At 44.3% G+C, this 288358-nt stretch overlaps 2 protein-coding genes and 1 pseudogene across 5 annotated transcripts; 2 read left to right on the forward strand and 1 right to left on the reverse strand.

Moving 5' to 3' along the window:
* The first annotated feature begins 8418 nt into the window (after positions 1-8418).
* On the forward strand, positions 8419-74274 carry cep83 (centrosomal protein 83). Of its 3 annotated transcripts, XM_078235225.1 has the most exons (16): positions 8514-8795; positions 10678-10962; positions 17546-17696; positions 20823-20915; positions 20995-21126; positions 34315-34566; positions 40893-41024; positions 42773-42887; positions 43855-43999; positions 44799-44948; positions 47973-48048; positions 48880-49037; positions 51344-51473; positions 52561-52661; positions 58775-58961; positions 71369-74274. In XM_078235225.1, exons 2-16 carry the CDS (start codon positions 10811-10813, stop codon positions 71468-71470), a joined length of 2076 nt encoding a protein of 691 aa, XP_078091351.1. In that variant the 5' UTR covers positions 8514-8795; positions 10678-10810; the 3' UTR covers positions 71471-74274. The 3 variants fall into 3 exon arrangements, 2 of the variants coding, with proteins under 2 accessions (XP_078091351.1, XP_078091352.1); XR_013500149.1 differs by lacking the exons at positions 58775-58961; positions 71369-74274 and adding an exon at positions 46253-46411 and having other exon boundaries at positions 8419-8795; positions 52561-52622; XM_078235226.1 differs by lacking the exons at positions 8514-8795; positions 20995-21126; positions 34315-34566 and having other exon boundaries at positions 10683-10962.
* Positions 37401-37648, forward strand: LOC144508126 (U2 spliceosomal RNA; annotated as a pseudogene).
* A 7735-nt stretch (positions 74275-82009) lies between the features above and the next one.
* Positions 82010-238587, reverse strand: plxnc1 (plexin C1). Of its 2 annotated transcripts, none has more exons than XM_078235229.1 (34): positions 237448-238587; positions 212180-212314; positions 208857-208991; positions 196416-196516; positions 186850-186982; positions 185347-185515; positions 184390-184498; positions 180740-180830; positions 180568-180654; positions 174173-174265; positions 164921-165008; positions 163729-163790; positions 161439-161578; positions 159631-159819; positions 157067-157157; positions 156695-156892; positions 156442-156597; positions 145838-145943; positions 136996-137097; positions 129857-129966; positions 129655-129714; positions 125211-125338; positions 123106-123301; positions 121097-121243; positions 112029-112215; positions 106024-106127; positions 101334-101388; positions 100492-100523; positions 100306-100407; positions 97360-97523; positions 93675-93822; positions 85756-85896; positions 85592-85666; positions 82010-84823 (listed from the first exon to the last, which is right to left on the reverse strand). In XM_078235229.1, exons 1-34 carry the CDS (start codon positions 238468-238470, stop codon positions 84734-84736), a joined length of 4947 nt encoding a protein of 1648 aa, XP_078091355.1. In that variant the 5' UTR covers positions 238471-238587; the 3' UTR covers positions 82010-84733. The 2 variants fall into 2 exon arrangements, with proteins under 2 accessions (XP_078091355.1, XP_078091354.1); XM_078235228.1 differs by having other exon boundaries at positions 84601-84810; positions 85567-85666.
* Between the last annotated feature and the right edge of the window lie 49771 nt (positions 238588-288358).

Below are 288358 nucleotides of genomic sequence, written 5' to 3' on the forward strand. Positions count from 1 at the left end.
ACCCTGGATGGGCATTCCCTGCAAGCCGAGACCTGGAGTGCCCCAACCGACTTTCAGATAACACCGATGTAGCCGTGCCACCCTGTTCATCCCTCATGGGAGGCGATGGCATAGTGGTATTCTTATTAGATTATTAATTCAGAAACACAACTAATGTTCTAGAGACCCGATTTCGAATCCCGCCAAGGCAGATGGTGGAATTTGAACTCAACAAAAGAAAAATCTGGATGATGACCATGAAACCATTTTTGATTGTCGGAAAATGCATCTGGTTCACTAATGTCCTTTAGGGAAAGAAATCAGCCATCCTTACCTGGTTTGGCCTACATGTGACTCCAGAGTTACAGCAATGTGACTCTCAACTGCCCTCTGAAATGGCCCAGCAAGCCACATTCAAAGAAGGCGAAAGGCAATAAATCCGGCAGCCAGCGATGCCCAAGTCCCACAAATGAATTTTTAAAAATCCAGCTGCCCGTGAGGTGCACTGGTGGCACAAAGGGGGGATTTGGACAGTCTTGAGATGTCCAGGGTCTCCTGGGTGGACGGCCCGGCATGGGTTCCAGCCATCCCTCCTTCCTTGTGGTGCCCATTGACTCTGGGACACTCCATGGGACCGCTGGAGTGGGCTCCAGAAGCCTCAGTGCCACCTGACTCTGCCAGTTCTGGAGGCCAAACTGCAAATGCCCCATGTAATGCATGCCCTGGAGCCCCTCAGCGACAGCGCTCTGCAATCAGACCAAGCTCTGGAGCCCCTCAGCATTAGTCCTCTGAGACTGAGCCAAGCTCTCGAAACCCTTAGCCATAGCCTGCTGTGCCTCCAGAATGCCTGCAAGAGTGCCAGCCACAGCCAGCTGTGTGCCCAGAATGCCTCCAAGACCCATGGCCATGACTCACTGTGTCTCCGCCATGGCCCGCTGTGTCTCCAGGATGCCCTGCATCCTTTCAACCATGGGAACCATTTCCTCCCCCACTGCAGACACCACCAGCACCACCTCCTGCAACAGAAGTCTAATGGACACCGAACAACCTCGCATTTGCTGCAGTGTTACTGACAGCTTCTCCTCCATTCCCCCAATTCTGCTGATGCATCTCGAGCAGCTTCGGAATGACGGATCTGGCTTGGGGCCAGCTGATCCCTTGCCTCCAGTCGACCTCTGGGTGCTCGAGGCCCGGATGTTCCTGCCTCCACCCGATGTACATCTACGTGCTGTGTCGTGCACATCAGTAAGTGATCCAGAAGCCTCACTGGTGATAGTGTCTGGACTGGAGGATTATGTTATGGATGTCTGTGTCGAGGGAATTGTGCTGACCTCGGAGGATTCCTCATGGCCATCCTCCAAGGTGTCATAGCTGCTGTTGTGGGGCGTCAAGTGGGAGCAGCAAGGGGTACAGCGACTCCAGATGGGCTGGGCACATCTGGATCATTTGCTACAACAAAGGACACATAGTTCAGTGCAAGGGAGGGACAGGAGTCTAGACAGCTTGCCACTAACTTGATTTATGTCACATGAATGAAGATTTTGCGGTTGCTCACGTCCATGTCACATGTGGACCTACCTGTCATTCACTGTTCTTTCCTCTCCCTCCCCCATCAATTCCACTGCATGCTCCAAAGGAGACACAGCTCGAAGAGCCCACTTCTGGTTCGTTCCCACTCCCACTGGTTATGGGCCCTCTTATCTTGTGGGGGCAGAAAGGGGAATTTAAAACCTGGAAGGCTGGAAGGGCCAGGGGTTGTTGGCGGTCGGGGCAATTAGGTGGCGCATGTCAGGACTGGGTCTCGGCTGGCCGGGGTTGTGATGGCAGGGGGAGGGGGGAATGCCAAAGGTGTTGGAGGAAAGTGCTGGTGGCGGGGGGTTCAGGTGCTGGAAGGCCATGGAGTGTTAAGGGTGCATCGAAGTGGTCATTCCATGTGCTGCAAACGGGACTGATGTCAGGACGTCATGGACACTCACCCTTGTTGCCCGAAGAAAGTCAGTCATCTTCTTCCAGCACAGGTCACTGATCCTCCGTGCTAGTGCACAGGCGCTGACAGCAGTCGGCAGTCTCTCAGGCTGCACTGCCGGCCCGGCCCCTGGGTTGGTGCCCGTGTGGGGGGAGGAATATTGGCCGCCTTTCTTCCACAGCATCCAGCATACAGCCAACTCTCCCTCCCAGAACCATGGCACGACTATTGTGGTGCCATTTCCCTGGCGTGACTGCATGTAAGTCCATCATTCATGCTTATATGTAGCTCTCCCTTGTTAACGCTGTACAGCTGTGGCCACTTTGGGAAAACACAGTAAGAAGTCTCACAACACCAGATTAAAGTCCAACAGGTTTATTTGGTAGCAAAAGCCACTAGCTTTCGGAGCTCTACTCCTTCGTCAGGTGAGTGGGAGTTCTGTTCACAAACAGGGCGTATAAAGACACAAACTCAATTTACAAAATAATGATTGGAATGCGAGTCTTTACAGGTAATCAAGTCTTAAAGGTACAGACAATGTGAGTGGAGAGAGGGTTAAGCACAGGTTAAAGAGATGTGTATTGTCTCCAGACAGGACAGTTAGTGAGATTTTGCAAGCCCAGGCAAGTCGTGGAGATTACAGATAGTGTGACATGAACCCAAGATCCCAGTTGAGGCCGTCCTCATGTGTGCGGAACTTGGCTATCAGTCTCTGCTCAGCGACTCTGCGTTGTCGTGTGTCGTGAAGGCCACCTTGGAGAACGCTTACCCGAAGATCAGAGGCTGAATGCTGAAGTGTTCCCCAACAGGAAGAGAACACTCTTGCCTGATGATTGTCGAGCGGTGTTCATTCATCCGTTGTCGTAGTGTCTGCATGGTCTCCCCAATGTACCATGCCTCAGGACATCCTTTCCTGCAGCGTATCAGGTAGACAACGTTGGCCGAGTTGTAAAAGTATGTACCGTGTACCTGATGGATGGTGTTCTCACGTGAGATATAAACCTGATAACCAAATAAACCTGTTGGACTTTAACCTGGTGTTGTGGGACTTCTTACTGTGTTTACCCCAGTCCAACACCGGCATCTCCACACTTTGGGAAAGCCATGCGCCCGGAGGGTCCATTTCGGCAGGAATTACTTGGCAAGTCTTTCACCTCACTGTGTTGAAAAGTTGCAATCTGTGGCTTGCCAGAAAAACTGGTGCGAATAATTTCCGATTTCTCGCTCATTTGACCCTTAGATTTTGTTTGGAAAGATTGCGCCCAAAGTATTTAACTTCTGTTTTAACTTCATTACACACAAAGTAACTAACCTCTGACTTACTTAGTTACACACAAAGCATTCAAAAGGTATCAAAACCTTAAAACATCCAAGCTCACAATTCAGACTTAGAAATACTACCAATGGCAAGGCGAATTGATCAGATTCCCTCCTGATGGACTTAGTTCCAATCTTTCTGAGTCCCAAACTTGGGGTCATGTTGCTTCTTCGACACTGGTTGATCCCGGGTTACTGTTGCCAATGTCAGTTTGTCTCTTCTTCTTACACAGAGCCTGCTGGCAACTTGATCATGCTTCAAGTAACGTACACACTGGACAGGCATTAATTTATCACTGTCTTTTGTTCATGATACATAGAATCCTACAGAGCAGGAGGCCATTCGGCCCATCAAGTCTGCACCGGCCACAAATCCACCCAGGCCCTATCCCCATGTATTTACCCTAGCTAATCCCCCTGACACTAAGGGGCAATTTAGCATTGCCAATCCACCTCTCTGGACTGTGGGGGGAAACCGGAAGACCCGGAGGAAACCTATGCAGACACAGGGAGAACAAGCAGACTCCACACAGACAGTGACCCAAGCCCGGAATCGAACCCAGGTCCCTGACACTGAGGCAGCGGTGCTAACCACTGTTCCACCCTGAGAGTTGTGCCTGTGTCAGGGGTCCTAATTCTCTCAGGAGCATGGCACACAGGGGTCTGTGTTTAATCACTGTCTGCTCAAGGCATAGAAACAGCCGTTGTCCAATCAACTACTGTGCTTGTTCCATAGCTGCACATCCTGTTCTTTGCTGCTCCCACAGTCCTTAGCCTGATACAGAGTTAGCCCTTTTAACCATCAGACTTTGCTGGTGTCTTTATGAATACCCATCAGGCTACACTTAAATGCCCTCCGAAACTCCACACAGTGATTCAAGCCGGGAATCGAACCCGGGTCCCTGACGCTGTGAAGCAGCAGTGCTAACCACTGTGCAACATGCCGCTCCGATTTGTGCCCACAGAGAATGGGCCTGTAAAAATCACACCCAAAATTTTTATCACATGCAGAAAGTAGTTAATGCTATGCTAACAAAAAAGTATTTCCACTGTGCCAAAATACCATAGGCAGCTGCAGCTAGCAAATGTCTTTGTTTTCAGCATTATTTTTAGAGCATGGCTAATACTGTGGACAGGAGATCTTTATCACCACACACACATACGTGATAGTTGAACTCACTTAAACACTTTCTTATCTGAAGAAATTGAGTTCTGAGTTCTGCATTTCACTGGGGTACAAGAAGCAAGTTAATGTATATTTGGAACTGATGCGTGGCTAACCCAACCCTGAATAATGCAAGCATTCAGGGTGACAAGGAGCACAAACCAGCATGGAAATCTTCAGTGATAAGACGCTGGTCTTCAAAGTTATGAACAACAAATAATTCCCCAAGTAATGACATTGTGCTCTTGTGTTTGTAAATCCAGCTTACTCACAATTCAAAAGCGATGATTAGCCCCGAGGTGGGAGATTCAGGAAACGTCATTAAGCCTGTGCCAGTGGTGAAGTTACAGAATTATTGAATAATACAGCTCAGAAGGAGAACATCTGATCCTTTGTGCCCATTGTTTCACATTAATATTGGCCAATCATTTCAAAATGGTGACAACTTGTCTATCAAGCTACCTCATGCTCTGAGCCACGATATCTTAATGATGAGGCAGTGTGGCGGCAGAGATGGAAAGAAAGGGAAGCACATCTTGCACTCTGGATCCCACTACCTTGTGGCACATTCTAAAGTTTAAAGTTTAGTTATTAGTCACAAGTAAGTCTTACATTAACACTGCAATGAAGTTACTGTGAAATTCCCTTAGTTGCCACAGTCCGGGTCAATGCACCTAACCAGCATGTCTTTCAGAATGTGGGAGGAAACCAGAGCACCCGGAGGAAATCCAAGCAGACACGTGCAAACTCCAACAGACAGTGACCCAAGCTGGGAATCAAACCCTGGTTACTGGCATGTGAAACAACAGTGCTAACCACTGTGCTCTGTGCCGCCCCCAATGCCCCGTGCCCAAAGGTCTGTGGGTTGAGAAGAAACTCATGACCTTGAGTTTCACCATCGAATCAAGGGACAGCCAACAATCTGTTCTTTAAAAGAGCTATCCAAATAGTCACAGTTCGCTGCCCTTGTCCTGCAAATTTAAGCACTGATTAAATTCTCATTTGAAAGTTACTAGACAATTTAGCATCACTGTAGTGTTCAATTGTTCTGAGTAAGATTATGAGAGTCTGTTTACAATTGATGCTTGATTGGTTAAGCCTAGGTGTGGACTTAGAGAAAACTATACAAAGTTGTAGAAAGAGCTGGAGACCATGATGTGGAAATGCCGGCGTTGGACTGGGCTGGAGCCAGGAGAAGACATTTTAATATACTGTGAATAAAACCCATTACACCCAGTGGCACAGTAGCACAGTGGTTAGCACTGCTGCTTCACAGCTCCAGGGACCTGGGTTCGATTCCCGGCTTGGGTCACTGTCTGTGTGGAGTTTGCACATTCTCCTTGGGTTTCATCCGGGTGCTCCTGTTTCCTCCCACAGTCCAAAGATGTGCGGGTTAGGTTGATTGGCCATGCTAAAATTGCCCCTTAGTGTCCTGAGATGCGTAGGTTAGAGGGATTAGCGGGTAAATGTGTAGGGATATTGGGGTAGGGCCTGGGTGGGATTGTGGTCGGTGCAGACTCGATGGGCCGAATGGCCTCCTTCTGCACTGTAGGGTTTCTATGATACACACAGAAGCTGGAATTTTCTGGCCGTTCCCACTAGTGGGATCTTCCGGTCCTGCCGACAGTGAACCCCTTCTGCAGTAAACCTCATAGACAGAGGCGGAACCAGAATATCCTGCTGATGGCCAATGTTAGGCTGCCTTCATAATGGCGCAACGCACCACTGGGGGTTTTGGGGGGTAGTGGTGGAGCCATGGGAAATCCCGCCTGTAAAATAAAACTACTGTTATCTCTGCATAGATTTTTTGGTATAAAATATATAGCAACCACTCTTTGAGATATTTTTATCTCCTGTCGTCTCTGGTTCTTTTGCCAATCACCTTAAATGTGTGCTATGTTTGCCAACATTCCTGCCACTAAAAACTGTTTTTTTTTTACTTTTATCAAGATCATCCATGATTTTGGACACCTCTATCAAATATCCTGGAACTCGCTGCCGGGGGAGATGGTGGAAGCAGATACGATAGTGAGTTTTAAGGGGCGTCTGGACAAATACATGAATAGGATGGGAATAGAGGGATATGGTCCCTGGAAGGATAGGGGGTTTTAGTTCAGTTGGGCAGCATGGTCAATGCAGACTTGGAGGGCCGAAGGGCCTGTTCCCGTGCTGTAATTTTCTTTGTTCTTTTCTTTGTTCTATCCCCTTAAGCTTCTCAAGGAGACTAATCAGTTTCTTTAGCATTGCCATGTGTCTGAGTCTTTCATTCCAGATGCTATTATAGTAAATCTCTTCTGCCGCCTCTCTAAGGCCCTGATAATATTAAAGAGTAATGACTCTAATACTGATCTATGGGGTCACCACTGCACACTTTCCACCAATCTGACAATCAATTGTTCATCACAACTATTTGCTTTTTGTCTCTTAACTAATATTGTACCACACGGCTCCTGTCCCTTTCATCTCAGTGTATAGTTAGTAATTTGGTGTTGGATCTGCTCGTGGTCTGAGATGCAGCTTCGGTGTTTACAATGCTTCTGTTCACTGTCCCTGACAGTGAGACATTAACAATGGCTTTGTGGTGCAGCCAATGACCATACCTTGTGTCCAGACATGTGAAGAGAAGCAAATCCCATATTTTCATCACAGACCTCAAGTGCCATTGAAAAGGAACACAATTCACAGCTTCAATTTTTGCCATCACTCCCTTCAATATTCAACACTTGTACAGATAGGCACACCAAAAGTAGACAATGATTCATTGAAGCAATCACATCTTAGTAAGCTACCGAGCACTGGCAAGTGAGGGACAGTGATGAGAATGATAAACAGCCATGTCCTCAGAAACCTCTGGATGCTGTGTGGTTACTTGGAGGATAAAGACTTCAATGTAAAACAGAAGCTGGGATTTGTGAACATATATAGAGTGCTTACCAGTCACTGGGAAATGTGAACATTTCTTCGTCTCTTAGATCCAGAGACTTCAGCTGGCAATGCAATGACTCTTACAGTGAAGCTCACTTTGACAATTTTTTGCATTAGGGAATTTATGAATGCTTAATTGCCGACATATTTCCATGGGAGCAAATCACTGCATCTGTTGCACTTGCTGAGATGACCATTTTAAATGTAGACAACAGTTGCAATAGGGTCATCTTTCAGGATGGTTATCAATCAATTGTTGCTGTGAAGTCTCAAATTGAAGCAAGACCAGTGGTCAGATTATAGCACCTTCAATGTAATAAAACATCCTAAAGTGCTTCACCAGAGCTTGATGCCGAAGCAACTGAAGGCACACCTACCAATGGATTGAGTGGTTAAAATCGGGAATGCACAAGAGGTCAGAATTAGCAGAGTACAGATATCTCAGAGCTCTGGGGGTGGAGGAGATTACAGAGGCACCACTATAACCAGTTATGTCATTGTTCACATACCTCTCTGCTTTCTACAACTCAATGTGAACTCTGAACAGTGACCAACATATGCTCGACAAGTTAGGAATCCACTCAGTGATTCACTCTCACCTTGATCATACCTCATTTGTCATGGAAGCCACAATGGTTCTGTCGCACTTTTTGTGACTTCAGGATCTCCTGTGGGGTACTTTTTTTGAAGAGCAGGATAAATGGTAACCAATTTGCCAGCACCCACAAGTAATGTGGCAATGATCAAATAATCTGCTTTAGTGATGCTGGTGAGGGATAAATATTTGCCAGAACACTTGGAAAAACCTGCCTGCCCTGCTTTGAGATGGGCCCTTTGCATCCACCTGGAAGGTCTTGCTTTAACATCTCATCCAAAGGATGGCACTTCTGACAACGTAGAGCTCCCTCAATACTAGTGTTGGGTAGGGTAATAAAATAAGGACATGTGAGAAACAGGAGAGTTTTATGGTTGGCTTTAAAGCCTAGGGAGAGGGAGGTGGCGCTTTGAACGCACAGCTTTGTGACTGAAGGGAGAGTCACAGCTATGTGCGCGCGCGCTCACTGCTCCCTTTCCCGGGGCCTGTGAGGCTCGGAGCCTGCGCGGTGCCGGCTGGCGGGCGGCCCTGGGAGGAAGTGACAGCGGCCTCTAAGCGAACGGGCCAGTGGGGGAAGGGGAAAGGGGGGCGAGAGGGACTCAGGTAACCGGGGCCGGCAAAGCGGAACCCTGAGGGAGCCGGGGGCGTTCGCGGGAGTTGGCCTGAAGTGCAACCCAAAGATCAGCTCCGGGGGGGGGCGGACGGCCGGCCGTTGGAAAGCCGTTGACCGTTGCCGGGGTAACGGGCCGAGCTGGGCTGGGTGGGGAAGCTGCTATGGCGGGTGTGGGGGATCGGGAGCTTCATATCCAGTCGCCTCGCCACTAACACTCGGCAGCCAGCCGGCTTTGGTGAGTTCTAGAAGCGCCTTCCCTCACTGTGGCTGGGAGGTGGATGATCTGGGTGCCAGGGCAAGTTAGTGCAAACATGAGAGAATCTCCTCCACTCGCATATATTCTCCGTTTAAACCTACAACAACTTCTTCCCCTTAACTCATGTCCATCTGCGCTGCCCACTTACTGTGGTTTCACTTCTGTTTTCATCTCGGTAGAGTGTCCAATTTGAAAGCAAATTGAGGAAAGTTAAGAGAAAACAAAATGCTAAAATCGGACAATGTCATCTTATTCTCTAGTTGGAATACACAGAACTGAGACTTACGGGAACTTAGTCAATGTCGGTCTTTTCTTCCTTTATGAGAAGCGTAATCCTTCCTTGCCCAAAGAAGAACTAGGATAACAATCAGGACTGAGAATTTTTTTTATTCGTACGTGGGATGTGTACATCGTTGGCAGGGCCAGCATTACCCACCCTGATTGCCTTAAAACCAACAACTTCTTCCACCTAGGAGGACAAGAGCAGCAAACACATGGTTTAAAATTTATTTATTAGTGTTCTTTGTTACAAGTAGGCTTACATTAACACTGCAATGAAGTTACTGTGAAAATTTCCCAGTCACCACATTCCGGCACCTGTTCGGGTACACTGAGGAAGGATTTAGCATAGCCAATGCACCTACCCAGCACGTCTTTCGGACTGTGGGAAGAAACCGGAGCACCTGGAGGAAACCCACACAGGCATGGGGAAATGATGCAGACTCCGCACAATGACCCAAGCTGGGAATCAAACCTGGGTCCCTGGTGCTGTGAGGCAGCGGTGCTTACCACTGTGCCACCTCAGATGGGATTTTATGGTTTTGGGATGAGCAAGGCCTTCAAATCCCACCCCAAATTTCCCCCACTACCACCTCCAAGTTACACGCCATCCTGACTTGGAAATATATCACTGTAACTGGGTCAAAATCTTCAAACTCCTGTCCTAACAACACTGTAGTGTACCTGCCATGGACTGCAGCAGTTTCAGAAGGTGGTTCACTACCACCAATTAAGGACAGCACTAAATGCCAACAACCCAAGAATGACTTTTTAAAAATCCTCAAATCACTGCACAACGTAATCACATCAAAACTATATAAACATACACAAAATAAATAAGTAACAAACTGATCTCTAAGTGGGTAGAGTGGTGGTGCTGTACTCAGATTTGGTGCGATAGTTCATTGGTGCATGTCCTGTCCAGAAAGGGGAGGTTATGTGGAGGAGCAAGCTGCTCCTGCAGTTCTACTAGGTCATTCAAGTGGAGAAGCAAAACAAACAGCCACTTGTACACAGGTACACTGTTGACAGCTGAAGAGAAAAATTGTAGAATAACTTTCCCTACAATTGTTTGATCCATTAGAAAATTAATTCTAATAAAATACAACGGTGTTTTTTCCAGAAGCTATTATAGTTCTATGGTTGCTGGTAGCCCTCCAATAAATTGCTGAAATTGCCACCTCCACACCTGAACTCAGATAATGACAGGTGGGTCATTCAACATGGAGGCCATCAAAGACAATGTTTTAATTCGTCTGATCATATATGCAGTCGATATTCCAGCAGGAATCCAGAGTGGGAACTCTGATTTTTTCCCCATCCCTATCCTCACCTATGCAGAAGCAAAACAACTGTACCAAAGGCCCCATAAGGCTAAATCAGAAGACTGCCCTGGCTTGTATGGCTCAGTACTATATAGTGCCAATAGAATCAGCTGCATATTAACCTTTTTAAATTGTGCATCTCAATAATTCCTGTAATTTGAATAAGGATGAGCCCATCATTTTAATGCCTATCTTTTTGGAACAGTTAATGGAGGCGATGAGCTGACTGTACTGATGCTTGTGTCTTTTTGTGACAGTTGATTTCAGGTGGCTTCAGGAAGGGAGGAATCCCATGCACTCAGAAAGTGTTCTTAAGGAGGGAATTATTTGTTTCCTGGTGTGTTGGATCGTCCTTTTCTAGCACAGACTTCTGGTCACCTGCAGTCTGCAATGGAGGCTTTGTCTAATCAGCCATCTCCGCTAAATGCAGGAGCAGGTCTTAGTGGGACTGATACAGAGTTGCAGAAAATGTTAATTGATGAGCGAATGAGATGCGAACATCACAAAACCAACTATCAGACGCTGAAGGCTGAACACACAAGGTATGCTAAAAGCAAAACAAAATTGAAGATGCTGTAAATCTGATACAAAAAAACTGGGGATACTTGGCTCTGGACATTTTACTGTGGACCTGTGATTAGAAGGGCAATTCTGATAAGAATGGCAAGGTCTTGAAGAGCGTGTAGAAGTGGAAAATGGACTTCAGTTTTGTGGAGAGACAAGAAAAACTGGGGTTCCTTTCCTTAGGACAAGGAAGTTAAGGGGAGATTTGATTGAGCTCTTCACAGTTATGAAGGGTTTTGATAGAGTGACTAAAGAAAAAACTGTTTCTGCTGCTGGCAGAGCCAGTAATTAGAGGATACAGATTTTAAAATAATTGGCAAAAAGGACAAAGAGATAAAAATTATTTTATCCAATGAATTTAGATCAGCAAGGAACAATCTTAAAACTTTGGTGCAAACAGATTTAGTTTTAAGTTTCAAAAGGCAATTGAACAAATGCATGATTATTTGACAAGAGCAAGGGTATTGGACTAATTGAATAGCTCTTGTAAAGTGATGGGCAGAATGGCCTCCTGCTGTGCTGCATGATTTTACTTGAAATGTTAAGACTGTATTAGGCCATTGAAGGATGTTCAAGGGCAGGTTAGAAAGGACTCACTGACAATGTTCTTGCTGAGTTGTGTGCATGTGTGGCTGCCACTGCTTGGAAGGTACTGCACAGGTCTTGTTTTATAATAAATATCATGCGAAACATTTTAAAGGACATCTAAAAAACTGGCAATGCACAACAGCTGAGCTTTAAAGGGAAGGGACATTATTCACTGAGTATGGTAGAAATATTAAATGTGTATTTTGCAAAGGTTTTGAAATTGATGCTCAATTATTAGATTAAAAACAAATGATTTTAATAAATTAGCAATATTAAATTAGAAATAATTAAAATCTCAAAAATAGAGCAATGATATCCACCTGAGGATCTTTAAGGAAATGGGATACATGCTGTGTGAATGCATAGCCTATATTTTTAATATGCTCTGGAATGGTTCCCATAGACTGGAAGGAGCCTACATGGTACGCATTTTATAGGCCCAATAGTTTTACATCAGTTATAGGAAAGATACTTGAGAGAATCAATAGGATGCAATATATGATTGCTAGAATAGAGAGGAGCATATTGGTTACACACAACAGGGCTTCATAGAAAGGTCATGTCTTACAAATCTCGTATTACTTTTTGAAGAAGTTACAACGTTAGTAGACAATGGAAATCCAGCAGATTCTGGCTGCTTAAACTTCTGAAGAGCATTTGATAAGCTTCTCTAAAATTGAAGCCTCTGTTATTGAACTAGATTGAGAACTGGCCGGCAGGATGTAGACAGAAATTGTTATAGATGGATTTGGATCAGGTTGGAGCCTGGTCACTAATAGTGTGCTCTAGGAATTGGTGTTGGAGATTATTGCTCTTTGCAAATTTTATTAATGATCTGGGTGGAGGTGTTGGGTGCAGGACTTGCAAATGTGCCTCCCAAGTCTTAGGACTATAAACAGTGCACTACTGGTTCAGGCAAATCTTAATGGACTGAAAGATTGAGATCGTGACTGGTAAATTATGTTTAACTTGAACAAGTTCAGTATTATGCATGTGAACAAGGAGTGTGCTCAACTTTTAAACACTCATCAGGAAAAAGCCAAGAGGGAGTGATCTGGGATTCCAGTACTTAGATCTCTAAAGATATATAAATAGTCTTTCAGTAGTACAAAACTTGAGTATTGCTGAAAAAAGAGAGATTTTTTGTCAAAGTTTTTCATCTTTGATTTTATTTGATTCATTATTGTCACATGTATTAACATATAGTGAAAAGTATTGTTTCTTGTTTCATACCGTTCATAAAGGAGGAAATGAGAGAGTGCAGAATGTAGTGTTACAGTCATAGCTAGGGTGTAGAGAAAGATCAACTCAATGCAAGGTAAGTCCATTCAAAAATCTGACAGCAGCAGGGAAGAAGCTGTTCTTGAGCCGGTTGGTACGTGACCTGATACTTTTGTATCCTTTTCCCGAAGGAAGAAGGTGGAAGAGAGAATGTCCGGGGTGCTTGGGGTCCTTAATTATGCTGGCTGCTTTGCCGAGGCAGCGGGAAGTGTAGACAGAGTCAATGGATGGGAGGCTGGTTTGCGTGATGGATTGGGCTACATTCACGACCTTTTGTAGTTCCTTGCAGTCTTGAGCAGAGCAGGAGCCATACCAAGCTGTGATGCAACCAGAAAGAATGCTTTCTATGGTGCATCTGTAAACGTTGGTGAGAGTCGTAGCTGACATGCCAAATTTCCTTCTGAGAAAGTAGAGGCGTTGGTGGGCTTTCGTAACTATAGTGTCAGCATGGGGGACCAGGACAGGTTGTTGGTGATCTGGACACCTAAAAACTTGAAGCTCTCGACCCTTTCTACTTCGTCCCCATTGATGTAGACAGAGGCATGTTCTCCTTTATGCTTCATGAAGTTGATGACAGTCTCCTTCGTTTTGTTGACATTGAGGGAGAGATTATTGTTGCCACACCAGTTTGCCAGATTCTCTATCTCATTCCTGTACTCTGTCTTGTCATTGTTTGAGATCCGACCCACTACGATGGTGTCGTCAGCAAACTTGAAAATCGAATTGGAGGGGAATTTGGCCACTTGTCAGGGCAATTCACAAGAATACCAGTATAAGAGAAAACAACAAATTTATGCTGTATGAGAAGAGAATGCTGATTGGTTGGCAAGTTGACTGTGGTAGAGCTGTTGCTATGGAGAATGCACTAGTTGATGGTGATTGACAGTTAACTACGAAGTATTGTCAGAAATTTAAACCAGGCAGCTTAACTCTGGTCAAGACCTTGCCCTGAAAAATGGATGCTATCACTTATTCTGTTTAGCCGAAATAGGCGCAAATTGTGTACATGTTCTTTCTGTTTGCAAAGAACAGGGCCCAATGAATTAATATGTGTAACTTCCAGTACATGAACATGCACTGCACTGCAAACCCGACTGACAATCTTAACTTGGTTGTCAGCATAGTTTTTAGCACACTAAGGATTATTTAGCAAATGTTGTCCAATCGCAGAATCACATCTAATGTTGACACACTGTTTTGAGTTTTGCAAGCAGAGGCTGATTGGATACGATCTATACCTTGCCCATTGCGAACAGCGAATGGAAGGGACAACATAATGTTTGAAACCATCCACCAGTTTTTGGGAGATACAGCCTACATACCTAGCATTACACTAGTGCATTTGTGTGTACTGAAAGCTTTCATAGCTAAATCTATGTCTTAGAGAAAGCACCATCTAGATAGCAAAGATACCAAAGAAGAAAGAAGTTCCAGACAGAAGAAACAACAGAGAAGGCCCAGAATATTCCTTGGTTGTAATTTAGAGAGTGACTGAATTCTATTTTGTTAATGAGTGGGAATTGTATTTATTTGATAAATACAATTTCAGATAAAGCTCGGCACAACATTGTGGGCCGAAGGGCCTGTTCTGTGCTGTACTGTTCTATGTTCTATGAACAGCATACCATTAAAATCTTGTTTTATTCGGGAATAGTTAATAGAAGGGATTTATTCAGTTTGTTAATAATTTAGTTAAATTGCTCACCGTTAGATAAATAAATTGTTATGTTTGATTTTAGAGAGAGTGTCAGGGATTTATTTTGATTTAACCACTAGAAGTTGCTGAAGAGCAGGTCGCACCATTTCACACACACTTTTTCCAGATTATAGGGTGAGGTACTCGTTTTAGTGTTAGTTCTCAGAGGGGGGGAGGGGGGATCAACCTCTGTTTTATAACAGTAGTTACTTTCGGACATTCAGGGCCAAAGTGATCAAGTTTCAATCATCTGGATGAATTGGAAAGGAATTTCCGAGATAGTTTTCCTGAGTTTTAGTCTGGGGTTTTGCCCCCCTCCCAGGAGGTCACATGGTTTAGGGTGTGGATGTATGTATTGTGACACATCAGGCATGACAGTTGTGCAGGCCTGGCATTTATGGACCCAAGTGCCTTTATGAGTCATTATATGTATCTGCTCTCTGACTAACCTGCTGGGTGTTTTCAGTGTTTCTGTGACACAAGGGTAGACATATTCGGTTCAAATAGTGTCAAGTAACATGTTGGCTGAGGATCTCTGAGATCTGAGTTGCAGAATTAGGTGGTGTCCTAGTGTCAGCATGAGGTTTCCAATGGTGGTCCTTGTAGTCTCTAGAACATTCATGCTCTACTTTTTCAGAATGTTCCATGTTTCCGTTATGCTTGAAAGTTAATGACTATAAATTTACTGTGATGAATATAACTACTCTTGTTTCTTTAATATTTCTCATATTTTAAAGTATTACTGTAGCACAAGGTGAACTAGTTAGTTTGTATTGAAATTAAACAATTAACAAGCTATCAGTGGCTGTATGCAAAGCTTGTGAGCCTTCCAGCATTGTCCCATGTATTATAGCTAGTTTCTTCCTGATTGAGGAAGCATCTGAAAAAGCTTAAATGATGAGGTTGCAAGTTTCCTTTTGTCATTAGAAGTTTCGCTAACTGATGAGCAGAGCCAGTCTGCTCAGTATTTTAGTGAACCTGCTTCCTTGGGTCATGGGACCTTGGAAAGTGCATGGCAGTTGAGAATCTTGCACAGTTCCATATGTTTAGGTAGCACTATGCCTCAATTAATCCAGTCATTTATTTACAGGAACTTTAAAGGGTCGCATAGTTAGGAGGGGTTGCATAATGAACTTCCTCTTACAGAACAGAATGACAAGCTTGTTTTTGAAAACATCAGTAATATTGCTTTATGGGGACCTCCCTCCTTTGAGACTGTTCTGATGACATTAGCTATGGGGAATACTGGCAGGTATGGGAGACTGCTATTACAGTCAGCGGGAGCCATTGATGTGCATATTTAGATTTCAGTAAAGCAGTTTTGTAAGATTTAGTAAGTAGTCTCACAACACCAGGTTAAAGTCCAACAGGTTTATTTGGTAGCACGAGCTTTCGGAGCACCACTCCTTCATCAGGTGAGTGCAGGATTTGTTTCACAAACGGCATATATAGACGCAAACTCAATTACAAGATAATGGTTGGAATGCGAGTCTTAACAGGCAATCAAGTCTTTACAGGTGCAGACTATGTGAGTGGAGAGAGGCAGGTTAAAGAGGTGTGAATTGTCTCAAGTCAGGACAGTTAGTGAGATTTTGCAAGCCGTGGGGGTTACAGATAGTGTGACATGAGCCCAAGATCCCGATTGAGGCCGTCCTCATGTGTGCGGAACTTGGTTATCAGTTTCTTCTCAGCGATTCTACATTGTCGTGTGTCGTGAAGGCTGTCTTGGAGAACGCTTACCTGAAGATCAGAGGCCGAATGCCCTTGACTGCTGAAGTGTTCCCCAACAGGAAGGGAACACTTCTGCCTGGTGATTGTCGAGCGGTGTCCATTCATTGGGTTCATCCATTTAGATAATAGAGTTGTGCAAAGGTGTGGAGTATGAGACAAGCTTCTGAGGTGAATTAAAAATTGGCTAAGTAAGAGAAATCAGAAAGTGTTTGTGAATGAATGTGACAGTGGGCTACTAATGAGATGACACAGGGAATGGTCATTACTATTTACGGATATTTAGGACTTTGGGACAGAAATGTGGCACGACTTCTGCAGTTGGTTGGTTGATGTGCTGAAATACAAACATATCTAGCTAGGTTAGGAAGGTCAGCTGTTACATGACAAATAGCATTTAATGTGGAGAAGGAAGACTGAGGAAATGCAGTAAACAATGGAAGCCTAAAACACACAGCTTTAGGCTATTGGGTGAAGGCCCTGGGGATATTCCTGAATTGTGCACTGAGACCAACAGCACAATGTGCAGCTGCTTTAAAAGAAGCTAATCAGAAAGTTTGTTGATGGAATCATGAATGTAGAATTAGGAAGTGAGGAGGAATCTGCAGAAGATACTGATATGGTCAGGTGTGTAGTAGTTTGATACTGTACTATAGCAAAGACATTCAGGCATTGGAGTGTTAATTCTAGCCTCTTGAATAACCCTGATTTTAATTGCTCCACCATTGAAGACCATGTCTTCAGCTGCCAAGGTACTAAGCTCTGGAATTTCCTTATTAAACTGCTCTGCCTCCCAATCTCTCTTTTCTCCTTTTAAAATACCCTTGAAACATCCCTTTGATCAAGCTGTTTGTCCCCTGTCCTAATATCTCCTCATGGCTCAGTGTCAAATTTTGCTTCATTATTCTCCTGTGAAGCACCGTGGAATGTTATTACATTAGAGGGACTATATAACTGCAAATTGTTGTTGAGAGTATACAGAAGAGGAAAACCTTTTGGATACCGTAAGCTCAATATCTGAGCCATGAAGAGGATGAAGAACTTTGTGGTTGTTTATTCTGAAGAAGAAACAATTGGGGGATGAATATTCTTTCTTATTCAAATATTCAGTGATGAAACAAAACATTTTATCAGTCTGTGTGCTTGGGTTTGTAGGGTCAATTTCAATTTGATGGATTATGGAATCAAAGTTGGTTGAAAGTAGATCTCACTGGTGATTGCACCAATTACACCTGTGTAAAAGAATGTTGAAATTTTGCTTGTTGCAGGTTGCAGGATGAATACACAAAAGCTCAGCATGAATTAAAACGACTAAACATGGATAAACAAAGCACCCAGGAGAAATTTCAGCTTCTACTAGCTGAACTGCGTGGGGAGTTATTAGACAAAACAAGGGAGCAAGAGGAACTGAAAATGCAGGTGAGGTGACAGTTTTTTGAAAAAAAAATTACCACTGTATTAAAATCAGGCAATGAAAAAAAATTGGTATAACTGTGCATTATAAAACAGGTTTCTGAAAAGATCGGTTACGTATGAACGTGCATGAGAACATACAAATTAGGAGCAGGAGGAAGCCACTCAGTTCCTCATACCTTCTCCGCTATTCAATGAGATCATGGCTGACCTGATTGTAACCTCATCATCACATTCCCACCTACCCCTTGCTTATCAAGAATTTAACTCACTCTGCCTCAAAAATATTCAAAGACTCTGCCTTCGCTGCCTATTGAAGAAGAGAATTCCAAAGACTCTCTACCCTGTGAGAGAAAAAAAAATCTTCCCCTCTGTGTTCAATGGGTGACCCCTTATTTTTAAACAGTGATCCCTAGTTTTAGATTCTCCCACAAGAGAAAACATCCTTTCCACATCTTCTCGCTCAAGACCCCTCAGGATCTTATGTTTCATGCAGGTGTGAGAAAGCAAGAAGGGAAATGTGTGCATTTTATAGTAAGGAGAACTAAGTGTCTGAGAGCATTCTTGTCCCTGACATGCTCTGTCATTGCAATAGAAATCAATAAAGCAGATAATTAGTTAACTAAATTAGAGTGCGAGCTGGAAGATGTAGCATTCTGGCAGACCACAAAATAACTTTTTTTTATATAATGCTTTTCACGATCTCAGGAGATCCCAAAGTACATTACAGCAGTTAAGAACTAGTGAAACATAAACAAAAAACGTTGAAAACACTCAGCAAGCCAGGCAGGTTTGTGAGGAGAGAGAAACAGAATTAATGGGGGCGATTCTCCCATCCCGACACGCATGTTTTTGGCGCATCAGGATGGGAGAATTGCATGTCGGCCATTTCACGGGATTTGCGCATGCATTCCCGACGAATGCGTGTCTCCCACAGCCAGAGAACAGTCGCAGTCGGGACTGTGTTGGAAACTGGCGGGAAGAGAGGTAAGTCATTTAAATCTATTTTTAATGTCTTTTAAATGTGATTATTGGGCCCGGCGCAGAACTTGCCAGGCCCGATAGCATCTCCCACCCTGCCAGGAGTACTTCACTCTGGCGGGGTTTAGAGTAGCTCCCCACATTTTTGGAACTAGCAGAAGTGAAGGGGGGGCATTCGGGGCCCCCAGGGGATCAGGTGGCAGGGGGGTGGGGCCTGCTGGGCATGGGCACCTTGGCAGTGCCAGTCTGCCTCCTGGCACTGCCCACCGGGCCGTGCCAAGGGGCTGGGGCCTATTGTGGGTGGGGCCTAGGGGGAGATTGGTGGAGGTGGGGGTCCCTCTGGCACTCTGCAGACAGAATCGGTTGGGGCTGGAGGGAGGCCAGTGATCGGGGCGGGCTGGGGTTGGGAGGCGGTCACCTCTCATGGGGGGATCTGCCTCCCGTCGCCCGGGGGGGGGGGGGGGGGTCAGCGGGGGAGGAGGAGGGAGATCGTCTGCCAGGATGAGGGGGATGGGGGGACCGCCACTGCTGAGGGGTTGGAGGGGATCGCCATTGCTGGGTGTTTGGAAGGGCGGGGTGGGGGCAGAACATCGGGGCGGGTCGTGGTCGGGGCTGGCCCAGGAATGCACGCGGGGATCGTGGGGGAAGGGAGGGCAGCAGGGCGAGGGTCCCGGGCTGGCCAGCGATCGAACTGGCCAGCAAGCGGGGAGACTGACAGATTGGGGCCACTGTGCATGCGCAGAGTTCCAGAAAGCTCGGCACAACAATGTGGGCCGAAGGGCCTGTTCTGTGCTGTACTGTTCTATGTTCTAACTGTCAGACTCTGGCGTGAATAGGCTCCGCCCCCTGAGCTTTCAATGAGATTCACAATTGTGACCTCAGGATTGCACAGAGTGGGGAAATTCGTGTCTGAAGTTGCACTGAAAAAACAGTCATGATCTAGACCAGTTTTCCCACCAATTTAGCACTTTTGGGAGAATCACCCCCAATATTTCAGACCGATGACCTTTAATCTGAACAGAGAAGAGTCACATGGCTGATCCTGAACATCAGATGATTGGGTTTTAAAGAATGACGGGAGAAACTTGGTCCTCCCTGCTTCAAAGAAGGTGATGTGCAGATAATTTTGGATAAGATGTTAAACCCCCCTTTCCCTCTCTGAGGGGGATGTAAAAAATACGATTTTGAGGAAAAGCAGGGGGTTCACCCAGTGTCCTGACCAATATTTATTTATTCCTCAAATAACATCTCTTAACCCAGATTATATGGCAGTTATCACACTGTTATTAATAGAATCTTATTGTGTCAAACTTGATTGTTGTATATCCCTGCATTACTAATTTGAAAGTACTTCATTAGCTTTGAAATGCTTTAGAACACCTTGAGATGGTGAAAAGTAAGTTCTTTAGGAAACATTAAAGGAGAGGTACATTGAGAACATACAAGTGGCAAAACGTGGAATGGCTTTGTGGGAAGATTGCAGAAAGCAAAAATCTTGGAAATTATTGGATGCTGCAAAAGGTACATTGAGAGATTTTTAACAGTTACTTCTGGATCTAGCAACACATTTTAAAATGTATATGGTTATTTTGCTGATTTATACTGCAGGGCAAATTGTGATGCTTAATGTTTCTGATGTCACAATTGGTTCATTTATCTGTTAATTGCTCCTAAATTTATTGGTAATTAAAGTTTAAAAAAAACTTCACTGCCTTATATGAGAAAAGAAAAATGCTGGAGAGGTTAAGACTACGTGAATCAACTTTTTGGTGAAATTCATAAACAATTCTCGAGAATTGAATTACAAACTTGTGAAGAATTCAATATGTAATTTAGGAATCTTGAAGATAGCATAGCTCTGTGAAAATTGTTCCACTGATCAGATGCTAGAGAGTAAAGATTTTGATTTCTCTAAGGGGTTTCAGAAATCTGGCTGGCAAATAAAAAGAGTGGGTGATAAAATCATAATGCTTGTGACTGACTTTGTCAGAAAGCTAATTATATTATAACTTAACCAAAAGAATGCGGCAAATACAGAAACCTGGCCATGTCTATAAACAGAAGAAATAGGTATTAAGCAAAACCATTCTTTAATATAACTCCACATTCTTCATTTGATATTCTCTCTATGTTCACTCTCATTGCTGGCAGGTATTAACACCCCACAAGCTGGAGCTACTAAAAGCACAAATCCAACAAGAGCTGGAGGCACCGATGAGGGAGCGCTTCAGGAAACAGGAGGAGGTGGGAATGAAGAAAAATCTATTAAAATGATATGCTTATTTGATAAATGTATAAAACTAGAGATCTTTCAATGTTTTAGGAAGCTGAAAGGTACAGAACAGAATACAATAAGTTGCGTTACGAATACACTTTCCTAAAATCAGAACTTGAGCATCAAAAGGAAGAGTATGAGCGGCTCTTGGATGAGAAGATGATCCGATTTGAAGCTGAGGTAAGTCTTCTACCTGAACAGTTCCATTATAAATTCCTATTTGCAAAGTCATTCAGTTTGCTTCAGGTCTGATTGTAAATGCTAATATCTGTTGTCAAATAATTATTTTGATCCTGTCGGATGCAGTAACCCACTAGGATTCTTGTGTTCAGCCACAAAATTCTATTCCTGACCTCTGGAAGTTTCCCAAGCTTTTTGCCCAATATCAATTACCTGCCCAATTAGTGCTATTTGTTTTTAGTAAACATAACTACCTTGATTCCCCAGAATCAGAGAGGAATTTATTACAGGGATATTTATCTGTGAGCATCTGTTTCTCCGCATAATAACGTCATAAGCTTCAGCACACACTTGGGTACACAGGAGTAGGACTTTCAGCTCACCAAGCCTGCTCTGCCATTGAATATGATAATGGCTGATTGGGCACTTCAGTGGTTCAATACACACTATCCCCATAACCCTTTACGTTATTGTTAGTCAGAAATCTATCAATCTCTGCCTTAAACATACTCAATGACTGAGCTTCCATGGCCCCCTGGCGTAGAGATTCACAACCCTCATCTTGGTCCTAAGTAGCATCCCACTTATTTTTAAATAGTGTCCCCTGGTTCTTATCTGCATTTATCTTGCGTATTCCTTTTAAGTATTTTGTAGGTTTCAATGAGCTCACTTCTCATTCTTCGAAACTCTAGAGAATAGTTTGCCCAATCTCTCTTCGTATCACAGTCCCACCATCCCTGGAACAAGTCTGATGAATCTATGCTGCACTCCCCCTATGGCAATAATATTCTTCTGAGGTAAGGGGACCCAAAACTGCACACAATACTCCAGGTGCGGTCTAACCAAGCTTCTATACAATTGAAGCAAAACTTCACCATTCCTCTACTCAAGTCCTCTTGCGATAAAGACTAACATTCCATTAGCTTTCCTAATAGTTTGCTGCACCTGTTTTCTATCCTTCAGTGACTTATGGACAAGAATACCCAACGTTTCACATCTGTTCCTTCTACCAAAGTGGATTATTTCAGATTTTCCCACCTTATATTTCATCTCCCATGTTCCTGCCCATTCACCAAGTCTGTCCAAAACCTGTAGCTTCTTTATATTTTCCTCACAACAGATTCCCACCTTAGCTTTTTATCATCTATGAACTTGGAAATATTATGTTTGGTCCCTACATCCAGATCATTAATATATATTATGAACAACTGGGGCCCAAGCACTGATCCTCATGGTACTCCACTAGCCACAGCATGCCAACGTGAGAATGACTCATTTATCCCTACTCTGAGTTTTCTGCCTGTTAGCCAATCCTCAATTCATGACAGTATGTAGTCTCCTATCCCATGTGCTTTTATTTTGCGACATCCATCGACGCTCCTTTGTCAATTTTATTAATAACATCCTCAAAAAGCTCCAAGTTCACTAAACATGATTTCCCATTTGTACATCTATGCTGACTATGCCCAGATTCTGATTATCCAAGTGTCTATTTATCACATCCTTTGTAATAGATTCTGGCATGTTCTCTACTACCGATGTAATCTCTCCTTCGCTTCTTAAATATTTCCTTACTTTATCTGACATGAAAAATAATGGAGCTTTTGTTTAATGGGCTCTGTTTGCAGCTTGTTTTTTATCCTTAAATATGTTCTCTTATGTTTACATTTCAAACATAGATTAACGTTTTACTAAATTCCCATCCTGATAACTCAACTAGCAGCATACTGTTGCAGTGATGTTAATGACACTGAGGAGATTACCCCTCCCTTCATACCTGACATGTTGGTGATTTTGGATTTCCTCAAACTGAGGGTGCAAATTGAGAAGATAGGAACATAGGACCATTCATCCTTTCAAGCCTACCCCATTATTCAATAAGATCATGGCTGAGCTGGTTGCGGTCATAGCTCTAATTTCCTGACTGCACCCCATAACCCTTGACCTCCTGTCTAACAAACAGCTATCTAATTCAGTGTTGAATAAATTCGATGACCCAGTCTCCATTACGTTTTGGAGAACAGAATTCCACATTCTAAGAACCTCACCGAGAAAAAAAATCTCTTAATCTCTATCTTAAAAGGGAGACTTTAAAAAAAAATTATGGCCCCAATTTCTAGCTTCCCCCACATGATGAAACATTCTCCCAGTATTCACCTTATGTAGTCCCCTCAAGATCTAAAGATCACTTCTCATTTTTCTAAGCTCCAATGGGTATGGGTCTAACCTGTTCAACTTTTCTTGATGGTGCTTTTACAATGATGTTAGATAAGGAATTCTACTATAGGTGATCCCATAATGATGAAGGAATTATGATTATATGTCTTTATCTGGATGGTGTCTTGGATGAAGTTGCAGATGATGTTGCTCTCAAGACATTGGTGCTCTTGTCCTTACCTGGGGGTTGAGTACTGTTGGAGTGGAGCTCTCACTCCCCAAAGTTGCTGCTCTCTATGAACCTGCTCTATTTGGGGAAGCCAGTGGTTAAGGGGATGCCCTGAGGTGAAGGGAGGCAATACAGTGCTTCTGTACCATGTTAAATTTGCATACTATTTTTCAATTATATAAGTACTGCAGAAGGGATTAGTGAATATTTTGAACCAGAAGTGTTCATTCGCTTGAATGTATTTTTTAAATATATGGTTCACAATTAAGAATTGATGCTTCTTGTTTTTTATCCTCATAATCATGTTGATTTGGGTTTTATTGGGGTGGTTGGAGGCAAAGATATGTTATTCATCAAAGTTTGCATTGGGGAAGCCATTTCTCTTGCTCCTATGAGTTCAAAATGCAGGACGAGTTGGCTACAGATTAATCTACTTTTCCAGTCATTGAACCATCTGTCTCAGCCTTCCTTTCTACTTTTTCCTTCTCTCTCTCTCCCCAGTTGTAGTGAATGGCACATGTCTACCTTTCTCATTCTCTCTTTTTATTCTTGTAAGTGATGATGTACCTGTACATAATGGAGCCTGATTTTTAACTCTGGAGACACGGTAGACATAAGGTAGCCCAGCTTTCCCACAGTAAGACCAAGGCTGTTTTAATTCTAGGCTCTCATTTAAATAGACTAGATCCTGCCCAATTATTGCATTAGTGATGAGGCTGGTGGACGGCAGCTGACAGCATGCAGGAATGGTGGCTGGGTTGGATTGGGCTCGGTGGTTGCAGTGGAAGTGTCTTACTTTGCATCCCCAAGCAATGATCCTGCTCTTCATGACCCACAAGGAGACTATGTTTTCTTCTTTTAAAAAAACTTACTGACCAACATTTCTGGCTCTCATCTGGATCCACTTACTACTTGGTTCTTGGTGTCCCTATCCCTGGCGATAACGACACTGGGCATTGGGCATGCTGCTCCTGATCAAACTGGAATACATAATTAGCACCCACGTTTTGAATGTTATTGAGCTCCTTGTCTGCCTGGGGCAAAGGTCCTCCGTGTCCAAAGCCTGACTGACAGCAGGTGTATGTACATCATGGATTGGTCAAGTAGATCATTGTTCTTGATTTTAATGCTAACACATGTCCTGTTCCTATCTGGCATATGGTGTTAAAAATATTGCTCAAGGCATTTTTTTTAAGCGCATTTAAATTCAGTCATCTTCAAAAGATGAGGTTATCAAGAGGTATTCACTGCATATTGGGCTCGAACACCCAAGACAGGACAGCAAAGTTTGTCCCCTCCTCAGATTTTATAACTTTAAACTTCACAAGCCCACCCCTGTCCCCATCAACGCTGCTTCTTGAAATGGTCATGATTAGCATTTGTTCTATTTCTGACAGATAAAGAGCTAATGGACATTAGCAACTTAAGCCTGCCTGCACTAACATTTTTTTGAAAACTGTAGGCTTGGAGCTGTCAAGTTATTGGATGATGTACAGATAAACATTTAGTGCTGCAAAGATAACTTGTCAGTGTGGTAACTTGGTGATGTTTTATTGATTCTCCTGAAATTTAATTGATTTTCTCTCTCCTTTCTTGGTTGGGCAAGTTGAATATATGGCCTTGCCTCAGTTGGTAGCACCCTTGACTCTGAATTACATCCTATGTTCAAGCCCCGCAACAGAGACTTGAGCACAGTCTAGGCTGGCACTCCAGTGCAGTACTTTTGTTTAATATTTGTTCATGCGATATGGGCATTACTGGCGAGGCCAGCATTTATTGCCCATCCCAAATTGTCCTTGCAAATGTGGTGATGAGCTGCCTTCTTCAACTGCTGCAGTCCCTGTGGTGTAGGTACACCCACAATGCTGTTAGGGAGGGAGTTCCAGGATTTTGATCCAGTGACAGTGAAGGAACAGTGATATATTTCCAAGCCAGGATGGTGTGTGGTTTGGAGGGGAACCTGCAGGTGGCAGTGTTGCCATGCCATGTCTCTGCTATCTTTGTGCATCTAAATGGCAGCGACTGAGGGTTTTGAGGAGCCTTGGTGAGTGCACCTTGTGGGTGGTACACATTGCTGCCACTGTGATGGAGGGAGTGAATGTTTGCAGAAGGGGTGCCAATCAAGCGGGCTGCTTTGTCTTTGATGGTGTTGAGCTTCTTGAGCATTGCTGGAGCTGCACTTATCCATGCAAGTGGAGAGTAATCCATCACATTCCTGACTTGTACCTTGTAGATGGTAGACAAGCTTTGCGGGGGTGGGGGCCAGGAGATGTTATTCGCCGCAGAATTCCTAGCCTCTGATCTGCTCTTGTAGCCACAGTATTTATATGGCTGGTCAGTAGTAACTCCCAGTTTGTTGATTTTGGGATTTCAGCAATGGTAATGCCATTCAATGTCAAGGGGCAATGATTGATGGACTTCACCTGGCACTTGTGTGGCACAGATGTTACTTGGCACTAGTCAACCCAAGCCTGGATATTGTCTAGATCTTGTTCCTATTGGACATAGACTGCTTCGGTATCTTGAGGAGTTGTGAATGGTGCTGAACATTGTACCATCATCAGTGAACATCTCACTTCTGCCTAATGTTGGAAGGAAGGTCCTGACGAAGCAGCTGAAGATGGTTCAACCTCGGACAATGAGGAAATGCTGCACTGTCAGAGTTTCTGCATTTGAGATATGATATTAAATCGAGATTATGTTTGCCCCTTCAAATGAATGTAAAAAGCCCCATGGCACTATTCAAAGTAGAGCAATGAAATTATTCCCAATGTTCTGCCTGATATTTGTTCCTCGCCCAACATCTGGTCATTTGTTTCATTTTTCTTTGCTGGAAGTTTTTACAACAGCCGCCACATTTCCCGACAATAGTATAATGACTACCCTTGAAATGTAATGGACTGCAAAGTGCTTGAGACATCCTGAAGTTAGGAAAGCTGCTACATAAATGCCAGTTATTTTCTATTTTACATCCTTACAGGTCTCATTATTAAACTCATCCACCCCCCATTTCCCGTAAATTAAAAATCGAGGAACCCATCCCAATCTGCCACATTCACATCTGCCAATGTGGGTTGTGTGGTGTGTCAATGTCCTGTCTTGAAGAGGGGGGATACTTCATAGCTGCCACTGGGTTTCCCTGGGCTAAGGAAACCTAGCAATGAAATGGAGCTAAGAACTGCTGGCTCTGAGAGGTTAGTGCGTCATGCAGCACTCTTTGTGGCAAAGAGGAGCAGAAGTGCTTCATAAGAACAAAGAGTCATTAACTTTTGATTTTTACATCTTTGAGAAAATGGAACACAAATGCACATTGCAGCTTACCTTTACCTTTCACAAGATAAAATCAGTGCCTAATGCTATATAGATATTCTGATTTACCTAACCAAAAAATAAGCAAGCTTGTCCCTTTCCAATGGATTGATACGCATTTTGTAGTAATAAAGGAAATTTCCAACATTCAAGTTCTTGTATGCCAGTGAAATTTAATAATATCAAAATACCTAGACTGAATTGAAAGCTGTACATATTATCATGCTTAGAATATCAGAGGATAAGAACATAAGAAAAAGGAGCAGGCCTAGGCTATTCATCGCTTCAGGCCTGCCTCACTATTCTGTAAGGTTATGTCTGATGTTCTTCCTCAGCTCCACTTACTGCACTATAAGGCTTGCTTCCCTTATTATCCAAAAATCTACTGATCTCTGTTTTGGTGTACTCAATGACTTAGCATTTTGAGTAGAGAATTTCAAAAATTCCCATCCCTTTGAATGGAGACATTTCACATCATCCCAGCCCTCAGTGGCCAATCTCTTCTGCTGTACAGGCACGTTAACTTTTTGTAATTCATGTAAAAGGATGCCCAAACCCCTCTAAATACTGACATTTAGTAGTCTATCGCCATTCAGGAAAAAAAACTTTTTCTATTCTTTCTACCCATTGTCTGGCTTCTCTCCTTTATTCTTACCTATTCATGTGCTTGCCCATTTTCTTAACCCGTCATGCCTTTTCATGGACCTTTTAGCATCCTTATAATTTTCTTTCCCCCTTAACCCGGTATTGCCAGCAAACCTTGATATATTAATCTTAGTTCCCGCATCTACATCATCGATACAGATAGTAAGCAGCTGGGATTGCTGGGGACACATGGAAGGATTTGAATATGAGATGTAGTTTTTAATGTGAGAATGTGACCTCAATCCAACTTAAATTAAATAAATTATATCGTGTCTTTCACAATCACCTATGTGCTTTATGGCCAATGAAGTATTTTTGAAGTGTAATCTCTATTGTAAAGTAAGAAACACGGCAACCAGTTTGCACAGATCAAATTCCCACAAACAGCAATGTGATGATGACTAGATTATCTGTTTTATGATATTTTGAGGGATAAACATGGCCAGGACACCAGGAAGAAAACTCCTGATCTTCTTCATCATAGTACCATGGGATCTTGTATGTCCACCTGAGAAAGCAAAAAGACCTTGGTTTGATTCTGCAGTCTAAAGTTGGCACCTTCAACAGTGCAGCACTCTGTCAGTACTGCACTGGATTGTCAACCTTCACTGTATGTAAAGTAAAGTTTATTAGCCACAAGTAGGCTTGCATTCACACTGCAATGAAGTTACTGTGACAATCCCCTAGTTGGCACATGTTCGGGTACTCTGAGGGAGAATTTAGCATGGCCAATTCACCTAGCCTGCACATCTTTGGACTGTGGGAGGAAACCGGGGCACCTGGAGGAAACCCACACAGACACAGGAAGAACGTGCAAACTCCACGCAGACAGTGACCCAAGTCGGGAATTGAACCCTGGTCCCTGGCGTTGTGAGGCAGCAGTGCTAACCACTGAGCCACAGTATGCATCTGTATTTTGAATGTAGGGTAATATTTCTTTGGCTGTAGTCCAAATCTCCTGTTCTTTTTCCAAATTTGTCCGTTGCAATCTTCCCATAATATGCTTAGAGATCCTTTCTCACAAGTGAGCTCAGTAAAACAGCTTCAGCCATATCTAGATGTTGTTCAAACAGTTTAAGATTTTAAAAGCAGATAAATATTGTGAAAATTTGACACATTGCAGTTTCCAAATGATTCAAATCTAACTTGAAAATCTGTTGGTTTGAACTAATAATTTGAACTCCTCATCTTATTTTGGTGCTGCAATTATTAAGATGTGCCTTTTTTGTTTAGTAAAAGCACCTGCAATTGATTTTCTGCACACTTTCCTGTTTGATTGTGGCAAGTAGATGGATCACCAATACCTAGACTCTGTATTGGTATGATTGAAGCTTGCTCTGGGGTATATCTTCCCCTTTCACCTGGAGCATAAAGCCCAATCTCCACTTAGTGCTGCATGTCTTGCAGAGTCAGTTGAGAGCAGGTGATGCGCATTGAAGCTTGCACTTAGGAGCTGGGCTTTTCCCAGTTGGGGGCCTCCTTCTGGGCAGGGAGAGGTTCCAGAAGGGAAGAGTGGAAACCAGTGTTTGTACTGAACTATAGTGTCACAATAAAACAGTTGTGAATCATCACAGAATCTCTGCCTAATTCAGTAACTGGATATTCACATGTATAACATCAGATACAATATAGAAGTGTCTTTGAAAGTGTAGACATTATTACATCAAGGAAAATAATTATTGTAAGGCAATTATTTTGCCATATTTTACCACAAATCTTGTCATGACCTTTCACTGACAAATGAACAATGCAGTGGAGGAGAGAGTGAAGCATTTTACAAAACGGCAAATAAATAGGTGATTCTATACTTCTGTTCATGGTGTGTGGGCCGCAGGTTATTGGAAAGGAAACAACCATCTGAACCGAGTCAATTCATTGTTGACAAGTGCACTATTCAGTGAAAATAGGATATTGCGCCTTGGTTCAGGAATGAAGCCCCCAATTATAACATTGTTCCTATGGAAAAACTGATTCTGCCTTAACGACAGTTTTCAGGAACTAGTCATAGAAATCATAGAAACCCTACAGTGCAGAAGGAGGCCATTCGGCCCATCGAGTCTGCACCGACCACAATCCCACCCAGGCCCTACCCCCACATATTTACCCGCTAATCCCTCTAACCTACGCATCTCAGGACTCTAAGGGGCAATTTTTAACCTGGCCACTCAACCTAACCCGCACATCTTTGGACTGTGGGAGGAAACCGGAGCACCCAGAGGAAACCCACGCAGACACGAGGAGAATGTGCAAACTCCACACAGACAGTGACCCAAGCCGGGAATCGAACCTAGGTCCCTGGAGCTGTGAAGCAGCAGTGCTAACCACTGTGCTACCATGCCGCCCCGTGTCCTAAATCAGTGGACTGCCTGTACACAGCAGAAGAAGGAAAAAAATGGTACATGGGGAATCAACAGAGATCCTGGAAGAATCACATTTTTAATCAGTGAAATGTCATGGGAGATAACTTGAGGAAAGCAAACTCAATTGGTGCATAAACAATACCAAAAATGGTCAAGAAAGCTCTGAACAGCAACACCGCTTGTAATTCACATTATACTATTTTTAATGCTTTGAGGCTGCTGGATGCAGCATGTGCTTGTCAGTAAAAATAGTTGCAGTTGTAATGTAAATAGGGTACTAAAATTCTGTTGCAGTTGCATGGGTTTCCTCCGGATGCTCTGCCTTCCTCCCACAGTCCAAAGATGTGAGGGTTAGGTGGATTAGCCATGGTAAATACAGGGGGTTATGGGGGATAGGGTGGTGGGGAAGGAGGGCCTGATAAGATGCTCTTTTGGACAGTTGGTGCAGACTCGATGAGCCGAATGGCTTCTTTCTGCACTGTAGGGGTTCAGTGGTTTAGTAATAAGTTTTTAGTTTGTGCACTGTGCACTGGACAGCACATCAAGCTCTGAAAGGAAGTCATTTGATAACTGGATGATTCTCTCACCCATCTTCAAAATATTGTTCATTTTGGAGAAGTTAGAAGCTGAGATTCTAATTGAAAGCCTGATCTGAAACTTCTTGGTAATGATTCTCACTTGCGCTGGGTTTTTAAAAAAAATATCCTGTTTACTCTAGACGTTTTTTAAGAATTGAAAATTTATCTTTCATCAATTTAAAATCTGTCCTGATAGATAATGGCATCTCTAGGAATCAATCACTTAGAACAGAAAGTAGTGCATAAGGTAAAGAGGTCCTTAGTATTTGCTCCCGAGCCATTTAAGTTCTGGGTAAAATGGTTTAAAAAAATAATAGATTGTGTGATAATGAATTTATTGAAGTTGCCCTGACCATAATGGATGATTAATAATTTTGAACTTGTGCTATGCGTTCAGTAAGGCCTTTCTGAGGGGAATAAATGCAATTTCTCCACAATCGTCAAATAAACAATGTGTGGGGTTGTATCCACAAGCTCATGATTATTAAATGTTATCTTGGCATGCACAAAAAGACATCCAAATTTAGCAATTAGATGATCCAGCATTTCATGAATTAAGAAGGGATTGATTAAGAAGGGGAAAATAGAGTATGAAAGCAAGATAGTGGGGAACATAAAAACTGACTGTAAAATTTTTTATCGGCCTGTAAAGAGGAAATGATTGACAAAAATGAATGTAGTGAGAAACCGGGGAATGCAGTGAGAAACAGGGGAAATTCATAATGGGGAACAAAGAATGGCTGAGGAACTAAATTCATACTTTGCTTCTGTCTTCACGAAGGAAGACATGAATTCTAAGAAATATAAGTTTTAGTGAGGAGCTGAATGAAATCGGTGTTCGTAGAGAAATGGTTTTGGAGAAATTAAAGGGATTGATTGAAGGTGGATAAATCTCCAGGGCCTGATCATCATCATCCCAGAGTACTGAAGGAAGTGGCCATAGAAATAGTTAGATCCATTGTGGTCATTTTCCAAAATTCTTTGGACTATGCAATGGTTTCTACAGATTGGAGGGTAGCTAATGTAAGCTCACTATTCAAAAAGGGATGCAGAGAGAAAACAGGGAACTATAGACCAGTGAGTCTAACTTTGGTAGTAGGGAAGTTGCTAGAGTCCATTATCAAGGATTTCGTAGCACAGCATTTGGAAAGCAGTTGTACAATCAGACAAAGTTAGCATGGATTTACAAAGGGAAATCATGCTTGACAAATCTACTGGAATTCTTTGAGGATGTAACTAGTAGAGGTGACCAGGGAGAGCCGGTGGATGCGGTTTATTTAGATTTTCAGAAGACTTTCGACAAGGTCTCACATAGCAGATTACTATGTAAAGTTAAAGCGCAAGGGATTGTAGGCAATATCTTGAGATAGATCTAAAGCTGGTTGGTAGACATGAAGCAAAGAGCTGGAATAAATGGGTCTTTTTCCAATTGGCAGGCAGTGACAAGTGGGGATCTTTGCTACGACCCCAACTGTTCACATATATTAATGATTTGGATGAGGGAACAATGTATTATCTCCAGATTTGCAGATGATATAAAGTTGGGTGGGAGGGTGAGCTGTGAGGAGGATGTAGAGATGCTTCAGCATGATTTGGACAGGCTGAATGAGTGAGCACATGCATGGCAGATGCAGTATGATGTGGATAAATGTGAGGTTATCTACTTTGGTAGTAAAAATAGAAAAATATTATTATTTGAATGGGCGTAAATTGAGAGAGGTGGATACTCGGAGAGACCTTGGTACCCTTGTGCATTAGTCGTGTAAAGTAAGTGTGCAGGTACAGCAGACAGTAAAGAAGGCAAATGGTATGATGGCCTTCAAAGCGAGAGGATTTGAGTATAGGAATAGGGATGTTTTACTGCAATTGTATACGGTGTTGGTGAGGCCACACCAGGAGCATTGTGTGCAATTTTGATGTCTTATCTGAGGAAAGATGTTCTTGCTATAGAGGGAATGCAGTGAAGGTTTACCAGGTTGATTCCTGGGATGGCAGGAGGGATATGAGGGGAGACTAAGTCAGTTAGGATTCATTGGCGTTAGAAGAATGAGAAAGGATCTCATGGAAACTCAGGGTAGGTTCAGAAAGAATGTTCCCGATGGTGGGCGAGTCCAGAACTAGGGTCATAGTTTGAGGATAAGGGGTAAACCTTTTCGGAAAAAAGGAGAAATTTCTTCACCTAGAGAGCGGTGAATCAGTGGAATTTGCAACCATAAAGTAGTTGAGGCCAAAACATGTGATTTCAAGAAGGAGTTAGATATAGCGCTTGGGGCTAACGATATCAAGGGTTATGGGGCAAGACAGAATCAGGGTATTGAATTTGATGATCAGGCATGATCAAAATGAATGGCAGAGCAGGCTCGCGGGCTTCTATTTTCTATGTATGTTTCATCAGCAATGGAGCTGATGTTTAAAAGCATTTTATGGGATGCTTTTGAATCTTTGCATTATAATGATCCAGTGTATTCAGCAAGCTTAAGCAGCAATAGCTGAAAAGGATTGAAACCACGAGTATGTATCAGCATTTGTACTGGACGAAGTTTACAATAGAACACCAGAATCAGTGTTACATTTGTTGATTTTTGTGCTTTGTGGATCTGTGGTTCAGCTGTAGTTTTCTCAAGATTATGTTAACTTTACTGACACAGCAAAATACTGCGGATGCTGGAATCTGAAACAAAAACAGAAAATGCTCGAAAATCTCAGCAGGTCTGACGGCATCTTTGGAGAGAGAATAGATGTGGAGATGCCGGCGTTGGACTGGGGTGAACACAGTAAGAGTTTTAACAACACCAGGTTAAAGTCCAACAGGTTTATTTGGTAGCAAATACCATTAGCTTTCGGAGTGCTGCTCCTTCGTCAGATGGAGTGGAAATGTCACGAAGGAGTGACGAAGGAGCAGCGCTCCGAAAGCTAATGGTATTTGCTACCAAATAAACCTGTTGGACTTTAACCTGGTGTTGTTAAAACTCTTACTGAGAGAGAATAGAGCCAGCGTTCCGAGTCTGGATGTCCCTTTGTCAGAGCTCTAACAAAAGGTCATCCAAATAAGAAATGTTGGCTCTATTCTCTTTCCACAGATGTTGTCAGACCTGCTGAGATTTTCCAGCATTTTCTATTTTTGTTGCGATAATTCATTTATGGCTTTAAAACACTAGAAATAGGCATCGCCAGATGGCTATAAGTTTATTCCCTGAATAACTGAATCATACAGCTGCATTAGTTGCTGTCAGGCAGGATACAAGCTGGGAGGTGGGGCACTACAATTGGCCTCAGCAGTTCCAGGTTGAGAAATGAAAATATCTGATAACAGAATTGACACAATGTGAAGCGAGAGAACCTAATTTGAATTTTATTTGCTGTTTTATCACCCAGCAGCCAACAAGATTGAGAGTTTGGTTTGGAAATTGAAGTGGTGTGTGGTGATGGGTTGGGGGAGGGGGTTGGTACTTTTGCTTTTTCTGTCCCAAAGGTTTTGCTGGAAAGACTCTTACCTCTTGGCATCAGCTAATCTCATCTCCCTCCAGCTGCAATGTTTCCTGAGCTATGAGAAACCTGACCCGTGTCATTAAGTATAAAATTCTATTATCATTCGAGGCATGCAGCATTATTAGTATATTTGAATTACCGACTAACCCTTGCCTCACGCACTCCTTTCATAGTGTCTCAGCTTGTCCAAGCTAAACTGAAAGTAAACATGTTTGTGGGTCAAGATCAGGTTTCTGATTTTTCTCTTATCAAAATTTAACACCCTTTTGCCCCTCATCTCCTGCCCATCCTGGGAGCATTAATATTTCAGTGGGTTTAACTAATGTTTGACTTGTTTGTTTTATAGTGCTGGGTGTGCAAGACTTTATATGAGATACTTTAAGAATCTTTAATTATTGCCTGGCTTTATCTCTTTTCTCAGGTTGCTAGACTGGAAGCCGACAAAGAGGTTTTACATGACCAGATGATGAGTATTGATCCCACCAGAGACAGTAAACGTGTGGAAGCACTCTTGAGGGAAAAAGCCCAACTCTGTCAGAAGGTCAAGAGCCTGGAGGCTGAGATTGCAGAGCTACGAGCTGAGAGAGAGAATTCTGGCATGCAAGCTGAAAATGTGCAGCGAATACAAATGCGACAATTAGTTGAAACCCAGACTGTCATTAAGTCTTTGGAGGTATGTTAGACTATGAGAACATAGGAGCAGGGTCAGGTCGGACGGCCCATTGAGCCTGCCTCGCCATTCAATAAGATCATGGTTGAACTTCTCCATCAATTCCATTTTACTGCAACAGCTTCAGATCTCTTGATTCCTCTTTGTGCCCAGAGAATCTATTGGTTTTTGATCTTGAACGTACTCATTGCTTCCACAGCACTCTTAAGGTAGAGAATTCCAAAGATTCGCAACTGTGTAAGTGGAAATATTCCTCCTCACCTTCAGTCCTAAATGGCTGACACCTTATCCTGCGACTGTGATCTTTAATTCGACTCTCCAGCCAATGGGAAATGGCTTCTCCATATATGCACTGTCAAGCCTTCTAAGAATTTTATACATCTTAATTAGATTATTAAACTCCAGAGAGTATTTAGTTATTTATTCATCTTTATTGCCATACAGTGCAAGCACTTAGGCACAGTATTAAAAGCAACAACAGCAATATCAGATAATACATACGTAGCGATCACACTATATTTCTGACAAGTCTTCTAAAGATTGCTACATTTTCAGCATTGACAACAAAATCAGGCAAAACATTCCAAGTATTAACAGTGGGAAAACAAAATTGTGACTATCAAGATGTTGAACCACGCAAAATATTGTCATTGTGAGTAAAGAACTTTTCAGGCTTAGAGGTTGTAAGGCCACGAATCAATTTATAAACTTCAACTAAATTAAAAATCAGTTTTCCCTAAAGATTGTAATCCAAGAATTTTTATACGTTCCTCATAAGGTATTCCCCTTGTGCGATCCATTTTCCTGATCTTTGCATTCTCTCTATAAGCTGGATATTTCTCTGAAAGTGTGAATTCCAAACTGTGGACGCATACTCCAGATATGGGAGTACCAGCTACTTATAAAGTTTAAGATAAACGCTGACATCCCGACTCAAAAAGGATGCATTCAAAACTTGTTAAACAATTTCTGCCCACTGTACTGCCTGAGCCACATTAGTTGTAAACTTCAGATTACTTGTAGCAGTCACACAACGTCCTTTTCAATGGTTGAATGTTGGCCTTGATAGGATTATTATAGCCGAAATGGAGAATTGAACACTTTGCCACATTAAAGGTAAGTTGCCACTCCTTGGACCATTGCACTATAGTAAAGAGTTCACACTGGAGAAGTGTATTCAAGAGCCCTGGATTATTTTTCTTAACTTCCAAATAAATTTTATTGTCATCTGCATATTTCAAAAATGTACTTTGCTAAATCTGGCCATCAATGTCATTAATATAAGCCATAAGTAAAAGTGGCCCTAACTCCAGAAATCATATGTATTGAATTTTATAATTGCCCATCAACAGTAACCACTTCCATACAGTCCAACAAAAACAATTTTATTCACTAGTAAATTTGCCATTAATCCCCAATGCAGATAACTTATTCAATAACCACCTTGATGGCACTGAATTAAAGGCTTTTGAAAGATTCATGTAAATTTCATCACATAGAATCATAGAATCATAGAAACCCTACAGTGCAGAAGGAGGCCATTCGGCCCATCAAGTCTGCACCGACCACAATCCCACCCAGGCCCTACCCCCACATCAATGGCCTCTATCAACTATAGCAGTCACATCTTCTAAAATTTCAAATAACTGTGAGGCACACAGCCCCTCAGGGATGAAGCCAAACAGGTTGCCCCCAATAAGACCATTCTCCTTCCAAAAAATTCAAATGGTCTCTACAACACAATATTCCATTAATTTTCCAATGCGGCAAGTCAAACTGACTGGTTGATAATTCTTAGCATCCTTCTGATCCCTTTTTAAAAATAGGTACAAGAGCAGTTTTCCATGACCCATTCTGTTCAAGCCTAGAAATCAATCTAGTGAATCTTTGTTACATCCCTTTAACAGCAAGTATATCCTTCCTTTGGTAAGGAGACCAAAATTGTTCACAGTATTCCCAAGTGTGTTCTTTCCAAACCCTTGATTATTGCAGCAAAACTTGCTTGCCCTTATAGTCTTAACCCTAGCAATAAAGGCTAACGTATCATTTGTCTTTAGAAAAAAGGTTTGAAGTATGTGAATGTTAACTTTGTGATCCCTGTGTATCCTTTTTAAAAGATTTTCATTCTTCTTCCCAAAATATATTTTACACTCCCCCACATTATGCTCCACCATCTTACTCAATTGTTCAATGCATTTGTCTATATCCCTTTGCCAACTCTGTGTCCTTCTGGTAATTTACTTTCTCACTTAATTTTATATTGTCAGCAAACTTAGATATATTACTCAGTCCCCTGATGTAAATCATAAACACGGATTGACACCCGGCCACTAGTTTATGCTCTGTCATCCTGAAAATGACCCCTTTATTCTTAGTCTGTTCGCTATCTGTTAACTAATCTTCAGTCCATGCTAATGTATTACTTCCAATCCCATGAGACCTAAGGTTGCGAAACAACCACTTGTGTGAGACCTCAACAAATACCTTTTGAAATTCCACATACATCCCATCCATTGGATTCCCCTTGCTAACTACGTCCTCTAAGAAGCTCTAATATATTTGTCAAAACATATTTCCCTTCATAAAAAGTCTAATATATTTGTCCAATACTATTTCCTTTTTAAAAGTCTCTTCAATTTGCCTAATGATATTGTGATTTTCTTAGTGTCCTGTTACCACGTCTTTAATAATAGATTCTAGTACTTTCCATTCTACTGTTACGAGTTCTCATTGATGCCCTGGCCAATGTTGATCCCTTAACAGTTGATCTGTTCGTTATCATAGTGCTGTACACATCTTAGTTGCCTTGCTTCCTATATTACAAAGTGATCATAGTTATCGCTTCTCGGCCTTTTGGCTAAGATCAAGTGTAGTATCTGTTCTATCGCTTCTCGGCCTTTTGGCTAAGGTCAAGTGTAGTTATGCGGATGCTGCACTTGGTTGAGGTCATTGGGTTACATTGAAGCTTCATATGTTTCATATGAAGCAATTTTTAAAAGCGGTATCTCGGCCTTTTGGCTAAGATGCAAATGAGATCAAGTCTTGGAGGAGGAATTGCTTTCCCTCCTCCAGTCAGCTTGGCTCATGTAGATCAGGCCCAGGACAGGGTAAATGGTCGCTTGCCCTGTCTTGCCAGCCTGGATCGGAAATGTCTCAACTTGTTGAGACTCTGAATTGGACTTGATTTGCTTGAATTGGAAAAGTATAAAAATTACTTTACTTACTCAAAATGCATTGTGATGCCCTGAGGTTGTGAAAATCCAAATGCAGATTAAGTTTCAGGCTCACCATTGCATACAAGTTATGAAGCTGATGACAGCAGGCATATTTGTTATGCTGTTTGCATCTCTTTTGAGACCTTTGTAACTGAGGAGATCCTGAATTCCTTTGTCTACTTTGAAGTCACCCTTCTACATTTCATAGAAACATTGAAGTTTGGTCATTAGCATGTTATTTGAAGGATGCCTGATCTACACATGATCAGAGAAGCTAATGAAAAGCTGTTGCTTTAATAAGGTATTGGGAGTGATTCATTACTAAATCAATATACTTCCAATTAATTTATGGAATTTTAGTCTGTAGTGGAAGCTTTTCTGAGGTTTCAATGCATACTCAGGTTGATTAGTCTGAATACATCTCACAGCATCAGGAATATTTTTGACACCAACACAAGGTTGTTATTTCCATATCTATATGTACTGCTCTATAGCTACTATTGTGAGAGCTCACTCTGCATGTGCAGTGATAAATATTTGAATCTCTCTTCACGGTATCTATCAGATACTTAGCTGGAACATTTTGCCTGTATTCACAAGGTTGTGGTGTCTTGACTTAACTTACGATTTTAAGTGAATCAAGTTTGCCTAATTATGCAGGCACTCTCAATTCCATTATCAGGTTTTATTTGTTGCCTGGATATTGACTGGGCAGCACAGTGGTGAGCATTGCTGCCTCACAGTGCCAGAGCCAGAGTTCAATTCTGGTGTTGGATAACTGGCAGAGTTTGCACATTCTCTCCATGTCTGCATGGGTTTCCTCCGAATGCTCTAGTTTCCTCCCATGATCCAAAAATGTGCAGGTTAGGTGGATTGACCATGCTAAATTGCGCCTTAGTGTTCCAAAATGTGTGGATTAGATGGATTAGCCATGGTAAATGTGTGTGGTTACAGGGATAAATTGGGAGAAAGTAGGTAAGGTAAGGTACTCTGTCAGAGAATCGGTGCAGACTCGATAGGCCAAATGGCCTCCTTCTGCACTCTAAGGATTCTATGATACTATTCTATGATTGATTTGATTTATTATTGTCACATGTATTGGTACACAGTGAAAAGTATTGTTTCTTGCACTATACAGACAAAGAATACCATACATAGAGAAGGAAATAAGAGAGTGCAGAATGTAGTGTTACAGTCATAGCTAGGCTGTGAGGTAGGTCCATTTAAAAGTCTGATGGCAACAGGGAAGAAGCTGTTCTTGAGTCGGTTGGTACGTCCTCAGACTTTTGTATCTTTTTTCCGACAGAAGAAGAAGATGGAAGAGAATATGTCTGGGGTGTGTGGGGTCCATGATTATGCTGGCTGCATTTTTGAGGCAGCGGAAAGTATAGACAATGTCAATGGATGGAAGGTTGATTTGAGTGATGGACTGAGCTTTGTTCACGACCTTTGTAGTTTATTGTGGTTTTGAACAGAGCAGGAGTCATACCAAGCTGTGATACATCCAGAAAGAATGCTTTCTATGGTGCATCTGTAGAAGTTGGTGAGCGTCGTAGCGGACATGCCAGATTTCCTTAGTCTCCTCAGAAAGTAGAGGCATTGGTGGGATTTCTTAACTATAGTGTTGGCATGGAGGGACTAGGACAGGTTGTTGGTAATCTGGACACCTAAAAACTTGAAGCTCTCGACCATTTCTGCTTCGCCTCCATTGATGTAGATAGGGGAGTGTCTTCCATTATGCTTCCTGAAGTCGATAACTATCTGCTTCGTTTTGTTGAGGGAGAGATTATTGTCATTGCATCGTTAATCTTGAGGGAGAGATTATTGTCATTGCATCAGTTCACCAGATTCTCTATCGCATTCCTGTACTCTGTTTCATCATTGTTTGAGATGCGACCCACTACGGTGGTGTCATCAGCAAACTTGAAAATTGAGTTGGAGGGGAATTTGGCCACGCAGTCATAACTGTATAAGGACTATAGTAAGGGGCTGAGGACACAGCCTTGTGGGGCACCAGTGTGTTGAGGGTGATCGTGGAGGAGGTGTTGTGGCCTATCCTTACCGATTGCGGTCTGTGGGTTAGGAAATCTAGGATCCAGTCACAGAGGGAGGAGCCGAGCCCCAGGCCATGAAGTTTGGAGATGAGTTTTGTAGGAATAATGGTGTTGAAGGCTGAACTGTAGTCAGTAAATAGGAGTCTGATATAGGTGTCTCTGTTATCTAGGTGTTCCAGGGTTGAGTGCAGGGCCAGGGAGATGGCGTCTGCTATGGAGCTGTTACGGCGATGGGGGAATTGTAAATGATCCAGGCAATCTGGGAGGCCGATATTGATTCATGTCATGACTAACCTTTCGAAGCACTTCATAATGATGGATGTCAGAGCCACCGGACGATAGTCATTAAGGCACGCTGCCTGGCTTGATTCCATTATATGAATGAATGTAGAAGAATATTAAATTACTTCCCTTAGTAACGTATGCTTCCAAAGACCACCTTGCAAAGCTGCCTTTCAGCCTATGCCTTCCTCTTTGTTTTTGACTTCTTGTAGTTTGGAGCTACACCTCAAGAATTATAACTGTGTCTCCAAAGAAACATGATGGTTCAAAACGATGGCTTCAATTGGCTTCAAAGGCAGAATGTGAAATCTGAAATACTGGAAAGTGAAACCTAACTTCTAGGTAGAGAGGGGGGATAACTGACCTAGAGCCCTTGGAAACAAATATTCAGCCTTGTGTTCCTTTCTTACATTTCTGGACCCACCACTGTGTAGCTTTTCTTTACAATATAGGTGTTAGGTATAATGGGGATGCTAAGCTTAGGTTGTAACAAGTTGTTGTCCCAATAAAACTCTCAGCCTATCCTATTGATTTTACATCAAAATAGAAGGCTCACCTCTCACAGATAAAAGGTCCAAATTGTAATCCAGAAATGCTGTTGTAAATCTTGGTATGCTGTATGATAGAACAAAAATGTACCTTATTCTGTTCCTGTCAGGCAGTGGGCCTCACCACAGGCCTATATTCTTGGCTTGTTTTGAAGCTGTAAGTTGATTTGTTTACTAATTTGCTCTATTTGGTGTGTTTTACTACCACTTACCTTTCTTGTTGATCCCAGGCAGAGAAGCAGTCGGTTAAACTACAGCAGGAGCGTTTGGAGAAGGAATTGCAGCTAGTTCTTGAACAGAATACCCAGCTGACTACCAAGTTGTACAAGACAGAACGAGAGGTTAATACTTTGACAAGCAAAGTGAGTTATTGACTTGGTAAAGGATGTGTGCACCGGATTCATTGGAGCTTTATCTAGTTCCGTCAGACCATTGTAGTTTTCATCTCACTTGTTGTTTATTGTACAACATTACTGTATGTACCAGTTAGTCATTGACCTCCAAAAAATGTTATCAAAGTCAGCTTGCATCTGTGACATTCAATTTATTTTCCAGTTTAAATTCCACCCTGGGTTTCAGAACCTTCATGGAAGTGTGATTATATGAAATTTTACAAAATATAACTTTAAATATGAGGTTTAATTTCCTTTGATATATTTGATGCACTCTACAACAAGAGTTATGCCAGTTCAAGTTAGGGGGAATTGCATTCTCCATGTCCACATCCATCTTCCATTTTTCCTTCCTCCACTCTGGAGACCACCACCTCATGGTCAAATATGATTTCATGTGTGCTATATGTCCACGTTTTCCATGCCTGTATGGATTGAATCAGTAGGCCATAGAACCATGAAGGAAGTCACTGGAGAATGATTGAGGGGAGGCGGAGGGGGAACATGGAGACCCTGATTGAGCCCAGCAGTAGCATCTCCATGACCACCTGTGACCTGCTACCTCAATATAGACAGAGCTGAAATCTTGACTTCCGGATGGCAGTTCTACAGTAAGTTGCCAATGACTAATTGACCTCTTCAAAATTATGAGAGGCAAAGATAAGGTGGGTAGTCAGAGGCTAATTCCCAGGGTGGAAGGCTCGACTACAAGAGGGCGCAGGTTTAAGGTGAGAGGTGGTAAGTTTAGGGGAGATGTGTGGGGAAAGTTTTTCACGCAGGGGGTGGTGGGTGCCTGGAACACACTGCCAGTGGAACATAGAACATAGAACAGTACAGCACAGAACAGGCCCTTCGGCCCACGATGTTGTGCCGAGCTTTATCTGAAACCAAGATCAAGCTATCCCACTCCCTATCATCCTGGTGTGCTCCATGTGCCTATCCAATAACCGCTTAAATGTTCCTAAAGTGTCTGACTCCACTATCACTGCAGGCAGTCCGTTCCACACCCCAACCACTCTCTGCGTAAAGAACCTACCTCTGATATCCTTCCTGTATCTCCCACCACGAACCCTATAGTTATGCCCCCTTGTAATAGCTCCATCCACCCGAGGAAATAGTCTTTGAACGTTCACTCTATCTATCCCCTTCATCATTTTATAAACCTCTATTAAGTCTCCCCTCAGCCTCCTCCGCTCCAGAGAGAACAGCCCTAGCTCCCTCAACCTTTCCTCATAAGACCTACCCTCCAAACCAGGCAGCATCCTGGTAAATCTCCTCTGCACTCTTTCCAGCGCTTCCACATCCTTCTTATGGTGAGGTGACCAGAACTACACACAATATTCCAAATGTGGTCTCACCAAGGTCCTGTACAGTTGCAGCATAACCCCACGACTCTTAAACTCCAACCCCCTGTTAATAAAAGCTAACACACTATAGGCCTAGCACACTACACTGCCAGTGGAGTGGCGGATGCAGGCATATTGGCAACATCCAATCTTGATAGACACGTGAACGGGAGGTGAACAGAGGGATAGGAACCGCATATCGGCGCAGGCTTGTGCCGAAGGGCCTGTTCCTGTGTGGTATTGTTCTTTGTTCTAGGGGCATTTTAGTAAAGTTTTTTTGAACACTGAAGAATTTGTGTTTGAAGTAGTGCTATAAACGTTTCAGCATATAAAGAGATTGGAGGACCTAAATTATATTTTTAATCATTGCAGCTTGAAGAATGCAAACACTCTCATAAGCTGGAAGTTACAAACATCAAACTAGAAGCAGCGAGAACCAAAGGGGAAGTTGAGAGAGAGAGAGATAATATGCAAAGCCAAATGAATGGTATACTATTTACTAATTTCTATTTGATTCACACACCGCTTTTTTACCATAGATTTTCTGATGGTAATGTAATAATTGTTTTGCCCACTGGCCTGTATCCTTTGGCTATTTTGAAAATGCAAAAGAAACTTTAGGAGTAAAATTGTGCCTTTGGGCAATAATGTAAACCATCTGATGTTGATTCAGCTGCCCACTATACATCTCTATTAACTTTCAGATTTTGAAGTAATTTTGAGGCGATTTAAAGGAGAGGAAAAGGAAGCAAAATGTAATGTGTTGGGGTACAATATAGTTCATGGAGGACAAGGTGGGACAGGATGTAGAGTTTTGGACCTGGAGAATTTCAGCAGCATAGGGGCTAAGACGAGCATTATTGTGATGCTTGAAGTAAATAGTCTTCATAATGCAGCTCAGTGTTGAAATGTTTAACAACAATGCCAATGTCACCTTCAGCCTGAGACAGTGACCAAGCAGAAGAAGAGTCAGTCTTTTGAACTTTGAGCTGGAGCAACTTATGACTCATTCAAGATTGGTGTCGATAGGCAGTTTGACTAAAGTGATGGAGAGATAGTGCTGAATGCCATCACTATTATTTTTAAAGCAAACCTATTGTGTATTAATGAGGTGAATGAGAGGACCAAAGATCCTTGGAGAACTTTGGCGATGACATTACAAGTAAGAGTCCATTACTAACAATGTATTGGTTATGTTCAGTTCAGTGGGACTGGAGTTATTGCAAGAGTTAATCCCTCTCGAATTGCCATAGGTAATTTGCTTGCATTGCCTAAAGCTGCAAAGGAGCTAAATTGAAATGACCAAGATTTTAACCTGTTCAACCAATTCCTATGAATTGGAATTACTGCTATCTATTTGGGAGGGCGGGGTGTTTTCTTTTTAAATTGCTCAGTTAGTGGCTCATGAGCCTTTGAAAAATAGCTGTTTTAGAACGTATATATTGTTTCTGCAGGATTGCAGTCCGATATTGAGATTCTCAAGGCCAATATTGAAAGACACAAAGGGCTGTTGACAGAAAAGGAGAGAGAGCTTATTCGGAAGGTTCAGGCAGCTAAAGAAGATGATTTCCAGAAACTTACAGCACTCCAAGATGAAAAGTGAGTAATGTTCTGGAAACTTTTGTACTGTTCAATGTTATTATACTGTTGCTTGTCTCTGTTTATATTTACTATTTTTTCAGGTACAAATGGCTTTTTATTGGTTTTCTCACAATCAACCCTCTTATGAAAATACTGGCAATCTGTTGAAAGTAGAGTGTAAGGTTATACTTAATTCCCAGTGCATTCTTTTCAAGAACTTGAACACCTCTCTATTGGTACACAGCACAGTGGAAGTTTATCTGAATCCAGTGTGCTGAACCCTGGATGGCCAGTTTTGTGCTATGCTTCTGCACATGCTGAATTCCTAATCTCAACTTTACTGCAATTGACAAAATCAAGAGGCAACTACACTTCCACATGAGCAAGGTAGACCAGCTGCCTTGTTATGTACTTGCACACTTCCTGCACGTTTGGTGGGGGCCCACGATACAGTCACCGGCAGTCACAGTAGGTGTATGAGGTGGGAGGAAAGCATTATTTTGTACAAAATAAAATATTTACCAGAGTTTTACCCAATCTCCTAATCAACAGTTGTCATATAATGATATACTTTTTCTAAAGTGGACGGGGAAGGGGAAAGGATGCTGAACTTGGACATGGTTGGGGAGAAACCTCATAATCAGATCTATTCAAGTCAGTGGAACTGAATCTCAGGTGGGGCTTGTACTGATGCACTGCCACATATGTTTTGTTCTGTCTCTTGTACATGAAACTTCCAGTTGCTTCATATGAAATCTAATGACCTGCCCAGTTTCCCTGTGTTGAAAACATAATTAAATTGTTTACTTATTCAAAGGTTAGAGCTAGAGAATAAAGTCGCTGACCTGGAAAGATTGAAGGCTGAGCAGGACATAACGTTTCATTCTGAAAAGGAACATATGGAAGAGAAGCTGAAAGTTGTACAGTTAGCAGAGGAAGCGTCCAAGAGGGAGATCCAGAACCTCAGGTTAGAAATGGAGCACTAAAACTATGCAGTACGGATCTATACTTTCAGTAATTTCGCAATGCTTGACTTTGGAATACTTTTTGTATCATAAACATATTTGAAGGTGCCTTGTTCTTTTTTATACAAATATTTTTGTGCAATTCTTGATACTCTTGAGATGGAAACCATTTGCAAGATTTTTAAAAATTGTATCTTTTGGGGGAATGTGGGCGAATGTCAGGGCTGAGCAAGGCTGATCATTCCCACTTTAACCACCCAGCATTGGATACTTCCATTATTTTATTGCAGTGAAATGCGTTAACTCAGAAAGGCGTTCCCTTATTTTTTATTCGTTGGAGGATGTGGACCTTGCTGGTTAGTCCAGCATTTATTGTCCGTCCCTCGTTAAGAAAGTGGTGGTGAGCTGCCTTCTTGAACCGCTACAATCTATGGTGTAGGTACATCCACAATGCTGTTAGGGAGAAAGTTCCAGGATATTGACCCAACGACAGTTATGGAACAGTGATACATTTCCAAGTCAGGATGGTGAGTGGCTTGGAGAGGAACATGGGTGGTATTCCCATGTATTTGCTGCTTTGTCCTTCTAGGATATAGTGATCGTGGGTTTGGAAGGTGTTGTCTAAGGAGCCTTGGTGAGTTCCTGCAGTAGATGGCATATACTGCTGCAACTGTGTGCCAGTGGTGGAAGTAGTGAATGTTCTTGATTAGGATTATGCGGGCTGCTTTGTCCTAGATGATGTCAAGCATCTTGAGTGTTGTTGGAGTTGCACTCATCCAGACAAAGGGGGAATATTCCATCAACTCCTGACTTGTGGCTTGAGGACAGGCTTTGGAGAGACAGGGTGTGAGTTACTCGCTGCAGGTTTCCTAGCCTTTGACCTGCTTTTGTAGCCACAGAATTTATATTGCTAATCCAATTCAGTTTCTGGTGAATGGTAACCCCCAGATGTTGATAGTGGAGGATTAAATGATGGTGATGCTATTGAATGTCAAGCACGATGGTTAGATTCTCTGTTATTGGAGATGGTTATTGTCTGGCACTTGTGTGGCATGTATTTTGCTTGCCACTTGTCAGTTCAAGCTTGGATATTGTCCAGGTCTTGCTGCATTTGGACATGGGCTGCTTCAGTATCTGAGGAGTCGTGAATGATATTGAATAGTATACAATCATCAGCAAAAATCCCCATTCCTGACCTTATGATGGAAGGTAGATCGTTGAAGCAGGTTGTGCATCTTTGAAAGTTTCTATTTTCCCACACGAGCTGACCTTGAGCCTGAGCTTCAAGAGAAATTGTCTATTTCAGTTGACTTGTGGCATTGGTGCAGTATGCTGTGCCCATCAAACTGCTCAACCAGCAGAGAGAAACTTCAACCCTATCAGTCAGCTTGAATTAAGCCTGGACAAGTGGATAAAAGGACAGCACGCTAGCGTTTTCCTTTTGGAACTTGTATCAAAAGAAAAGGTAAATCTTAATCATTTATCTTTTAATTTTGTATTTGTAAGGAATCATAAATAACCTGCTCTGAGTGCATTATAACATGAGAGCACAAAAAGGAATAGGAGTAGGCCAGGCCTACTTAAATCTGTACCATCATTTAGTAAAATCATGGCTGCCAAACTCCATTTTCCCACATTATTCCCATTTCATTTGATTCCCTTGATCCACATAAGTCTATCGATTTCTGCCTTGAATATGTTCGTTGGCTGAGCACCACAGCCCTCTAGGGTAGAGAATTCTGTGAATATCTGATGTATTGTATTTTAGCTAAATCCAATAAATTATTTTTATTGACAAGAGAAGCTGGGGAATATCTTTGTATTCCAGGTGGTGGAGAATGGACCTGATATAGTGCTTTATGAGGCACAACCAAATGTTAAACCAGTTCTCCACCATAAAAGTTCAAAGATGCATCCCTTCAACTGCAGGGAGCAGAGTAGAGGGCCATTCTGGGGTGAGAGAGAAGAATGCTTTCAGTGGGATTTAGGGAACAAAGTTGTAAGTGATTGAGCAGATTGGTGGCTGCAGAGATGTGGTGAATGAAGGGTCAACGTCTGGACAGTTTAGACCTTAAAAGTTAATTCATAAGTGACTTGGATGAGAGTTTTTCTGCAGCTGGACACAGGGAAGAGAGAAAAGTCAATGTAGGTGGATAGCAAAACCAGGAAGTGAACAAAAATTGGCCTTATCCATGATTGAGACAATGGAAGTGTGTCAAGGGATAGAGATATTGAGATAAAAGGAGACATTAAGGGAGGATAAGAGGGCAGTGAACTCAGAAGAGATAGCATGATGTGATGGAAGTTGGAATCGTTGAGGATGGGGAATGCTCAGTGGAGAGACTGAGGGAGGAGAGGAGCAAACCTCTAGGTTAGCACTGCTCCCTCACAGTGCCAGGGACCTGGGTTCGATTCCCGGCTTGGGTCACTGTCTGTGTGGAGTTTGCATGTTCTCCCTGTGTCTGCATGGGTTTTCTTTGGGTGCTTCAGTTTCCTCCCACAGTCCAAAAGATGTGCGGGTTAGGTGCATTGGCCGTGCTAAATTCTCCCTCAGTGTACCCGAACAGGTGCTGGAATGTGGCGACTAGGGGATTTTCACAGTAACATCATTGCAGTGTGAATGTAAGCCTACTTATGATCAGTAAATAAATTAAATAGAAACCATCTCAGTGAAAAACTCAAATGGTACTTGCATGGTTGGTAGACAGACAATGAGGATTTTAAAGGACAGACAAAAGGGGTGGAACAAGATAAGATGCTTAAAAGGGGGAGAACATGCCGAAAGAGATGGGGCACACATCAGGATGCAGCCTTGAGCTTTTATGGTGGACAATTGGTTTAACATTTGGCTGCACCTCATAAAGCACCATCAGGGCCTTTTTTCCACTACCTGGAATACAAAGGTATTCCTCAGCTGCTCAATAAACAAAGTGATCTATTGTGCTTTTTGATTAAAGGACTTGCATAGAAAGAACTCTTCTAGTGCATTGTAAATTTTGGTGCTGATTTGCTGCTTTATGTTGTAGGTCAAAACTTCAACAGCAAATGCTTCAAACAGAAGAATTTGAAAAAGAGAAGAATGACAGTGCAGAGTTAAGACAGGTACCTCACTAAATCACTCAACAATCCTCTTGATTTAGTTATATTACTGAAGAGACTTCCCAAAATGGGAAAGTTATGGAATGGGGAGAATTCTGCTGTGTAACATATATTTGTTCCACCTCATTCTAATGTCTGCTACAGACCCGATTTATAACAGCATTTTGCAGAATCTAATTTTAGAATTCTTGCTGCTGAAAGCTCGCAAAATTACTTATCTTAGAAATCTTAGAAACCCTACAGCACAGAAAGAGGCCATTCGGCCCACTGAGTCTGCACCGACCACAATCCCACCCAGGCCCTACCTCCATATCCCGACATATTTACCAACTAATCCCTCTAACCTACGCATCTCAGGACACTAAGGGCAATTTTAGCATGGCCAATCAACCTAACCTGCACATCTTTGGACTGTGGGAGGAAACCGGAGCACCCAGAGGAAACCCACGCAGACACGAGGAGAATGTGCAAACTCCACACAGTGACCCAAGCCGGAAATCGAACCCAGGTCCCTGGAGCTGTGAAGCAGCAGTGCTAACCACTGTGCTACCGTGCCGCCCAATGTTATGTTAGAACAAATTTCTGATCAGTTACTTTTCAAATCCAGTAATGCATACTTCTTACCACGTTTAAACCACTTTTTGAACTGTGTGTAATATTTCGTGTTGAGACTTTGCTGGAAAAAACATTTGTAACATGTTGCATGTTGAAAAACCCCTGAATACAGAGCAATTCTGAACTATAAACATGATCTCAGAAGAGAGTAGGTTGCATTTAAAAATCAATTTCATTTCAGTTGGAACCAAGTTATTTGATTTTTCTTTTTCACAAAAGCAACTTGGTGAACTGCAGATGCAACTTAACACTATCTCACAATCAGAGAATGATTTACTTGAGACCAATAACAAGCTGCGAGAAATGCTGGAGCGTTTAAAAGAGGAAATACGGAATGCAAGAAGCCAAGCAGAGCGGGCACAGCAGGAAGCTGAAAAGTAAGCAGCTATTTCTTGTGACATATTCTAACTGTTAAGTTGCACATTTGGTATCTTTCCCTGTTTACTAAATGTGGAACTGACTTCTCTACACAAAGCCTTTTTAAGTTAATAGCTGGAACACTTGCCCCAGCCAGGTGTAGCAGTGAATAAGTATGGTGGCGTTTTCTGGATGCATGAAGACTATCATTGTAGTGCTCTCTGCTACTCGATTACATCATTGCCTTAGGCACTGACAACAATAAATTGGATTAGAATACTGGATACAATTTAATTGCTGCCCATCTTTTAATAGTCTGGAATGTAGTCACAATATGAATGACGCTACTTGAGAGTGTTATGCATTCTCTGACCATGTTATTTTTTTTCCCTCAAAGTTTGTCTGAACTATTAAGAGCTTTAAGGAAGAGCACTTCTGAAAAAGTATATAACAACTGCAGCATGTTTGGTACCTTGGGATTTCAAAGGGGAGAAACAAATCTGATTCTTCATATTCTTTAAGATTCATATGTGATTCCATTTAAAGATCTGTCTTTTTTAGTACTGACTTAATTCTGCCATTGTATAGTATGCACGTGTGTCAATCATTGAACTAATAAGGCGGGGAGAGTCAATAAGAATGCAGAGTTCCCTTGCATCTAATTCTAGTAGTTTCCCCCAATAATTTTACCCATTATTACTGAAGTCCCTTGCCTTCACTCCCCCCATCCCAGTAGCTCAAAGCACTTGGTACAGTCAGACAGTGTTCAGTGACTGTGTGATAAAAATGCACAAGTATTCACATGTTCCTTTCTCAGGAAAGAAGAACTGTAGTAAATTTTAATAGAATCCCTACAGTGCAGAAGGAGGTCATTCAACCCATCGAATCTGCACTGACTCCCTGAAGAGCATTTTATCCAGGCCCCTTCCGATCCAAAAAAACCTAACCTAGTTCTAATCTGAGTTAACACAAAGTAGTTATAAAGGAAGTTGTGTTGTGTTGTGTTGCTTTGAGAGATCCAGTTTAAAGGCATCTTTCAGTTCATTGATAAATTCTCCTGAGTAGCCCTGGAAATTAAAGCCACCTGCAAAGCATGTAGATTTAGATGACTCCTATGGGATTAGAAGTAACATTTTGTAAATTTTACAATTCTTTACCTGCACAGATTTGGTCAGTATTTTATATAGAAAGAAGGGGTTCTGTTTATATAGCATTTTTCATATCAGGATGTTCCAAAGTTTATCTTACAACCAACTAAAGATTTTCATAAGTGTAGTCATTTTCACACTGCTATGGATATCTATTGGAAATGTTTATTGGCACCAAATTAAGGCAGCAAAAAGATAAACTTAAATGTAATTGGTGGGAGAGCAGGGTTACAAAGCCAGGCTCCAGTGGCCCCCTTCCTCCCTGCTTGTTGTCGAATTGCCAGCTGTTTTTTTTTGAGGCGCACAAACGTCATTGGTTGTCTTCTTTCACTTCTGTTTTTCCGTTATTGCACTTCCACTTAGCAGCAAAATCTGTTTAGCGGTCCACAAGTATCAGAGTTGCATATTTCAGACTCCCTTGCACATTTTCACACCCACACACGATTATGTTAAAAAAGGATGTGTGAGCTTGACAGAATGACCTTAATCAGTGAAGCTGCAATTTATTTTGGTTTCGGGAAATCACAAAACAACTGGAAGGAAAGGGTGAAATCTATGCAGTGGCATTATGCTCTTTTCTTTACCATTGCAGTAAACTCGCTTGATTATTTAAGTCTTTATTTACTCACTCAATGAAAAGTAATATGCTGCTAACTAATTTTGTTTTGTCACTATGCATCAAAGGGAACATCTATAATGGACTGTAGTAACTTAAAGTATAATGACTGGAAAACAATTAAATTATGGGTTTTCCTTCTGGGTGAATCATTAACCCAGGTCCTGTCTGCCAGTTTGCAGAGATGTAAAACACTCTCAACACTATTTTGAAAAAAAAAAGCAGGGGGTTATTCCCTGTGTCCTAGCCTCAACCAAAACTGCAATCTCCAGTCATTTTTCCATTACCAATTGTAGGAACTTGTTGTATGAAACTGGCTGCTGCATTTCCTACATTGCACTAGTGACTACACTTGAAAGTTCTTTCTTCATTGACTGTAGAGTGCTTTGGAACACCTGTGATTGTGAACAGTGCTAAATAAATGCAAATTTATTTTTACTGACAAAACAAAGTAGTTTCTTAGTCCAGCTGACTTTCTTTAAAGTTTACTTTGTAAACATTTGCTTTGTATAGTAACCCTCCAAACGGGACAGTTAGATTATCTATATGTTATTTTGCACAGACTGGTGGAGGACAGGCGCATAGAGTGGGTGGAAGAGAGACGTGAGTTACAGAATCGTAATGCAGAGCTGGAGGAGAAGTACTGCCAGGCCAAAGATCGACTGCAGCGTGCTGCTTTAGCTCAAAAGAAGGTCTTGTACATTCCTCTAATCACCACAAATTTGTATGAAATCCAGCCTTGCCACATAAATTCTGGGGACGATTTTACCATCGCGTTGCACCCATTTTTGGGTGTGACGCGGTGGTAAAGTCAGGTGTAAAGCACTTAGCGCGCGCGACCGGTGCCATTTTTAGTGCCGCATTTCCGGTGCGGTCAGCCTCGTGCTGGAAATGGGTGGGAGGTAGGTTAATATATAGAAATGTATTATAATGCTGTTTTACATCTGCTTAGTGAGCTCGGTGCTTAATCATCCAGGCACACAACCCCCCACACCACCCCCCCCCCCCAACGCCGGTGAGGAATAGACATGCTCCCCATGAACATGGAGCAGTCGACTTGGCCTCGCTGGTGGAACCGGAGGCCATTGCGGCTCCCAGGGGAGGCCAAGGGCAATTGGGGGGGGGGGGGGGGTGCACCCCTTGGGCAGTGCCAGACTGGCACTGTCACCCTGGCACCTGAGCAATGTCAGTCTGACACCTGGATAATGCCACCCTGGAGCCTGGGCGGGCCAGTGGGGGAGGGGTTAATGGGGCAGAGCTAATGGGGGAAGGGGCCTGCTGCCACTCTGCAGTGATTGATGGGGGTGGGGGGAGGGAAGGAGAGGGGGCCCACTGCCATCTGCAGCAATTGGTTGGGGGAGGGCGATGGGTCCGTGATCGATGGGGGAAGGAAGGGGGTTAGCGGGAGCTATATCTTGGGGCCCCGGGCCCCCACAATTGCAGGGAGGGAAGCTGTTTCAGACTGCTGCACTAGCAGGGGCCTGACAGCTCTCTGTTTTCTGTCAGACCTCTGCTACTGCTAATGCGCATGTGCAGCTTCAGAGGCCTGTACATGTGCACTACCTCCCTCTGCGGAGTTTCGGGTGCATTAAGCCGCACCCATAGGCTTCTACAGAGAGCTACAGACTTGCTGATATTTTTTCAGGTAGAGTGTGTATGGGGGGCCTGCAAACGTCCAGAAAATGGATCTGAAACACTCCCAGTTTCAAGTCCGCCCAACACTTAGAATAAAAATGGTAAAATAGCGGCCTCTATCTCTCCTTGCTTCTATTTTTACAGAGGAAAACACTGAATGAAAGTAAGCAGAAAAGATTACAGGAAAAAGTACAACTGCTGGAGGCAAAGAAAGAAGAACTAGAAATTGAGAAGCACACATACAAGTAAGTTAGGGTGGAATTCTCCCAACCAGCCCGCGGAGGGTGTGGGTGGCAGCTGGGCACGGTGAATCTGACAGGAGGCAACATAAAATCACATTGCAATTCTCCCAATGGTAAGTTAATGTCGGGTTTCTCTTCCTGCTGGCAGGTGGGCAAACACCATCATATGAATGCTCATTAAAACAGTTGCTTGCCGGCATCCCATCAGGCCTTTAGATCTTGTGTCACACCCAGTTGGAATTTACGCCAGCATCAAACTGATCACTAACAAGTGGCGTGCACATTATGATCCTTAATTCACCAGAGACTTTGGGGTGATTGCAACAACTTTCAACAACTGAGTCGGAGCAGTACAGTGGCTGGGGTTGGTGAGTACAGCAGTCCCCCCACTGGTGCCACACACCAATGTCTATCTGTACAGAACTGGGATGTGGGACCCATGCTGCCACTGCAACAAAGGTCCTAAGTTTATCTGGGGATGAAGTGCAATGTGAGACTAGGGGTTCTGGCCTAAAGAAGATAAGGGGTGGCAATGGGGAAGAAGGGTGAGGGGAGGGGTGGGAGGGCAAGGAGGTGGATGAGGATGATGAACAATGAAAGGCAGAGAGAAGACTGGATTCCAACAAGCCAGCATGAAAAGCTTCCAAACATAGAAACACACATAGAAAGAAGCAGTAAGAAGTCTCACAACACCAGGTTAAAGTCCAACGGGTTATTTGGTAGCATGAGCTTTCGGAGTGTTGCTCCTTCATGAGGTGAGGAACTAATGAAGGAGCAGCGCACATCTGATGAAGGAGCAGCACTCCGAAAGCTCATGCTACCAAATAACCTGTTGGACTTTAACCTGGTGTTGTGAGACTTCTTACTGTGCCCACCCCAGTTCAATGCCGGCATCTCCACATTATAGAAAGAAGCAGGAGTAGGCCATTTGGCATTCCAAGACTGCTTCGCCATTCACTATGATCATGGCTGATCAACATCCTGATCCCGCCTTTCCCCCACCCTCCATATCCTTTGATCCCCTTAGCCCCAAGAACTATATCCAGTTCCTTAAAATCACACAACGTTTTGGCCTCAACTACTTTCTGCGGTAGTGAATTCCACAGATTCACCACTCTCTGGGTGAAAATGTCTCCTCACCTCAATCCTGAAAGGTTTACCTCCTATCCTCAAACTGTGACCCCTAGTTCTGGACTCTCTACCATCGGGAACATTCCTGCCTGATCCTGTTAGCTTCTATGAGAACCCCACTCATTGTTATAAACTCCAATGAATATAATCCTAAACGACTTAATCGCTCCTCATATGACAGTTATACCATCCCAGGAATCAGCCCGGTAAACCTTTGCTATGCTCCCTCTATAGCAAGAATATGCTTCCCCAGGTAAGGACATCAAAAACTGCACACCAATGCCCTATACAATTGCAGTAAAACATGCCTACACCTATACACAAATCCTCTCACTATGAAGGCTAACATACCATTTGCCTTCTTTATTGCCTGCTGTACCTGCACGCTTACTTTCAGTGACTGATGCACAAGGACACCAAGGTCTCGCTGTGTATCCACCTCTCTCAATTTACACCCATTCAAGTAATCATCTGTCATCTTAATTTTACTACCAACCTCATATTTATCCACTTTATACTGCATCTGCCATGCATATGCCATGCAGTATTTCTGCATTCTCCTCACAGCTCACCTTCCCACCCAACTTTGTGAGAGGATTTGTGTATAGGTGTAGGCATGTTTTACTGCAATTGTATAGGGCGTTGGTGTGCAGTTTTTGATGTCCTTACCTGGGGAAGCATATTCTTGCTATAGAGGGAGCATAGCAAAGGTTTACCGGGCTGATTCCTGGGATGGTATAACTGTCATATGAGGAGCGATTAAGTCGTTTAGGATTATATTCATTGGAGTTTATAACAATGAGTGGGGTTCTCATAGAAGCTAACAGGATCAGGCAGGAATGTTCCCGATGGTAGAGAGTCCAGAACTAGGGGTCACAGTTTGAGGATAGGAGGTAAACCTTTCAGGATTGAGGTGAGGAGACATTTTCACCCAGAGAGTGGTGAATCTGTGGAATTCACCACCGCAGAAAGTAGTTGAGGCCAAAACGTTGTGTGATTTCAAGGAACTGGATATAGCTCTTGGGGAAAGGCGGGATCAGGATGTTGATAATACATTTAGTTCCCTCGTCCAAATCATTAATATATAATATAGCTGTCCCTCAAGGATCACTGAGGGCCCCGAGCCTCGCCCCGCCCCAAGTCTCACCCTCCCTTTATCCTCCATTCCCAGAATAGTGACTCTCAGGTCCCTGTGCCTCGCCCTCCCCGAGGGGCCCGAGCCTCCCACTCCTTTTTATCCTCCATTCCGAGAAGAGTGTTTCTCACAGATCTGGTGCTCTCCACTCCCCAAAGATAAGTAGCAAGGGGGTCAAATGGATACCACATTGTTTACTGAAAAGGGGATGGATGAAGACTCCAGATGCGGTGTTTAGAGCTCCAAGTGGGACATTGGTGCCTCGCAGGTGATGGGTTCAGTCGGCAAGGGGGTTGGGGGGGGTGGTGATTGGATCAAAGAACAGATTTCTTGAAGCCGGGGACTGGAGAGAGTGATATGAGTGTGCTGGATTAATGTTTAAACGCTGGGACATTCCAACCAGCAGCTGAAGACGGATGGATGAATCAGTTGACGGCTGCCAGGACTGATGGATGGGAACTCACTTGTGCATAATTAATGAGCTTGCAATCGCTGATTCTGGCGCAGGATCCTGCTATTCTGATTGGCTGAACAGGTGCTGCTGGAGCCATAAGAACAGCCTTTTAGGAATAGTGTTCCATACTTCCACTCACCTTTTTGTGAAAAAGTCCTTGCAATTTGTCTTCAGAATGATCGAGCTCTAATTGTGAGATTATGCTCCCTCATTCTTGATTCACCCATGGAAGTTAAATTTTAAGTTTAATTATTCGTGTTACAAGTAGGCTTAAATACAGCAATGAAGTTACTGTGAAAATCCCCTAGTCATCACACTCTGGCGCCTGTTCGGGTATACAAAGGGAGAATTTAGCATGGCCAATGCACCTATAGCATGTATTTTGGACTGTGGGAGGAAACTGGAGCACCCGGAGGAAACCTATGCAGACACGGGGAGAATGTGCAGACTCTACACAGACAGTGACCCAAGCTGGGAATCAAACCCGATCCCTGGCGCTGTGAGGCAGCTAACCACTGTGCCATCGTGCCGCTCTAGTGTATTAATCTTTATAAAATCCTTCCAACATTGTAAGTACCTCGATTAACCCCTCAAAATTCTATATTCTGAAGCTCTGGTACCCATTCTGCTTTTATATATTTAATACTTTGTGTGGCTCATATAGATTTACTAGTTTGGCGACACAACCCGCAGAACCTGAAATGAGATTCTCAGTAAAAAATCTGGTTCCCAGTTCCTCTATATGCTTCTGCTTCCAACTCAATTTCCCTCGCCCAGTGACCATAACTTTCCGCTCAAAGTCAAAAGAAACTTGGATTGTTTTAAAAAAGAGGAAGCGGCAGAAACTGGGTTGTGGAATACAGTTGATCAGTGTTTCAGCTGTAGAGGAAGAGAAAGGTGTAAGTGGACCATGGATTGAGAAGTGGGGTAAAATGGTGTTGTCAAAGAATTGGATTTGAGATTGAAAATTGATCTCATTGTCAAACATTGCTGAGGATCTGCACTGCTGGCTTTTTCAGCCAGGGCAGTCAGTCTGGCAGGCTAGAGTCAGTTTGTGGTGTAGGAAGGTTGTGTAATGCTGATCGGGATGCTGGGTAGTAGGACAGGAAATCTGGAGTTTATGGTGGTTAAAGAGAGAGTAGCGTTTGTTGCTGTCATAATGCTTGTGGAAACTGAACTCATGCTTATGGATGATCATCTGGAATAGCATCTATATAATGCATTAGCCAGCACTAAGGATAGAACCCTGAAGCTCAGTGAAGGTACTGTTATGGCTATGGTAAGGAGAGAATGAAAGGATTTTCATTTCTGTTCACACCCTCAGGATGTCCCAACCTACTTTGCAGCCAGTGAAACATTTTTGAAATGTAATCAGTATTATAATGTAGGGAAGAGATAGCAAAGAGGTGTACTGCTTACCCAGGACGGGGCGAATGGAACTGCGAGACCGTGGTACCAATGACAATGCCAATGGTGAAGAGTAAATTGGTCAACAGTAGCAAAAACACCAGAAAGGCAGCAAATTTCAGTCACAAGGATGCAGGATGACTTTATTGACTGTGACCAATTTCAACAAGCTGAAGAATCTGGTCTGGAGGGATTTAATTGGTGGTTGATAGAGAGGGAAGAATTTAGTTGGATGACAATGATATCTTCGATAATGTTGGGGGAATAAAAGAGCAGATTACAAATAACATTGGTGACATTCAAGGGTGAGCATTTCCCGATGGATCAAAGTTAGTTTTGTATGGGTTGTAAACATCAAAAGTCATGGTGAGATTGGCAGCAACAGCAAGAATGAAAGGGAGGTATAAATAATTCGGACCTAGATTGAAAGGGAGCTCGAGGGTGGCTGGTCGTGTGTGCAAGATTGGGGAAACGTGATTGAATATGTGGTAGAAATGAGTTTGATTGATGGATGGCGGAGGGGGGCGGTAAAAGACTAAAAGTTTTGAAATGCAGTTGGGTAGGAGATTGATGGGAGGGAGAAAGGAGAGGGACCAGATAAATATGTGCATAAACAGTGAAGGTGGCAGGACAAGTTGAGAAAACAGTTAGTAAAGCATACAGTATCTTGGGTTTTATTAATAAGCGCATAGAATACAAGAACAAGGAGCTTATGTTGAGCTTGTGTGAATCACTAGTTTGGCCTCAGCTGGAGTATTGCGTGCTGTTCTGGGTGTCGCATTTTAGGAAGTATGTGAGGGCTTTGGGCTATGTGAGGAGAGAGTGAAGAAAAGATTCACGAGAATGGTTCCAGGGATGATAAACTTCAGTTATGAAGATACATTGGAGAAGTTAAGACTGTTTCCCTTGGTGAAAAGAAGGTTGAGAGGAGTTTTGATAGTGGTATTTAAAGGCAAGAGGGACCTGGCCTAGGTAGTTAAGGAAATAAACTGTTTCTACTCTGAAACGGTCAAGAAACATTCAAAAGGGAATTAGACTTATCTGAAAAGGAAGAATGTGCCGAGTTACACAGAGAAGCAGGGGAATGGCACTGGGTGAGTTGCTTATTTGGGAGAGCTGGTGTAAACCCAATGGGCTCAATGGCCTTCTCCTGCACTGTAACAATTCTGTGTGAGGCGAAGCAGCCAAGGAATAACCTTGATTGGAAAGAAAAAAGTCCATGAGTTTTCTTACATAGAAGCAGAGATAATAGAGGAGGAAGGTTTGCTTTGAAGAGGGGAGCTATGGATTTCCTTCTGGAATATTCCTGAAGTAATAGGATTTGGTCATAGAGAGGGGTAGATTGAAGTGCCTGAAGTGCTCAAGCCAGATCTTGTGGTAGCCAAGCAGATTGGTTAGATAGCAGGTAGTCTATGGACTATTGTGAAGGTAGGTGTTGGGATATAGTGAGAGTGGGAGGTGGTGAGGCCATTACTTTGCTGGTAGAGGCAAGATAACCACTGAGATGAACAGAGATGTAGTGTGGCTGACAGGCCAGAGAGTTAAAAAGTGCAGATAATGGAGTTAGAGCTAGTTTTTTTGCCTTCAGACCCAATGAAATTATGATAGGCAGGGGGTGACATTGCAAACTGATGGAGATGGTCCATGTAACTACTTCCAAACCATGCACTTTACACAGTTCAAAAGTGAGACAATGTTCCAAATACTCTTTCTCCACAAATAGTCATGAAAGACTTGGAATAAACTACAAAATGTAATGATGTATTAATGCTGACTCAGGGAATTAAAGTATTTACAACTTTTCTATTGACATTTCTACATTTCTTCAGAAAACTGTTTTCTCCCTGTGTTCAGGTTGTGTGCATGAGCATTACAAGTCTCAGTAATAACAGTGTGGAATAAATCTAGACTATCGTGTGGACGGGACATAGAAGCTATAATCTGTTGGACACCATGTTCAACCTTTTGAATTATCACCTCTTTTTCCAGACAAAATGTTCCTTATGAAAATCATGTGCGGCTTCAGAAAAGATTAAAGGATTTACAGCGTAGACACAATGAATTCCGAAGACTCATTTTAGGACCAAATTTTTCAACTACTGGTCTGTGTAATTCGACTAATTTTCTATCATCTACTTTGGTGCAAGGCACAGAAGCAACATTCGTAAATATTCAGGTACCTAATTCTAAAAATTACCAATTGTAATTTTGTATTGAATTCATTTAGAATCATAGAATCCATACAGTGCAGAAGGAGGCCATTTGACTCATCAAGTCAGCACTGACTCTGAAAGAGCATCTTACCCATTGCCTGTTGTAGTCTCTGTGTTGCAATTTTCATTCACATTGTCAGCTCTGCTGTGAGAGGAGCTTTGTCTGAACATCACTAGTTTTATAGTTTAGATCATTTTGGCAAACTCTTCTAGCAAAAAGAAACATTTGGGAAAAGAACTGAAAATTGGGACTAATTGGCTTTCAAAGAGCTAGCACAGATACGATGGGCTGAATTTCTTACCTCTGTGCTGAGTGATTCTATGAAAAAGTACCCCTTAAGTTAAAAGCAAAGGGTAAACTTCGACATATACACCAATGTACAAGATGCATCAACTTACCTCTATGCTTCTTTCTTTTGATGCGAAGAGAGTAAATACCCAGCGGCTGTCCAATTTTAAGCAATTGAACTAATTTTTTTTCATCAGTCAAAGTTATCCTCCTAATCTTTGGTAACCTCTGGCCTTCACTCTAACAAACCTCCTCGGCTGCCATTTTAGGCTAAACCCACAACTATAGGATCTCGAGTACTTCTCAACCATGAGCTGAGCACCCTTCCCCATTCCTTTCTATTACCAAGGCCACTTTCCTCTATCTCTAAAACATTTCTTCCACTGTTGTGGAAAACCTAATCTGCACGTTGTTGCCCTGGACTCCATGCCTTCCTAGCCACTCTTCTTAACAGTAAGAACATAGAAAATTACAGCGCGGTACAGGCCCTTCGGCCCTCGATATTGCGCCGACCAGTGGTACCAATCTAAAGCCCCTCTAATCTACACTATTCCAATATCATCCATATGTTTATCCAATAACCACTTGAACGCTCTCAACGTTGACGAGTCCACCACTGCTGCAGGCAGGGCATTCCACGCCCTTACTACTCTCTGAGTAAAGAACCTACCTCTAACATCTGTCCTATATCTCTCACCCCTCAATTTAAAGCTATGTCCCCTCGTGCTAGCCAACACCATCCGAGGAAAAAGGCTCTCACTATCCACCCTATCTAATCCTCTGATCATCTTGTATGCCTCTATTAAGTCACCTCTTAACCTTCTTCTCTCTAACGAAAACAACCTCAAGCCCCTCAGCCTTTCCTCATACGATTTTCCCACCATACCAGGCAACATCCTGGTAAATCTCCTCTGCACCCTTTCCAACACTTCCACATCTTTCCTATAATACGGCGACCAGAACTGTACACAATACTCCAAATGCGGCCGCACCAGAGTTTTGTACAGTTGCAGCATGACCTCCTGGCTCCGAAACTCAATCCCTCTACCAATAAAAGCTAACACACCGTACGCCTTCTTAACAACCTGGGTGCCAACTTTCAGGGATCTATGCACATGGACACCCAGATCCCTCTGTTCATCCACACTACCAAGTATCTTACCATTAGCCCAGTACTCTGTATTCCTGTTACTCCTTCCAAAGTGAATCACCTCCCACGTTTCCGCATTAAACTCCATTTGCCACCCCTCAGCCCAGCTCTGCAGCTTATCTATGTCCCTCTGTAACCTACCACTTCCCTCTGCACTGTCTACAACTCCACCGACTTTAGTGTCATCCGCAAATTTACTAATCCATCCTTCCACGCCCTCATCCAAGTCATTAATAAAAATGACAAACAGCAGTGGCCCCAAAACAGATCCTTGCGGTACACCACTAGTAACTGAACTCCAGGATGAATATTTCCCATCAACCACCACCCTCTGTTTTCTTACAGGCATACAAGATGATCAGAGGATTAGATAGGGTGGATAGTGAGAGCCTTTTTCCTCGGATGGTGTTGGCTAGCACGAGGGGACATAGCTTTAAATTGAGGGGTGAGAGATATAGGACAGATGTTAGAGGTAGGTTCTTTACTCAGAGAGTAGTAAGGGCGTGGAATGCCCTGCCTGCAGCAGTGGTGGACTCGTCAACGTTGAGAGCGTTCAAGTGGTTATTGGATAAACATATGGATGATATTGGAATAGTGTAGATTAGAGGGGCTTTAGATTGGTACCACTGGTCGGCGCAATATCGAGGGCCGAAGGGCCTGTACCGCGCTGTAATGTTCTATGTTCTTACTGTTAAGAAGAGTGGCTAGGAAGGCATGGAGTCCAGGGCAACAACGTGCAGATTAGGTTTTCCACAACAGCAGAAGAAATGTTTTAGAGATAGAGGAAAGTGGCCTTGGTAATAGAAAGGAATGGGGAAGGGTGCTCAACTCATGGTTGAGAAGTACTTGAGATCCTATAGTTGTGGGTTTAGCCTAAAATGGCAGCCGAGGAGGTTTGTTAGAGTGAAGGCCAGAGGTTACCAAAGATTAGGAGGATAACTTTGACTGATGAAAAAAAATTAGTTCAATTGCTTAAAATTGGACAGCCGCTGGGTATTTACTCTCTTCGCATCAAAAGAAAGAAGCATAGAGGCAAGTTGATGCATCTTGTACATTGGTGTATATGTCGAAGTTTACCCTTTGCTTTTAACTTAAGGGGTACTTTTTCATAGAATCACTCAGCACAGAGGTAAGCACAGCTAGCCAATTCCTGATCCAAACCACTAAATCACCCTCAATCCCATGTGTCCGTATTTTCTGCAAAAGCTTACCATGGGGAACCTTATCAAATGCTTTGCTGAAATCCATATACACCACATCAACCGCTTTACCCTCATCCACCTCTTTGGTCACCTTCTCAAAGAACTCAATAAGGTTTGTGAGGCACGACCTACCCTTCACAAAACCGTGTTGACTATCTCTAATCAAATTATTCCTTTCTAGGTGATTATAAATCCTATCTCTTATAATCCTTTCCAATACTTTGCCCACAACAGAAGTAAGGCTCACCGGTCTATAATTACCAGTTACCATTAAGGGATGGGTGTCAGACGGGAGAGAGGAGGGGAGAGAGCAGTCAGTGATGGTATCCCCTGTGGTTGTCCCCCTCCAAAATAAGTATACCATTTTGGATAGGGGAATGACCCTCCAGAGGTAGGCCACGATGACCAGGTCACTGGCACGGAATCGGGCTCTGTGGCTCAGAGGGAAAGAGGGGAACCAGGAGAGCAATAGTAGTGGGGGATGAAATGGTTAGAGGCACAGACAGGCGGTTCTATGGGCGTGAACGAGACTCCAGGATGGTAGTCTGCCTCCCTGGTGCCGGGGTCCTGGATGTCTCTGAGCGGGTAGGAAGCATTCTAAAAAAGACAGGTAACCAGACAGACGTCATTGACCACATTGGTGCAAATGACGTAGGCAGAAAGAGCAGGGAGGTCCTGAGAGAGCAATTCAGGGAGTTGGGTAGTAGGCTGAAAAGCAGGGCCTCTAGGGTAGTGATCTCTGGACTACTCCCAGTTCCACAAGCTAGTGAGGCTAGGAATAGGGAGACTGCACAGCTGAACGCGTGGCTAATGGACTGGTGCAGGAGGGAGGGTTTTGAATACATAGATCACTGGGAAGTCTTCAAGAAGGATGGCACCTGTACAAGAAGGCCATGTTACACCTAAACTGGAGGGGTATGAATATCCTAGCTGGGAGTTTTGCTAGTGTGGTTCGGGTGGGTTTAAACTAATGTGGCAGGGGGGTGGGGATCAGAACAATAGGTCAATAAGCATAGAGGCTGGGGACGAGGTTGGGGCCAAGACAAGGCTATCTAAGAGGAAGAGCAATCTGGGAGAGGATGACCTCAGTGGGCCTGGAGGTCTGGAGTGCATCTGCTTCAATGCAAGGAGCGTCACGGGCAAGACAGACGAGCTTAGAGCCTTAATGCTTGCGCGGAACTTGGATGTGGTTGCAGTAACGGAGACTTGGTTAAAAGAAGGACAGGACTGGCAGCTGAATATTCCAGGGTGCAAGTGTTTTAGGCGAGACAGAGGAGGGGCGAGGAGAGGTGGGGGAGTAGCAATGCTGGTTAGGGAGCATATTACAGCGGTACAGAGGGTGGACAATATGGAAGGGTCAGGTAACGAGTCACCCGTGGGTGGAGCTCAGGAACAGGAAGGGCGCACTATGCTGGGGGTATACTACAGACCTCCCAACAGCCCACGGGAAGTTGAGGAATGGATCTGTAAGGAGATTCTGGACAGGTGCAGAAAAAATAATGTTGTTGTAGTGGGAGACTTTAATTTCCCTCACCTAGACTGGAAATCGCTTAGGGCTGGGGGCCTGGACAGGGAAGAATTTATAAAATGCGTACAGGAAGGTTCTTTGGAACAATATGTTGACAGTCCAACTAGAGAGGGGGCTATACTGGACCTAGTGCTGGGGAATGAGCCTGGTCAGGTCATCAAAGTTTCAGTAGGGGAACATGTGGCAAATAGTGACCACAATTCTGTAAACTTTAGGATAGTAATGGAAAAAGATGAGTGTTGTCCTATGGGTAAGGTGCTGAATTGGGGGAAGGCTAACTACAGCCGGATTAGGCAGGATTTCGTGGCTGTTGATTGGGAGAGGCTGTTCGAGGGTAAATCCACATCTGGCATGTGGGAGTCTTTTAAGCAGCAGTTGATAGGACTGCAGGACAGGCATGTGCCTGTAAAGAGGAAGGATAGGAAAGGTAGGATTCGGGAGCCATGGATAACCAGTGAAATTGTGGGTCTAATCAAAAAGAAAAAAGAGGCATACATGAGGTCCAGGCAGCTAAAAACAGACGGAGCACTGGACGAATACAGAGAAAGTAGAAAAGAACTCAAACAGGGAGTTAGAAGGGCAAAAAGGGGTCACGAAATGTCCTTGGCAGCCAGGATTGAGGAGAATCCTAAGGCATTTTATACATACGTTAGGAACAAGAGGGTTGTTAGGGAAAGAATCGGACCTCTCAGGGACAAAGGAGGGGAATTATGCTTAGAACCAAAGGAAGTAGGTAAGATCCTAAACGAATACTTTGCATCAGTATTCACAAAGGAGAGGGACATGTTGACTGGTAGTGTCTCAGAGAGATGTGTTGACCTGTTAGAAAAAATCTCAATTACAAGGGAGGAAGTGTTATGTTTTTTAGGAAACATTAAGACGGACAAATCCCCAGGGCCGGATGGCATCTATCCTAGACTCCTCAGGGAGGCGAGAGATGCAATTGCTGGGCCTCTAACAGAAATCTTTGTCTCTTCACTGGACACAGGTGAGGTCCCAGAGGATTGGAGGATAGCAAATGTGGTCCCGTTATTTAAGAAGGGTAGCAAGGATAACCCGGGTAATTATAGGCCGGTGAGCTTGACGTCCGTGGTAGGGAAGTTGTTGGAGAAGATTCTTAGAGATAGGATATATGCGCATTTAGAACTGAATAATCTCATTAGCGAAAGACAGCATGGTTTTGTACGAGGGAGGTCATGTCTCACAAATTTGGTTGAGTTTTTTGAGGAGGTGACAAAAACGATTGACGAAGGAAGGGCCGTGGATGTCGTTCGTCTATATGGATTTTAGTAAAGCGTTTGACAAGGTCCCTCATGGCAGGCTGGTGCAAAAGGTTAAATCTCACGGGATAAAAGGTGAGCTAGCTAGATGGGTGGAGAACTGGCTTAGCCATAGAAGACAGAGGGTAGCAGTGGAGGGGTCTTTTTCCGGTTGGAGGTCTGTGACTAGTGGTGTTCCGCAGGGCTCTGTACTGGGACCTCTGCTGTTTGTGATATATATCAATGATTTGGAGGAAGATGTAGCTGGTATGATCAGTAAGTTTGCGGACGACATGAAGATTGCTGGAGTTGCGGATAGTGATGAACATTGTCAGAGAATACAGTAGGATATAGATAGGCTGGAACATTGGGCGGAGAAATGGCAGATGGAATTTAATCCAGATAAATGCGAAGTGATGCATTTCGGTAGATCTAATGTAAGGGGGAGCTATACAATAAATGGCAGAACCATCAGGAGTATAGACACACAGAGGGACCTGGGTGTACAAGTCCACAGATCCTTAAAGGTGGCAGCACAGGTGGAGAGGGTGGTGAAGAAGGCATATGGCATGCTTGCCTTTATTGGACGGGGCATAGAATATAAAAGTTGGCATATGATGTTGCAGCTGTATAGAACGATGGTTAGGCCACATTTGGAATACTGCGTCCAGTTCTGGTCGCCACACTACCAGAAGGACGTGGAGGCTTTGGAGAGAGTACAGAGAAGGTTTACCAGGATGTTGCCTGGTATGGAGGGCTTTAGCTATGAGGAGAGATTAGGTAAACTGGGGTTGTTCTCCCTGGAAAGACGGGGGATGAGGGGCAACCTAATAGAGGTGTATAAAATTATGAAGGGCATAGATAGAGTGAACAGTGGGAAGCTTTTTCCCAGGTCAGAGGTGACGAACACAAGGGGTCACGGGTTCAAGGTGAGGGGAGCAAGGTTCAACACAGATGTCAGGGGGACGTATTTTACACAGAGGGTAGTGGGGGCCTGGAATGCACTGCCAAGCAAGGTGATTGAGGCGGACACACTGGGATCGTTTAAGACTTATCTAGATAACCACATGAACAGACTGGGAATAGAGGGATACAAAAGAATGGTCTAGTTGGGCACATGAGTGGCGCAGGCTTGGAGGGCTGAAGGGCCTGTTCCTGTGCTGTATTGTTCTTTGTTCTTGACTACATTCTGCACAGATTGCAAGTCATTTAGAAAACAGCAATTTGCAATTTGCAATTCCTTCCTGCACTGCCATCATTACCCTCTTTACCACCGTCCTAGCAGAAAGGAAGATGCTGTGCTTGTTGGTGGTCAGTCATCTCAGTCTTGGAACATCACTGCAGGAGTTCCTCAGGATAGTGTCCAAGGCCTAATCATCTGCACTGTAGGGTTTCTGTGATTCTATGATCTTCAGCTGTTTCATCAATGACCTTCCTTCCTTCATAAGGTCAGAAGTGGGTGGCGATATTCACTAATGATTGCACAGTGTTCAGCACCACTTGCGACTCGTCAGATACATGTCCGTATGCAGCAAGACCTGGATAACATTCAGGCTTGGGTTGATAAGTGACAAATAACATAATATCATATAAGTGCTAGGCAAGGACCATCTCCAATGAGAGAGAATCTAGCCATCACTGAATCCCCAATTATTAACATCTTGGGGATTACCATTGACCACACACTGAACTATGAGAGCAGGTTAGAGGCTGGGAATTCTGCAGAAAGTAACTTACCTCCTGACTCCCCAAAGCTTGTCCACCATCCACAAGGCACAAATCAGGAGTATGATGAAATATGCTGTACTTACCAGGATGAGTGCAGCTCCAACAAAACTCAACATCATCCAGGACAAAGCAGCCAACTTGATTGACACCCCATCCACCATATTCACTCCCATCGTCACCAATGCAGCGGTGTGTACCAGGTACAAGATGTACTGCAAAACTTACCATGGTTCCCTTGACAGCACCTTCCAAACTTGTGATCTCTACCACCTGGAAAGACAAAAGCAGCAGATGTATTATGGTGTTCCCATATCTCTCTCAGATATATGGGGAACAGGTGATTGCTGTGGCAGTTTGTGGAACACAACCAAGTATTTATAATAATAGCCCTTAGGGTTATGCCAAAAAACAGCTATTGTAATTGCTGGAACAGATTTATTTCTACTCTCACTGACACATGCAACCTTTAAAAAAAGAATAATGTTGGAGATTTTAAAAACTTTACAGCTTGAGTTTTTTATCTTCTGACACAGATTGTTTTTCTTCAATTTTTAAAGGGCTGGACATTTAAATAACTTTCCAACTTGACTTAGAATCATAGAATCCCTACAGTGCAGAAGGAGGCCATTCGGTCTATCAAGTGTTCACCAACCACAGTCTCACCCAGGCCCTATCCCCATAACCCCATGTATTTACTCTGCCAGTCCTCCTGACACTTAGGAGTATTTTAGCATGGCCAGTCAACCTAACCCGCACATCTTTGGACTATGGGAGGAAACCGGAGCACCCGGACGACAGTTCAACAGATCCTCCCCCGATCTCCTCCCGCCCAAAGAGCATTTACGACTGCTCTTAAAAACTCATAACTTCTGCACTGCAGAGTAAAGCCCTTTCTATGGTGAAAATAGCGTCTGTTTAAACTCAGCATTGAGCTGAAATGATCTGCTGAGTCTGGATTTCCCATTGGTGAGTCAAATCCCAGCCCCTTTCTCTGACTGGTGAAAATGGGATCTGTCAGAAATGTGTGTAGGACATCTTTTTCCATGACTTGGTGAAAACCTGAGCCCAGGGATCTGCAAAGGGCCATCAATGGTATGCGGAAGAGAAAGTGGTAGATAGGGTATAATCAGGGGTAAATGGAAGTTATGCACTTTTGCATGAAAGAAGGTCAAGCATATTGTTTTAAAACAGTACCAAACGCATGAAATGTTGGTGTTGAGAGATTGTTTGTCCCTGTACATGACACATAGAAGGTTAACATGTAGGTACAGCAAGCAATTAGAAGGCAAATGGTATGTTGGCATTTATTGCAAAGAGGGCTGAAGTACAAAAGTGAGAAAGTCTTGCTGCATTTGTATAGAACAATGGTGACATCACAGCTGGGGTGCTGCATGTGGTTTTGATCTCTCAACCCAGGGTAGGATATCATTTCCTTACAGGGGGCACAACAAAGGTTCACTAGATTGATCCCTGGGATAAAAGGTTTGTCTTATGAGAAGAGGTTAAGAATTACCTTGTGGTCACTGGAGTTTTAGATGAATGAGAAGGTGACCTCATTGAAACAGGTAGTAAGACCATAAGACCATAAGACATAGGAGCGGAAGTAAGGCCATTCGGCCCATCGAGTCCACTCCACCATTCAATCATGGTTGATTTCAACTCCATTTACCCGCTCTCTCCCCATAGCCCTTAATTCCTCGAGAAATCAAGAATTTATCAATTTCTGTCTTGAAGACGCTCAACGTCTCGGCCTCCACAGCCCTCTGTGGCAATGAATTCCACAGACCCACCACTCTCTGGCTGAAGAAATTTCTCCTCATCTCTGTTCTAAAGTGACTCCCTTTTATTCTAAGGCTGTGCCCCCGCGTCCTAGTCTCCCCTGTTAATGGAAACAACTTCCCTACGTCCATCCTATCTAAGCCGTTCATTATCTTGTAAGTTTCTATCAGATCTCCCCTCAACCTCCTAAACTCCAATGAATATAATCCCACGATCCTCAGACGTTCATCGTATGTCAGGCCTACCATTCCTGGGATCATCCGTGTGAATCTCCGCTGGACCCGCTCCAGTGCCAGTATGTCCTTCCTGAGGTGTGGGGCCCAAAATTGCTCACAGTACTCCAAATGGGGCCTAACCAGTGCTTTATAAAGCCTCAGAAGTACATCCCTGCTTTTGTATTCCAAGCCTCTTGAGATAAATGACAACATTACATTTGCTTTCTTAATTACGGACTCAACCTGCAAGTTTATCTTTAGAGAATCCTGGACTAGGACTCCCAAGTCCCTTTGCACTTTAGCATTATGAATTTTGTCACCGTTTAGAAAATAGTCCATGCCTCTATTCTTTTTTCCAAAGTGTACGACCTCGCACTTGCCCACGTTGAATTTCATCAGCCACTTCTTGGACCACTCTCCTAAACTGTCTAAATCTTTCTGCAGCCTCCCCACCTCCTCAATACTACCTGCCCCTCCACCTATCTTTGTATCATCGGCAAACTTGGCCAGAATGCTCCCAGTCCCGTCATCTAGATCGTTAATATATAAAGAGAACAGCTGTGGCCCCAACACTGAACCCTGCGGGACACCACTTGTCACCGGTTGCCATTCTGAGAAAGAACCTTTTATCCCAACTCTCTGCCTTCTGTCTGACAGCCAATCGTCAATCCATGTTAGTACCTTGCCTCGAATACCATGGGCCCTTATTTTACTCAGCAGTCTCCCGTGAGGCACCTTGTCAAAGGCCTTTTGGAAGTCAAGATAGATAACATCCATTGGCTCTCCTTGGTCTAACCTATTTGTTATCTCTTCAAAGAACTCTAACAGGTTTGTCAGGCACGACCTCCCCTTACTAAATCCATGCTGACTTGTCTTAATCCGACCCTGCACTTCCAAGAATTTAGAAATCTCATCCTTAACGATGGATTCTAGAATTTTGCCAACAACTGAGGTTAGGCTAATTGGCCTATAATTTTCCATCTTTTTTCTTGTTCCCTTCTTGAACAGTGGGGTTACAACAGCGATTTTCCAATCCTCTGGGACTTTCCCTGACTCCAGTGACTTTTGAAAGATCATAACTAACGCCTCCACTATTTCTTCAGCTATCTCCTTTAGAACTCTAGGATGTAGCCCATCTGGGCCCGGAGATTTATCAATTTTCAGACCTTTTAGTTTCTCTAGCACTTTCTCCTTTGTGATGGCAACCATATTCAACTCTGCCCCCTGACTTTCCTGAATTGTTGACTTTCTCACTTTTGTACTTCAGCCCTCTTTGCAATAAATGCCAACATACCATTTGCCTTCTAATTGCTTGCTGTACCTACATGTTAACCTTCTATGTGTCATGTACAGGGACAAACAATCTCTCAACACCAACATTTCATGCGTTTGGTACTGTTTTAAAACAATATGCTTGACCTTCTTTCATGCAAAAGTGCATAACTTCCATTTACCCCTGATTATACCCTATCTACCACTTTCTCTTCCGCATACCATTGATGGCCCTTTGCAGATCCCTGGGCTCAGGTTTTCACCAAGTCATGGAAAAAGATGTCCTACACACATTTCTGACAGATCCCATTTTCACCAGTCAGAGAAAGGGGCTGGGATTTGACTCACCAATGGGAAATCCAGACTCAGCAGATCATTTCAGCTCAATGCTGAGTTTAAACAGACGCTATTTTCACCATAGAAAGGGCTTTACTCTGCAGTGCAGAAGTTATGAGTTTTTAAGAGCAGTCGTAAATGCTCTTTGGGCGGGAGGAGATCGGGGGAGGATCTGTTGAACTGTCGTCCGGGTGCTCCGGTAGTATTCTAAGAGAGTTTGGCAGGGTAGATGCTGAGATGTTGTCTTCCAATGGCAGGCGAATCTAGGGTTAAGGTAATGAATAGTCTCAGAATAAGACTTTCCAGTCAAGGGGAGACTTTCTCAGAATCTTACATGTTTCAATGAGATCATCTTCTCATTCATCTAAAACTCCAGAGAGTATAGGGTCATTCAGGGTTGAGAAATTGCTCCATTTCAGATTTTTGATTTGATTTATTATTGTTAAATGTATTAGTATACAGTGAAAAGTATTGTTTCTTCCGCGCTACACAAACAAAGCATTCATAGAGAAGGAAATGAGTGCAGAATGTAGTGTTACAGACGTAGCTAGGGTGTAGAGAAAGATCAACTTAATGCGAGCTAGGTCTACCCCAGAGAGCTACCCCAGTTTATTTATGGCTGAGATCGATAGATGTTTGGATTCTAATGGAACCGAGGGATTGGATGGAAGATTGGAGTCAAGATTAAAAATGGGAGTTGGGGGATAGGGGGGAGAACTGTGGCTGCCTTCGTGCCCAATTCCTGCGATTATTTCTTATGGAGTTCCAATGTTCCCAAAGGAGTAAGGAGTTGTTTTGAGAGGTCACCCTGCATGTGGCAGAAGAGGTAGATATCTGACGTTTATGCTTGTTAAATCATTGCTTGAGTTGTTTGTTATACAAGAGAAAGTGACTCTTGGGATTGATGGTCATCAGCCATTATTAAGTGAAACACATTATACAAATATTCCCTGCAGCTTAAAGCAAGTTAATAGTTCATTTGGTTTATAAAGGAAATATTTATTCACCAAGTCTTGTTTCTTACATTTATTCAGGCATGTTGGGATTGGTTTGTGAAGTTCTTGTTGATATTTATGCTGCCTATTGGTGCTTAAACAGATTGAACGTAACTTTGAGGAGAGAGGCCACTTTCATATAGTGCAGGAAAGGGAAGATCACGTTTCGGCGATAGGAATGTGGGAATGGGAGTAAGCCATTTAGCTCCTGATGGAGGTATGGATCAGCCTTGATGACTTAATGATCTGCACTTCAACCCAGTTAACCAACTTTGCTTCATATCCCTTAAAATCCTTGGCTAGCAAAAATCTCTTGCCAGTTTTGAAAGTGGAGGTAGTATTTAGGAAAGCGGGCATCCCTGAAATGTGTTTTTCTGTCTAGTTAACCTCCTACGTAATGTGGCATTACTGAATGGTAGTTTCCTAAAGTTGAGACTGTATGTGAAGGTGTCATTTGTCCCAAATTGGAGTAGGTACTTTTAGTTCTTTTAGTGAGCTAATTGATTTAGATGACTATTTAAGCACAATAAAGCTTAATTACATCATCTTTTGAAGGTCTTAATCAATGTTTTATAATTGTACACTTTTTAAAAATTGCATGACATTTTCCCTTTAAGGAAGAGCAGCATCAAAGAGAGCTGTGTCTGCTCCGCAAGCGACTAGAGGAACTGGAGACTAATCAGAAGCAGCAGTTACAGGAGCTTGGTGCTCTCGATTGATCGGATGTTCACGGCCATGTGAGGATGCACTTTGTATGAGACTTCAAAAATCTTTGGATTAATTCTGCTCTTCTTGACTTGCGATCATTTATTTGGTGCCAACTATTGCACAGTTTTGAATTTGGAAAGAATTCTCCACAGGTTGAGCAAGCTATACATAGCATGTTTACATAACACATCACAGTGTTTTTACAAATAGCTTCTTGTGCCTTGAAAAAGTTCTGATTTGATTCTATGTGCACTGCAGTATGTAGATTGGCTGAACTGTAATGATATCTCACAAAGAGTCTACAGTCATTTCCCCACATTTCTATCTCGTGTGCAAAACTTAGTGATGATATTGTTAAGGAGACATTCTGCCATTTTTCTGATGATTCTGCACTTGTAGAAGTTCAAAGGAAGACGAAACAGTGACAGCTTGTTGGGAAGTCTATATTCAGAATATAGATGTGAGAGAAGGCCATTCAGCTCCTCGAGCTTACTCCGCCATTTAAGTAGATCAGAGCTGATCTACCTCAATGCCTTCTTCCTGCAGCGCTATATCACTTGATGTCATTGGTATCAAGATATCTCCTGACCTCTGCTTTGAACATACTTAGTGGCTGAGCCTCCACAGCTCTCTATGGTAGAGAATTCCAAAGAACTCACCCTCTGAGTGAAGGAATTCCTCCTCATCTCAGTGCTAAATGGCCTGTCTGTTATTCTGAGACTGTGTCCCCTGGTTCTCGACCCCCTCAGCCAGGGGAAACATTCTTCCTGCATCTACCCTGTATAAACTTCAATCAGATCATCCCTCATTTTGCTAAATTCTAGAGAAAGCTCCTTAATTTTTCCTCAATCCTGCCATACCAGGAATTAGTCTGGTGAATTTTCATTGCACTCCTTGTGCCCAGAATATCCTTTCTTAGGTAAGGAGGCCAAAACTGCGCAAAGTACTCCAAGTGTAGTCTCACTAAGACTCTTTTAACAACTGCAACATGACTTCCTTACTCCTGCACTCCAATCCCCTTGCAATAAAGGCTAACATACCATTTGCCTTGCTTGTTGCACCTGAATGTTAATTTTCAGTGACACCCAGGTCCCTTTGGACATCAACACTTCCCAATCTCTCCCATTTAAGAAATACACTGCATTTCAGTTTTTCCTACCTATATGAAGAAGTTCACATTTTTCCATGTTATATTCCATTGGCCATGCGCTTGCCCACTCATTTGTCTAAATCCCCTCGAAGCCTCTTTGCATCCCCCTCGCAACTCATTCCCACCAAGTTTTGTGTCACCAGCAAACATCGAAATTAGTGCATAGCTGGGTCCCAAGCACTGATCCTTACAGTACCCACTAATTTCAGTCTGCCAACTTGACAATGATCTGTTTATTCAGTTATATGCTGCAGAAAAGGTAATTTTTGAATTTATAATATGGAGCTCTGAAAATATATTGCATACCTGGGATGTTATGGGTACTTTCCTATACTTCCAGTTCTGTTTCCTTAATCCCCACACCTTACTCAATTCAGAGTCTCCCAACTCTCGAGCATTTGTGATCTACGCAACAATGGCCTTTGATGAGTTGATTATTTAACCATTTTGGGTGTTTGCTGTGTAAGAATAGGAGTTGCCCTTTTCCACATTTTGATGATCACCACTCGAAGTTCAGTCACACTGAAGATAGTAAAACCTAAAACTCACTTACCCCTCCCCGTGCCCAATACCTGTTGACGTTGTCTGAATAATAATTTGCTCGGTCACTGATAGATTTCAATGGATTTTGGTTGATATGAATATCAAAGAAAACAGAGTAGAGGCAAGAAAATTGAATTGAGATACAGATGAGCTATGATGTTGGTTGAATGGTGAAATGGAGTAGAGGTTGCCTCCTGTCCCCATTGTTCCTTTGCTGTGGCTTTTCTAAGGAAAGCTGGGACTTTGTCTCATGTGTTAACTTTCATCGTAGCAGAAAAACTGTCCCACCCAAAATATGAATTTATTTTCTCTTTCAGAGTAGTGGTCAAGCTTCATTTTTGGAATTCTGCGCCCTTTTTGCCAGCTTTACTAAACTTGTTTGGTTCTGTTTACTTTGCATCAGGAAGTTCAAAAAGGGCCTTTGAAATTATAATTGAAACAAAAAAGGAAGAAGATCAGATTCCAGATGTTCAGTGAATGCTGAAGAGATTTTTATAATTCCCAAATCTAAAACAATGGGAGTTAGATGGAATGGAGGAGAGTTGAAAGGGAGTAAAGTGAGTTTTTAACTGGAATAAAACTTGCTTATTCCTCGACTTGTTTAAGTTAGCTTGAAGCAAAAAGGCACCACCTTGCAGATTCCTGGCTAAATCAAATTGTTCCTGCAAACCATGGAGCCATAACACAACACATATGAACCCACAGTAGTAGTCTAGTTTATGAATGTAGCCTAACAAGAAATCAAAGCTCTTTCGCCAAAGCTCAAATCTCCAGCAGTATGCAGGGAAACATTGCTCTGTTTAAGTTTTCTGCGGCACCGTGGCACAGTGGTTAGAACTGCTGCCTCACAGCGCCAGGGATCCGGGTTCAATTCCCAGTTTGGGTCACTGTCTGTGTGGAGCTTGCACATTCTTCCTGTGTCTGCATGGGTTTCCTCCGGGTGCTCTGGTTTCCTTCCACAGTCCAAAAGACGTGCTGGTTAAGTGCATTGGCCATGCTAAATTCTCCCGAACAGGCGTTGGAGTGTGGCGATTAGGGGATTTTCATGGTAACTTCATTGCAGTGTGAATGTAAGCCTACTTGTGACTAATAAATAAACTTTTAAATAAACTTTCAAAGTGGATAATGGAGTATTATGGAATTTCTACAGAGGATCAAATGCAATTTTAATGAACAAAAGCATTGCAAATTCAGGAATGTTCTCTATTTGATTGTGGTGATGATGCGTGTGCCTGTCTGGATGCATTTTAAAAATTACTTTGAGATGCTTTGTCAGCTTTCTTTATATTTCTACAACTACTGAATTATGTTGTGGTGTGTCTGCAAATATTTGCATTAATTAAGCTGCAAGCACATAATCTAGGGCCTGCATTCTGTGGTTAATACATATTGGCACAGGCAGAAAGCCCTTGCAAGAACAGAAGCAGCAGTGTTATCGAGTCATTATATTTTCATTTTTAAATACATAATTGTTCCAAATTTGACATTTTAATTTATTCTTAACTTGTGTCAAATCATTTTTTAACATGTTTGTCACTCACCATTTTATTTTGAGCTTTTTAAAAATAAATTATTATTCCTAATAAAAACAATTTATTGCAGATGCTGGTTATTATTCCTAATTATTCCTAACGCTCTGATAACTGTTTTTGTACAAGTCAAAAATTAAATTCTTAATTGGTATGACTATACAGTGACTTTGGAAAAAACATTGACATTTCAATACTTGTCTGTGTTTGTGTGTTGTATTCATGTGTCTCTGTTTATAAAACGGATATTACAATCCCATTGAAGGTTTCACTGTCAATCTGAACATGTGATCACACCGGATTATGGAATTCTGAAAACTGTCTCTAAGGCAAACAGTTTGAATAATGCGGCAGGAGTGGGCAAAGTGTTAGAAAGATCCATTAAAGACCACTTTAGAACTTTAGACCCCTAATTGGTGGGAAGATAGCGACTGAGATCAGGACAACAGGTCCACCTGATCTATTTGAATTTGAGACTGAAGCTTAGCTGCCAAATGCTCAACTCACCCAACTCCTGGTGTGATATGTACGGTGAGATCAGATTCTTCAATCAACACCCACAACATACCCTTGTATCTATTTTGCAGTAAACTCCATCACATTTGCATCAAACAAAAATGTTCATTTACTTGATGCAACATAGAGTACAATAAGTGTGTAATTTAGAATGATTGTAAACATAATGGTAGCTGTGGAGCATATTCTACATGGATGTTTACGTGTTAATGATAAAGGTGGGGTGGCTTAGTGTGAAATTTCATTGGTGAATTCCTTCTCAAGGTAGATGCATAATTCTCCCAGAAGGTTAACTAACCATTGCTATTTGCAAAGGTTAATCACTGCTTCTGGAAGTTCTAGTAGCATGACCAAGGATCTGTCTTGTCACCGAGAATTATTTGGTTTACAGGGTACAGGAATATTTTCAAATGCTTTGATAGTATAAATGAGCCACAGTCACCAAGTTTCTCTTGCGGACCAATTGTTTTGGCATCAAGGCAAAATCATTGTTCCTCCCTATCTGTTACACTTCAGGTATTATACTGCTCTGATTGTATCTTAAAGGTCCCATTGTTACAAATGCAAGGTTTTATAAGATTGTTATAGTTTGGGATGTCTCTTCAATATAGGATAAAATGGAGGACTGAAGGGGGTCCTGTGATCTCTTGAGTGATTTGCATGTTTAGATTAAAGGGGGAGCCTAGGTATCTTACTGGGAAAGTGCAAGATATTCAAACTCGTGAACAATGACCAAGGCACCTGTGCTGATGTGAATAGTCTCCAAGTCCTAGGGAATTGTTAGGAATGTGATGTTTTGGAAACAGTTCTGTTTAAAACTGTCTACTTAATTTGAAGATAGAATGGGATTGGGACTCCAAAGGATGGGTAATTAGTATTTCTACCTGGATACAAAGCCAATGTGATTCATGTTGTCACGTAGATGGGCTCTGAGAGGGGGCGAGTCCATAGGAAGCCATTATAGGATTGGGTTACGTATTTTAAATGCATCATGAACCTCACAGACAGATTTATTGTGAAATAATCTGGGAGAGAGTGCAGCAAGCCTGTTTATGATCTACAGGAGAGATGAGACCAGGAGCCCAAGCCTGGGTTGGCAAGCTGTGACAATTGGAATGTCACAAGGATCAGTACTGGGGCCTCAACTGTTTATCATCTATATCTGACTTGGATGCAGGGACCAAAGGTTTGGTAGCTATAGCCAATGATACCAAGGTGGGAAAGGAAAATAGTCTACCAAGGGATATTGATAAGCAGAGAGATTTAGACAGGTTGAGTGAGTGGGCAAGGATCTGGCAGATGGAGTACAACGTTGACAAATGTGAGGTTATTCACTTTGGAGGAAATAATAGCAAATTGGATTATTATCTAAATGGAAAAAAATTACAACATGCTACTGTGCAAAGGGACCTGAGGGTCCTTGTGCATGAGACGCAAAAACCCAGTCTGCAGGTGCAACAGGGGTGATCAAGAAGGCAAATGGGATGTTGGCCTATATCGCAAGGGGGATAGAATATAAAAGCAGAGGTGTCTTGCTGCATCTGTACAGGGCACTGGTGAAGCCGCAGCTGGAATACTGTGTGCAGTATTGGTCCCCTTATTTGCGGAAGGATATATTGGCCTTGGAGGGAGTGCAGAGAAGGTTCACCAGGTTGATACCAGAGATGAGGGGTGTTGATTATGAGGAGAGACTGAGCAGATTGGGTTTGTACTCGTTGGAATTTAGAAGGCTGAGGGGGGATCTTATAGAGACCTATAAGATAATGAAGAGGCTGGATAGGGTAGAGGTGGAGAGATTCTTTCCACTTAGAAAGGAAGCTAGAACTAGAGGGCACAGCCTCAAAATAAAGGGGGGTCAGTTTAGGACAGAGTTGAGGAGGAACTTCTTCTCTGAGGGTGGTGAATCTCTGGAATTCTCTGCCCACTGAAGTGATGGAGGCTACCTCGTTGAATATGTTTAAATCACGGATAGATGGATTCCTGATCGGTAAGGGAATTAGGGGTTATGGGGATCAGGCGGGTAAGTGGAACTGATCCACTTCAGATCAGCCATGATCTTATTGAATGGCGGGGCAGGCTCAAGGGGCTAGATGGCCTACTCCTGCTTCTATTTCTTATTTTCTGAAGTGAGTGAACTTATAGATGCGAGTATAATGTGGGATAATGTCCATTTTGGCAGAAAGAATAGAAAATTGGTATACTATTTAAATGGAGACAGATTTCAAAACTCTGGTACAGAGAGATCTGGGTGTCCTGGTGCATAAAGCACAAAATTTAGCACTGTATGTAGGTACAGCAAGTGATTAGAAAGGCAAATGGAATGTTGGTGTTTATTGAAAGGGGAATGGAATATAAAAGTAGGGAAGTTTTACTGCAGCTGCATAGGTATTGGTGAGACCAATGATAACTATGTACAGCTTTGGTCTCCTTATAAGAAGAACAGTATAATTGCATTAGAAACAGTTCAGAAAAGGTTTACTTGATTCATGAATGAAAGGTTTATCTAATGAAGAAAAGTTGGGTCTATACTCATTGAAGTTTGGAATGAGATGTGATCTTATTGAAACATAAGATCTTGAAGGGATTTTAGAGTAGATACTGAGAGGATGTTGCCTGTTGTGGGAGAGTGCAGAATAAGGGGCCACAGTTTAAGAATAAAAGTTCTCCCTTTTAATATAGAGGTCAGAATTATTTTCTCTCAGAGGGTCATTAGTCTGTGTAATTATTTTCCCTAGAAAGCAGTGGAGGATGGGATATTGATTATTTTCAAGGCAGAGAACAAAAGAACAATACAGCACAGGAACAGGCCCTTCGGCCCTCCAAGCCCGCGCCGCTCCCTGGTCCAAACTAGACCATTCTTTTGTATCCCTCCATTCCCACTCCGTTCATATGGCTGTCCAGATAAGTCTTAAACGTTCCCAGTGTGTCCGCCTCCACCACCTTGCCCGGCAGCGCATTCCAGGCCCCCACCACCCTCTGTGTAAAATACGTCCTTCTGATATCTGTGTTAAACCTCCCCCCCTTCACCTTGAACCTATGACCCCTCGTGAACGTCACCACCGACCTGGGAAAAAGCTTCCCACCGTTCACCCTATCTATACCTTTCATAATTTTATACACCTCTATTAGGTCACCCCTCATCCTCTGTCTTTCCAGTGAGAACAACCCCAGTTTACCCAATCTCTCCTCATTACTAAGCCCTTCCATACCAGGCAACATCCTGGTAAACCTCCTCTGCACTCTCTCTAAAGCCTCCACGTCCTTCTGGTAGTGTGGCGACCAGAACTGGGCGCAGTATTCCAAATGCGGCCGAACCAACGTTCTATACAACTGCAACATCAGACCCCAACTTTTATACTCTATGCCCTGTCATATAAAGGCAAGCATGCCATATGCCTTATTCACTACCTTCTCCACCTGTGACGTCACCTTCAAGGGTCTGTGGACTTGCATACCCAGGTCCCTCTGCGTATCTACACCCTTTATGGTTCTGCCATTTATCATATAGCTCCCCCCACGTTAGTTCTACCAAAATGCATCACTTCGCATTTATCTGGATTGAACTCCATCTGCCATTTCTTTGCCCAAATTTCCAGCCTATCTATATCCTTCTGTAGCCTCTGACAATGTTCCTCACTATCTGCAAGTCCAGCCATTTTTTTGTCGTCCGCAAACTTACTGATCACTCTTCCAGATCGTTTATATAAATCACAAACAGCAGAGGTCCCAATACAGAGCCCTGCGGAACACCACTAGTCACAGGCATCCAGCCGGAAAAAGACCCTTCCACTACCACCCTCTGTCTTCTGTGACCAAGCCAGTTCTCCACCCATCTAGCCACCTCCCCCTTTATCCCATGAGATCCAACCTTTTGCACCAACCTACCATGAGGGACTTTGTCAAACGTTTTACTAAAGTCCATATAGATGACATCCACGGCCCTTCCCTCGTCAACCATTCTAGTCACTTCTTCAAAAAACTCCACCAGGTTAGTGAGGCATGACCTCCCTCTCACAAAACCATGCTGACTATCGTTAATGAGTTTATTCCTTTCTAAATGCGCATACATCCTATCTTTAAGAATCCTCTCCAACAACTTCTCTACCACGGACGTCAAGCTCACCGGCCTATAATTTCCGGGTTATCCTTCCTACCCTTCTTAAATAACGGGACCACATTAGCTATCCTCCAATCCTCTGGGACCTCACCTGTGTCCAGTGACGAGACAAAGATTTGCATCAGAGGCCCAGCGATTTCATCTCTCGTCTCCCTGAGCAGCCTTGGATAGATTCCATCAGGCCTGAGAGCTGGATGGATTTTTGATAGATAAGGGATCCAAGGGGTATTGGGGGGCACAGATTGGAAAGTGGAGTTGAGACCACAACCATGATTTATTCGGAGGCAGAGCAAGGTGGAAGGTATAAAAGACTTCTCCCTGCTCCTATGTTCCTGGCAGGTGGAATACGCAGCAGGTCAGGATCACTGTGAAGCAGATCAGGAGGATTGTGAAGCAAATTGGGATTACTGAAATGAGTGAGAAATTAAAATCGAGAAGGGACTTCGCTATGAGTTGATTGGCTGGTGATTTTGTTGCTTTTGCTTTGTGGTTTTAGTAACACAGGTTCCCTAACAAATCTTAGAGTTGAAAATTTTAAATAAGGGTTAAGTAAAGCATTTCAATTAACTACCTGATACTTAAATGACAACAGAAGAAGAGTACCCTGATGAATTTTTAAAAGTAATAAGTTTTATTATTTAATAGATAGAGGGATAGCACCTGGCGGAAACCCACGCAGACATGGGGAGAACGTGCAAACTTCACACAGCCAGTCACCCAAGGCTGGAATTGAACTCGGGTTCCTAGCACCGTGAGGAGGCAGCATTTGACGTGGACATTGTAGGTGTGACAAATGGGACTGATGCCAGGACGGGACAATCACCTAAAGCAAGTCATTTCCTTCCAGCACTGGCTGCCGGTCCTCTGTGCCAGTGTAGGCATTGACTGCTGCTGCCACAGCCTCCCAGGCCGCGTTGCTGGCCCAATCCCTGGGTTGTCGCCCGTCTTGGGGGGAGAATATAGCCTTCCTCTCCTCTACAGCAGTTAATGGTATATAACTGTGGCCACTTTGGGCAGGTCACGTGTCTGGAGGGTCCATAACAGGAAAAATCGCATGGAGGCTTTTTCATTGCACTAAGTACACTGAAAAACCAGCACGAATAACTCCTGTCTTCTTGCTGTTACGATACCATGGTAAGACTGCACACTAAGTATCATTTTGGGCGAAGAAACTGGTGTGATTCACACCAGCATTTCCAGCGCAAATCAGATTGCAATCTTCCCACAGTCATTTTTTGGGAGAGGGACAAGTTTTGCACTGGTCCTGAGAGGAGCAGGTCTAAGCCCAGCTCCAGAGATTGGGTGCCATCTTTAAAGGGTATCCTGATCTCAAAGTGATTTTGAAGACCCCATTCCCTCCCCCCACTGAGGCGGTGACATAGTGGTATTGTCACTAGATTAGTAATCCAGAGATCCAGAAAAGATCTGGGGACCTGGGTTCGAATCCCACCATGGCAGATGGTGAGATTTTGAATTCAAAATCGGGAATTAAAAGGCTAATGACCATGAAACCAATGTCATAAAAACCCATCAAGGAAGGAAATCTGCCATCCTTACCTGGTCTGGCCCACATCTGACTCCAGAGCCACAGCAAAGTGTTGACTTTCAAATGCTCTGAAATGGAGGGTAGGCAATAAATGCTGGGCCAGCCAGTGATGCCCACATCCCGTGAATGAATTTTTTAAAAATTAAAAAGGATTTTGGGACTTCCCCCTCATTGAAGGCATGTTTCCCCAACACATTGGTGGCATCAGGACCCTCCCAATGGGTCCTCATTCATGCTCCATCCCCTTCATACTCCTTCTCAGATACTGCCCCCAACACCCTGGTTGTGACAGGGTACTAGTTGGCACTGCCAGATGGGCACTGCCCAGCCATGTCCCCAACCACTTGTGGGCCTCAATTGCCTCCGAGCTTCCCCAACAAGGACATCACATGGAGACCAGTAGTGACTGTCGCCAGGTTCCCGCTATGCCCAAGGGTCGGAAAATCCAGGGAGCAGGGAGAATTTGGTTTGTTACAGACAAAGCATATTTAAATACTTATTTAAATATGCTAATCTGGTTCCCACCCAGTCTGGGCGCGGAGGCTGGGGGGGATCCCAATGGGGGTTCACACCGGCAATGAACACGCCAGACCCCCTCACCTGTGATGCTCCGATCCCACACTGCATCGAAACAATCTGTGCCTGGCGTGACACGGCTGAATAAACTCGGCCATAGTGATGTCCACTAAAGTACAGCTGTTAAGCCAGTATTGAACTGATATTACTTCAGTTGTAAAATTATTTAAATAGTTTGACTTATTTTTAAGCTTCAGCCACATTTTGGAAAACGAAATTAGTATTTATATAAAGCTGAATCATGAGGAGGTAATAATCCAACTTATAAGAATTTTGGCAAAACACTGAAAATTCTCCTGAATTTTCATCAATGATGAGGTTAAGTCCAAATCGGAGAAGTAATTGCCTCGTTTGAGTGTTGCAGACTGGCACATTCCAAGGTCCAGAACTATATACTGAGGGATGGACTAAAGCTTGAGGTAGTCGCCACAGAGCCACAATTGGGAAACGTTGCCTTTCAACCAAGGTACACTGAGCGGTTAGAAACTCTCAGCTGAATCTGACAAGGAATGGATATCGTTAATACCTAGAGTAGTGAAATTGTATTGAGGAAACTCAGAGCAGGACAAACTGTAGGGAGACAAGTTGAATTTTATTGCACTTGCTGTAATTTTCTGGTTGAATTGGGAAATAAAACAAAGGAATTTATCACACATACTGTCTTAATGAGGCAATTTACATATTAATATTTAAGTGAACATGACATTGTGTGTAAAGGCACAAAGACAAATTAACAAGATTAACAGAGCACATTTTGGAATACAGTTACCAACAGAGGAATACCAGTCAGTGCAAATGGTGACAGGAAATGTCATCAAAGCTCATTAAGAATCAATAACACAGAGTGATGGGAAACATGGGTATTAATGCTGAAAAATTACACAGATGTCGCTGATATCATAGAATCCCTACAGTGCAGAAGGAGGCCATTCGGCCCATCGAGTCTGCACCAACCACAATCCCACCCAGGCCCTACCCCCACATATTTTACCCACTAATCCCTCTGACCTACACATCTCAGGACTCTAAGGGGCAATTTTTAACCTGGCCAATCAACCGAACCCGCACATCTTTGGACTGTGGGAGGAAACCGGAGCACCCGGTGATGTACCTCATAACCTGAGTTATGAGGTACAATGGCAAACATCTCCCATGGGAGATTGACAACAAGAGGATGCTGGCACCAATAGGTGCACTGATGCTGGGGGTCACTGCCACCTATAGAGAGACCCGAGGGAGGGGGAGGGGGCAGGGGCGACAACACAGCACTCAAAGGGGCCCTAACACTGGGGAAGGGAGGGCAGGGAGGTGATGGCAAAGTTAAATTAAATTAATGTTGTTGGGTAATATGATTGGCAAATTCTGTCCTTGCTTCTTCTCTGGCCTTTGGTATAGAGGGAGTACAGTGAAGGTTTACCAGGCTAATTCCTGGGATGACAGGTCTGTCATATGAGGAGAGACTAAGTCGGTTAGGATTATATTCACTGGAGTTTAGAAGAGTGAGAGGGGATCTCATAGAAACTTATAAAATTCTAACAGGGTTAGACAAGGTAGATGCAGAAAGAAGTTTCCCAATGGTGAGGGAATCCAGAGCTAGGGGTCATAGTTTGAGGATAAGGGATAAACCTTTTAGAACTGAGGAGAAATTTCTTCACCCAGAGGGTGGCGAATGTGTGGAATTCACTCCCACAGAAAGTAGTTGAGGCCAAAACATTGTCTGATTTCAAGAAGAAATTAGATGTAGCTCTTGGGGCTAACGGGATCAAGGGATATGGGAGGATGGGGGGTAAAATCAGGATTTTGAATTTGATGATCAGCCATGATCAAAATGAATGGCGGAGCAGGCTCAAAGGGCCGAATGGCCTAATCCTGCTTCTTGTTTCTATGTGTCTATGATAAACTAGATATAGAGAAGCCAAGTTTTGAGCTCTTTAGATTGTGACACAAGTTTTAATCAAATCATCCTACATTCAAGTCTCCTCCCTATTTTCCTTAACTCCAAGATTGGAAATCAGTTTGTGCAGTGGCTACATGATGCTGTTTGCAAATTTCTGTTTTTTTTACTCTCGGCAGTTTCAATCACTCCGAGTTTGGGCCTGTGTTAAACTATTAATTTACTCATTCGTATTCGTATTTTTCTAATTTAATTGTGTACAATTCTGTAATGTTCTATGTTCTTGTAATGTTCTATGTTCTTGTAATGTTCTATGTTCTATAATAGTGTAGATTAGAGGGGCTTTAGATTGGTACCACTGGTCGGCGCAACATCGAGGGCCGAAGGGCCTGTACTGCGCTGTAATGTTCTATGTTCTATATGATCCTAGATCCCAACTGCCATTTCTGCTTATTTTCAAATTAATTCCTTCCTTCTCATGAGGCAAGAGGAGAAGGTGGATAGCTCTGAACTCTGAGCAGCAACACTATGAGGGACACTCAGTTATTTGGGTAAGCCATGATCTTCAAATAAAATAAATGCTTAGTAAGTAGCTGTATCTAATGCTAGGATTTATAGCTGATCTATACTGTCAGGCATGGATAGCTTGTTTACATTGATTGCATTATGCACCAAAGGCTATTGGCTGACTATGACAATACAGTTACACAATCAAACAAACCAGTAATTATAACTACATATCTAGTCATAGTCTGTTGTTGCAATAATAAAGCATAGTTTGTGATTCTTGTAGTTAGTACAAGTAGAATATTAAAAAGGAGAGAAGGTCACAGATGAAAGATAGACCACCTGGTACGCAAACATCACCTGTTCTACTTGTGTTTTAATTAACACTTGTGCAAAAACGCATATTAGTTTAAATATAGACCTCTGATCTTAACAGTAACAAATAGTTATTTTTCTTTATAAAGGCAAAAATATTAGACTTATGATGTGAAAAATGTATTGTTTTGAACAATTATCTATTTTCAGAAATTGATTTTAGTAAACATGTCAAAAAATGTACAGAACTTCCAAAAGACAAAATGGGAATCTTCACATAATTATTGTCCAAGAGAAAAACAAACAACTCGAATGAATCTGGATTTAGAGGAATTGTTTTGTTATTTCTGATTGAACAGCATCATCCATCAGCAGCCTACATGCTGCTCCTCAGTGGAAGTCTTGAACTCTCTGATGGTGCTGCTGTTGGATAAAGCAGACGACGGGCCTTTCTCCTGGGGTTTGGCCTCGCTTGAAGTGTTTGGTTTAACATTAGCAGAGATGGCAGGATCAATAAAAGGAAACACCTGCTTTTTCCCTTACGGCTGCCTCTTTTGTAGTATTTGTCCCAGAACGTATATTCACTCCCATCCACACTTTGATTTGCTGTTAAAGTATTCTTTTATTTTTAAAATGCCTTCACTCATTTCTTCCGTACCTTCATTTTCCAACTGTAAAGCAAATTCAGGAGTGATCATGAGTTGATTCTACATAAAACGTGCAGCACATAACCTGTCCGTGTCAGTGTTAATGATGCACTGAGAAAGTGCAGTCCTCTTCGTTTTGTGTTGTTAAAAAGATGTAAAACATTACAGTATGTTTTATGAACTTTAAATATAACAGAGCCCAAAAGTCTGTGAGGTTATAGCACTCACCCTCTCGGACTCAGGCAAAAGGCTGTACACCAGGCAAAGACCAGGCCAGGCTTAGCAACCCTGGCAGTTACAGGTGTACCTGGTTGGGAGTGAAGGATCTGCCTGCTCAAGCAAAGGCAGCAGCAAGGCTGGGAGGCAGAGTCAGAGGGGGAAGCTTCCATACCTCTGATCTGGAATGTACTGAAAACCTGGTACTGGACACAGGAGGACACACAATGGAAGTAGGCCTCACATTCTCCAACCAAATTGTTACAGTCCTTCACCTTGGTCACAATTTCTGATCTTCCCACAATGGCCATGAGCTGAGATATGACTCTCATGATTCAGGTGCAAGCTGCCATTGCTTGAGTGAAGCAACTCTCCCCCTCTCCCAGAGCCATACAATGGAGGTGCCCGGTATCAAAGATCTGCAGGTTTTAGGTCCCCCCCTGACCTAGGTAACACCGGCTGGGGGGTTGGAGATCCAGTACCTATGACTAGTAGGCTACCAGGTTTGCAGCAGTCTTTAAAACTATAGGATGTATAAGGGTTGAACTCACTGCCACAGATACATGCTCTCCTCACCTGAACAGAATACTTTTGGATGTATTTCCCAAGTTCGATCATAGCATCCCTTTCCTTAAATTCATTCTCGTGCTTCTGAAAGAAAATGATCATGTTGTTTAAGGATCTGTCGTCCTGACCAGTGGGATGAAGTGAATGATGCATCATAAGATACATCTCATTACCTTTGATTCCTCAGTGAGAAAGATCTCCATCTCCTCCTTGGTCACTGTGCCCATGTCAGCAATCTGTCGGTAGTAGGTTTTCACTTCATCCTTGTAGTGTGGAATGTCTCTGGCGTAAAGCACTTTATTGGTTGGAGAGTGCTGAAAAGGAAGACCTTGGATTTAATTAAAGCCTTTCAAAACTTCAGGACATCCCTGTATTTTACAGACAATGAGGTGTTCTTTTTAAACAGTAGTCACTATTGTAATGTAGGAAATGGGGCAATCAATTTGTTCGCAGCAAACTCCCACAAACAGCAATGTAATAATGACTGATCTGTTTTGTGACATTGGTTGAAGGCTACAAATTCTGTAAGACACCTGGGAGAACTCCCCTGACCATCTTCAAATAACATCACAGGATCTTGAGAGGACAGCCAGATCCACAGACTCTCATTTAAAAGGCAGCACCTCTATCAGTGCAATACCCTCTCAGTATTACACTGGAGTGTCCTCAAGACTTTGGAGTAGGACTTGAATCCATAACCTTCTGACTCCAGAGATTCCAAAATGCTTCCCATTGGGGTGGCACGGTGGTTAGCACTGCTGCCTCACAGTGCCCGGGTTCTATTCCCGCTTGGGTCACTATCTGTATGGAGTCTTCATGTTCTCCCCGTATCTGCATGGGTTTCCTTCCACATTCCGAAAGATGTGCTGGTTGGATGCATTGGCCAGGCTAAATTCTCCCTCAGTGTACCCGAACAGGCGCCGGAGTGTGGCGACTAGGAGATTTTCACAGTAACTTCATTGCAGTGTTAATGTAAGCCTACTTGTGACACTAATAAATAAACTTAAACATTGAACCACAGCAGAAAGAGCAGAATCAATCACACAATCCAACAATAAAAAATTTAAAAGGTGGACAAATGTAATTTGATTGAAATACAGAGCAACCAAGATTTGTTTGAAAAGGGGGATAGCCTTGAGGGGCTGAATGGCCTACTCCTGTTCTGATACACTTAATGGCTCAAGTATTTGTAGTCTGCCGCAACATAATATATATTTAAAGTGATTATATCTTGGTGTAAATTTAGAACTCCGTTTTAAAGCATTCCATTGAGGTTTTTTCGTAACTGACCACAAAGTGCAAGAAACAAAGCAACAGAAGGGAAGGAAATGACATCAAGTCCAATACAACAGAGAAACATAGGTTCCAATTTCTATTGGTTCCAGAGAGGCATATAAATAAAAACATTCATTTCCAGTCAGGTTTAGAAACGTAGAAACATAGAAAAACTACAGCACAAAATAGGCCCTTCGGCCCCACAAGTTGTGCCGAACATATCCCTACCTTTTAGGCTTACCTATAACCCTCCATCCTATTAAGTCCCATGTACTCATCCAGGAGTCTCTTAAAAGACCCTATCGAGTTTGCCTCCACCACCACTGACGGCAGCCGATTCCACTCGCCCACCACCCTCTGTGTGAAAAGCTTACCCCTAACATTTCCCCTGTACCTACCCCCCAGCACCTTAAACCTGTGTCCTCTCGTAGCAGCCATTTCCACCCTGGGAAAAAGCCTCTGAGAGTCCACCCAATCTATGCCTCTCAACATCTTATATAGCTCTATCAGGTCTCCTCTCATCCTACGTCTCTCCAAGGAGAAAAGACCGAGCTCCCTCAGCCTATCCTCATAAGGCATGCCACTCAATCCAGGCAACATCCTTGTAAATCTCCTCTGCACCCTTTCAATCTTTTCCACATCCTTCCTGTAATGAGGCGACCAGAACTGAGCACAGTACTCCAAGTGGGGTCTGACGAGGGTCTTATATAACTGCATCATTATCCCCAGACTCCTAAGCTCAATCCCTCGATTGATAAAGGCCAGCACACCATACGCCTACTTAACCACCTCCTCCACCTGCGGGGCCGATTTTAGAGTCAGTTCTGGATCCACAGGGCAGCAGCCCCTTGGATCCCATGCCCTCTCACTTTTTCGAGAAACCTTGCATGGGGGACCTTATCGAACGCTTTGCTAAAATCCATATAAACCACATCTACTGCTTTCCCTTCGTCAATGTGTTTAGTCACAATTTCGAAGAACTCCACCAAGCTCGTAAGGCACGATCTGCCTTTGACAAAGCCATGCTGAGTATTCTTGAGCATACTAAACCTCTCTAAATGCTCATAAATCTTGTCCCTCAGGATCTTCTCCATCAGCTTACCAACCACTGAGGTTAGACTCACCGGTCGGTAATTTCCTGGGCTATCCCTATTCCCCTTCTTGAAAATAGGAACCACATCCGCAATCCTCCAATCCTCTGGCACCTCCCCGTCTCCATCAATGACGCAAAGATCATCGCCAGAGGCTCTGCAATCTCTTCCCTCGCCTCCCACAGTAACCTGGGGTACATCCCATCCGGACCCGGCGACTTATCTATCTTGATGCCATTCGAAGATTCCAGCACAACCTCTTTGTTAAAGTCCACATACTCAATCTTTTCAGTCCACCGCAAGCCCGCAGTACATCCACCCAGTTCCTTCTCCTCTGTGAAAACCGAGGCAAAATACTCATTAAGCACCTCTGCCATTTCTACTGGTTCCGTACAGATTTTCCCGCCTTCACCTTTTATAGGCCCTATTCCTTCATGTCTCATCCTTTTACTCTTCACATATTTATAGAACACCTTAGGATTTTCCTTAATCCTACCTGCCAAGGCCTTCTCGTGACCCCTTCTGGCTCTCCTAATTTCCTTCTTTAGTCCCTTCCTACAAGCCGTATACTCATCTAGATCCCTATCTTCACCAAGCTCTCTGAACCTTTTGTACGCTTTCCTTTTCTTCTCGACTAGGTCCCGCACAGCTTTCGTGCACCACGGTTCCTTTAACCTACCAACTCCTCCCTGTCTGCTCGGAACGTTGTCCTGTAGAACTCTAGACAGACATTCCTTGAAAAACTGCCACCTCTCTTCAGTACATTTCCCCGAGAATACCTCCTTCCAATTTACTCCTCTAATTTGCTGCCTTATGTCTTCATATTTACTCCATATAAACGCTTTCCTAGCTTGCCCGATCCTCTCATTTTCCAATGCAAGCATAAAGGAGATAGAGTTATGATCGCTATCCCCAAGATGCTCTCCCACTGAGAGTCTGACACCTGTCCAGGCTCATTGGTCAGTATCAGATCAAGTACAGCCTCTCCTCTTGTAGGCTTGTCCACATGCTGTGTCAGGAAACCCTCCTGAACACACCTAACAAACTCCTCCCCATCCAGTCCCCTTACCCTAGGGATATTCCAATCTATGTTTGGGAAATTAAAGTCTCCCATCACAACAACTCTGCTATTATTGCAACCCTCCAGGATCTGTTTCCCTATCTGCTCCTCCACCTCTCTGTTACTATTGGGCGGCCTATAGAAAACTCCCAGCAAAGTGATCGACCCCTTCCCACTCTGAACTTCCACCCACAGAGACTCTGTAGACAATTCCTCCACAGCATACACCTTCTCTACAGCTGTGACACTATCCCTGATCAGCAGTGCCACTCCACCCCTTCTCTTGCCTCCCTCCCTGTCCTTCCTGAAACATCTGAATCCCGGCACCTGGAGTATCCAGTCCTGTCCCTGAGACATCCAAGTCTCCGTAATGGCCACCACATCACACTTCCAGGCATCGATCCACGCTCTGAGCTCATCCCCTTTATTCACTATACTCCTGGCATTAAAGTAAACACATCCTTTGGTCTGAACTCTCCCCTTCTCTATCCCCCGTCCATCCTCTCTCTTGCACTGTCTATAACCCTTCTTTGTTTGCGAGCTAACTTCCTCGCTCCCAGTCACCTCGTCTCGATCCCCTCCCCCCAACCTATCTAGTTTAAACTCTCCCCAGTAGCCTTAGACAACCTTCCCGCCAGGATATTGGTCCCCCTGGGATTCAAGTGTCACCCGTTGTGTGTGTACAGGTCACACCTGCCCCTAAAGAGGTCCCAATGGTCCAGGAACCTGAATCCCTGCCCCCTGCACCAGTCCCTCAGCCACACATTCATCCTCCACCTCACTCCATTCCTGCCCTCACCCTCCCGTGGCACAGGCAGCAATCCTGAGATTACTACCTTTGCTTTCCTCCTTCTCAGCTGTCTCCCTAATTCCCTATACTCTCTTTTCATGACCCCTTCCCCCTTCTTTCCCACATCAGCGGTACCAATATGTACCGCTACCTCTGGCTCCTCTCCCTCCCCCCTCAGGATTTCTGGGACTCGACCAGCGACATCCTGGATTCCAGCCCCAGGGAGGCAGACCACCATGCGAGACTCCCGCCTGCCTCCGCAAAATCGCCTGTCCGTCCCCCTGACTGTTGAGTCCCCGATTAACACTGCCTTCCTCCTCTTTTCCTTAGCCCTCTGAGTTACAGGGCCGGACTCCACTCCGGAGACACGGCCACTGCTGCTTCCCCCAGGCGGGCTGTCCCCCCCAGCAGTACTCAGGCAGGAGTACTTGTTGTGGAGGGGCACACCCACCGGGGTGCTCTCAATCACCCGAGCTTTACCCTTCCTGGCCGTCACCCACTTGGCCTCCACCCGTGGCCCTGGTATGACCACCTGATGATAGCTCTTGTCTATCACCTCCTCGTTCTCCCTTAACAGCCTAAGATCCTCGAGCTGCAGTTCCAGTTCCCTAACACGGTCCCTCAGGAACCGCAGCTCGACACACCCCTCACAGATGTGGATGTCTGGGAGGCCAGGTGCCTCCAGGACCTCCCACATCCTACACTGGGAACAACACACTGGCTTCACACTCATATTTGACCCTTTATACCAAGGTACACAGAGAAAAGTAAATAAGAATTAAAAACTCACCCCTGCTCGCCCTGTCGCCCGAAGCCCTGTGAGCCAAAGCCCTTATAGCTCACACTCTGCTTCCCACTCACTACACTGCCCGCTCCCGACGCTGCCCGCTGTACACTGCAGCGTACCTTTTATACTTCGCTCGCTTAAAAAACCCTTCCCAGACTCCTTAGCGGCCCACTTCCGGTTTTCAGTTTAAAATTAAGAAAAGAAAACTACTACTCGAAAAATAAAGGCAAAAAAACACACTGACTAACTAAATAATTTAATAAATCTCTCACCAGCACTCCTGCCACAAATCACTCCCTCTCTGCTTGCTCCAGTGGTTGGGAAGGGAATCCTGGGCCATGGAGGGATGCAGAAAGCAGGAAACTACAGACCAGTTAACTGAACATTGCTCATAGGGAAAATGTTTTGAGACTATTACCAAAGACATTATAGCAAGACACTTGGAAAACTTCAAGATAATCAGGGTGAATCAACATGGTTTTGTGAAAGAGAAGTCATGGGTGGGATTTCCATCCTCCCCCCACAGCATGTTTTGCAGGAGTGGTGGAGGCCGCCTGCCATTAGCCGGCGGTGCGATCTTCTGTCAACGGGTTTTCCCCTTGTCTGCAGCCTCTGCTGCAAGGGAGGGTCATTGTCTACAGGATCGGAAGATCCTGCTGGCAGGAAAGAATCAGACTGCACCAAAAGAACCCCTACAGTGCAGAAGGAGACCATTTGGCCCATCAAGTCTGCACCAACTCTCCAATAGAGCATCTTACCCAGGCCCTATCCTGTAACCCCATATATTTATCCCACTAATTCCCCTCACCTATATACCTTTGGATACTAAAGGGCAATTTAGTATAGCCATTCCACCTAACCTGCACATCTTTGGACTGTGGGAGGAAAACAAATGCACTCGGAGGAAACCCACACAGACACGGGGAGAACGTGTAAACTCCATACAGACAAGTCACTCAAGGCCGGAATTGAACCCAGGTCCCTGGCACTGTGAGGCAGCAGTGCTAACTACTATGCCACTGTGCCGCCCCAAAAGCTGGATTTAACCAATTTATTGGAGTTCTTTGAAGAAGCAATATATGCTGTGGACAAAGGGGTACCAGTGGATGTACTATACTTAGATTTCCAGAAGGCACTTGATAAGGTGCCACATAAGAGGTTGTTGCAAAAAATAAAAGCTCATGGTATAGGGAATAATATATTGGCATGCTAACAGGAAACAGAGAGCTCAAATAAATGGGCCAGTTTCTAGTTGGCAAGATATAACAAGAGGTGTGCCACAAGGATCAGTGCTGGGGCCTCAAATTTTTACAATTTATATAATGGTCTTGGATGGAGAAACAGAAGGTATAGTTGCTAAATTTGCTGATGATATATAGACATATAGGGTGGGAAGGTGTGAAGAGCATACAAGGAGGTTAACTAGATTGAGTGAGTGGACAAAAACCTGGCAAATGAAATATAATGTTGGAAGCTATGACGCTGTCCATTTTGACAGGAAAAATAAAAGAAAGTATATTTAAATGGTGAGAGATTGCAGAGCTCTGGGATGCAGAGAGATCTAGGGTTCCTAGTGAATCAATTGCAAAAGGTTAGTATACAGGAACAGCAAATTATTAGAAAAGTTAATAGAATTTGTTGCAAAGGTGACTGAATACAAACATAGGAAGGTTATGCTTCAGTTGCACAGGGCATTAGTGATACCAAATCTGGAGTATTGTGTACAGTACTGACATTACTTAAGGAAGAATGTAAATGTGTTTGAAGCAGTTCTGAGAAGGTTTATTAGGCTAATATCTGGATTGGGTGTGTTATCTTATGAGTAACAATTGAATGGGTTAGGTTTGTGTCCTCTGAGGTTTAGAAGAGTAAGAGGTGACTTGTTTGAAACATACAAGATCCTCTGGAGTCCTGACAGGGTGGATTTGGAGAGGATGTTTCCTCTTGTGGAAGAATCTAGTACTCGGGGCCGCTGTCTGAAAATAAACCCATTTAGGACAGAGATGAGGGGAATTTTTTCTCTCAGAGAGCTGAGAGTCTCTGGAACTCTCTTCCTCAACAGGTAGTAGAAGCAGAATCTTTGAATCTTTTTAAGGCAGAGTGGGATTAAAAAGGGTGAAAGATTATCAGGACGGGAGGGGGATGTAAGCTTACAACCAGATTAGTCATGATCTTATTGAATAGCAGACTTGAACGGCCGAGTGGCCTACTCCTGCTCTTCGTATGCTTGTTTGAGAGGTTTACATTTGTTTCCTTGTGCGAGGTGATGCACCTCCAGGTCTCACATGGAAACCTGAGGCCTTCCATACCCTGAGCTCTCCCCACTCTCTAGTGATGTCCAGAGACTCCTCCATACAAAGCCCAGCTGGGGCCTCATGTTCTGACTCACCAGCCAGGTTGTGAATGTAGTCGTGTTCAGACTGCATCAAAAGGCCTGAAGGCTGAGATTGGGCCTCCCCATTCCCAGACTCCGTAGGATTACTGTCCACTCTGGGGCATGCAGCACCTACCACCACCCATCCCCACTCACCTGCCACCCTGTTCATCTCCCCCCACTCGCCTATCCCATGTTCCTCAAATCCCACCCCCAGTTCGTCTTCCCCCCACACATCCCCTCAGCGGAGCCATCGATTGTGCTACAAATATTCCTCTGAACCCCTGTTTTAATAGGCAAGGGTGGAATTGGCAGGGGGTTTAAAGGAGTGCGGCATATGGGGAGGGAGCGTAACGAATGTAAATTGAACGCGCAGGGATTGTAATGGGCAGGGGGTATAACAGACAAAAGTGTAATGGGGTGATGGTGTAAAGTACAAGGGGAGGGGGTGTAGTGAATGTGAATGGGATGGGCAGGGACGTAATGGGGTGGGAGTGTAACAGACAAACAGGTGTGAAATGGGTTGGGGGTTTAATGGATGGGGGTGTAATTGGGTGGGGGGTGTAATGCTTGGGGATGTAACAGACAGAGATGTAATGAGTTGGGGGTGTAATGGGACAGGGATGTAATGGGTTGGGGGTGTAATGGGTTGGAAGCAGCTCAAAGGTGGTTCCTTTTCTCCCCAAATGGTTAAAATCAGCTCCAACATAATTACCTTCCCAAGCTGGTGTGACGTTAAAGAGAAGGAATCCATGAAGGCCTGTGCAATGACAGACAGGCAGCCATCCAAATGTGGGGTTTTCTCGATATCAAACACAAACTGAGGATTTTTAAGGATGTTTATCCAAAAGCGCAGAGGAAGGCTGGAGAAGGAAGAAGAATAATATTAAATGCTGACAGTGTCATTATCAAATATCAGAACATTGAGGTGCTCTTGTCTTGTTCTTTTCCATGCTGATCCAGTGATTGGATCCAAGTAGCTGAAGCAGACTGATTAGTCACAGTTCCAGTTTTGGACCGTCCTCTGTGCTATTTCACTGCAACAATGTTATCACTGACTCTACACAGAGTAGAGAAATTTGGCATCATTACATTACTGATAAGGCATTTCCTACTGAAGATGGCGCCGGAGCGAGGTGACTTCTTGCAAGCTGTGCCCAGCAAACCTTCTAATTCTATCTTTTACTCTCGTTCTATGCTTCCAAAACTTCATTCTAACTCTTTTAAATTCTCTAACAATGCTTTAATGCAATTTCTACATTCTGCACTCTCTCATTTCCTTCTCTATGAATGGTATGTTTTGAATGTATAGCGCGCAAGAAACAATGCTTGTCACTGTATGTTAATACATGTAACAATAATAAATCAAATCAAATCAAATCAAAAAGTGGGGGAAAATGATCCACTTCCACACCTGGTAATCAGATGGATTCAACCTGTTAGAACCCATCTGTCCATCATATACCATTGTCCCGAGAATCAGTGGGAGGGAGAGGGTTTATAACAGGCAAGAGAATAGCTGCCCATGTGGTGAAGATGAAAACTAACTCTATTGACCACCTGTCTTACAGATAAGAAATTAAACAGAGATCCTCTCAAGTGACTATGAAAGATCCCATGGCACTATCCGAAAGAAAGCAAGGCAGTTCTCCTTGTATTCTGGCCAATACTGATTCCTCAACCAACGTGACTCAAACAGATTACATTTCATTGCTGTTTGTGGGAGCTTGCTGTGCACAAATTGGCTGTCACATTTCCTACATTACAACAGCAACTACACCTCAAAAGTGTTTAACTGGCATCAAACACTGTGGGACAGTCCTGAGATTGTGAAGGTAACAAAGCCTTGCATTTATATAGGGCCTTTCACAACTGCCAAATGTTTCAATGTGTATTACTGCCGGTGAAGTGCCTCACTGTTGTAATCTTGGAAAGATGCAAAACTTATTCAATTTATTATTTTAGTAGATCTGCGTCATTTGGACACTTGATATACTCCATCTCTACTGCATATATGTTGTTTTTGACCACTCCCTGTTTTTTTTGACTGGTGTGCAGATGCCGGCGTTGGACTGGGGTAAACACAGTAAGAAGTTTAACAACACCAGGTTAAAGTCCAACAGGTTTATTTGGTAGCAAAAGCCACACAAGCTTTCGGAGCTCTAAGCCCCTTCTTCAGGTGAGTGGGAATTCTGTTCACAAACAGAGCTTATAAAGACACAGACTCAATTTACATGAATAATGGTTGGAATGCGAATACTTACAACTAATCAAGTCTTTAAGAAACAAAACAATGTGAATGGAGAGAGCATCAAGACAGGCTAAAAAGATGTGTATTGTCTCCAGACAAGACAGCCAGTGAAACTCTGCAGGTCTACGCAACTGTGGGAGTTACAAATAGTGTGACATGAACCCAATATCCCGGTTGAGGCCGTCCTCGTGTGTGCGGAACTTGGCTATCAGTTTCTGCTCAGCGACTCTGCGCTGTCGTGTGTCGCGAAGGCCGCCTTGGAGAACGCTTACCCGAATATCAGAGGCCGAATGCCCGTGACCGCTGAAGTGCTCCCCAACAGGAAGAGAACAGTCTTGCCTGGTGATTGTCGAACCAGGCAAGACTGTTCTCTTCCTGTTGGGGAGCACATCAGCGGTCACGGGCATTCGGCCTCTGATATTCGGGTAAGCGTTCTCCAAGGCGGCCTTCGCGACACACGACGGCGCAGAGTCGCTGAGCAGAAACTGATAGCCAAGTTCCGCACACACGAGGACGGCCTCAACTGGGATATTGGGTTCATGTCACACTATTTGTAACTCCCACAGTTGCGTGGACCTGCAGAGTTTCACTGGCTGTCTTGTCTGGAGACAATACATATCTTTTTAGCCTGTCTTGATGCTCTCTCCATTCACATTGTTTTGTTTCTTAAAGACTTGATTAGTTGTAAGTATTCGCATTCCAACCATTATTCATGTAAATTGAGTCTGTGTCTTTATAAGCTCTGTTTGTGAACAGAATTCCCACTCACCTGAAGAAGGGGCTTAGAGCTCCGAAAGCTTGTGTGGCTTTTGCTACCAAATAAACCTGTTGGACTTTAACCTGGTGTTGTTAAACTTCTTACTTTTTTGACTGGAGCAGGCAGTAGAGAGAGGGAAGGAATAACTTAAGCACAAACACAAAATGATCAGAAACATCATGGGCAGGATTTTCCAGCTACGTTCGCCAAAGCTCAACAGACCTTTCCATGGTCCACGTCTCGCCCGCTACAATTCCCGTGTCAGGTGGGACGGCAAAATTCGCCCCCATGTATCAGCAGGCCAGAGGGAGAACCAAGGGATTGGAATACATTCAGAGAATATGCAAGACCATATCCACAATGGATTAAACAACATTCAGCCTCCACATGTTCGTGCACTATACGAAAAAGTAGGCAAAAACTAGAAACAAAATGCTGGAAACAGCCAGTGGGTCAGCGGTGTCTGTGCAGAGAGGGGGGCAGGGCTATCTTTTCTGTCCAAGCATTCTTTATAGAAATTAGAACTCCATGGCTGAATAGACGAGGTTAAAGCTGCAATCATTAAACAAGGATGTGTATTCAGCTTTGAGCTGGATTTCCCCAACTGCTGGGTCTTTTCCAAATCCATCCTCCACAATGAACCCAAGGCTGACTGATTAGCTGCCTATGCCATCTTTAAATAGAGCCGGTCACCCAAGTAATAGAAGATTGTCAATGTCATAGAAATCATAGAAACCCTACAGTACAGAAAGAGACCATTCGGCCCATCGAGTCTGCACCGACCACAATCCCACCCAGGCCCTACCACCATATCCCTACAGATTTACCCACTAATCCCTCTAATTTACGCATCTCAGGACACTAAGGGCAATTTTTTTTTTAGCATGGCCAATCAACCTAACTCACACATCTTTGGACTGTGGGAGGAAACCGGAGCACCCGGAGGGAACCCACGCAGACACGGGGAGAATGTGCAAACTCCACACAGGCAGTGACCCAAGCCGGGAATCGAACCCAGGTCCCTGGAGCTGTGAAGCAGCAGTGCTAACCACTGTGCTACCATGTCACCCGTGTGTAGGAAAGGACAGTGCAGCCAGGAGAATGCCAGTGTTGATTTTACCTATATTGAACCTCAAGTATTTTCTATGGTGCTTCTCAATCCCAAGTGAGGCAACTCCCACCAGCCAGTCCCCTGGACAGATGGTAACCGTATTGAACTTCTTCCTTCAGCACTAAGTGGGGAGTTGAAGACCCTCAAGCCGAGATTGGCTTTTAATCCTCCTGTCCTCTTCTCAAGATGCTCAGATCATATTCACTATTTTGAAAATGGTGAACCAGGCAAGTTGTAACAGAAACTTTAATAATGCCCCTACAACATGTGACATTCAGTACCTGTTAGTCTTCCATATATGTAACACATCGGGATCAGTGATCTTCTTATTGTTGGCCTGAGCATGCAAGATGTCAAAGATGTGCCTAATGGCCATTGGTGCCTTGTTATTTGGCATACTCCAGATGCTCCTAAAAAGGTCCTTAACAAAAGACTGAAGTGCAACCTGAAACAAGAAAACACCGGTGGCAGAGGCATGAAGAGGAGCAGAGTTGATCTATAAAGCATTTCAAACAAATTTACAATATAATTGAACTACAGAGGGAGAGAGAGACTGAGAGTGAGAGAGGGACAGAGCAAGAAAGAGTGAGAGCAAGGGAAAGTGATGGAGAGAGTGAGAGAGAGAAAGGGAGAGTGTGTGAAAGAGGCAAAGAAGGAGAGAGAGGGGGAGAGCAAGACAGAGGGAGAGAGAGAGAGAGTGAAAGAAGGAGAGGAGGAGCGAGGGGGAAAGAGTGAGGAAGAGTGAGAGCAAGAGAGAGGGAGTGAGAGGGACAGAGTGAAAAAGTGAGGAAGAAAGCAAGGGAAAGTGAAGACAAGGGAGAGAGAGAGAAAGAAAGTGAGAGAGAGAGTGAGAAGGGGAGAGCAATAAGGAGAGAGAGAGAGAGGAAGACTGAGTTGAAAGAGAGAGAGAGAGACAGCTGTCCTTGCAGCAGTCAAAAAACAGCTCGGAGACAGTAGACAGAGTGAAACACCCAAAGGACCTGGGCTGTTAGTCAACTTGAAGTTGCTGCCCACACCAGGAAGTTTAAATGAAAAACCTCTTTTTTAAAAAACTGCTTTTCTTTAGAACTGTTCTACATTCCTTCCATCTCAGAAATTGTCCTAAACTTAAAAATATAGCCCCAGAAAAACACAAAGTGACTTTAATCTAAGCAACTTCAGGCCTTGTAAAATATTCATGAATGGAATTACTGGGCTGCCTGGCTTTAACTATAGGAAGGAGGTGACTACACTAGAAAGAGTGCGGGGTAGTTTCACTAGTATGTTCCCTGGGCTGGAGTATTACAGCTATGGAGACAGGCTGGTTAGACTGGGGTTGGTTTCCTTAGAGCAGAGAAGGCTAAGGAGGGCCTGATTGAGCAATTATGAATGAGATAGGATAGTTAGGAAGGAACTTTTCTCCTTAGTAGAGGGATAATAACCAGGGGGCATGGATTTAAGGTAAGTGGCCGGAGAATTAGAGGGGATTTAGAGGGTGATGAAAATCTGGAACTCACTGCCTGAAAGGATAGTAGAATCACAGAATCCCTACAGTGTAGGAGGAGATTATTCGGTTGATTGAGTCTGCACCAACTCGCTGACAGAGTATCTTACCCAGGCCCTCCCCTCTGCCCTATCCCCCATAACCCTACACATTAACCACGGTTTATCCACCTAACCTGCACTTTGGACCGTGAGAGGAAATTGGAGCACCCGGAGGAAACCCACGCAGACATGGGGAGAACATGCAAACTCCACACAGACAGAGACCCAAGGCTGGAATTGAACCTGGCACAGGAGGGAACCCTCACAACATTTAAGAAGCTTTTAAACGAGCACATGAAATTCAAAGCAGACAAGGCTACAGACCAGGTGCTGGAAAATGGGATTAGAATAAATAGGTGCTTGATGACCGGCACAGACACGATGGGCCGAAGGGCCGCTTGTCATGCTGTGAAACACTATAACTATCAGGAAACAAAACTGGCATGGATTTGGGGATGGCAGTGTTCTACTTTAATTACTGGATTAATAATCCAGTAAATTCAAATACATTGATAACAGAGGTACTTTCACCTTTTGAGTCAGTAGGCCTTGAGGTCAAGTCCTACACCAACAACTTCAGCTGTTAATTCAGGTTGACACTGCAGTGCAATACTGAGGATGTGCTGCACTGTCACAGGTGCATTCTTTCAAATCTGCCTTCTCTGGGGGACATAAAAGATTCCATGGCACTATTTTGTAGAAGAATGGGAGAGTTCTCCCTGGTGTGCTGGGTGTTATTTATCTCTCAATCATATCACCTAAGCAATGGCCAGGTTGTGTGATTAGCAATGAAGCAATGATACTCTCCTCTGATCTTGAATGTAATGCCCACAAAGATCCAACACTCTCTGTGATGTAAATTCCCTCTTTCTTAACATTGGTTTGTAACTGGAGTCAAGTCAAGAGAAGCTTAGAATTAGCGACAGCGACTTCTGGATTTCCATTTTTAGTGGCACGTGTGCACACTCCAGAAACTTCTGTCAGTTTCACAGGAGTAATAGTGATCAATGCTGATAGTTTTGCTACAACTACGTTTGGTTGAAAGGCTAAACCAAGGCCCTCTCAGGAGCCTGAAATAACCTATGGCACTACGTGAAGTATGTTCATCCAGCGGTAGGAATTCTTCAGTTGCAAGCAATAAAAGTAACTTATTTCAGAAAGTAAATCAAAGAAAAAGGTTTAATAAAGAAACTTCATTACTCTGACACTTGCAGCCATACCCTGGGCTGTTGAAGCTCTCTCAATTCCTTGGTCAGCTGACAATCACATCATTTTGTCATTGGTTACATTGTCTACCGGGTCAACTGACCCTCACAGCATGTTACCATTGGTTATATTATAACAGATCGATGTTATCATTGGTTACATTCTAACAAAGTAGAGCAGGATAGTTCTCCCCATGTCCTGGCTAATATTTATCCACCATCCAACCATTATCTGGTCATTGTCTCATTGCTGTTTATGGGAACTTGTAGTGCACAAATTATTTGCTGTTTTCTCTACTTCAACAGTGTCTGCATTTCAAAAGTACTTCACTGGCTATAGAGTGCTTTGGAACATCATGAGGTCATGAAAGGTGCTATATAAATCCAAGTTCTTTCCTCTGCAGTAGCTTGTGTAGGGGCAATAGATAGCTGTTAGATTTCAAACCATTTGGAAAATCACAGCTGATTTTACTTGGTGAGTAACAGATGTAACAGTACCTTTGAGGACAGCAGCTTTGTTAGATACATTTCTTTCACCTTGAACTTTTGTTTGCCTTGATCTGGCACGGGGGTTTCTGCAAATGCAGAACGTGGTGAAATCTAAAGAAGATAAGATACAGTCACAAAAAGATTGAATCACTGGAAATCATGAGTATGAATTAAGCTGAAGTGTGAAATACATACCAGGTGACAAAGTTTGTCTGCAGATCCGCTATCTAGAGTAAATGAAAGAGAATAATTTGTGAGTTGGTGCTTGTATCTTAAATAATTACAGAATTTATTGTTGTGGATTTTGCACTGAAAACAAGCAAGGTTGGAAAATGAAACACGTCTCTTTCAATAGATCTATTGATTAAATGGCATTCAATGTGGGGTACATGTGAGTGATTTTTAGATCTATATATGAGCCTCAGCTTGTGACAGAAGAATTTTCACTCAGATATATCTCAGTTTTAAAACAATCACAGAGTTGGGTGAGGTTGATATTCTAGGGACGTGACATCTGAGTGGCTCTTTTATTGGACTAGGAATCCAGGGGTTAGGGATTCAAATCCATCCTGGCAGGTGATGAAATTGAAATTTTTAAAAAATTGGTTGACTTATTGGGTGAGCAGCAAAAACTAACACAGTAACTGCCAACTTGTTAAAATCCCAACAGACTGGCACACATTGTATGTGGGTGGTTTTCATTGCCCTCAGGGTAATGAGAAATGGGAAAAAAACACAATCTCCTCAGTGTTGATTCAATGTAAAAACAGATAAAAACATTGAAGGAATGATGAGATTGAAAATATTCAAGCATCTTTAAGATGCAGAGAAGCAAATGCTACCAAAAAAATGATATTCTGAAATCCAATGATATAATGAGCTGTTTCAGTGGCTGGTATTAAAAGGGGACAGAAAAAACTCACGGTTTAAAATCTTTAATATCCCAGGTGTTTCACAGAAACATAAATTGTTAAATGAACTGAATAGAGATTAAAGAGAGAGATGCAATTCTTTTAAGGATTAGCGATTTATTTTACCTGTTTTTGCTCTGTTTAATCTTCTAATTGCGACTAATGATGCTCCAGCTGTAATCTGAATGGGAATATGTGAAAATATAGTTACTGACACCAAATATTCCCACACACAATTACATAACACAGTCATTCATACACTCACTTGCACATACACACACTAACCCTCATACTCGTGTGTGTGCAGACACACTAATACTCAGGGCTAGATTTTCGCAGAATCGAGCCAACACCAGAGGCCTTTAAAAATGGCAGACAGGACACACATATACAAGTCCCACCCCAAATTTTTGCAAATCCCATTGCTGCCTACAATGGAAGGGGTGTGTATAAATCACAGAAGTGTTAAACATGAACTCAGCAGCTCCATTTGAAATGAATGCTTTGTTCATACAAACCCCAATATCGCTGTTCCAAGGATCTTAACCCACGTTTTGGGAGCCATGATTTTATGGAGAGACACAAATGCTCTTGAAGACTGGATAAAGTCTCTTTACATCTCATGATCTGAAGCAATTTAAATCCCCGCCCCTTTAAAAATGAATTAAACCAGACCACAGCTGTCAATTAGAATAAAAAGCTGCTATTACCTACTGTTACTGCACTGATCTGGAATGCATCCCAGGGTATTGAAAGAAATGTCAGAGGTAATAGTGGATGCGTTAGTGATTATTTATCAAAACTCGTTGCATTCTGGGGTAGTGCCGGTTGATTGGAAAACGGCTAATGTTACGCCGCTGTTTAAAAAAGGAAGGAGACAAAAGGCGGGTAACTATAGGCCGGTCAGCTTAACGTCTGTAGTAGGGAAAATGCTGGAATCCATTATTAAAGAGGAGATAGCAGGGCATCTGGATAGAAATGGTTCGATCAATCAGACGCAGCATGGATTCATGAGGGGAAAGTCGTGCTTGACGAACATGTTGGATTTTTATGAAGATGTGACTAGGGCGGTTGATGGAGGAGAACCGGTGGATGCGGTGTTTTTGGATTTCCAAAAGGCGTTTGATAAGGTGCCCCATAAAAGGCTGCTGAAGAAGATTAGGGCACACGGAGTTGGGGGTAGTGTGTTAAAGTGGATTGGGGACTGGCTATCCGACAGGAAGCAAAGAGTCGGAATAAATGGGTGTTTTTCCGGTTGGAGGAAGGTAACTAGTGGCGTGCCGCAGGGATCGGTACTCGGGCCGCAACTGTTTACCATTTATATAGATGATCTGGAGGAGGGGACGGAGTGTAGGGTAACAAAGTTTGCAGACGACACAAAGATAAGTGGAAAAGTGAATCGTGTGGAGGACGGAGAAGATCTGCAGAGAGATTTGGACAGGCTGAGTGAGTGGGCGAGGATATGGCAAATGGAGTATAACGTTGAGAAATGCGAGGTTATACACTTTGGAGGAAATAATAACAAATGGGATTACTATCTCAATGGAAACAAATTAAAACATGCTACCGTGCAAAGGGACCTGGGGGTCCTTGTGCATGAGACGCAAAAGCCCAGTCTGCAGGTACAACAGGTGATCAAGAAGGCAAATGGGATGTTGGCCTATATTGCGAGGGGGATAGAATATAAAAGCAGGGATGTCTTGATGCACCTGTACAGGGCATTGGTGAGGCCGCAGCTGGAATACTGTGTGCAGTATTGGTCCCCTTATATGAGGAAGGATATATTGGCATTGGAGGGAGTGCAGAGAAGGTTCACCAGGTTGATACCGGAGATGAGGGGTTTGGATTATGAGGAGAGGCTGAGGAGATTGGGTTTGTACTCGTTGGAGTTTAGAAGGATGAGGGGGGATCTTATGGAGACTTATAAGATAATGCGGGGGCTGGATAGGGTGGAGGCGGAGAGATTCTTTCCACTTAGTAAGGAAGTTAAAACTAGAGGACACAGCCTCAAAATAAAGGGGGGTCGGTTTAAGACAGAGTTGAGGAGGAACTTCTTCTCCCAGAGGGTGGTGAATCTCTGGAATTCTCTGCCCACTGAGGTGGTGGAGGCTACCTCGCTGAATATGTTTAAAGCGCGGATGGATGGATTCCTGATCGGTAAGGGAATTAAGGGTTATGGGGATCAGGCGGGTAAGTGGTACTGATCCACGTCAGATCAGCCATGATCTTATTGAATGGCGGGGCAGGCTCGAGGGGCTAGATGGCCTACTCCTGCTCCTATTTCTTATGTTCTTAAATTAGAAAACAAAAGCTATCTGTTGCTACAGTTTCAATAGACCTAACTGTTGACATTTCCCAAGGATTATTATTATGAATGCTTGGCTGAGTTTCAAGAGCTCCCAAATCACATCTCAGTAGTGAGCTGTTTGCATTTTGGCTGACAGTTTTAAGAGGCTGTTAAAGGTTTAGATGCCTTTGCTGTATTAAACAGATGTTTGTTTTTATAACAGAATGACCACTTGAGCAGATTTGAATTTTTGAATGGGTTTCAAGAATGAGATTTGTTCAGTATCAAGTGTACAGTGAGAGTGCCCTTAGATTGTTAGTGGTTCAATTTTGTTTTCATCTCCACTTGGCTCATGGGGTCTGCCCATTATGAATACTAGGGGGCATGGAAGGGAATGGGGTGTATGAAGGGGAATGGGGGTTATGAGATGGAACAGAGATGAAGGTGGGTGAAGGAAGAGGCTAGAGGATTGATCAGGCTTTTATGCAACTAGGCCAAAGTCTCAGAGAACTGAGGCAGTCCTTCGAACCAGCCTGTGTTGGTACTCGCCCACCTCCATGGCTTCCTCTGACTCCATCCCATCCCCATCTCCCAAAAACAAAAAAGGACAGGAGGGGAATTTAAAGGAATTTTCCTGATTTGAAATTCCTGGATTGATGGTGAAACTTTGGCCCTACGCTCATCTCAACTCTCACACTCAAAAGACACACACAAGCATTCCCTCTCACACAAACACACAAAAAAACACAAAAGGCAATACCTTATTTACACACACATGGACTTGCATATACCCTTTGTTTTGAGATGAATTGGACATTAAAAGTAAGAATATTATGCTCCAGTTATGTAGGGCATTGGTGAGACTGTGTCTCGAATAGTTTTGATTTCCTTATTTAAGAAAGGATGTAAATGCATTGGAGGCGGATCAAAGATTTACTGGATTGATACTTGGAATGAGTGATTTGTCTGACGGGAATAGGTTGTACAGGCGGGGCTTGTTTCCACTAGAGTTTAGAAGAGTGAGAGGTGACTTGATTAAGTCTATAATATCCTGAAAGATATGGACAAGGCAGAGATGGAAAGGATATTTTCTCTTGTCCAGAATTAGGGGGTACTATTTTAGGGAGCACAATCAGATTAGCCATGATCTTATTGAATGATGGAGCAGGCTCGAGGGGCTGAATGGCCTCCTGCTCCTATTTGTTTGCTTGTATTAACATTCATATCTGCGCGCGTGCACACACACACACATACATTCTCATTCACACACAGTGACTCACACTTGGACATATAGGGCGGAATTTCCGGCCCGTTCAGTCTCTTGCCAGAGATAGGCTGGTTAATTTATTTAAATTTATTGAAATGTTAATTTCAATGCGTTAGCGAGCCTGGCGCTCAATTGTCCGGGCTCGCTTGCCTTTATGGCCACGCTGGGAGAGGTTCTCGCCGGGGAGGAATACATCTGCCGCCCCATGAACTGGGAGCAATTGTATTGGACTCGCGGGTGGAACCGGAGGCCATTGAGGCTCCCTGGGGAGGCTGAGGGCAAAGAGGGGGGTGCCCCTTGGGCAGTGCCAGACTGGCGGTGCCACCCTGGCACCTCGGCAGTGCCCACTGGGCAGTGCCTGGGGGCGTGACCTGTGGGGCTAGGGACCCGCTGCCACTCTGCAAGCGATCGGTGAGGGAGCTTGGCAAGTCCGCAATTGTGGGGGGGGGGGGGGGGGGGGGGGGCTGCTTCAAGCTGCCTGCAGTAGCAGGGGCCTGACAGCCCTCTCTCTGTCTGTCAGACCCCTGCTACTGTTAATGCGCATGTGCAGCATCAGAGACCTGCACATGCGCAATACCTCCCCCTACAGGCTTTTGGGTGTGTTAAACCCCGCCCACACGCTTCTGCAGCGAGCAACAGACTTGCTCAAAATTTTGCAGCCAGAGTGAATATGGGGAGGCCTGAGAATGCGCCCAAAAAATGGATCTGAAACTCATCCAGTTTCACACCTGCCCGACGCTTCGACATAAAATTGTAAAATTCCGCTCATACACTCACATTGACACTCACACTCAAAAGTCACCATGGTCCTAGATAAACATAGATCGCTCTCCCTTTTGAGGTGTTTTAACCTGAGAGTCACCACATCTCAGACACTGTTAGTGTCACTCTGCATCACTAGCCAGCTGACCAGCCAATTGTGCGAAACACACTTTCATATATACTGACACACTCACTCCCAAACACTGCTCTGCCCAAATCCTATAACTGGATCCCTTCTCCTACATCCTGCTCTCTACCCCCAAAACCCTATTCTTCCCTCCCGTATACCCTGCTCTCCCCTCCCCCACACTCAGGGCAGAGCCGTGTTTGGGTGTGAGTGTGTCAGTATATAGGAGTGTGAACGCCCTTCTCTCTCCCCTCACCATACCCTGCTCTCCCCTTTCCACATCCTGCTCACCCCTTCCATGTTCTGAGTTCCTTTAAAGCAAAACTGCTGCTAATTGATTTGCGCAATAATTGGACCTTGAACAGACTCATACCTGATAGTGACCAATTGTGTTTAACTTCTTTATCCCATTTTCCAGAACTTGTGATGACTGGTCGATATCTTGTAGTATTTGGTTTCCTCCATCCTTAACAAGTTCTAGAACCAATTCAGAAACAGTAAAATAATCAGTAGAAATCATAGAAACCCTACAGTGCAGAAAGAGGTAATTCGGCCCATCGAGTCTGCACCGACCACAATCCCACCCAGGCCCTACCCCCATATCCCTACACATTTACCCGCTAATCCCTCTAACCTACGCATCCTGGGACACTAAGGGGCAATTTAGCATGGCCAATTAACCTAACCCGCACATCTTTGGACTGTGGGAGGAAACCGGAGCACCCGGAGGAAACCCACGCAGACACAGGAAGAATGTGCAAACTCCACACAGACAGTGACCCAAGCCAGGAATCGAACCCAGGTCCCTGGAGCTGTGAAGCAGCAGTGCTAACCACTGTGCTACCGTGCCGCCCCAGTGAATGGGCTCATCTAACCAAGCAGGTATAATTATTCTCTGTACTGCCTATAAACAGCAATCCTTGTTCATCCTGCAAGGTAAAGATAACCATCATCATCTGGGTTGTTGACTAGGGTTTCAGTGAGTACACCGGAGACTGCTGAGCTGACTGCACCTGGTATGTTCTACTGCAAATAGGACAGGATGCAGCAGACAACTGAGTTTCGGACGGGTTACTTGGGATATCCTCTCCTCGTATTTTCTCTCTGCCTCAGATATCAGCTTGCTTTCAAAGGAGTCCCCACTACTTTTTAGTTGGTTGCACCAGATGCAGTGATCCTGGGCAAGCTTCTCTCTGGAGTTAAGTCGAGGTCAAACCCCAAAGTGAAGCCTTCAGAGTATTTTTCTGGCACTTCCTCTGAGCTGCATGAGAACACATCTCTGACTCAAGCTCTCCACAGATTATTTGCTTTGGTAAGCAGGTGCCAAGGATTTGGGATATATGTTCAGTCTAACTCAGTTGTGACTATCTCAATGTGATGTGGATGCTTGGCCTGCCTGCTCGGGTGAGAACCTCACTGTCTGGTATTTGGTTCTGCTATTTGATCTTCAGAAGGCACCTCAAGTGAAAGTGGTGAAATCTTTGGCATGACAAGGGGTGGAGATTTTATCAGCAATACAGAGAAGTGAGACACCTCCCCGACTGTGGTGAGTTTCATTCCACTTTTACTGGTGGACAAAGAAGCATCTTTGTGTTCTTGCTGGATGGTTCCTTGCTCCCACATTGACTGAAAGAGCTCAGTGAGTTTCCTGACCAGGCCCTAACCTCCAGCCTTGTAGACCTCAGCTGGAATGGCATCAGCTCCTAAAGCACTGCCACGAGACAGGAACTTAATTGCATTTGTTGTTTGTAACAGTGTGGGAGGTTCATCAAAACCAACTTGCCAACCTATTAGCACCCTTTTCTTCTGTAGTATAGTGCTTTGATCGTTTGCAATTTTGCATTCTTGTGTTTGTCCTGATGAGTGTGAGATGAAAGGCTTCGGAAATGTGTCTCTTATTTCAGTAATATTCAAGTTTTGTGATATCAAATAATAAATACATTGTGCAGCATTTGGTAAACCGCCTCCTCGCTCAGTGGTCAGATTTGATGTGGTGATGAGCTTTACTCTGAGATAAAATAACTGCAGAATGGTTTTCAGCAAATTGAAGGATAAATATGTCATTGTCTCCTCCACATCCTCAACTGAAGGTGAGCCACAGTGGGAAAGTAAAACAATGAAGCGAGTTTATCTATGAGTTGTGAAGTTAACAGAAGATATGAAAACAACGTTATGGTCTTGACATGTCACAAGCTTTCATTCTTCTTTACTCTCCTCCATGACCAACAGGATGTGAGACAACCTATTTCTCCCAGTATTTCATAGAAACATAGAAGATAGGAGCAGGAGGAGGCCATTTGGCCCTTTGAGCCTGCTCTGCCATTCATTACAATCATGGCTGATCGTCCAACACAATAGCCTAATCCTGCTTTCTCCTCATAACCTTTGATCCCATTCACCCCAAGTGCTATATTCAGCCGCCTCTTAAATACATTCAATGTTTTGGCATCAACTACTTCCTGTGGTAATGAATTCCACAGGCTCACCACTCTTTGGATGAAGAAATGTCTCCTCACCTCCGTCCTAAATGATCTACCCTGAATCCTCAGACTGTGATCCCTGGTTTTGGACTCCCCCACCATCAGAAACATCCTCCCTGCATCTACCCTGTCTAGTCCTGTTAGAATTTTATAAGTCTCTATGAGATCCCCCTCATTCGTCTGAACTCCAGTGAAAACAATCTTAACCTAGTCAATCTCTCCTCATACATTAGTCCCGCCATTCCCGGAATCAGCCTGGTAAACCTTTGCTGCACTCCCTCGAGAGCAAGAACATCCTTCTTCAGAAAAGGAGACCAAAACTGCACACAATATTCTAGGTGTGGCCTCACCAAAGCCCTCTATAATTGCAACAACACATCCCTGCTCCTGTACTCAAAACCTCTCACAATGAAGGCCAGCATACCATTTGCTTTCTTTATTACCTGCTGCACCTGTGCGCTTACCTTCAATGACTGGTGCACAAGGACACCCAGGTCCCGCTGCATATTTCTTCAAAGAATTCCAACAGATTTTTCAAGCATGATTTCCCCTTCATAAATCCATGCTGACTCTGTCTGATCCTGCCACTGCTTTCTAAATGCTCCGGTATAAAGTCCTTGATAATGGATTCGAGAATTTTCCCCAATACCGATGTTAGGCTTACTGGTCTATAATTCCCTGTTTTCTCTCTACCTCCCTTTTTGAATATTGGAGTGACATTAGCTACTCTCCAATCTGCAGGGACTATTCCAGGGTCTATAGAATCCTGGAAGATGACCGCCAATGCATCCACTATTTCTCGAGCCAGTTTCTTAAGTGCTCTGGGATGTAGATTATCAGGCCCTGGGGATTTATCCGTCTTCAATCCCATCAACTTTCCCAGCACTATTTCTCTATTAATATTGATCTCCCTCAGTTCTTCCCTCTCACTAAATCTTGCATTCTCCAACATTTCTGGCATCTGATCTGTGTCCTCTTTTGTGAAGACAGAACCAAAGTATGTATTCAGTTGTTCAGCCATTTCTTTGTCCCCTATTATACATTCACCTGTTTCTGTCTGTAAGGGATCTAAGTTTGTCTTCACCAACCTCTTTCTCTTCACGTATTTATAGAAACTCTTCGTGTCAGTCTTTATGTTCCCTGCAAGCTTACTTTCGAACTGTATTTTCCCCTTAATCTATCCCTTAGTCCTTCTTTGCTGAATTCTAAACTGCTCCCAATCATCAGACCTATTATTTTTCTTGGCCAATCTGTATGCTTCTTCCTTGGATCGGATACTCTCTCTAATTTCCTTTGTAAGCCATGGATTAGCCTTTTTTCCCATTTTGCTTTTGTGCCAGACAGGAATAAACAGTTGCTGCAGTTCCCCCATGCGTTCCTTGAATGTTTGCCATTGCCTATCCACTGTCATCCCTTTAAGTAATTCTCCCCAATTTATCAAGGCCAACTCACGCCTCACATCACTGTAACCTTCCCAGCCCTGTAACCTACTGAGATCGCTACTCTCCTTGGTGTTTGGCCTCTAGTGCATTTTCCACTTTCTTTGTTCCACAACTTGGAAGCTGTACCTTCAACTGACTGACTCCATAAGCTTTGGGCCAGAATTTTATGCTTCCCCCACCCCAGCAGGTTCTGAGAGGGTAGGGGGGAGGGGTGAGTGTGAAAATGCATGGGTGGAATTCCATCCAGGTTCCCACCTGCCCCGACCTGATGGCCATTTTGTGCTGGGATAGGCAAGTCCTCGGGAATCCCACCCCTCTCCCAAATAAGGCCCTTAAGTAGCTACTTAATGGCTGTTTCCTGCCCAGTCTCAATTCTCTGGTTGGCAGGCAGATGACAGCTCAATGAGGAAATGTTCAAATAAAGATTAGCAAGGCGTTCGATAAGGTCCCCCATGCAAGGCTTCTCGAAAAAGTGAGAGGGCATGGGATCCAAGGGCTGCTGCCCTGTGGATCCAGAACTGGCTTGCCCAAAGGAGGCAGAGAGTGTGTATGGATGGGTCTTTTTCGAATTGGAGGTCGGTCACCAGTGGTGTGCCCCAGGGATCTGTTCTGGGACCCTTGCTGTTTGTCATTTTCATAAATGACCTGGATGAGGAAGTGGAGGGATGGGTTGGTAAGTTTGCCAACGACACAAAGGTTGGTGGGGTTGTGGATAGTCTGGAGGGATGTCAGAAGTTACAGAGGGACATAGATAGGATGCAAGACTGGGCAGAGAAGTGGCATATGGACTTCAACCCAGATAAATGGATCGTGGTCCATTTTGGCAGGTCAAATGGGATGAAGGAGTACAATATAAAGGGAAAGACTCTTAGTACGGTAGAGGATCAGAAGGACCTTGGGGTCTGGGTCCATAGGACTCTAAAATCGGCCCCGCAGGTGGAGGAGATGGTTAAGAAGGCGTATGGTGTGCTGGCCTTTATCAATCGAGGGATTGAGTTTAGGAGTCCGGGGATAATGATGCAGCTATATCAGACCCCACTTGGAGTACTGTGCTCAGTTCTGGTCGCCTCATTACAGGAAGGATGTGGAAAAGATTGAAAGGGTGCAGAGGAGATTTACAAGGATGTTGCCTGGATTGAGTGGCATGCCTTATGAGGATAGGCTGAGGGAGCTAGGTCTTATCTCCTTGGAGAGACGTAGGATGAGAGGAGACCTAATAGAAGTATATAAGATGTTGAGAGGCATAGATCGGGTGGACTCTCAGAGGCTTTTTCCCAGGGTGGAAATGGCTGCTACGAGAGGACACAGGTTTAAAGTGCTGGGGGGTCGGTACAGGGGAGATGTTAGGGGTAAGTTTTTCACACAGAGGGTGGTGGGCGAGTGGAATCGGCTGCCGTCAGTGGTGGTGGAGGCAAACTCGATAGGGTCTTTTAAGAGACTCCTGGATGAGTACATGGGACTTAATAGGATGGAGGGTTATAGGTAGGCCTAAAAGGTTGGGATATGTTCGGCACAACTTGTGGGGCCGAAGGGCCTGTTTTGTGCTGTAGTTTTCTATGTTTCTAAAGATAGTTGGATCTCAGGTGAGAGAACCTCTGTCAGAAGCCCCGTGCTGACTGGGAGTGTCCTACCTTTAAGCTCCAATCCCTCCCTACCCCTGACCTATCCTCCATGATCCTGACTGCCCCCCTCACGACTCCCTAGGGGTTCCCTACCTTCTCCAACCTGGGGCCTGCAACATACCATGTTTTTCAGTTCCTGAGACTTAGTGCGAAGAAGCTCCCTGCAGTCCCTCTTCCGACCACTGCAGTGATGTCTGGCCAAGTGCTCTCCAAAGTGGTGGTTCTTCATAAGTGAAAGTCCTGCCATATGCCTGCCAATCAATGGCAATGTAATATGGTATTGGGGCTGCTGGAGTCAGTAGGGGCCGAGGCCTGCCATCCTGAAAATTCAGGGTTTGGAATTCTCTCTCAGCTTCTCCACCTCTCTTTCCGTAAAACCTCCCTCTTTGGCCAAGCTTAGGGTCATCTAAACTAGTAGTTCCATGTGAGACTCAGTGTCTGCTGTTTTGGCCTTATTATAATCTGTGAAGTGCCTTTGGATGGCTTTATTTTGTTACAGGTTCTATATAAACATAAAGTGTTGTGTTTACACTTGTAACAAAGAACCTTTTATGTCATATGTGGAGAAGCCTTTAACCTGACTCAATGGGGAGGTTTTTATTAGTCCACTCCCATTGGTGCGAGTACCCCACCAGACGTCAACTGAATGGCCAGAAGCCAGAAGCCTTTTATTATTGAAACATTAGGTTTTATTTCAGTATGTGAACTGGAGCTGTTTTAATAAAGAGCAGCAAGGGGCATTGCAATTTGCATGGATCTGTTGAGTTTAGATGCCCCAGTCCTGTAAAGGAAATTTAAACTAAAATTGAATTGAAAATGCATAAGAGAAATTACCCAGGTCAATGTCTTCCATTTGGAACCTCTGTGAATAACCAAATTTGTTGAAGAATGTCTCAAAAATCTTCTCCTTTGCTTGACCTACAGTGTCACAATCCAGAACATCTACTTCAAGAGTGGGCTTGCTGTCCAGATCACTGTCATCATCAGCCTCAGTGTTCAGCTGAAATGAAACATCCAGTTTCTGCCAGGAGAGAGATCACATTGTAATAAGGCCCAACACATTCAAGACTATCTTCACCATTTCATCATTATGACATTAACCTGCGCAAAATGTCACAGTGACCTTTCAGACTATGAACTGCTGGGAGCTTCCCCAAAGTGGATTTTCAGAAGGTATCTGACAAAGTTCCACACCTTATGTCACACAAATCATTTATGAATGGTGTTGAAGAATATTCCTGGGGTTCATGTCAGAATTGTTGTTGATTCAAGTTACACGCAAGTCAAGTGAGAAATAAAAAGACTGTAAGACTGAGTGCAATAGCTGGAGCAGAATTGGACATTATCTGCTTCACAGGTTACACAGTAAGAAGTTTAACAACACCACAGCTTCACAGGTTACACCCAGTGCAGCAGCACTGCTCCTCCTGGCTTCACACTCAGACTGTTGTCTTCCGTCAGATGATAATTAGGCACTGTCCCCCCCACTTCCCTCTGCCCCACACACCATATGAACATCTGTAGCAGAGTTTTCTCAATCACCTCATGCATCACTGTATTAGCATCTTCTAGCAGAGTTTGTTCAAGGAGTTGCTAGATTTTCCTGCCTCCCAGTTAAGTGAACTGAACAGAATGCCCACTGCATCCTAATGAGGTCCAAACCTGATATTGGTTCCAGCTTCTTGTGTTCACCAACATAATACTGGGACAAAGAGGTGAAGTGTGAGGACAGGTCACATAGATGAGACTTGTATTCCCTTCAGTTTAGAAGGTTAAAGGTGATCAAATGGAGGTATTTAAATGATTAAAGGAGTCAGGGTAGAGGGAGAGAAAATATTTCCTCTGGTGGGGAGTCCAGAACAAGAGGACATAAACATAAAATTAGAGCCAGGCCATTCAGGGATAGTTTCAGCAAAAACATACACAAGTTCTGGAACTCTCTCCAACAGAAAGCTGATAAGGCTGGAGCTCAATTGGACATTTTAGAACTGAGATTGAGAGACTTTTGTTAGGTGAGGGTATTACAGATTAAAGAGCAAGATGGTATTCAGATACAAAACAGCATGATCTGGTTGACTAGCATAACAGGCCCATGGGGCTGAGTGGCCTCCCCCTGTTCCTATCTGGGACAGCAAATGGAGCACTGACTTCACGTTGATTCAGGCCAAGTTTCAAACACTAACCCACCCCCACCAATCACTCATGGGGCAGGAAACATAACTCTGAGTTTGATCCACAGAGCCACAACAAAGCCTCATAATGTCTCTGAGCGGTACAATGTACTCATATGTCAGCTTCTGTTTGTTGCTGGCAATCTTGTCTCTGGCTCAGAAGGCTGGGATTCACAAGCCACTCATATACACGTTAGGCCCACATTCCAGTGCAGTACTTAAGGGATACTACACAGTCAGAGGTGTCAGCCATGAAATTCAGTAACTCCCAAATAGGTCTGGGGATTGCGATATTTCAGAAACTTTTTCCTGCCTTTCCATTTACATGATTGTTGTATGCAGCCAGAGCCCTGCATGCTATTGAATGGCTGCATGTCTGAGCAGGGAATGTAAAATTGTGATGCCTTCACCACTTAAAGCTAGTCTGCCCTAAAGGGGAGGTGTATTCTGGCTGAAGTAGGTGGTGGAAGTCATTCTACAATTGATTCTGTTCTGGGAAAGACTCAGCAATGGCCCAACATGGCAGACAGCATGATCCAGTGCAGGGGAGAAAGGTCATCTATGCAAAAGAGACCCTCCAGACAAAGTTTACAATGGAATTGGGAGCAGAAGCTGTGACAGTCACTGTCAGGAGTTTCACGTTGAGGATCTACATACAACACCATCAATGACCTCACGTGTGTGAATGTTATTTCCCACCAACTGCACCAAAAGTCTCACACTGAGAAACACATCATATACTCCACCACTCATTTACCAACAATCTCGATCAACCAAGACTCTGATCTAACACTTGTAGCTTTACCCCACCCTCTCTCACACACTCTTGCTGAAAATCTCTCACCCACATCTTACAGCTTGCACACAGCCAATTATATACCTGTGACAACCACATTACTCAAAACACATCACACTACACTCGCTGACACAGTTCCCTATCTGTTGCAGAATAAGATGGCACACAACTGCAGGCAGTAGGATCTGTCTGGTGAATGATAGATATAACTGTATGTCTTCTCCTAATGGAGGAGACGGTAGTCATTATTACTGCTGGTCACCAGACTGCTTGATGGAGTGGTGCAGAGGCTGAAACCCTATACCCACACTCCAGGAGATGGCTGTCCAGCAGGGTGGCCATCCCCATCTGGGATGCAGTGGCAGTCCTGGTGAGTGCAAGTGCAGTACAGAATAGGACGGGTCGGCAGTGTCGGAAGAAGATGAATGGCCTTCTTAGCTCAGCCAGGTTAAGTAAACCACCCCCACTCTCCCACCGGACCCCTCGCACCCTTTCACACTCAGCCTTGGCTTCTGCCAACAACAGGCACCAGTTTCCCCCCATCCCTCCCACAATCACCTTGTTCCCCCAGTAGCTGCTCTGCTCCGCACATTCCAGCTACCACTCAAGCCCCGTGCCTGCCACACCACATCACTGTCTTAAATGTCCACACTCCCACCTACACTCTCTCTATCCATGTCCGTGCAGGACAAATTAGAGTATAACAGGTGTCAGCAAGCACAACCAGCGAGAGTCATGCCCAAGCTGCAAAGCCGCTCATGTTTTGAGCAGTGAGCCCTCAAGCTGGCTGGGGAGGAGGAAGAGCGTGCCTGTGCTGCTAGTGAAGTGAGAACAGCAAAGAAATGTGGGAATCCTCAACACAATGTGTCATTTCTCAAGGTTCAAGTGGGTAAACAATGTTCCCTCTGTGTCCCATGTAATGCACTGATGCCATGTGGCCTCTCTCGCAGGCTGACCACCGAAACAGGCCAGACCATCCTCACGCCGCCTGGAACAACTGGACTCCAGCAGTGCAGAGGAGGACTTCTCTGACCCCACTGTGGAGAATGCGTCCCAGCTGTCACCCGCACCCGGCACCAGCACAGATACTCACACCTCGGTGGGCAGGCTTCTGGGTCACTCATTGGTGACCACCTCACAGCTGACGATCACAGCAGGCAGAGGCAGAGATGTCCCAGAGAACCGGCACTGGGAGGAATGCAGGAGCCCAGGACTCTGCTGAGCCTCAGGGTGATGATGTGTCCCTGGGCCCAGTCATCCCACAGCTGCTGGTGCTGCAAAGGCAGAGTCGTGAGTATCAGGAAGGGATGACAGCAGTTCTCCTTGGACTGCAAGGCCAATGGAAAGAGTCCCATTGCCTTCTATCCAAGGAGATGGTGGAGTCACTGCAGTGGACTGAGGCCATCACTGCGAGGCTGACATCCAGAGTGGAGACTTTAGTGCAGGATGTGCACTCCATGGCAGAAGGTGTCTGCCCCATGGTGCAGGGCTTCAACTGCATAGTGCGGGCACTGGTGGGAATCCATGGGTGTCAGCACCAGAGGATGGCAGGGCTTCTGGATCTCACTCCAACTGCCCCCCATCCCATGAAAGAGCACAGGGGGCCCCGGGAACCTGAAGGGAAGAGGATCAGCAGGAATACAGCTTTGGGGCCGCCAGCCAAGGGATCTTGGGCATCTCCAGCCCATCCGACAGCCCCCACCCTGTGAGCGACACACCTCCAGGTAAATATAGGTCACCATTTTATTCTGAATATTTGTCAATAAATTTCACTTTGTTCATCCATCCTGTCCGTTATTACCACCAAGTTTGGGGGAACCACCGCGCTCACTGGACGTCTCATCTCTGTGGAGTGTGAGAATGGCAGTGCTATGTCCCTCCCATCCTCTTGCCAGCCCTCACTAAGGAAGGGCACTCCCTAAGCTGTGATATGGACAGGAATCCAGGAAAGAGGACACGGGAAGCGCTGCCTCCATACCAGCCTTTGTAACCCCTTTTAGAGCAGGGGGCACCCTGACATGAAGGATAGAGAAGGCCTGCAAGAGACCCTTCCCGACCCCTCTCCCTGAAATGGCAATTTTGGGACCTCCACCCCCGGCCCCGAGTTGAACTTATTCGTGTCCCCCAAGTCTTCTCCAATGCCTCCTGAGCAGTGTACACCATGGAGGGTGCTGGCTGCCTGAGCACTCACCTCTGAAACCCCCCCCCCTCGGTTTCTGTAGACCTGTTGTAAATGGCCACACTGGTGCCTACTGAATATCTGATGAGGGGGGGATGGTGGGGGGAGTCTTGGAGGGACTTCCAGCAAATGAAATGCTAATGTATTAAAATGAGCATTCTGCAGTCCCATGGCATGTTTCCGGCCACACCACAGCTGAGGGGCCAGGAAGATCGGAGCTAAGAAACTCACCGGCACAAATCTCCGAATTTTGAACAAACGCCGCCATTACTGCAGATAGTGTGTGTGGGCCCTAAATCACCCCCATCATCTTTCAACTAAGGTGTTAATTTAAGTATAATTTGAAATTCAACTGGGAAACCTATGGCCACTGGTTACTTATTTCAACGCAGGATTCAACTATGTTGAAAGTAGCTTTCATGTTTGTCTATACTTCACTTGAGGTAACTTGTTGTGCGCAATGTGGTTTGAGAGAGTTTTGGAGAGATACTAACATGCTGTATAAATGCAAGATGTCCCTTCTTTTCCTTGTGCAAAATGCACGCAGCGGTCGGGAGCAGTTTGTCCACATGAGCAAAAGAAAAATAATGTACTACAGTTTGTAAATGGAACCATTTTCCCCATACATTAACACAAGACAGGAGCTAAGTGGTTAAATAAAAAAGGAACTGATGTAGGTAATTTTATCATTTTGTCAGGAACATGACTTTGCAGAATTAAAACATTAGACCAACAGAAAAAAGCAGAACAATGATTACTGGTTCTCTGAAGTCGGAGCTCAAAAAGAAAGAACTTGCACCTCTGCCTTTCACAACTTCAGGATGTCCCAAAGCTAATGAAATACTTGTTTTGTTGCACTGTGGTTACTCTGTAGGCTAGGAAATGTGGCGGTCAGTTTTACGATATAAAGCTGTCACAAACAGCAATGAAATAATTACCGGAAAACTTTGCTTTATCATAGAAATCATAGAAACCCCACAATGCAGAAGGAGGCCATTCGGCCCATCGAGTCTGCACCGACCACAATCCCACCCAGGCCCCACCCCCACATATTTTACCCGCTAATCCCTCTAACCTACACATCCCAGGACTCCAAGGGGCAATTTTTTTAACCTGGCCAATCAACCTAACCCGCACATCTTTGGACTGTGGGAGGAAACCGGAGCACCCGGAGGAAACCCACGCAGACACGAGGAGAATGTGCAAACTCCACACAGACAGTGACCCGAGCCGGGAATCGAACCCGGGACCCTGGAGCTGTGAAGCAGCAGTGCTAACCACTGTGCTTTAGGTTTTGGTTGAGGGAGAAATGTTGATCAGGACACCTGCTAACTGGGAAATTCACTAGTTTCCAGTCAATTTTTGTGTCTGTCTGAGAGAACAGACACAGCCTCAATGTAACATTTAATTTGAAAGACAGAAACTCTGGAAACTCCCTCAGTACGACAATGGTTATGTGCTCAAGCCTCTGGACGTGACTTGATTTGAAATTTAGGTCAATAGTCGAGAGCATTATTGCTGAACCACTATGCTATCAATGAACCTTTCCAATTCCCTGAGAGTGATAACTCATGAGGGGTACAGCTCAGTAACCACCTGTTATTACTTTCTCTCCTTTTGTACATGGCTCCCATGTATTCATGCTGTCATCTCTTTATGCATGACACTCCCTTAACCATCCTTTCTGTAACTTTCTGTCTTTCCCCATGTCTCTATTAACTACTTTCTTGTGGTTCTGTCTAAATTTCTGTCTCAGCCAGTTTTGGAATTGAAGGCTCACTCATTAACCCAATGAATGTTCATTACTGCACATTCTAGGCTGTCTTGGTAAATGATGTGGGGGAGGGACGAGATTTTCCATGCCGATTATACTGACCGCTTGTCAACGGAGTCAAAGAGTCACACAGTGCAGAAGAGGTCCTTCGGCCCATCGAGTTTGCACTGACAATATCCACCACTAAAGGCACACTAATCCCATTTATTTACACTTGTCCAATCTCCCTGAATATTATGACATTTCAACTGCTCATCCAAATATTTTTTAAAGGTTGTAAGCTTTCCGGCTTTGACCATCTGTCACCTTTACCACTCCTGGCACATTCTGGAAAATTCATGGAAAACAAAATGACAAATGTTCTCTCAAAGGCCAGAGCTCCCAAGTATGTTGGCACTGAGGCAACTTCCTGCATTATCTGTATGGCGAGGTGACCAGACACAGATGAGCAGTGGGACATTCAAGTTCCACATCAGAGATGTTGTAAACATGAAAGGAATGCCCTGAATATAGATTTTTGCACCTGGGAGACACTAGCTGACGACAAAGGAAAATAGAATGCACCACTATGGTGATCAGCGACAGCAACTTGGTAACAGACACCAACACCAAAAACAACCACAGCACATCTGATAACAACTTCACCTGCAGCACTTGTGGCAGAACCTGCCTCACACCAACTACTCGCTTTAACCATAGGCAAAGGTGCACCATGGTGAAACTTCCCACATCCCCATTGGATTCGATTTCCCTCAAAGACAGCTGGGATCTGTGAGCGGTCCAAGATGCAACTGTCATGGGCGCTCCTCGGGAAATGGGGACACATGTGCATGAAGGGCATTGTGTGGTCGTAAATGAAGTTCACAGCAGCTATAAATTTAACGGCCACAGACATTGGGTGTCCTCCAGTTTCATGTGGTGCCAGCTTGTGCAGTATGTGGCAGAGGTGGTCCACTGTCCCCGGATAGATGCAGTCTTCTCAAGCACTGCAGCGTGGACAACTGAAGGTAGGAACACCGATGCCAGAAGACTGTTAGCCGCCACTGTTTCCAACATTGTTCTGCCGTGTGCAGTCCTGCTCCCCAAGCAGCTGTAAGCTACTGGTGCAGGCTGCTGGTCCCTGCTATGTCCAGCAGCATGTCATTGTCTCTGTTGCTGGTCAATCTCGATCAGTAGGAAGTAGAACTCAACAGGCCCCATGATTTTCATGAATCATGCACTGAAAGAGTAAGAACACTACCATGAGCGCTGAAGAGTTGTAACAGAACCTAATCCTCATTGCGCCACGTGTCTGTAACTTGAACCCTAGTGCTTCCCATTACTGCCCTACCTCACACCATCCCCTCTGATGCTGCAGCCACATCTCCACATAGCTTCTCTGTGCTCCAGTTGGATGAATAGTGTTGAGCCTCTATTGTCTCTTGGCATCTGACCCACATATTTTATATCCACCAACCCCCATCCTTTCAGCCCCACCAAAGAACATAAGTCCCGGCCCTGCACAGCACTATAGTGCATCCCTCAGAATGCATGATAATAAGGTCTGTATCCTGACGGGACACTTCAAAAATGATGCCAAATATGATATTGAACAGGGGGAGTGGTACCAGTTATCACCATCCTACCTTGCCAAGGGGTGGTCCAATGTGAGCTGTGTACTGCTAAGGCTCCTATTGAAAGTCATGTCTACATTCTTGGGGCTTGGTGTTCCAAAGGGTTAATTAACCTTGGTCCCCAGACTGTGCAACTAGATCTAGCTCAGGATATATATAAACTGGCATGGTAGACGCCTCCAAGAATCATCAGTTAGTTGCTCTGGCAACAACATTCACCTTGATGAGACGCAGCTGAGGCATGCAATTAGCTTTTCAAGCAATTTCCTAGATGACGGTCTCGTTCTTCAGCCTCTTCAATGCTGTGCAGTTAAGCAGCCTTGCATGAGAGCAATCAGTGCATTCTTAGTGCTCGTGCTGAAAGTCAGAGTTCGCAGAGAAGTGGATTTAAACTTCCTGTCCAATAATTCCCACTGGTCTCACACCATTAATAGAATGAGGATTGTAGGTTTCACTGCATTCACCTTCCCCTAAGTGAGAAGGTCTTTATGAGTCTTGAGGCAGAGTAGCTCTCATCACTGATATCCCCACACTGCCCTTCAGACTGCCCTATCCCAAAGCAAGTCCCCAGTACCTCACAGTTGCAACCAGTACTACCCCTTTGTTGTGGCTGCCTTCCACTCCGTTTGCAGCACCAGCAAGGAAGGGCACCCACTCAGCTACAGTTTGAACACTAATACAGCATGGAGAAACCAAGAGGAGATGCCTGCTTGGCAGTCAGCATATCCCCTCAGCGTAGGAGGTGACCCAATATGAAGAGAAGGTAAGGTCTCTGAGTTATCCAAACACACTCCCAACCCCCCACGATGGTGACAGTGACCTTCACCTTGTCCCTGAGCTGAAAGTGTGCATCCCCAGCATTCTTCCTGGTGCTCCTTGAGTGTTGGACTGCCCGGGGAGTAATGGTCGCCTGAGCGCTCATCTCCGATATCCCCCTCAAAAGTGACGGCGCCAGGTTCACACTTACATAGGGCTCTTGTAAATGGTGCTGATGTGACGTCATGCTGACACCAGCTGAATATTCGGTGCGGGTTCAGTACCCAGACTGAATGCTCGTTAATGATATGCTGATGCAATCAAATTAGGTTCCTGGCCTTTTCCAGCGTGTTCCATGTCTCTCCACTAGCAAAGTTAGTTCAATATCAGAAAATGTGATCTCGCGGCAAGAATCACGCTTTTTAACACTCTCCGCATTTTGAGCCCGTGTACTATTCCCGCGGACGGTAAATGTAGGCTCAAGATTCCACCCTATTACATAGCATATATTACATTTAAACCAGAGTTTAGTAGCAGCAAGGAGTTATTCAGTTAATGACAATTAATTAACATGTGCAAATTAGTTTTCTGCTTTCATTAAGATTGTACGTACCAGAGTTTTAAAGTCTGTAACCTCCCACAATAGCCAGTCTTCGTTTAGTGTGTATAATGCCTTACCACTGACTGCATCCACTGGACCCAGGTTGATCCGTTGCTTTATTGCTGACACTAACTTAAATAACGGCTCGCCAACAGATTCCTACATTCAGAAAAACAACAACTCTCATGAGAAATACATCAGCCATTTAATGAAACCAAATTATTAAAAGAAAGAAAGACTGGCATTTCTATAGCACCTTTCAAAACCTTAGGACACAAACATAGAAAATAGGAGCAGGAGATTGTTCGGCCCTTCGAGCCAGCTCCGCCATTTATTTTGATCATGGCTGATCCTCCATCTCAATGCCATACTACAGCTCTCTCCCCATACCCCTTGGCCTTTAGAGTCTGGAACTCTATTTATTTTCTTCTTAAGTATATTTAGTGGCTTGGCCCTCACAGCTTCTGTGGTAGAGAATTCCATAAGTCCACCACTCTCTAAGTGAAGAAAGTTCTCCCCATCACAGTCCTTAATAGCCTACCCCTATTCTCAGACTGTTACCCCTTGTTCGAGACACCCCTACCCGCTCCCCCAGCCCCAGCCAAAAGAAACATTGTCCCTACATTCAGTCTTACGGCCCGTCCCAAGAGCTTTAAAGGTGAGTGTCTTTTTGAAGTTTGGTCAATGCACTGATATGGGAAACACAATAGTTAATTTATACACATAAAGCCCCCATAAACAGCAATTTGATAATAACCATATCATCTGTTTTAGTGAAGTTAATTGAGGAATTAACATTAGTTAGGTACCTGGGATAATGCAGAACCTTGAACTGCAGTGGGATATGCATGTCATGGGGGGGTTGGTGGTGCATGAAAAGGGAATGATATCAGATGCCTGTTCTTCCCTCCAGCCAGTTCCTTTTTTAATCATTTCAACCATTTAAACCCAGCATGAGCTGAAAGTTTTGTCCACAACGTGCACATTGGGAAGACTATTGATTTCCTCTAAACATCTGACAGTTTGTTAGCAGATATGTGTGGGTGGTGGTCAGTTCACTGGTTTCTAGGGCATTAAAATCATAGTTAAAGGATAACTCTGTTTGTCAGCACATCCTGTTCTCAGTAAGCATCAGATACAGTTCTCAGTTTGTTTGAAAGCTTAGCCTGCAGGCGGAAATTCTCTGTTTGCTGTGAACTCAACAGTGTTAAGTGAATTTTTACAATCAGGATCAAAAACTCGGGCTGAAAAAAACTTCCCTTTAATGTAGAGGTCATGAGGCCAAATATAGCATTCTTACTGTGACCTCAACTATGAATGACTAACTCAGCAAAGATCCGAGATGTTTTTAGTTGGTATAACTCAATACCCAAGACCATCCTGGAACGTTTGACTCAGCATCGTCTCTGCTGAAAAATTTACTGCAAACCCATCAGGGTCACACAATTTCTTCCCCTAAGAGGAACAGCTGTTAGCAAATTTACCATTGGTGTAGTGGGTAAGTTACAGAACCAATTCTCCAGGAAAATTGAGTTCATAATCCTATCATGGCAGTTTGTGAATTTGAATTCAGTTTTTTAAAGTCTGGAAATTAGGAGCACTAAGTAGAGACCACTCAGCCCCTTGAGCCTGCTCCACCATTCAGTAAGATCATGGCTGCCAGACTGTTGCAAAAACTCAACTGATTTACCAGTGTTCTTCAGGGAAAGAAACCAGCTGTCTTTACCCAGTCTGGACTACGTGTGACTCCAGTCCCACACCAATATGGCTAACTCAAGAAGCGCCAAAGCAAAGTGCTCAGGTATATCAAACTGCTACCCAGAAGTTCAGAAAACTGACTCACCACCACCTTCTTGGGGCAGTTAGGGGTGGGAAATAAATGTTAGTGATTCGCACACTCCAAGAATTAAAGAATAAATCAGGATGATTTGAAAACTGAACTGCAAGAAGGGACTTTACAATAGCCAAAATTACACCCACCATGCACCATGACTCCAAAGCACACTGTGAATAGTCCTTACCCTCAGAAAGCCGTACATGCACAGGGACACCCAATTGGTTAACAGTTTCTCAACCACCGTCTCTGTGCGACGTAACAGCAGCTTTGGCTGGGCCGTCGATCCATCCATCAAGTCTTTGAGGAGGTGATCAAGCACACTTGTCAGATAAATTAATTTACTGTGAAATGCAATGGTGAGGAACGAAGCGAACTTACACCTGTTAATGAGAAATAATTGGCATTGTTAGAGTGGCATCTAGGAATTCAGATGACAGTGTTTGGATACTGCTCTAAAGTCAGAGTCCAGCTCAGTGTTTACTCTCTTGAACGCCAGCACATGGATAGAGTTTTACATCAGTGAACATATAAGACACCAGGGCATAACAGGTTAAATTAAAGCTGGATTGTATTCCCTTGAGTTTAGAAGATTTAGAGTGATCTAATTGAGGTGTTTAAAATGTGGAGCTGTTTTCTCCAGTGAGGAAGCCAGAACACATGGGCATAGACTTCAAATTAGAGTTAAGCCATTCAGGAATGAAATCAAGAAGCATAAGAACATAAGAAATAGGAACAGAAGTAGACCATTCTACCCCTGCAGTCTGATCTGGCAGTTAATGAGATCATAGCTGACCTGATGTAACCTGACTCTATTTCCCTGCCTGTACTCTCGTACCCTTGACTCCCTTGTCAATCAAAAATCTGTCTAACTCAGCCCTAAATATATTCAATGACCAAGCCTTCACTGTTCTCTGTGGGAGAGAATTCCAAACACTAACGATCCTCTAAGAGAAGAAATTCCTAGTCGCCATCTTAAATGGGTGACTCCTTATTTTGAAACTCTACCCCCTAGTTCTAGATTCTGCAAAAAAGAGAAACATCCTCTCAGCATTTATTCTGGTAGCCCTCAGGATCTTATGTGTTTGAATAAGATCACCTTTTATTCTTCTAAACTCCAATATGTAGAGGCTCAACCTGTTCAAGCTTTTCCATAAGACAGACCCTTCATCCCAGGAATCAGATTAGTGAATCCTCTCTGAGTTGCTTCCAATGCAATTACTTTCAAGCATTGCTTAAAACAAAGGGTAGTGAAATCTGTAACTCTCTCACTCAAAGGTCCGTGGATGTAAATTGGAGCTTTCAAGCCTGAGATCAATAGATATCAAGGGATCTGGAGCTGGGGGGGGGGGGGGGAGGAAATGGGTCTAAGACACAGATCAGCCAGAATCTAGTTGAATCACAGAATAGGCTGGAGGAACTGCATGCTTATTTCCATGGTTTTGATAATCACCAATTCTATTTAAGTTCCTAATGATGCATGTACTGTTATCATGTTGTTATAAAGCCATGGGTTGAAAAACACTGATGGAGTTTGAAAAGGAGTGAACACCAACATTCTTTTAAAAAGTGACTTAAAACAACAGCTACTAAGATGAATGAACATTTACATCACTGTACCTTACAGGTTTCCAAGCCATTAAAATTGAGTCAGCCTGTCCAGAAAACCTCATCAGAAACAATCACCTTGGAGGAGTGTAAATAGACTAACTCCTGACCCCAGTAACAAAACATCCGGACAATCACCTGGGCATTCAATTGGGTGTGGAACAAGCATTGGGTATAATCACTTTGGACACTGGATTGTAGCCTAGAAGGGAACTCTTGGAGTCACTCTTTACAGTCACAGCACATAAACAGGTAAATATTCACTGAATTGGCAAGTTTATCCTTTTAATAACACTTGTTAAGGTCAAACAAGGAGTGGGAAAAGAGGCAAGTCACTCTATCCCTCCTTACCTGGTCGTTTACTTTTGCAAATGAACATATGCGATTGTCCCAGTAATCTCCACCATCTCTATATCCACCGCAACAGACAATTAACTATTTTTAGTAACTCCTTCCTCCCGAAGCCCCATATGAATATAAAGACTTAACCAAAGGAAAAGTGATTATTGAGTGCATTTGTTCTGATACAAAACACAGTTAATTCTGGTTAAACCCTCTGAACCACTCTCTCAGTATCACATATTGACAATGATAATAGCATTCTGAGGGGATCAACCCGAGGAACTAAAGAAAGCCTAACTGTATTGAAAAGCAATTAACTCATAGAGATGTTAATTAACTAACCTGTCTTTAATGGAGAAATCCTTTTGTTGCTCAAGACTGTGTATTAAAGTCACCAAAAACTGTTTGTCACTCAGGAAGTTGTACAAGGCATTATATCCTTCATTCAGATTGTCTTCTCCATGTGCCAGCTTCAAATAAAACAGTAATGGGAAGATGGTTGGATAAAATCTCTTCATACACAGGTTATTTTGTCGTTAATCTAGAACGGTGGATCAGATATTTTCAGTATTAATGGAAAATACCTTCTGAAATCATAATGGCGGGAATTTTTTGATCATTCATACCAATGGGATTTTCCCATCCTGCTGCAGTGAATGGAGATTTGGCTTGTCACCAAAATCTCCATCTTCACTGCAGCTGGAGTGTGGCATGAACGGGCGGTAAGATTGCATCCAATGGACTGGAAACCGGTTACCAGCGGAGTGCCACAGGGATCAGTGCTTGGTCCTCTGCTATTTGTCATTTTTATAAATGACTTGGAGAAGGGGGCTGAAGGGTGGGTCAGTAAATTTGCTGATGACACCAAGATTGGTGGAGTAGTGGATGAGGTGGAGGGCTGTTGTAGGCTGCAAAGAGATATAGATAGGATGCAGAGCTGGGCTGAAAAATGGCAAATGGAGTTTAACCCTGACAAATGCGAGGTGATTCATTTTGGTAGGACGAATTTAAATGTGGATTACAGGGTCAAAGGTAGGGTTCTGAAGAATGTGGAGGAACAGAGATCTTGGGGTTCATATCCATAGATCTCTAAAGGTTGCCACTCAAGTGGATAGAGCCGTGAAGAAAGCCTATAGTGTGTTAGCTTTTATTAACAGGGGGTTTGAGTTTAAGAGCCGTGGGGTTATGCTGCAACTGTACAGGACCTTGGTGAGACCACATTTGGAATATTGTGTGCAGCTCTGGTCACCTCACTATAAGAAGGATGTGGAGACACTGGAAAGAGTGCAAAGGAGATTTACCAGGATACTGCCTGGTTTGGAGGGTAGGTCTTATGAGGAAAGGTTGAGGGAACTTGGGCTTTTCTCTTTGGAGCGGAGGAGGTTGAGAGGAGACTTGCTAGAGGTATATAAGATAATGAAGGGGATAGATAGAGTGAACGTTCAAAGACTATTTCCTCGGGTGAATGGAGTGGTAACTAGGGGGCATAACTATAGGGTTCATGGTGGGAGATATAGGAAGGATGTCCGAGGTAGGTTTTTTACTCAGAGAGTGGTTGGGGTGTGGAATGGACTGCCTGCAGTGATAGTGGAGTCAGAAACTTTAGGGACATTTAAGAAGCTATTGGATAGGCACATGGAGTACTTCGGGATGATAGGGAGGAAATAGCTTGATCTGGGTTTCAGACAAAGCTCGGCACAACAACGTGGGCCGAAGGGCCTGTTCTGTGCTGTACTGTTCTATGTTCTATGTGTAGGGTGGGTTGGAGAGGCGGGGACAGTGGGTGTTTGTGAGCCTGGCGTGTAGGAAACCGGACATGATCCTGCTCATCTTTGCCTTTAACCAGGAGTGTGTTTGGAGGTGCGAGCGAAACACCCAGTGAACCTGTCTGGTCTGTTATTGAATATGTTAAAAGATAATTGTAAATTTAGCCTTTTCCTCAGTGTTAACAGCTGAATTTCTCAAGCTGAATGGAACCTGTCATGACCGTTCTGCAAAATTGATAATCTGAAAAGCCTTTAAAGACTGAAAAAGGACAATTGCTTCCTTTGGGTAAGTAAAGGCTTTTGCTGACAGAGTTCCTTCTGTGAGTGTCTATTCATTGCTTTGCAGGTGATTTCCAACATGTTGGATGACATTTCTGCTATCTTGGACTTCACTCATCTTGATCTAGCTGATCTTCATTGCCAGTGGACCAGGTAAGTACACATTGCCAATGGACGAGGTGAGTATACATTGCCAGTGGACCAGGTAAGTACACATTGCCAGTGGACCAGGTAAGTACACATTGCCAGTGGACCAGGTGAGTACACATTGCCAGTGGACCAGGCGAGTACACATTGCCAATGGACGAGGTGAGTATACATTGCCAGTGGACAAGGTGAATACACATTGAAAGTGAACCAGGTGAGTACACACTGCCAGTGAACCAGGTAGGCACACATTGCCAATGGACAAGGTGAGTATACATTGCCAGTGGACCAGATGGGTGTGCATTGCCAGTGGCAAAAAAAGGGAAGTCTTGCTAAACCAGTTCAACCACAGCTGGAATACTGTGAACAACTTGGTTCCTTATCGAAGGAAAGATACATCAGATCAGTCATGATCTCATCAAATGTGGAGCAGACTTGATGGCCAAATGGCTTACTTCTGCTCCTACCTATTATGGTAGTATTATGGTCTGTGAAGGTCACCAGACAATGCCATTACACTTACTTTGTCTTGTGCCCCATACATCTTTGTCACAATCTCCTAGCTCCCCCATCATCTTTGCTCGAATTTTTCCAGCATTTTCCATTCTTATTTCAGATTTCCAGCATCTGCAGTACTTTGCTTTTATTCTAGTGTCTTCCCCTTCTCATAGAATCCCTATAGTGCAGAAGAGGCCATTTGGCTCATCAAGTCTGCACCGACTCTCTGACAGTTTTTTAAAAAGTTTATTAGTGTCACAGGTAGGCTTACATTAACACTGCAATGAAGTCACTGTGAAAATCCCCTAGTCGCTACACTCCGGCACCTGTTCGGGTACACTGAGGGAGGATTTAGCATGGCCAATGCATCTAACCAGCACGTCTTTCGGACTGTGGGAAGAAACTGGAGTATCTGGAGGAAATCTACGCAGACACGGGGAGAACACGAAAACTCCACACAGTCACCTAAGGCTGGAATTGAACCTGGGTGGCTGGAGCTGTGAGGCAGCAGTGTTAACCACTGTGCCATCCATTCTGTTTCTTTTATTCTAATTTTGTGCCTAATTTCCCTTGGTGGTGGTAAGCCACCTTCTTGAACTTCTGCAGTCCATGTTATGTAGGTACACCCACAGTGCTGTTAGGGAAGGAGTTCCAGGGTTTTGACTCAGCAACAGTATAGGAACGGCAATATGGTTCCATGTCAGGATAATGAGTGGCCTGGTGGGGAACTAGCAAATAGTGGTCTTGCCATGTATCTACTACCCTTGTCCTTTTAGGTGGTAGAAGTCATGACATTAGACAGCTTACATATTTGTGCGAATACCCTCTGGGTTTTGGGGCCAGTCTGGCCCTAGTGGAGAATACCCCACCTGCACTTGTGCAGGGGCAGACTCAGTCATTAGGATAGGAGGCAGCACATGGACTCCAACTTATGGGCCAAGGGCACAGAATGATAAGTTCTTCCAGTGTCTGCGTGGGTTTCCTCCGGGTGCTCTAGTTTCCTTCCACAGTCCAAAGACATGCAGGTTAGGTTAATTGCCCATTCCAAATTGCCCCTTAGTGTCAGAGGGAGTAGCAGGGTAAATAGGTGGAGTTACGGGGAGAGGGTCTGGGATTGTTGTTGGTGCAGATTTGATGAGTCGAATGGCCTATTCCTGCACTGTAGGGATTCTAATTTGGAACATCTTGAGCAGGGTTCCCATTTTCTTCTCATGAACCACCCACACGTTCCTGTTAGCCAAGAGCTGGAGAGTTATTTTATCAACTACTTCCGGACGCTTTAACACTCATTCAAAATGGGTTCCCTCCTCCAATAAAATTAGGCTCTCACAATGGAAAAACATCAAACGAGGGAGAATGACTGTTCTTTGGCTTCAATGAAAAAGCACAGTGGGTTGAGTGCAGTGCGTGTGCAGGGTAATATGAGTGAGGTGTAAGACACAAGTTGTAACACTTGCCCTACCCTCCTCTCCCCTCGCCCTCCCCGCACCATTCCCCACCCCGCCATTCTCCACCCCATTTCTCCCTCCCCATTCCTCACCCCATTTGCCATTCCCCCACCCCATTCCCCCCTCCCCATTCACCACCCCATGCCCCCCTCCCCATTCCCCTCCCCTCGCCATTTTCCTCCCCTCGCCATTCTCCTCCCCTCCCCACCCTCCTCCCCTCCTAGGGCAGAAATGACAATTACAAGGGGGCACAAGTTCAAGATAAGGGGAAAAGGTTCAGTGGAGATGTGCGGAGGATGTTTTTTTTTACACAGAGGGTGGTGGGGGCCTGAAATTCACTGCCAAGTGAGGTGCTTGAGGCAGTTACATTGGGCACATTTTGATAGGCATATGAACAAACGGGGAATAGAGGGATATAAGTGGTTGGTTAGAAAGGTAAATGTGATTGGCGCAGGCTTGGAGTGCGAAGGGTCTGTTCTTGTGTTGTACTGTTCTTTGTTCTTTTGTTCATATTCACTATCATCCAATTCAAACTCCAGTTAGTTTATGGAGTTAACATGCAGGACCAATTTTACCTCTATTGCGTACAATAATTCAAACCAGAAAGTTCCAGGAAATAATTGTTATGGATGTAAGTACAAAACATACCGGAGATGCATTGATGATCGGATCTCTGACAAAGTTGGGCACATATTCTCCGTTTCCCTGCTACAGAAAGCATAAAAAGGACAAAATGTAAGCCCAGTTATTTAAGAGACAGATTCACAGGCATTATCAAAACCCTGTTCTAAAATAATTTAATCGCTGTAAATATGTAATGTGTTGAAAAAGATAAAGTTATAAAGGTTACCTCAGGAAAGAATGTTCGGGCAGCAAAATGTTTGTAATCCAGGAATGGGATACTGCCACAATCATCAATTAAATGTACATCTGATCCCTCGGTGTGAAGCTCAACAAAACCTGAGAAAAAAAGAGTATTTAACTGATTTAACTCAGACACAGTCAGTGGAGGATGTTTCCCCAGCAGTTACTTCACTTTCAAGTCACTCATAATTCCCCAATTAAGAATTGAAGAACAATCTATCTGCCTTTGGTTTTCCCTGAAAATGCCATCCAATATTACTCTGTAAACTCCACCTCCAATATTACTGCGTAATCCACACTTCAAATTATTCTGCAACCGCCACTCAATATTACTCTGTACCCTACAATATTACTCAGTAACCTCTCCTCCAATACTACACTGTAACCCCCACTCTAATATTAGTTACAATTCTCTCCTCCAATATTACTCTGTAAATTCCTCATCAATATAAGTTTTAATCACACTATATTACACTGTAAGCCCCTGATTAGTTCTAATCTAATGTTACCTTGTAACCAGCTCCTACAAGAAGACCCAGTAGCCCTTTATTTTCTTCCCTTTGCATATCAGTGCTAAGACAACTAATTCCCAGAGTGTGTGTGGTGCTTAGTGGCCATTTATTTAGGGCACATAAACCTTGAGTCGCTCTGCACCCCATTTCATTGGTGAGATCTGTTTCCATGTTCCTCATATTTAGTGTGAGGTATTTTAATTTGTTGTGAATATCTAGTTCATGGTTTATGTTAGTATTTTAGACTCAATGGCTGGAATTTTATAGCCGTTCACACCCTGCCGCTGCTGCAAGCGCGGACAAAGAATTTGGTGCTCAGCTAAATCCCCGTTCACTATAGCGGGACCAGAGAATCCTGCCCGTCGACGTGAACAGCCAGAACATTCTGGAAAGGTCAAAGTTTTACTGAAGAAAATAGGATAAATGCAACTAAAGCAGCTTGCAGTTTATTTAATTTAACTTCGAAGTCAACATGGCCCAGTTGTTTAATAGCTAGAAAGGTAAGAGCAATGAAACAGCAGGTGGTCTCATTTAGAAAGAGAGCTGGAGATGTGCTGCTTACACTGCATGTAAAGAAGTGCAGTCCAGAGAAACATTTTGTTAGATAGCACTACTGCTTCACAGCTCCAGGGACCTGGGTTCGATTCCCGGCTTGGGTCACTGTCTATGTGGAGTTTGCACATTCTCCTCGTGTCTGTGTGGGTTTTCTCCGGGTGCTCCGGTTTCCTCCCACAGTCCAAAGATGTGCGGGTTAGGTTGATTGGCCATGCTAAAAATTGCCCCTTAGTGTCCTGAGATGCGTAGGTTAGAGGGATTAGTGGGCAAAATATGTGGGGATATGGGGGTAGGGCCTGGGTGGGATTGTGGTCGGCGCAGACTCGATGGGCTGAATGGCCTCTTTCTGTACTGTAGGATTCCTATGATTTCTATGAAAAGCATTCAGTGAAAGAGTATGTCGTTGTGGATTCCAATTCCAATTCTCTTCCTGCACATTGTGGCAAACTAAGGCAGACTTTCATCTGTTTCCATAGCTAGTTATTCCTGGAACAGGTCGCTAGTCTGTTGCCAGAGGCTTATAGCCTGAGGGGCGCCATTCAACATCAAGCGTGGCTTACCAGGAGACTCTCTCACTCTTACCGCCAGCCACTGGCACATTTGGAAGGATTTTGCAGGTTGACACTCAACCTGTTTGGCTACATTATGAACACACCTACCGTGTGGGACTCAAACCTGAACCTTCAAGCTCAGAGGCAGGGATGCTACCCACTGTGCAACAAGACCATGGTGTCATGGAGATGGATAGAATTTAAGAAGTTTTTTTGGTTTCAATGTATCTGAGTGCTTCACAGCAGGGGAAGAGACTGATATTGAAAAGGTGCTGTGTTTGTAGGTTCCAGGCAGTTAGGACTCAGAGAAGGCTGGGGCTATTTGGTGCAGCTTTTGGTTAGAGTTTGCACCTTGTTTGGTTTGCAGCACACAGAGAAGCCATGCGAGCCATTTGGTGCAGTTAGGGCTCATGAGAAGTCCTGGGGAGTTGTGAAGGTGGTGAAAGGTCAGTGATCCTGTGCTAGAGAGGGTTAGGGCTCAGGAGAAGCCCTGCAAGCCATTTATAGATTGATGCAGCCAGGACACTGAGGTTCAGAGAAAACCAGGGGCTGTGCCAGCTTAGTGAACCTAGCAATTTGTGTGAGAGTTGGAATTGTGCCAGTAAAGGAAGATGATTGTGATGGTTAGTGGTCAATCAACTCAGCTCCAGGACATCACTGCAGGAGTTCCTTAAGATAGTGTCTTCGGCCCAACTATCTTTAGCTGCTTCATCAATGAAGAATTCTTCCCTTCCATCATAAGGTAATAAGTGGGGGATGTTTGCAGATGACTGCACAATATTTAACACCATTCATGACTTCTCAGATATTGAAACCGCTCTTGTCTAAATACAGCAAGACCTGGACAATATCCAGGCTTGGGCTGACAAGTGGTAAATAACATTCATGCCCCACAGGTGCCAAGAAATGACCATCTCCAACAAGAGAGAATATAACCATTGCTCCTTGACATTCAATGGCATTACCATCATTGAGTTCACCACTATCAACATCCCAGGGGTTACCTTAGACTAGAAACTGAACTGGACTAGCCATATAAATACTATGGCTACATGAGCAGCTCAAAGCTAGGAATCTTGTGGTGAGTAACTCACCTCCTGACTCCCCAAAGTTTGTCCACCATCTAAAGGGCACAAGTCAGGGGTGTAATGGAATTCTCTCCACTTGCCTGGAGAGAAGTACAGCTCCATTAACACTCAAGAAGCTCAACACCATCCAGGACATTGAAGCGTGCTTGATTGCTACCCCTTCCACAAACTTTCAATCCCTCCCTCAACGATGAATAGTGTGCCGTGTGCACCATCTACAAGATGAACTGCCGGAACTCTCCAAGGTTCATGAGGTAGCAATTTCCAAACTCATGACCACGACCATCTAGAAGGACAAGGGCAACATATACCGGGGAACACCACCACCTGAAGATTTGTCTCAAGCTGCTCACCATCCTGACTTGGAAATATATCGCTATTCCTTCACTATCGCTGGACCAAAATCTTGGAACTCTCACCCTAACAGCACTGTAGGTGTAACTACACCTCAAGGGACAACAGCGGTTCAAGGCAGCTCACCACCACCTTCTGAAGGGCAACTAGGGATGGATAATAAATGCTGGCCTGGCCAGTGATGCCCACATCTCGTAAAAATGAATGGTAAAAAATTAGAGGCAGGAGTGCAGCTTTGCAGTTCCTGTAAAACAGTCTCAGTAGGAGAGATCGAACTATTGGGAGATGAGTAGTCACTGAGGCTGTCTAAGTTGGAGCAGACTTTGAGGAAAATCAGAGGCTAGATCTTTGAAAGTGAAGAGTTGAAATCCCTCCTGAGTTATACTGAGATATCGTGGCTCACAGTCGTCACTAGTGGGTTGCTGAGAAATCTGTGGGATCTGTCTTGGTTGCATCTGCCATTTAACCTACAGTATGGCGTGTCTGACCACAGTTTGCCTGTTAAATCATATTTACCTCATGTTAATTCTGAACGTCAGAGAATAAGTTGGAAATAGCAAATTATTTTACTTCTCTGACTTTGCAGAGTAAAGTTTATTTTGTTTGTTTAAAATCATGGAATCTTGTGGCTTTATCCAACTAGTGGTTAACTGGGATTTCAAACTTTGGCTACGTTAAACAAATATGTGTTGAGGAAGCCAAAGAAATGTATTTCCTTTACTTAACGGTGAAGCAGTCAAAAATATTTTTGTATTTACAAATAATGGGCCTGACGCCTGTTTGAGGCCCACACATTGAATATAATCGATAAAATGGAGGTCTTACCCACTGACTGGAGAGCCACTGAGATTCCCGCATTGCTTCCTTTAGGGAAGACCAATCAAGCACTTCTAATTTACAATATACTTCATATCTTAGGCAATTCTTATTTACGAATGCAGGATGATGGACTTCATTGTCTTTTAATGGACTTTATGCCATTGTAAAACTCCCAAGAAGGTTGTCCTGAATGGACTATCAGTGTGAAATGTAAGAATTGTGACGCTAGTGTGCCTTTAAGAAATGTTTCTTTTCAAAATCAAGTTCTGTGCAGGTTGTAAAAAGATTTTTTCATTGTGGCACCAGCTGCCTCCTTACCAATCCTTTTATTGCTGCTTCAATGGTCAAAATTTTGTCTATTTTTTACTCTGGGCTTCATGCAGTGTCTGGCATTTTACGACCTTTTAAATTATTAGGGGGAAGATTGATTGATAAGTCAAAGTCAAGTGGTTCCTCTCCAGAAGAATCCAAGGATTAACTTTCAGTTTTGGTTCAGAGTCAGAAGCTGTTCTGTTTGTCAAGTTGCAGGCAGTTTTCTCTCTCTCCCTGGCATTATAGATTCTGCTGGCTAGCTGGAAGCAGGTCTTTTTCCCTTCCTGGAGTAAGAATTCTGTCTCTTGCAGTGGTATGCTGGCTGAAAGCTAGATGCCGCAGTGGCATTATCTCGACCTCTGCTGGAAGTTAAAAGGCTGGGAAAGTCAAATTCTCCAACCAAAGGATGAAGTTCCAACATCACATGAGCATTCTAATTTCTGTGTTAAACCTGTGGCAGGGGTACGTTTTAAGGAGGTTTGTTTGGTTGGAACATTTCATACAGTTGTTAAGGTTATACAATATCATGGTTGTTTTTTTTCTTGTTTGTAGTTGGCAAAAGTTATTGCTATATGTTAACTGTATTCTTAAATAAACTTTGTTTGATAAAAGATCCCTAGTGGGCCATTTGAATCATACCTGAAGTGAAACATCTCACGCTTATCTTAGCCAAATTCAGATTGCAAAACTTATGATCCAGGCAGACTTCATAAAACACCTTGGAGTTCCTGACCTGAATTATAATGGAATGGAAACAAACCCTGAAGGGAGTTTGGAATATTTCCATTCTTGGAATGCGGGGGTGAAATTTTCCCACTAAATTCCAGGATCGCTGTTGATCTGATGGGAGTGCAGGGATGAAGTGGTTGAAGGTAGACTGGTGATAGTCAGAGATTCAGTATGGTCCTGTAATTTATACCACAGATTGTCTCATGCCATGGACAGAGAAAGAACAACTACCACAATGATTTTAACAACAATAATGGCAATGTTGGCTTGAAAGAGCAATTGTGAATAAGAGTTAAGCATGCTGGGATTTTTGGTCAAGCTATAATCAAGCACAGATGCAAGCTGCAAAGTTGCTGTTGCTGTGATCTGGTCTGTGAGCTGTGACCTGACGCTTCCTTTGTTGACCAAATAAGGGGGCATGTTTGGATAAGGCTGTGGTGCTGCGATTTCCTGCCATACCCATTTATGGGTGAAGGCAATGTGATCTACATACCATTTAAGCTAAGCATTATGGAGTTTTCTATGAGTAACTTCATTGGCCTGGTCAGACAATGTGATTGGTTTCTGGTTACACCATTGGCTGAGTGCCACAGAACCTTCGGGAAGGTTACGACAGTTTGAGGGTAAAGACCAGATGTTTCAGCCCTTTGTCTCCAGAGGTAACTCAGAGATCAACCACTGCAAGAGTGTCCTGAAGAACATCTTCAGAGAAGAACCATGAAGACAAAATAAACATCAGGAACGGTCCTGGCCATTTTGTTCTAAACCGGGTAGTATCTGTTTTCAGTTAAAGAATTAGAATTAATGTTCAGTTAAAGAGTTAATGTTCAATGAAGAGTTAATCTTCAGTGAAGACTAAAGGGGTGATTCTCCCAAAAAAGTTCTAAGTGCTGAATTCACGGGAAAAATGGTGCAAATCATGACTGTTTTTTCAGTGGGAGTTCAGACTTGAATCTCCCACACTCTGCACAATGCAGAGGTCACAATCGTGAATATTATTAAAAGCACAGAGTCTGACAGTTTCAGAACTCTGTGCATGCGCAGTGGCTCCAATCTATCAGTCTCCCTGTTTGCTGGCCAGCTCGATCGCTGGCCAGCCGGGTCCCCTGCAGTGCTACCGCCAACCCGCCCCCCCCACACACACCCCACAGCCCAATCGCGACCGCGACAACTATTCCCAGGCCAACCCCAACCCCTCCACCACTTGTCCTGGAGGACCCCACCCTCCCCACAGCAGTGATAATCCCCTCTCACACCCCTCCAGCAGATGCCTCTTCCCCCACAGGTGGGGGGGGGGGGGGGGGGGGGAGATCTCCCCAACAGCCCCCCAGCCCACCCCAATCACTGGCCTCCCTCCAGCCCCGACCGATCCTGTCTGCAGAGTGGTAGCGGGATCCCCCACCTCCACCGATTGTCTCTAGGCCCCACCGCAAACTGGTCCTGCCCCTTGACAATGCCCCCTAAATCCTGCCCTCTTGCCTCCTTGGCACTGTCCAATGCCCGATGGGTATGGGCACTTTGCCCCTTGGGCAGTGCCGGGGGCACAGGCTGGCACTGCCAGAGTGCCCATGCACAGGAATACCACCCCCCGGCCCTTGGAGGCCCCTGATTGGCCCCCCCTTCATTCCAGTGGGGTCTTCCGCTAGTTCCCCAAAAGTGGGGAGCTACTCTGAATCGTGCCGGAGTGAAATTATACTGGCAGGGTGGGAGATGCTATTGGGCCCGGAGAATTTAGTCCCGGGCCCGATAATCACATTTAAATCACATTAAAGATAGATTTAAATGACTTACCTGGTGTTTCTTCCAGTTTCCTGCATGGTCCCAACCGCGCCGGATATCCGGTGGAGGGAGATGTGCGTGTGTCGGGAACACATGCCTGAATCCCGCGAATTGGCGCTCGCGAACATCTCCCAGCCCGACCCAGCAAAAAATTAGCGGGTCGGAATGGGAGAATCGCCCCCTTAATGTTCAGTTAAAAGTTAAGTCCGGTTAAGTGTTAAAGTATTGCAACTTTTGTAAGCTTGAATTTGGTACCTGAAGTGTTAAATAAACGGAAGTTTGTTAAGAGGATCTGAGTTGACTTCTGTCTTTGGTTTGTCACATTAAACTAAACGCTTCGAAAGAGTTTAAATTAGTAGCTGAATAACAGTGCAATAACAATTGTAATACTGAAACTGCTGAGGTACAACATTTGCTCCCAGTTACCTTCTCGAATTTGATTTCGAAATTGGCTTTCCAAAAGTTCCATTTGGGTGTTTAGTTTCTGCGAGAATTGCTTGGCCTTGCGACGAGTTGCCCAAAAATAAACTAAAGACAAAAAATTTGATCAGTTTTGAAGTAAACAAAAGCAGGAGATTCCACTTCAGATAAGAGCAGGAGTGATTCTGAACATCCCCAACCCCCGCGTGCTAACAATATCGACTGAAATGTTTTTTAAAATTTCATTCATGGGACATGGGCATCGCTGGCTGGGCAGCATTTATTGCCCATCTCTGTTGCCTTTGGAGGGCAGTTGAGAGTCAACCATATTACTGTGGCTCTGGAGTTACATGTCGGCCAGACCAGTTAAGGACGGCAGATTTCCTTCCCTAAAGGACATTAGGGAACCAGATGGGTTTTTCCAACAATTGATAATGGTTTCATGTTAATTCCAGATATTTTTTATTTGAATTCAAATTCCACCATCTGCTGTTGTGGGATTTGAACCCGGGTCCCCAGAACCTTAGCTTAGTTTCTGGATTAATATTCTAGTGATAATACCACTAGGCCATTGCCACCCCATGTGGCAAAGAAGTTAGATTGCGTTGACCAAAAATACAGTTAATCACAGAAAATGGTATGTATTAAAGATACACGACCAACGACTTTTGTTTTTTTAATTCTTTCGTGGGATGTGGGGCATCACTGGTAATTTTTGTTGCCCATCCCTAATTGCCCTGAAACTGAGTGGCTTGCTAGGCCATTGCAGAGGGCAGTTAAGGGTCAACCATATTGCTGTGGGTCTCTAGAGTGATGTGGAGATGCCGGTGTTGGACTGGGGTGAACACAGTAAGAGTTTGAACAACACCAGGTTAAAGTCCAACAGGTTTATTTGGTAGCAAATACCATAAGCTTTCGGAGCACTGCTCCTTCGTCAGATGGTCTAGAGTCACATAAGACCATAAGACATAGGAGCAGAATTAGGCCACTCGGCCCATTGAGTCTGCTCCACCATTCAATCATGGCAGATATTTTTCTCATCGCCATTCTCCTGCCTTTTCCCCGTAACCCCTGATCCCCTTCTTAGACATGAACCGACTTATCTCTGTCTTAAAGACATTCAATGATCTGACCTTCACAGCCTTTTGCGGCAAAGAGTTCCACACATTCACCACTCTCTGGCTGAAGAAATTCCTCCTCATCTTTGTTTTAAAGGATTGTCCCTTTCATTTGAGGTTGTGCCCTCTGGTTCTAGTCTTTCCTCCTAATGAAAATAGCCTCTCCACGTCCACTCTATCCAGCCCTCATAGTATCAAAGAACAAAGAAAATTACAGCACAGGAACAGGCCCTTCGGCCCTCCAAGCCTGCACCGACTATGCTGCTCGACTTAACTAAAACCCCCTACCCTTCCGGGGACCATATCCCTCTATTCCCATCCTATTCATGTACTTGTCAAGACACCCCTTAAAAGTCATGACCGTATCTGCTTCCACTACCTCCCTGGCAACGAGTTCCAGGAACCCACTACTCTTTGTATAAAAAATCTGCCTTGTACATCTCCTTTAAACCTTGCCCCTCGCACCTTAAACCTATGCCCCCTAGTAATTGACTCTTCCACCCTGGGAAAAAGCTTCTGACTATCCACTCTGTCCGTGCCTCTCATAATCTTGTAGGCTTCTATCAACCTCAACCTCCCCTCAACCTCCATTGCTCCAGTGAGAACAAACCAAGTTTCTCCAACCTCTCCTCATAGCTAATGCCCTCAATACCAGGCAACATCCTGGTAAATCTTTTCTGCATCCTCTCCAAAGCCACCTTCTGGTAGTGTGGCAACCAGAATTGAACACTATATTCCAAGTGCGGCCTAACTAAGGTTCTATAAAGCTGCAACATGACTTGCCAATTTTTAAACTCAATACCCTGGCCGATGAAGGCAAGCATGCTGTATGCCTTCTTGACTACCTTCTCCACTGGCATTATCACTTTCAGTGCACCCAGATTCCTTTGCCTATCAATACTCTTAAGGGTTCTGCCATTTACTGTATATTTCCTATCTGTATTAGACCTTCCAAAATGCATTACCTCACATTTGTCTGGATTAAACTCCATCTGCCATCTCTCTGCCCAAGTCTCCAAATGATCTATATCCTGCTGTATCCTCTGATGGTCCTCATCGTTATCCGCAAATCCACCAACCTTTGTGTCATCCGCAAATTTACTAATCAAACCAGTTACATTTTCCTCCAAATCATTTATATATATTACAAAAAGCAAAGGTCCCAGCACTGATCCCTGAGGAACACCACTTGTCACAACCCTCCATTCAGAAACGCACCCTTCCACTGTTACCCTTTGTCTTCTTTGACCGAGCCAGTTTTGTATCCACCTTGCCAGCTCACCTCTGATCCCATGTGACTTCACCTTCTGCACCAGTCTGCCATGAGGGACCTTGTCAAAGGCCTTATTGAAGTCCATGTAGACAACATCCACTGCCCTACTCTCATCAATCATCTTCGTCACTTCCTCGAAAAACTCGATCAAGTTCGTGAGACACGACCGCCCTTTCACAAAACCATGTTGCCTCTCACTAATACGTCCACTTATTTCCAAGTGGGAATAAATCCTGTCTCGAAGAATCCTCTCCAATAATTTCCCTACCACTGATGTAAGGCTCACTGGCTCGTAATTACCTGGATTATTCTTGCTACCCTTCTTAAACAAAGGAACAATATTGGCTATTCTCCAATCCTCTGGGATCTCCCCTGTAGCCAGTGAGGATACAAAGATTTCTCTCAAGGCCCCAGCAATTTCCTCCCTTGCCTCTCTCAGTATCCTGTAAGTTTCAATAAGATCCCACCTCATCCTTCTAAACTCCAATGAATACAGACCCAGAGTCCTCAACCGTTCCTCATACGACAAGCTCTTCATTCCAGGGATCATTCTTGTGAACTTCCTCTGGACCCTTTCCAAGGCCAGCACATCCTTCCTTAGATAAGGGGCCCAAAACTGCCACCAATACTCCAAATGGGGTTTGACCAGAGCCTTATACAGCCTCAGAAGTACATCCCTGCTCTTGTATTCTAGCCCTCTTGACATGAATGCTCACATTGCATTTGCCTTCCTAACTGCTGACCGAACCTGCACGTTAACCATAAGAGACTCTTGAACAATGACGCCCAAGTCCCTTTGTGTTTCTGATTTCCTAAGCATTTTCCCATTTAGAAAATAGTCTATGCCTCCATTCCTCCTTCCAAAGTGCATAACCTCACACTTTTCCACATTGTATTCCATCTGCCACTTCTTTGCCCACTCTCCTAACCTGTCCAAGTCCTTCTGCAGACCCCCCTGCTTCCTCAATACTACCTGTCCCTCTACATATCTTTGCATCATCTGCAAACTTAGCAACCGTGCCTTCAGTTCCTTCTTCCAAATCGTTAATGTATATTGTGAAAAGTTGTGGTCCCAGCACCGACCCCTGAGGCACACCACTAGTCACCAGCTGCCATCCTGAGAAAGACCCTTTATCTCCACTCTCTGTCTTCTGCCAGTCAACCAATCCTCTATCCATGCCAGGATCTTACCATTAACACCATGGGCTCTTAACTTATTTAACAGTCTCCTATACGGAACCTTGACAAAGGCCTTCTGGAAATCTAAATAAATCACGTCCACTGGTTCTCCTTTATCTAACTTCCTTGTTATCTCCTCAAAGAACTCTAACAGATTTTTCAGACATGACCTCCCCTTGACAAAGCCGTGCTGACTCAGTCCCACTTTATCATGCACTTCCAAGTACTCTGTGATCTCATCTTTAATAATGGACACTAAAATCTTGCCAATGACCGAAGTCAGGCTAACTGGCCTATAATTTCCCGTCTGCTTGCCTCCTCCCTTCTTAAACAGCGGTGTTACATTCGCTATTTTCCAGTCCTCTGGGACCCTCCCTGCCTCCGTGATTTCTGAAAGATCACCACCAATGCCTCCACAATTTCCTCAGCTATCTCTTTCAGAACCCTGGGGTGTAGTCCATCCGATCCAGGTGATTTATCCACCTTCAGACCTTTCAGTTTCCCCAGAACCTTCTCCTTAGTGATGGCCACTACACTCACCTTTTTCCCCCTGATTCTCCTGGAGCTCTGGCATCCCACTGGTGTCTTCCACCGTGAAGACTGATGCAAAGTAATTATTCAGTTCCTCTGCCATTGCTTTGCCTCCAATGTCTATTTTTGCTTCTCTCTTACCTTTTATATATTGAAAAAACTCTTCCTATCTTCTTTTATATTACTAGCTAGCTTACACTCATATTTCATCTTCTCCCCCCTTATTGCTTTTTAGTTGTCCTCTGCTCGCTTTTAAAGGCTTCCCACTAATCCTCGTCACTTTGTATGCTTTTTCTTTTGCTTTTATGTTGTCCTTGACGTCCCTCGTCCTCCCCTTATCTTGTTTCCTCCTCCTTGGGATGAATTTCTGTTGTGCCTCCTGAATAACCCCCAAAAACTCCTGTCATTGCTGTTTTACTGTCTTCCCTGCTACGCTCCCTTTCCAATCAACTCTGGCCAGCTCCTCCCTCATGTCTTTATAGTTACCTTTATTTAATTGTAATACCGTTACATCTGATTCTAGCTTCTCCCTCAGGGTAAATTCTATCATATTGTGGTCACTGCTCCCTAAAGGTTCCTTCACTTTAAATTTCCTAATCAAATCTGCCTCATTACACATCACCAAATCCAGAATTGAAATGAATCATAGAAACCCTACAGTGCAGAAGGAGGCCATTCGGCCCATCGAGTCTGTACCGAGCACAATCCCACCCAGGCCCTACCCCCACATATTTACCCGCTAATCCCTCTAACCTACGAATCTCAGGGGCAATTTTAACCTGGCCAATCAACCTAACCCGCACATCTTTGGACTGTGGGAGGAAACCGGAGCACCCGGAGGAAACCCACGCAGACACGAGGAGAATGTGCAAACTCCACACAGACAGTGACCCGAGCCGGGAATCGAACCCGGGACCCTGGAGCTGTGAAGCAGCAGTGTTAACCACTGTGCTACCGTGCCGCCCTGTGCTACCATGTCTGCACAGACTTCCCTCATAGGCTTAGTCACAAACTGCTCCAAAACAAATCCCTTAGACATTCCACAAATTCCTTTTCTAGGGATCCATTACCTACCTGATTTTCCTAGTCTACCTTCATATTGAAGTCCCCCATGATTATTGTAATATTGCCTTTTTTTTACATGCCTTTTCTACCTCCTGATTTATTTTCTGCCCCACATTCTGACTACTGCTAGGAGGCCTGTACATAACTCCCATCAGAGTCTTTTTACCATTGCGATTCTTCAACTCTACCCACAGAGATTCTATGCCTTCCGCTCTTATATCACTTCTTGCTATCGATTTAACTTCATTCCTTACTAACAATGCAACCCAACCCCTTTGCCCATCTGCCTGTCCTTTTGATAGGACACATATCCTTGGATATTTAGATCCCAGCCCTGATCTTCTTGCAGCCATGTCTCTGTAATGCCCACAACATCGTACTGGCCAATTTCAATGCGCGCAACAAGCTCATTTACTTTGTTCCGTATACTGCGTGCACTTCAGTACAACACCCTCAGTCCTGCATTGACCACCTTCCCTCTCATACTTTTTTGCTCTCACGAGGTTAGATTCCTGCCACCTTCTATACTCTCTGTTCTATTATGTTGTCTGGAAACTTTACTAACCTCTCCTGAGCCCTTGGCTCCTTTAACTAGTTGACAGACATGTCGGCCAGACTGGGAAAGGAAGGCAGATTTCCTTCCCTAAAGGGACATTAGTGAACCTGATATATTTTAATAATAATTGAGTTGCCATGATCACCATAACTGAGAATGGCTTTATATTCATATTTATTAATTGAATTTAAATTCCACCAGCTGCCATGGTGGGGTTTGAATCCATGTCCTCAGTTCATTAGTCTGGGCCTCTGGTTTACTAGTCCAGTGACATTTCCACCACTGTGTCACCATCTCCCTCATTGATGCTACACACGGTCTAATGCTGCCTTAATGTCAAACACAGTCACTCTCACCTCACTTCAAGTTCAGCTCTTTTGTCTATGTTTGGACCAATGCTGGAGTGTACTGGAATTAATGTTGTTAAAAGTCCCAAGGTTGTGAACAAGAACAATAGCAATTAAAACATTTCCAACATTCGTTTTGACACTGAACCATAGAAATCAGAAAAGTTGACTAAAAGCTTGATCAAAGAGGTGGATTTTAAGGAGCATCTTAAAAGACGTGACAGATGTAGAGAAGCAGAGGGGTTTAAGTAAGGAATTCTAGAGCTTTGGGCCTCGGCTGCTGATAGCATGACAGTCAGTAGTGGAGCAATTAAAATCAGGGTTACAAGAGGCCAGAAGTAGAGGAGCGAAGATTTCTCAGAGAGTTGTAGGACTGGAGATTACAGAGATAGAAAGGAAAAAAATCAAAGAGGTATTGGAAAACAAGAATGAGAATTTTAAAATCTAGATGTGCAATTCGAGAAGCCAGTGAAGATCAGTGATGGCTGAATGAGATTTGGAGCAAGTTAAGATACAGGCAACAGAGTTTTGGATGAACACAAGTTTATGTCAAGTGGAAGATATTTCTGGTGCAGGATTTCTTTTAGTAGTCAGTTCTATTATTGGTGCTGCTTTGTCTATAACCAGCAACCTACATGTTGTTATTACAGCAGTAATCTTAATTGCGCGAATGTTTGTTTTAATCTGGACTAATGCAGATCTGTTATTTTAGTGTTTTTTCAGAGTGGGGCTTGATTAGGTGGATTGACAGAAAATATCATAGGACTGGGCGGGGCTAGGCTCACAGAGAGTTCAATAATTGCTTGGGAGCTTCAGAGTAATGTATCTCTTTCTCTCTCTGAAGATTGGAGACTGGGATCTGCCAGGAAATAGGTCTCTTTCTCTAAAGTTCAGAAGTTATATCTTACTCTGGAAACTGCTGCATGGGAGTCAGAAGGCAGGTGTCTTTCTGTATCTGTCCAAAGGGTTTAAAAGGCCGGAAATCTAGCATCCCCATGAGCATATCTGTGTTTGGCACAAATTGGTTCTGAAGAAGGAAGCATATCTATGGGGATATTGCTTAAATTGAAACTATAGATATAGATAGCTGTCAAGAATTATACTTTGTCATGTTTATGTATTTTAATTGATAAAATTCATGCTAATTCTTTTGTTATATTCTATGTTCCTAAATGAAGTTTGTTTTAATAAAAACTAGCTAGTGGGTCAGTAGAATCACACCTGGAGCGAAACACCTTATGCTCTCACTAATGCCAAAATCAAAAAGTTGGGGTTTAGGCTACCTAAATAATATATCTTGTAGTTTCTGATCTGGTCACCGCTAACACCGATAACAATGGGATTTCCTATTGAAGCCACCCCACACCGCCGGGGAACCCACAGGCAGAGGTGTGCCACCGGCGTGAATGGTCAGATAATCCCGCCCATTGCAGCCAATTTGCACTCAACAAAGTCCCATAAACAGCAATGTGACAATGACCAAATAATCTGTTTACACAATGTTGACTGAGGGATAAACATTGGCCTGGACAGCAGACAGAACTCCTTGTTCTTCTTTGAAAGAGTACCATGGGATTTTTTACATCCACCCAAGGAGACAGATGGAGCATTAACTTCTCATCTGGAAGGTGGTATTTCTGAAAGATCAATACTTCCTCAGTACTGCACTGAAGGATCACCCTTGATTTTTTGCACTGAAACTGGAGTGGGACAAAAACCCTGAACCTTGTGACCTATAGGCGAGAGTGCTAATAAGTATAGAGCAGATGCATTTGGTGAGGAAAAGAAGATTGGAAATGAGACGATAGTTTGAAGGTACAGAGAATTCAAGAATAGGATTGTTGAGGAGAGGATAATAATGGGCAATTTGGAGAAGAGTGAGGAAATACCTGAGGAAAGTTAAATGCTGACAATATCAGCTAACATGTAAGTTGAGTGATAAACAGTTTGTTTGGAAGAGGATTGAGGGAGCAGGAAATAGGTTTCATGGAAAAGATAAGGTCAAAGGAAGCATTGCAAGAAATGGGATGGAATCTAAAGAAAGACATAGGTTCAGGACTAGGGCAGGGGGGTAATTTTGGAGAAGTTTGTCATGATGGGCGAGAGGAAGAGGAAGAAATGGAAAAGACAGCTGAAAGGATGATTTAAATCTAAAATCACCAAACCCCAATGATAAAGTGACTTTATACACTTTTCCTTAAATCTTTCAAATACTGGGGATCATTGCTTCAGACTGAGTAATACAATAATTTAACCAGCATCGCTTGGTGAACAAAATTACATTTTGCAACAATTGCAATAAGTGGCATCCAATAATTATCTCTTCATGCCATAATTATTTTCACTTTGTACAGATGTTCAGTTTTTATTTTCCATTCATCCATTCCTCTCATCCTGCTTTATCTATTTATCTCTCCATTCCATCCATCCTTCCTTCCATCTATCTATCCACCCATCCATCTTGCTCCATTGACTTCTCTTCATCCACTGATCCTTCACTATGTCAATCCGTTCCTCTTTGCATTCACCCATCTTCCCTCCACCCCATAAATCCTTCTCTCCATCTAACCCTCCCTCTATCACATTTCTCCCTCCAGCCATCAAACCTTCCTCCATCACCCTCCTCCTTCTCTCCATCCATCGCAGTTTTGGTCTAAACAGACTAAGTGAAACAATTATAGGAATTTAAAAAGATTATTTTACCAGAGCAGCACCGAGAGTGATCAGTTACCCTGCAAAAGTACTTTAAAAATTTACAAAATATATATTAGATACTTACTGACGATGAAACCCAGCAGCATAGTAGGTATTGCAATCAATATAATGTAAATGGATTTGCTGGGAGTTTTGCTCATTAAAGTTTTTTCATATTTCCCAACTTTCACCTAGGTAGAAAACACAATTTTAACACATTTTGGATGCTTCACTGTGCATTACAACAAATTACACCAAATTTTGTAACAAGTGTGAAGTCAAGGCCCATCACTGACAGTAAATAATTGTTATCGGCACAGTTACTTTTCAATGTTTCCAGTAAATATTCTATCACTAAATATGCATTTAAGGATTAAGAATAATGGAGAATTCATTCCCAGGCATTGGAATACGGCCAGCTTTATTTGAGAAGCTCTGAACACTGCAACATTTATTCATGAGGCTTGCAGTGATGCAGGTAGATGGTGGCATGGTGCTGATATCACTGGACTAGTAATCCAGGCTATGGGTCTGGGATCATGAGCACAGATCCCACCACAGTGGTGGTTGAATTCAATTCAATTCAATTAAATCAATGAATCTGGAATTGAAAGCTAGTCGCAGTCATGGTGACCATGAACTATCATCAATTAATGTCACAATTCAGTTAAAAAAATCATCTTGTTCACTAATGTCCTTTAGGAAATCTGCCTTCCTTACCTGCTCTGGGCTACATGTGACTCCAGACCCACAGCAATGTGAATGACTATTAAGTGCTCTCCGATATGGTCTAGCAAGCCACTCAGTTCGAGGGTAATTAGGGATGGACAACATATGCTGGCCTTGTCAGTGATGTTGCTCACATCCCATTAAAGAATAATTTAAAAATATTGTGCAATACAGCAGTTAGTCTACTGCTGGAATATTGTATGCAGTTCTGGTCACTTTATTTCCATATAGAAAAGATGTGATTGCACTAGAAATGGTACAATGGAGAGTTGTGAGGACATTGCCTGGACTGGAAAATCCTAGTAATGATGAAAGATTGAATAGGCTCGGGTTCTTTCCCCATGGGACATCCTAACACTTGCTGTACCTGAAATGAAATATCGCCATAGTCCCAGAGGACAATAGGCTGCTCTCCCCTCAACTACATACTAATTTTGTGTGATTCATGGACCACGACAACCAGATCCCTCTGTACCAAGGAGTTCTGCAATCTCCCTTCATTTAAATAATATGCTGCTTTTCTATTTTTTAGATGCCAAAGTGTAGAAGTTCACATTTTCCCACGTTATACATTTTGCCCAGTCATTTACCTGTCTATATTTGCAGACTCTAGGAACGGGATTTTCTGGCCGCGCTCACCCCAAGACGGGAAAATCCCGCCCGAGGTCAACGGATCTTTGCATGGTCTGCCTCGCCTGCTACGATTTTCGTGATGGGTGGGACTGGAAAGTTCCACTCTAAATGTCCTCTTGACAACTAACTGTCCTACCTATCTTGGTGTGATCAGCAGATTTAGCTACCAGAATTTTGGCCCCTTCATCCAAGTCTTTGACATAGGTTGTAAATAGTTGAGGCACCAAAAGAAAACCATGAGGTACAATAGTTCCTGGTCCATTCTCCATAGCAATGTCCTGACCAATCAGAGTGGACTGGTCAAACAATCACTCTTTTCTCATGCAGTATAAATTGTTGGCACTCTTCTACTTGTCCTGATGAGTGTAGGATGAAAAGCTTCAACAGCACATCTGCTTTTTCAGCACTACACATTTTTCTCCCAGTGGAGTTGATTTTCATTCCCTTTAGTTTGGAAAGGAGCAGATGGCAGGGGGTAACGGTGACAAAATGGGGTAAGTGGACATGTGCCATGTTAACACTGCAATTGTGGCTGTCACTATTTTAAAAGGAGTCAACCGTCAGCTCGTTTATGAAAGTTAGAGACACTGCTTGTACCAAGTAGTTTCATTACACAGATAACCGAAAAGTTATAATGCTCTCTATAGCTATATGTGGGCAGTGTAAGGTTGGATCAAGTCTGTGTCAGGACAAGCCTTTGCTGGTATCTCTATCTCTCTCTCTCCCAGTAAATCAGTTTTTCCACTTCCTTTAATGTGCTACTTTTAAATGCTGCTCAATAAAAGAGGTTCAACTTCGTATCAGTGCCGTCTACGTCTATTCTGAGGAATGAATGGACCCTACAGAAGGCAAATGAAATTTTGGCTTCTATTTCAAGGGGAATGGAGTATAAAAAAGGGAGGTCTTGCTAAAACTATACAAGGTGCTAGTTAGACCAACAGTTCTGGTTCCTTTATCTAAGAAAAGATATAGTGGCATTGGAGGCAGTTCAGAGAAGTTTCACTAGGTTGATCACAGGTATGGATGGATTTTCTTATGAGGAGAGGTTGGCGTTCAGAAGAATGAGAGGCGACCTTCTTGAGACAGATAGGATTCTTAGGGGGCTTCACAGGCCAGATGCTGAGATGTTGTTCCCCCTGTGGGAGAGTCTAGGACCAGAGGGCATAATCTCAGAGTAAGACAGAGATGAGGATGGTTTCTTCTCTCAGAGGTTTATTTGGAATCACAAGCTTTCAGAGCACTGCTCCTTCATCAGGTGAGTGGAGGCATGGGTTCACAAACATCGCACATATAGGTAAAGACACAATTACAAGATAATTACAGACTGTAATGTGAAGAATGGTTGGAATGCGAGTCTTTACAGGTAATCAAGTCTTTACAGGTACAGACAGTGCAAGTGGAGAGAAGGATAATGGCAGGTTAAAGAGGTGTGAGTTTTCTCAAGCCAGGACAGTCAGTAGGATTTTGCAAACCCAGACAGTATGGTGGGGGTTACATGCAGTGTGACATGAACCCAAGATCCCGGTTGAGACTGTCCTCATGTGTGCGGAACTCAGCTATTAGTTTCTGTTCAGTGATTCTGCGTTGTCGTATGTCTTGAAGGCCGCCTTAGAGAATGCTTACTCGAAGATCAGAGGCAGAATGCCCTCAACTGCTGAAGTATTCCCTGACTGGAAGGGAACACTCCTGCCTGGTGATTGTCGCCCGGTGTCCGTTCATCTGTTGTCGTAGCTTCTGCATGGTCTTGCTGACGTACCATGCCTTGGGACATCCTTTCCTGCACCGTATGTTAGAATGTAAATGGTGACAACTTTGTATTGGATGTAATGTGACCAATGGCAACAAGATGTAAGGGTCAGCTGACCCAGTAAACCATGGAACCAATTGCAGCATGATGGAATAGTCAGCTGACTCACTATAAATAAAACGTGTGTAGAATTGTGGGGAGCTTGGATTGGCCCAGGGCAAGGCCCCAAGTTTGGAGTAATGATGTTTCTTTATTAAACACTTTCTTTGATTTATTAGTTGGAGTAAGTTTTGTTCTATTTTTATTGGCTGCATTTGAAGAGTTACTTCTGATGCAACATTGTTAGCAGAGGAAAACCCATCGTAGCTTGGTGCTTGTTTTTGAAGAAGTGCTACAACTATGGCAGACAGTAGAAGTAAATCAGTGGGATTAGATTGTCCCTGTCTTTTCACATACCAAACCATATCGGCAATGGAAGGCAGAAGTGAAAATGTGGACCCTTGGTACCTCGGTACCGGAAAAAAAGCAAGGTATGGCATTAGCTTTGTCACTTCAATTAGGAGCAAAGTAAGAAGCAAAGTATTTTCCCATTGGATGGCAGATGCCCAAAATAGAAAAGAAGGGCGACAGCTCCTGATACAATACTTAGATAGGTTTTACCAGAAAGGTGAGTTCTTGGAGAATTATGAAGGATGGGTGATGTTTGACAGGATTAGGAGACAAGATACGCAGTCCATGGAACAGTATATCATAGATTTTGATAGGGGCCGTAACAGGCTAATGAAATTTAATTTGGAGATTCCAGATGCAGTATTAGCCTTTAGGTTGTTGGACTGTGCATGTCTGTCGCACATGGATACTCTATTAGTAATGGCTGGGATACAATTAAGGGGAACAGAGCCCCTCTTCGATCAGATGGCAGCATCATTAAAAAGCTTTTCAGGAAACAATCCTTCCCCGCCACCTTGTTCAATGCAGACCGGAATGCCATAGCGCCCAGATGAAGGAGTCAATGGTGACTCAACTGCATGCCAGACCAAATGGTACACGAAGGCCTTTAAACAGAGACAGTTACATTAATAACAGATCTGGTGTCAAAAACGGTGATAACCGATTTGAACATGGGGAAAGAAGCAGCACATAGGAAACTGATAGAAGACGTTTAAATCGAAGGAATGCGAGAGGGATTGTGGATCACTGTTTCCAATGTGATTCCCCCATACCACTACATTGTAAACTGTCCAAAAAGAAGAAATCTGTCTTTGAAACCACATGTGACACAGAATACGTGGAAACCGACAGTGACGAGGATAAGGACCAGGAAGGCATTTGTTTCGGTGGCAGAAAAGTTGAGTTCCATAATGAGTGTTCTGATGATAGACTCTTTCAACTGTGCTGTTTTAGAGAATAGATGTCCGTCCACTGTCTGCGGCCAAGATTGGCTAAGTTGTTATTCAGGGTCTCTTGAGCATGAAGACCAAAAGAAAGTAAAAGTACAAGATACTTCCACCTGCTTTAGATTTGGAGGTGACAACACTTTAACGTCCTCCAAAAGGAAGATACTTCCCTGTAGGATTGCAGGAATCAGTTTATTTATAAGTACAGATGTAGTTTCCACTGATATATCTTTGTTGTTAAGCAGGTCTGCGACGAAGAAAGCTCAGATGACCATTGATTTGAAACAGGATAAAGCTGTGGTGTTTGGGAAAACTGTGGACCTACATTTTACAAGATCTGGCCATTATTGTCTTCCTTTAAGTGAACCGAAATTATCAGACCAAAGGATTCATGAGGCATTCGTGTCGCGAACAGACAACAGCACGATGGACAAAAAGATTATTTTGAAACTCCATAAGCAGTTTGGTCATCCAGCACCACAGAGACTGAGAGCACTGCTGCAGGATGCAGGTGTGCTGGACAAAGGGTATAATGATCTCATAGAACAAATATCAACCCAGTGTGAAATTTGCATAAAATATAGAACGACACCCTCGCGTCCAGTCATGAGTCTATCATTAGCACGAGATTTCAATGATGGTGATGGATCTAAGGATATGGGACAAGGACAAAGGCATCTATTGCACTTTGTGGACTTGGCCACCTAGTTTAGCATATCCACGGTGATTTATAGCAAAGATAAAAAGACCATTATAGATAAAATTATGACCCATTGGATTGGAACAGGATTGGGGGCACCGTCTAAATTTTTGACGGACAATGGGGGCGAATTCGCAAATGATGAGTTTCAAGATATGTGCGAAAATTTAAATATCGTAATAATGCGCACTGCAGCAGAGAGCCCATTCAGCAATGGCCTCTGTGAAAGGAATTACGCAGTTATCGAAGACATGTTGCATAAAAATTTGGCTTGTCAACCGGGCTGTAAATTACAGGTTGCATTAGCATGGACAGTGCACGCGAAAAATTCATTAAAATGGTGGAGGGGCTATAGTCCATACCAGTTGGTATACAGGAGGAATCCAAAGTTGCCGTCAGTATTAACAGATGCTCCCCGGCGCGAGAAGGGACAAGCATTAGCTCCATGTTTTCTGCACACTTAAACGCTATGCATGCAGGAAGGAAGGCCTTCATTAAGGCTGAGGTTTCAGAACAGATAAGAAGGGCCCTAAGTCGTCGCATCAGACCATCGGGGGCATACTTTGAGAAAGGGGATAGGGTGTACTATAAAAGAAAGGGCAAAAAAGAGTGAAAAGGGCCTGGGAAAGTGATAGGAACAAACACCAAGGTAGTTATAATACAACATGGCAACCAGACAGTGCGAGCCCACTCTTCGAGGGTAGTGGGAATTGGGTATGAATTTGGAGCATCTGAGAAAGATGAAGAGCAATCAACAATAGATGAGGGGGAATCTGATGATCAACAAAGTACCAGTGAAGCAGGGGATGAAGCTGCTACTTCAAAGGTTCAGCTACCCAAAGTAGGCACAGTGGTATCATACAAAACCGAAGAGTCAAGCGAGTGGAGGGAGGCCACTATAATTGGGAAAGCAGGAAAGGCCTCAGGAAAGTATGAACACTGGCTCAACATCCAAGGGTGAGGGCAAGAAGCCAAAGCTATAGATTGGGAAAATGGGGTGGTCAGACGGAAACAAAAAAAGTGAGACCCAAGTCCTGAGGATGAGACAGTAAGCATTCGTGAACCCAGGAAAAAGTCACGAATCTGTGACCGAAGGTGTGTCAACAGAGAACAGCGGTCTGAAAGTAGCAGCCCTGACAGAAACAGACACGGCAGTAGAGGCTGGAGTTTAACGAGGAAGGCTAGGAATCAAACCAATGATAGGAATGGGAGTAGAAGGCCCATGATCAGGGAGGGAGTATTGATAGCTGCAAACCAAATGGAACTCACGGAAGTTAGAGAGGCCAAACAAAGGAAGCTGGAGAGTTGGAAGGAATTTGGGATGTACACCAAGGTACCAGATGAAGGGCAGCCTGCTTTGCCCCATAGGTGAGTTTGCACAGAGAAAGTTTTGCAAGATGGAACGTATAAAGCTAAAGCCAGATTAGCAGCCCGTGGGTATGAGGAATATTTGGATGGGAGAAACATTAGGGTTGATTCACCCACAGCAGGGAAAGTGACACTGACATTTTTTTTGCTGTTCTAGCCTCTAATAATTGGATGTGTAAATCAATTGATATCAAAGCAGCATTTCTGCAGGGCGAGGCATTTCAGAGAAAAGTTTTTCTGAGGTCACCCAAAGAAGCAGGTAATACACAGGGACATTTGTGGAAATTAAATAAATGGGTATATGGGTTAAGTGATGCATCAAGGGTTTGGTATTTCTCTGTACGATCTGTATTACTGAAGGCTGGCTGTGTCCAGTTAAAAGCAGATCCAACAATGTTTTACTGGAAGGCTGAAGGAAAATTAGCTGGAATTTTTGTGATGCACGTGGATGATTTCCTCTGGGGTGGCACAGAAGAATTTGAAAAAAGGGTCATTGAGAAGCTGAAAACAGAATTTAAAATAGGGAGTCAAGCAGCTGGTGCTTTTCGATATCTGGCTCCACAAATATCTCCATCCTCAACGATGGAGGAGCCCAGCACATCAGTGCAAAAGATATGGCTGAAGCATTCATAGCAATCTTCAGCCACAAGGGCCGAGTGGATGATCCACCTTGGCCTTCTCCAGTGGTCCCCAACATCACAGATACCAGTCTCCAGCCAATTCAATTCACTCCACATAATATCAAGAAACAGTTGGAGGCACTGAATGCTGCAAAGGCAATGGGCCCTGATAACATTTCGGCAATAGTACTGAAGGCTTGTGCTCCTGAACTTGCCGCTCCCCTAGCCAAGCTCTTCTAGTACAGTTACAACATTGGCAACTACTTTGCAATGTGGAACATTGCCTGGGTTTGTTTTGTACACAAAAAGCAGGACAAATCCAACTTGGGAATGACTGCCCCATCACTCTACTCTCATCAGTAAAGCCATGGAAGGGGTCAACAGCGCTATCAAGCTGCACCTGCTCGGCAATAGCTTGCTCAGTGACACCCAGATGGATTTTTCCAGGGTCACTCAGCTCTTGACCTCATTCCAGCCTTGGTTCAAACATGGACAAAACAGCTGAATTCCAGCGGTGAGATGAGAGTGACAGCCCTTAACGTCAAGGCTGCATTCATCCGAGTGTGGCATCAAGGAGCCCTAGCAAAACTGGAATCATTTGATTTGACTTGATTTATTTTTGTCACATGTATTAGTTCACAATGAAAAGTATTGTTTCTTGCACACTATACAGAAAGGTCAACTTAATGCGAGGTAGATCCATTCAAAAGTCTGACGGCAGCAGGGAAGAAGCTCTTCTTGAGTCAGTTCGTACGTGTACTCAGAGTTTTGTATATTTTTCCTGAGGGAAGAAGGTGGAAGAGAGAATGTCCGGGGTGCATGGGGTCCTTAATTACGCTGGCTGCTTTTGTGAGGCAGCGGGAAGTTTAGACAGTGTCAATGGATGGGAGGCTGGTTTGTGTGATGGACTGAGCTTTGTTCATGACCCTTTGTAGGTTCTTGCTGTCTTGGGCAGAGTAGAAGACATAGCAAGTTGTGGTACAACCAGAAAGAATGCTTTCTATGGTGCACCTGTAAAAGTTGATGAGAGTCGTAGCGGACATGCTAAATTTCCTTAGTCTTCTGAGAAAATAGAGGCATTTGTGGGCTTTCTTAATAATAGTGTCAGCATGGAGGGACCAGGACAGGCTGTTGGTGACCTGGACACCTAAAGACTTGAAGCTCTTGGCTATTTCCACTCAATGGTTATCAATCAATGGGTATGAGAGGGCAAACTCTCTGCTGTTTGGCGTCAAACCTGGCACATAGGAAGATGGTTGTGGTTGTGGAGGGTTAGTCATCTCAGCTCCAGGACATCTCTACAGGAGTCCCTCAGGGTAGTGTCCTAGGCCCAGCCATCTTCAGCTGCTTCATCAATGACCTTCCCTCCATCATAAGGTCAGAAGTGGGGATGTTTGCCGATGATTGCACAATGTTCGTCACCATTCACAATTCCTCAGATACTGAAGCAGTCCATGTTCAAATGCAACAAGATCTGGACAATATCCAGGCTTGGGCTGACAAGTGGCAAGTAACATTCGTGCCACACAAATGCCAGGCAATGACCATCACCAATAAGAGACTCTCTAACCACCGCTCCTTGACATTCAATGGTGTTTGTTACCATCACTGAATCCCCCACTGTCAACATCCTTGGGGTTACCATTGACCAGAAACTCAACTGGACTTGCCATGCAAACACAGTGGCTACAAGAGCAGGTTAGAGGCTAGGAATACTGCAGCGAGTAACTCACCCCCTGACTCCTCAAAGCCTGTCCACCATCTACTAAGCACAATTTTTAAAAAAAGTTTATTTATTAGTCACAAGTAAGGCTTACATTAACACTGCAATGAAGTTACTGTGAAAGTAGGAGTCTGATGGAATACTCTCCACTTGCCTAGATGGCTGCAGCTCCAACAACACTTGAGAAACTTGACGCCATCCACAAATATCCACTCCCTCCATCACCGATGCTCAGTAGCAGCAGTGTGTACTATCTACAAGATGCACTGCAGACATTCACCAAAGATCCTGAGACAATACCTTCCAAACCCACGACCACTTCCATCTAAAGGACAAGCACAACAGATACATAGGAATACCACCACCTGCAAGTTCCCCTCCAAGCCACTCACCATCCTAACTTGGAAATATATTACCATTCCTTCGCAGTCGCTGGGTCAAAATCCTGGAATTCCCTCCCTAATGGCATTGTGGGTCAACCCACAACATGTGGACTGCAGTGTTTCAAGAAGACAGGTCACCACCATCTTCTCGAGTGCAACTAGGGATGGGCAATAAATGCTGGCCAGCCAGTGACGCCCATGTCCCACAAATGAATGTTTAAAAAAATCAAGAAATGCAAAGGCTATGGGCCCTGACTTGGGGTTTGCTACAAGTCAGGATGCCCCATAACTAGCCGCATCCCTAACCAAATCACTCCACTATGGCTATAACATTAATATGGGAAATTGCACAACAATGTCTTGTCCACAAAATGCAGGACAAATGCGACCTGGCCAATTCTCACCAGATCAATCTACTCTTGATGATTGGCAAAGTGATGGAAAGGGACCATTGACAGTGGCATCAAGTGGCACTTACACAGCAACACTTGCTCACTGACACTCAGTTTGGGTTCTGTCACTCAGCTTCTGACCTCATTACGGCCTTGGTCCAAATATGGATAAAGCAGCTGAACCCAAGAACTAAGGGGAGAGTGACCAGCGGTTGACATCAAGACAGATTGTGTGTAGAATCAAGGAGCCAAGCAGAATTGAAATCAAAGGGAATCAGGCAGAAAACCCTGGTTGTTGGAGGTCAAACATCTCTCCCAGGACATCACCTGCAGGACTTCCGCAGGGTAGTATTCCAGGCCCAACCACCTTCAGCTGCTTCATCAATTACCTTCCCTCCATTTTAAAGTCAGAAGTGGGGATGTTTGCTGATTGCACAATCTTGGGCACCATGGCTCCTCAGACAGTGAAGCAGTCCATCTCCAAATGCAGCAAGACCTGGACAAAATTCAGACTTGGTCTGATAATTGGCACCAACATGTGTGCCACACTCATGCCCAGCAATGATAATCTCCAACAAGAGGGAATCTAAACACCTCTCTTGACTATCAATGGCATTACCATCTACATTAAACATTCACATCCTCCACCATCGACACACAGTGGCAGCAACACACCAACGCCTCTTCGATAGCATTTTCCAAAACCATGACCTCTACCACCTAGAAGGACAAGATCAGCAAAAGCATGGGAACACCACCACCTGCAAGTTCCCCACCAAGCAATACACCATCCTGACTTGAAACTATATCGTCATTCCTCCATTGCCATTGGGTCGAAATCCTACAACTCCCTCCCTAACAACACTCTGGGTGTACCTATACCATGTGAACTGGAGTAGTTCAAGAAGGTAGCTCACCACCACCTTCTCAAGGACAATTAGGGATGTGGTGCATATACTGGCTACCGAGGAATGAATAGATAGAAAAAAAAACTTACTCCTACTCCTGATATTGAAGTATTGGGTGTGATTGATACACATTTTATTTTATCTTTCATCACCTCTGTAACATTACAATCCCATCGGTCATCCTTGTCCCTCAGAACAGAAACCTGAATTTCACTTTTGTCAAGTTGTAAATTATCTTTCTTTTTCTGTAAAATAAACAGTTCAAAAGGCAAACAGTTAAAAAGAGCCTGAAAATAAATGATAACTGGTGCTCAACAAGTGATGAAATGAAATGCTTTTTACCATTATAGTTATCAGGAGTTGTTTGTCAAGGGTAATCATTGCAAAGTTGTAAAATTCAGGGTCCTCTTGGTACGTCACAGGGAAATATTGCTCCTTCGATCCAGACACATGGAATAACATGGTATAATTGCCAGGCCCTCCACTGTTCTGAGGAGATGGTGAGCCACAGACCCAGGTTGAATTAATAATTAAACACTCCTGTTGTACAAACAGAAAACATTGATATATGGAATAAATAACGTCAAAGATTAAATTGTGCTTTTGCATTTGATACAAAATAAGAACCAATTTCATCCAAATTACACACGTCACTCGTGATGAACTGAGGTTAAAACAGGATAATTTCAGTTACTGGAAATAAAAGAAACTTACAGCCGGCTTCTTTGGGTCTTCCTTTAACCACATCTGCATCTGTTCAACCACATCTAAATTTCTGCCTCTTATCGTTATGCTTCGGCCTCCACTGGAGAAAGCAAACCAGAGATGAGAAGGTCAAACTGCAACAAGAAATATGGCCATGAAGATCTTCTGCCTACAGTCTGGTCTTTTAACAGTGGGATTTTCTTGTATAAGATCTGAGCTTTGACAGTGGGATATTCCTGTATAGGATCTGAATCATAGAATGATAGAAACCCTTCAGTGCAGAAAGAGGCCATTTGGCCCATCGGGTCTGCACCGACCACAATCCCACCCAGGCCCTACCCTCTTATCCCTATATATTTACCCGCTAATCCCTCTAACCTACGCATCTCAGGACACTAAGGGGCAATTTTAGCATAGCCAATCAACCTAACCCGCACATCTTTGGACTGTGGGAGGAAACTGGAGCACCCGGAGGAAACCCACGCAGACACGAGGAGAATGTGCAAACTCCACACAGACTGTGACCCAAGCCAGGAATCGAACCCAGGTTCCTGGAGCTGTGAAGCAGCAGTGCTAACCACTGTGCTACTGTGCCGCCCTTTGACAGTGGGAAATTCCTGTGTAGGATCTGAGCAGAGATATTTCAATCATCGATCGTCACATTTGAGGTGCCTGAAGATTGGAGGGTGGCAAATGTTGTGCCTTTGTTTAAAAAGGGCTGCAGGGAAAAGCCTGGGAACTACAGGCCACTGAGCCCCGCATCTGAGGTGGGTAAGTTATTGGAAGGTATTTTGAGAGACAGGATCTACAGGCATTTAGAGATGCAACAACTGATGAGGGACAGTCAGCATGGCTTTGTACGTGGAAAAATCATGTCTCACAAATGTGATTGAATTTTTTGAAGGGCTAACCAAGAAGGTAGATGGGGGCAGTGCAGTTGATGCTGTCTACATGGACTTTAGCAAGGCCTTTGAGAAGGTACTGCATGTTAAATTGTTGCATAATGCTAAATCTCACGGGATCCAGGGTGAGGTAGCTAAATGGATACAAAATTGGCTTGATGACAGAAGCCAGAGGGTGGTTGTAGGGGGTTGCTTTTCAAACTGGAGGCCTGTGACAAGCGGTGTGCCTCAGGGATCGGTGCTGGGTCCACTGTTATTTGTCATTTATATTAATGATTTGGATGAGAATATAGGAGGCATGGTTAGTAAGTTTGCAGGTGACACCAAGATTCGTGGCATAGTGGACAGTGAAGAAAGTAATCTCCGATTGCAATGGGATCTTGATCAATTGGGCCAGTTGGCTGACAAATGGCAGATGGAGTTTAATTTAGATAAATGCGAGGTGATGCATTTTAGTAGATTGAACCAGGGCAGGACTTACACAGTTAATGGTAGGGCGCTGGGGAGAGTTACAGAACAAAGAGAACTAGGGGTACATGTTCATAGCTCCTTGAAAGTGGAGTCACAGGTGGACAGAGTGGTGAAGAAGGCATTCAGCATGCTTGGTTTCATTGGTCAGTACATTGAATACAGGAGTTGGGATGTCTTGTTGAAGTTCGACAAGACATTGGTAAGGCCACACTTGGAATACGGTGTACAGTTCTGGTCACCCTATTATAGAAAGGATATTATTAAACTAGAAAGAGTGCAGAAAGGATTTACTAGGATGCTGTCAGGACTTGATGGTTTGAGTTATGAGGAGAGGCTGAATAGACTGAGACTTTTTTCTCTAGAGCGTATAAGGGTGAGTGGTGATCTTATAGAGGTCTATAAAATAATGAGGGGCATAGATCAGCTCGATAGCAATATGTTTTCCCAAAGGTAGGGGAGTCTAATCCTAGAGGGCATAGGTTTAAGGTGAGAGGGGAGAGATACAAAAGTGTCCAGAGGGGCAATTTTTTCACACAGAGGGTGGTGAGTGTCTGGAACAAGCTGCCAGAGATAGTAGTAGAGGCGGGTCCAATTTTGTCTTTTAAAAAGCATTTAGGCAGTTACATGGGTAAGATGGGTATAGAGGGATATGGATCAAATGCAGGCAATTGGGACTAGCTTCGGGGTTTAAAAAAAAGGGTGGCATGGACAAGTTGGGTCGAAGGGCCCGTTTCCATGCTGTAAACCTCTATGACTCTATGACATGGAGAAAAGTTCAATTATTTGAGCTAAAATATATTTTATTTTATCTACTCAGGAAATTAACTGAAGACCTTATATTGTAAAAAAAATGACTATTATATCATTTTGATTGTTCACTTGTTAATTATTTTTAATAAATTTGACTCACATTGATACTTTAAAGAAATTCTGCTGTGATACTCTTGTCACTTCTGAAGATTTAAATGGAATCTTACCAAGATCTTACCATGAACTATTAGAAATAGTCATCAAAGCAAGCTTATTGTTTGTTCACAATGAAGCTACTTAAATGCTTCTTGGATCTCAAGGTCAAAATGGTTTGGGACTTGGGACAGAGCCCTGAGAAAGTTTTAAGGTACAAAAGGCAAAGTAATCTAACTAAGATCCAAAACAACCCAAGAACAAAACACCTCCTCCTCCTATCACCATTATACTCACCTGACCCAGGATACATTTGGGTGAATCTTTGTAATGAAAATGTTACTGACGTACTCCAGTACAGCAGTTCTGTTCGCCACACACTCCTTTTCAGAATCAAACAGTAAGCACACTGTCTTTTTACCATGGGTTGTCTTTGGTAAAACACATCTTATGGATGTACTGTTCTCGATTGTACAATTCCTCGAGCTGGTGGAGAAATATATTTTAAAACATTAATATTCTGTTTATTGTCCAAATTTCACTTATTTTGTTTTTGTGACCAGCTGTCTGAACGACTTATTCCTAGACAAGGGGAGTTTTGTTAAGTGTCCACAGATCAGCTACTTCACAGCTAGAGTAAGAATAACGCTGTCTATATTATAACAAAGATACACTAACCCTCAATACTCCACTTATCAATAACCAGACCTTTCAGGAGTGAAACTGGGAAACACTGGATCATACACAGTGATGTAAATGTGTGGCTCTCTTCTCTAAATGGAATTGATGCTGGTCAATTGTTAATTTTACATCGAGAAATTAAAGATTTTTTGTCAGCCAAAGGTATTTAGGGATTTCAGGTATAGGTCATGGATCAGTTAAGATCTTACTGAATGGGCTAAATATCCTCCTCCTGTTCCTTTGTTTGTATACCAAGTCAAAACAAATTAATAACTTCATTTAGGAAGATAGGAATTAGGAGCAGAAGTAGGTAAATTCAGCCCTTCGAGCTTGCTCTGCCATTCAATCTGATCATGGCAGATCTCTCCCTGGTCTCAAATCCACCTCCCCACCTGTTCCCCATACCCCTCTTTCCCTTTCTTAAATTAGAAATATCTCCATCCCCCTCTTGAAACCATTCAACGATTCAGAATCCACCGCGCTGTGGGGCAGCGAGTTCCATAAGTTCATCGCTCTCGACAAGAAGTAGTTCCTCCTCATCTCAGTTTTAAATCTACTGCTTCTCAACCAAAACCTGTGACCTCTTGTTCTAGATTGCCCCACAAGAGGAAACATTTGGTCTACGTTTACTTTATCAATCCCTTTTAAAATTTTATATAGCTCGATCAGGTCCCCTCTCATCCTTCTAAACTCCAGTAAGGATAAGCCTCATATGTCAACCCCTTCAGCCCAGGAATCAATCAGGTGAACCTCCCCTGAACTGCCTCGAATGCCACCACATTCTTCCTCAAATAAGGAGACCAAACCTGGACATAATACTCCAGGTGTGGTCTCACCAACACCCCATACAATTGCAACAACGCTTCTCTAATTTTATCCTTCACTCCTTTTGCAATAAATGCCAACATCCCATTTGCCTTTTTTATTACATGCTGCACCTGCGTACCGACTTTCTGCGATTCATCAACATAGACACCCAGATCCCTCTGCCCGGACACATTTGAATCTGCTTTTCATTTAGGTAATAATTTACCTTTCTATGTTGTCTGCCAAAATGGATAACCTCACATTTATCTACATTAAACTCCATCTGCCAAATTTTGGCCCATTCTCCTAGAATATTTATATCTGCGTGTAAAATTTTTATATCCTCTTCACTGCCTGCTTTCCACCTATTTTTGTATCATCTGCAAATTTTGGAATGTTACACTCTGTCCCTGCTTGCAGATGATTTATATAGATTATAAACAGTCGAGGCCCAAGGACTGACCCCTGCAGCACCCCGCTAGTTACATTTCACCAGCCAGAGAAGGACTCATTTATCCTGACCCTCTGCTTTCTGTCAGTCAGCCAATCCTCAATCCAATCTATTCGAAAGGAACAAATCGAACTACTTTTCATAGTTTACTACAATTTGCACTTACTTGGCTGTAACATAGTCACTCATTCCTTTGATGCGAATCATCGCGCTTGATCCCACATTTAGACCAGAACCAACAATGGTCACTGTGGCCCTCTGGGATGAAAACACACGTTTTGGTTCCAGAGACATAACAACTGGTTCCTGATTAAATGAAATGTTTCAAAATTATCATTTCTCTGAACAAGAAAGACTTGCATTTCTATAATACCTTTCACAATCTCAGGGTGTTCCAAATCAAAACCACTGAAACACTTCTGAAGCGCAATCGCCAAAATTCTCCTGTCTCGCCCACATTCTAATGGTAATTGTTATTATTTTTTTAATTATCAGTTTATTGCTTTGACATTGCCTTAATTTGTTCAGCAAGTTGTTTGTTTTCTTCAAAGTCAACTTTTTTGAAATTCATGTATCTTTCTGAAATTTGCTCACTGGCCCCTTGAGTGACAAAAAATGGAAATGTGACCCATACAAAAGTTCGACAGGTTTGCTTAACATCATCCAGGACAAAGCAGCTTGTTTGATTGGCACCCCTTCGATCACCTTCAACATCCACTATCAATGCGAGTTGCAGCAGTGTTTACCATCTACAAATTATAAACCAGCAACTCACCAAGGGTCCTTTATCAGCAGTTGCAAAACCCACGACCTCTACCACCAAGAAGGATAAGGAAAGCAGATGTGTGGAAACACCACCACCTGCAAGTTGTCCTATATCTTGACTTGGAACAATATCACTGTTCCTTCAGTATTGCTGGGTCAAAATCTTGGAACTCCCTCTCTAACAGTACTGTGGATTGCAGCAGTTCAACAAGGTGGTTCACCACCACCTTCTCAAGGGCAATCGGTGTAGGCAAAAAATACTGGTTTAGGCACTTCCTCTGAAAGAATTTAAAAAGTTGTTCCACCATTGGCAGCCATGCGTTCAGCTGCATTGTCCCTAAAGCTCTCGAATTCCTTCCCTAAATCTCGCGATCTCCTGACTTCTTAGGCTAGAATTGAGGAACGATCTATTTGTTATTATTTGGCTATAGCATGTGAGTAACTCCAGAAAGACAGCATTTATCACCCATCCCTAGTTCCCCTGAGAAAGTGGTGGGCCTTCTTCCTGAACCACTGCAGTCCTTGTGGTGAAGGCACTTTCACAATGGCACTGTTTTATATTATTATTCATGGTGACTGTTTACAATCTGAGGACACTTAATGCAAGGCTAGAGTAAAATCTGATTTATACTGAGGAGGGAGCACAGAGAGATGGGATGGAACCATCTTTTCTGCAGGATATTAACTTCTGTAACAAAGTGCCAACTTCATTAAATTGACCTTCATAAATTGCCCTTGGGGGAATTTGAACTCAACACCACTGGGTGACTCGTCTAACCACTAGCCTATCAGAGCCATGGACTCATCATAAAATATGCAGAAAGCATCGAACATTCTTCAGATTGGGGAGGTGATGGCCGAATGGTATTATCGCTAGACTAATAATCCAGAAACTCAGCTAAAGTTCTGGGAACTCAGGTTTGAATCCTGCCACGACAGATGCGGAATTTGAATTCAATTAAAACATTTCTGGAATTAAGAATCTATTGATGACCACAAAACCATTGTCGATTGTCAGAAGAACCCATCTGGTTCACTAATGTTCACAGTAAGAGTTTTAACAACACCCAGGATAAAGTCCAACAGGTTTATTTGGTAGCAAATAGCATTAGCTTTCGGAGCGCTGCTCCTTCGTCAGATGGAGTGGAAATGTGCTCTCAAACAGGGCACAGAGACACAAAATCAAGTTACAGAATACTGATTAGAATGTGAATCCCTCCAGCCAACCAGATCTGTTTGTAGAAACTTGATGTCTGTGTTGATATGCGCGATCTTCTTGGAGATCCTCTCCACTTGGAGCCGGCAGTTTGCGGTGTCGATGGTAGTCATGATGTGGAGATGCCGGCATCTCCACATCATCACTAATGTTCTTCAGGGAAGGAAATCTGTTGTCCTTACGTGGTCTGGCCTACATGTGACTCCAGAACCACAGCAATGTGGTCGACTCTCAACTGCCCTGTGAAATGGCTGAGTGAACCACTCGGTTTCGAGGGCTTCTAGGGATGGGCCATAAATGCTGGTCAGCCAGCAACACCCATGTCCCACAAATGAATTTTTTAAATCCTGAAATTGGTGGAAGTTGCATTCCTTGGAATGGTGATTCATTTCGAGAGCTGGAAACAAAAGCTAATCAAAGCTTTATTTATACAATTCAAACATAAAACTCTATTAACTCATAGAGTATTCCTTACCTTACAAATCCTTTTTGGAGAACAGAAAACACAGTCTGGTTTCTCGACATCACAACTGTAAACTGTTAAAACAGAAGCGTCAATACAATTGGAATGTGAAGTCCAGTGCAACAAGGAAGCTCGTACACCAGTAAGATAGGTTAGGATGGAAATATCTGCAATAGATTCATCCTTTTATTTTAAAATTACTTAACAGTGCAATGTTAATATCTTATAATTGTTTTGGAGAAGAACAAAGATTCAGTAACAAATGGACACCTTAACACATTTGCTATCAAGTTCACTGATTTTATCAATTAAGATTGTGATTGACTTTCAGGAGGTGAAATTGGTTTTCAGTGTTTGTGTAGAACGGATGAAGGCCACTGTTTAATACTCCAGCCTCCATCTTACCTCAGGCCATTATTAATGACCCCTAACCTCTCTCCGATCTCAGGCCACTGTCAATGAGCCCTAATCTCCACCTTAATTGAGGCCATTGTCAATGACACTAAATTCAAAGAGTAGGAAAATTGGCCAGGGTATAATCAGGCAGATGATTCATTATTACCCATTCTGTGCTACTGCCTGGGACCAATTTTACCCTTCAATCTTACATAATAAAAAGAAGAGCACTGACATTGTCAATTTGCAGTTGGTGAACAGATACAAATTAGAATTTTGTTCAAAGGACACAGGACTGTTGGGCTGGAACTATAAGTGGGGGGGTGTGAAAAAGTTGGTCGTGAGCCCGCCAACCTGGGGTTTCAGGCCTTTCATTGGCTTGAGGCAGGCTTTATGACCCCATCAAGACACAAGTCCTGCCTCCCAGAGTTATCAGAATTGAAGCATGCATGGGGGGGCGGGGTGGGGGATGGTTCTGCCATGAGGAATGCCATAGCATAGCTCAATATTTATGGCCCCCACCCCCACCACCTGTTTGCCAACCTGTTGCTCCTAAGGAACCATAAAAATCCAGATTGTTGACTCTGTTATGAGAAGCCAGTCATCCCGGGGTGAGGCGGGGACGTTTCAACTTACTCTCTGGATGTTAAACTAATATAACGGATTGAATGTTTGTTATAGAACCCGCCTTATTCTCAGCCCACTTCGTTAGAAATGAAAGAAAGTTGAAATGATTGCTTATAAATACTGTTATTGGTGAGCCAATGGAACAAGTCCCTTAAATTTTAAAGGATTAATATTTTATTACCTGTGATATTGTTAGGATTATCAATAATGATTCTGGAATTTTTACTGTAGACAACATTCACAGGGATTATCCTCCTTTCAACCACAAACTGCAATGAAAGCAACAATGTTCATTTAGTTAGTGATTAGATATTACTTCATGCATTTTTAATAAAATTATCAGCCGAAACAAAGGTTGGATTTTCCGGTCCTGGCAGCAGTTGGCATCATTGTAGGTGGGACGGGAAAATTTGGAGATTGGCCAAAAGTAAATTGACTTTTAAAAACCTCAAATCAGCAGTTCGGTGGATGTATAAAACCATTCTCTCAGGTCCAACACTGATCTTACAATCAAACCAGGAGAGATGTTAGGAAGCACTTCTGCATACAAACAGTGGTAGAGGTTTGGAACTCTCTTCCACAAACAGCAGTTGATGATAGATCAGTTGCTAATTTTAAGTCTGAGATAGACAAATGTTTGTTAAGCAAAGATATTAAGGGGCATGGGCCAAAGGCAAGTACATGGAGCTAGGACAGAGATCAGCCATGATCTCATTAAAGGGCAGAACAGGCTCGATGGGCTGAATGGCCTACTTCCTGTTCTTATGTTTAACAGGCGGATAAGGATGGTGGTGTCTGTCTTACCGACCTCCACCTTACAGTGACTGAGTACAAGCCTCAGACACTTCTTCCTATCTCCACTGGACCATGACCCCATTACCAAACAGCAAACCATAGGGCAGAACCTTCCCCTCAGTGCGCAGAGTGCTGACAGGGGTGAGAAATCTGGCGCGCAACTCTCCAGCTGAATTTGTCTCTCCAGATTTTAATGTTTTCTGTGGAAAGAAAATCCGGGGGCATGGTTTTTGCCGTCAATGTGATGGGGCGGAGTCTGATAGAGCTGGTAAAAGGGGGATTCCCTCCACAGGCAATGCGGCAACCCCCCTTCCAATGTGGCTTCCCAGAGGGCCTGCCCTGGTCAGGACACTGCTCAGGCATGTCCCTCTCCCCCCCCATTGGGGCTATACTGACCTAAGCGCCCCAGTGATTTCCCTGCAACAGCTTCAGGTTTGGCAGAGGCTGTAGTAAACCTCGGCACATTAGCAAAGGGGAATTCAGTACCTGGGGGATCATATGGCGAGGAAACCCTATAAATGTAATTACATTTATTTAAATGTATTTAAATGAATAAGCGGGAACCTCATTGCATCACCAGCGAGGGGTGGGGAAAATCCAAGAATGAGGTCTCGCCGACGGGATTCTTGTCCCCGCAGTCTCGTGGGATTTTCAGCCGGTGTTGCCATTTTCGCCCACGGTAAATGCCAGCTGAAAACCCCCCCATTGTTTCCAGGCAGCATGGTGGAACAGTGATTAGCACTGCTGCCTCACAGCGCCAGCGACCTGAGTTCGATTCCCGGCTTGGGTCATTATCTGTGTGGAGTTTACACATTCTCCCCGTGTCTGCATGGGTTTCCTCAGGTGCTCCGGTTTCCTCCCACAATCCAAAGATGTGCAGGTTAGATGGATTGGCCATGCTCAATTGCTCCTTACTGCCCCAAGGCATGTAGGTTAGGGGGTTAAGCGGGGTAAATATGTGGGGTTATGGGGACAAGATGTTCTACCAGAGAGTTGGTGCAGACTCAATGGGCCAATTGACTTCCTTCTGCACTGCAGGGATTCTATGATTCTATACATCCATTTGGAAATTTCTTATTTCCTCATTGCAACTTCTTATCCCACCTATTTAAGTCTCATCTGCAAATCTGGCTGTAGTACCTTCTATCCCTGCATCCAAGTCATTAATATAGATTGTAAATAGTTGGGGCCCGAGGATCGACCCCTGTGGCACCCCATTAGTTACATCTTGCTCACCAGAAAAAGACCCATTTATCCCGACTCTCTGCCGTCTGTCAGTTAGCCAGTCTTCTATACCAGCTAATAAATTACCCCTAACCCTGTGTGATCTTACCCGTGTATGGACCTTCTGTGCGGCACTATCAAACGCCTTCCTGAAGTCCAGATATACATAGAAACATAGAAACCCTACAGTGCAGAAGGAGGCCATTCGGCCCATCGAGTCTGCACCGACCACAATCCCACCCAGGCCCTACCCCCACATATTTACCCACTAATCCCTCTAATCTATGCATCCCAGGACACTAAGGGGCAATTTTTAGCATGGCCAATCAACCTAACCTGCACATCTTTGGACTGTGGGAGGAAACCGGAGCACCCGGAGGAAACCCACGCAGACACGAGGAGAATGTGCAAACTCCACACAGACAGTGACCCGAGCCGGGAATCGAACCCGGGACCCTGGAGCTGTGAAGCAGCAGTGCTAACCACTGTGCTACCGTGCCGCCCTGTACTACATCTACAGGATCCCCATTATCCACTTGGCTTGTTACACTGTCGAAGAACTCGAGCAAATTAGTCAAACATGTTTTACCTTTCACTAAATCATGCTGACTCTGAAGAGTTGCATTTTGACTTTCCAAATGTCCTGTTATTGCTTCCTTTACAATGGATTCAAATGATTTCCCAACAACAGATGTGAAACTAACTGGTCTATAGTTTTCTACTTTCTGCCTCCCTCCCTTTTAGAATACATTCATATTTTTCCAATCCACTGGAACCTTTCCTGCCTCCAGGGAATTTTGGAATATTACAACCAATGGATCCACTATCTCTGCTGTCACTTCCTTTAAGACCCGAGAATGTAGGCCATCAGGCACTGGGGACTTGTCTGCCTTCAATCCCAATAGTTTGATATTCTGGGAAATGGTTTGTTCATACTAACCTGAGAATTATTTGAAGAACAGAATTAATAGAAAAAGAGTATGCATTAAAGCCATATGCTTGGAAATTTCAAAAAGCCTTTGAGATGGGACCATTTGAAGAGGGCATATCACTGAATGGGCGGTAAAGGAAGCAGAGGGGGTGGTAAAGGGAACTAATTCAGATGATAAGTGGTATTTCATAACATCAGTACTGGAACTTCTATTATTCAGAATTTGTATTAATGTTGGATTTAGTAATAAGGTGATGCACCTAAAAGTGAGGAAGAATACAAAAATACATCAGAAAATATACTCATTGGGTAATTTAACTTGATTACATGTCAGGTAATATGGCAAGAAAACAGAAACATTGGGGTAAATCTTCCGATCCCACTTGCTGCGGGAATGGCTGGAGGCGGGACGGACAATTTAGTGAACGATTGAAAGATCTGTTGACCTTGGGCAGGGGTTTCTGATGCCCAGGCAGGCGGGAGCAAAAGATTGGGTAGAATTAGGTGCCCATTGGGTGGAATTCTTTCATCTGGGGTCTAAGTCCCATGGCAGGGGCGGAAATCTTTGTATATATTTTTATACATATGTGTGTGCATGTGCATGGCTTTAAACAGACGGGATTCTCCGGCCATGCGCGCCCCAAGACCGGAAATTCCCACCCGAGCTCAACAGACCTTTAAATGGTCTGCCGAATTTCCTGTCTCATCCGCTACGATTCCTGTGGTGGGCGAGACAGGAGATTTTCGACCTACGTGTCTGCATGATACATAGAAATCATAGAAACCCTACAGTGCAGAAGGAGGCCATTCGGCCCATCGAGTCTGCACCGACCACAATCCCACCCAGGCCATATCCCTACATATTTTACCCACTAACCCCTCTAACCTACGCATCTCAGGACACTAAGGGGCAATTTTAGCATGGCCAATCAACCTAACCCGCACATCTTTGGACTATGGGAGGAAACCAGAGCACCCGGAGGAAACCCACGCAGACACGAGGAGAATGTGCAAACTCCACACAGACAGTGACCCGAGCTGGGAATCGAACCCGGGACCCTGGAGCTGTGAAGCAGCAGTGCTAACCACTGCGCTACCGTGCCGCCCATAATGTTCATATTCTCCTTTTAAAACTTCAGAACATCCCAAGTGTTTAAAAGCCAATTAAACAGTTATCAAATGTAGTAATATTGTAAGATAAGAAACGCTGCAAATAATTTGTACACAGCAAGATCCCACAGACAGCAGTGAGAAGATCATTTTTTTTAGGTGTTAGTTGAGTGACGAATATTGCCCAGATTACTGTGGAGAATTTTCTTCCCCTTTTAAATAGTGACACAGGATCTTTTACTTTCACCTAAAGGAGCCGACGATGTCCAAAAAACATCACTTCTGATAGTGTAGCATTCCCCTCAGTATTGCACTGGAATGCCAGTTTGGATTATTCACTCAACTGTCCATCCACATTCTCTCCAATACTTAAAGTAATATCGTTTGCAAAGCCTTTAGTACTCGAATTACACCTGGCACCATGATCATTGGATCATTGTGCACAGCAGACCTGGGCTATCTCTGTTATGTATGTAGTTGGGGTGTTGTGCCCTTTTAAGGGAATGTATCAGGTGACCCGGGGGAACAATCTTAACCCTTGGGGGAGTTAGTCTTGGACTGACTGTGCACCTGTTAGGATGTTCAATAAACAGTCCCTTGATTGAATTATACCGACCTACGTCGCAGTCTTTTTTATAGTTTATAATTAGACCCAAACATTATAATTGGTGACGAGACTGAGTCACAGCCAACAGGCAGCGTACTACCGCTGTTTTTCAGAAGGAGGAGAAGATCGGATATCACCTGACTTTGAAATAGCACGGATTGAAGAGGTAGCATAGTAGACTTGCAGGGAACAGGCCTAAGCGTCAAGGGAAGCAGTCATGGGGGAACTTGGGTTGCAGTCAATGGCTAGGTTAAAGCCAGGAGTACCAAAATCGTTGTGGAGAGCGGTTGCGAAGGGAAATCAAGCTGTGGTCAACAGAGAAAAATAGTGAGAGGATCACTAGCACAGTCAGTGAGGGAGCGGCTGACATGAAGAGCGTGAAATGAGGGGACTTGGGCTGCAAGAGGCTACTGAAACACGAGTGGGAAAATAAAATGACGGGTCAATTCGGAGTGATAGGATCGTTTAATGAAGAGGCAGAAAGTTGGACCTTGTACACCAAAAATTTTAATTCTATCTGAAAGCAAATAAAGTGGAGAAAGACCTGGTGGCAGTTTTTCTGAGCACCATCGGAAGCAGGACTTTTGCAATCCAAGGAATCTGCTGCAACCAGCAAAACCCATGGAGACAACTCTTGGGAAACTGTATGAGGTGTTAGGAAACCATTTTGCAACCAAGCCACGAATGATTGCGGAACGTTTCCATTTTTATAAACGGGCACAGCAAGCACATCTGTCCAAAGAGTTAACGTGTTGGACTCGAGAAGCTCAATGTCACATTTGTAAGTGGGTGGGTCATATTGCCCAAAATTGCCAGGCACAACCCAAAGAGAAGGGGAGCCGAAAAGAGACAAACCAGAGGAAAATGCACAAGGTACTAGCCAGGAAGGAGACTGGGAGTCAGTCGAATCCGTAGAGGAAGCAGAAGAGCCAAAATCAGTTGAATTTTAGTTAAACATCCTATTGGTATGGGGTGAAGACGATTGATTTATGGTCCTTCCCAATTAGAGGGGAAGACAATTAAGATGGTAATGGATACAGTGGTGTTGCTGATTCTTGATTCAGTGTATAAGGAAAATTAAGGACATTTGCATTGAAGCCTGCCAGGATTATTTTATCTACATAGATGGAACAAGTGGTGACACTGAAGGACTACATACTGGCTAAAGAACAGCTAAGGGATCACTGTGCAGAGTTGCCACTGAACTGAGTTAAACGAGACTACCCTGCCATTATTTAGATCCTCCTGGTTTCCAAAAATTGAAGTTAAATTGGGGCATCATTAATAGGCTGGCAGACTCAAAACCAAGTCTACAAGATGTCCTGGACAAGTATAAAGATGCGTTCAAGAGGACTCTGGGAGAAATGAAAGGGGTCAAAATTATGAATTCAGCTGAAGTCAGAGGCTTGTCCACGCAGCCTGAAGACACGTCCAGTGCTGTAAGCCATCCGGTCTCAAGTGGAAGTAGAACTTGAATGGCTGGTGAACATAGGAATGTTGGAACCAGTAACCATCAGTGAATGGGCCACTCCAATTGTTCAAGTTTTAAAAACAGATGGCACTGTTAGAATCTGTGGTGACTTTAAAGTCACAGTTAAGTCAACCCAGCACTGTATGTGGTTCAATACACACTTCCCCTCATTGAGAATCTGTTCAGTGGACTTACAGGGGGAAAGAAGTTTTCAAAGTGGACCTGTCACAGGGTTATTTAGAAATGGAGATCGCGGAAGAGTCCCAGCCACTGCAGATGATAGTGACACACCGGGGGCTTTTCTGCTCCTTCCCTTTGGCATCACGTCGGCAATGGCTCTATTCCATGGATCAAATATTAAGTGGCTTGCCAGGGGTCCAGAATTATCTGTATGATCTTTCGATGACAGGCTCCACCGAAGAGAAGAACCTGGAAGAAACCCTCAAAATGGTTGCAGGAGCACAGCCTGCAAGTAAAAAAGGAGAAATGTGATTTCGTAAGAGACTCCATCAAATACTTGGGCCATGTCATTGATGGTGAATGTCTACACAAGGCATCCAAGAAGATGGAGGCCATCATGAAGGCCTGTTGACCACAGAACGTATCTCAATTACGATTGTTCTTGGTGAACTACTATGGCAAGTTCGTGCCAGATCTGGCAACTCTGTTAAAACCGCTACATCGGTCGCTTGGAAAAGGACGGCTGTGGAAATGGGGTGCAAGGAGGCTTGCTGGGAGGTGATAAAAGCCTTCAGGAGGTCAGAAGTGTTAACGTATTTCAATCCAAAGTTGCCACTGCAGTTAATCTGTGCGCTTCGCCTTACGGGGTTGGTGCAGTACTGTCGCCTATTTTGTCAAACGGAGAGGAAAGAACAATTGCCTTCGCTTCGAGGTCTTTGACAAAGATGGAGAAAAATTATGTCCAAGTCGAAAAAGAAGGATTGAGCATTATTTTCTCTGAAGTTCACACATTTCCTTTACGGTGGGCATTTTGTGCTGCTGACTGACCACAGGCCACTAACCACCATTACTAAGCTGTATATGGGGATATACAAGAACATAAGAAATAGGAGCAGGAGTAGGCCATCTGGCCCTTCGAGCCTGCCCCGCCATTCAACAAGATCATGGCAATATTCAGGGGATATATATGCCATCAAGGGCGGCAGCACACCTACAGACATGGGCACTGGCTCTATCAGCCTACTCCTTTGAGATAAAATACTGACAATCAGAGAAGCATAGCAAAGCTGTGCCTCTATCAGGGGAGAAAGATGTTCCAGATTGGAATCTAAAAACATGAATTTCTCCCAGGAAGACAAGGTGTTGGTGTCTGCGTCCCAGGTGTGGAATGCTACCCGGAATGACCCAGTTTTAAAACAAGTGGTGGACTTAGTCCTGAGAGGGAGGACCAGCCATAGAGACCAGCCAGATTTACATCCCTACTGTCAAGGCGGTGGGAATTGTCTATACCAGATGGATATCTATTGTGGGGGATGAGAATTATCATTCCTCCCCCGTTAAGAGGAAACTGGAACAAGTGCATCGTGCAAATGAAGGAGATAGCCAGGAGCTATTTTTGATGGCCGAATGTAAACTCCTAGATTGAGGAGAAGGCAAGATCTTTCCAGTCCTGAGCATTAGTAAGGAAGGCGGTGTCCTTGTTGCCCCTGCACCCATGTGAATGACCTAATCTCTGTGGCAGTGGATTCACGTAGATTTTGTAGGTCCAGTAGAAGGACAGATGTTATTGGTGGTAGCGGATGCCCACTCCAAGTGGCCCGAGGAGGCAGCCATGAAGTCAGTGTCAGTGGAAGCGACGGTAGACCGACTCAATGAAATATTCGCCAGATTTGGAAATCCTGAATACGTTGTGAGTGACAATGGACCACAGTTGGTAGTGAAGGAGCTCAGGGGCTACCTTGACCACCATGGAGTCAGACAGGGGAGGTCGACTCCGTACCACCCGACAACAATTAGCCAGGCGAAGAGATTTGTCCAAGCCTTGAAGCAGGTGTTGATCGCTTCACAAAGGGAGAGTTCACAAGGACAATGAATAATCAGGTTCCCCAGCATGTACTGTAACACCACACATGACAACCCAGAAGAGGGCCTGGAGGAGGCACGCGCACCAGCTGGTTGCACTACCGGGGGAGGGTCCAAGGAAAACAGAAACCGACCTGATGGGGAAGCAACTCATGGATTCATCGAATCATAGAATCCCTACAGTGCAGAGTGCAGAAGGAGGCCATTCGGCCCCTTGAGACTTCATCGACCACAATCCCACCCAGGTCCTATTCCCGTAACCCCACATATTTACACTGCTAATCCCCCTAACACTAGGGTCAATTTAGCATAGCCAATCAACCTAACCCACGCATCTTTGGACTGTGGGAGGAAACTGGAGCATCCGGGGGAAACCCACGCAGACACGGGAGAACGTGCAAACTCCACACAGACAGTGATCCGAGGCTGGAATTGAAGCTGGGTCCCTGGTGCTGTGAGGCAACAGTGCTGCCCTAGTTGAAAAGCAGGAGCTTCTGGAAATTTGAGAAAGCTCCTGAGACAGGAGACGATTGTCTAGAAACTGCCATCCCACAGAAAGACTAATTATGTCAATGTAGACACTGATTGGATGTCTTGCTTAAGGAGGTGGAGGTCGTTTTCCATGTTTTCCTGTATATAGTTCTGACTTTGTACATATGTTGGGTTCAATGCTCACATAATATTTAAAATGATGTATATATGTTATTAATGGGATGTTATGTATGGAGGTGGCGTGTTACGTACCTTTAAGAGAGCGGGTCAGTTGACCCTCGGGAACAAGCTCCATCCAGGGTGGAGCTTGGGGGAGTCAGTCTTGGGCTGACTGTGCAACTGTTCAGATGTTCAATCAACTGTTCCTTGTTTTAATTATACTGATCGACCTCATGGTCTTTTTATAGTTTATAATTAAACCCAAACATGATAATCTCAAATCCAGATTAACACCCCTGCACATGGAGGAAGATACCATATTTAGTTGTAAAATGTTGAATTCAAAGCCATGTTGATAGAAGTAATTGCGTAGCTAAAAGGAAACTCAAAATGTGTTCCCCACACTGACACCAACACTGGCAAACGAATATGACCTTTCATCCTTCAAAACAAATGGAAGTTCCTCGTTCAATCATGAAGCAGATTTATATTTTACTGAACATGGTGTGACAGTGGAAGACCGAGGGGCTACCGAGAAAGTGGATACCCATCCACAAGAAAAAAAAACTTTAAATTAATTAATGCAACACATGATGCTGACCTGAGGCCTGACACATTGGATGGTAGAATTGTCGATCCACTTGGCCACTTGTGAAATCCCATCAAACGTACAATTCAGGTCAATATTAGAGTCCTAGAAAACAGTGCAATGTGAAGCTTCTTCAAAGATTTATCTTTTATAATGCAACTCTTTATTCCATTATTAAGGAAATATTGGCAGAACATTTAGAAAATCATAATACAATTAGGGAGAGTCAACACATAGTTTAATGAAAGGGAAATCCTGTTTAGCAAATTTATTAGAGTCTTTGAGGATGTAACAAGCTGGCTGGATAAAGGCAAACCTTTATCTAAAGGGGAAGTAGAAGTAATGTATTTAGATTTCCAAAAGGCATTTGATAAAATGCCATATAAAGGTTTACTGCACTTAACATCTCATGGTGTCAAGGGTAATCTATTAGCATGGGTAGTGGACTGGCTAACTAACAGGAAACAGAGAGTGGAATTTAAAGCCTGCTCGCCTGGCAGTGGGTCTGGAGGGTTCAGGGTAGATATTCCATAGCTTTCCCACTTCTCCGCAGTTAAAAGGAGTGCAGGAAAGCTTGTGGGTAGCCTTCTACCCAGATGGTAATTGAGGTCCATAAGTGGGCAATTAATGCCCATTTTGTGCAGCTACAATCATCCTTAACACTCCCCACATAAACACTGCAATAAATGCCTATTATGCCCATTTAGGGGCCCTTACCCCAGCGTTACTGGTATTGAGTTCCCTTGCTGGACTTTGGCGGGAGCGGGGGCTTCCTTCATTTATAGGCACTCAGTGCCTGATTGAGGGATCAGGCAGTGGGAAAGGGTTAGCTCTCAGTGAGCCCCTTCACTCTTTCTTCTGACCCCCTATTTCCCATCATTAACTAGCAAAACCATACCCCCTCTGTGGCCTGGGCCCTCATAGATCCTAGGCCTCTGGTGGGTACATTACCAGCAGCTGCCACTGCCCGCAGTTGTGCTGACTGTCAGTGGAGTGTTACCAGTTTCTGATTGGCTGGCAGCTCTCATTGCCTGAGATTTCAGTCCTGGGGTCCTAAATCCCAGGTAAAGCCCCTTCAGGGCAGCTAGGCACCTGATCGACACATTATTTACACTGAGACGATGAGAGGCTCCTGCCTGTTCTCAGAATGGTGGGCAGGACCCCCATCTCCAGAGGTAAATTCCACCCACGGCGTCAAGATAAATGGGCCATTTTCAGGTTGGCCCAATCAGTGCTGGGATCTCAACTATTTACAATTAATGACTTGGATAAAGGGCAGATGATATTGTAGCCATATTTTCTGAGGATAGAAAGATATGTAGAAAAGTAAGTTGTGAGGACACAAGAGCCCAGATTCTCCTCTCTTGTTTTTGGTGGGCGGGAAAGCAGTTGAAGGTGAAGAATCCAATGGGAGACTCCAAACGGCATTTACACCAGCAGGATTTCCCATTCAAACTGTCCCGCCCCCTGCCAATGATGTAATGGAGTTCCTGCCATGAAAGGTTGGGAACCCGATTACCATACGTTAATATCTCATGATCGGGCTGCCCTGCCCTATTATTCCCCCTATTAGGACTAGCACATGATCCCATGTGCTGCTCCCATGATCTTTTACCTTTGCACAGAAACAAATGCAACATTGCAACTTGTACCACTCGTAGGGAGTTCTAGCCCTCAACCAGAGCCGGCAAATACACCCTGGCTACTTCTTAAAGAGTTATTCAGAAGATAGATGGCATTGGAAGTCGAAAAATTACCCCTGAACTTTCTGAGCCTACACGATCAATATTAACTAAACACTTGAAAAGTGACTGAACATAAGATCAGTTCTCAGTAGTAAAGTCTCGCTTCTCTCACTAAGCACAGTGTTCCCATTATAGCAATGAAGTGGAGAAAAACATAACGATGGGGACCTGACACATAAAATGGCTGCCTGGCACATAAAAAGGTTACCTGGGAGAGAGACATTAAACAGGCATTGACTTTTAGCGCAGACAACTACTTGAAATTAAAACATGCAGGACAGACAGTTATTTAAAGTTAAATATGCAGGAATCAGATACTGCAGGAAGCCAGTGAGAGCTTGAGGCACTTTAAAGATAAGGACAAACCTAGGACAATAAGGACTGATAAAGAGATTAGCCATAAATGGGAACGGGAATACATAAATGCAGGAAAACCAATTACTGTATGTATAGACCGAAACTAAATCATTGATAGTCACTGAAGGAGGAAATGTATCCATTCTATGAAACAATGCAATGCTAAAAGCCAATATCTGTATATGTCTAGCTGTAACGATGTGTTAACTATCGATCCTACTCAGCTATAACGATGTGTTAAATGGCTAATGTCCGGATTATCCATTGTCTGAAAAGTATAAAAATGAACCACACCTATTGTATCATTGAGAGAAGGTAGCTGCTAAAGTACTGCGGAGTGCCAGTACCTTTCTCCACGAAGCTTCGTTAAATAAAACTGTATTGTTGAGCCTCCAGTCTGACTCCGGTGGTAATTTTCCCACAACAGCAACAAACTTGAATTTATCAAATCGTGTTGTCAGCAGTTAGCAACCTGGCCAGTCTGAATATTATTAAATTGATTCTTGGGATGTGAATGGCAAGGTTGGCATTCATTTCCCATATTCAGTTGCTCAGGTTTCTTCTTGAATATCTGCTGTTGATTTATTTTGCAATTTCTTCCGTCCATTTAAGTAACTTGCTAAGCCACTTTCAGATGTAACCATATGGGGGTCTGCACATGTGGCAGAATTCCTTCATTAAAGGACATTAATAAATCCTTCAGTTTTCCACAACTATTCTGAACTTAAACAATGATAAACAATAATAATAGTTATTTAAGATGCGAAAGACCTCATTCTCAGTGCAGTCCTAAAGACTATATCCAGTTTAATGTCGGTCATCAGCCGTACTCCCGACAATTAAAATTAATCAATAACTGCGATAGGGGCCAATGATCTCGAAATTGCAGTACAATCATGTTTGGATTGGAGGGTGGCCATTTAGATTGCGGAGATGGGAGCTGGCAATCGGGCATGGAGCTGGGGTTATTGGTAAGATGGGCGTGGGTTTCAGCAGTGGGTGGCAGCATCCCAAATCAATTTAAAGAAATGGAAATTAAAATCAAGGCTTTTTCTACAATGGGCAGTTGATGCAAGATTTACACTGTGGCAGCAAGTTGAAAATCTATCTCTGGGGTAGAAATTGCTCAGTCTGTGCCCAGATTTTGGGTGTAAAATGAGTGCAACATTGATCCAGTGTCCTCAGGCGTTTGTTCCATTGACAAACCCTAACAGTGTTCTGGACAGCCATCTAAAAGTGGCTTGGGACCTCTATTAATTCTGGGCCTACCCCTGGGTATTTGTTATCCATGGGTTTGCTGGATGAGAGTCTTTGTACATATTTTACATTAGCAAAGAGCAATACAGAGATGTCAGCTGTTTCGACATCTGCAGGAACTTTATTTACAAAGTTTATACAGAGCATTACAATGTCTACTTTCTTATGCTTCTAGCACAAGGTTCATTCTGTGGATTTTATTTAATGGTGGCACAGTAGCATAGTGGTTAGCACTGCTGCCTCACAGCACCAGGAAGACGGATTCAATTCTGGCATCGGGTCACTGTCTGTGTGGAGTCTGCATGTTCTCCCCGTGTCTCCATGAGGTTCCTCCGGGTGCTCCGGTTTCTTCCCATACTCCAAAGATGAGCAGGTTAATTGCCCATGATAGATTGCCCCTTGGTGTCAGGGGGATTAGCAGGGTAAATACATGGGGTTACGGGGATAGGGCCAGGGTGGGATTGCTGTCAGTGTAGGCTAAACCAATCAAGCACAATAAGTGCCAGACTCTCATAAACACAGAACAATTAAACACAATTGTCACACACACTTACAGAAATTCTAATACAATTGAGTTAGTATTTGGGTGACAGAATGCAACTGAACGAATTCCATTTTCCTATAGACTTGCGACTGGATTGTATGTGGGATTTCACTGCACCTTTCATCACTGACAATATCAGCCAAGCACATTTCATCGTGGGCCAAGGTATTAAGTAAGTTTAACAGGGAATCAAATAGTGTTCTGTAGCAATATAGCTGAGACTACAAATTGTCCAATACACTTGACTGGGGAAACTGGATTGACTGGATTGCTCGTCAGAGAGCTGACATGCACAAGATGGGTTGAGTGGCCTCCCTCTGTGCTGTTTAGACTGTGACAATGAGTCTTGATCAAGAATGCCACACAGAAAAGGCCTCTTGGAATTCTTTTCACAGAATTTAGCAATCTTCCTCCTCAGCAAAAAATAAAAAACAAGTCATCCTATAGATTATGTTATGAGTCCATGAAGCAGAATTCCTTCTTGTGCACAAAGCTAAGAGGAACCAGCTTACTGAAACAGGAAATGTTGGTTAAAATTTGTAACATCTGTGAGGAGCAGACATTTATTTTGAAGGCCATGCCTGTCAGTCAGGGGTGATTGAGGGTTGCAATATACAACAGCTGGGTCTGAGTCTCTATTTGACAATTCTTTTCATCCATTTGTAACATCAAAGACAGGCATTTCTTGTTCATCTCCAGTTGTCCAGAAAAGGCAAACAGGTACCTTCTCAAATACTGTAGTCTGAAGTGAGGAAGCTGGGAGCTGCCACAATGGATAAGGAGCATTGAAGGAAGGGTGACTAATATCCAGCTTAGAAGGGGTTGTGAGTTATACAGTCATACAGCGCAAAAAAGACCCTTTGGCCCATCGAATTTGCACTGACAATAACTACCCCTAAAGGTGCGCTAATCCCATTTTCCTGCACTTGTACCGCATTGTATAAATGCGAAGTGATGCATTTTGGAAGGAATAATGTAGGGAGGAGTTATACAATAAATGGCAGAGTCATCAGGAGTATAGAAACACAGAGGGACCTAGGTGTGCAAGTCCACAAATCCTTGAAGGTGGCAACACAGGTGGAGAAGGTGGTGAAGAAGGCATATGGTATGCTTGCCTTTATAGGACGGGGTATAGAGTATAAAAGCTGGAGTCTGATGATGCAGCTGTATAGAACGCTGGTTAGGCCACATTTGGAGTACTGCGTCCAGTTCTGGTCGCCGCACTACCAGAAGGACGTGGAGGCATTGGAGAGAGTGCAGAGAAGGTTTACCAGGATGTTGCCTGGTATGGAGGGTCTTAGCTATGAGGAGAGATTGGGTAGACTGGGGTTGTTCTCCTTGGAAAGACGGAGAATGAGGGCAGATCTAATAGAGGTATACAAGATTATGAAGGGTATAGATAGGGTGAACAGTGGGAAGCTTTTTCCCAGGTCGGAGGTGACGATCACGAGGGGTCACGGGCTCAAGCTGAGAGGGGCGAAGTATAACTCAGACATCAGAGGGACGTTTTTTACACAGAGGGTGGTGGGGGCCTGGAATGCGCTGCCAAGTAGGGTGGTGGAGGCAGGCACGCTGACACCGTTTAAGACTTACCTGTATAGTCACATGAGCAGCCTGGGAATGGAGGGATACAAACGATTGGTCTAGTTGGACCAAGGAGCAGCACAGGCTTGGAGGGCCGAAGGGCCTGTTTCCTGTGCTGTACTGTTCTTTGTTCTTTGTACCATATCCTTGAATATTATATTTCAAGTACTCATCCAAATATTTTTTAAAGGTTGTAAGGTTTCCAGCTTCCACTACTTTCTCAGGTAGTGCATTCCACATTCCCACCACCCTCTGAGTGAAAACGTTTTTTCTCAAATCCCCTTTATCCTAAAACTCTACACTGTTGTGATTGACCCCTCAACCATGGGGAACAGCTTCTCCCTATTCACCCTGTCTACATCCCTCATAATCTTATGCACCTCAAGCATGTCCCCCTTCAGCCTTCTCTGCTTTGAAGGAAACAATCCAAGCCAAGCTAATCTCTCCTTACAGCTCAAATGCTCCATCCCAGGCAACATCCTGGTGAACCTCCTCCTCCTCTGCTATCACACCAGAGGGGAACTTGGAGGTGATGGTGTTCTTGCGCAGCCATGTCCTTCTCGGTGGTGAAGGGTGCACTGGGGAAGCGGTGGTGTAGTAGTAATGTCACTGGGCTAGTAATCCAGACCCAGGTTCGAATCACGCCGTGGCAAATGATGGAATTCATGGTCTGAGAACACCCCAGAGCATTTCACAGACAACAAAGTACTTTTTAAAGTTTAGTCGCTGTTGTAATTCAGGAAGCACAGTGGCTAATTTGTGTGCAGCAAACTCCCAGAAACAGAAATGTGATAACGATCAGAGTCATCTGTTTTAGTGAGGTTAATTGAGGGATAAATATTTGCCAGGACACAAAGTTGAACTGTCTGCTCTTATTTGAAATATCCCATGGTAAATATTAGGGTTATTTTAAGACTTACTTTTAACACTTTGGCATGTTTCAGCAAAATGTCAAGATCCATGGTTGAAGGTGAGTTTAATTTTGCTTCATCGATCTGAGGGCAGGACTGAAAAAATCAATTGTTATTAATTTTTAAGTCTGTTTTCCCTTTTAAAAAAACAATAACATCAATCTCAGTAATCACTGGTTACCTTTCCAACATTTCCACGGCAAGATGAGTTGTGAGAACATCGATGTTCTACCACACACCAGTGACATCCAGAGTTGAGACATTCAGAACATCTGGTTAAAGAAGGGAGAAAGTTGTTCTTCGTTAACAGCTGGAAATCAGAGTTATACATAGAAATACATAGATTACAACACAAGCAGTCTAATCAGCTCAACCAGTCTGTGCTAGCATTTGCTCATGGAATTGGCAGAAGGATCATAGGGGAATTGAAGTGTCAAAGGTGAGGCAGTGTCCACATCCAGAGGCCAGGAGACAGCAGAAAGAACAATCTCAACGCCAAGAAACATCACCACAACATTGACATCTACAGCTCATTGAAAACATTTAAAAAATTGGACACACACTTTGCAGACTCTCCTGGATCTTGGGAAGAGAATGGATCTGACACATGGATACTCCTCCATTATCCACTGACCACCAGCTTCCCAGGCTCTTTACACAACAAGGTCTTAATTTCCAATGTAAAGAAACAGTCAAAATCCAGGCTGGAACCAAGATCAGGCTTCACTTCCAAAATCTCTGAAACACAGCGTTCACACAAATCTCTCTACTGCTGCTTCCAATGAAACATTTTAAAATATGACAACATTTCTCCAGAACCAGGGCATTGATTATAGGATATAAACATAGCCAAATTCAACTTCCTGTCTGAAGATTACACACTACCCTTTCAAGCTCCAAAATTTAACAGGACAGGAACTTCAGTAAACACTTGGGCCGGGATTTTCCAATCTTGCCAGGGGTGGACATTGTCTCAGGCAGGATGGGAAAATTTGGAGAGCAGCCAAAATTTTCAATTTTCTTGTCCCGCCCATGGCAATGCCTACTGCGAGCAATAGTGGAAAATTCAGCTCTGAGAAAATGCCTCCCTCACCCACAATGGCCTCGCAACTCCTGAAGAGGCAAATCCATAGCTCTAGAAGCCATTCAGTGTCACTCAACCAAAATTATCAACATCAACCTTACAACTACCTTGTCACAGCTGACAAAACCTCAACAAACTGACAATCGAGGGGGGCCTGCTTTGGTTTGATTCGACCTTGAGTGACTGTGGGTATGGAGACTGCACGTTCTCCCCGTGTCTATGTGGGTTTCCTCCGGGTGCTCTGGTTTCCTCCCACAGTCCAAAGATGTTCAGGTTAGATGGAATGGCCATGCTAAATTGTCCTGTGGTGTCCCAAGTTATGTACGTTAGGGGGAGTAGCGGGATAAAAGCATGAGGTTATAGGCATTGGGTCTGGGTGGGTGCTCCTTCGGAGAGTCAATGCAGACACAATGGGCCGAATGGCCTCCTTTGCACTGTAGGGATTTTATGATTCTATAAATAAGAGGAGAATAAACAATCTAGCTCCAAAAGACGGTTGTCGTTCAATAAGATTGTGGCTAATCTTTCACCTCAACTCTACCTTCTTATACTATACGCAAAAACCTTGATTCCCTTAACATCCAAAAATCTATCAATCTCAGTTCGAACCTCCTCAATGACTGAGCATTCACAGCTTTCTGGGATAATCCTAAAGATTCACAGCCTTCAGAAAATCAAAGTTCTCCTCATCTCAGTCCTCACTGGCTGGCCCCTTATGATTAGATTTTGTCTCCTAATTGTAGACTCTCCAGAAAGTGTTAACAGGCTCTCAGAATCCATGCTGTTCAAGCCATGCACCCATTAGAATTGCCCACCGAGCTTCACCCACAATCCCATTTCACACAGAAAGAACTCCCACTTGTAAAGCGCCAATCACAACCTCAAGACATCCCAAAATGATTCACACCCAGTGAAATGGATTTGCTAATGTGTTGTAAATGAATGCAATAGTCCATTTGTGAACTGCAAGATGCCTCACACAGGAATGAGATAAACAAGCCCAGCATTTGTATCATGGTGTTACTAAAGGAATAGATATTGGCCAAGATACATGGAGAACACTCGTGGCTGCCTTCTTTCCATAACATATTTCACCTGTACTGGAGAGGAGTTTAACACCAAGTCCTAAAGAAATCTCTTCCAAAGGTTCAATAGGCTGATTCCTGGGATGAGAGGAGTATGCAATGAGAGCAGATTGAGTAGACAAGGCCAAATAATCCCTGAGGTTTACAAGAATGGAAGTAATAACAACTCCTCCAGCGAAGAGAGTAAAAGAAAATGACCAGCAGTCTGATGAGCTTCAACCTCTGGCCCCAGTGATGGTTCAGCAGTTCAATACGCTGAGCCAGCAAGCCAAGGCCACAAAAGATGCTTCAACCTGGGATGAGATTCTCCGGCCTCCCCTCAGCATTTTTCTCAGCGGTAGGAGGAGATGCGCCGTTCGCAGGTGGTTGGATCCAACCCAAGCCGCTGGGAAACCTGTGGAAGAGGGTGTGCCACTGGCAGGTCCAGAGAATCCTGCCAGCATGAATGGCCAGAAAATTCCAGCCATGGTGGCAACCATCCATTGCCGACAATGAAATGCAAAGGTCTGCGAAGCAGTAAACTTCATTCTTGTCACAGGAATGCTCATCGTTCACCACAGAGAACATTGCCACGATCCACACGGTGAGAAAATAAATGACAAAGAGACGAACGCAATGTTCATCTTCCGCGCAATAAGCAACTCAGGGTAGCAACCACTAACCAGCACAATTGTCAAACTGACCAAATGTAGTTTAACATTAAAGAACAGAAGAGAAGGCTGAAAACATACCCAGGTGACAGAACAACCTTCAGACTTATAGAAAGAACAAGCAGTGATGGAGCCTAGTATTCATCCAACTGTAGTGCAAACAAGATATGGAAGTGTTATACGGCCATCAGACCACCTGAACCTTTAAGTTCAAGGACTTGAAGGGAGGAGTTGTGGTAGCAATAATGACAATGTAAATGTATGATAGTAATAACACTGTAAAACCTAAGTTAAACTGTAATCACTTAAAATACATTGTGTGAGGACTTGGAGGGAAGTGTAATAGGAGGGTCCGTCACATACAGGGTTTACGTGGGTGACATGGTGGCACAGTGGTTAGCATTGCTGCCTCGCAGCGCCAGGGATCTGGGATCAATTCCGACCTTGTCTGTTCCAGAGTACACCCATGTCTGCGTGGGTTTCCTTCGCGTACTCCGGTTTCCTCTCACAGTCCAAAGATTTGTAGGTTAGGTTGATTGGCCTGGCTAAATTGTCGCTTAGTATCCCAAGATATATAGGTTAGGTGGATTAGTGGGATAAATACGTGATGTTATGTGAAAAGCCTGGGTATGTTTCGGTGCAGACTCAATGGGTCAAATGGTCTCCTTCTGCACTGGAGGGGTTCGATTATTCTATGTTGGACTGAGTACAGTACTACCCACACAGTGATGTAAAAGAGCACATGACCCAAACACCTGCCTAGTGTTTGAGAGAGCTGTGTTACCAGTGGATATGAAGACAGTTTCTAGCTTATACCCTTTACAGTATATTTGTAAATAGTTCTAAGAGTCAATAAAAACTTACAGTTTACCTAACTATGATTACAAAGGCTTTAACCAACTGTAACCAACACCCGAGGACAAAATCTTTCCCATTTTACTTTTCTAGGCACCCATTTCTCCTCCTAAACAAGACCAGGTTCTTATTTATGTAAATAGGATGTAAAACTTACGTAGCATTGTTTAACCGAGCTGCCGCAATCTTGTAACAATTATGGATCATGGACTGGGTGGTGAAATTCAAGGATCCAAATTCAAGAGATGTCTCTATGGTGACTGGTTCTACAAGAAACCAGAAAGAAACACATGTTAATGTCATCGTACATTGCAGAGTTCTAAAGGCTGATGTTAATTTCGGATGGATAGATTGTGAGATTGGGGGAAAACTCTTGTGGACACCAGAGCCTGGTTTAACACCCAGACTCATTCATATTTCTCTGCTCAAAACCAGTGGGAATGACAGAAGAGCAGGAAATTAGTGGGGAAAAGGGAAGGTGAATGAAGGGAGGAAGTAGAGGGATCAGCTTCATAATGGACCAAGATGATGGGAGGAAAATCTTGTTGTTGGGGGAGTGAGGCCCTAAGGTGTTCTTGTTGACTCAGAAATTCCTGCTCCTCAAGACCACAGAAACCTGGCCCTCTCCTGCCATTATGCTGTGCTGGAGGATTCAAAGTTGCTCAGGTCTCCCAATCCTGGGAATTAAAATGGTGGCATGATGTCAACTGGGCTTCAATCACCTCATTTTAATTGGGTGCCCACCTGCCCGGGGAGGGCAGCCTCTGCGCTGTCAAAATCCTAATAGTTCAAATTGCGAAAGGGGCAGGAAAGTGTCCTTGATATGGTGCAAACTGCCCAGCCCACCATTATTTTAACTAGGTAAACACCTGAATTGCACTGTGTGGGATGGATGAAATCAGGGCTTCAGTTACACTAGGGAATGGGATTATTCTACGGGTTTGAAGATTACATTGACTGGAAATCCAATTATTAAACTGTGATATCGACACATCTGTATCTCGGGCTACTTTATATTAAATCTTGAACAATCTCTGGTTTGCAAGAATTGAAGGACTTCCCAAATTCCGAGCAGTCCAGTGAAGTTGTGTCCCACCATGTGACTATCTGGTACCTGGTTGATTTTCGAGCTGAGTGTAGATTTCACTGGACACTTGGCAGGAACACTCGGTTGTGTAATTGGCTCTGCAGATGACTTCATTGTTTCTGACGTTCCTCAGCACACAAGTTGTATTTTTGTTCATGAACTTGCTGAGTTTCCCACTTGTTTTTACTGTAAAGAGCTGGAAGAAGATGTTTGACATGAAAATACAGCCTCACAATAAATTCATGGGATTAGGACATTGCAACCACATCAACTTGAAATTTTACAACACTTTTACTGAGAATTAGACAGAAATTACAGCACAGAAACAATCCATTTGTCCCAACTGTTCTATCGTGGCATTTACATTCCATGCTAGACTCCTCCAATCTTTCTTCATGTAACCCCATCAACCCATCCTTCCATTATCCATTCTCCCTCATATGTTTATGTAGCTTTCTCTTAAATACATGTGTTAACTGACTCAATTATTCCTTGGTTAGAATTATATTCTACTCCCACCACATCACCCTAGGGCTTTCCTCACTTTCCTAGAGCACGGTTGGCAGGCAGAGGGGAGAAGGAAATTCCAGCCCATGTGCCAGACAGTTCCACATTATAACAGCACTTTGGCTGAAAAGGTTATTGGAATTTCCTATTGAATTTGTTTGTGGCTACTACCTTATATTTAAGGCTGTCAGTTTTCATCTCTCCAACAAGTGGGGGAAAAAAAATCGGGTAATATCTTCTGGTTCCACCAGCAGCCAGAATCGTGGTAGCTGCGGCTCACTTAACCTGACAGGAGGCAAAAAAATCAGTGAAATTCTCAGGGACACTGCCCGCCTCTGTCCCTGACCACCTGGGGAGCTTCACTGGTCCCACTGGCGAGGCCATCACAACTGGTCCCCATTGGCGGGGACTATCTGTTATCCTCGCAGGTGAGGACCTCCACCAGCGAGATCGGAAAGCTAAGTGAGCCCGGACTATTACATCCCAGCCTCACTAATCATATTTAAATAAGTTTAGAAATATTTAGATCAGCCTTGCGCTCACCTGGGAGGATTGCGAAAGACCCGAAACCGAGTGTGATTCGCGTTTTTAGCCTCCCGCTCAAATTTCCTGCCCTGCTAATCAACCAGTGACAAAAAGATCGCGCCCTAATTATACCACAGTTAAAAGTTGTGTACAATCAAAATGGACAATAAATGCTGGCTCAGCCAATTACACAAATTCCATGAAAGAATAAAAACAAATTAGACTGGATAGCTCTTTCCTTTTGGTCAGTACAATTACGATGGGCCAAAAGGTTTCAGACAATGTAAAAGCCTGTTCATTCTTTTCTGATGAGTGTAACCTCTCAATTTTGGTAACATCCTTGTAACTCTTTTTGCACCTTCTCCAGTGCCTCAATATCTTTTATATAATGTGGAGGCCAGAACTGAGCACGGTGTGAGCTATCAAAGTTTGATACAAATTTATCATCAAATTTCCCAAGGTATAACTTCCAAATATAAAGATATTTTAGACCATTACCTTTGTGTTCTTGAAGGAACTATCTATCGCCAAAGGTACCAATATCACTTCTGGGCAGCTGTTGATTTTTTCTTTCACGGTAATCCAGTAAACTGAATTGTTTGAGTTTTCACATTCATGAGCAAAGGAGCACCTTAAAAAGGTAAGTTTGACAAATGGGAATTATAATGATAACATCCATAGCTGATAATCTATTCTGTCCAAAACACTGAATACTGGATAAATTCTTAAATGTGCAAGTTAGAAACAAGTTAATTTCAGTTTCTTTTCAAGACATTGCTTGTATTTTTTCATGTAGAACATTGTAGATGGGTTTACTCCTCCCTGTATAACCAAGCTTTGGAGGTTAACACCAAGGCCACCTGAGTATGACATCTCTCGGCCACTCCAAAGGAACATTGGAACAGGAGGACTGTAGGGTGTTTGTGTAGGGTTGTTTTTCAAACTGGAGGCCTGTAATCAACAGTGTGCCTCAAGGATAGGTGCTGGGTTTATTCATATTTGTCATTTATATTACTGATTTGCATGAGAATTTAGGATGCATGGTCAGTAAGTTTGCAGATGGCACCAAGACTGGTGGCATGGTGGACAGTGAAGAAGGTTATCTAGGATTGCAATGGGATCTTGGTCAATTGGGCCAGTGGGCTGACGAATGGCAGATGGAGTTTAATTTAGATAAATGCGAGGTGATGCATTCTGGTAGAGCGAACCAGGGCAGGACTTACTCAGTTAATGGTAGGGTGTTGGGTATAGTTATAGAGCAAGGAGATCTAAGGGTACAGGTTCATATCTCCTTGAAAGTGGAGTCACAGGTGGATAGAGTGGTGAAGAAGGCATTCAGCATGCTTGGTTTCATTGGTCAGAACATTGAATACAGGAGTTGGGATGTCTTGTTGAAAGAGCAAAGAAAATTACAGCACAGGAACAGGCCCTTCGGCCCTCCAAGCCTGCACCGATCATGCTGCCCGACTTAACTAAAACACCCTACCCTTCCGGGGACCATATCCCTCTATTCCCATCCTATTCATGTATTTGTCAAGATGCCCCTTAAAAGTCACTACCGTATTCGCTTCCACTACCAACCCCAGTAACAAGTTCCAGGCACCCACTACTCTCTGTGTAATAAATTTGCCTCGTACATCTCTTTTAAACTTTGTCCCTCGCACCTTAAACCTGTGCCCCCTAGTAATTGACTCTTCCACCTTGGGAAAAAGCTTCTGACTATCCACTCTGTCCATGCCTCTCATAATCTTGTAGACTTCTATCAGGTCACCCCTCAACCACTGTCGTTCCAGTAAGAACAAACCAAGTTTCGCCAACCTCTCCTCATAGCTAATGCCCTCCATACCAGGCAACATCCTGGTAAATCTTTTCTGTACCCTTTCCAAAGCCTCCATATCCTTCTGGTAGTGTGGCAACCAGAATTGAACACTATATTCCAAGTGCGGCCTAACTAAGGTTCGATAAAGATGCTTCTGCATTGCCACTTTCAGTGACCTGTGTACCTGTACAGCCAGATCCCTTTGCCTATCAATACTCTTAAGGGTTCTGCCATTTACTGTATATTTCCTATCTGTATTAGACCTTCCAAAATGACTCACATTAAGCTCCATCTGCCATCTCTCCAGACTCCAACTGGGCGGCACGGTAGCACAGTGGTTAGCACTGCTGCTTCACAGCTCCAGGGTCCCGGGTTCGATGCTCGGGTCACTGTCTGTGTGGAGTTTGCACATTCTCCTCGTGTCTGCGTGGGTTTCCTCCGGGTGCTCCGGTTTCCTCCCACAGTCCAAAGATGTGCGGGTTAGATTGATTGGCCAGGTTAAAAATTGTCCCTTAGAGTCCTGGGATGCGTAGGTTAGAGGAATTAGCGGGTAAAATATGTGGGGGGAGGGCCTGGGTGGGATTGTGGTCGGTGCAGACTCGATGGGCCGAATGGCCTCCTTCTGCACTGTAGGGTTTCTATGTTTCTATGATCTATATCCTGCTGTATCCTCTGATGGTCCTCATCGCTATCCGCAAATCCACCAACCTTTGTGTCGTCCGCAAACTTACAAATCAAACCAGTTATATTTTCCTCCAAATCATTTATATATATTACAAACAGCAAAGGTCCCAGCATTGATCCCTAAGGAACGCCACTTGTCACAGCCCTCCATTCAGAAACGCACCCTTCCACTGCTACCCTCTGTCTTCTTTGACTAAGCCAGTTTTGTATCCACCTTACCAGCTCACCTCTGATCCCATGCGACTTCACCTTCTGCACCAGTCTGCTATGAGGGACCTTGTCAAAGGCCTCACTGAAGTCCATGTAGACAACATCCATTGCCCAACCTCATCAATCATCTTCGTCACTTCCTTGAAAAACTCGATCAAGTTTGTGAGACACGACCTCCCCTTCACAAAACCATATTGCTCTCACTAATACGGCCACTTATTTCCAAGTGGGAATAAATCCTGTCTCAAAGAATCCCCTCCAATAATTTCCCTACCACTGATGTAAGGCTCACTGGCCTGTAATTACCTGGATTATTCTTGCTACCCTTCTTAAATAAAGGAACAACATTGGCTATTCTCCAATCCTCTGGAATCTCTTCTGTAGCCAGTGAGGATGCAAAGATTTCTCTCAAGGCCCCAGCAATTTCCTCCATTGCCCCTCTCAGTATTCTAGGGTATATCCCATCAGGCCCTGGGGACACGTCTACCTTAAGAACCCCAATACCTCCTCCTTTTTGATCTCAACATGACTCAAGCTACCCACACATCCTTTTCCAGACTCATCATCCACCAAGTCATTCTCTTTGGTAAATACTGACGCAAAGTACTCATTTAATACTTCGCCCATTTCCTTTGGCTCCACGCATAGATTCCCACCCTTGCCCTTGAGTGGGCCAACCCTCTCCCTGGCTACCCTCTTGCTCTTTATATATGTATAAAAAGCCTTGGGATTTTCCTTAAGCCTGCTGGCCAATGTTTTTCGTGACCCCTTTTACCTTCCTTACTCCTTACTTAAGTTTCTTTCTCCTTTCCTTGTATTCCACGGTTGCCTCGTGTGTTCCCAGCCTCCTAGCTTTGACAAATGTTTCCTTTTTCTCTGAAGTTGTACAAGACATTGGTAAGGCCACACTTGGAATACTGTGTACAGTTCAGGTCACCCTATTTTAGAAAGTATATCATTAAACTAGAAATAGTGCAGAAAAGATTTACTCGGATGCTACCGGGACTTGATGGTTTGAGTTATAAAGAGGCTGGATACACTGGGACTTTTTTCCCTGGAGCGCAGGAGGCTTAGGGGTGATCTTATAGAGGTCCATAAAATAGAGGGGCATAGGCCAGCTAGATAGTCAACATCTTTCTCCAAAGGTAGGGGAGTCGAAACTAGAGGGCATAGGTTTAAGGTGAGAGGAGAGAGATACAAAAGGATCCAGAGCGGCAATTGTTTCACACAGAGGGTGGTGAGTGTCTGGAACAAGCTGCCAGAGATAGTAGTAGAGGCAGGTACAATTTTGCCTTTTAAAAAGCATTTGGACAGTTACATGGGTAAGGTGGGTATAGAGCGATATGGGCCAAACATGGGCTATTGGGACTAGCTTAGTGGTTAAAAAAAAAGGGCGGCATGGACAAGTTGGGCCAAAGGGCCTGTTTCCATGCTGTAAACCTTTATGACTTAATCACTCAAACATGTCCCAACATTCAATAGGATCACGGCTGATCTGCAGCTTAACTCCATGGTGGCGATTGTCCAATCCTGATGTGCTACAGGCCGGGAGAATAGCGCGTGGGCCGATTCGCAGGATTCGCGCATCCCCCAGCGCTGGATATCTGGCGCAGTCGGGCCCACGTTGGAAGCCGGTGGGACCAGCAGGCAAGTAACTTAAATCTTATTTTAATGTCATTTAAATGCCTTTATCGGGCCCATGAATGACGTCTCCTGGCCCGATAGCATCTCCCAACACGCCAGTACAATTTCATCCCGGCGTGGTTTAGAGTAGCTCCCCACTTTTGGGGAACAAGCGGGAGACCCCGCTGAAGTGAAGGGAGGAGGAAAACGGGGCCCCCCAGGGGGTCGGGGGTGGCGGTGCCCCGTGGGCATGGGCACATGGGCGCTGCCAGCCTGTGCCCCCAGCACTGGCAAAGTGCCCATGCCCAGGGGGCGCCTTGACACTGCCCACCAAGCATTGGACAGTGCTAAAGGGGGTGGGTCCCAGTGGCGATCGGTGGGGTTAGGGGATCCCACTGCCATTTTGCCATTGGGACCATTCAGGGCTGGAGTTCAGGCCAGTGATCGGGGTGGGCTTGGGGGGAGGGGGGTAGTCTGCCTCCTGCGGCGGGGAATCATCACTGCTGGGTGGCGGGGGGGGAGCTGGAGATCGGGCCGCTCCGGGACGGTGTAGGGGGAGGTTCGGGGCTGGCCTAGGAATGCTCATGGAGGCTGTGATCGGGCCAGCTGGCCAGCGATTGAGCTGGCCATAAAACTGCAGGCTGACAGTTCAGGGCCACCACGTCCACGCACGGAGTTCGGGAACTGTCAGACTATGGCATGAATAGGCCCAGCGCCCCGAGCTTTTAATGATATTCATGATTGTGACCTCTCCCTCGACTTGACATGTATGCCCAATCCATCAGGAAGCGCGTCAATGCCGGGTTCATCAGCTGCCCTCACAAGACAGCCCCGAACATCACCCAAGCGCAACGCAACGCCAACATTGTCATCAAACCAGCAGACAAAGGAGAGGCCATTGTCATACTGAACAGAATGAATTACTGCAAAGAAGTGTACCGACAGCTGAACAACGAGGAACACTACAGACAGTTACCCACAGATCTAACCAAGGAACACACGTGTCAACTCAACAGACTGATCAAGACATTTGATCCGGACCTTCAGAGCACCCTCCGTGTTCTCATCCAACGTACTCCCCGCGTTGGAGATCTCTACTGCCTCCCGAAGGTACACAAGGCAAACACACCCGGCCGTCCCATCGTATCGGGAAATGGGACCCTGTGCGAGAACCTCTCCGACTATGTCGAGGGCATCCTGAAACCCATTGTACAAAGAACCTCCAGCTTGTGTCGCAACACTACGGACTTCCTACAGAAGCTCAGCACACATGGAGCAGTTGAACCAGGAGCACTCCTCGTCACAATGGATGTCTCGGCACTCTACACCAGCATCCCCCACGACGATGGCATTGCTGAACTGCCTCAGTACTCAACTCTGACAACTGCCAATCTCCAGATGCAATTATACAACTCATCTGCTTCATCCTGGACCACAATGTCTTCACCTTCAACAACCAGTTCTTCATCCAAACAAGGAACAGCCATGGGGACCAAATTCGCACCTCAATATGCCAACATCTTCATGCACTGGTTCGAACAACTCCGCTTCACGGCACAGGACCTTCAACCGATGCTATATACCAGCTGCATCGATGACATTTTCTTCCTTTGGACTCAGGGTGAACAATCACTGAAACAACTATATGATGACATCAACAAGTTCCATCCCACCATCAGACTCACCATGGACTACTCTCTGGAATGGGTTGCATTCTTGGACACACACATCTCCATCAAGGACAGTCACCTCATCTCTTCACTGTACCGCAAGCCCACGGATAACCTCACGATGCTCCACTTCTCCAGCTTCCACCCTAAACACGTTAAAGAAGCCATCCCCTACGCACGAGCCCTCCGCATACACAGGATCTGCTCAGATGAGGAGGATCGCAACAGACACCTCCAGACGCTGAAAGATGCCCTCATAAGAACAGGATATGGCGTTCGACTCATCGATCGACAGTTCTGACGTGCCACAGCGAAATACCGCACCGACCTCCTCAGAAGACAAACACGGGAGACGGCAGACAGAGTACCCTTCGTCGTCCAGTACTTCCCCGGAGCGGAGAAGCTACGACATCTTCTCCAGAGCCTTCAACATGTCATTGATGAAGACGAACATCCCGCCAAGGCCATCCCCACTTCTTGCCTTCAAACTACCGCACAACCTCAAACAGACCATTGTCTGCAGTAAACTACCCAGCCTTCAGGAGAACAGTGACCACGACACCCCATAACTTTGCCACAGTAACCTCTGCAAGACGTGCCGGATCATCGACACGGATGCCATCATCTCACGGGAGAACACCATCCACCAGGTACACGGTACATATTCTTGCAACTCGGCCAACGTTGTCTACCTGATACGCTGCAGGAAAGGATGTCCCGAGGCATGGTACATTGGGGAGACCATGCAGATGCTACAACAACGGATGAATGAACACCGCTCGACAATCACTAGGCAAGAGTGTTCTCTTCCTTTTGGGGAACACTTCAGCGGTCACGGGCATTCAGCCTCTGATCTTCGGGTAAGCATTCTCCAAGGCGGCCTTCACGACACATGACAACGCAGCGTCGCTGAGCAGAGACTGATAGCCAAGTTCCGCACACATGAGGACGGCCTCAACCGGGATCTTGGGTTCATGTCACACTATCTGTAACCCTCACGACTTGCCTGGGCTTGCAAAATCTCACTAACTGTCCTGGCTGGAGACAAAACACATCTCTTTAACCTGTGCTTAACCCTCTCTCCACTCACATGGTCTGTACCTTTAAGACTTGATTACCTGTAAAGACTCGCATTCCAACCATTATTTTGTAAATTGAGTTTGTGTCTTTATACGCCCTGTTTGTGAACTGAAATCCCACTCACCTGATAAAGGGGCAGCGCTCCGAAAGCTAGTGGCTTGTGTTACCAAATAAACCTGTTGGACTTTAATCTAGTGTTGTGAGACTTCTTACTGTGTTTACCTCTGCATTGCACAGAGTATGGGAGATTCGAGTGTGAATGCCCACTCATAAAACAATCGTGATTTACACCAGCTTTCCCGTAAATTCAGCACTGAGAACTTTTTTGGGAGAATCGCACCCCATATCTTTTGGTTGTCAAAAATCTATCAATCTTAGTATTAAAATTAATAATTTATCAAGCATTCTAGCAGAACAGGTAAAAGAGAGTTCCAAACTTCTACCATCCTGTAGAGCCAGTATTTCCCTATTTCACAGCTGAAATGTCATGTTCCAATTTGCTGATTAAGTCTCCTTGGCCTAAAGTTCCCAACCAGCAGAAATAGTTTCTTCCAATCTACCCATTTGTTCTCCTTAATAGCTTGAAAATTTTGATCAAATCACCCCTTAACCTTCTAAATTCTATAAACTCTCTCCATAGAACCATAGAATCCCTATAGTGCAGGAGGTGCCATTTGGCTCAATGAGTCTGCAATGACTCTCCAAAAGAGCATCTTACCCATGCCCACCCCTTTCCTGTAACCTGATGTATTTTCCATGGCTAATCCACATAAGTTACACATCTTTGGAGTGTGGGAGGAAACCCACACAGACATGGGGAGAACGTGCAAACTCCACACAGATAAAGAACAAAGAACAAAGAAAATTACAGCACAGGAACACGCCCATCGGCCCTCCAAGCCTGCACTGACCATGCTGCCCGACTGAACTAAAACCCCCTATCTTCCGGGGACCATATCCCTCTATTCCCATTCTATTCATGTATTTGTCCAGACGCCCCTTAAAACTCACTGTCATGTCTGTTTCCACTATCTCCCCCGGCAGCAAATTCCAGGCACCCACCACCCTCTGTGTAAAAACCTTGCCTCGTACATCTCCTTTAAACCTTGCCCCTCGCACCTTAAACCTAGCCCCCTAGTAATTGATTCTTCCACCCCTGGGAAAAACCTTCTGACTATCCACTCTGTCCATGCCCCTCATAATCTTGTAGACTTCTATCAGGTCGCCCCCTCAACCTCCGTCGTTCCTGTGAGAACAAACCAAGTTTCTCCAACCTCTCCAATCATCCAAGGCCGGAATTGAACCCAGTCCCTGGTGCTAAGAGGTTGAAGTGCAAACCACTGTGTCACCATGCCACCCATTATATTTTAATCACTGTGCCACTGTGCTGCTCTCTTTATATTTTAATCCCCATATCATTCTGGTTAATCTGCAATTCCTCCATAGCTAATATATCCTTCCTCAGTTTGAGGCGCCCAGAACTGCTCATAGTATTCCAGATGCGTCCTAACCAGATATTGTGTAGTTGAAGTATGACTTCTACCCCTCTGTATTCTAGTCCTCTCATTATAAAGGCCAGCATTCCATTATCATTTTTGTTTATTTTCTCTACCTGTTATAGACATTTTAATGATATGTGTACACAAACTCCAAGTCTTTTTGGACCGCCACTGTTTCTAATTTTTCACCATTCAGAATGTATCCTGTTCTATCATTTTAAGATCCAAAGTGGGTGACCTGACATTTGCCCACATTGAAATCCATTTGGCACCATTCTGCTCTCATCTACACTGCTCGTAATGTCTCCCATCTTTGTATCATCAGCAAATTTGTATATGTAGCTATCTATCCCATCACCCAAGCTATTGATAAATGTGGTGAATAGCTGATGCCCAAAACAAGTCCCTGCAGTATACCAATGGGCATATCTTGCCGAGTAGAGTACCTGCTCACTATCTCTACTCTCTGTCTCCTTCGGTTCAGTCAATTTCATAACCAGATCAGTAATTTGCCTTCAATCCATGAAGTTCACTTTGGCCAAAAGTCCAATGATGGCCTGAGGGACAGTAATGAGGGACTACATTAAATGATTTTTCAAAGGCCATCACAATTACAACTATAAACATTCCCCAATCCACTACTTCAATGTGTTCAAGCAGATCCGTCAGACATCACCTTCCCTGTCCAAATCCATGCTGCCTCTCTCTGATTAGCTGACAGTTTGGGGTTCACAATACGCTGTAAAACTGTCCTTACAGTTGGTATATCAAGCGGTGAGAATCCAGTGTTCTGAAAAATGTTACTACAACCAAATTAGACAATGCAAGCCCACAAGGAAGGAGAAAATAAATTTAGAATAACAGCCCAGAAATTAGTCAGTGATCAGCACCCACCCCAAACCTAGAGGCTCAAGAATGAAGGAAATTTGTCCTCAGGCCTTATCACTTATCTCGGCTCAAGCTGCTGTCACTGGTTGCTGCTCCACAACCAGCTTGTCCAATGTTAAGACCTGGGAGGGGAGTTAATTTGGACTGTGACAAATGGGGAATCAGTCCTGTGGAGCTGGACAAGCTCTCCTGCTTCTCCTGACTCCACAGGAAGAATAAAATAAAATTCATCCTGTAGCAATAACTGAACTGGGCAAATAATATCCTACACGGAAAGAAACATGTTGGAGGGAATTTTTCCATCCCGCTCGCCATGGGAACCGTAGTGGGCGGGAGGTTCCAATGAACACAAATCATTTGTTATCTCAAGAAATAGCAGAAAGATTTGTCCAGGTGGTAGAAACAGTACAATCCAAAATCAGCTGTGAAATCCAGTCTAAAGAAGATGTGCTTTCTGGGGCAAATAGATTATCCTGCTCATAAAATATTTTGTTATTATTGTTACAAATTGGAGCAACACCAATGAAGCATGGAGACAGCAGAATATTGTAAGAATTGGACAGTTCTACTGGTAACCTTCACTAAACAGACCTTTTCTCCAGAGTGCACCAACCACAGTGTGGATCTCGTACAGACAAGCAATCAGCGCACGTCTTGTATTGGGCACAGGAAGCCACTTTTATCCTTCTGACCTACAGACACAAGAACAAGACAACTTTAGGATACTCTTTACTCACACACAGATTCTATTCATTTGCACGTGTCACTTAATTCAGTCTTGCTGCATGAGAGAAAACGTCACAACACGGACTGAAAATTGATTGATGGACAGGAAATCCAGACTTAACAGGTATTTCTTGGAGTGGAGCAGTGTTGGAAGTGGAATTTTCCAGGGACAGCACGAGATTTTAAGATCATTTGGAGTTAGGTAAAGGGAGCCTAATCTCTAAATTTGCTGATGATACAAACATAGGGCCTTTGGGAAACAGTGAAGGGAACAAAAAGACTTCAGAAAGACACCAAGGTTCATGAAATGGGCAGGCAAATGACAAATGAAATTTAATTTGAGATGTGAACATAAGAATTGTAAAGATACAATTAATAGTAAGCACAATGTAGGTTTCATTCATTCTCCAGATGTAGGTATCATTAACAAGGGCAGCATCTGTTGCCCATACCTAAACATCCTCAAGAAGGTGATGGTGAGCTGCATTCTTGAAACCCGCAGTTCATGTGGTGTAGATGTACCCACAGTGCTGTTAGGGAGGGAGTTCTAGCATTTTGACCCAGCAACAATGAAGAAATTAAGATATATTTCCAAATTTTAGCTCTCTTTCTGCACTCAATGGCTCAATGGTAACTGTCCCCATTTGTAAATTCTGAAGCAATTCTTCACACCTAAATTCACTCTAAATAAAGCCCAGATGTTGTGTGCAAATGCAGCACTTATCAAGCACATCTACAACAGAAATGTTTGCAGACATACTCTGTAACTGAACAGTCAACTACACTATAATTAGAAAACAGCAGAGAACAGCCCACACTCTACTCAGCTCACATGCCAGCAAACTTACAAGTCGAAATGTTGTTTTGCTAAAATTGGTGATGAGAGATGCTTCCATCAACACTTGTGTGGTTTGTAATATTGTCTACTAGTCTTATCCGCACAAGAAAATAGAAGAGAGCAAGATGGAGAAAGATACAGAGAGCAGAGCTTAAGTCTTACTGACATAGACTGATCATTTCTGAGAAGCAACATTTGCAGAAGATGGAGTGACTTTATTATACTCATAGAATCATAGAATTCCTACAGTGCAGAAGGAGACCATTCGGCTCATCGAGTCTGCACCAACTCTCTGAAAGAATATTTTACCTATCCCATCCCCGTAAACCCACACATTTACCCCACTAATTCCCCTAACATCTTTGGACACCAAGGGGCAATTTAGCATGGGCAATCCACCTAACCTGCACATCTTTGGAATGTGGGAGGAAACTGGAGCACCTGGGAAAAATCCACACAGATACATGGAGAACGTGAAAACTCCACACAGACTGTCACCAATCGAGGTTGTGATTCAATTCCAGCCTCGGCATCATACGTTTTTATTGTATGTTTCCACAGCAATATTTGAGAGCATCAAAATATTTCAAGAGGGAGGAATTCTCCGGTCCCGCCCACCATGGGAATTGTAGCAGGCGCGACACGGACTACGCAACGGTCCGTGGACCTCGAGTGGGATTTTTCAGCCTTGGGCAAGCGCGGCCGGAAAATCATGCCCAGAATTTCAGAAGAACAAACAGGAGGAAAAACATTAACAAAAGTCTGTTCACTTGAAAACAGGATGCAGATTGAGTGAAGATATTAAAAAGAGAGAAAAAGCGATTGTGATCTAGAGAGGAAATTCAAAAACATCAGCATTAAAACAAAAGTGAAATACGGATGTTGGAAATATGAAATAAAAAGAGAGGTATGTAATAAGGTGGAAGGAAGGAGTGATTAAATGACAAAATGGATGATGGTGCAAGATATTGGGACAAGTGAAGAAACCGAAGATGAGAGTAGAGATGTCGGAAAAAGCCCAACCAAAATGGTTACGATCCAAATTTGTTGAATTCAATATTAAGTCTGGAAGGTGATAAAGCAGCCAGTCAAACTACAAGGTGCTGGTTCTCGAACTTCCATTGAGCTTCATTGGAACAGCGTAGTTTGAGAGATTAGAGTAGGAGTGCAGTAGAGAATTAAAATGACAGGCAACGAGAAGCTCAGGGTCATGTTTGCACTGAATGGAGACATTCTGCAAAATGGTCACTCAGTGTGCATTTAGCCTCCCTAACGTAGGGGTAATTGCACCATGACTAGCAAACACAATCGACAGGATTTTCAGGCCATTGCCTGGCGGCAGGATCTGTTGGTCCTGCTGATGTGACCTCCCACTGCGGGATTCCTGCATAGACGCGATGGGAAATCCCACTGACAGATTTTTCTGCTTTTTTCAGATTTATAGCATCTGAAGTTTCTAACTTTAACATTTGTTTAATGGTATTTTCTGAAGCTCGTATATAAACTGAGCAAACTGGCAGTGCATACAGCTGCAGTAATAGTACTTTGTCACGTGCTCTTCCTCCAAATAAACCTCATCAGTCAGGCTGGAACTTTTTTTATTCATTCGTGGGACATGGGTGTCGCTGGCTGGCCAGCATTTATTGCCCATCCGTAGTTGCAGTTGAGAGTAAACCATATTGCTGAGGCTCTGTAGGCCAGACCAGGTAAGAACGGCAGATTTCCTTCCCTAAAGGACATTAGTGAACTCGATATGTTTTTCCAACAATCAACAATGGTTTTAATGGTTTCATTGAAAGCTTGCCTGACTAGAGGAGATGGTGAGGAGCCAGTTTCTTGAACACTGTAGTCCATCAGGTCTAGGTACACCCACAGTGTTTTTCAGGAGCGAGTTCCAAGATTTTTATCCAGCAACATTGAAGAAGTGGTGATATAATTCCATATCTTTAATTCGTTGCTTTTTTAAAAAATCTATGGTTTCATACGTGAGAGTGAGCCAGAGTGCAGCAGCAACAGTATTACTATGGCAACCCACAAGAGCAGAACAGAAATTGTGGCTGAGGAAAGCCATCCAGAGAAATTCTGTGAAGATACGGATTATACTCTTTGCAATTCCAGTTCTTCCAATGTTCATCAATGCCTCGATTGACAGGATTTATCTTCGCTCATTGACACTGAACACTGATACTCATGTCTACAAGTGTGTCTTTGATACATACATTGGGCTGTCCATTCTATTTTCTATGTTTCACCACTTTAACAGCTAAACCTTTCCTGAACATAGCTTCTTCTCAAGTCCCTGAGGGATCTGCATTATCCACATCTCTGCAAACAATAACCGAGTCAGTGAGTAGTCAATCTATGGAACAGGTCTTCCTGACAGACTGTAGAATTTTGTACTGTTTCATTCAGAAAATAACATATTGGGATGCAGTATATAAATCATTTGAGTGTTAACATAGTTATGAGGAATAGGTGACTTTGGGAACATGCACACATTATACTACCTACACAATTCATCTTCACATGAAACACTTAGGGCTGAATTCTTCAGCTGTCAGGCTAAGTGCCTACTCCGGCAGGAAAACAGGAGTGTTTCTCGTTGGTGCCGGGTGTGTCTATGAGCTGTGATTCACCCACCTGAAATATGCTAATGAAGTCATTTTGAGCCATCCAATGGCCAGCCCGCTTGTTCTGAGACTTTTTAAAGGGCACCCTGATCTCCGCGCTCAGAGATAGGCCCCCCTCCCCCAGAAATTGAGAAGCATTCAAGCATGAATGGAAATGAAAATAAAAACAGATGAACGCTGGAGCACGAGAGAAATCTGTTGAGCTGTCAATGGAGTCAATGGCGATCCGGTAGAGGCGGCTGAGGGACTTCACTGGTGCATTCTGGGAGACGTCAGACCAGCAACATTCACCAAGAAGTGGGAAGCAGAAGATCTGGGTGTCAAGGAGCAGTAAACCCGAAACACTACATTAGTATTTCCCTCCCTCCCTCCTCCTCTAACCAAAAAAAAAAGGCCACTGTGAGAAGGTAAAAGTGAAGGTAAGAGTTTTATAAATGTTTTCAAATAATTTCATTGGTGCTCGAAACATCGGTCAGTGGGGTTAAGTGTTGCACTTGTGAGATGTGGGAGATCCGTGACACTTCCAACGTCTCGGATGACTATGTCTGCAGGAAATGCACCCAATTGCAGTTCCTCACAGACCGCATGGATAGGTTGGAGCAGCAGTTGGATGCACTTAGGAGCATGAAGGAGGCGGAAAGCGTCATAGATAGGAACTTTAGAGACATGGTCCACTGAAGGTGCAGGCAGATAGATGGGTGACCGCCAGAAGGGGCAGGCAGTCAGTGCAGGAATCCCCTGTGGTCATCCCTCTCTCTAACAAGTATACCATTTTGGATACTGTTGGGGGAGATGGGCTACCAGGGGATACAGCAGTGGTACCACGGCTGGCTCTGTTGTTAAGCAGGGAGGGACAAAGAGGACTAGAGCAATAGTTATAGGGGACTCTATAGTTAGCGGTACAGATAGGCATTTCTGTGGACATGAAAGAGACTCCAGGATGGTATGTTGCCTCCCTGGTGCCAGGATCCAGGATATCTCTGAATGGACAGAAAGCATTCTGAAGGGAGAGGGTGAACAGCCAGTGGTCGTGGTACATATTGGTACTAACGACATAGGCAGGAAGAGTGATGAGGTCCTGCAGCAGCAGTTTAGGGAGCTGGTAGAAAGTTAAAAAGCAGGACTTCTAGAGTTGTAATCTCAGGATTACTCCCTGTGCCACATGCTAGTGAGGCTAGGAATAGGCAGATAGTGCAGCTCAACACGTGGCTAAACAGCTGGTGTAGGAGGGAGGGTTTCAGATATCTGGACCACTGGGGTCTCTTGCGAGGCAGATGGGACCTGTACAAGAAGGACGGGTTGCATCTAAACTGGAGGGGCACAAATATTCTGGCCGGGAGGTTTGCTAGTGTCACACGGGAGGATTTGAACTAGTTTGGCAGGGGGGTGGGACCCAAAGCAAAGGTGAATTAGCTGAAGGGGAACGAGAGAGTAGGGCCAGTAAGACTCAGAGAAACAGCAGGCAGGGTGGGATTGCAAATCAGAGACGGTCTGGTGGACTGAAGTGCATTTGTTTCAATGCGAGAAGTGTAACAGGTAAGGCAGATGAACTTAGAGCTTGGATTAATACTAGAAACTATGATGTAGTTGCCATTACAGAGACTTGGTTAAGGGAAGGACAGGATTGGCAGCTTAAAATTCCAGGATATAGATGTTTCAGGCGTGATAGAGGGGGATGTAAAAGGGGTAGGGGAGTTGCACTACTGGCTAAGGAGATTATCACAGCTGTACTCTGGGAGGACACCTCGGAGGGTTCATACAGCAGGGCAATATGGGTAGAGCTCAGGAATAGGAAAGGTGTAGTCACAATGTTGGGGGTTTACTATAGGCCACCCAACTGCCAGCGGGAAATTGAGGAACAGATGTGTAGGCAGATCTTGGCAAGGTGTAAAAGTAACAGGGTTGTTGTGGTGGGAGATTTTAATTTCCCCTATATTGACTGGGACTCACTTAGTGCTCGGAGCGTGGATGGGGCAGAGTTTGTAAGGAGCATCCAGGAAGGCTTCCTGAAACAGTATGTAGATAGTCCAACTAGGGAAGGGGCCATACTGGACCTGGTATTGGGGAATGAGCCCGGCCAGGTGGTCGATGTTTCAGTAGGGGAGCAGTTCGGGAACAGTGACCACAATTCAGTAAGCTTTAAGGTACTGATGGATAAAGATAAGTGTAATCCTCAAGTTAAGGTGCTAAATTCGGGGAAGGCTAATTACAACAATATTAGGCAGGAATTGAAGAATGTTTGAGGGCAAATCAACATCTGGCATGTGGGAGGTTTTCAAGTGTAAGTTGATAGGGATTCAGCACCGGCACATTCCTGTAAAGATGAAGGATAAGTATGGCAAGTTCTGGGAACCATGGATAACGAGAGATATTGTGAGCCGAGTCAAAGAGAAAAAGGAAGCATTTGTCAAAACTAGGAGGCTGGGAACACACGAAGCAAGTGTGGAATACAAGGAAAGTAGAAAGAAACTTAAGCAAGGAGTAAGAAGAGCTAAAAGGGGTCATGAAAAAGCATTGGCCAGCAGGATTAAGGAAAGTCCCAAGGCTTTTTACACATACATAAAAAGCAAGAGGGTAGCCAGGGGGAGGGTTGGCCCACTCAAGGACAAGGGAATCTATGTGTGGAGCCAGAGGAAATGGGCGAGGTATTAAATTAGTACTTTGCATCAGTATTCACCGAAGAGAAGGACTTGGTGGATGATGACTCTGGGAAAGGATGTGTAGATAGTTTGAGTCATGTTGAGATTAAAAAGGAGGAGGTATTGGGGTTCTTGAGAAACATCAAGGTAGACAAGTGCCCAGGGCCTGATGGGATATACCCCAGAATACTGAGAGAGGCAAGAGAGGAAATTGCTGGAGCCTTGAGAGAAATCTTTGTATCCTCACTGGCTACAGGGGAGGCCTCAGGGGATTGGAGAATAGCCAATGTTGTTCCTTTGTTTAAGAAGGGTAGCAAGAATAATCCAGGTAATTACAGGCCGGTGAGCCTTACGTCAGTGGTAGGGAAATTATTGGAGAGGATTCTTCGAGACAGGATTTATTCCCACTTGGAAATAAGTGGACGTATTAGTGAGAGGCAACATGGTTTTGTGAAGGGGCGGTCGTGTCTCACGAACTTGATCGAGTTTTTCGAGGAAGTGACAAAGATGATTGATGAGGGTAGGGCAGTGGATGTTGTCTACATGGACTTCAGTAAGGCCTTTGACAAGGTCCCTCATGGCAGACTGGTGCAGAAGGTGAAGTCGCATGGGATCAGAGGTGAGCTGGCAAGGTGGATACAAAACTGGCTCAGTCAAAGAAAGAGTTTTAACAACACCAGGTTAAAGTCCAACAGGTTTATTTGGTAGCAAATGCCATTAGCTTTCGGAGCGCTGCTCCTTCATCAGATGGAGTGGATATCTGCTCTCAAACAGGGCATACAGAGACACAAAATCAAGTTACAGAATACTGATTAGAATATGAATCTCTACAGCCAACCAGGTCTGAAAGATACAGACAATGTGAGTGGAGGGAGCATTAAGCACAGGTTAAAGAGATGTGTATTGTCTCCAGACAGGACAGCCAGTGAGATTCTGCAAGTCCGTTTCAGAGATTCTGCAAGAGGACGGCCTAAACCGGGATCTTGGGTTCATGTCACACTATCAGTAACCCCCACAGCTTGCCTCCTGGACTTGCAGAATCTCACTGGCTGTCCTGTCTGGAGACAATACATATCTCTTTAACCTGTGCTTAATGCTCCCTCCACTCACATTGTCTGTATCTTTAAGACCTGGTTAGCTGTAGAGATTTGCATTCTAATCAGTATTCTGTAACTTGATTTTGTGTCTCTGTATGCCCTGTTTGAGAGCAGATATCCGCTCCATCTGACGAAGGAGCAGTGCTCCGAAAGCTAATGGCATTTGCTACCAAATAAACCTGTTCGACTTTACCTGGTGTTGTTAAAACTCTTACTGTGTTTACCCCAGTCCAACGCCGGCATCTCCACATCAGTCAAAGAAGACAGAGGGTAGCAGTGGAAGGGTGCGTTTCTGAATGGAGGGCTGTGACAAGTGGTGTTCCTCAGGGATCAGTGCTGGGACCTTTGCTGTTTGTAATAGATATAAATGATTTGGAGGAAAATATAACTGCATTGATCAGTAAGTTTGCGGACGACACAAAGGTTGCTGGATTTGCAGATAGCAATGAGGACCATCAGAGGTTGCAGCAGGATATAGATCGGTTGGAGACTTGAGCGGAGAGATGGCAGATGGAGTTTAATCCAGACAAATGTGAGGTAATGCATTTTGGAAGGTCTAATACAGATAGGAAATATACAGTAAATGGCAGAACCCTTAGGAGTATTGATAGGCAAAGGGATCTGGGTGTACAGGTACACAGGTCACTGAAAGTGGCAATGCAGGTGGAGAAGGTAGTCAAAAAGGCATACAGCATGCTTGCCTTCATCGGCCGGGGTATTGAGTTTAAAAATTGGCAAGTCATGTTGACGCTTTATAGAATCTTAGTGAGGCCGCACTTGGAATATAGTGTTCAATTCTGGTCACCACACTACCAGAAGGATGTGGAGGCTTTGGAGAGGGTACAGAAAAGATTTAAGACCATAAGACCATAAGACATAGGAGCGGAAGTAAGGCCATTCGGCCCATCGAGTCCACTCCACCATTCAATCATGGTTGATTTCAACTCCATTTACCCGCTCTCTCCCCATAGCCCTTAATTCCTCGAGAAATCAAGAATTTATCAATTTCTGTCTTGAAGACGCTCAACGTCTCGGCCTCCACAGCCCTCTGTGGCAATGAATTCCACAGACCTACCACTCTCTGGCTGAAGAAATTTCTCCTCATCTCTGTTCTAAAGTGACTCCCTTTTATTCTAAGGCTGTGCCCCCGCGTCCTAGTCTCCCCTGCTAATGGAAACAACTTCCCTACGTCCATCCTATCTAAGCCGTTCATTATCTTGTAAGTTTCTATTAGATCTCCCCTCAACCTCCTAAACTCCAATGAATATAATCCCACGATCCTCAGACGTTCACCGTATGTCAGGCCTACCATTCCTGGGATCATCCGTGTGAATCTCCGCTGGACCCGCTCCAGTGCCAGTATGTCCTTCCTGAGGTGTGGGGCCCAAAATTGCTCACAGTACTCCAAATGGGGCCTAACCAGTGCTTTATAAAGCCTCAGAAGTACATCCCTGCTTTTGTATTCCAAGCCTCTTGAGATAAATGACAACATTACATTTGCTTTCTTAATTACGGACTCAACCTGCAAGTTTACCTTTAGAGAATCCTGGACTAGGACTCCCAAGTCCCTTTGCACTTTAGCATTATGAATTTTGTCACCGTTTAGAAAATAGTCCATGCCTCTATTCTTTTTTCCAAAGTGCAAGACCTCGCACTTGCCCACGTTGAATTTCATCAGCCACTTCTTGGACCACTCTCCTAAACTGTCTAAATCTTTCTGCAGCCTCCCCACCTCCTCAATACTACCTGCCCCTCCACCTATCTTTGTATCATCGGCAAACTTGGCCAGAATGCCCCCAGGATTTACCAGGATGTTACCTGGTATGGAGGGCATTAGCTATGAGGAGAGGTTGGAGAAGCTTGGTTTGTTCTCACTGGAGCGACGGAGGTTGAGGGGAGACCTGATAGAAGTCTACAAGATTATGAGGGGCATGAACAGAGTGGATAGTCAGAAGCTTTTTCCCAGGGTGGAAGAGTCAATTACTAGGGGGCATAGGTTTAAGGTGCGAGGGGCAAGTTTTAAAAGAGATGTACGAGGCAGATTTTTTACACAGAGAGTGGTGGGTGTCTGGAACTTGTTTCCGGGGGAGATGGTGGAAGCGGATATGGTAGTGACTTTTAAGGGGCGTCTTGACAAGTACGTGAATGAGATGGGAATAGAGGGATATGGTCCACAGAAGCGTAGGGGGTTTTAGTTTAGTCAGGCAGCATGGTCGGTGCAGGCTTGGAGGGACGAAGGGCCTGTTCCTGTGCTGTAATTTTCTTTGTTCTTTGTTCTTTTTAAGGCACTGCATGTTGAATTTATTGGAGCGCGAATGGAAAGGGGTTCAAAGGTTTCAGCTTACTCGGAACCCTCAGAAACTTCAAATCAAAGCTGTGTGCTTACATTAGGGATGAGTGCACAGCTGTGCAGATTAGAACAACATCCCCAAGTGAAACTGACATCTCCTCTCTGTCAGAGGACTTCAAAGGGGTCTGCTCACACCTGCAGCTTCTGACAGGGAGAAAGGAAAATCTCTGCTGCAGAATCGAGTGCTGCAGTGATTTAAGAGCTTGCCAGGTGACCAAGGGTCATGGAGATTAAAGTGATTTGGCCACTTCATAATTTTCAGCTGAGAGGTAAGAATGCAGCTGTTCATAGAATCCCTACAGTGCAGGAGGAGGCCATTCAGCCCATCAAGCCTGCATCGACAACAATCCCATGCAGGCCCTATCCCCGTAACCCCATGTATTTACCCCGCTAGTCCCCCTGACATTAAGGGGCAATTTATCATGGCCAATCAACCTAACCCGCACATGATTGGACTGTGGGAAGGAACTGGAGCACCCGGGGGAAACCCACGAGACACGGGGAGAATGTGCAAACTCCACACAGACAGTGACCCGAGGCCAGAATTGAACCCAGGTCCCTGCTGTTGTGAGGCAGCAATGCTAACCACTGTGCCACCCATGTTGATCACAGGGCTTCCTGAATCACCATACCAGGGATGATCTTTAGATTTGCCAGGGCTAGAAGGGGCAGTCTAGCCATGAGACCCTCCATCCCAGCAGAGAATGGTGAGGTCAACCCCTTGGCCCCAGCCCAAACCCATCCAACTCTCAGGAACCTTGAGGGACCCTTCCTCTACAGCCTGGCAGTAGCAGAGGGGAAAATGGCCATGCATCTGCCTCCCTGGCACCCCCCGCCCCCAACCCCCTCCCCCCACCTCAGGGGGTTTCCCAATTGGACAAATACCCGATGCTGCAAATAGAGGACCTATACGCAAAATTGGTTGGGGGCTATATCGTTACAAAACTGGATGTGAGCCATGCCTACCTCCAATTGGAATTAGAAGCATCATCCAGAAAATACATGATGGTAAACACACGCAAAGGGTTGTACAAGTATTCTCGTTTACCTTTTGGGGGTATCGTCGGCTTACACCATTTTCCAAAGAGTAATGGAAAATGTACTGCAATGATACCCAGAGGAGTATTCCCAGAGGACAGGAGCCACTGTCAAGGAACATCATGAACATTACACCATTGAATAGAATAGACCAGAATACAAATGCAGAGATGTACTGTTGAGGCTTTATAAGGCTCTGGTCAGACCACATTTAGAATATTGCGAGCAATTTTGGACCCGGCATCTAAGGAAGGATGTGCTGGCCTTGGAGAGGGTCCAGAGGAGGTTCACGAAAATGAATTGAGAATGAAAAGTTTGACGTATGAGGAGTGTCTGAGGACTCTGGGTCTGTGCTCGATGGAGTTTAGAAAGATGAGGGGGGATCTCGTTGAAACTTACAGAATAAAAGGCCTGCATAGAGTGGATGTGGGGAAGATATTTCTATTAGTGGGAGAGACTAGGATCAAGGGCACAGCCTCAGAGTAAAGGGACAACCTCTTCAGAATTGAGATGTGGAAGAATTTCTTCAGCCAGAGGGTGGTGAATCTATGGAATTCATTGCCACAAAAGGCTGTGGCGGACAGGTCATTCAGTGTAATTAAGACAGAGCTAGATAGGTTCTTGATTGGTAAAGCAATCAAAGGTTACAGAGAAAAGGCAGGAGAATGGGGTTGAGAAACTTGGCAGTGTGGAAGATCAGCAGGATCTTGGGGTCCGGGTTCATGGGACGCTCAAAGCAGCGTCGCAGGTAGAGGCTGTGGTTAAGAAGGTGTATGGAATACTGGCCTTCATCAATAGAGGAATTGAGTTTAGAAATCGGGAGATAATGCTGCAGCTGTATAGGACCCTGGTCAGACCCCACCTGGGCAGTATTGTGCCCAGTTCTGGTCGCCTCATTACAGAAAGGATGTGGAAGCCATAGAAAAGGTGCAGAGGAGATTTACAAGGATGTTGCCTGGATTAGGTAGCATGCCTTATGAGGATAGGTTGAGAGAGCAAGGAGAAGAGTCCTAGCTCTTCTCCTTGGAGAAGCGAAGAATGAGAGGTGACCTGATAGAGGTGTATAAGATGTTGAGAGGTATTGATACACTGGATTCTCAGAGGCTTTTACCCAGGGCTGAAATGGTTGCCACAATAGGTCACAGGTTTAGGGTGCTGGAGAGTAGGTACAGAGGAGATATTAGGGGTATGTTTTTCACTCAGAAGGTGGTGGGTGCGTGGAATCGGCTGCCAGTAGTGGTGGTGAAGGTGGATTCGATAGGGTCTTTTAAGAGACTTTTGAATAAGTTCATGGAAGTTAGTAAGATAGAGGGTTATAGGTAAGCCTAGTAGGTAGGGGCATGTTCGGCGCAACTTGTGGGCCGAAGGGCCTGTTTGTGCTGTAGCTTTTCTATGTTCTATGTTCTAAACGTATCAGCCATGATTGAATGGCAGAGCAGACTCAATGGGCCAAAAGCCCTAATTGTGCTCCTACATCTTCTGGCCTTATAAGTAAAATGTTGTTCCTTTCCAGTTGTTTCCTTAATTATTACACTCAGTGATACCAAACAATGACAAGCATAACAGGAACACCCACCACAATCTTCTCAGGGCAAATAGGGAGGGGTAATATGCACCAGCCTTGCCAATGACACTCACATCTCAAGAGTAAATTAAACAAATTGATCACAATAAGAATGCTATGATAAAATGTACAAGGAAATCATCAGCTTACCTCCATCTCAGCTGTTAGATACAAATAATTTGGGTCCAAAGCATCAAATATCACTTGGTGAGGAATTGAAGCTTCATTTTCCAATTCATGTAGAACGATTGGGCGAATAACTTTCATTTTTCTATCCATAATCAGCTGCAAAAAATAAAGTTAACAAATCTGCCTCTAGAGTCACATCATTGTTACACTCAACTGCCCATCTGCTTAAATTACAACAGTGACTACACTTCAATAGTACATCTTTGCCTGGATAATGAGCTTAGGAATGTCCTATGATTGTGGCAAAGAACAAAGAACAAAGAACAGTACAGCACAGGAAACAGGCCCTTCGGCCCTCCAAGCCTGTGCCGCTCCTTGGTCCAACTAGACCAATCGTTTGTATCCCTCCATTCCCAGGCTGCTCATGTGACTATCCAGGTAAGTCTTAAACGATGTCAGCGTGCCTGCATCCAACACCCTACTTGGCAGCGCATTCCAAGCCCCCACCACCCTCTGTGTAAAAAACGTCCCTCTGATATCTGAGTTATACTTCGCCCCTCTCACCTTGAGCCCGTGACCCCTCGTGATCGTCACCTCCGACCTGGGAAAAAGCTTCCCACTGTTCACCCTATCTATACCCTTCATAATCTTGTACACCTCTATTAGATCTCCCCTCATTCTCCGTCTTTCCAAGGAGAACAACCCCAGTCTACCCAATCTCTCCTCATAGCTAAGACCCTCCATACCAGGCAACATCCTGGTAAACCTTCTCTGCACTCTCTCTAACGCCTCCACGTCCTTCTGGTAGTGCGGCGACCAGAACTGGACGCAGTACTCCAAATGTGGCCCAACCAGCGTTCTATACAGCTGCATCATCAGACTCCAGCTTTTATACTCTATACCCCGTCCTATAAAGGCAAGCATACCATATGCCTTCTTCACCACCTTCTCCACCTGTGTTGCCACCTTCAAGGATTTGTGGACTTGCACACCTAGGTCCCTCTGTGTTTCTATACTCCTGATGACTCTGCCATTTATTGTATAACTCCTCCCTACATTATTTCTTCCAAAATGCATCACTTCGCATTTATCCGGATTAAACTCCATCTGCCACCTCTCCACCCAATTTTCCAGCCTATCTATATCCTGCTGTATTGCCCGACAATGCTCTTCGCTATCCGCAATTCCAGCCATCTTCGTGTCATCCGCAAACTTGCTGATTACACCAGTTACACCTTCTTCCAAATCATTTATATATATCACAAATAGCAGAGGTCCCAGTACAGAGCCCTGCGGAACACCACTGGTCACAGACCTCCAGCCGGAAAAAGACCCTTCGACCACTACCCTCTGTCTCCTATGGCCAAGCCAGTTCTCCACCCATCTAGCCACTTCTCCTTGTATCCCATGAGCCTTAACCTTCTTAACCAACCTGCCATGTGGGACTTTGTCAAATGCCTTACTGAAATCCATATAGACGACATCCACGGCCCTTCCTTCATCAACCGTTTTTGTCACTTCCTCAAAAAACTCCACCAAATTTGTAAGGCACGACCTCCCTCTTACAAATGCAGATGCTTTATAAATGCAACACATTTCTTTATTTCTTAATTACTTTCAGATTTAAGCAAAGGGAAATATGTAAAGATGCAGGGCAATTAGAAATAGTCAGCTCTAACGACGGCATGCTTGCCTTCATCGGCCGGGGCATTGAGTTTAAAAATTGGCAGGTCATGTTGCAGCTTTATAGAACCTTAGTTAGGCCACACTTGGAATATAGTGTTCAATTCTGGTCGCCACACTACCAGAAAGATGTGGAGGCTTTGGAGGGTACAGACAAGATTTACCAGGATGTTGCCTGGTACAGAGGGCATTAGCAATGAGGAGAGGTTGGAGAAACTTGGTTTGTTCTCACTGGACCGACAGAGGTTGAGGGGTGACCTGGTAGAAGTCTACAAGATTATGAAGAGCATGGACAAAGTGGACAGTCAGAAGCTTTTTTCCAGGGTGGAAGAGTCAATTACTATGGGGCATAGGTTTAAGGTGCAAGGAGCAAGGTTTAAAGGAGATGTACGAGGCAAGTTTTTTACACAGAGGGTGGTGGGTGCTTGGAACTTGCTGCCGGGGCAGATACGATAATGACTTTTAAGGGGTGTCTGGACAAATACATGAATAGAATGGGAATAGAGGGATATGGTCCCCGGAAGGGTAGGGGGTTTTAGTTCAGTTGGGCAGCATGGTCAGTGCAGGCTTGGAGGGCCGAAGGGCCTGTTCCTGTGCTGTAATTTTCTTTGTTCTTTGTTCTAATGACACTGGGGTGATTGTAAAAGATCAGATTACCCATGATTAATCTTGTTTAGAACACCAAATAGTAATTTGCAGCATTGTCTGTAGCCAAAGTTGTGAATTAACTGTCTGCTGCTCCATTACTCACTCTATCCAGTTAGAGATTACTGATATCAATTAATAGCAAATGGACTTCTCGCAATTGACATTTTTTCAACCAATTACATGCAGCGCTTGAATTGAGATGCATTTACTGGAGGATTTGATTATATTTTAGACTGTAAGATGCAGAAGTAGGCCATTCAGCCCATCGAGTTTCCTCTGCTATTCAATGAAATCATGGCTGATCTGAAATGATAATCTTCAATTCCACTTTCCCACCTTATCCTCATAACCCTTGACTCTCTGACTGACTAAAAGTCTGGCTATCTCAGCCTTGAACGACCCAGCCTCCACAGCCCTCTGCAGTAAAGAATCTCACAGTTTAACCACCCTCTGAAAGGAGGAATTCCTCCTCATCTCTGTCTTAACTGGGCAACCCCTAATTCTGAGATCATGCCCTTTGGTCCTAGACTCTCCCACAAGGGGAAACAACCTCTCAACTTCTACCCTGTCAAGCCCACTGAGAACCCTATTTGTCTCAATAAGGACACCTTATTGAGCGAGAAGGGGAGAGAAATAGAACAATATATATTTACATGGTACTTTTCATTCATATATTTCATCGGTGAGGAACTGTAGGCCTATGACTTCCAATGGAGATTGCAAAACTTGACAGGCTTACCTTCACTGTAATTACACACCTCCTGTCTCTCCCAACCTTCTACACTCAGGCTGGGGGAGACAGGAGCTGTGCAGCGTGCCCCCGGAAGCATCAATGCAGTGTAACTGGGGCACAGAGAAATAGGTCATGCTCCCTTTTTATGAGGGACTGAGGTTAAGCGATGGGGTGGGGATGTATATGGTTCCTTTAATAGAAAGCAGCAGGTGATGGTTTCCAGTTGGTTATATTTCATTTTGGACAAAAATATAATTTATCCACAAACATCGATTCTGACCTTAATTAATTGTCCATTCTCTGTCCCAAGAAATAGAACAATCCAGTCTTGTACAATGCTGGCTGACACAGAGAGTAGTCCAGGGTATTCAAACACTGTTGTGTTGTGGATTGGAGGTAAGATTTCATTGGCTACCTAAAATAGTGATAAAAATGTCAAAAAGACAATAAGGCTAAAATTAATGCGAGGAGTATTCTTATTTCATTTTGATCAGACACAATTTGAAATGTCAAGGAAAGCTCTGGAAAATCAATTCTTTAACAACTCCTTTTCACTCACTATTTCCTCCTTTGTCTCTATCTCTCATTCTATCTCTGTATTTCTCTTTCGCTGTGCTTTGGTTCTTTTTATCTCTCGTGCTGACTCGCTCTGATGCCTCTCTTTTGCTCTGTATCTCTCGACATCTTTGTCTCTTATTGCCTTCATTTCTCTCTCTCTTTATTTCTTTCATTCTCTCTGTGCACCTTTCCCTCTCTCTCTCTTGTTCTGTTACTATTTTCTCGAGACAGACAAACAGATGTTGTCTGGCCAGGAGTTTTCAAGATTCCTGACATATCCATGTGGTATGGTTAGTGAGTTATTGATGCAAGACTCTGGATCAAGGAGAGAGAAGAGGACACAGATTAGCCATTGACCAATAAGTCTGCAGACAAACTTTTAAAATCTAGAAATCAAAATCAAACTAGTGAGCATTATGAAATATATTGTTTAATCAAAAATAGCCAGCATAGGGTGGAAAGAGAGAAGTCATGTTTGACAAAATGTAAGGGTTTTATTTGAAGAGTTGACTGTTTTGGAGAGTAGATTAATAAAGTGAACTCAGCAGGTATAGTGAATAGGAATTTTCAAAGACTTCTCACAAGATTATAAAATAAGATTTCTCACAAAATTATCTGTGGAAACATTCTGGCACATTATCAGGGCAAATATAAACAGGTAAGAAGTTGCAGCACTCCACTTGTCACAGCCTGCAAACTCAAAAATGCCCACTTTTATCCTGTCTGTTAACCAATCCATGCTACTGCATTATTCTCATCTTCATGAGCCATCGATATTTTGTGAGGCACTTTAATGAATACTTTCTCGAACCCCAAGTAGAAACATCTACTGCTTCCCCTTTATCTAGCCCACTAAGTTATATCCCCAAAACACTCAAAACAGATTTGTCAAATGTGATTTCTCTTTCGTAAAATCATGTTTACTTTGTTTGATTATACTACAATTTTCTAAGTGCATTTCCTGTTGCTAACTCTTCCCAATTATCTCAGTGGCTTGCTTGGCACCAGTGGCTGGAAATTATGGAATTTAGACATGATAAAGAAATCACAAATGTTGCTTTCTGTACTGCTTCCAGGTCAAAAGATATCACCTGGGTTACCTTCTGTTTCTGGTGTACAACTTGTGTCTTCTACAGTGAAGACAGATATATTTGTTCAAAATCTCTACCATTTTGTCATTCCCTATGACAGGTGTTCGTTCCCAAACTGGGGTCCTCAGACCCCAGGGTTTGTCAAGGGTCTCCAGGGGATTCACAAAGCTGGAGGTTGTCACATGGCTAGCAAACGCCGGTTTGTATGCACAAAATTTTAAAAGAATTAGTCAAATCAAATGGGCCAATCAGAGCAAGCTGACTAATTGGCCTATTAGTATCCAGTGCTCTGAGAGGCCTTGCCCTAAGTGGTGCATTTGATTTATTCGATGGCCAACTGAGGTGGGAGCTGGCAGGAGACAAATCGGCCAAAAGCGGGACAGTGAGGACAGCCTGTGTGTGTGGCCTAGAGGCAGCGGGGCCTTAGGAAAGGAGCGGTGGGCACAATTAGGGCTTGGGAAAGGAGGGGGCAGTGGTTGGAGAAAGGACAGTGAGGATGTGTTAGGATGAGTGTATGTGTTACAATGAGTTTGCGCAAAAATGGGTGTGCGTGAAAGAGGTCAGTTTGGATGTGAGAGAGGGGTGAATTTGTGAAATAACTCCTCAGAGGCCCTTCACTAGATTCCCTTTATTTACAGTTTCACACCATTCAGCTCAGGCCCAAGCCCTCCACTCCATTAATGGTAAGTGAACCAGTGTCTTTCGTGAGAAACAGGAACAAAGGTTGTACCCACAATTCTCAGAGGGTCCCCTGTATAAGTCCTCAGTCTTGATTATCCAGTGCGAATTTTACTGAACACTGACTGTCTCACCACCGATACGGCCACACCTGTATCGACCTCCATTAATATTGGATGTCCATTTAACTTTACAGTTATCTTAATTGGGTCCGGCTTGGACATTGCTATGTAGTTTAATTGCTCCACATGAAAAGTTGGTGACCTTTCAGGATGTGCACTTTCCTGGACACTGGTCTATATGTTGTTTTCCTAAAACTAGGTCTTGAAAGCTTACTTTGCTGCTTCAATTTCGTATACCAGCAGCAATTGCAATGCCGTGCCGGGCGGGATTCTGAAGGGACTGTTGACTGTGTGGTCAAAGCTTGGCTTTGCTTTGGGGCTATACTGTGGTCAGACCTGGGTTTATTTATATCCAGATACTTCCTAAGGGAGGAAGTGTAATTGCCTGTGCTCAAGAAGTCAGTCGAACTGGCGTGGGTGTCCACTTCCATCGAGATACCTTGCAACTCATATGCCCCACTTGCAGCATTTTGCAACGATAAGGCCAACGTGGCACCTGTTTGAAGTCCAGTTGGGCTTCAGCCAACAGGCATTTTTGGATAGTTATATTATTTAACCCACATATCAAACGGTCTTTAAGCATCAACCCGAATTCACAAGCTTCCGCCACTTGTCTCAACCTCGTTAGGAAACCAGTAACAGACTCCCACGTCTCCCGGAGTGCCAAGTAAAACCGGAAACTCCTCAGGATCAGCGGTGGCTTAGGTCATAGTATCCCCTCACTAGGTCTGCAAATTTCTGAAAGGTTTTGGTATCTGGTGCCTTCGAGAAAGTTAAGCTGAAAATAACGGCGAATGCTGACGGTCCATAAACCGTCAGAAGAATGGTCCTAAGCTTTTCATCTGTCACAATGTCATTCGCCCTAAAAAGGTAACGCATGTGTTCAACATATTGGGCCCAGTCCTCCACAGCAGGGTCAAAAGAGTCCAGTTTTCCAAACAGAGGCATGATGCCTGAAAATGGCTTAACCCAAGTGAAGCTGGCTTTTAGCGAACCAGTTCCTGAGGGTCGTTCTTTTTCCTCATCACCACTGAAATAACTCTTCAGAGATTGGTGTCCCTTCACCATATTTTCTTTATTTACAAACTCAATTCCACTCCTATGAATACTTCAAGTACAAAATAAGAAGCTGGAGTGCCAGTAGCCCTGACACTCCTCAATATATATACAGGTGAGACTCCCTGATTGGGCAGCAATCATTACCTCAATCAGGGAGCTCATACTCCAAAAGGCCAATTGCATGGGCCTCATTGAGATCATTACAGTTTGTAAGAGGGGAGTGTGTGTGTGAGCGAGTGAGCCTGTGTGCCATTCTTAACAGCGCTGATGAAGGGTCATCCAGACTCTGTTCTCTCCCCACAGATGTTGCCAGACCTGCTGAGATTTTCCAGCATTTTCTGTTTTTGTTTCAGATTCCAGCATCAGCAATAATTCGCTTTTTCTTACTGTTTAACTCACTGCCGCTTCACTTCCAGGAATACCTACCCTGAAGAAATACTGCTCTTCTCCCCAATAGAATTTCCGTTTGTCTCTTTCATCCTGTCCACCTTCATTGTTTTTCATTTCCCTCCTGGTGTTTGACAAAGTGTTGACCAAAACTTGCTTTCACAGCCATATTTCCTTCCACAGCGACTGTCTCCGTCACCAACTTACCCCACGTGGATTCCAACTGAGGCTCCACCCCTCATGTTTCGAATCCACCCAGGATTACAGGTATCTCTGAGATATATAATGCTCCTCAGATTGCAGTTCTCACTGCATTCTGACATCCACACTCAATGCCATAAACCACAATATGCACACACTCAATATGTCTCTGCTACAGCACCTGAATCACCCTATCTCAAAGCTGTCCTTATTCCCAGTTTCATTTCATTATTCGTCTCATCCAATGCCGTAACAAGAAACTTTTTCTCTTCCTTTTGTGTCTTATGGAACGTAAGCTCCAACAACTCATCGATACCAACACCCATCCGGGAACTTTCACACATTCCCGTCCTTCAGACCCTATCCCTTCTAACCACAGCGCTTGCCATGTATAGAACCTCTACAGTTAAGAAAGCTCACGAATGCCTCTACTCTCTCAAAAGGCTAAGGAAATTTGGCATGTCCACTACAATTCTTAGCAATTTTTCTACATGCACCATAGAAAGCATCCTATTCAGATGTATCACATCTTGGTATGGCTCTTGCTCTGACCAAGACTGCAAGAAACTACAAAGGGTTGTGAACGAAGCCCAGTCCATCAACCAGCCTCCCATCCACTGACTCCGTCCACACTTCCCGCTGCCCCGGGAAGGCAGCCAGCATAACCAAGGACCCCATGCACCCCGGATACACTCTCTTCCACCTTCTTCCGTCGGGAAAAAGATACAAAAGTCGGAAGACACGTACCAACAGACTCAATCACAGCTTGTTCCCTGCTGTCATCAGACTTTTGAATGGTCCTATAATATATTCAGCTGATCTTTCTCTTCACCCTATCTGTAACTGCAATATTATATTCTGCACTCTATCCTTTCCTTTTCCACTATGTACTTTATGAACGGTATGTTTTACCTGTATGGCATGCAAGAAACAATAATTTTTACTGTATCCCAGTACATGTGACAATAATAAATCAAATCAAGTCGTACCCTCTGACCTTCCCCTCACTGAGGCTCAATGTGCTGTACTCAGGTTGGACTTGGTTTCATAGCCTTACGAATTTTGGGCTCAACATCTTGCTGAACTCTTCTTTCGCCGCCTTTGACTCCATGCTCACTTCATTGGACAGGATTCCTTCCCTTGTGCAACAGATCCTTTCATCCACCTCCAGTACTCTTCCTCCATATGGACTCCTCCCTGCAGCCTCCTACCTGCTCTTGATCTTTTCATTGAGAACTCACAGTGTGACATCAGTCATCTCAATTTCTCTGCTCCTCTCACCCACTCTAATCTGTCTCCTTCTGAACTTGCGGCACTTCGCCAACCCTGACTATCATCAAACCCACTGACGTGAGTGGGGCTGTTTTGTCTAGCCTCTACCTCACAGAGGTTGAGTGCTAACTCACAGATACTTGCTCCTACCTCTCCCTGGACCATGACACCATCACTGAGCATCAAGCCATTGTTTCCAGAACTGTCATTGACCTCATCTCCTCCGGAGATCTTCCCTCCACAGCTTCCAACCTAAGTCTCCCAAACCTGGACAGCCCACTTCTAGCTCCTTCCCAAAATCCACAAACAGGACTGTCCTGGTAGGCCCATCATGTCAGCTTGTTCCTGCCCCACTGAACTCATTTCTTCCTATCTTGACTCCATCCTCTCTCCTCTAGTCCAGTCCTTTTCGACCTGCTGATGCCCTACATCATATCAACAACTTCAAGTTCCCTTGCCCAAAATGCCTCTTCTATCCTATGTATGTCCAATCCTTCTATACCCCCATTCCCCACCAGGATGGCCTCAGGGCTCTCTGCTTCTTCCTTGAACAGAGGCCTGAACAATTCCCATCCAGCACTACTCTCCTCCGTCTGGCTGAACTTGTTCTCTCACTCAACAATTTCTCCTTTCAAGAAAGAGCTCTGATGAAGGGTCGTCCAGACTCAAAACATTAGCTCTGTTCTCTCTCCAGAGGTGCTGTCAGACCTGCTGAGGTTTTCCACAATTTTCTGTTTTTGTTTCAGATTCCAGCATTTGCAGCTATTTGATTTTAGCCACTTTTAACATCCTGTGTAAGCCACAAATGGATTTTTCTTGCTGAGCTTTTTTTCTTCTGGAATGTATTTGTGCTGAAATCCTATGGTTCTCTTGTTCATCTACATCCTTCAGTATTTTTGCTTTCAGAATGTCTACCACCACCATAATGGTTTCTAGTATTACTGTGGGAGGTTGGAGAATAATAGCAGGTAGTTCTACTGTCACATCATGAGGCTCAAGAAAAATCAAAGGCACACAGACATTGAGGGAGGGAGTGTCAAACTCGACCATGAAGTAAAGGTCTCGCAGCATTATCCTGAGGTCCCGAGCAATAGCATCGAGGAAAAACAAAAGTTAGATCGGTTATGTGTCCGGGAGGGCTATGAGGCAGTGTGTGAAGACTGTGATGCTGGGTGATAGAGCCATTTCTTGGGACACAGAAATATAGACACATGGAAACTAGAAGCAGGAGTAGGTCATTTGACTCTTTGAACCTGCTCCGCCATTCATTTTGAACATGGCTGATCATCAAACTCAATATCCTGATCCCGCCTTCCCCCCATATCCCTTGATCCCTTTTAGCCCCAAGAGCTATATCTAATTTCTTCTTGAAATCATACAATGTTTTGGCCTCAACTACTTCGTGTGGTAGTGAATTCCACACATTCACCACCCTCTGGGTGAAGAAATTCCTCCTCACCTCAGTCCTAAAAGGGTTACCCCTTTTCCATAAATTATGACCTCCAGTTCTGAAGTCCGAGTCCACCGGTCTAATCCTGTTAGAATTTTATAAGTTCTTATGAGATCCCCTCTCACTCTTTTAAACTCCAATTAATATAATCCGAACTGACTTAGTTTCTCCTCATATGACAGACTTGCCATCCCAGGAATCAGCCTGGTAAACCTTCACTGCACTCCTTCTATATCAAGAACACATAAGTCACCAAAACTGCACGCACACAAGCGACGTACTGTCACCTATTGGTGCCACCACAATGGACAGGATCCAGGTCAGTTACAAAGGAGACCTCATTGCCCAGGAACCAACAATAAGCAAATCCTTTCCTTCAGTGCTGTTCCAGGGGTAAACATAACTCACTAGATTCACATCAAAGTCACAACATCAACAGTATAAGGTAGGAATGCAGCCTTCTCATATTCTTCCGGTGGAGCGGGCAGAGAGGGGAGTGATGTTTGGAGGGCAGAACTGGAAGATAAGATGAGCTGAATTTTTTTTTACTTACTTTTTTCGGAGTTGTTTTTTGTTTTTTTTCCTGAGCATCAGGAAACAGGAAACCGGAAATAGGTCGCAGGGAGACCTAAGACGGTTTCTTTTGCCCAATAAATTTGAACGGGGAGGTAACCCGAGACTCTACAAGTGTAGAGTCTCCCACCCTTCCCCCTCTTCTAACCTAAAAAAAAGACTCGGTGTCAGAGCAGGTGAGCTTTTTTTTTATTTTCTCTTTCGTTTCTGAGTAAAGGAAGTTAGCAGTGCAATGTTCCTCCTGTGGGATGTTTGAGGTGAGGGACACCATTAGTGTCCCAGCTGAGTACACCTGTAGGAAGTGCACCCAATTCCAGCTCCTTGAAGACCGTGTTAGGGATCTGAAGCTAGAACTGGATGAACTCAGGATCATTCGGGAGGCAGACAGTTATAGATAAAAGCTACAGGGAGGTTCATACTCCTAGGAATGAGGATACTTGGGTGACTGTTAGAAGGGATAAGAAGCAGTCAGAGCAGCGATCCCCTGTGGCTGTTCCTCTGTATAACAAGTATACCATCTTGGATACTGTTGGGGAGGATGACTAACCAGGGGTAAGCCATGGGGTACAGGTCTCTGGCACAGAGTCTGTCCCTGTTGCTCAGAAGGGAAAGGGAGGGAGGAGTAGAGCATTAGTCATTGGGGACTCCATAGTTAGGGGGACAGATAGGAGATTCTGTGGGAGCGAGAGAGACTCGCGGTTGGTGTGTTGCCTCCCAGGTGCCAGAGTCCGTGCTGTCTCGGATCGCGTTTTCGATATCCTTAAAGGGGAGGGGGACCAGCCCCAAGTCGTGGTCCACATAGGCACCAACGACATAGGTAGGAAAAGAGATGGGGATGTAAGGCAGAAATTCGGGGAGTTAGGGTGGAAGCTTAGACCTAGAACAAATAAGAGTTGTTATCTCTGATTTGTTACCCATGCCACATGCTCGCGAGGAGAGGAATAGGGAGAGAGAGCAGTTGAACACGTGGCTACAGGAATGGTGCAGGAGGGAAGGATTCAGATACCTGGATAATTGGGGCTCATTCTGGGGTAGGTGGGACCTCTACAAACGGGATAGCCTTCACCTGGACCAGAGGGGTACCAATATTCTGGGCGGGAAATTTGCAAATGCTCTTCGGGAGGGTTTAAACTAATTTGGCAGGGGAATGGGAACCTGAATTGTTGCTCCAGTGTACAGGAGGATGTGAGTGGTGAGGTCATGAATAAGGTTTCAAGGTCGCAGGAATGTACCCGCAGGCAGGAAGGTGTTTTGAAGTGTGTCTACTTCAACGCCAGAAGCATCCGGAATAAGGTGGGTGAACTTGCAGCATGGGTTGGTACCTGGGACTTCGATGTTGTGGCCATTTCGGAGACATGGGTAGAGCAGGGACAGGAATGGTTGTTGCAGGTTCCAGGGTTTAGATGTTTCAGTAAAATCAGGGAAGGTGGGAAAAGAGGGGGAGGTGTGGCATTGTTAGTCAAGGACAGTATTACGGTGGCAGAAAGGACATTTGATGAGGACTCGTCTACTGAGGTAGTATGGGCTGAGGTTAGAAACAGGAAAGGAGGTCACCCTGTTGGGAGTTTTCTATGGGTCTCCGAAAAGTTCCAGAGATGTAGAGGAAAGGATTGCAAAGATGATTCTGGATAGGAGCGAAAGTAACAGGGTAGTTGTTATGGGGGACTTTAACTTTACAAATATTGACTGGAAACGCTATAGTTCGAGTGCTTTAGATGGGTCAGTTTTTGTCCAATGTGCGCAGGAGGGTTTCCTCACACAGTATGTAGATAGGTCAACAAGAGGCGAGGCCACATTAGATTTGGTACTGGGTAATGAACCAGGCCAGGTGTTAGATTTGGAGGTAGGTGAGCACTTAGGTGATAGTGATCACAATTCGGTTACGTTTACTTTCGCGATGGAAAGGGATCGGTATTTACCGCAGGGCAAGTGTTATAGCTGGGGGAAAGGAAATTATGATGCGATTAGGCGAGATTTAGGATGCATAGGATGGGGAAGAAATCTGCAGGGGATGGGCACAATTGAAATGTGGAGCTTGTTCAAGGAACAGCTACTGCGTGTCCTTGATAAGTATGTACCTGTCAGGCAGGGAGGAAGTGGTCGAGCGAGGGAACCGTGGTTTACTAAAGAAGTTGAATCTCTTGTGAAGAGGAAGAAGGAGACTTATGTAAAGATGAGACATGAAGGCTCAGTTAGGGCGCTTGAGACTTACAAGTTAGCCAGGAAGGACCTGAAGAGAGACATGAGAAGTCTTTGGCAGGTAGGATCAAGGAAAACCCTAAAGCTTTCTATAGGTATGTCAGGAATAAAAGAATGACTCGGGTAAGATTAGGGCCAGTCAAGGACAGTAGTGGGAAGTTGTGCGTGGAGTCCGAAGAGATAGGAGAGGCGCTAAATGAATATTTTTCGTCAGTATTCACACAGGAAAAAGACAATGTTGTCGAAGAGAATACTGAGATACAGGCTATTAGACTAGACGGGATTGAGGTTCATAAGGAGGAGGTGTTAGCAATTCTGGAAAGTGTGAAAATAGATAAGTCCCCTGGGCCGGATGGGATTTATCCTAGGATTCTCTGGGAAGCTAGGGAGGAGATTGCAGAGCCTTTGGCTTTGATCTTTATGTCGTCATTGTCTACAGGAATAGTGCCAGAAGACTGGAGGATAGCAAATGTTGTCCCCTTGTTCAAGAAGGAGAGTAGAGACTACCCTGGTAATTATAGACCAGTGAGCCTTACTTCTGTTGTGGGCAAAGTTTTGGAAAGGATCATAAGAGATAGGATTTATAATCATCTAGAAAGGAACAATTTGATTAGGGATAGTCAACACGGTTTTGTGAAAGGTAGGTTGTGCCTCACAAACCTTATTGAGTTCTTTGAGAAGGTGACCAAAGAGGTGGATGAGGGTAAAGCAGTTGATGTGATGTATATGGATTTCAGTAAAGCGTTTGATAAGGTTCCCCATGGTAGGCTATTGCAGAAAATACGGAGGCATGGGATTGAGGGTGATTTTGCGGTTTGGATCAGAAATTGGCTAGCTGTAAGAAGGCAGAGGGTGGTGGTTGATGGGAAATGTTCATCCTGGAGTTCAGTTACTAGTGGTGTACCGCAAGGATCTGTTTTGGGGTCACTGCTGTTTGTCATTTTTATAAATGACCTGGATGAGGGCGTAGAAGGATGGGTTAGTAAATTTGCGGATGACACTAAAGTCGGTGCAGATGTGGACAATGCGGAAGGATGTTGCAGGTTACAGAGAGACATAGATAAGCTGCAGAGCTGGGCTGAGAGGTGGCAAATGGAGTTTAATGCGGAAAAGTGTGAGGTGATTCACTTTGGAAGGAGTAACAAGAATACAGAGTACTGGGCTAATGGTAAGATACTTGGTAGTGTGGATGAGCAGAGAGATCTCGGTGTCCATGTGCATAGATCCCTGAAAGTTGACACCCAGGTTGATAGGGTTGTGAAGAAGGTGTACAGTGTGTTAGCTTTTATTGGTAGAGGGATTGAGTTTCGGAGCCATGATGTCATGTTGCAGCTGTACAAAACTCCAGTGTGGCCGCACTTGGAGTATTGCGTACAGTTTTGGTCGCCGCATTATAGGAAGGATGTGGAAGCATTGGAAAGGGTGCAGAGGAGATTTACCAGGATGTTGCCTGGTATGGTGAGAAGGTCTTATGAGGAAAGGCTGAGTGACTTGAGGCTGTTTTCATTAGAGAGAAGAAGGTTAAGAGGTGACTTAATAGAGGCATACAAGATGATCAGAGGATTAGATAGGGCGGACAGTGAGAGCCTTTTTCCTTGGATGGTGATGGCTAGCACGAGGGGACATTGCTTTAAATTGAGGGGTGATAGATATAGGACAGATGTCAGAGGTAGGTTCTTTACTCAGAGAGTAGTAATGCCCTGCCTGCAACAGTAGTGGACTCGTCAACATTAAGGGCATTTAAAGGGTCATTGGATAAACATATGGATGATATTGGAATAGTGTAGGTTAGATGGGCTTTAGATTGGTTTCACAGGTCGGCGCAACATTGAGGGCCGAAGGGCCTGTACTGCGCTGTAATGTTCTATGTACTATGTTCTACATGAAGGCAACAGCAAAGGGGGCAGCACAGTTACATCATATTTGGCATCCCATCATGGGTTCACAATAAATGTTGTTCATCACTGGCCAAACAGCTTCCACTCATCGACAAAAAAAAACTGAAAGGTTTTACAGTGTAGCAAGAGGCCCTTTGGCCCATCATCACAGGTCATTAGAATGCCTCTTCAAAGACTGGAGCACTGAGTTACTTTGGCTAAAACATCTCATTCGCACCTTATCACACCACTGACCATTTGTCAGATTTCTGGAATGGTATCTTGATCACCTCAATGTGTGTGCTTGCCTCTCAGAGGCAAGGCTGCAGCAGGCAAAAATGCAAGTAAGGCAGCCAAAACTGTGGACCAGTCATTTCCCATAGGTTTTGTGATGTTAGTGTACCTTTATGAAATCTTTTCTTTAAATCACGTTCTCTGCAGTTGTAAGAAGGCCTTTCAGGTTTCAGTGTTGCTGGCTGGCTGCTGGAAGTCCTTTTATTGCTACTTCATTGGCTTCAATGGGTTTTGTTTATTTTTATTCTGGGATCTTTTATGACCTTGCATTGTGAGGGAGAAGATTGATTGACAAGTCAAAGTCAGGTGGTTCCTCCCAAGGAAAAAATCGAAGGATTCATTTTTAGTTTTAGTTTAGAAGGACATCCCCTGGTTTTGGAACTTTTGCTGTTAGCTGGAAGCAAGGTTTCTGGCCGTCCTGGAGTAGAAAATCTGCTGTTGGTGGTTGGCTTGACTACAGTCTCCCTGGTGTTCTAGGTGTTACAAGACTGGGAAGTCAGGATTTCAATTCTCCAACCAAAGGACTGAGGCTGTTCTGACTCCAAGCTTGTCTGTGTGTGCCTCAAGAGAACTGCAGCATTCAACCAAAGGACTAAATTCCAGTATCACACGAGTCTTACTGTGTTAAACCTGTGGCAAAGGTTTTGTTTATGGGATTTGTTTCGTTGGAACGGTGTTCAGCTGTTAAGGTTCATACAATACCGTGATTATTTTTTTCTTGTTTGTGATTGGTAAAAGTTATTGCTAATTTTATTTCGATACATGTTAACTGTATACTTAAATAAACTTTGTTTGATGAAAGTTCCTTAGTGGGTCATTTGAATCATACCCGAAGAGAGCTATCTCATACTCACCCTAGCCAAATTCAAAGTGCAAAACATATGATCCAGACGGACCTCATAGATCATTTTGGAGTTTCTGACCTCAATTATAACAGTTTCTACATCAGAACATATTTTTCTGCACACTTTAATCATCGTTGTCTTCCAGCAGGAAGCACCGCCTGGGGGGATGGCTAAGGGGAGACTGAGCATGAGCAGGAGGGTGAACAAGAGAGACCCAGATCGTGGAGGAGGCAACTCACCATACCGAAGGTTTATCATGAAAGATTATCCTACTTTCAAATGAGTGAGAGGCAGTGCCAGGCACGCCTACAATTGTCCTGTAACCTCATTCATCACATATGCCATAGTCTTTGTGACGACTTGACACTATGTGGGGTGGGAGGCTTTCCCTGCCAGTGGCTTTGAATGTGATGACAGCACTCAATTTTTTTGTCTGTGGATCTTTCCAGGGATCAATAGGAGAGCTAGATGTCACCCTCATGCCAAGGAGAGGTACAACTCACAACTCCACACACTCCCTTCTAGAGCAGACTATAGGACTTCTGAAGATGTGCTTCAGATGCCTGGACCACTCAGGTGGCTCTCTGCAATGCACTCTGAAGAGAGTTTCTCACATGATCGTAGTGTGTTCTGCCATTCACAATTTGGCTATGCAAAGAGGTGAACCCTTGACAGAAGGTGAACTGGAGGAAGATGAGACATCATCAGAAAATGAAGATGCGGAATTCCAGGAAGCTCAGGGGGCTGCTGAGGGATAATTTGAGCTCACTGATACCTTGAAGAAAGGAAGACATAGGAGATATGCCCATAATATTACATTGCTGACAGGATTTAGGAAGAGGAAAACTAAGTAAGGTGATATGGTCACAACTACCCTAGATTTTAAAGCCAATTCCATGTCAGGGATGGTCAATAGAATGAGTCCTGCATTCACACTTACGCATTCTGACCTCATGACTTGCTAGAACATGATCTCAGTCTTAGTTAGTGGTGTCCTGCTAATGCGTTCACTCAGCGAACTTAAAATCCATTGAGGAAGAACAATGATGCGAGAGTAGCCATGGCATTTTCAATGCCATCTAATGATGCGAACGCTGCCGTGATTGAGACGAGTGCTAACGTTCATGACCACCAAGGACAACACAACCCTTATTGTATTAGTGCTTATGAGTGACCCTCACTCATTGGTGTCTTTCGAGGAAGAAGGGATAGATACGATTGTATCATACACTTCAAATAAAAATTTAAACACATCTACCTGACAATACACAAGGATGCAGAGACTAGTTCAACTGAGGTTTACATCACATGAATGTTAATCTCAGAGGATGGCTAACCCTCGATATAAGAGCATTCCAATGTACAAATTCACAATGCCTTTGGTTGATCAGAACATTCACATATCCATCAAATAATTCCACAAAAATGCAATTTATTTGCTGCAATAGCACACCCATGAACCAAAAGTGAGATCAAAAATTTTTAACTTTCCTAACCGTACTAATACACCTTGGTGCAGCCAGACATTCGCAGCAGAGATGGAGGCAGCCTATGGACTGCTTTGTCCTGATGTTTATGATGACTTTAGCAGATGTCTTCTGGTGGCCCTGATGTCTTCTGGTGGCTCCGGCCTGATAAGGGTGTACTGCTCAGGAGCAGAAGTGCCCTCGTTGGCCTGTGCTGCTGTAGTGTGTGTGGACACACTACAGCATACCCTTAGGAGTGTCCTGAGTGGAGGCCTCTGCAGGTCCAATTGATGCTCATCCTCCCTGTGGGTGCTAGAGAGCTCTACCAGAGATGGGGTACACAGAGGGAGATCAAGCTGTCTCGTCCCACTGTCTCTGCATCCTGTTGGTGCTACCCCCAGGACATGTGGTCATGGAGCGCAAATCCATGTGTAAATCCAGCAAGATCGGCTGGACCATGGTCTCCATGATGTACATCAAGCTTCTCATGGCGACCTCAAGATATTTGCATGTTGGGGCCACAACATCAGACAGATCGCAGATAAACTCCTTCATCGTTCACTCTAGTTTGCTGAGTGATTCTTAAATCTCTGTCTGATATTCCACTGCTTGTCATTGCATCTCCACCTTTCAGCTGACAGTTGCTTCCAGAGGCTCAGCATCTGACTGGGACTGAGCAGATGGCTACTCTCTAGTAGCCCTCTGAGACCTAGAAACCAGGGGCGTTCCTGCCTCTGACTGCTGCAGAAACATGTCAGTGAGGTTTTCTCCAGTAAGTGACTCCGAGTCTAATCTAGAGCTATGCCTCACTGAGGTTTCTGTGCTAGTGAAGGGTGTGGGTGAGCACTGTGACGATTCTTCTTGAGCCTCTTCGTCCTTGGACGTGCCTGGTGTCTGGAGTACTGCTCAGCTGCAATGATGGCCTTGAGCTGCCAATGCTTAGAAAATAGAAGAGTTTTAGTTGAGAAGCATAAGCTGTATCAGACTACATTTGACTCATTGTGATTGTCAGGATTTGATGAAGTGACGGGGGAGCTGAGATCCATACTAAGTTATTGAGAGAAGTCAATCTCTCCTTCTCCACAGGAGCAATCCACGTCCTTCCCAGCAAGGTTGACTGCAAACTCAAATTCTCTGAGGGTGATGATGCTCATCATAGACATTTGTTTGGTCTAGGCTTTCTCTCATTTGTTGTGTGTCAGTTTAGCCTGTAGGAAGATGGAAGAAAGGCATGTGATCGGAGGGGATGGAGCAAGGTTTGGTTGAAATGCATTTCCCCCCATGTGTGGTGAACCCTCCCCAGAAGAGCCAGAACATAGAATGTAAGCAACGTGATTGATGGGATGGTATTGATGTGAAAATGTCTGAGAGAGAATCAGGGTTGCTATCAGAATAAAACATTCTGCCCATAACACAGGGGAGTGTGAATGTATGAACTTTGATGGGAAAACTAAAAACAGCAGAATATTTTTTTAAATGGCGAGAGGTTGGGGAATGTGAAATTCAGAGGGACTTGGCTGCTCTTGCACATGAATCACAGGAAGTTAACATGCAGAGGTACAGCAAAGAATCTGTTAGCCTTTCCAAAAACTAGATTGGAGCAAAGCAGTCTGATAACAATTATATAGGGCTGAATGAGTCTAGATACGAGTGCTGTGAGTAGTTTGGTGAGATCAAAGCTAATATTCCTCGAGATTATAACAAAGTGAGGTGATCTCATGAAATATATAAAATTTTTAAGCAACTTGATAGGATACATACTGAAATGTTTCCTTTGCCAAGAGAGTCATGAACTAAGCATTACAGTCTGGGAGTCAGGGATCTGATGTGGAGATGCCGGCGTTGGACTGGGGTAAACACAGTAAGACGTTTAACAACACCAGGTTAAAGTCCAACAGGTTTATTTGGTAGCAAAAGCCACACAAGCTTTCGGAGCTCTAAGCCCCTTCTTCAGGTGAGTGGGAATTCTGTTCACAAACAGAGCATATAAAGACACAAACTCAATTTACATGAATAATGGTTGGAATGCGAATACTTACAACTAATCCAGTCTTTAAGAAACAAAACAATGTGAGTGGAGAGAGCATCAAGACAGGCTAAAAAGATGTGTATTGTCTCCAGACAAGACAGCCAGTGAAACTCTGCAGGTCCACGCAACTGTGGGGGTTACAAATAGTGTGACATGAACCCAATATCCCGGTTGAGGCCGTCCTCGTGTGTGCGGAACTTGGCTATCAGTTTCTGCTCAGCGACTCTGCGCTGTCGTGTGTCGCAAAGGCCGCCTTGGAGAACGCTTACCCGAATATCAGAGGCCGAATGCCCGTGACCGCTGAAGTGCTCCCCAACAGGAAGAGAACAGTCTTGCCTGGTGATTGTCGAGCGGTGTTCATTCATCCGTTGTCGCAGCGTCTGCGTAGTTTCCCCAATGTACCATGCCTCGGGACATCCTGTCTTGCAGCGTATCAGGTAGACAACGTTGGCCGAGTTGCAAGAGTATGTACCGTGTACCTGGTGGATGGTGTTCTCACGTGAGATGATGGCATCTGTGTCAATGATCCGGCACGTCTTGCAGAGGTTGGTGTGGCAGGGTTGTGTGGTGTCATGGTCACTGTTCTCCTGAAGGGTAGGTAGTTTGCTGCGGACAATGGTCTGTTTGAGGTTGTGCGGTTGTTTGAAGGCAAGAAGTGGGGGTGTGGGGATGGCCTTGGCGAGATGTTTGTCTTCATCAATGACATGTTGAAGGCTCCGGAGGAGATGCCGTAGCTTCTCCGCTCCGGAGAAGTACTGGACAACGAAGGGTACTCTGTCCACTGTGTCCCGTCCACCAGGTACACCATCCACCAGGTACACGGTACATACTCTTGCAACTCGGCCAACGTTGTCTACCTGATACGCTGCAAGAAAGGATGTCCCGAGGCATGGTACATTGGGGAAACTATGCAGACGCTGCGACAACGGATGAATGAACACCGCTCGACAATCACCAGGCAAGACTGTTCTCTTCCTGTTGGGGAGCACTTCAGCGGTCACGGGCATTCGGCCTCTGATATTCGGGTAAGCGTTCTCCAAGGCGGCCTTCGCGACACACGACAGCGCAGAGTCGCTGAGCAGAAACTGATAGCCAAGTTCCGCACACACGAGGACGGTCTCAACCGGGATATTGGGTTCATGTCACACTATTTGTAACCCCCACAGTTGCGTGGACCTGCAGAGTTTCACTGGCTGTCTTGTCTGGAGACAATACACATCTTTTTAGCCTGTCTTGATGCTCTCTCCACTCACATTGTTTTGTTTCTTAAAGACTTGATTAGTTGTAAGTATTCGCATTCCAACCATTATTCATGTAAATTGAGTCTGTGTCTTTATATACTCTGTTTGTGAACAGAATTCCCACTCACCTGAAGAAGGGGCTTAGAGCTCCGAAAGCTTGTGTGGCTTTTGCTACCAAATAAACCTGTTGGACTTTAACCTGGTGTTGTTAAACTTCTTAGTAAGGGATCTGCCATTTTGAATTGAGATGAGGAGCAACTTCTTCACTCAAAGGGCTGCAAATCTTTGGGAGATTTTTCAGGTGAGGGAGCGGCAGTGGGGGTCGCAAATCCTGCAAGAGTCCCAAAACGTGATTTCCTGTAACAATTTACCCAAGCTAATGCTGTGATGGGAATCACAATTTTAACCATCAGGATCCCCATAAGAATAAACTCAAATGTAATTAACAGGCCTCCATGCCTGATAATTCCCCCCATCCCTTTGTTAGATTTTCCATTCATTTTGGCATGAGGGCACGCCAATGTGAATTACAGCTGGTCTCCTACGGTGTGCACCTGGCGAGGAGAACCTGCCAGAGAAGTTCAGGTGAGTACTTGACTCGGTGGGGAAAGAGTCATGCCTGGGCACTTCCTCTGGCACTGTCCTGTGGTACTCCCTGGCACTGCCCCTTGTCCATGTCTGGGCAGTACTGGGGGTGGCGTGCCAGCATGGCGGGGAGGAGGGGGGTTGGTTTCAGGGTTCTGTTGAAGGGGTTCAATTTTTGATTTTAGTTATGGAGGCACCCTTAAAAATATATTTTAAATGATTGAACCGCACTGCCAGCATAATGTTGTGGAAGCCACCCCTTTGATATTTTCTCTGCGTTGCTTGCAATGCGGCAGAGGATGCTGCCATTGGGGCCAGGCACTCTGCAAAAAAGTAAGAAAATTCTGCCCTTTTGAAATCAAATCAAAGATTATGGATTAGGAGGGCGGCACGGTAGCACAGTGGGTTAGCACTGCTGCTTCACAGCTCCAGGGACCTAGGTTCGAATCCTGGCTCGGGTCTCTGTCTGTGTGGAGTTTGCACATTCTCCCTGTGTCTGCGTGGGTTTCCTCCGGGTGCTCCGGTTTCCTCCCACAGTCCAAAGGTGTGCGGGCTAGGTTGATTGGCCATTCTAAATTGCCCCTTAGTGTCCCGGGATGCATAGGTTAGAGGGGTTAGTGGGTAAAATATGTAGGGATATGTGGATAGGGCCTGGGTGGGATTGTGGTTGGTGCAGACTCGATGGGCCGAATGGCCTCTTTCTGCACTGTAGGATTCTATGATTCTATGATACCAAGGGATCATGGGATCTGGGGACAATCCAGGAAGATAGGATCGAGGTATAGGATCTAATGTTCTTAATATTTGCTCAAAAACCCATATAGATGTTTATCGCATTCCCTTTATTATTCTGGTTTATTGCTCAACATTATGATTCAATGCTGACTGCTCATGATTCATTGCATTTCGATATACACACTAATTTCATCTTGAGTTATAGATGCTGAGGGTGGAATTCTCCATTTCCTTTCTCAGCGTGGTGGAAGGTGGTTCCTGCTGTTCCTGCTGGATGGAATGACATGAACCTGTGCCCAATTCTGCTCTTGTAATTATGTATGAGAGATGGGCATCTCTCCAAATCATCTGGCTGCCTCCAGATAGTGGGTTCAAAGGTCCAGATCTTACGCCATATGTAACCACCAGTCCAGCACTATCATACGCCCCTCTTCAGTCCACCTCTCCACAGTGTTCACGCAACCATGAAGGATGTCTGGATCCCAGAGGTTAAAAGCTAGCAGCCTCAAGAAAAAAATCTGCACCCTGATTCAACCACCATGAAGAAGTCTGCACCCCGATTCAACCACCATACCCATGAGGCCTTGAATTGAGGAGTCCAGGGGCAGAGGCATGTCCTGTACCCAAGGTATGGCTTCAGGAGACACGACAATCTCACTTCTCTGGCCTGCAAGGCTGCTGTCCATGAGGTCAGCACAGCTGGCAACTGCGCCAGAAGCACCATGATGTACAGAAAGTGGATGAATGATCTCATCTACTCTAGCAGGGAAAGTCCTCTCTCAGCTCACTCCATTGTCAAATTCTCATCATGGCTGTGGTGGACTTCAGTTGCGCTTTTGTCCTGCCTGGACCACCGTTGTGTGTTTGTCATGCCTGGACACATCCCCTGCCGGCTCCTCCCCTTGTCACCTAATATAAAGGTGGCTCTTTCCTCACCCTTGTTCAGTTCGGGTCGGTTATCTGTTGGGATATGCTCCTAGTTCTGTAATGAATAAAAGCCTACAGTTGTATTGGCACACAAGTAGTCTTTTGCCTAATTGATAGCGCATCAATGGCATCATGTACTCAAACGGTAACTCTCATCACAGATATCAAACACCCATTAGTGGGAGACATATATTCTCTCATGGACACTTTCACATCACCATCATCCCATCTGTCATATTCCTCTGGTCTTTCTGGGGAGGGATCACCTCTTTGCATAGCCTGATTGTGAAGAGCACAGAAAACTGTCAGCCTGCAGGGAACCCTCTCCAGTGTTTGTTGCAGAGAGCCACCAGAGCGGTCCAGGCAGCTTAATCATATCTTCAGAAGTCTTACTGTCTGCTCCATGAGACTGCTTGTGGATCTGTGAGCAACATTGTACCTCTCCTTGGCACAAATCTAAGGGCAAGGCACTGTAGTCATCAGCCATTGTTTAAATGGGTAACCCTTATCCCCCGGCAACCATTTGTATCGATGTTCTGAATCCAGTTGTTTTTGTGATAGACATTCCTACCCTGCCCCATGCAGCCACCCACAGCCTGCCCTTGCACAGCCCTCCTTCCACACTGCTCTGCTCGACTTCACCAACCCCCTCCTCTCCTTGCACCCCACCCCGGGTCGAACTTTGATCCATTGAAGGGGAGGGTCCATGAGTCTCAGGGATGGTACAGTGTTGTCCAGAAAGGCCAGCTCAATGTGGAACTGCAGAGGATGAACCAGTCTGTCCCAGCAGAGTGGTGTTCAATGCAACAGGAGGGGTGCAGCACTGTGGGCAGGTAGGCTACGTATAGTGCACTCACCTCGAAGCCTCAAGTGAACTGAGATCCAACTTGCGCACTTCATTCTTTTTCGAACAGATTTGAACACAAGGTTGAAAGGAAGCAGTTATTTTGATGAGCATTCATGAAATGCATATTAATGTAAATGATGTTCACACCATCAGGTAGCGGGAGAATTGACACATCATTAATCTTTCACTCAGAGGATTTCAAACTGTTTTTACGCTGGCGGATTTCCAAATTTTCTGATCCCATTGGATTCTCCTCTCCCATCTGTCAGCAAACCTGCTGCGGGAGGTATGGGAGAATCCAGTCCTGAGTTTCCTGGGTTATTGTCTCATCTCTTCTTAAAGAAGCGTTTTATTGGCTCTCCTTAATCCCTGGGCATACAATTTGCATATTTAAGGAGGATTGCATAGTTGTGACCAGAACCTCCGCTCTTACCTCCAACGTCTTTCAACAGCCCAGGTACAGCTATCAGGATTTGCCACGAAATCTAAGCAGAATTTTCTGTATTTTTTAAAGTGATTTTTTGGGCTGGAAAAGCAGTAAGCAGTCCACTGATTCCACTGACAGCTTTTCTCTCCTTACTCTTCAAATCTTAGTTGAAAAGAATGCTGGAAGCGTGTTCCATGTTGTCATGCTGGCAACCCAGCCCAACTGCAACCTCTGGCTTCAAGAGATCAAAATGCCCTTTAAAAATGGTGCCCCGATCTAACAGCAATAAAATAACAAGAATCCCCACTACCAACACGGAAATTCCCCTTTCACGGACAAGGAACATTCCCCCATGGACCTCCTCAAACAAAGCACTACCCCACCCCCCCCAACCAGTACTGCCCCCCTCTACTGCCAGGGGCGCTGCCAGGACATGGCCCTTTTCCCCATGGGGACTGTACTTATCTGAGCGCCCTTGGCAGGGACCATTCGCCAGGTTCTCATCTTACAAAAGCTGTTGTAAACGCTGCCATGACAGCATGTCAACGGGGGTGGGGAGAATCCCAATGTGGGAGAATAGTTGAGTAGGGAAGCCACTAATGATATTAAAATGTACTTAAATTGTGCTCCTGTCAATGTATGGCAGGAAACCTGTCACATCATTGGTGGGACAATCCAGTGAGGAAATCCCATCAATGTGCAAGCCATTTCAGGATTCATGCTGGAATTTTCGCTCTGCTGTCATTCCTACCCGCCAAAAATGGGACGGAAAATCTCGGCCATTCATTTCTTTTTAGGACCAATATTATCTTGTTATCTTTAATAATGTTCCATTCCCTCCTCTAGTACATACACATTCTCACCTCCACCATCTATTTGTTAATGCTGATGCTAAATTTTAACATATCTCTACTATCAATGCTTTGCAGGTTAGATGGATTGGCCAAGCAAATTGCCCCTTAGTGTCCACAGATTTGTAGGTTAGGTGGATTAGCCATGGAAAATACACGGGGATATGGGGATAGCTCAGATGGGTGGGCCCGGGTAAGATGCTCACCCTTCACAATTACATGCTCTCCTTCATTCCTGAGTGGTCCACATCTCTCTACCTACAGCTTTGTACATTTTATAAGCTTATATAAAAATTTACTATTTCCTTTTACATATCCACCAGTATTTTGATATATTCTGATTTAATCCTGCTTGCAATCTTCCTATTCAGCTCCCAACTTCACTTCCTATTTCTTTCACCATAATATTTCATATTATTAGTTCCAAATCTCCCTTGTATTTATACAGCTCTCATTATGACTCTCAAAACATTGTAATGTAGGATACAGGGCAAACAATTTATACATAGTATGATCTCACAAGCAGCAATGTGACAATAACCAGATAATCTCTGTTTAATGTTTTTGATCAGGATCACCAGGAAGAACTCTCCCTGTTCTTCTTCAAATAAGGCTGTGGCCAATAATCCTGGACAGCAGACAAAGCCTCAGTTTGATTAATCATTTAAAAGGTGACAGCTTCAACAGGACAGCACTCTCTCAGTGCAGCATAAACACATTTACAGCAACGTCCAGCAAAGTAATGTACAACACAAATTCACAGGACAATGTGTCTTTCTCTTCACCATCTCTAAAAGCAATCAATCCACGAGCAGGCATCCTCAGGAAGCCTCAACAATTGTGATCATCAACAATTGTGTCTGTGCAGTTTGTGATAAATATGCACCAAAATTAAAAGCTGAATAATATGTTGATATTGCACTTCTGATCCCAGTGACTCAGAAGGGGCAAACTTACAATTCTTTAAAAAAGCATTAACCACACTGCTATAACGTGAGAAAACAAGCCAAATGAAACAGATAAGTCCTTCATTTCAAAGGATTTACTGAGTTAAAACAAATATAAGATACGCCAAACTGGTCCAGGACTGATTAAACTATGGTAATCATAGACACACATACATATTGAAATTCCACATCAACAAGAACAGGACAATGAAACTGGAGACATTAACCCTACCCCCCTTCCCTCCAGAAACAAAACCAAATTTCTCAAGTTGCAACCAGAAGAGTGAAGAAAAACACAACAATGTAACACGAGGAACTCAAGAGAAACAGTGATCGTCAACTGTTTTTTGTGAGTTGGGAGTTTAGTTTGCCATTGTCAGTTTGAAATCTTCACTTACCGAGTCATTTTACAATCAGAAGATTTAAAGTTTAAAGTTTATTTATTAGTTTCACAAGTAGGCTTACATTAACACTGCAATGGATGTTACTGTGAAAATCCCCTAGTCGCCACACTCTGGCGCCTGTTTGGGTACACTGAGGGAGAATTTAGCATGGCCAATGCACCTAACCAGGAAGTACAAGATAGGAATATGCAAAAGCTTGTCCACAAACCAATTGTGTGTTAATCTCCATCCCACACTCTCACGTTCCTGACTGGCTCTCCGTCATAGACAATGCATGCTCTAACCACATATTTCTCATCTTATATTTTATTCTATTGTTTAGCTGGCTCTATGATGAGGAGAATTTTTTTGTTCCCAGAGGGTAGGACGTCTTTGGAATTCTCTTCCTCAAAAACCAGGGAAAGCAGAATCTTTGAATATTTTTAAGGCAGAGCAAGTTGGATTCTTGATAAGTACAGAGGTAAAAGGTTATCACAAGCAGACAGGAATGAGGAGGTGAAGTTGCAATCAGATCAGCCATGATCTTATTGAATAGCATAGCAGGCTCGATATGTTCACCAAGTAGTGCTGTGCGATATTTTACATTCAATAGAGTATACAGTCAGAGCCTTGGTTTAAAGTCCCATCCAAAACTACATGGGAGCAATATTACCAAAAAAATTCCAAGTGCCGAACAAGTGAAAATGGGGGAGTTTCAGACCCATTTTGTCATGAGCACGAGGCTGATTGCGCCAGCAATTCAGTGCTGGTATCATCACGAAAGGCAAGAAACTGGGCGTGAACCCCATTTTTCACCTCTCTCACGATCTTACCGGCTTGTCACACACCCCCCCCCCCCGCCTACACACCTCTGACCTTGGAGCATTTCTCACTACTGCTGTGAGCAATTGGCCTGGACTTCAGTCCGATTGCAGTCTTTGGTTGGAATAGATTAAATTATGGAATAATTGATACTTTGGATGTGATAGTACAGCAATAAAAACTCTGCACCAAGATAATGCCAAAACAAGAGGTTGAGTTAATAATAATAATTTGTAATCAATAACCGAATCATGGAAATGAGGTTGTTGTTGTGAAACCATTTCAGGTTTGTTGTTAATCCGTGAAGCTCAAAAAATCAGGTCGCTCTTAGCTGTTGACGCAATGAAAACATGGCCTGAACCTTCTGAGGACCAGCAATCAACATCAGATTGTCTCTCCACTTCTACTTTTGTTGTGCCAATGCTAGATAGAGCTTTGTAATTCTGGTGGTAATTCTGAGCCCAGCGTCTCCAGAAACAATGCCTATACCTGAATTGGAGCTGCTTCTCTGCTGCACTAAAAATCAAAGGGTGGGATTTTCCATGCAAGAAGGCGACTTGCCATTGGCAAGGATCTTCTGGTGCAGGATCTTCTGTCAACAGGGTTTCCCATTGAACATACCTCTTGCCACAATGAAACTGGCGGTGGGGGTGCATTGTCGGCAGGACAGAAGATCCCGTTGGCATGAACGGCTGCAAAATCTTGCCAAAGGGATGATCTGCCCAACCCACGGCATTTTTTCTGGAGGCGAAGGTATCTCACCACTGGCCAGTGGCAGGATCTTTCAGTCCTGTCAATGTGTACAGCATTTTGCATTTTTCTTGGCCATGCCACAGGGGAACCCGTTGAGGGTGCTTACCATCGTGGGACCGGGAGATCCTGCTGGCAAGATGGGCCAAAACATTCGGCCAAATACCTTTTGAGGGTGGCACAGTAGCACAGTGGTTAGCACTGCTGCTTCACAGCGCCAGGGACCTGGGTTCAATTCCCAGCTTGGGTCACTGTCTGTGTGGAGTTTGCAAGTTCTCCCCGAGTCTGCGTAGATTTCCTCCGGGTGCTCCGGTTTCCTCCCGCAGTCCAAAGATGTGCGGGTTAGATGGATTGACCCGAACAGACGCCGGACTGTGACGACTAGGGGAATTTCACAGTAACTTCATTGCAGTGTTAATGTAAGCCTTACTTGTGACTAATAAATAAACTTTAACTTTGATAGGACCCAGGCAACAGGGGAATTGTCAGGGGAAACGGAAATTCAAACTTCACAGGCAATTCCTGTGGAGTAAGTGTGTTGGGACTTCAGAGGGATCCCTTTACACACCAGGTCTCACCCCATCCGGAGACCAAAAGATGTGAGCCCATGTCTCTTGTATGATTAAAAGTCACTCAGTAAGAAATTATTGGGTGATACAGTGACCAGAATATTAATATTGAATATGCTACCTTTAAGTCTTAATGTAGTATAGATGTTTAATTGATTTGAATACATTAGGACCATCGACTTGGACAGTATTTGTGAAACTGCTTAAACATCAAATATTCACGGCATTTAGCAATTTCATCCTTTAATTAACAGTTTATCTGCAGCTCCAATGAAAACATGACCTTTTACTGACTTGATTTTTCCTTAATCCAAAATAGTAAATCTGAAATATATTTTAAAGTGCTATCATTAGAAAGCTTACCTTCACATTCTTAATCTGGAAGTAGATTTTTCTGCCTGTTTTGTATCCATTAAACTGAGTTAAATTGTAGAAGTAGAGTGGTTTGTTCTCGGTCTGCTTTTCTTCAGAGAAGATTGCAACCATAAAGGCTTCGGAGTGAGAGAGATTGATGAGGGCAGAGGACAGGACCCTGACAGCTTGTTTCTTAGCTGTGGGATAGAGCAAGGTGGCTTGAGAGAAGGAATTAATAGTTTCAGCGCCATAATCTTTAATATCCATGTGGATGAACTCCGGGCCTGAGATGTTGGCATTAAACAAAATATAAATGTGTTTCTCCCATTGGAAGCCGTGAATGTACTGCAGCTCGACAGCATGCTGTTCCTGATCAAGCTTGACAACTGCATCACCATACTCTGCCTCAGTAAAGCCCAAAAACTTTGGATCTCCAACATTTCCAGTAGGATTCCTTAGGAAGATGATGCCATCACTAATCTCAATGTAACTGCTGTTGTCTTTGCAGGTAGATGGGAAAAACCTACTGAGCTTTCCAGTAAATGTGACGGCCGTCACCAGATAGTCAACTGCCTTGTCTTTTACCAGAAAGGCGACCGTCGAGGCTTTTGGGTGGGAAGCAGCAACACGGAGCGGGTCGGTTTTGTATTGGCTGATATTGTGCAGTTCCCTAACCTCACAGGCTCCCAGCCTCAATGTCCCACAGGTCAGGACTCGCTTCCTATTCTCATCCACGATCAGGATCTTGTTCATGTTGGCCTTTTCTTCCCATTTTACACAGCAGCCCTCTGCTTTTGCGCATGGCCCATCGAGATGAGGCCCCGTCTTTGCGAGAACTTCCAGGCTCAAGCTCTGGTTCAGCTGGTGCAATTGATTCTTGGTGGCCACAAACACTCTGCCACTAGCACTCACTGCCATATTATCGATGCGGGTCTGAAATGAGAACACATCCCAAGGATTAACCTCTGCAGCCAAGACAATTAAAATGTCAAAGAGCAGAAGATAGAGAGAAACATCCTTTACTGGATCCATAGTCCTAGGCACACACACAAACTGTGCTTGGTTCAGTCCGTACAAAACATCTACGGAACTGGTTCAAGTCAGAACTTGCATTTTGTCCGTTCGACTGCGCTCCCAATGTCTTCAGTCGTATGAAGCTGCCTTCAGCACAGCTTACACTGCCACTTGCTTCCTTTTCCGTTTTTGTGGCTTCCTGTTCGTATCTCCAGTACCTCTTTTTGTAAACAGCAATTACATCAAATTACATGGAATCGGTAGCAGAGAAACAGCCCAATTCAGCCAAACTGGTCAATGCTTCTGCCCACTCTCATGTTTCTCTCTATTCCCTTCTCTCTGCATCAAGCATCTCGTTAAACACATCAGTGCTATCAGTTTCAGCCACTCAATATCGCGGGGAGTTTCACATCCTCACTACCCTCCATGAAAAGAGGCAATGGAACAGTAGCTGCAATTTTAAAGACGCTGACTTAGTTTGATTGATGTGGGTGGGGCGTTAAATGATGGCTGAGCAGTGCTCAGTCCATTCTCCAGTCCATTCCCCAACTTTTGAAAGAGCTAACTGAAGTGGGGAAAAACATAAAGATGGGTACATAACACATAAAATGGCTGCCTGGCACATAAACAGTCACCTGGGAAAGAGACATTAAACAGGCACTGACTTTTAGTGCAAACAGCTACTTGAAATTAAAACATGAAGGACAGACAGTTATTTAAAGTTAAACATGCAGGAATCAGATGCTGCAGGAAGCCAGCCAGGGCTTGAGGCACTTTAAGATAAGGACTGGAGGCAGGTTGCTAGCGGAGTGCCACAGGGATCAGTGCTTGGTCCTCTGCTCTTTGTGATTTTTATTAATGACTTAGAGGAGGGGGCTGAAGGGTGGATCAGTAAATTTGCTGATGACACCAAGATTGGTGGAGTAGTAGATGAGGTGGAGGGCTGTTGTAGGCTGCAAAGAGACATAGATAGGATGCAAAGCTGGGCTGAAAAATGGCAAATGGAGTTTAACCCTGATAAATGTGAGGCGATTCATTTTGGTAGGACTCATTTAAATGTGGATTACAGGGTCAAAGGTAGGGTTCTGAAGACTGTGGAGGAACACAAAGATCTTGGGGTCCATATCCACAGATCTCTAAAGGTTGCCACTCAAGTGGATAGAGCTGTGAAGAAGGCCTATAGTGTGTTAGCTTTTATTAACAGGGGGTTGGAGTTTAAGAGCCGTGGGGTTATGCTGTAACTGTACAGGACCTTGGTGAGACCACATTTGGAATATTGTGTGCAGTTCTGGTCACCTCACTATAAGAAGCGCTGGAAAGAGTGCAGAGGAGATTTACTAGGATGCTGCCTGGTTTGGAGGGTAGGTCTTATGAGGAAAGGTTGAGGGAGCTAGGGCTGTTCTCTCTGGAGCGGAGGAGGCTGAGGGGAGACTTAATAGAGGTTTATAAAATGATGAAGGGGATAGATAGAGTGAACGTTCAAAGACTATTTCCTCGGGTGGATGGAGCTATTACAAGGGGCATAACTATAGGGTTCGTGGTGGGAGATATAGGAAGGATATCAGAGGTAGGTTCCTTACGCAGAGAGTGGTTGGGGTGTGGAATGGACTGCCTGCAGTGATAGTGGAGTCAGACACTTTAGGAACATTTAAGCGGTTATTGGATAGGTACATGGAGCACACCAGGATGATAGGGAGTGGGATAGCTTGATCTTGGTTTCAGATAAAGCTCGGCACAACATTGTGGGCCGATGGGCCTGTTCTGTGCTGTACTGTTCTATGTTCTATGTTCTATGACAATAGGGTCTGATAAAGTGATTAGCCACAGATGGGAACGGGAGTACATAAATGCAGGAAAACCAATTACTGTATGTATAGACTGAAACTAAAGTCATTGATAAATCACTGAAAGGGGAAATGTACCCATTCTATGAAACAATGCGATGTTAAAAGCCAATGTTTGTATATGCCTGGCTGTAACGATGTGTTAACTATCGATCCTACTCAACTGGAGGATGTGTTAAATGGTTAATGTCCGGACTCTCCATTGTCTGAAAAGTATAAAAATGAACCACTCCTATTGTATCATTGGGAGAAGGTAGCTGCCTCAAGTACTGCGGAGTGCCAGTGCCTTTCTCCACGAAGCTTCGTTAAATAAAACTGTATTGTTGAACCTCCAGTCTGACTCCGGTGGTTTTCCCACAACATAATTATTCCCACTTCCCTGCTCTTTTCTCTTAGCCATGCAATCTCACCTTTCAAAGTATCTTTCCAATTTCCCTTTGAAAGTTATTACTAAATCTGCTTACACTCCTCTTTTAGACAATGCACTCAAGATCTCAACTCACTGCATGAAAATAAAACTCATCTCCTCCCTGATTTCTTTACCAATTATTTTAAATTTATGTCCTCTGGTTCCCAACCACAGTGTCTGTGGAAACAGCTTCCTCAACATTAGAAATGTATTATTTCCCAAAAGTGCAAACATTAGTATAACAAATCATTGAGAGCCTTCGCTGCATATAAACTTCACTCGGGATAGTAGAGAACTGGGAAACCATGAGAGTGAATAGTATAACATTGTTTTCATGTTTTTTTTATTCTGCATGCCACTAGCCTATGCAGATTGAGATAGCAAGGTAGTGAATGATTTGCTGGCCCAGATTTTCACCACAAGACACTCTACATCATGGTGAGAATGGCCGAAGTGTCCAAAAATCTAAAATTCCCCTCCCAAACCATGCCACTTCCCATTTATGTAGAAACAGGAATTGGTGCCAAAGGCTTTTCACTCATCCATGGATTACAAAGTCAGTTGGCCACTGTTGCCCACACTGAAGTCAAATTTTCGTAGGCGACGAATGTGAAACACAAAGAGTGCAGATTAGACCCAAAGAGCGAGTCTGAACTTTGGATAGTTAGGATTCCCTTTTGGAGAGGTCAATTTCCCCTTTGGATCTTTGGATACCTTTAGCAGAGCTCAGGTGCCCTTTGGGGTAGGTGCCTTAATGGGCATAACTGACTCACCCATGAATGTTACAGTGAGAGCATGGTTCTAATAATGCCAAGGCCAGGGGTTTGACCCCCATACTGGCAAAAAGCATATCTTAAAGCTAGCATGGTGTCTGTTAGATGTAGTTTAAAACCTTTATTGAGTGGGTTGTCCAACTGACTGTCTGTTCCTCTACCGCTTCTACATTTGTGGGCAGTTATCCTCAGAGACAGAGCATGCGGTGACTACCAACAACATCAAGGCCTTCCATGCCTGGGGTGGGCACTGCAGAGAATGGGAAATTCTCACCAGCAAGAATCTCCTTTCCTAACTCTTGCAGGATTTTGGGCCCACATCACCATTTATCCTCACGGCTAACACAGGCATAACATCCTGCCACAGAGCGTTTTGGGAACACACAGGTCAGAGCAAGTTGATAGGTTCGTTCCATAGTGCTATACCTGGTTATTACATGATCAACGGAATTAAATTTCGTACCACATGAAGGTGGGATTGGGAATTCACATCCTTTGGTTCTTAGTCAATTGCCCTAACCACTACAACACAATATACTTCCAGTTGATTACTCCAATTTGGTAAATTTCCAATGAGAAAATCTACTTGGTGAGTTTAAATAACATGGCTGATACATGCCTGAAATATAAGCTAACTTGTATAACTTTACTTATCAACCTGCAAGCAACTTGGAGAAACTCGTTCAAATTGAAATACTCCAATTCTGTACATCAAAGATCATTAGAGTTGCTCATTTAAAATGCTGTGATATTGATAAAAGATGACCTTTAACATGCAGAGTAAAAAAAAAATGCCAGGCAAGATGTTGGAATGCTCCTCTTACAGGATGTGGGAGATCAGGGAGACCTCCGGTATCCCTGACGACAGCTCCTGCAAAAGATGCATTCAGCTGCAGTTGCTAGCAAAGCATGTTAGGGAACTGGAGAAGGAGCTTGATGACCTCCATCTAATTCGGGAGAATGAGAAGTATATAGACAGTAGCTTTAGGGAGATAGTTACACCTAAGGGATCAGTGCTTGGTCCTCTGCTCTTTGTGATTTTTATTAATGACTTAGAGGAGGGGGCTGAAGGGTGGATCAGTAAATTTGCTGATACCAAGATTGGTGGAGTAGTGGATGAGGTGGAGGGCTGTTGTAGGCTGCAAAGAGACATAGATAGGATGCAAAGCTGGGCTGAAAAATGGCAAATGGAGTTTAACCCTGATAAATGTGAGGTGATTCATTTTGGTCGGACTAATTTAAATGTGGATTACAGGGTCAAAGGTAGGGTTCTGAAGACTGTGGAGGAACAGAGAGATCTTGGGGTCCACAGGACCTTGGTGAGACCACATTTGGAATATTCTGTGCAGTTCTGGCCACCTCACTATAAGAAGGATGTGGAAGCGCTGGAAAGAGTGCAGAGGAGATTTACCAGGATGCTGCCTGGTTTGGAGGGTAGGTCTTATGAGGAAAGGTTGAGGGAGCTAGGGCTGTTCTCTCTGGAGCGGAGGAGGCTGAGGGGAGACTTAATAGAGGTTTATAAAATGATGAAGGGGATAGATAGAGTGAACGTTCAAAGACTATTTCCTCGGGTGGATGGAGCTATTACAAGGGGGCATAACTATAGGATTCATGGTGGGAGATATAGGAAGGATATCAGAGGTAGGTTCTTTACGCAGAGAGTGGTTGGGGTGTGGAATGGACTGCCTGCAGTGATAGTGGAGTCAGACACTTTAGGAACATTTAAGCGGTTATTGGATAGGCACATGGAGCACACCAGGATGATAGGGAGTGGGATGGCTTGATCTTGGTTTCAGATAAAGCTCGGCACAACATCGTGGGCCGAAGGGCCTGTTCATAGAAATCATTGAAACCCTACAGTGCAGAAGGAGGCCATTCGGCCCATCGAGTCTGCACCGACCACAATCCCACCCAGGCCCTACCCCCACATATTTACCCGCTAATCCCTCTAATCTACGCATCCCAGGACTCTAAGGGGCAATTTTTAACCTGGCCAATCAACCTAACCCGCACATCTTTAGACTGTGGGAGGAAACCGGAGCACCCGGAGTAAACCCACGCAGACACGAGGAGAATGTGCAAACTCCACACAGACAGTGACCCGAGCCAGGAATCGAACCCGGGACCCTGGAGCTGTGAAGCAGCAGTGCTAACCATTGTGCTACCGTGCCGCTACTGTTCTATGTTCTATGTTCTAAGCAGCAGAGCACAGGAAATTGGGTTACTGTAAGGAGAGGAAATGGCAGTGTGAAAGGACAGGCAGAGCAGGGTTCCCCTGTGGCCATACCCCTCCACAACAGGTATACTGAATTGGATACTGTTGTGGGAGATGTTTTACTTGGGACAAGCTGCGACAGCTGGAACTCTGATACTGAGTCTGGTTCTACAGCTCAAAAGGGTGGGATGAAGAAGAGGAGAGCAGTAGTGATAGGGAACTCAATGGTCAGAGGTACGGACAGGAGGTTCTATGGTCAGGACAGAGACTCCCGCATGGTTTGTTGCCTCCCAGGTGCCAGGGTCAGGGATGTCTCTGATCGCGTGCACAGCATTCTAAAGTGGGAAGGTGATCAGCCAGATGTCGTGGTACACATCGGTACCAATGACGTGGGAAGGAAGAGTGAGGAGGTCCTAAAGTGTGAGCACAAAGAACTTGGAAGGAAGTTAAAAAGCAGGACCCCGAGGGTAGTAATCTCAGGATTGCTACCTGAGCCACATGCCAGTGAGGGCAGGAGTAGGATGCTTGGGCGGATGAACACGTGGCTGAGGAACTGGTGCAGGGGGCAGGGTTTCCAATTCTTGGATCATTGGGACCTCTTCTGGGGCAGGTGGGACCTGTACAAGAGAGACGGGTTACACCTAAACTACAAGGGGACCAATATACTTGCAGGGAGATTTGCTAGTGTTATTGGGGAGCGTTTAAACTAGATTTGCAGGGGGATGGGAACCAGAGTGCCAGAGCAGATAGTGGAGCAGGGGTAAAAAGACAGGTTAGTTCAAGCAAAATCACAAATGGAAGGGTAGAGTGTGGTGGAAATAATCTTTTGAGGTGTGTCTATATTGTGGGGAAGGCAGATGAGCTGAAGGCATGGATAGACACATGGAAATATGACATTATAGCCATTAGTGAAACTTGGCTACAGGAGGGGCAGGACTGGCAGCTCAATGTTCCAGGGTTCCAATGTTTCAGGCGGGATAGAGGCAGAGGGATAAAAGGTGGGGGGGTGGCATTGTTGGTCAGGGAAAATGTGACAGCGGTACTCAGGCAGGATAGATTAGGGAGCTTGTCTACAGAGGCCCTATGGGTGGAGCTGAGAAACAAGAAAGGTATGACCACATTAATGGGCTTGTATTATAGACCACCCAATAGTCAGCGAGAATTGGAGGAGCAAATCAGCGGAGAGATAGCTGACAACTGCAAGAAACACAAAGTTGTGATAGTAGGGGATTTTAATTTTCCACATATAGATTGGGACTCGCATATTGTTAAAGGTTTAGATGGGGTAGAGTTTGTAAAATGTGTTCAGGAGAATTTTCTACATCAGTATATAGAGGTGCCAACTAGAGAGGATGCGATATTGGATCTCCTATTGGGAAATGAGTTAGGACAGGTGATGGATGTGAGTGTGAGGGAACACTTTGGATCCAGTGATCATAATGCCATTAGTTTCAACCTGATCGTGGATAAGGATAGATCTGGTCCTTGGGTTGAAGTCCTGAACTGGAAAAAGGCCAAATTTGATGAAATGAGAAGGGATCTGGGAAGTGTGGATTGGCACAGGCTGTTCTCTGGTAAGGATGTAAATGGAAAGTGGGAGGCCTTCAAAGGAGAAATTTTGAGAGTGCAGAGTTTGTATGTTCCTGTCAGGATTAAAGGCAAAGTAAATCGGAATAAGGAACCTTGGTTCTCGAGGGAGATTATAACACTGATTAAGAGGAAGAGAGAGTTGTATGAAATGTACAGGCAGCAAGGAACAGATCAGATGCTCGAGGAGTATAAAAAGTGCAAGAAGCTACTTAAGAGGGAAATCAGGAGGGCTAAAAGAAGACATGAGGTTGCTTTGGCAGACAGGGTGAAGGAAAATCCAAAGAGCTTCTATAGGTATGTTAGGAGCAAAAGGATAGTGAGGGATAAAATTGGTCCTCTTGAAGACCAGAGTGGTAGACTGTGTATGGAACCAAAAGAGATGGGGGAGATACTAAATGGTTCTTTTGCATCCGTATTTACTGAGGAAACGGGCATGGAGTCTACGGAAATAGGGCAAACAGGTAGGGAGGTCATGGAACCATTACAGATTAAAGGGGAGGAGGTGCTCGCTGTCTTGAGGCAAATCAGAGTGGATAAATCCTCAGGACCGGACAGGGTATTCCCATGGACCTTGAGGGAAGCTAGTGTTGAACTTGCAGGGGCTCTGGCAGACATATTTAAAATGTCAGTTTTCACGGGGGAGGTGCCGGATGATTGGAGGGTGGCTCATGTTGTTCCGTTGTTTAAAAAAGGTTCCAAAAGAAATCCGGGAAATTATCGGCCAGTAAGTTTGACGTCGGTGGTGGGCAAGTTATTGGAAGGTGTGATAAGGGATAGGATCTACAAATATTTGGATAGACAGGGACTTATTAGGGAGAGTCAACATGGCTTTGTGCATGGTAGGTCATGTTTGACCAATCTATTAGAGTTTTTCGAGGAGGTTACCAGGAAAGTGAATGAAGGGAAGGCGGTGGATGTTGTCTACCTGGATTTCAGCAAGGCCTTTGACAAGGTCCCTCATGAGAGGTTAGTTAGGAAGGTTCAGTCGCTAGGTATACATGGGGAGGTAGTAAATTGGATTAGACACTGGCTCAATGGAAGAAGCCAGAGAGTGGTTGTGGAGGATTGCTTCTCTGAGTGGAGGCCTGTGACTAGTGGTGTGCACAGTAAGAAGTCTCACAACACCAGGTTAAAGTCCAACAGGTTTATTTGGTAGCAAATACCATAAGCTTTCGGAGCACTGCTCCTTCGTCAGATGGAGTGGAAATCTGCTCTCAAACAGTGCAAACAGACAGAATCAAGTTGCGGAATACTGATTAGAATGCGAATCCTACAGCCAGCCAGGTCTTAAATGTACAGACAATGTGGGTGGAGGGAACATTAAACACAGGTTAAAGAGATGTGTATTGTCTCTTTAACCTGTGTTTAATGTTCCCTCCGCCCACATTGTCTGTACATTTAAGACCTGGCTGGCTGTAGGATTCGCATTCTAATCAGTATTCTGCAACTTGATTCTGTCTGTTTGCACTGTTTGAGAGCAGATTTCCACTCCATCTGACGAAGGAGCAGTGCTCCGAAAGCTTATGGTATTTGCTACCAAATAAACCTGTTGGACTTTAACCTGGTGTTGTGAGACTTCTTACTGTGTTCACCCCAGTCCAACGCCGGCATCTCCACATCATGACTCGTGGTGTGCCGCAGGGATCGGTGTTGGGTCCATTGTTGTTTGTCATCTATATCAATGATCTGGATGATAATGTGGTCAATTGGATCAGCAAGTTTGCTGATGATACAAAGATTGGAGGTGTAGTGGACAGTGAGGAAGGTTTTCAAAGCTTGCAGAGGGATTTGGACCAACTAGAAAAATGGGCTGAAAAATGGCAAATGGAATTTAACGCAGACAAGTGTGAGATATTGCACATTGGAAGGACAAACCAAAGTAGAACATACAGGGTAAATGGTAGGACTCTGAAGAGTGCAGTTGAACAGGGGGATCTGGGAATACAGGTACAGAATTCCCTAAAAGTGACGTCACAGGTGGATAGGGTCGTAAAGAGTGCCTTTGGTACATTGGCCTTTACAAATCGGAATATCGAGTATAAAAGTTGGAGTGTTATGGTAAGGTTATATAAGGCATTGGTGAGGCCGAATTTAGAGTATTGTGTACAGTTTTGGTCACCTAGTTACAGGAAGGATGTAAATAAGGTTGAAAGAGTGCAGAGAAGGTTCACAAGGATGTTGCCGGGACTTGAGAAGCTGAGTTACAGAGAGAGATTGAATAGGTTGGGACTTTATTCCCTGGAGCGTAGAAGATTGAGGGGAGATTTGATAGAGGTGTATAAGATCTTGATGGGTATAGATAGAGTGAATGCAAGCAGGCTTTTTCCGCTGAGGCTTGGGGAGAAAAAAACTAGAGGGCATGGGTTAAGGGTGAAAGGAGAAAAGTTTAAAGGGAATATTAGGGGGGGCTTCTTCACGCAGAGAGTGGTGGGAGTGTGGAATGAGCTGCCGGATAAAGTGGTAAATGCTTTTAACATTTAAGAAACACTTGGACGGGTTCATGGATGAGAGGGGTGTGGAGGGATATGGTCCAAGTGCAGGTCAGTGGGACTAGGCAAAAAATGGTTCGGCACAGACGAGAAGGGCCAAAAGGCCTGTTTCTGAGCTGTAATTTTCTATGGTTCTACGTAATCTCCACTACTGACACATTGTGGCTGCACTATGTACTGTCCACAGGGCACACTGCAGTAACTAACCAGGGCTTCTTCAACAGCAGATTCACGAAACTCTAGTCTCTCCCAACTGAAGTACAGCATTGATACACCACAGAGGCATGAGCAATTTATTGCCTGTTGCTATTTGCACTCAGTTGAGGGTGGTGGAACAGTAGCATTAGATGGATGGTTGAAGGAAAGGGGTAAAGGAATTTGGAAAACACCAACATAGTGGATCGTGTGGAGGATAAACACCAACACAGACTGATTGGGTCAAATGGCCTGTTTCAATGTTATAGTCTCCGTATGGCTCTCAATTTACTCAGCTTTATATGTGGATATAAAAAATATTTTGAAAACAGCTATGCAACATTACTTAACCTTAAGCCTCCTGTTACTGCCGTCCTTCTCAGGAAAGTTATAATAGTGGCTATGTTATTGGGCTGATAATCCAAGAGCTCAGTGATGTCTCAGTTGAAGGTGTTTAAAAATCAGTTATTAAATAATCCAGGAACAAATAGCTAACGTCAACATAAAGTTATTGGATTGTCTGGTTCACTAAACCCCTTCAAGGAAGGAAATTCACTATCAATATCTGGTCTGGCCTACATGTGACTTCAGAGCCACAACAAAGCACTTGACTCTTAACTGCACTCAAATGTGCAAACAAGGCACTTCACTATCATTTTCACATCGGTAAGGTAATGAATGAATACATCACATTATATTAACTGAAAGTAAAGTAAACCAACCTATGGAATGCTTGTGTCAATTGAACAACTGAGATAACCTTTCATTTTCTTTTAATGTGCAAGCTCTGAATTCCACCACTGAACCAGGTTTAGATTTTTAAAAACCCAACATACAGCACACAGAAACTAAGCAGTTCATTGAAAAGGAATTTCGTTCTCAACAAATCGCCAGAATTTCAGAGAAACTCAGCCCTTGGGTCTGATTGTGGCCCAATGTAATTCACCAAGAATTCCAAAATTACTGCGTTATACAAAAGGCAACATCTTCAGGCATGGCTCAAAACAAAGAAACAAGAGGATTAGATCTTAGGAGCAAGCGTCCCTACATTAAAAAATACAATGCCACAGAACAGAGAGTGGTTTTACTTTCTAACCTCAGTAGAGAGACAGAAACCACACCCAACCCACAGCATCCTGAGGCTGCAAATGTTCGTATACATTGTACCACTTGAACTCCACACCTTTAAACAAAGATATCACAATAACTTTAAGCAAAGCTATCACACTGAAAACCCATCACAACTGGCATTCAACCCATGATCAGAAACGCCCAGGTACCAGATATAGTATTGAGTAATCAGCCAGATTTAGTTAACGGCCTAAAGACTGCTATTTTCCATGATTTATGCTATTCATTGTGTTTTGTCTGCTTTTTCTTTTAGTTTTATGTTGTCACTTTTTTAAATTGTCCATGGCTGCCTGTCTTGCCAAATAGATGAATCATAATCTATTTTTAGGTTTTCTTGTTGGGGCTCCACCCTCCTCACCAAGTTTGGAAACAGTAGGCTTAATCTGGAATGAAACCATCACCCATCAACAGCTCAGCTGGGGCTTACCTGTTGTTGCGTATGGTATGATCCTATAATTGAACAAAAATCGCGCCAGTTTGGTCTCCATGGATACCACCAGTTGCTTCTTCATGCCATTTTTGAAGGTTTGATCTGCCCATTCTGCCAGATCATTTGACGGTGGGTGATAAAGTTTGGACGTGTCGGATACCATTAGAGAGCAGAGTTCTAGAAATCGCCACTAGTAAAGGCTGGACCGTCCCTGTCTCATTGGGTTGAAGCCAGCCTTAGCCAAATGAAGAATCTTGGGAGCCATTTTGTGTTGCTCCCTTTCAAACACTTCAAATGACAATCACAATATGATTGAGATCAATGAAGTATTTGAAAGGGAGCAACACAAAATGGCTCCCAAGATTCTACATTTGGCTAAGGCTGGCTTGGTATTTGCTACCAAATAAACTTGTTGGACTTTAACCTGGTGTTGTGAGACTTCTTACTGTGCTCAACCCAATGAGACAGGGACGGTCCACAGAAAACTGGGCAAATCTATTAATGGATGAAACTCAGATAGTCAGTGGAATGTGTTCAAAAATAACAAAGTGAGAGAGAACTAGTTTATAAACCTAATGGTAAGAGATCTATTTGGAAAGACAGGCAGCCATGGACAATTTTAAAAAGTGACAACATAAAACTAAAAGAAAAAGCAGACAAAACACAATGAATAGCATAAATCATGGAAAATAGCAAAGGCAAAAAGTAAAGAACAGCAAAACATAATGAAGCAGATTGTAAGAGTACAAAATGGAAGTATGCAATGAAACTTGAAAGGGACATCAAAATTAATATAAAAATTATGACAATTACATTACAGAGTCACAGCATTGTTACTGTGCTGATGGAGGCTGTAGTAATTCAGCCCAACGCCAGTTTCCCATCACTAAAAACCCCATATTGTGCACCTGCAGCTTACACCAAGACAGTCTATACCTTGGGACCTACAATGCCGGCCCGGGTTGAGCAGCAGGTTTATAAGCCCCCACTGTCCACTTCTCATTAGGTGAACCTCCGCTCACTCAATAACGAAGCTCGTAATCCACTAAGCCCACAGGGAGATCTATCGATGATCCCCCATATTCTTTGCAGCCATCATAACATCCCTCGTCCTTTAGGTCTCTGTCTTCCCTTAGCATCCCCACTGCGAGAAGATCCTTTCCACTGATTAGTGATCTGTCTGAGGGCCGTTGAGGATGGGACTGGGCCAGGCAGTGTCAACTGAACTGGGGACCTCCGCTTCCGGAGGGAGCATTGCAGGGTCACTGATGTGGGTTCCTCCTCAGGTTTTGTTTCAGCTCAGAGATCTGCTTCCTCACCCTCCATCTCCAAGTCCGTACCTTCATTATCTGGAGAGGCTAACGCAGTCAGTTTTGAGCTGAGGACTGATACTGGAAGCACCCATCTACATGCCAGTAGTGTGGCCTGCTCAGGCAAGAACTCCCTGGCTCTGAGATTGTCCAAATATTTAAGCTTTTACCCTGGACTTTGACCTTGAAAGATACTGGTCCCATTTTCACCATAACGATCCCAAAGACCCAACTGGGACCATCGCCAAAGTTTATCATGTGAACCAGATCACCCATTGCAAAAGTTCTTTCTATCATTGTAGAATCATAATCTATTTTTAGGTTTTCTTGTTGGGGCTCCACCCTCCTCACCAAGTTTGGAAACAGTAGGCTTAATCTGGAATGAAACCGTCACCCATCAACAGCTCAGCTGGGGCTTGGTCTGCCGGATTTTCTGTCCCACCCGCTACGATTCCTGTGGCAGGACGGGAGAATTCTGCCTATAGAGTAAGAGTCATACAGTGCAGAAAAGGCCCTTCGGCCTGCACCGACATTAACTACCGCTAAAGATGCACTTATCCCATTTTCCTGCACTTGTCCCACATCCTTGAATATTATATTTCAAGTGCTCATCCAAATATTTTTTAAAGGTTGTAAGGTTTGCGCCTTGACTATCTTCCCAGGCAGTGCATCCAGATTCCCACCAACCTCAGTGATATTTTTCCCCTTAAAAAAAAGACTCAGGGTGAGAGCAGGTAAGCTTTTTTTCCCCTCTAATCTAAAGGGGGTGAGTGAATATCAGGTAAGCTCTTTCTTTCTTTTTCTTGTTTTATCCGCAAGTTATCTATAGAGGATGGCAGGGAAGACACTGCAATGTTCCTCCTGCAGAATGTTTGAGGTGAGGGACGCCGTCAGTGTCCCTGCTGATTTCATCTGTGGGAAGTGCACCCATCTCCAGCTCCTCAAAAACCGCATTAGGGAATTGGAGCTGGAGCTGGATGAACTTCGGATCATTCGGGAGGCAGAGGTGGCCATAGATAGAAGCTACAGGGATGTAGTTATTCCGAAGAATGAAGATAGATGGGTGACGGTGAGAGGGGCTGGGAGGAAGCAGTCAGTACAGGGATCCCCTGTGGTCGTTCCCCTCGGCAACAAGTATACTCCTTTGGATACTGTTGAGGGGGACGACCTGCCAGTGGTAAGTCAGCACTGGGTCCGTCCCTGTGGCTCAGAAGGGAAGGGGGGAGAGCAGGAGAGCTATAGTTATTGGGGACTCGATAGTTAGAGGGACAGATAGGAGGTTCTGTGGCAGCGAAAGAGACTCACGGATGGTATGTTGCCTCCCGGGTGCCAGGGTCCATGACGTCTCGGACCGTGTTTTCAGGATCCTTAAGGGGGAGGGGGAACAGTCACAAGTCGTGGTACACATCAGTACCAACGACTTAGATAAGAGAAGGGACGGGGATTTAAAACAGGAATTTAGGGAGCTAGGGTGGAAGCTGAGAGCCAGGACAAACCATGTTGTCATCTCTGGTTTGTTGCCGGTGCCACGTGATAGCGAGTTGAGGAACAGGGAGAGAGTGCAGATAAACATGCGGCTGCAGGGATGATGTAGAAGGGAGGGTTTCAGTTATATGGATAATTGGAGCACATTCTGGGGAAGGTGGGACCTGTACAAACAGGACGGTTTGCACGTGAACCAGAGGGGCACCAATATCCTGGGAGGGAAATTTGCCATGGCTCTTCGGGGGGTTTAAACTAATTTGTCAGGGGGATGGGAAAACGAGCTGTAGTCCAGAAGACAGTGTTGAGTGTAGTGAGATACTGAGGAGGGTATCAAGGTCGCAGGAGTGTACCAGCAGACAGGAAGGTGGGTTGAACTGTGTCTACTTCAATGCAAGGAACATCCAGAATAAGGTAGGTAAACTTGGAGCATGGATTGGTACTTGTGATTACGGTGTTGTGGCCATTACGGAGACATGGTTAGAACAAGGACAGGAATGGTTGTTGGAAGTTCCGGATGTTTCAGTAAGAGTAGGGAAGGTGGGAAAAGAGGTGGAGGAGTAGCATTGTTAATCAAGGATAGTTTAACGGCTGCAGAAAGGCAGTTCGAGGGGGATCTGCACACTGAGGTAATATGGGCTGAAGTTAGAAATAGGAAAGGAGCAGTCACGTTGTTAGGAGTTTTCTATAGGCCTCCAAATAGTAATAGAGATGTGGAGGAAGAAATTGCAAAGCAGATTATGGATAGGTGTGGAGGTCACAGAATAGTTGTCATGGGTGACTTTAACTTTCCAAATATTGATTGGAACCTTTATAGGTCGAATAGTTCGGATGGGGCAGTGTACAGTGTGTGCAGGAGGGTTTCCTGACACAATATGTGGATAGGCCGACAAGAGGTGGGGCCACATCGGACTTGGTACTGGGTAATGAACCGGGCCAAGTGTTGGATTTGTTTGTGGGAGAACACTTTGGAGATAGTGACCACAATTCGGTGTCTTTCATTATTGCAATGGAGAGGGATAGGGCCATACGGCAGGGCAAGAAGGTTTATGGCAGGGCAAGGACGAGGGATAATTATGACGCGATTAGGCAAGAATTAGGGAGTGTAAGATGGGAACAGAAACTGTCAGGGAAAGGCACAAATGAAAAGTGGAGCTTGTTCAACGAACAAATACTACATCATTGATAGGCATGTCCCTGTCATGCAGGGAGGAAATGGCTGAGTGAGGGAACCATGGTTCACAAGAGGTTGAATGTCTTGTCAAGAGGAAAAAGGAAGCGTATGTAAGGATGAGAAAACAAGGTTCAGTTGGGTCGCTTGAGGGTTACAAGGTAGCAAGGAATGAGCTTAAAAAAGGGCTTAGGAGAGCTAGGAGGGGGCATGAGAAGTCCTTGGCGGGTCGGATCAAGGAAAACCCCAAGGCTTTTTACTCTTCTGTGAGAAATAAAAGAATGACCAGGGTGAGGTTAGGGCTGGTCAAGGACAGTAGTGGGAACTGGTGCATGGAGTCAGAAGAGATAGGAGAGGCGATGAATGAATACTTTTCTTCAGTGTTCACCAAGGAGAGGGGCCATGTTTTTGAGGATGAGAGTGTGATACAGGCTGATAGGCTGGAGGAGGTAGATGTTCTGAGGGAAGATGTATTAGCAATTTTGAAAAACCTGAGGGTCGATAAGTCCCCGGGGCCAGATGGGATATATCCTAGGATTCTTTGGGAGGCAAGGAATGAGATTGCAGAGCCTTTGGCTTTGATCTTTGGGTCCTCACTGTCCACGGGGATAGTGCCAGAGGACTGGAGAGTGGTGAATGTTGTTCCTCTGTTCAAGAAAGGAAATAGGAATGACCCTGGTAATTATAGGCCGGTTAGTCTTACTTCAGTGGTCAGTAAGTTAATGGAAAAGGTCCTGAGGGATAGGATTTATGACCATTTGGAAAGATGCAGCTTAATCCGGGATAGTCAACACGGATTCGTGAAGGGTAAGTCTTGCCTCACAAATTTGATTGAATTCTTTGAGGAGGTAACTAAGTGTGCAGATGAAGGTAGAGCAGTTGATGTCGTATACATGGATTTTAGTAAGGCGTTTGATAAGGTTCCCCATGGTAGGCTCATGAAGAAAGTAAGGAGGTGTGGGATGGAAGGAAATTTGGCCGATTGGATAAGTAACTGGCTATCTCATAGAAGACAGAGGGTGGTGGTGGATGGAAAATTTTTAGACTGGAGACCAGTTACCAGCAGTGTACCACAGGGATCAGTGCTGGGTCCTCTGCTCTTTGTGATTTTTATCAATGACTTGGAGGAGGGGGCTGAAGGGTGGGTCAGTAAATTTGCTGATGACACCAAGATTGGTGGAGTAGTGGATGAGGTGGAGGGCTGTTTTAGGCTGCAAAGAGACATTGATAGGATGCAGAGCTGGGCCGAAAAATGGCAGATGGAGTTTAACGCTGATAAGTGCGAGGTGATTCATTTTGGTAAGACAAATTTGAATGCGGATTACAGGGTCAACGGCAGGGTTCTGAGGAATGTGGAGGAACAGAGAGATCTTGGGATTCATATCCACAGATCTCTGAAGGTTGCCACTCAAGTGGATAGAGCCGTGAAGAAGGCCTATAGTGTGTTAGCGTTTATTAACAGGGGGTTTGAGTTTAAGAGCCGTGGGGTTATGCTGCAACTGTACAGGACCTTGGTGAGACCACATTTGGAATATTGTGTGCAGTTCTAGTCACCTCACTATAAGAAGGATGTGGAAGCATTGGAGAGAGTGCAGAGGAGATTTACCAGGATGCTGCCTGGTTTGGAGGGTAGGTCTTATGAGGAAAGGTTGAGGGAGCTAGGGTTTTTCTCTTTAGAGCGGAGGAGGATGAGAGGCGACTTAACAGAGGTTTATAAGATGATGAGGGGGACAGATAGAGTGGATATTCAGAGACTATTTCCTCGGGTGGATGTAGCTGTTACTAGGGGGCATGACTATAAGGTTCATGGTGGGAGATATAGGAGGGATGTCCGAGGTAGATTTTTTACTCAGAGAGTGGTTGGGGTGTGGAATGGACTGCCTGCTGTGATAGTGGAGTCGGATACTTTCGGAACTTTCAAGCAGTTATTGGATAGGTACATGGAGCACAACCAGAATGATAGGGAGTGGGATAGCTTGATCTTGGTTTTGGACAAAGCTCGGCACAACATCGAGGGCCGAAGGGCCTGTACTGTGCTGTACTGTTCTATGTTCTAAGTCCCCTCTGAACCTCCTGCCCCTTACCCTAAAACTATGAACTCCCAACCAAGGGGAACAGCTGCTCTTTACTCACCATGTCCATTTCCCACATAATCTTATACACCTCAATCATGTCCCTCCTTAGCCTTCTCTGCTCTAAAGAAAATAATACAAACCTGTCGAGTCTCTCCTTAGAGCTCAAATGCTCCATCCCAGGCAACATCCTGGTGAAACTCCTCTGTACCCACTCTAGTGCAATCACATCCTTCCTTTAGTGAGGTGACCAGAACTGCACACAGTACTCTTCCACCTGTGGCCTAACCAATGCACTGTACAACTCCAAAATTACCACCCTACTCTTATACATTATACCACGACTGATGAAAGCAAGTATCCCAAATGCCTTCTTTATCCTATGAATGCGTTCTGCTGACTTCAGGGATCTGTGAATAATCATCACAAGATTTCTCTGTTCCTCTGAGCTTCCCAGTGTCCTTGTCTTGTTTCTTCTTCCAAAGTGCATCACCTTGCACTTATCAGGATTAAATACCATCTGCCACTGCTCTGCCTATCTGATCAATCCGTCTATATCTTCCTGTAACCTACAACCATCTTCTTCACTATTAACCACTCTATCAATCTTGGTGTCATCTGCAAATTTGTTTATCATTCCCCCCACATTTTCATCTATATAATTTATGTACATAACAAATAAAAAGGGTTCCAGTACGGAACCTCGTGGTACACCGCTAGACACTGGCATCTAGTCACTCAAACAGCCTTCTCTCATGCCCCTCTGAGTCCTATTAATAAACCAGTTTCTGACCCATCTCGCCAAGATTCCCTGAATTCCATATGCTTTAACCTTCTCAGTCTCCCTGATCTACATCAACAGAATTTCCCTCATCCACACACTTGATCGCATTTTTGAAAAATTCTAACAAATTTTTTTGGCATGACCTCCCTCTGACAAAGCCATGCTGACTATCCCTAATTAACCCCTGCCTTTCCACTCCTTCAGAATTCTCTCCAATAGTTTCCCTACCACTGACATGAGACTCACCGGTCTATAATTTCCTGGTTCATCTCTACCACCTTTCTTGAAAAGTGGAACCACATTAGCCGTCCTCTGGCACTTCCCCTGTGGACAGAGAGGAATTTAAAAATTATGTCAGAGTCCCTGCAATTTCCTGCCTCACCTCCCACAGCAGCCTGGGATGCAGTTCATCTGGATTAGGGAATTTGTCCATTTTTATGCCTGTCCGAGCCTCCAATACCTTCTTATTTCCTATGTCAAATTGTGCAAGTTCCTCACAGTCCCTCATCCTGAATTCCATACCTACGCTCTCCTTTTCCTGAGTGAAGACCGAAGAGACTTATTTATTTAACACCCTTCAATATCCTGCAGCTTCTCACACAGATTGCCCCCTTGATCCCTAATCTTTCTCTGGCTAACCTCTTCCCTTTAATGTATTTAGAAAATATTTTAGGATTCTCCCTAACCCTGTTCGCAAGTCCTTTTTCACGTCCCCATTTTGCTCTTCTAATTGCTTTCTTATGTTCCCTCTTGCACTTCCTATATTTGAGGACTGCAGCTAAATTGCTCCCCTTGGACTTGCGAAAAGCCACTCTCCTCTTCCTCATCTAGTCCTGAACTGTCCTAAACATCCAGAGTTCCCTGAACTTATTGCTCCTACATTTCCACCGAAAAGGTCCATGTTGGACCTGTACTCTCCACAGCTCCTTTTTAAATGCCCCCACCCCCCAACTGCTCTGCTGTCGATTATCCACAAGGAGCTGTTCCCAGTCAACTTTTGCCAGATTCTGCCTTATTTTAATAAAATCTACCTTCCCCCAATCCAAAGCCGTCTTTTGCAGGCCATCTTTCTCCCTGTCCATAACAAATTTGAACTGTACCATGTTGTGGTCGCCAACGCTAAAATGTTCCCCCACTGCTACACTGAACACTTGCCTGGCTTCATTCCCCAGAACTAGATCCAATACTGTCCAATCCCTTGTTGGGCCTTATACATATTGATACAAAAAACTTCCCTGGATACATTTCAAGAAATCCACCCCCTCTAAACACTTAACACTATGACTATCCCAATTTATGTTTGGAAAATTGAAATACCCGAGCATAATTATCCGATTATTACTCTTACAAACCTGTGAACTATCTACATATTTGCTCCTCTATTTCCCGCTGAAAATTTGCTCTACCCACAAAGCCTTGTTTGAAGACTCTTCGAAGATATCATCTCTCCTTATTGCAGTAATTGATTCCTTAATTAATACTGCTACGCCACCTCCCTTTTTACAACCTCCTCTGTTTCGCCTAAAGATCCTATATCCCAGAACGTTGAGTTGCCAGTCCTGCCTTTCCCTCCACCATGCTTCTGTGATGGAAAAATATCACACTTCCATGCGTCAATCCATGCCCTTAACTCATCAGTCTTATCTATTACACTCCCAGCATTAAAGTAAACGCCATCCAACCTTGCCTTACTCTCTTGACACTCAACGTAGCTAAACTCATTCTGACTTGTTTCCTATGCTGTACTATGATGTGTCTCTATTTCACCAATATTCTGTGTCCCCTTCCCTTGCCAAACTAATTTAAACTCCTCCCAACAGCACTAGTACCTGCAAAAGTACCTGCAAGGATGTTGGCCCCAATGTGATTCAAGTGCAGACCTCCCGTTTGTACATGTCTCATCTTTCCCAGAAATGGTCCCAGTGATCCAGGAACCTAAAACTCTCCCAACTGCACCAACTCTTGAGCCAAGCATTAATCTGTTCTCTTTTCCTGTTTCTATACTTATTATTTCCTGTTTCTATACTTCTTACTGTGTTTACCCCAGTCCAACGCCGGCATCTCCACATCATTTCTATACAAGCCAGCAGGTGGCAGCAGGAGCAATCCAGAGATTACAACCATAGAGTCCTGCTTTTTAATCTACTGCCCAGCTCCCTGAATTCTTGATGTAGAACCTCATTCCTCACTTTCCCCACATCCTTGGTACCAACATGTATGACAACATCGCATCACCCTCCCCTTTCAGGATGCCCTGCAGCTGTTCAATTACATCCCTGACCCTGGCACCAGGGAGGCAACACACCATTCCTGGAGCCATGTCTTTGGCCGCAGAAACACCTGTCTGCACACCCCTCCCCCCAACCTCATCCCATTCCCCATACAATCAAACTTCTTGTCATGCCACAAGCTTGGCTCTAACTGCATTCCTCTGAGGTACCAGCGCCCTCATTAGTTTCCAAAATGGAATACCGGTTAGTGAGCGGGACCCTAGGGGACTCCTGTACTTCCTGCCTGTTCTTTCTAGACTCTTGGGTGATCACCCATTTCCTTCTTTCCTTTAGTCCCTTTAGCTGCAGTGTGACCAACTCTTTAAACATGTAAATCCCCGTAACTCCAGGACTCCCCACGTGACAAGCTACACATTCCGCTCGGCTGTCCTCATCTGACATCTTAGATTTACAATTAATGCCTTAGACTATAACAATCCTAGATACAGATAATAGATAATACTTTTTCCAATATTTCTACTGTTTCTTTTAGCTTCAGCTATTTAACCACAGTCCTCATTGTTCCACAGGAGCAGGCTGAGGGTAAGGGAGCTTGTTTGTGCACTAATTTATTTAATTATTTTTCAGTTAAATTAGTGAAAAAAATCGGAGGGTTTTTTTTCTAAACAGGAAATAGGCCCAGCAGCAGCCTGGGAAGGTTTTGGAGGGTTTAAAAGTAGGCCACACCTTTGAGCGGGCAGCGTCGTTAGCGGGCAGCAGATTAAGCATGGGACAGAGTGAGAGCTAAAAGGGCTTTGGCTCACAGGGCTTCGGCGAAGGCGAGGAAGGTTGTTTGTTTGTTTTTCTGCGGTTACACCCCCTTTTTGTTTTATCCCCAAAACTAAAAAGGACATGGCTGGTATGAGTGGGAGGCCAGTATACTGCATTCGGTGTGGGATGTGGGAGTTCCTGGAGACAACTTGCCTCCCGGAAGTCCATATCTGTGCCAGATGTGTGGAACTGCATCTCCTGAAGGATCGTGTAAGGGAGCTGGAGCTGAGGCTCGATGAACTCAGTTTAGTTAGGGAAAATGAGAGAGTAATAGATAAAAGTTATAGTCAGGTAGTAACACCAGGGTCTCGGAAGGAAGACACGTGGGTCACAGTTAGGAGGGGTAATAGTCAGAAGGGTGCTGTGCCAGGAAGTACCCCAGTGGCAGTCTCCCATAAAAGAAAGGAATGGGCAACAGATGGGAGAAGGGAAGGGAGTGAGCAGTCTGTGGAGGGATCCCCTGTGGTTGTCCACCTCCAAAATAGGTATCTTGTTTTGGATTCTGTGGAGGGGGATGACCCTCCAGGGGTAAGCCACGAGGACCAGATCGCCTCCACAGAGACAGGCTCAGGGGTCCGGAAGGGAAAGAAGGGGTTTAGGAGAGCGATAGTTGTGGGGGACGCAATGGTTAGAGGCACGGACAGGCGCTTCTGCGGGACTGAACGAGAATCCAGGATGGTAGTCTGCCTCCCTGGTGCCGGGGTACTGGATGTCTCCGAGAGGGTAGGAAGCATATTTAAAAAGGAAGGTAGTCAAACGGATGTGATTGTACACATTGGTGGAAATGATGTAGGTAGGAAGAGCAGGGGGGTCATACGAGAGAAATTCAGGGAGTTGGGTGCTAGGCTAAAAAGTAAGACCTCCAGGGTAGCAATATCTGGACTGCTCCCGGTGCCTAGTGCAAGTGAGGCTCGGAACAGGGAGATTCTACAGTTGAACGCGTGGCTAAAGGACTGGTGCAAGAGGGAGGGTTTTAAATTCATAGATAACTGGGAAATCTTTAAGTCAGGATGGCAACTGTACAGAAAGGATGGGTCACACCTTAACTGGAAGGGAGCAAATATCCTGGCTGGGAGTTTTGCTAGAGTGTTTCGGCAAGATTTAAACTAGTGTGGCAGGGGGGTGGGGAACAAAACAGGAGGTCAGTAAATACTGAGGCTGGGGTCGAGCTGGGGGCCAGGGCAAGGCTAGCTAAGAAGAGGAGCACTCTGGAGGAGGACCTGACTGGGCCTGGAGGTCTGGAGTGCATCTGCTTCAATGCGAGGAGTGTAACGGGTAAAACAGACGAACTTAGGGCCTTAATGCTTGTGCGGAATTTGGATGTGGTTGCGGTGACGGAAACTTGGTTAAAAGAAGGACAGGACTGGCAGCTGAATATTTCGGGGTATAAGTGTTTTAGGCGAGACAGAGGAGGGGCGAAAAAAGGTGGGGGAGTAGCGATATTAGTTAAGGAGCATATTACCGCGGTGCAGAGGGTAGACAACTGAGAGGGGTCATGTACTGAGTCGCTGTGGGTGGAACTCAGAAACAGGAAGGGTGCAGTCACTATGCTGGGGGTGTACTACAGACCACCCAACAGCCCACGGGAAGTGGAGGAAAGGATATGTCAGGAGATTCTGGATAGGTGCAGAAAACATAGGGTTGTTGTAGTGGGGGACTTTAATTTCCCTGGCACAGACTGGAAAGTGCTTAGAGCTGGGGGTCCGGACGGGGAGGAATTTGTAAAATGCGTACTGGAAGGTTCTTTGGAACAGTATGTAGATAGCCCGACTAGAGAGGGGGCTATACTGGACCTAGTTCTGGGAAATGAGCCCGGTCAGGTCGTCAAAGTTTCGGTAGGGGAACATGTGGCAAATAGTGACCACAACTCTGTTAACTTTAGGATAGTAATGGACAAGGATGAGTGCTGTCCTACGGGCAGGGTGCTAAATTGGGGGAAGGCTGACTATAGCCGGATTAGGCAGGAATTGGTGGATGTTGATTGGGAGAGGATGTTCGAGGGTAAGTCCGCGTCTGGCATGTGGGAGTCTTTTAAGGAACTATTGATAAGGCTGCAGGATAGGCATGTGCCTGTAAAAAGGAAAGATAGGAAAGGTAGGATTCGAGAGCCGTGGATAACCAGGGAAATTGAGGATCTGATTAAAATGAAAAGGGAGGCGTACGTTAAGTCCAGGCAACTGAAAACAGATGGAGCTCTGGAGGAATACAGAGAGAGTAGGAAAGATCTCAAACGGGGAGTTAGAAGGGCAAAAAGAGGTCACGAGATGTTCTTGGCAGGCAGGATTAAGGAGAATCCTAAGGCATTCTATTCATACGTTAGGAACAAAAGAGTTGTCAGGGAGAAAATCGGACCTCTCAGGGACAAAGGAGGGGAATTATGCTTAGAACCCAAGGGAATAGGGGAGATCCTAAATGAATACTTTGCATCGGTATTCACGAAGGAGAGGGGCGTGTTAACCGGGAGTGTCTCGGAGGGAGGTGTTGACCCGTTAGAGAAAATCTCCATTACAAGAGAGGAAGTGTTAGGTTTTTTAGGGAACATTAAAACTGACAAAGCCCCAGGGCCTGATGGCATCTATCCTCGACTGCTCAGGGAGACGAGAGGTGAAATTGCTGGGCCTCTGACGGAAATCTTTGTCGCTTCTTTGGACACGGGTGAGGTCCCTGAGGATTGGAGGATAGCGAATGTGGTCCCGTTGTTTAAGAAGGGTAGCAGGGATAACCCAGGAAATTATAGGCCGGTGAGCTTGACGTCCGTGGTAGGGAAGTTGTTGGAGAGGATTCTTAGAGACAGGATGTATGTGCATTTAGAACGGAACAATCTCATTAGTGACAGACAGCATGGTTTTGTAAGAGGGAGGTCGTGCCTTACAAATTTGGTGGAGTTTTTTGAGGAAGTGACAGAAACGGTTGATGAAGGAAGGGCCGTGGATGTCGTCTATATGGATTTCAGTAAGGCATTTGACAAAGTCCCACATGGCAGGTTGGTTAAGAAGGTTAAGGCTCATGGGATACAAGGAGAAGTGGCTAGATGGGTGGAGAACTGGCTTGGCCATAGGAGACAGAGGGTAGTGGTCGAAGGGTCTTTTTCCGGCTGGAGGTCTGTGACCAGTGGTGTTCCGCAGGGCTCTGTACTGGGACCTCTGCTATTTGCGATATATATAAATGATTTGGAAGAAGGTGTAACTGGTGTAATCAGCAAGTTTGCGGATGACACGAAGATGGCTGGAATTGCGGATAGCGAAGAGCATTGTCGGGCAATACAGCAGGATATAGATAGGCTGGAAAATTGGGCGGAGAGGTGGCAGATGGAGTTTAATCCGGATAAATGCGAAGTGATGCATTTTGGAAGAAATAATGTAGGGAGGAGTTATACAATAAATGGCAGAGTCATCAGGAGTATAGAAACACAGAGGGACCTAGGTGTGCAAGTCCACAAATCCTTGAAGGTGGCAACACAGGTGGAGGTGGTGGTGAAGAAGGCATATGGTATGCTTGCCTTTATAGGACGGGGTATAGAGTATAAAAGCTGGAGTCTGATGATGCAGCTTTGTAGAACGCTGGTTAGGCCACATTTGGAATACTGCGTCCAGTTCTGGTCGCCGCACTACCAGAAGGACGTGGAGGCGTTGGAGAGAGTGCAGAGAAGGTTTACCAGGATGTTGCCTGGTATGGAGGGTCTTAGCTATGAGGAGAGATTGGGTAGACTGGGGTTGTTCTCCTTGGAAAGACGAAGAATGAGAGGAGATCTAATAGAGGTATACAAGATTATGAAGGGTATAGATAGGGTGAACAGTGGGAAGCTTTTTCCCAGGTCGGAGGTGACGATCACGAGGGGTCACGGGCTCAAGCTGAGAGGGGCGAAGTATAACTCAGACATCAGAGGGACGTTTTTTACACAGAGGGTGGTGGGGGCCTGGAATGCGCTGCCAAGTAGGGTGGTGGAGGCAGGCACGCTGACATCGTTTAAGACTTACCTGGATAGTCACATGAGCAGCCTGGGAATGGAGGGATACAAACGATTGGTCTAGTTGGACCAAGGAGCGGCACAGGCTTGGAGGGCCGAAGGGCCTGTTTCCTGTGCTGTACTGTTCTTTGTTCTTGTTCTTTGTCCCTAATATCAGTTACTCACCAACTAGTTTACCTCTTTCCTGTGATGTCAGTCCTCGATGTTTCAAACTCAAGATGCTTCATATCCTTCATATCAGAGGCCATTTGGCCCGTCGTATCTACACTGGTGCTCCGAGTGAGCAATTCATGTGGTGCACATGGACTACACCCCCTATATTGGCCCCACAACCCCGCGCATTTCCAGAAAAGCGTCATTCTTTTTTGAATGTTTGAATTGAACCTGCCACCAACACACACAGCAATGTGTTCTGGACCTTAACCACTTGCTGCGCAAAAAAAGGTTTTCCTCATGTCACTTTTGTTCCTTCCAATTACTTGAAATCTGTTCTCTCTCATCCTCAATCCTTTCACAAGTGGGAACATCTTCTCCCAATCTATTCTGTCCAGATCCCTTATGATTTTGAATATCTCTATTAAGTATCCTCTTAGCCTTCTTTTCGCCAAGGAAAAATGTCCTAACTTCTCCAATCCATCTTCAGAACTGGAATTCCTCATTCCTGGATCAGGGAAAACTCTTTTCCACACTCTCACCAATGCATTCACATTCTCCTTAAAGTGTGGCACCCAGAACTGGACACAATACTTCAGCTGAGGCCGAACTAGTGTCTTATTGAAGTTCAGCATAACCTCCTTGCTCTTGTATTTTATGCCCCTATTAATAAAGCCCAGAATACTGTATGCTTTATTAACCACTTTTTCAACCTGTCCTAACATCTTCAATGTATACACATCCAGGTCTCTCTGCTAGAGTCAATGGATGGGAGGCTGGTTTGCATGATGGATCGGGCTACATTCACGACATTTTGTAGTTCCTTGCAGTCTTGGGCAAAGCAGGAGCCATACCAAGTTGTGATATAACCAGAAAGAATGCTTTCTATGGTGCATCTGTGAAAGTTGGTGAGAGTCGTAGCTGACATGCCAAATTTCCTAAGTCTTCTGAGAAGATAGAGGCATTGGTGGGCTTTCTTAACTATAGTGTTGGCATGGGGGGACCAGGACAGGTTGTTGGTGATCTGGACACCTAAAAACTTGAAGCACTTGACCCTTTCTACTTTGTCCCCGTTGATGTAGACAGGGGCATGTTCTCCTTTACGCTTCCTGAAGTCGATGACAACCTCCTTCGTTTTGTTGACATTGACGGAGAGATGATTGTTGCCGCACCAGTTCACCAGATTCTCTGTCTCATTCCTGTACTCTGTCTCATCGTTGTTTGAGATCCGACCACTACAGTGGTGTCGTCAGCAAACTTGAAAATCAGATTGGAGGGGAATTTGGCCACACAGTCATAGGTGTGTAAGGAGTATAGCAGGGGGCTGAGAATACAGCCTTTGTGGGGCACCAGTGTTAAGGATGATAGGTGTTGTTGCCTATCCTTACTGATCGTGGTTTGTGAGTTAGGAAGTTCAGGATCCAGTCGCAGACGGAATTGCCGAGGCCCAGGCCACAGAGTTTGGAGATGAGTTTCGTGGGAATAATAGTGTTGAAGGCTGAGCTGTAGTCAATAAATAGGAGTCTGACATAGGTGTCCTTGTTATTTAGGTGTTCCAGGGTTGAGTGCAGGGCCAGGGAAATGGTATCTGCTGTGGACCTGTTGCGGCGGTAAACTGTAGTGGATCCAGGTAGTCCGGGAGGCTGGAATTGATTTGTGCTATGACTCATCTTTCGAAACACTTCATAATGAAGTGTTTCCTTAATTAATCCACATTTGTCCATGTGACTATTCATTTTGTTATTGTTTCTAGAAGTTTCCCCACCATTGATGTTGAACTAACTGGCCAGTAGAGCCTGGACTTATTCAAACCCTTTTTTGAACAAGGGTGCAACGTTTTCAATTCTCCAGTTCATTGGCACTACCTGCGAATCTAAAGAAGACTAAAAATTATGGCCAATGCCACTGCAATTTCCACTCTCACCTTCCTTAGTATTCTTGGATGCATCTCATCCAGTCCTGGTGACTTAACAAGTTTAAGCACAGCCTTTCCAATGCCTCCTCATCAATTTTAAACTTTTCCATTGTCTGAATTACTTCCTCATTCATCATTATCTGGGAACATCTTCTTTCTTGGTACAGACAGATGCAAAATATTAAATACCTCTACCTCCATGTGTAAATCCTTTTTGTCCCTAATCAGCCCTGCTCGTCTTTTTACCAGCTTTTTTACTATCTATATGTCTGTAGAAAACTTTGGGAATCTTTTTACATTATCTGCCAGTCTCTTCTCATGTTCCCTCTTGCCTTCTCCACATCTTCTCTGAACCTTCTTTATTCAACTTGGTTCTCGAATGTATTTTCTGTTGGACACCTGTCAAAAATAAACTTTTTCTTCTTTTATGTTAATTTCTGTCTCTTTTTTCACCGAGTGAATTCTGGATTTTTATTCCTACCTTTCTCTTTCAAGAGGATGTACCTTAACTGCGTCCACGCTATCTTTTTCATTAAATATGAGTCAAAATCCTGGAATGCCCCCCCCCCCCCCCCAGACTGCTCCAGCATCACTACTGCCGAGTGTGCCCATTCACGGCGGTTGTGCTAGAGTTTGTCCAGCAATGAGACAGATGGGAAGAATGTAGGTGGGTGGCTTGCCAGGTTAGATGGGAATGAAGTCTGGCATGCATGGGAGGTGAGTCAGAGTGGGGATGTGAGTAGCAGAGGAGATAATGGGGTGGGGGAAGGGTGGCATGACAAGTGTTGGGGTGGTATGACAAGTATTGGGACCCCATGAGATCACCATGGAGGTGTGAAGGATGTGTTAAGAGGTGTTGCGGGAAAAACGAGGACTTAGCCTAGCTGCATGAAGAAAGTCATTCATCTTCTTCTGGCACTGCAACCCCATCCTCTTGTGGAGAGAGCTGACAATCACAGCCACAGTCTCCTAGGCAGGGTTGGTCATCTTGCTGGCAGAAATTCTGCCTGATCAAGGGTAGAGGATCTCTCACCTCTGCCCGACCTATCCAGAAGCTTGCTGAGGGCTCCCTTGGTGAAGCCTGGTGCAGTCTTTCTGGCAGATATCACCTGACTGCACTTGGAATAAGTGCAGGGGAAGTGTTTAAATGGTGTGCCCCACTGATGGCAACCATTAAGTTGCAGCAGGGCGTGAAAATTTGAGGTAGACGACCATAGGTATGGCGTGAAACTCATGGAAACATTTTTTCCTTAAAGAGGTTGAATATACGGTGACTTTTCAGGTCGACGGGTTTCCTGGCCTTTTACACTTTGAAAAAATATCGGAAAATTTCACCCACTCACTCTCTCTCTCTCTCACGTACACACTCCCCCTCCCTCTCTCTTTCTCTCACACACACTCATTCATTCTCTACCTCCGACTGGGCCGGGGCCATTTTCCCTAAATGGACTACGCCACCATCTTGGCCTCCCTTCTTCCCCATGCCGCTGCTCCATTCCCTCCAATCGCAGAGCGCCGCTCTCCCGCCCTTGCGGCTCCTCCAATCACAGAACCTGTTTCATGAGGAGCCGCACGGGCGGGGGGAGAGCGGCGATATGATTGGAGTCGCAGCCGCAGAGAGGGCCGCTGTGATTGGAGGATGGGTTGGGTCTCGCGCACGGACTCGCTGATCCGCCATGTTGCTGTTTGTCCAACTGCCGGAGCCGCCATGTTGTCAGGAACAGTGTGTCGGTGAGGCCGCCGTTTTGAGGCTGTCGTCCTGATCTTTCCCTTCTCGGGGGCTGTTAATGTTGTTTCAGGGATCGCGGCCTGGTCTATTTTTGGGCTTCAGGACGTATGTTGAGAGAGAGAGTGGGGAAAGGATAGATTGTGTGGCTTCGAAGAAATCATAGAAACACTACAGTGCAGAAGGAGGCCATTCGGCCCATCGAGTCTGCACCGACCACAATCCCACCCAGGCCCTATCCCCACATATTTTTATCCACTAATCCCTCTAACCTACGCATCCCAGGACTCTAAGGGGCAATTTTTTTTTTTAACCTGGCCAATCAACCTAACCCGCACATCTTTGGACTGTGGGAGGAAACCGGAGCACCCGGAGGAAACCCACGCAGACACGAGGAGAATGTGCAAACTCCACACAGACAGTGACCCGAGCCGGGAATCGAACCCGGGACCCTGGAGCTGTGAAGCAGCAGTGCTAACCACTGTGCTACCGTGCCGCCCTAAAAAGACTGGAATAACCGAAGCTTGTCTTTTCATTAGTGTAAACGAGATTCTGAGATGTTTAACATTGTGAAGATTACTTCGTTTTGTGTAGCAGAGTGTAACCATGTCAAAATAAAAAATCCACTTTGATTTATATTGCTGTAGAAAATATGCGAGTGATGTTTTGCAGAGAGTTTGGTAACTATATGAAAGAAAGCAAAATACAAGAGTGCGGGGAGAGTACAGAGGATGCTATAATTATATAAATACATATGTTATTTCTCGTGAACAGTGTTTTGCTCCTTAAACGCATGTTTCTCATGAACAAATACTACAGTTGCTGGAAATCTTAAATAAAATCAGAAAACACGGAATTAACTAAGTAGGTTTGGCAACACCTGGAGAGGGAAACAGAGTTAACGTTTCGAGTCTAAGATTTCAGAGCTCAGTTGCAAGCATAACCTGAACTTCCCTGCTGCTTACCATTTTAACTCACCATCTCCATGGCCACATTGTCTGTCCTTGGCCTTCTGCAATGCTCCATTAAAGCCTAATGCAATCTGAAGGAACATCTGATATGGCACAGGCTTCTGGAGTCAACATTGAGTTCAACCACTTTAGATTGTGACATCTTTCTTCCATCCATTTTGACCACTTTTTTGTTTCCTTTGTTTGTCCCAAAACGCACCCCCAACTCTCCCACAGGACCATCTGTCACTTGTTCTTTAATTTTGTTTTCACTGAACACTGACTTTCATCCTTCTATCTGACATCTTATCTTTATGCCAATATTAGGACCTTCCTTAGTCCTTAATGTCACAGTTAACATTCTCTTTGACAAACATGTCACGAACAGAAGACAATCTCTCCTTAACTCCCATCTACCCTTTTACCTTCTGTTCTGCTCCACCTTGTCCAACCCCCTTTCCAACTAAAAAAATCACATTTCTACCCCTCTTCACCTCGAAGAAGTCTTACAGACTTGAAACATTAATTCGGTTTCTCTCTCCACAAGTGCTGCCAGACTTGCTGAGTTTACCCAGTCTGTCTTTATTACTGCATGTTTTAAAATTACTGCATCTTTTTAAATTGAAATGCTTTTCTGTTTTGTTTTATTACATTCACCCAAAACTCTCTTTAAGAATTTCATGGCATCTCACATCAACTAAACTTGGTTGCTGTGAACTAAGCTGCAGTGAGTGCAACAGAAATCTGGTCTGGAAATCTTCCTAAAGTAAGCATTATGAAACTCTGGAAAATCTCCCCTATAGTTAAGATCATTCAGGCAAACAGCAATGGACCTGTTGAAAGGTGTCATAAAAACAGCAATACACTCACAACTCTCATAAAATGACTGGAAGCAAAGCCAAGAGTGTAACACTCCCAGCCATTTAATGTTTCTTCTACCCTTGCCTTGTGAGCAAAAGAAGTTGCCGATATCATGCTGGGGCTCAGGACTAAATAACACAAACCATCAGACTGCGGCAGACCAGATCTCAGCAGCATGGACCCACCCATTGCCATAGCAGCAGGCCAGGGCAGCTAGTCATCAAATGGAGTCACAGAAATAGACCCCAGAATCATATGGTACAGAAAATATTTAAATGAACCCTTAGGGCGCTGGTTCTGGTGCTTTGCACCTGATGGGCCTCTTATCTTCCAGACCCTGATGACTGCCATTGCTGCCTCAAAGCTCATGACCAAAAACCAATCTCATTGTGACCAACAGTTGGGGAGCCCTGCACTAAGAAATATGGAACAAATTTAAGTCACAGATTAGCCGTGACCTTATTGAATAGTGGAGCAGGCTTGAGGGGTTGAATGGTCACCACCTGTTCCTACAAAATCCATGAAAAATCATTTGATCCTGGAACTGTACTGCATGCTTTGCTTCTTGTGCTGTAGAAATAATTACATTTCTGTACTATGTTCTTGAACTTCAGGATGTCCCAAGCACTTTACAACCAATGCGTTTTAAAGTGTAGTCAATGCTGTAATGTAGGAGCTATAGCAGAGCCAGAATTGCTGGCGGTCACAGAAGTGAGGGGTTGGTACCAGGGAATGGATCTCAGGGGAGTAAGGATGAGAGTGAGGAAGCGTTTTGAAACTACTGCTTAATTAAAGAGTTGCACCCTTCAGCAAGTTCTACATCTTCTGGGAGTAGCCTAACTAATGTAAATACAGAGCAAACATCCCAAATTTAGACACTTACAGGTTCCAGCAAGACCATCAGCAGAACTGCCATGCATGCCCCACATCCCACCACCTCAGAGGCGAACAAGGTGAAACACAATTTCCAGATCTGAGGGTAAGTGGGCTCTCTGAAGTTGTGGTGCCATGGCAATCAGAAATATGGCAAACATCTCAGTGATTGCTGTTAGCTAGTTCATAAGACCGATCTGTTAATCTCCAAATGGTTGTCAAAGCTAAGGGTGTTGCTGAAGATTGACTTAATTCATTCACAATGAAGTGTCTGATAAAGAAGGTTTTGCAAGGATTCCAATGTAATAAAAGCAAAGTACTGCACTTGCAGGCAATCTTAGCCTATTAGTTTCGAGCTCCGAGGTGTTGTAACTCGGATACTTGAGAGAAGTACTGGGAATCCACCACCATCCTATCGGAAATATCCATGTTAGAATTGCATGGAAATTGACGGGAAGTTCAAACTTCCGTTGGATAATTGCCCAGCAATGGGAAACATCCAAAGCTCCAGCTTAAAGCAAAAACTTCAGATGATTCTGACTGCCTTACAGCAAAGTCACCCAGAAAAAGTTCGAAGAATTTAAACCACTTCTACCTCCTAGGAAATATAGAACTGACTCACAGCAGGGTAGCACAGTGGTTAGCACTGCTGCCTCACAGCGCCAGGGACCTGGGTTCAATTCCTGGCTTGGGTCACTGTCTGTGTGGAGTTTGCACGTTCTCCCCGTGTCTGTGTGGGTTGCCTCCGGATGCTCTAGTTTCCTCCCACAGTCCAAAGAAGTGCGGGTTAGGTGGATTGGCCATGCAAAATGGCCAATCCACCATGTCACTGTTTACACTGGAAGTGAGCTCCTCCCACTTCATTTAGTACATCTCATCGATCAAAATATCCTGCTAATCATTTCTCCCTCGTGTACTTTCCTTAAAAGTCAATAGTGCAGATGCATCTAACTGCTCCATGTGGTAGTGAGTTCCACATTCTCAGCACTCTCTGGGCAGCACTGGGGCACAGTGCCTCATCGTGCCAAGGGCCCGTGTTGAATTCCTGGCTTGGGTCACTGTCTGTGTGCAGGATGCATATTCTCCCCGTGTCAGCGTAGGTTTCCTTCGGGTGCTCTGGTTTCCTTCCACAGTCCAAAGATGTGCGGGTTAGGTTGACTGGCCAAGCTAAATTGCCCCTTAGTGTCCCGGGATGCTTAGGTTAGAGAGATTAGTGGGTAAATATGTAGGGATATGGGGCTAAGACCTGCGTGGGATTGTTGTCAGTGCAGACTCGATGGACCGAATGGCCTCTTTCTGCACTGTAAGGATTCTATGGTTACTTCCAACCCTCCTCAGGACCCCCTGCTCCCACCGGACTCTCCACTACAGTTCCCCCTCCCCTCTCCCAATGGAAACTCCGAATTACCACCACCTACTCACCCATTGGACTCCACCTCCCCGCCCCAAAAGCCCTTTGGCATCAGGCCTTGGGAATTCACTGCACTGGACCTTGGTCACCTGGCCCGAGTCGGAAGGTCATGCAAGACGTGGCTTCATTTCAGGGTAAGTCGGAGAGGCAATATTACTGATTGCCACTGCACAGAAGTTACAGACCCTGAAATTTTAAAAAATTACAGCCGAATATGACACTTCGGAACTGCTCTGAAGAAGAGTTATGTTGGATTCAGAATGCTAACTCTGTCTCTCTTTACTGATGCTGCTAGGGTTTTTCCAGCATTTTCTATTTCAATGATTACAACTTGGTTGAATGAGTGCCTCATAAAGCAACTGATTTTACAAGTAGTTGTCACTAGGGGTCAGTGTTGAATGTGTAATAGAAGAACCAGACCACCATTTTTCCAGCACCTTTCACAATCTCAAGGTCCAAGTGAAATACTTGGCAGTGTAGTTGTTGTGATGTGCAAAATGCAGTTTCCAATTTGCAACATAGAGCAATGAAAGAAACGTTCAGGTTGTTTGTTTTGAGTTTGATACTAGTCAGGTCACCAGTTAAACACTCATAGTATTGTTCATATCATTCTGAGAATACAGATAGGAACTTTGCTTAATTCCTCATCCAAAAGTCAGGCCCGGACCATTTTAATCAGACTTGAGAGTGTTAACTCTGAGTCACACTGACGGACAGTATGGCTTTGTGAGTGGAAAATCATGTCTCACGTGAGTTCTTTGAAGGGGTAACCAAGAAGGTAGATGAGGCAGTGCAATCAACGTTGTCTACATAGAGTTTAGCAAGACCTTTGACAAGGTACTGCATGGTAGGTTGTTGCATGAGGTTAAATCTCGCATCCAGGGTGAGGTTGCCAATTGGATACAAAAAATGGCTTGAAGACAGAAGGTGGTTATAGAGGGTTGTTTTTCAAACTGGAGGCCTGTGACCAGCCAGGTGCCTCAAGGCTCGCTGCTGGGTCCACTGTTATTTGTTATTTATATTAATGATTTGGGTGAGAATTTAGGAGGCATGGTTAGTAAGTTTGCAGATGACACCAAGATTGGTGGCATAGTGGACAGTGAAGAACGTTATCTCAGATTTCAACAGGATCTTGAATAATTGGCCAGTGGGACGATGAATGGTAGATGGCATTTAATTTAGATAAATATGAGGTGATGCATTTTGTTACATTGAATTTTGTTACAGGACCTACTCAGTTAATGGTAGGGTGTTGGGGAGTTATAGAAGAGATCTAGGAGTATAGGTTCATAGCTCCTTGAAAGTGGAGTCACAGGTTGTCAGGGTGGTGAAGGCAGCATTCGGCATGCTTGGTTTCATTGGTTAGAACAGGAGTTGTGAGGTCTTGTTGAAGTTGTACAAGACATTAGTAAGACCACAGTTGGAATACTGTGTACAGTTTTGGTCATCCTATTACAAAAATGATATTATTAAACTAGAAAGAGTGCAGAAAAGATTTACTAGGATTGCTACCGGGACTTGATGGTTTGAGTTATAAGGGGAGGCTGGATAGACTGGGACTTTTTTTCCTAGAGCGTAGGAGGCTTAGAGGTGATCTTATACAGGTCTATAAAATAATGAGGGGCATAGATAAGGTAGATAGTCAACATCTTTTCTCAAAGGTAGGGGAGTCTAAAACTAGAGGGCATAGGTTTAAGGTGAGAGATACAAAAGGGTCTAGAGGGGCAATTTTTTCACAAATGTGAGTGTCTGGAACGAGCTGCCAGAGGCAGTAGTAGAGACGGGTACAATGTTTTTTAAAAAAGCATTTCGACAGTTACATGGGTAAGATGGGTATAGAGGGATATGGGCCAAATGTAGGCAATTAGAACATAGAACATTACAGCGCAGTACAGGCCCTTCGGCCCTCAATGTTGCGCCGACCTGTGAAACCAATCTAAAGCCCATCTAACCTACACTATTCCAATAGCATCCATATGTTTATCCAATGACCCTTTAAATGCCCTTAATGTTGATGAGTCCACTACTGTTACAGGCAGGGCATTCCACGCCCTTACTATTCTCTGAGTAAAGAACCTACCTCTGACATCTGTCCTATATCTATCACCCCTCAATTTAAAGCTATGTCCCCTCATGCTAGCTATCACCATCCGAGGAAAAAGGCTCTCACTGTCCACCCTATCTAATCCTCTGATCATCTTGTATGCCTCTATTAAATCTATTAATACCTTCCCACCATACCAGGCAACGTCTTGGTAAATCTCCTCTGCACCCTTTCCAATGCTTCCACATGCTTCCTATAATAATTGGGACAGCTTAGTGGTAAAAACTGGGCGGCATGGACAAGTTGGGCTGAAGGGCCTGTTTCCATGCTGTAAATCTCCTATGACTCTGAGCTAATCAATCAGCACAGATAAATTACAGTCGCGGTTTTTGTTTGGTACTTCTGCCACACTAACCTCAATTGGCAGGATAAGGTAGGCCATGATAAAGGTCTTATCGCAGAATGGACAGCATCGATTATAAACACAAACAGTAACCTCATGGCCTGACATATTCTCCACTCTACCATTACAGGACAAATCCAGCAGACGTAGCAGCACAGTTAGGAGGAAGTTGCCCTGGGGGCCCACAACATAGATTCTGGACCCCATGAAGTCTCATTGCATCTGGTCAAACATGGGAAAGGAAACCTCCTGCTGATTATGATATACCACACCCCTCTAGTGATGAAGCAGTACTCCTTCCTGTTGAACACCACTTGGAGGAATAACTGAAGGTGGCATGGGTGCAGAATGTACTCTGGGTGGGGACTTCACTGTTAATCACCATGATTGGATCGATAGCATTGGTACTGCAGAGTCTCAGAGGACAATGCAACTAGGTCGGGTCTGCAGCAGGTGGTGAGGGAACCAAGAGGGAAAAACATATTTGACCTCACCTTCAGCAGTCTTCCTCCTGCAGATCCATCTGTCTGTGACAGTCTGAGTAGGAATGTCCCACTGCACGGTCCTTGTGGAGAAGAAGTCCTGTCTTCACATTGCGGATACCTTCATTATGTTGTGTGACACTACCATCATACTAAATAGGATAGATTTTGAACAGGTCTAGCAACTCAGGACTGGGCAACCAGTGGGCCACCAACAGCAGCAGAATTGTACTCTGCCACAACCTGAAATCTCATTGCCTGGCACGTTGCCCATTCTATCACCACCACCAAATCTGGTTCAATGAGGAGTGCGAGGTGACATGTCAGGAGCAGCACCAGGCTGCCTAAAAATGAGATGTGTTAGGAAATCATAATAAAATGAAAAATAAGGAAATCCAGTAATTGGAAATGTGTTCTAGTGGTTGCATGTTTTTTTAAAAACTATTTAATGATGGAAAATCTAGTTGGTTGGTGGAATTAATGTTTTGATGATAATTCTAGCCACAGGTAAAAGATGGCAGAAGTTCAAAGGAGAAGATGGAGTATGAATTTCACAATGACATTCTCAAAGATGAATTCATGAAATGAAGGTAATTAAGAATGATTTCTGAGAAGGTTAGTTTAGGTGAGGGAAGATCAGGGACAAGTTCATCCTACACGGATGAGCTGTCTTTAAGGATTCAGCCCATAACATGAAGCCGTGTCAACGCCCAACAAGCTGTGCTTGGAGAAAAGCCTGTTTGAGAAGCCAGTTGTTTTGTACTGAGTCGGAAGCAACCCTGAAAAATTTAAGTGCCTAGTGTGGTGACTATTGCTGGATTTTGCCTATCGTTTTAAAACCTATGGGATGGTGTTTGGGGAAGTTTGGCTCTGAAGTTAAGAAAATAGAGGAATTTGGAACTGGGTAACTTTAAAGATACTGGGCCCGATTTTCCCATCCACTCGTGCACGTTTTTTGGCGCGTCAGGTTGGGAGATGCATGTCAGCCATTTCGTGGGATTCACGCATGTGTTCCTGACGCATGCGCATCTCTCACAGCCAGAGGGCAGACGCAGTCGCTGGAAACTGGTGGGAAGACCAGGTAAATGATGTTAATCTATTTTTAATCTCTTTTAAATGTCATTATCGAGCTTGGGACTGAATTCTGCGGGCCCGATAGCATCTCCCACCCTGCCAGGATTATTTCACTCTGGCGGGGTTTAGAGTAGCTCCCCACTTATGGGGAATTAGCGGGAGACCCCACTGGAGTGAAGGGGGGCAATCGGGGCCCCCAGGGGGTTGGGTGGTGGGGGTTGGTGCCCCCTGGGCATGGGCACCCTGGCAGTGCCAGCCTGTGCCCCGGCACTGCCCAAGGGGCAAAGTGCCCATGCCATCGGGCAATGCCAAGGGGTGGGGCCTAACGTGGGCAGGCCTGGGGTCGATCGTTAGGGGGTGGGAGGGTCCCGCTGAGACTCTGCAGATACGATCGGTCGGGGCGGATGGGAGGCCAGCAATCCTGGGGGGCAGCTTTCGGAGCTGGCACGGGAATGCTTGTGCAGACTGCAATTGAGCTGTGGGGGGTGTCATGAGGGGCAGCACTGCGGGGGTCCTGGGCTGGCCAGCAGAGTCCAGGCTGACAGACAGGGGCCACTGCACACCCGCAGAGGCGTGGAATTGTCACTCTGGCGTGAATAAGCCCCACCCCCTGAGTTTTTAATGATATTCACGATTGTGACCTCTGCATTGCACAGAATGTGGGAGATTCGAGTCTGAACTCCCACTGAAAAAACATTTGTGATTTACACCATTTTTCCTGCCAATTCAGCACTAGAAATTTTTTTGGAGAATCGGGCCTATTGTTACTTAAGAAAAAAAATAATAAGCACTTGTTTAAAATCATCACAAAAATGTCTCTTATATTCTCCACTAGTCCTTACGTCTTTCCTCACGTTATATTAAATTGTAAAATACAGTTCAGAGAAAGCATTTCAAGGTTCCCTTCTGGTATTTGAACATCTCTGCTCGTAACAAAATAGGGGGTTCCTCTAGGATATAAACAAAATTCTTTGATTGGATTGGAATTGGTGAATTTAAAGGTTACAGAATATTGAACCAGAAAGTCTATTGTGTAGTAGCTCTATTCATTACTCTCTGGTTTAAATTGAGTTACCAATATCTGAATACAAAGCATGTATAATTGGTCCTGCATTGTAATGCCCTAACTGGCAATTTCTCTGAGGGTTGATAATCTGTCCATTACTTAAAGTTTTAAAGTTTATTTATTAGTGTCACATGTAGGCTTACATTAACACTGCAATGACGTTACTGTGAAAATTCCCTAGTTGCCACACTCTGGCGCCTGTTCAGATACACTGAGGAAGAATTTGGTATGGCCAATCCACCTAACCAGCCCAGAGGAAACCCACGTAGACATGGGGAGAACGTGCAGACGCCGCACAGACAGTGAGCCCAAGTCAGGAATTGAAACTGAGTCTTTGGCGCTGTGAGGCAGCCATGCTAACCACTGCCGTCATGCTGCCCTAAAGTGGGTCAAAGTCACCTTTATTCTCTGTAGAGGCAATGATATTTCACACTTCTGTGTTTCTTATTGTTCTCCACCCTGTCAATCCCAACCACCCAAGTGGGCGGCACAGTAGTTAGTACTGCTGCCTCACAACGCCAGAGATTTGGGTTCGATTCCTGGCTTGAGTCACTGTTTGCAGGGTCTGCACATTCTCCCCGTGTCTGTGTGGGTTTCCTCCGGGTGCTCCAGTTTCCTCCCACATTCTGAAAGACGTGCTGGTTAGGTGCATTTGCCATGCTAAATTCCCCCTCAATGTACCCGAGGCACCAGAGTAACAGATGCTGGAGTGTGGCAACTAGGGGATTTTCATTGTAACTTCATTGCAGTGTTAATGTAAGCCTACTTAAGTATATTTCAATGTTGCATGCACGTGCACTTTAACATCTCCCTTTATTTGTAGGTGAAATTGTGAGACAAATGGTTGATATGAGTTTTTATTGATTGTGAGTGTTTCACTTAATTATTCAAGGGCGGGGGATGTTTGTAAAGAACTGGCTGGATTTTCCCCCCCCCCCCTCCCACTTTGTGTTGGGATGATGGGAGGGGTGGTTTGGCAGTGGGATGGAGGGGACACAAAATTAGACACCAAAGCAGCAAGACTGTACCACCCCCATAATCTGCCTACCTCTAGAGCAATGAGTTTTTTTACCCATTACCACTCAGCAGCTGCTTAGGGGCTGCCTCCTGCCGTTACTGGGATTTTACCTTCAGTGGGGGAGGCGGTGCCAGGTGTCCAGGCCATGTAGAGCCTTGACGAGCCTTGTGGCCATCTGTGGGGGTGCTTTCCGGTTGGGTACCCAGTGCATATTGGCCCTCCAAGATATTTCACACTTCTGTGTTTCTTATTGTTCTCCACCCTGTCAATCCCAGCCACCCAAGTGGGCGGCACGGCGGCACAGTAGTTAGTACTGCTGCCTCACAACGCCAGAGATTTGGGTTCGATTCCCGGCTTGGGTCACTGTCTGCAGGGTCTGCACATTCTCCCTGTGTCTGTGTGGGTTTCCTCCGGGTGCTCCAGTTTCCTCCCACATTCTGAAAGACGTGCTGGTTAGGTGCATTTGCCATGCTAAATTCCCCCTCAGTGTACCCTGAGGCACCAGAGTAACAGATGCTGGAGTGTGGCAACTAGGGGATTTTCACTGTAACTTCATTGCAGTGTTAATGTAAGCCTACTTGTAACGCTAATAAATAAACTTTAAAAGCATTTTTCTGAGTGTGGAATCAAGGATCCCGAGAAAAAGAGAAGTCAATGGGAATCAGGAGAAAAACCTCTATTGTTTGGAGTGATATGTAACTCAAAGGGCGATGGTTGTGGTTGTTGGAAGTCAATCAGTTTGGTCTCAAGGCATTAGTGTCCGAGCCCAACCATTTTCAGTTGCTTTGACAATGACCTTCTCTCCATCATAAAGTCAAAAGTTGGGATGTTCTTTGATTGCACAATATTCAATACCATTTACAATTCTATAGATACAGAAGCAGCTCATGCTAACTTATAGCAGGACCTTTAGGCTGATAAGTGACAAGTAACATATACGTTACAGAATTGCCAGGCAGTGACCATCTCTAACAAGAAATATTCTAACAATTTCTCCTTGATGTTCAAAGGCAACGCCATCGCTGAGTCCCCCAATATCACATCCGAGTGTTACCATTAACCAGAAACTGAACTGCACCAGCCACATAAAATACTGAGGTGACTAGAGCAGGTCAAAAGGTGGGAACTCTGTGGTGGATAAGTCATCCTGATTCCTCAAAACCTGTAGACCATCTACAAGTCAGGAGTGTAATGGAATACTCGCCTGGCGGGATGGTTGGTGACATCAAGAGTATGGGCTAAATTCCTGTACCAGCTGAGGTTATTCGTGAAGGCCTTCACGACCTTGTCCCTCGCCTGAGGTTTGGAGATCCTAAAGTTAAAATAACCACTAGTCAGCTCTCCCCCCGAAAGGGGAGAGCAGCCCAAGGTCATCTGGAACTATGGTGACTACCTTTTTTAACTTGACTGGATGAGTGCAGCTCCAACACCACAAGAAGTTCAACACTATCCAGAACTACAAATACCTTAATAAGACCTACCAAACTATGCCCAATTCTTAAAATGTCATCCTGTGTTTTTAATCTTTCATGAGGTGTCGCTGGCTAGACCAGCATTTATTGCCTATCCCTAATTGTCCTTGAGAGGTGATGGTGAGTTGCCTTTTTGGACTGCTGCAATCCATGTGCCCACAATGTGTCAGGAAGTGATTTCATCGGTGCCCCATCCACCACCTTAAACTGTTGGCAGCCCTCTCTGAACTCCTCTCACCACAGGAAATGTTAGTCTCACTAGGGCTCTCTCCCTTTCAAGCCTGAATGAGCCCAAGCTATTGACACTCCCTCTTGGAACACCCTTCATTGACAGCCCATGGCAGATGAGAGAGGGGAATCACCTAGGTTATTGCACACAAGAATCAGATGCCCCTGTAGCAGCAGAAAGATGGGTTGGCAAACAGTCCATTTCACAGCAAAACTTCATTATTGATTCAGTCCATCAACGCTCCATGAAGGCTTCTGCTCCACAGCTCGTCACTCTGGTCTCATCTTTATCCCCTGGATAACATTGACAATCCCCGACCCTTCCTGGAGATCACAAATGTTTTCTGACAAGTCTCTCATTGTAAACGTTGGCTCTATCACTCAGCACTGCACATGTCCCAGCAAAGGCACACTTCTCTCACTTCGATCTTTACGTGCCAGGTCATAGCGTATTTGTCCAGTTCTTGAGTCTGTGACTACTTGCCTGGGAGGTGATGTGCTGTTCACTCAGGAGGTTCCACCAGGCATCCTTCCTCAGCTCAGAGAGTAACTGTGCCCTCTCGGGTTCATGTTAGCCCTGATCAACTCTCCATCATCCTTGATAATTCGGTGATCTCACTTGGCCCAGGCTTTCCACTGTGGACGCCACCCTTGAAGTGTTGGCCTACCTGGCTTGGGGCATCTATTTTCTGGAGCCAGCAGACCTCCGAAGTTCCTACCTCCACCCGATGTACAACAGCAACTGTGAGGTGCCCACCAGTGAGTGTCCCAAAAATCTGTCCAATAACGTGTCCAAATGAAGTGAGTGTCTCTGGGCTGGGGATGGCGCTGGTGAAAGCAGTGATGAACAATATGTGTCCTCTATGGAATTGCAGTCTGGGGTGCTCTGATGGGTTGAATGGTGAGAGGGATGACCCCAGATGGCTTGGCCTCATCTGATGGAGATCCTGGAAGAGAGAGCATTTGGGAATATCAAGGGTGTGTGAAATGATATACTGGCTTGAGATATGTCATGTGAATACAGGTGCAATGGACTCTCACTTCCTGGGGTATTCCAACCTCGCATTCTGCCACTTCCAAGGCCTCCCCCATGATTTTACGTTTCAGGAGGACAAAAGTAAATTACATCCTGATTTTGATTGAGTTCAAGTTTGTAAACTTGAGCTCATCCAAAACTCTGCTGCTCATATCCTAGTTTGCACCAAGTCCCCTTTGCCATCACCCCTGTTCACGCTAATTACATCAACTCCTAGTCCACCAACACCACAAAATAAAAATGATCATCATTATCTTCAAATCCCTCACCTCTCCCTGTGTCTGTAACCCCCTCCAGGCCTACCACTCGCCAGGAACCCTGTGCCTCTCTAATTCTGGCAATCTCACATCCCCAGTTTTCTCCTCGCTCTACCTCCACCCATTTCAGTCCACAATTAGGGACTTCCTCCATGAACCCGCCTGCCTCTCTAATCCCCATTTCTACCTGTCCTAACATCTCCTTCTATGGCCCAGTGTCAAGTTCTGCCTAATTGTCCTCCTGTGAAACACCTTTGGAAGTTTAATCATGTTAGTGGCGCTAATTGAATGTATATTGTTGTTAAAGTGGAGTTCAAACTAGTTGAATTATTTTTCAGAACGTTTGCTTTTCTGATCCTGATGGCCACTGTCCAGGGTTATATTAAGCCAACAATACAAGATATACTTCCTCAGTGCACACTAGATATGGGAAAGTGATATAACAATGAACAATGACATGGATATCCATAACATGGGATATCTGTGAGAAATGAGATAGGATACCAGGAGTGAGAGCTGAATAAGGTGAAATGGCCCCAGCGCGTAAGAAGAAGCTGAGACCAACTCAAAGGTAGAAATTGATTAGACGGGGTCAGACAGGTCAGAATCAGTGCAGAGAGGAAGTAGCAGCAGAACTCAAGGGAACTAAGGTGAGTATCGAGAGGAATCTTTTAGAGAAAGAACTATAATAATTGAACTGGGCTTTAAAATTAATTTAAGCTTTTAAGTCTTAAGTTTTTTTCTCCTAAGTTTCAATTGTAATCTTATAACTAGAGACATGGCAGAGGCACCTCAGTACCTGTCAAATGCACATCCTGTTCCATGTGGAAACTCCAGGAACCTTTCTATGTCCTGGAGAACCACTAGTGCAGAAAATATCATCGCTGTAGGAGCTCGAGCTCTAGTTTTCAGAGTTTGAGTATCAGCTGGAATCACTGCAGTGGATCTGTGATGCTCAGAGCCAAATGGGTTGAATTAAGAAAGGCAATATCGTGCAGAGAGGGTGCAGAGCAGAGGGACATAGGGTTGTGTATACACGAATCATTGAAAGTGACAGAAAGTTGAGAAATGGGGGTGCAAAGTACAAAAGCAGGGAAGTTATGAGAAAGCTGAAAAACTGGCTCAATCTCAACTGGAGTATTGTATCCAATTCTGGGCATCACACTTTAGGTTATAAATAAAGGCTTCAGGGTGCAAAAGGCTCACAACTATAGTTTCAAGAATGGGGGACTTCAGTTATGCGGATAGATTAGTGAAGTTGCAGCTGTTCTTGTTATAGAAAGGAATTGTCGGTGCAGAAGGAGGCCATTCAGCCCATTGAACCTGCACCAACAACAATCCTACCCAGGCCCTATCCTCGTAACCCCATGTATTTACTCTGCTAGTCCCCCTGACACTAAGGAGCAATCTAGCATGGCCAATCAACCTAACCTGCACATCTTTGGGGTGTGGGAGGAAACCGGGGCACCCGGAGGAAACCCACGCAGACACAAGGAGAATGTGCAAGCTCCACACAGTCACCCGAGGCCAGAATTGAACCCAGGTCCCTGGCGCTGTAACCACTGTGCCAGTAAAAGTGTTCAAAATCATGAGCGATCTGGCCAAAGAAGATTGGAAGAAGCTGTTTCCATTAGCAGAAGGGTTGAAAACCAGAGGACACAGATTTAAAGTCATTGGTAAAAGTAGCATGAGACATGAGAAAAATCTATTTTTACGCAGCGAGTGGTTAGAATCTGGAATTCACTGCCTGAGAATGTGGTGAAGGCAGATGCAAATTTGGTTTCGGAAAAAGAATTGAATCAATATCTGAAAAGAAAAACAAAAGCTGTGCTATGGGGAAAGGCAAGGAGGGGGAACTCGCTGGTTCTTGCAGAACCAGCAGATGTGACAGGCTCCATCATCTCCTGTGTTGTAATCATTTTATGATTCAGTGGTCATATTTATGTAAATTTTCCACTTTTCTTGTGACATCAGTAACCCTGCTGCAAGATTTTGAATCTCTACCATCAGATTCCAGATATGACAGACATGGTTAGAGGTTGAATATTCCGGAACAATATGTTTAAGGCTCAAAGGTCCTTTGGGCTTTGTCCTTATCAATTACTCACTGATGTAACAACTATTTCATGCTGCACCCATTTTTATATTCAGGAGTGTTCATTCACTCAATCTGAAAGTGTCAATAAAATGTTATTGACAGTTTATTATTCAGGCTCTTTCAAACTTAATAAATAAAACTTGCATCTTTATAGCGCCTTTCATGGTTTCAGAATGCTCCAAGTGCTTTATAGATATGAGTGGTTTTTGAAATGCAGTCGCCATTGGTATGTAGGAAAGAATGTCTTGTTGATATGTTAGCTGAGATTCCTTTGCTAGATGTTGGAATTCACATCTTTGTACCAGCCTTATTCTGTCACAAAACATGTTTGAAATATCTCTTAAATGATCTTGGTATCAGTTACTAATAGTATTACTTAAACAACAATTACTTAATTTTGGGGTTAATTTCTGGATGCTGGTAATATTGTACTGAGATGCTTTACCTGATTGCAGCCTGGACCTATTTAAGAACAGACATGATCAACTCTGTCATTCCTTTGTGAGATCGCTGTCAAACTCCAAAGATCACTACTTGTTGACAGCAGACTGATTGCATATTTGATTTTTATTTGATTTGATTTATTCTTGTCACATGTATTGGAATACAGTGGAAAGTATTGTTTCCTGCACGCTATAGAATCATAGAATCCCTACAGTGCAGAAGGAGGCCATTCGGCCCATTGAGCCTGCATTGACAATGATCAAATCGAGATCTTATCCCTACAACCCCATTTACCCTTGACACTAACGGACAATTTAGCATGGCCAATCCACCTAACTCGCACATCTTTGGACTGTGGAAGGAAACTGGAGCACCAGGAGGAAACCCACACAGAAACGGGGAGAACATGCAAATTCCAAAACCCAAGCTGAGAATCGAACCTGGATCCCTGACGCTGTGAGACAGTAGTGCTAACTACTGTGCTGCCCTCAGACAAAACATACCATTCACATAGAAGGAAAGGAGAGAATGCAGAATGTAGTGTTACTGTCATAGCTAGGGTATAGAGGAAGATCAACTTAATGCGAGTTAGGTCTATTCAAAAGTCTGATGGCAGCAGGGAAAAAGCTGTTCTTGAGTCGGTTTTTGTATCTTTTTCCTGAAGGAAGAAGGTGGAAGAGAGTATGTCTGGGGTGCGTGTGATCCTTAGTTATGCTAGCAGCTTTACCAAGGCAGTGGGAAGTGTAGACCGAGTCAATGGATGGGAGGCTCATTTGTGTGATGGTTGGGCTACATTCACGACCTTTGGTAGTTTCTTGCTGTCTTGGGCAGAGCAGGAGCCATGCCAAGCTGTGATACAATTAAAAATAATGCAGTTGGTGAGAGTTGTAGCTGACATGCCAAATTTCCTTAGTCTTCTGAGAAAGTAGAGACGTTGGTGGGATTTCTTAACTTTGTGTTGGCATGGGGAGGATCCCAGATATGTTGTTGGTGATAAAGGAGTCTCCAGTTCCAGTGAAAGAGTGATTCCTTTCACCAATTAAAAATTACAGATGTTAACTATGGCCTTGGACACTGGTAATGACGCAGGATATGTTTCCTAGGTAATGGGGGAGGAACCTACATGGGCAATAAGCTAATAATCTCCTATTTCTGTTGACAGGTGGAATGTTAATGGCTAAGGTAACAATGTGTAATGTTGTGATTGGATGCTCCAGTCTAATTAATGAGACTAGGCAGGACATTGAAATGTTCAGAATAATATAATTTTACCTTGCAATATTAGTTCAGAGAGGACCGTAAACTCTCATTGACTGTGTCTCCCTCCTGATGTATGCATTAGCAAATAAATTCCTTTTCATTCTTCAACTATATACTGTCTTTTGCAGTCTATGTATTGGTTGAGTGAGGTCAACTATATACAGGGCACCCCAGGGGACACCTCAGAAAATTCCTTTTACACGTGGGTTGACCTTCAAGAAGGCTGCTCTGTCATCTGCAATGGTGACCTCGGATACAAGTTCATCTAAGCCTTCTGGGGCGGAGGGCGTGCTCTCGCTGACCTCTTGCTCAAAACGGGCATAGAATGCATTGAGCTCATCAGGCAGGGGTGCACTGGAGCCAGCAATTTTACATGTCTTCATCGTGTAGCCTGCTATGTCTTACAGACCTTGCCATAGTTGGCGGGGGTCGTGAGGTAGCCTGGGATTCTAGCTTGATCCGGTACTGTCTTTTGGCACCTTTGATAGATCTCCTTAGATCATATCTGGCTTTCTTATATAGGTCAGGTTCACCTGACTGGAACACCTCAGACCGAGACTTCAGCAAGCAGTGGATATCCCTGTTCATCCATGGTTTCCAGTTGGGGAACACGCGGATTTGCTGCTTTGGCACACAGTCTTCTGCACACTTTATTAATGAAGTCAGTTGCTGTAATGGTGTACTCGTTCAGGCTGGTTGCAGAGTTTTCAAATACTGAGCAGCCTACTGACCCTAAGCAGTTTCGTAGGAGATCATCCGATTCCTCAGCCCAATATTACACAACTTTCTTTGACAGATTCTCCCTCTTCAGTTTTTGCTTGTAAGCTGGGAGTAGGAGCACAGCCTTGTGGTCTGATTTGCCAAAGTGTGGGTGGGCGATAGAGTGGTAGGCATGTTTGATATTTGTGTAGCAGTGGTCTAGGATATTTGGGCCTCTGGTAGAACAGGGTGCGTGTTGGTGGTAACTTGGTAATACGCTCGAGCTTGGCCTGATTGAAGTCCCCGGTCACGATGAACAAGGCCTTGGGATGTTTCGTCTCAAGGCTATTTGTGGGGGTGTATAATTCATCCAGCATAATCTTCACGCCTGCATGGGGTGGGAGTAAACTGCCGTCAGGATAATGGAGGTGAACTCCAGCACAAGGTAGTAGGGACAGCATTTTAGCGTCGGGTATTCTAGGTCCGGGGAGCAGACTACTGGCAATGGGCTCAAAAAAAAACTAAATGAATTAAAATGTAAAACGATAAGATTTAAGAATATCTCGTCATATCTCATCTGCACAATGAATAAACTCTAATGATAGTTAAACTTTGAATCCGGATAACATAAAGATTCCAATCTAATAATCAATACGTTAGCTGGCCCAGTTCTTTGGTCTCTGGATTGTCTGAAACTGGATGTAGAATCCATGATGCACATCGGGATCCTGCGGAAATCCCAATGTGCTGATACCATGGGAATTGCCCAGAAGTTTGAACTACTGATGTAGTTCTTATTCCTGAGACCCTCTGGAAAAAGTCTCCAAATCTGAGTTAGAGTCACAGGCTTCAGACAGTTCCGACTCACTTACCTGGATAATTACCCAAGAAACATTAGAAGAACCCCAGTCTAACTCCTGGGTAATTAGATAACATCCCAATCACTCATTGTGATCCTTCCCCTTTGACCCCGTCCTTCTGCCTATCCCTTTTTCCTCCCAGCTTTGATTGCTTTGTAGTTAAATTACTTTCTTTATATTGGAAAGTAATGAATGAACAAATGAATGAATGACTTATTAAAGCTTGTTTTTTTCCCCCATCCTACTGTCACTATAAGGTCCATTGGTATAAGAGTGCCATAGCTTAGCATGGCACTCTTGAGGGGGTTGAGTGTCATAGTTTAGCATAGGGAGTATGAGGGACCATGGGGGTTAGGTGGTGCTGGGGTGGGGTGGGGAACGGGGGAGTTACCTTGATCTTGGGGGCATGAGGAGTGCCTTTTAAAGGGTTTCTCATGCAGACTAGGATTCACAGCTCCTCTGAGGTGCCCATAACCACGACCTTTTGAAAACCTGGCCCAACTCCATGAAAATTGTGGAGGAGTAAAACATACCTATCTCCACAATGGAGTCAGCCAGATCAGGAGTGTAAGTGCGGCTTATGACAGGAGCCAGCGTGCACCCTTTAAAGGTACTCCCAAAAATCAGACAGCCTAGGAATTTGATTAGAAATCCAGGAATTGGGACCTGCCTCTGAGTTTCATCGGGTTCCTTAGTCATTCTGACTGGGAGAAAATTCAGCTCATTGCCTTTGTGAATAAATGCTTATGAATGTGTAAATATTGGCTCCAGTTCTATCCTTCACCACTTGTCTTTATGGAGTACAACAGAAGGTATTGAATGGACTGCTCATATTCCTAATGTTTCTAAACATTTGACTTTGTCATTCTAAAGAAATGCATGTCATAAAGTTTGGGAGGCTTTTATTGAGGTGTTAGACCATGGCTAACGTAGCCAAGATCGAATCAGGTAATTGAAAATCAGAAATTACTGGTTTCCACATCTTCAAACACCATGTAATTTCTTCAAGGCAGTGTCTATTAGAAAGTTCTAAAGAACTATGTTCAGGCACTGTGCCCCAGAATCAGTTCATATTGACTAATTGTATCTCAAAGACACATACATGATGAACTGCAGCAAATCCAAGGCTCCTTCAACAGCACTTCCCTGTAACTCCTATCACTTAGAAGGACAAGGACAGCAGATGTATGGGAACACACAACCCGCAAGTTCCTCTCTAAGCCACAAACCATCCTGACTTGGAAATATTTCACAGTTCCTTCACTGCTGCTGGGTCAAAATCCTGGAACTCCCTTCCAAACAGCACTATGAGTGTACCTTCCCTCATGGACTTTAGTGGTTCAATATGGTGCACCACTTGCTTAAGGAAAGTAGGGATGGACCATAAATATTGACCTTGCCAGTGACGCCATTATCAGATGAATGAAAAAATAAAACTGGCCCAGATCCAGCTCAGATTCAAACCAAATGACATCTCTTGTTTTAAAAAAATCCATATTTCCATACAAAGTGCTATATAAGTTATTAGTGTTTCACATCTCAGTAAGTAAAATATTTAGCTATCAGGTTCCCATTAATGGATGTATCTTCCATGTTGGCTTTATAACAAGCCAGGACAACCAACCCTAAGGGTGTGTGGGCAACAATGGCAATTAAATTGATCTATAACCTTTGTACCGGATTGACCAATATTTTGGGATCTGTTCCAACATTGTCATCAAGATTCCTCTTTGCTATACTTTGACATTTGGAGTTCCATAAAATATTAGTGATCTATTACAATATTAAAAGTTTCCTACAATCTTAAGGTTTCCTTACCATACCACAAGTACATTAAATAGAAATGATACCGTACTATGGACTGTCTGACAATACTAGGATTGACCTGTGATATTAGGATAGTTTAACAGTGTTAGAAATGCTTTATAATATTACTAGTGTCTTAAAACCAAGCTTTAAGTCACCAAACCAAATTAACTTTTTGATACTAGAACAAAAGCGAAATATTTCAAATGATAGAATCTAGATTTAAAACAGAAAATTGATGCAAATACTCAGCAGGCCTGGCAGCTTCTGTGACAAGAGAGAAACAGTTAACATTTCAGTGCAATTAATTGTCCTCATGAGCCTGAAATATTGAGCTGGTATTTTGCTATCAAGGCAGGAAATTTCCTGATTTGGCAGACCCGCCTCAATTTAAAGCACCCAGTCATAATTTTCACTCCATTGGAGTGGGTGCAGGATGGAGTCGGGCTCATCAACAATGGAAGCAGACCATGTGCTGCCACCAAGCCAGGCGAGTGCCAAGTTAAACAACCTGCCTCCGTTTTCTGGGACATATTGTCCCAGTTGTAATAAAAGCAGTTAGGCTCTCTAGCCCTCACTCCTAAACCAACTCAACCCTCACTGATTCCTAGGAGCTCCTCTTACCCTCCATGCCAATTCATGCCCCTTCCATACCCATTCAGCTAGTATGCACTATGTACATAACCAATGAGCCATACAACAAAAACAAGTGTGGAACTGCTCAGGAGACAACCATTCAGAAATGTCATTTTTTTTAAAAACTGTTGTTACTACAACTCTGTAAATGCTAATCAGATAGACCATTAAAGTATCAGTGACAGAGGCCTCAACATTTCACACCTCTTAATCTTGTCCAAATAAACATTG

The sequence above is a fragment of the Mustelus asterias genome, chromosome 19 (assembly GCF_964213995.1).
Source record: "Mustelus asterias chromosome 19, sMusAst1.hap1.1, whole genome shotgun sequence".
NCBI classification, from domain to species: Eukaryota; Metazoa; Chordata; class Chondrichthyes; order Carcharhiniformes; family Triakidae; genus Mustelus; species Mustelus asterias.

What these genes read in the sequence shown, in the direction of transcription:
- plxnc1 (XM_078235228.1), bottom strand. Translation starts at nt 238,470, where the DNA reads ATGGATCCAGTAAAGGATGTTTCTCTCTATCTTCTGCTCTTTGACATT. An exon ending in ATCTAACAGCTGAGATGGAG is followed by an intron (nt 196,517 to 208,856) that starts GTAAGCTGATGA and finishes TTGTGTCTGTAG; the next exon opens with GTCAGAAGGATAAAAGTGGC. An exon ending in GCATGTACGGCTTTCTGAGG is followed by an intron (nt 121,244 to 123,105) that starts GTAAGGACTATT and finishes TTCTGAATGTAG; the next exon opens with GAATCTGTTGGCGAGCCGTT.
- cep83 (XM_078235225.1), top strand. Translation starts at nt 10,811, where the DNA reads ATGGAGGCTTTGTCTAATCAGCCATCTCCGCTAAATGCAGGAGCAGGT. An exon ending in GCACAGCAGGAAGCTGAAAA is followed by an intron (nt 49,038 to 51,343) that starts GTAAGCAGCTAT and finishes TATTTTGCACAG; the next exon opens with ACTGGTGGAGGACAGGCGCA. An exon ending in CAACATTCGTAAATATTCAG is followed by an intron (nt 58,962 to 71,368) that starts GTACCTAATTCT and finishes TTTCCCTTTAAG; the next exon opens with GAAGAGCAGCATCAAAGAGA.